At 49.7% G+C, this 254,646-nt stretch overlaps 5 protein-coding genes across 6 annotated transcripts; 3 read left to right on the top strand and 2 right to left on the bottom strand.

Moving 5' to 3' along the window:
* The first annotated feature begins 63,340 nt into the window (after positions 1–63,340).
* Positions 63,341–71,470, top strand: Gpr37l1 (G protein-coupled receptor 37 like 1). Its single transcript, XM_051147464.1, has 2 exons — positions 63,341–64,073; positions 70,063–71,470. The coding sequence occupies exons 1-2, from the start codon at positions 63,444–63,446 to the stop codon at positions 70,879–70,881; spliced, it is 1,449 nt and encodes a 482-aa protein (XP_051003421.1). The 5' UTR covers positions 63,341–63,443; the 3' UTR covers positions 70,882–71,470.
* Positions 71,471–75,626: 4,156 nt separating this feature from the next.
* On the bottom strand, positions 75,627–85,935 carry Arl8a (ADP ribosylation factor like GTPase 8A). Its single transcript, XM_051147463.1, is given in 8 exon segments — positions 75,627–76,697; positions 77,102–77,172; positions 77,424–77,491; positions 77,615–77,708; positions 79,813–79,886; positions 80,328–80,408; positions 85,737–85,799; positions 85,801–85,935. Coding segments are annotated over 8 exon segments (561 nt in total). The 5' UTR covers positions 85,861–85,935; the 3' UTR covers positions 75,627–76,647.
* A 3,246-nt stretch (positions 85,936–89,181) lies between these two features.
* Ptpn7 (protein tyrosine phosphatase non-receptor type 7) lies at positions 89,182–101,446 on the bottom strand. 2 transcript variants are annotated; one of them, XM_051147461.1, is made up of 10 exons: positions 101,235–101,446; positions 99,328–99,501; positions 98,618–98,801; positions 98,306–98,390; positions 97,096–97,172; positions 95,830–95,967; positions 95,382–95,492; positions 93,666–93,820; positions 90,545–90,658; positions 89,182–89,576 (listed from the first exon to the last, which is right to left on the bottom strand). In XM_051147461.1, exons 2-10 carry the CDS (start codon positions 99,447–99,449, stop codon positions 89,483–89,485), a joined length of 1,080 nt encoding a protein of 359 aa, XP_051003418.1. In that variant the 5' UTR covers positions 99,450–99,501; positions 101,235–101,446; the 3' UTR covers positions 89,182–89,482. The 2 variants fall into 2 exon arrangements, with proteins under 2 accessions (XP_051003418.1, XP_051003419.1); XM_051147462.1 differs by lacking the exon at positions 101,235–101,446 and adding an exon at positions 100,434–100,555.
* Positions 101,447–104,812: 3,366 nt separating this feature from the next.
* On the top strand, positions 104,813–128,036 carry LOC127190949 (receptor-type tyrosine-protein phosphatase V-like). The gene is given in 35 exon segments (XM_051148207.1): positions 104,813–104,926; positions 106,444–106,512; positions 106,902–106,950; positions 107,133–107,405; positions 107,582–107,851; positions 108,048–108,311; positions 109,213–109,467; positions 109,564–109,809; positions 109,904–110,179; positions 111,564–111,836; positions 113,539–113,802; positions 113,985–114,251; positions 114,812–115,093; positions 115,354–115,494; positions 115,737–115,947; positions 116,236–116,303; positions 117,923–118,049; positions 118,147–118,194; positions 120,124–120,217; positions 120,348–120,438; positions 120,548–120,624; positions 121,797–121,931; positions 122,505–122,627; positions 123,138–123,298; positions 123,424–123,559; positions 123,863–123,930; positions 124,085–124,172; positions 124,251–124,329; positions 124,420–124,496; positions 124,601–124,729; positions 124,840–124,956; positions 125,070–125,233; positions 125,465–125,600; positions 125,828–125,887; positions 127,896–128,036. Coding segments are annotated over 34 exon segments (5,247 nt in total). The 5' UTR covers positions 104,813–104,926; positions 106,444–106,455.
* Positions 128,037–129,114: 1,078 nt separating this feature from the next.
* On the top strand, positions 129,115–250,026 carry Lgr6 (leucine rich repeat containing G protein-coupled receptor 6). The gene is made up of 18 exons (XM_051147460.1): positions 129,115–129,406; positions 159,720–159,791; positions 161,964–162,035; positions 172,049–172,120; positions 208,760–208,975; positions 214,334–214,405; positions 231,056–231,124; positions 233,259–233,330; positions 233,559–233,630; positions 235,214–235,282; positions 236,547–236,618; positions 237,687–237,752; positions 238,788–238,859; positions 239,355–239,426; positions 241,107–241,232; positions 243,019–243,179; positions 246,243–246,323; positions 248,663–250,026. The coding sequence occupies exons 1-18, from the start codon at positions 129,195–129,197 to the stop codon at positions 249,916–249,918; spliced, it is 2,904 nt and encodes a 967-aa protein (XP_051003417.1). The 5' UTR covers positions 129,115–129,194; the 3' UTR covers positions 249,919–250,026.
* The last annotated feature ends 4,620 nt before the right edge of the window (positions 250,027–254,646 follow it).

Genomic DNA, 254,646 nt, shown 5'->3' with positions numbered 1-254,646 from the left:
TATTGGAGACCATAAATTAAACTGATAAAAAACAGACAGAAGAAAGGCATTCAACTTTAATTGATATTTAATTTTATGTGTGAGAGGTGCGACTCAGGCCTCAGATGCCAGACCCTCTGGAGGGTGAAGCAGCCTGGATTATACAGCAGGATTGAAACCAACAAGGAATACAAAGTCAGAGTCTGACAGAGGGGAAGGGGTTGGGGGGTGGGGACAGCTGCAAAGAAGCCATTAGTCTCAGAGGCTTAGACATATCATGTTAACAAAAGGCAATGTGTGGGGGTCCCAACCCAACTGAACCCCAAATTCCCAATTTAGCTGAGAGGTAGAACGACTGGTGAGCAACCATGAAGCCATGGGTTAGGTTTTCAAATCCCCAAAACTGTAGAAATACAGTGCTCAGGAGGTGGAGACAGAACAATCAGAAGTCCAAGGTCAAGCTCAGTGATGTGGGAAGTTCAAAGCAAACCTGGGCTAGAGACCGTTTCAAAAAGAAAAAAAAAAAAAAAAAAAAAGAAAGAAAAAGAAAAGAAAAGCAGTAATAAAAAGTGATTAGAGGAAAGAAAGTGCTCTGGGCTGTTGGAGGTGCTCATTAATGAGAAGGAAAATCGGAGATAGGAAGTGAGTGGAAGACAGGGTCTTTGTTGGGTAAGGCAGGGTGGATGGCTGTTTTGTGAAAGGTGGGAGTTTCACTATGAATCCAAGACTGGCCTCAGACTTCCAGCAGTCTCCCTACCTCAGCTTCCTGAGTACTAGGATTAAAGGTTAAACCACCAAACCCAGCTGATAAGATTTTTAAAAAATTATTATTAGGGCACTGGATAGAGGGCTGGGATTAAGAGTACTGACTGCTCAGCCGGGTGGTGGTGGCACATGCCTTTAATGCCAGCACTCGGGAGGCAGAGGCAGGTGGATCGCTGTGAGTTTGAGTCCAGCCCAGCCAAGGCTACACAGAGAAACCCTGACTGCTCTTCCAGAGACCCTGGTTCAATTCCCAGCACCCACACAGCCATTCACAACCATCTGTAACTCTAGTTCCAGGGAATCCAATGTCCTTCTCTGGCTGCCTCAGGCCAAGCACATAATTGGTGCAACGACATACAGGTAAGCAAAACACTCATGCTCAACATATTTTTTAAATGAAAAGGGGGGGGAGGCTGGGGCTGGAGGGATGGCTCAGCAGTTAAGAGCACTGGCTGCTCTTTCCTCCCTAGGACCCGGGCTCAATTCCCAGCACCCACATGGCAGCTCATATTTGTAACTCCATTTCCGGTGGACCCAGCTCCCTCACACAGACATACATGCAGGAAAAACACCAATGCACATAAGATAAAAATAAAATTTGAAAAAGAAGGGTTTTAATTAAAAACAGGGATGCCTTTACTACTGATTTCCATCCCTCAGATGATAAAGGTTTGTGTAACAAGATTGCTTTGAGTAGAATCACCCCCAGAAATAAGGGTGCCATGCCATTCTTCCTGCTGATACAAAATGGGGAGACTCTATAGAGGGGGTGGGTGTCAGTGTACTCATTTATTAGGTTTCTGTTTGTTTGCTTTTGTTTATTTAGTTATTTGGTTGTTGTTTCTTTCAAAACAGGGTTCCTCTGTGTAGCCCTGCCTATGCTAGAACTTGCTCTGCAGACCAGGTAGGTCGGCCTCAAACTCACAGAGATCCACCTGCCTCTGCCTCTCCAGTTCTGGGATTAAAGGGGCATGCTGCCACCACCCAGCTAATTTATTAGTTTTATTTTACAATAGGATCCAAGGGAATCCAAGTTGACTTTCACTTGGTATATAGCCGAGGCTGGCCTCACTCTCCCGATCCTCCCACCTCAGCCTCTCAAGTGTTGGGATTACAGTTGTGTACTGTCACGTCTGACTACTCTTGCCTTTTCTGGAAAAGACACCCCAGCTCATGTCCCTGTCCCGGGCACGTAGGCACCATGACACCACCTGTCTACAGCAGTGATTTCTCCATCTCTGTTTCTCTGTGGGTTTCTCTTCCTCTTTCAGAGTTAGCAGAAGGGATGGGGAGGTTGAAGAGAGGTAGGGAAATCCACCACTTCTTAGGTGTGGATCTGGGTTATGTGTGTTACCTCACCAAATTCCTGCAAAAAATCCTTTGAGGTAGGTGCTTTCACGATGCCCTTTTTTCATGTGAGGAAACCCCAACAGTCACAGGGTGAGTTCAGTCCCCCAAGGCTGGGTTGTGAGCGCTCAGGGACAGAGACTTTATCCTACCACAGGATTTTCAGAGCCACTCAGACATTTTGCCAGGAAGGATCAATTTGTTTCATTTTTAGTTGGCTTTTGTTCTTGCTCTTGTTCTTTGTATGGACAGGGTCTTACCTTAAAGCTTCAAAGGTCAGGAGTTTGTTTTGTTTTTGCTTTCGGATCTAATAGTATGGCTGAATGTGGTGCCTCATGTCTGCAACCCCAGCATTTAGTGGGGAAGAGGCAGGAGGATCGTGAATTCGAGGCAACCTGGGCAACACAGCAAAAGCCGAGTCAGCCTGGACTACAACAAGATCTTGTCTCAAAAGGTAACCAACTCACAGTGGTGTGGATGAGAACACCTCACTCCCCCATAGGTTCATATGTTTGTTTTGTTTTGGGGGTATAAAGCCAAGATTTTTTTTTTTTTTTGAGACAGGGTTTCTCTGTGTAGCCTTGGCTGTCTTGGACTCGCTTTGTAGACCAGGTTCAAACTCACAGTGATCTGCTTGCCTCTGCCTCCCGAGTGCTAGGAATAAAGGCATGTGCCACCAGGCCTGGCTAGGTTCATATGTTTGAATACTTGGTCCCCAGTTGTTGGAACAGTTTGGAAAGGATTAGGAGGTGTGGCCTTGTTGGAGGAGGGTGGGCTTTGTGGTTTCAAAAGACTTACTCTGGGACCTGGAGAGATAGCTCAGAAGTTAAGAGCACTATCTCTTCTTTCAAAGATGCTGAATTCAATTCCCAGCAACCACATGCTAACTCACAACCATAATGAGATCTGGTGCCTTCTTCTGGCATGCAGGTACACATTTGGGCAGAATACTATATAAGTAATAAATTAAAAACCAACAACAACAAAAAAACCCTTACACTATTCCTGGTGTCTCTTTCTTACACAACCTCTGACTTTTAGATCAAGATGTAAGCTCTCAGCTCTTGATGTCACCATGATTTTGCTCCACCATCACAGATGCTAATCTTCTGAAACTGTTGGCCTCAAATTAATCTATTTGTTTGTTTGCTTGCTTATTTTTGAGATAGCATTTCTCCGTGTAGCCCTGGTTGTCCTGGAACTCTCTCTGTAGACCAAGCTGGCCTCAAACTCACAAAGATCCACCTGCCTCTGCCTCCTGTGCTGGGATTAAAGGTGTGCGCCTCCAGCTTGCCCTGCATTTTATTTTGTGTAAATTGCCGTTGTCATAGTGCTTTACCTCAGTAATAGAAAAGTGGCTAAGAACGAGCCAAACAAAATGTAACCCTGTAAAACATCATAAAAATGAAAAGAGACTCAAGACATGGTGACACACGCCTATAATCCGACCTCTTGGGGAGCTGGGTGAAGGTGGGGGGATTACTGCAAATTTGAGGTGTCTGCTCTACACCATGAGTTATAGGCCAGCCAGGGGTTCATAGCTAGATTCTATTTCAGAAAGACCAAAAAGGGACTGTGGGGATGACTACATTGAAAATGTACTTGTCATGCAAATGTGAGATCAGAGTCTGACTCCCTAGAACATGCGGAAGAAAGCTGGTGTAGCAATGTGCTCCTGTAATCCTAGTGTTGAGGAGGTGGAGACAAAATTCCTGCCAAAGAGTCTAGTTGAAACAGTGAGCTCCAGGTTCAGTAAGAGACCTCAATGTAATAATAGTAGCAGTGGTGGTGGTAGTGGTAATACCAGCAGCTCACTGGAAGACACCCAAAGTTGACCCACACATGCACACACAGACACACAACACACCAAAACCAAACTAAAACAAAACAAAAGACCAAAAGAGGAGGAGAAAGAAGAGGAAGAGCAGGAGGAAAAACAAATTACAAGCCTATTGCTGTTGTTTTGTTTGTTTGTTTCTCAAGACAGAATTTCTCTGTGTAGCCTTGACCTGTAGTCTAGGCTGGCCTTGAACTCAGGGATCCTCTTGCTCCTGTCTCCCAAGTGCTGGACATAAAAGCGTGTGCCACCGCTGCAACCACCCAACTACCCATTCTTATTGTTACTGGGATCAACAAATACATCATATTTTCATTATTGCTATAAAAATTCATAACCAGGCCAGGCAGGGGTGGCACATGCCTTTAATCCCAGTACTCAGAGGGCAGAGGCAGGTGGATTGCTGTGAGTTCGAGGCCAGCCTGGTCTACAAAGCAAGTCCAGGACAGTCAAGGCTACACAGAGAAACCCTGTCTCGAAAAACCAAAACCAAACCAAACAACAACAACAACAACAAAAAACCCCTCATAACCATGAGCCATCGGTGGTCTATAGAACACCCCACATGCTGCCTGCATCTCTGGTGGTCCTTCCTCAGAGCAGCCATTCTCTGAGACCAGGTGTCAAGAAACAAGTCTTAGCTGGGTGACAGTGGTGCACACCTATAATCCCAGCGGAGGCAGGTGGATCTCTGTAAGTTCGAGGCCAGCCTGGTCTACAGAGCGAGTTTCAGGACAACCAGGGCTACACAGAAAAACCCCATCTCAAAACAAAATAAAACAAAAGAAAGAAGTCTGGGCTCTGTGACTTGTTTCTCTCATTCCAGCACTTGAGAGACTGAAATAGGAAGATCCTCAAGTTTAAGAACAGCTTGTGCTACATTGCAATACCCTTACTCTAAATAAATAGGTAGATTTATAAAATTTAAAATTACATATGATAATAGTCTATAACTCCTAAAATTATGCAAATGTGGAAAGACATCGCTGCATCTCAGTGACTCCAAGGCTGGAGAGAGGCACCCTCAAGCAAGAATTGCTCTCTGACTGATCTATCAGACTATTTAATCCAATCTTCCCCAGACCCCCATCATTTAAAGAATATAAATCCAAGAACATGTGTTGTCTGAGTAAATCCAGCAGTTCTGGGTTGGGAAATGCAGAGGCACCTAGGCCCCATCTTCTGGTCTCCCACTGTTCCTTTGTAGATGGTTTACCCTACAGAAAAATCATTAGGTGTGGTGTCACCCATAGCAATATGGAGTGACATTAAAGCCTCTGATAAGAGGTGGCTTCTCACAGGGGACTAGGTAAGTCACTTGGCACCCGTGCAGCTCCAGTGTTACTGTGGAGAACGGCTGCAGATTCAGAGCTGAGTGAAAGAAAGCCAGTAAAGGCAGAGAGCATTCAGGGTGATGTCATTTGGGTAACATTTCCCACAAGTGTAGGTGTGTTAAAATTGCCTGAGGCTAGGCTGGAAACTTAGTGGTAGAGCACTAGCCTAGCATGCGCAAGCCCCCAAGTTCAATCTGGAGCACCACAAAAGAGAGAAAGGAAAGAGAAGCTGGCGAGACAAGTCTGTGGTTAAGGCCACTTGCTGTTGTTGCAAAGTGTACAGAGTTGCTTCCTAGCATCCATACGATGCCTTACAACCATAGATAACTTGAGTTCCTGGGATGCCCTCCTATCTAACTCTATATGTACCAGGCATGTACATGGTGTGCAAACATACATGCAGACAAAACTCATACACATAAAAACAAGCTGAAGAGATGGCTCAGCGGTTGAGATCACTTGCTGTTCTGCTCTCTCTCTCTCTCTCTCTCTCTCTCCCTCAGATTTATTTATTATTTTATATTATGTGTATGAGTGTTTTGCCTTCATGCATGCCTTTGTGCACTACATGTGTGCCTGATGCCTTCAGAAGCCAGAAGAGGGCATTAGTTAGATCTCCTGAGACTGGAGTGACAAAAGATTGTGAGCAGCTATGTGGGCACGGAGAATCCAACCTGGATCCTCTGCAATAGTAGCCAGGTCACTTAATGTCTGAGCCATCCCCTAGGCCAGCACCCACTGTTCTTGCAGAGGGTCTGGGTTTGGTTCCCAGCACCTACATGGCAGCTCACAACCATCTGGATTCAGGAGATCCAAAACCCTTTTCTAGCCTCTGTGAGCACCAGGCACACATGTGGTGCACACACATACACCCAAGCTAACCAGACACATAAAATACATCTGAAAAAATGTTTTAAAAAACCGGGTGTGAGCCGGGAGTGGTGGCGCACGCCTATAATCCTAGCACTTGGGAGGCAGAGGCAGGCAGATCGCTGTGAGTTCGAGGCCAGCCTGGTCTACAAAGTGACTCCAGGACAGCCAAGGCTAACACAGAGAAATCTTGTCTCAACAAACAAACAAACAAACAAACAACAACAACAACAAAAACCGGGTGTGGTCAGGCAGTGGTGGCTCATGCTTTTAATCCCAGCACTTGGGAGGCAGAGGCGGGTAAATTATTGTGAGTTTGAGGCCAGCTTAGTCTACAAAGCGAGTCGAGGACAGCCAGGACTATAAGAGAAACCCTGTCTTGGAAAAAAAAAAAAAGCTTAAAAACCATAAAAACCAACAAATTTAAAAAGAAGAAGAGGGCTGGAGAGATGGCTCAGAGGTTAAGAGCACTGGCTGTTTTTCCGAAGGTCCTGAGTTCAAGTCCCAACAACCACATGGTGCCTTATAACCATAAGGTGCCCTCTTCTGGTGTGTAGGCACATGCAGGCAGAATATGTATAAATAATAAATAAATTTTTTTTAAAGGTGGGGGAGACTGGAGAGACAGCTCAGTAGTTAAGAGCACTGTCTGCTCTTCCAAAGGACCCAGGTTCAATTCCCAGCACCTACATCACAGTTCCAAGAGCTCTGACACCCTCACATCAATGCACATAAGGTAGAATTAAATAAATTATATATATATATTTAAAGAATTATTTATTTATAGCATATACAGTGTTCTGCTTTCATGTATGCCTGTACACTAGAGGAGGGCATCAGATTTCATTATAGATGGTCATAAGCCACCATGTGGTTGCTGGGAACTGAACTCAGGACCTCTGGAAGAGCAGGCAGTGCTCTTAACCACTGAGCCATCTATCCAGCCCCCAAACTATATTTTTTTTTAAAGGAGGAGGAGGAGAAGAAGAAGAAGAAGGGTCAAGTGTGTGTCTCCACAAACCACACAACGCCCTCAGGGTCCCCACTACCCTGGCCACACATGACCTGTCACAGAGCAGGCTTCTGGAGAAGCTCCTTCTAAGCTTAGCCTGGTTCCCATGATGTAATGGCATTTAGGCTGAGTGTGACTACCTATGGATGTACATACAAACACCGAACGTCTGGCTAAACACTCACGGACAGGTTAGCAGCTGCCATCATTCACAGTGAGATTTAAAATGCCTTCCATTCCTCTTTTCACTTGTTTGACATTCTTTGAATCATAGAGTGACATTAAAAAAAAAATAGTAGCATTGGGCTGAGAATGTAGCTTAGTTGGTACAATGCTTGCCTAGCATGCGTAAAGGTCTGGCCTACACCCTCAGCACTGAGTAAATGTGGGCTTGCTGTCACACACCTATAGTTTTAGCTTTGGGAGATAGAAGTTCAAGGTCATCTTTGGCTACACAATAAGTTCTAAGCTACAAAAGACATGTATTTATAAAAGAAAAACTAGCTTGTTAAAAATCTAATACACACTCACTTAGCATAACATTGAGAGTCCCTACCTCCCCTCACTGTTTTTCTGTGTTCTTTTGGCATGAGGCATAAGGGTGGTCATGCTCTATATAGCCCAGACCAGCCTAGCTCTTGTTATGTACATAGCCAAGAATGACTTTGAACTTCTCCAATCCTGCCTTTCTGTGCCTACCTAAAATCTGCCATTTCAAAGACTATAATTTGGGATAGAGAGATGCTCAGCCAGGCTCACAACCAAAATGTCAGTATAATTTGATGATTTTTAGTAGATTCACAGTTGTGAACTGTCACCTTGGACGTTTTCATCACTTGGAAAACCAAGCCTGTCCCTTTCTGTGATTGCTCCCAAACCTCCCTCCCCACGGCACTGACTGACACAGGAGTCTGTTTGCTGCCTCTATAGGCCAGCCTATTCTGGATATTTCAAATCAATATAATTATTCAATACATGTTTTTTTCACTTGGTATGATATGTTCATCTCTGCCCACCACCTGCTTTTTCAAGTCAAGGTCTCCTGTAGTGCAGACTGGTCTGGAACTTGGCTATGTAGCCAAGGCCTTTTGTCTAGCACTAGGGATCAAACCCAGGGCTTTGTGTAGGCTATGCAGCCAAATTCCTTATTAACTGAGCTCTGGGGTGTCATTTTTAAAGAGTGATGAAAAGACAAGAGAGATGGTTACGAGCACTGGCTGCTCTTCCAGCGGACCTGGATTCAAGTCCTAGCACCCACATAGTGGCTCTAACCGTCTGTAACTCCAGTTCTGAAGACTCCCCCAATGCCCTCTTCTTGCCTCTGTGGTCTACTAGGTCCATACACAATTCACAAACATACACAGAGACTACTATACACAAACACACATAGAGGCTAAACATGCATGCACCTGCAACCCCAGCACTCAGGGGGCAGAGGCAGATGGATCTCTGAGTTTGAGACCAGCCTGGTCTACACAGCGAGTTGCAGGACAGCCAGGGCTACACAGAGAAACCCTGTCTCAGGAGGATGGGGGGGCGGAGGGCGTGGAAGAAAAGAAAAACCAAACCAAATACTCATACACATAAAGTTAAAGTAAATTAAAAAGAAAGGGTCCATAATTTAGATCATGGAGTAAATCTGCTTTTTGTGGGGGTTTTTGTTTGTTTTGTTTTGATCTGTTTTTGTTGAGACAGGTTGTCACTATAAAAGCCCAGGCTGACCCTGTTCATCTTTTCTCAGCCCTTCAAGCGCTAGGACTACAGGCATATATTGCTATAGCTCCATGTCTGTTTTGTAATTCAGGCTTTTGAGGGTCTTGTTTTGTTTTTTGGCAGGGGGGGCGTGTGTCCTGAGAGGTGGGGTCCAGACAGGTCCTCATGCATCCTGGCTTGGATCGAAGGATGACTTTGAATTTCTGGTTCCTCTGTTTCCACCTGCTGAGTGTTGGGAGTACAGGTGCAGACCACACCCTACTGCTGTGGCCCTGTAGATCAAACGCAGGACTTCACACATGCTATGTAAGCACCTACTAATCGAGTTATAGGCCAAGCCTTGGTAAATCAGCTTTTAAAATGTGGTACATTGGACTGGGATAGTGAAAAAAAAAGAAAGGTAAAATTAGGATTATACCTGGGCAGTAAAGCCACAGGGCTTTGCTGGTAAATGGAATTATGTAATACACAGGTTTTTCACTTGGTATGACATGTCCATCTCAGCCTACTACCTACTTTTTCAAGTCAAGGTCTCTTGTTAGTGCAGGCTGGTCTGGGACTTGGTGAGGCAGAGGAAACTAAAGAACCTGCCATGGAGTGAAAAGGTTTTAAGGGAGGAAGGTGATGCTGAGATGGGCATAGGCGCTCGTAGATTCCAGAAGCTCCTTGTAAGGCTGTCTGCGACGTAGTCCTTAGGCCTGGGATCACAGTAGGGAAGGGATAAGTCTAGGGCTAAGGTTAGTCTTAGGAGCACAGGGCAGGTATGGACAAGCCTCGGGTAGCTCGGTGAGGCACTGTACCACGGGAGATGAACCCTGGGAGAAAGGGAGTGGGGCTGCCCCCTGCCTTTCGGTATCTAAGACAACCAGAGCTACCGCATGCTTTGACTCCGCCAGAGATCTAGAATGGGCCAAGCTGTGTTCCTCAGCCACCCAAGCTACCTGGGGGGTGAGGTGTGGCCTGTTACCTAGCTCCCAACCTCCTTTGTACCACGGGTTCCATGGTTGGTGTAACCTGAACTGCCTTCATTTGTGTGTGGGCGGGTGTGGTCTTGTGGGCCCAGGGCCAGTGAATGGAGCTCAACTTCAGCTCTGTCATCTGTGCTGGGTGCCAGCACTCTGCAAACAGGCTGAAGTCACGAACCCAGAAAAGTTCAGCGGGGTTGTCATTGAGGTGGCAGCACCAGCACTGAGAGCAACTGTAACTGCACAGGGTGGGGCTGCTGACCACTGTTCCCACTCTGGTCTCCTGGTGAGCTGAGCACCCCGAGAAGACCGATGGCAAAGATTAGCTGGGGAAGCCCAGGGTCCTGAGAGCCTCCAGGAAACATTCGGGTAGAGGGAGTGGAGGCCAGTGGGGACCAGGTGAAACTGCCTTTTCAGGACTCTTTCCCCACAGCCCTTCCTGTAGAGAGGAAAATCTATACTGCAGGGCTCAGTTCAACAAGGAAGGGGGCTGGGGACTAGAGAGATGGTTCAGCAGTTAAGAGCACTGACGAACCCAGGTTTAATTCCCAGTCCTACATGGCAGCTCACAACTGTCTGTAACTCCAAGATCTGATGCTCACAGACATGCAGGCAAAATACCAATTCACATAAAATAAAGGTAAATAAAAAATTTTTTTAGAGCCAGGCATGGTGGTGCATGCCTTTAATCCCAGCACTCTGGGAGGCAGAGGCAGGTGGATCTCTGTGAGTTCGAGGCCAGCCTGGTCTGCAAAGCAAGTCCAGGACAGCCAAGGCTACACAGAGAAACCCTGTCTCAAAAAACCAAAACAAAACAACCCCCCCCAAAACAAAAAACAAAAAAGGAGGGGGGAAAATGGAGCTGAGAGATGGGCCAGCAGTTAAGAGTACTTGCTATATTTGTCCGTGGCCAGAGTTTGGTTCCTAGACCTTGCTCTGTAGACAAGGCTGGCCTCCGGACTCACAGTGATCCACCTGCCTCTATCTCCCAAGTGCTGGGATTAAAGTCATGGGTTACCACACACAGCATTATTCTTTTATTTTTGACACAGGTTCTCACTGTGTATCCCTGGCTAATTGGGACTCATTACATAGACCAGGCTGATCTTGAACTCACAGACATCCACTTGCCTTGGCCTCCCAAATGCTGAGATTAAAAGTGTGTACCACTATGCCTGGCCACAGTTTTGATTTTTGATCATAGGATTTGTTTTCTCTCTGTCTGTACAAAACCCCCTTTTTCTTGGAATAATAGAAGTTAGTTAGCTGGGCAGTAGTGACTCACGCCTTTAATCCCAGCACTTGAGAGCCAGAGGCAGGTGGATCACTGTGAGTTAGAGGCCAGCCTGGTCTACAAAGTGAGTCTAGAACAGCCAAGGCTATACAGAGAAACCCTGTATCAGAAAAAAAAAAAAAGTTGTATTCTACCTAAGATGTTGAATTTCCAAATACTGATTTGGTATTCGGTATGCACTACCACCCTGAAATTTGAAGGGTATTTCAGTTCAGTTTGGGGGCATTTTCTTGATTTGGTGCAGTGATGACTCCTCTATTTCAGCCCTGTCCCTTTTCGAAAAACAACGGCAACAACATTGCTTTGTTCTGAGACAGGGTCTCACTGTGTAGTTGTAAAGGCCAGGAGCTCATATAGAGTTTCCTCCCTCTGCCTCTCAAATACTGGGAGTAAAGGCGTATCTTCACTCTACCCCCAGCTATTTTATTTTATTTGTGAAGATTTACTTTATTTGTGTGTGTGTGTGTGTGTGTGTGTGTGTGTGTGTGTGTGTGTGTGTGTGTGTGTGATCTTTGTGTGTCTCTGTGTAGGTATATGCATATGAGTACAGGTACCCACAGAGCCCAGAAGAGGGTATCAAATGCCCTGAGGCTGGTACACCTACATGCCTTCAGAAGTGATGTTGTTTTTGTTTGTTTGTTTGTTTGTTTCAAGACAGGATCTCTCTATGTCACCCTGGCTGGTGTGGAACTCATTTCATAGAGCAGGCTGGCCTCAAACTCACAGAGACCAACCTGTCTCTTGAATTCTGGGATCCAAGGCATGTACCACCACAGCTATCATGATTTTTGGCAGGAGGTCCCAGTCACTCTTCACTTCATGATGTGAGACTGTGTTGTCCTGTTGAGGGACAACAGGCTGCCCCCTCCACTCCCCCAAGAGCAAGCAATGAGAAGGAGTACAAATTGAAAACGGTGACACACACCTGTAACCTAGAACTAGGAAAGCAGACACAGGAGGCTCAAGAGTTCATATCATCCTTGCCTACGTAGAGAGTTGAAAGCCAGCTTGTCTATGTAGTGAGACGGGACATAGTCTCAAACAAAACAAAAGCCATAAATGGGTCTATATCACAATCTTCCTGCCTAAGGCTCAGGGACCATGCGTCACAGGGGAGAAATTGTAAAACCCACAGGCGGGAAAGGCCTGAACAGGAACAGTGTTTTCTGGTTCTTTTAGGACCATTGCATTCATGAGTAGCAGCTGTGGTTGCCTGGATAAGACCAGCAAAGCATGATGGGAAGGGACTCACAAGCTCCCATCTGCAGAAGAGGAGATGATGGCTTCTGGGGGAGGGAGAGCCAGTTTTCTTTAAGGGTGTGGTCCCTGGTTGGTCCTGGGTATGGTCCCACACCCATGAGTATATGGGAAATACAAACTGGAATCAGCCAGCTGTAAAAGGAAAACAGAGGTCAGGTGTTGAAGTGCATGCATCTAGAACAGTGGGTCTCAACCCTCCTAACGTTGTGACCCTTCAATATTGTCCCTCATGCTGTGGTGACCCCAACCATAAAATAATTTTTGTTGCTACTTCATAATTGTAATTTTGCTACTGTTACAAGCCATAGTGTAAATATTTTTGGAGACAGAGGTTTGCCAGAGGCGTTGCTTGACCCACAGGTTCAGAACTGATGCTTTAATCTCGGCACTTGGGAGGCAGAAGCAGGTGGGTATCTGTGAGTTCAAAGCCAGCCTGGCCTACTTAGTGAGCTATCAGCCAGACAAGGCTACATGGCAAAGGCCAATTGAAAAAAAAAAAAAAAAAGCATATGAAGTTAGGAGTGGGTGAAAGATGAGGGATAAATATATCAGGAGTTAAGGGATGGTTGGGGATTGAATATAATCAAAAGATATAAATTCTCAACATACACACACAGGTCTGGTAGGGTGATGTACATCTTTAAACCCAGCACTGAGGGGTTGGGGCATAGAGGCAGGTGGATCTCTGTGAGTTCAAGGCCAGCCTGGACTACAGTGCGAGGTCCAGGACAGGCAGGGCTGTTACACAGAGAAATCCTGTCTTGAAAAAACATAAAACAACAAAAAGAATTATGAAGGTACACCCCACTCCCCTGCCCCTTGATACCAGCTGCAGGTGGGAGAGTTGGCACTGAGGTCATGAGAGTGGGAAAACAGGTCCTCCACCTTGCCTGGGCAGCTGGTCCTGGTGGCAAAGGTGTGGGTGAGCCGGCCCCATGGGCATGAGAGCCGGAGAGCTGAACCTTGCTAGCTGCCTCATTGGCTAAGCTAGCCTGGGCAGAAGTGGAGAGCTCACCCTAGTGATACCAGCACAGGAGAGATGGTGGGCTGACCAACTTAGCTACTGCCTAGGCCCAGATCCAGGCCTTTGAATTGGCCTACCCCAACACGTACACCATCTATGATCTGCTGGAGCACATAAAAGGACCAGTCCTGCAGAACCAAAGCTGGAGGGTCTCCAATGACATGGGGCAACAACAGGCCATCTGAGAGGAGTCCCCACAAGGACGGGTATTGACAGTGTAGCAGGAGTCAGAGGCCTCAAACTAGACCAACGACTCATTGCAATGGACATTTGCAAAGGTGTGTGTGACACATTACAGCTTCCATGATTTGTTAAAATTCTATCTTATTCTATTTGGTGAGGGCCTTGCAAGGGTAGAAGACAGATACAAAGTGATAGGAAGATGGGTGAGATTAGGGTGCATGATGTGAAATTCACAAAGAATAGATTAAAAAGTTTACAAAAAAAAATTATGGAGATTCAAGCCAGTAGTCCTAGCACTTGGGAGACTAAGAGGTGAGGGGACGGGAGAATTATGATTTAGAGCCAGCCTGGGCTACAGAGGGAGATCATGTCAAGGGGAAAAAACAACAACAACAACAAAAGCTAACAAAGCGTTATTGCATAAGTCAGTAACTCCACTTTTAAGCCTATACCCAAAATAAATAAAAACATAGCCAGACAGTGGTGGCACATGCCTTTAATTCCAGCACTGGGGAGGCAAAGACAGGTGGATTTCTGTGAGTTCGAGGCCAGCCTGGTCTACAGAGATAGTTCCAGGATAGCCAGGGCTACATAGAGAAGCCCTGTCTTGAAAAACAAACAAAAAGAAAGATAGAGAAAGAGTCTGCCTAAAAAAAAAAGAAGAGGAAGAGGAGGAGGAAGAAAAGAGAAAAGAAGTAGGAAAAGCAAAAGAGAAAAAGGAAAGAACATGGAACGTGATGGTGGTCCAGCTACTGGTGCCCTACCAGAAGACAAGGGATAGCTGAGAGAGCAATGAACAGTTGAATGCAGGTGAAGAAGTTCGCTGGCGCCGGACAGGTGTGGTGGTGCGCGCTTTTAATCCCAGTGCAGGCGGTTCAATGTGAGTTCAAGGCCAGCCTGTTCTGGTCTACAGAGTAAGTCTAGGATAGCCAAGGTTACAGAGAGAAACTCTGTCTCAAACAAATCAAAAACCAAAAAACAAGTCAGCCTGCCTCTGTAGTACAGTGCAAAGGCGCTCTTCTCAGCTAAGAGTGTCAGCGCCCAGAAAACTGAGGACAAAGCCGTGGCTTAAATAGCCAGGGTATCCAGACGTCCGCGCTGCCCAGAGAGCCAGAGAGCTGGCTTGGTGGGTACAAGCGCTTACTGCTCAAATGTGAGAATCTGAGTTCAACCTCTGGATGTGTTTCCTCCCTTCCCTCCCACACATACAGAGGCCTGCACACATGGTGATAATAAAGATGACGACGATGATAATAAAATGTTTGGAAGCTGGTCAGTCATCCAAAACATGTTATACAAAAGTGAGAGCCCTGGCTTAGGACCCTTACAGAGGCTAAGACATCTACAAATGGCCATGCCTCAACTTTTGTAGGTTCCACTGTCCCAGAACCTCTGAGTATGGCATTAGCATCCTCCTTCCCAGTGATGGCTTGGAAGCAATAATACAGGGGCCTCCCATGTCTCAGCAGGGACCACCCTGCCTGTGAAGACCCTGAGACTTTAATTCAGGTTCAAGACATAAAGGGAGGTGAGAAGCTGGACCCCACTTCTTTCTCTAGCTAGAGAAAAGGGATTATATTTGCACACGAGCTGCAAGAGCTACTCATCGATGCCAGAAGGGCCAGGGGAGTTTGACTTAAACTAGATTCGGAGCATGCTTGATTTAGAAGCTAGAACATAAAACTTGAATGTATTGTCTTTATTGAGATGTCATGAGAGATAGGGCTTAGTACCCTAAGTAAAAGGACCCCGGGAAGTGATAGGAACTTCTGGCCGGCTTGCAGTAGTGGAGAATGTGACTACTCGCTATGATGAATAGATCTGCTGTGCCAGGAGTGCTATGGCAGATGGAGAAGATCTACAGACCTAGAGGCAGGAGGACCCAGACACACATTACTGCTGTGTGGGGAGCCTCACCCTGTGCTCGGTTTCTGTGAGAAATCCAAGGATATATCAGTGGTAACGTGACCGGAAAGAAGGCAGAGATGACCTGGAGGGCAGCAACACTCAGAAGTGGTGGTTTTTTTCTTTAGGTTGTGGCCCCCAAGAACAGAGCCTTGCTAATCTAAATGGGAGAAAATAGGACCCAGAAACAGCAGAGCCCAGCTGGGTGCACTAATGATAAGAAACCAGACTTGGGGGTTTGGGAGATGGCTCAGCTGTAAAGAGCACTGGCTGCTTTTTTCAGGGGACCCAGATTCAATTTCCAGGACCCACATGGCAGCTTACAACCATCTGTAACTCCAGTTCCAGGGGAAGTGTTACCTTCACAGAGACATACATGTGGGCAAACCACTGATGCACATAAAAATAAATTGAAGATGATGAAGAAGGAGGAGGAGGAGGAGGAAGAAGGAGGAGAAAGAGAAAGAGGAGGAGAAGGCGAGAACACTGGTGATAGTCGAGGGGCTGGAGAGAGCTATAGAAATGGTCAACAGAACCTGGTGTCTGTAGGAACAGACAGATGTACAGTTGGTAAACCTGTGCTGCCAGAAGAAATCTGGGATTACAGCTAGCTGATCTAGTTCTGGGGGCTTTCCAGCATTATAAGACACCTGGCAAGTACCCTGTGGATTCATACACATGGCGGCTACCTGGGTTCTTTGCTCTTCATAGATTCTACAGCCAGCAGTCTAAGCAAAAGTCACTTTCTTTTTCTTTCTTTCTTTCTTTCTTTTTTTTTTTTTTTTTTTTTCCGAGACAGGGTCTTTCTGTGTAGCCCTGGCTGTTCTGGACTAGCTTTGTGGGCCAGGCTGGTTTCCAACTCACAGTGATCCACCTGCCTCTGCCTCCCGAGTGCTGGGATTAAAGGCATGCGCGCCACCACACCTGGCTAAAAGTCACCTTCTTATATGAGTAAGTGACTTTACTCACCAGGAGACTGGCCTGCTGTTTCTCACAGGATAGAGAAATGTACATGTGGGACCTAATAACCAATGAGGGACCTTCCTTTGTCTGAGTAGATACAAAGCCCCTGCCTGAGCAATCTGGTCTGGCCAGAGGTCAGCCTCTGAGTGTCACTCCTCCAGACAAACATCAGTGGGCTCCCAGGTATCCCCGGGAGTGGATACCATAGGAACCAGAAAGAAGAACAACAGGGCTGGGGAGATGGCTCTGTTGGAAAAGTATCCACTGTACAAGCAAAAGGACCATCCCCAGTTCTCACGTAAGAGCCAAGCCCAGTAGCACATACGTGTGATCCCAGGGCTGGGGAGGGCAAGACAGGAGGCGAATCCACGGGGCTCAGTAGTTTCTGGGTGAAGTCCTAGAGAGATTCCATCTCAAAAAAACAAGATGGCTGACTTCTGAGGAAAGGCACATGAGACTGACCTGTAGCCTACACACGCAAACAGACACACAGATATACACACATACCCAGACACACACAGATACACACAGAGATACGCACACACACACACAGATATGTACACACACACACACACAGAGATACACACAGATATATACACACACACAGATATACGCACACACAGATACACACACACACACACACACACACACACACACACACACACACACACACACACACACACAGAAACTGAGAAACTGCAATAATTTTTGCTCCTGACTCTTGTCTATGACTTGCATTCAGAAGCAAGGCTTAAGCAAACATAAAACAGTGACACTCGGTGACTGAAGGTAAAGGATGAACTGTGAGGAAGGACTTGACACCTGACCATAGAGAGAGTGAACACTTCCAACTCTCAGATCCTTCAGGGCTTGTCCGGCTGTAAAGGACCACTTCACTGAGCATGGGCCTCTTCCACTGGCAGCCTACCTCTGCCTCCTGAGTACTGGGATTAAAGTTATTAGCTATCACACCAGGCGTGGTTTTGTTTTTTAAGATAGGGTCTCTCAATAGTTTAGCTTGCTTGGAACTTACTACTTAGACCAGGCTGGCCTTGAACTCACAGAAATCCACCTGCCTCTGTCTCCCAACTGCTAGGATTATAGTTGTGTGCCACCGCACCTGGTTTCATGCGGTGCTGGGGACGGAACCCAGGGCTTCCTGCATGCTCAGCAAGTACTTTACCAACAGAGCTAAATCTCCATCACCTTCTATCTGTTGTGAGGATCAAAGGAGGAAAGCACTTGGAACCATCCATCACATACGTCAAGAACCAATTAGCATTGGTGCCTGGGCATGGTGGCTCATACCTGTAATCCCAACACTCAAGAAGCTAAGGCAGTGTGGTTGCCATGTGCTTGAAGCTGGCCTGCACAAATAGCAATACCGGTTCAGAAAACCATTAGCATCACCAACAAAACCCAATGAATGCCACCCCAACTATTATTTGTCACACTTCCTTATACAAGGTGCTTATATGCAGATGTAGAGTAGCTGGCCATGGTGGCGCACACCATTAATCCCAGCACTCAGGAGGCAGAGGCAGGTGGATCTCTGTGACTTCCAGGCCAACCTGGTCTACAAAGGGAGTCCAGCACAACCAAGGCTACACAAAGAAACCCTGTCTCAAAAAACTAAAACCAAACCAAACCAAACAAACAGAACCTAGAGTAATGGTCCTGCCCAGTTTACCTGATTTTTGTCTATTGCCCCATGTTCGGAGGGGCCCCCTCTCACTCTTGGATATAGTCTAGTTTGGATAATTATTTACACTGCCTGAATCATTAGAATTCTAGAAGCGAAGGCAAGGCACGTTACTCAGTGGTGGAGCATCTGCTTAGCATGTATGAAGGCCTGGGGTCCATCCTCAGACCGAAGAGTTAGCTCTTCTGTCACTGCCCTGCCTGATTGTGACCCCACATAGCCCTTTATAAACTTTTCTTTCTCAAAGTAAAGAAAAAAAATCTGAAAAAAAAAAAATAAACTAAGGGTGTTGCTAGGCTACAGCTCCAAGGTATAGAGCACTTGCCTGCCGTACGTAAGTAAATCTATGGTTCAGATACTGATATCCCAACTGTTTCCCCACTGTACAGGTTTAAGGTGGCCATTTGGGCTCTTGATGACTGTTTTCTCCTTTAACTTGCAAGGACCCCGATACCCAGATGAAAAAGCAAGTCATGGAGACTCCCAGCAGGCTTATTGGGAAAGCCAGGAGCTCATGATGGACAGGAAAATGTGGGGGTGGGGAGGACAGGATAGCCTGGACGAGACTATGCCCAGTAGAGCCCAGCTGCCAGCCGGCTGGCTGGTGGCTAGGCTGTGACAGTTGGCCCTGCCACACCAATACACACGGGCACTCCCAGGCAGCCCCAAGTTTCCTCCCAATTGGGTCACTGCCCTGGCCAGCCTTCTTTTCCTTTTTCCCTCATTCTTCCATTTTCCAATTTTAAACAAACATCTTCACTCTTGCCACTGCTGAGGCCCAGGTAGGACACCTTACCCTCAGTGAGCAAGGTCCTCCGGGTACTATGCAGCTGGCTCTAGGATCCATGGGGAAGGAAACTGTGGATGAGGCCAAATTTACCAAGCTGTCATTTGTTTGCCCTCTCTTTTTGTGACACTGGGGACTGAAGCCAGGGCACATGTCACTGAGCTGTTGTTCATCAAGTTCTGTCTACCTATTACCCAGCTCTTTCCTTCCACTTCTCTGCTTTTGTTTTGTTTTCAAGACAGGGTTTCTCTTTGTAGCCCTGGCTGTCCTGGGACTCAATCTGTAGAAGACCAAGCTGTTCTTGAACTCAGAGATCCACCTGACTCTACCTCCTGAGTGCTGGGATTAAAGGCGGATCATGTGCCACTGCCACCCAATTGTGTTTTGTTCTTGTCCCCACATTACCGAGTGGAACCTGAGCATGAGAGAGTGCCTTGTCATCATCAGAGAGTGCAGCGGGAATTCTGACCTGGACTTGTCTAAGGGCCTGGAATAAAGAACTGGCCTAGGAGCCCAGCACTCAGGAGGCAGAGGCAGGCAGATCTCTGTGAGTTCGAGGCCAGTCTGGTCTACAAAGTGAGTCCAGGACAACCAAGGCTACACAGAGAAACCCTGTCTCAAAAAACAAAAATAAACAAACAAAAAAGAAAGAAATGGGCTAGAGTAGTGTGTGGCGGGATACAGAAGGAAAGAAAATGTCCTCTGGTCACCCATGCAGATGGGGCAGAGTTATGTGGTAAGGTGATGGTTAACACACTCTAGATCCTGGACTTACTTCTAGTTAGTGAAGATTTCAGAGGTGTGCACTCATTCAATAAGCATTGATCTGAGTTCTAGAGTGTCTTTTTGTTGTTGTTTGTTTGTTTTGGTTTTTTTGTTTCTGGAGACAGGGTTTCTCTATGTAGCTTTGACTGTCCTGGACTTGCTATGTAGACCACACTGGCCTCGGACTTACAAAGATCCACTTGTCTCTGCCTGGAGTGCTGGAATTAAAGGCGTGCATCACCACAACCAGCTTAGAGTGTCTTGACATCTTGAAAAGATGAGCTTCAAGCTAGGCGTGGGTTTATGCCTCTAATCCCAGCACTGGAAAAACTGAGGCAGGAAGATTTCTAGGAGATTGAGGTAAGCCTAGGCTACAAAGTGAGTTCTGGGCTAGCCTAAGCTACAGTGGGAAACTCAAGAACTGAAAAAAAAAAAGTTAGGTGGTGGTGGTAGCCCACACCCTTAATCCCAGCACTCTGGGAGGCAGAGGCAGGAGGAGCAATGTGAGTTCCAGGCCAGCCTGGTCTACAAAGCAAGTCCAGAACCCTCAAGGCTACACAAAGAAACCCTGACTTAAAAAAATAAAAAGAAAGAAAACACACACACACACACACACTCACTCACTCCCCACATGCCCACATACTTACATACATTCATCTTAACCCTAAGGACAACACTGTACAAATCTTCTCTTCCTCTCTCTTTCTTGGTTTTGTTTTTTGAGACAGAGTCTCTCTGTGTAGCCCTGGCTGTCCTGGAACTCACTATGTAGACCAGGCTGCCCTCGAACTCACCAAGATCTGTCTGCCTCTGCCTCCCGAGTGCTGGGATTAAAGGTGTGCGCTATCATGAGCTGCTTCGTTTTTTTTGGTTGGCAGAGTCAGCCTGCCAATTATCACTGGCTGACCTAGAACTCACATTGTAGACCAGGTTGACCTTGAGTGTTTGGGGACTCCCTGCCTCTGTCTCCCCAGTGCTGGGAGCAGGGTATGCACCACAGTACCTGGGCTGCCTCTCTCCCCTTTGCACTATACTGTGTCTTGCTACAGGCTGTGCACCGCTGACTATGGGATACCCTCCCTATTTCCAGTAGGCAGAATCTTTTGCCAATCTGCAGACTCAGGGCTGCTCACCCTGTATTTTGGCCCTTTCAGGGCTTTTCTGCCCATGCTCAGCTGTGAGATCTTTAATTCATCTCAGCAGGCCGCCCACCATCGAAAATTTGCCCATGCCTTTAGCCTGTTGGCCTGTCTCCTGTCTCTACCTTCCTACTCTCTCACATCCACCTTCTCACTGAAAAAAGGTCTCTTCGGGCCCTAGTTTCAGTTTTTCACATACTTCTCACTTTTGTTTGTTTGTTTTTCGAGAGAAGGTTTCTCTGTGTAGTCCTAGCTGTCCTGGAACTTACTCTGTAGACCAGGCTGACCTCAAACTCACAGAGATCCACCTGCCTCTGCCTCGCAAGTCCTGAAATTGAAGGCATGCACCACCACGCCCAGCTCCCCCACCTTTTTAAAATTTTTTTTATTTTATTATTATTTTTTTTTTTTAATGTTTTTTGAGACAGGATTTCTCTGTGTTATCTTGGCTGTCCTGAACTCGCTTTGTAGACCAGGCTGGCCTCGAATTCATAGTAATCTGCCTGCCTCTGTGGAGAAAGAGGAACACTCCTTCATTGCTGGTAGGAATGCAAACTTGTACAACACTTTGGAAATCTATCTGGTGCTTTCTCAGAAAACCGGGAATAGGGCTTCCTCAAGACCTAGCTATTCCACTCCTTGGAATATATCCAGAAAATGTTCCACCACACAACAAGGACATATACTCAACCATGTTCATAGTAGCCTTATTCATAATAGCCAGAACATGGAAACAGCTTAAATGTCCCTCAGTTGAAGAATGGATAAAGAAACTATGGTACATTTACACTATGGAATACTACTCAGCTATTAAAAACAAGGAAACCCCAAAATTTGTGGACAAATGGATGGGATTAGAAATGATCATGATGAGTGAGTTAACCTGGAAGCAGAAAGATTCACATGGTATATACTCACTTATAATTGGGCACTAGCCCAAAAGGCACGTCCCATGAAAGTCTTCACTTACCAGGAGATTGGGATAGATGTGAGGACATCCTACTTCAAGACTCTAGGTAAGAGAAATATAGGAGATGGGGAAATAGAAGGACCCAGAGGGTCCTAGAAACCTACAAGAAAAACATCGTGGCGGGTGGATCTGGGCCCAGGGGGTCTGCTCAAACTACTGCACTAACTAAGGACAATACAATAGTAAACATTGAACCCCTACTCTGATCTACCTAATGGGCAGGACATTCTCCACAGTTATGTGGAGAGCAGGGACTGACTTTGACATGAACTCTGGTGCCCCATATTTGACCACCTCCCCTTGGTGGGGAGGCCTGGTGGCACTCAGAGAAAGAATAAGCAGGCTACCAAGATGAGACTTGATAGCCTATGACCATATAGTGGAGGAGGAGGTCCCCCTCGGTCATAGACCTAAGCGGGGGGAGGGGGGGGAAGGAAATAGGGTGAAAGCGGAAGGGAGGGAGGAATGGGAGGATACAAGTGATGGGACAACAATTGAGTTGTAATCTTTTTTTTTTTTTTTTTTTTTTGGTTTTTCGAGACAGGGTTTCTCTGTGTAGCCTTGGCCATCCTGGACTCACTTTGTAGACCAGGCTGGCCTCGAACTCACAGCGATCCGCCTGCTTCTGCCTCCCGAGTGCTGGGATTAAAGGCATGCGCCACCACGCCCAGCTTGAGTTGTAATCTTAATAAATTAATAAAATTAAATTAAAAAGTCCCCTGAATGGGGAGGCCTGGTGGCACTCAGAGGAAGGATAGCAGGCTACCAAGAAGAGAATTGATACCCTATGAGCATATACAGGGGGAGGAGGTCCCCCTCAGTCACAGTCATAGGGGAGGGGAATAGGGTAAAAGCAGGAGGGAGGGAGGAATGCGAGGATACAAGGGAGGGGATAACAATTGAGATGTAATATGAATAAATTAATAAAATATTTTTAAAAAGAAAAAAAATCTGCCTGCCTTTGCCTCCCAAGTGCTGGGATTAAAGGTGTGTGCCACCATGCCCAGCCTCCTTTTTTTTTTTTTTTTTTAATATATATTTTATGTGTATGAGTGCTTTGCCGACATGTATGTATATGTACCGCATGCGTGCCTGGTGCTCAAAGAGATCAGAAGAAGGCATCAGATTTCCTGGAACTAGAGCAACAGAGGTTATGAACCACTATGTATTTGCTGGTAATTGAACCCATGTCCTCTGCAAGAGCAAGTACTCTTAACTACTGAGCCATGTCTCCAGCCCTTCTTTTCCTCATCTTCAAGGTACAGTCGGGGGAGGGAGAATGGCTGGTCAACTTTGTTTTGTTTTGTTTCCATGCTGGGGATCAAACCATTAAATCCAGGACTCCAGGAACTCTGCCACTGAGTTATACACTTAGCTGGGCACCAAGGTAGGACTCAGAGGACTTATTACACTCAGACAGGAGTCCTCCAGTTAAAGGGCTACCTAGACAATAGAGTAAGAACCTATCTCAATAAATACATTAGCTGGGATGGTAACACAAGCCTTTAATCCCAGCACTCAAGAGGCAGAGGCAAGAGGATATCTGTGTGTACAAGGCCAGCCTGGTCTACAGAGTGAGTTCCAGACCAGTCACACTAAGCAGCAAAACTGTCGAAAGAAAAAATAAAAATAAAATTAAAGCCAGCTGTGGTGGCGTACACCTGTAATCCCAGAACTCAGGAAGGCAAAGGCAGGAAGACGTTAGTGAGTTCTAGGCAAGCCTGGTCTACAAAGCGATTCTGGGACAGCCAAGGCTACAGAGAGAAACCCTGTCTCAAAAACCAAACATAAATAAATAAATAAACAAATAAAACCAAACCCAGACAGTAGTGGCACAAGCCTTTAATCTCAGGCAGAAGCAGGTGATCTCTGAGTTTGAGGCCAGCCTGCTCTACAGAGAGAGTTCCAGGATAGCCAGGGCTCCACAGAGAAACCTTGTCTTGAAAAACCAAAAAAATAAAATAAAATTTAAAAATAACCAATGAAGTAATTAGATAAATAACCCTGTGGAAGCTTTCCCAAACATACACATATTCCTTCAGCTAATTGGGAGAAGCAGGATGAAGTGGTGTTGAGTCCTGCGGGGCAAGTGATGACCCTTCCCGGACCTTTCTTCTGCTCCCACCCCACAGTGTAGCCTAGGCTTTCCTATCTCAAAGGGGCCTGGGCTAAGGCACTGCCTGAGGGCTGGGAGATTTCATCCTGTGGTCTCCTAGATTTTTTTTCTGTGTTTTGGGATAGAACTTGCTATGTTGTCCAGGCCCGCCTGGAACTTTAGATGCTCGCTCAAGCCTTGGCTTCTCAAGTGCTGGAATTATAGGTGTGTACCACCACACCCAGCTCTGACCTTTGAACCTGTGAGAGTCTGGGTCCTGCTGGGCATGATAAAGAAGGCTTAGTTACCGTATCTAGTCTGCCTGTCCTGCAGAGAGACCCAATCTCCCATTAGCTTCAAAGTCCTACAGGTAACCTGGCCTGAGTGGCGGGAGGTGCTTTCTTGGGACACTGAGAAACTCACACAGGTATGCTCCCTGGCCAGAACTCCACTCCCACCTGGAAGGTTCTCAGAGGAAGCCTAACACCTGAAGCATGCTTGAAATGTGTATAAAACCAAGCTCAAGCCGGGCGTTGTGGCACATGCCTGTAATCCCAACACTGCAGAGGCAGAGGCGGCGTATCTCTGTGAGTTCGAGGCCAGCTTGGTCTACGAAGTGAATCCAGGGCAGACAGCACTATCACACAGAGAAACCCTGTCTCGAAAAACAAAGTAAATAAATAAATAAAATAAAAATTAAAAAAGGCCAAGCTCAGAGCCAGGTGTGACGGTGTACACCTATAATCCCAGTATGGCTGTTGAGACTGTAATCCTAGAGCTCAGGACACTGAAGCAGGATTATGCAGTTCCAAGCAGCTGTCCTATAGAATAAGACCCTGTCAAAAATAAATAAATAAACCAAAGAAACGAAAAAAGACCGCTAATGGCTCAAGGGGCAAGAGGCCCGGCACCTGTCCCATAGCATGTTGATGCAACCAGCAGGACCCCGGGAACCCCGGGCTGTACTTTTTAGCGCTGATTCTAGCAAAGGTAGCTTCCTGGAGATTCAGCGGTCTCAGGCCCCTCCTTGTGACGGGGCGCTCAGGAGGCCTTGGCGAGTACAGAGTGAGAAGACAACCAGGCCTTTTCTATGCCCGGCCAGGAGATTTGGCATTGGCCTCCTTGCAGCCGGGGAAGCTGTTATTCTAGAACCTGATAAAGGCTGGGGCTGGGCCGGGCCACTGATAAGAGGCAGCTGTTTGAAGTCCAGGGTGATAACAGCTTCAGAAAAAGTCGATTAAGGCAGCGAGAAGCACGGGTTAAGCCCGCCAGCCTTGCCTGTGTGCCTTTCACCCATTCTCTCAACACAGCACTTAACTCCCAAATCAGATACCCCAGCTCAGGGAGGGGGCTCACAGCCACTGGTGTGTCAATGAACAGGAAATGTCTCCAATGTTGGTCGGTGTCTGGGCCTGTGAAGCTCTGCTTCTGCTGATCTGGGGGGCAGGGGGTCTACCAGCAGCCTTCCTTACCTTGGCAACCTCACCTCTTCCTAACGCTCTTTTCCCTCTGTATTCGCGCATTTAACAAATATGCAGAGTGCTCACTTTGGGCCAGGCACAGTTCTGGGCACCAGAAGGACAGTGGGGAAGTCAGCGGGTACCTGTCTGTTCTCCCAGGGCTCATGATCTGGATGGCTGGGGGAAAACAATAAACTACTAGCTATAATGGGTGGTGAAAGCAAAGGAGGAAATGCCAAAGGGATGCAGTGGAGGGCAATTAGGCCAAGAACGCTGGCTTGCTGTCTGGGAGTCAGAGTGACCTTTCCAAAGAGACTTGGTGGGTAAAAATGAGCCAACACTGAGACTTTCTGGGGAGGAGAGAGAAGTGCAAAGACCCTGGGGTAGGAACTAAGGGGCGGCCTGGAGACCAAACAAAAGCTGGGAAGTGGGCGAGGGTGGTAGAAAATGAAAGGTGGGCAGAGGTTAGGGGTAGGTGGCAGGACAGGCCTGGATTTGTCTAGACATGGCTTGGCTGGCATTGTAGTTCAGTGGTAGAGCACTTGTCTGCCATGTTGGATGCCCTAGCTTTAATCCCTAGCGGGGATTTTATAGTTGTCAGCGGACAACTATAAAAATTAGGTTCTATAGCACTCGGGAGGCAGGGGCAGGTAGATGGCTGTAAGTTCGAGGCCAGCCTGGTCTACAAAGTGAATCTAGGACAGCCAGGGCTACACAGAGGAATCCTGTCTCAAAGAACAAAAACCAAAAGATTACGTTCTCACCTTCCCCCATGTGGACTCTGGGAGTCAAACTCAGGTCCTTGCTGACAGAGGCTTTTACCTACTGAGCCATCTTGCTCTTTGTTGTTTGCTTTTAAGGCATGATCTGTCCCTGTAGTCTAGATTGGCGCCCAATTTATCCTCTGTCAACCTCCAGCTGAGATTACAAGCCTGCGATGCCACACCTGGACAGCTGTTAGTGTTTATATAGATAACAATTGCAAAAGGAGAGCTGGGGGGTATTGAGGTTTTTAAGTTGAGCAGACATGGGGGCTGAGTATGAATTCAGAGCCACCTAGGTCTTTGGCTCCATGGCAGCAGGGGCTGCTAGTACTCGATGGGCAGTGCTGTTTTCTTCTCCTTCTGTTTGTGGAGAATTCTGAATCCTGGAAAGGGCTTTAGTGGGGTCCCTATTAGAATCCCCTCCTTTCTTACCGGACCTCACTGCACCTGTAGCTTGCCTGACCACAGAGATCAACAGAATTTTACATACCCACTTGCCTCCAATTTGCTATGGGAATTTGGGGAAATTGGCGGGGATGGGGGATGAGGTAGGGGGTGGGTTTACATGGTTTATTTCATATCCCTTACCTGAGCTAGAGATGTAGCTTTTTGGTACACTTGCCCAGCATGTCTAAGGCATCGGACATTGGTCACCAGCACGGAAAATGTAAAAAAAAAAAATCCCAGCCCTCGGGAGGTAGAGCAGGCGGATGGTTGTGAGTTCAAGGCCAGCCTGGTCTACAAAGAGAGTCCACGACAACCAAGGCTACACAAAGAAACCCTGTCTCAAAAAACCAAAAGAAAAAAAAAATCATTTCTTCCTATAGTCTTTTGAAAATAGTATTAACATACCGTATGTCTTGAGTTTTAGTGTGTGCTGCTTTACATGTTGGAGATAAATCTCCCCTCTTGGTGATGCTAACATCCTACCTGCAGAGACTAATGATTCCAATCTAATTAACCAGCGCCCAGAAAGCCTGCCATGTGTTGGTACAAAACGGAAAAGGAATTGGAAGAGAGTGGAGGTGCATATGGCTTTAATACAGGTTCATTGCAGAAGGCGTCTGGGGTAAGGCCATGATGGAGTGGTCTGCTAGGGGCATTCTTGGGGATGAGGCAACCCAGCTGAGTGTGAGGAGCAGCAAGGGGACACAGGACACAGCTGGAACAGTGCAGAATGTTGGTGGGGGCGGGCGTGGCCTCTGCTGAGCCAGTAGGGAGCAGGCTTAGAAGCTCTGTGGCCTTCCCGTTGCCCCCGCGGGGAATCCTGGACAGCTGGAACTTTGACTACCCTGTGAAGAAGGTGTGCAGAAGTCTTGTATCTTGTTCTTTCCAATGGGAAAGTCCCACGCAAACACTGGGCAAGGCTGGAAAGAGATGATGTTGAGAAGAAGGGAACTGAGGGTATGGACATCAGGAAACTCAAGCTGCCCAGGTACAGTAAAATTCTTGGGGACAAGGCTGCAGATGACACACCAAGCCCAGCAAGTCTGGATGAAGGCAGTCTGATGTGCACACATGCACCAGTTTGACCCTCACATGAACCCAGCCAGCCTGACATAAGCGTGCCAGGGGGGCCCTCGCAGCCTGCCTCCTTCCCAGGCTGTTCTAGAGGGCTGTAGCAGCCCTTGGTGTTATCCGCCATTGCTTGGGTCCCTGCATTTATTCATGTCCCTTTTCTGTCAGCGCTTCTTTATTCTACCTCTGCTTGACTCACCGGAAAGGGCCGGAGCCCAAACATTCGCATTAACCCAGATCACACACAAACCCTTGTGTGTGGCCTCTGGCCAGGAGACAAGCCAGGGAAGGGAATCCAAAAGTCATGGCCCCAGGAGTCAACCTCTGGCCCCAGCTGTGCTGTTAAATGTGCTGAGTGGGTTCTCCAGTATAAACCTCAGTTTCCTCAACAGTAAAATAACGTGGAATGGGCGAGATCAATGACATGTAAATTGTTTTGAGATACCTAGTAAACTCCATCACCCCCGCCCCAGAACAAGGATTAGGTATAAAACACTTTGCATGGCATGGGGTTGGGGGCTGTTCACAGGCTTCTGTGGCTTTGTAGACCAGGCTGTCCTGGAACTCAGAGATCTGCCTGCCTCTGCCTCTGCCTCCCTGAGTGCTGGGATTAAATGAGTGCACCACTACCACCACCCGGCTGGGTAGTTTTCTTAATTATGTGCCTATGTGTACATATCTGTGTGTGGGTAAGTGTACATGAGACACCAGAGGTACTGCAGGAAGCTTGGGTTAAAGGTGGTTGTGAGCCACCCAGTATGGGTGCTGGGGACTGAACTTGGGTCCTCTGCAAGAGCAGTACCTCTTAACCATTGAGCTGTCTCTCCAGCCCCCCTCGCCCTCCCCCCAGGTCTTGCTCTCCTTAAGTTTTAAAATAGGCTTATAGAATAGGTTTGTTTGTAAAGACAAGGAAATATGTGTCTAGAACCTGCAAGCTGTCAGTCTCTACGGCCAGGAATCTTGGGGATACAGAGGTGTGCGTGTGTGATGGAGAATAGAGGCCCACATGGATGAAGGACCACCCTTGTTCCATGCAGCTGGGTGTGGTGATGCATCATCGCTGTAATCCCAGCACTCGGGAGGCAGAGGTGGGTGGATCTTTGTGAGTTCGAGGCCTGCCTGGTCTACAAAGAGAGTGCAGGACAGCCAGGGCTCTTTGTAACAAAGAAACCCTGTCTCAAAAAACAAAACAAAACAAAAAACAAAATAAGAGATGCAGAGGGTAGGTTGGGAGGACCTTAAGGTGGAGGAGAGGTGGAAAGAGGGAGGTAGGAAGAGGTTGAGGGTGCCACAGACAGAGTGTTTGGAAGCTGTGGGCAGAACAAGGAACCTGGACCCTGTGTCCAAGCAGAGAGGAAGCCATACCCAGGTAGGGGGTGGGGTGGGGAGGAATGGCAGGAAGGGCCACTGTGAATCTGAGGGCCTGTGTCCCCCAGCTCTATTCACTTTGTCTGAGGATCTGGGAGATTCAGGTGGCTCTGAGCCAAAACAGTCACCACCCTTTCTCACCAGGTAGTGCCTCTTTGCACGTTCACACCCAGTGCCCTGCTGGCAGGGGCTGTAATTTGAGCCCTGAGTGCCAGAAGGGGGAGAGAGCATGTCTCCCCCAGCTCCCTGTATACCCCAAGGCTCATACAGGCCCACCCCACATAGAAAGTGTACAAGGATTAGGGGCCAATGACAGGTTGTCAGCGGCTCCTGAGGACAGTTCCATAATCCCAGCATCCTACCCCCACCCCCACCACTCCTGAGCTGCAGTGCCCTTTGATCCAGCCTCTGAAAGCTTGATTATAAGACCCAGCCCATGTTTCCATAAAGGGGAGAACAATTGTTTCCAGCCCAGACAAAGAACTCTTTGTACAGACCTGGGACCCGAGCCCCAGGAGCCTCCTGGGGGGAGGTAGGACAACCCCACCCAGGGCAAGAAGGAGGGGTGATGAGGTGATGAGGCAGGGCAGTGCTGGGGTGAGGCAGTACCAGGGCTCCCGCCAAGCCTTGGGGGAAGATGGACAAAGGCCATTAGTGACGTTTCATGCTTACTGCCCAGGCTCAGAGGAGCGGGGCTCCTTACTGAATTGCCCCAGCCTTGAGCTCAAGATACACGAAGTCATAGAGAGTTCCAGGACAGCCAGAGCTACATAGTGAGGCCTGTCTCAAAAACAAAAACAAAAACAAAAAAACCAACCAATCAAACAACCACAAAAGAACAGGCAGTCTCTATCCTTGTAGGACTGTGTTGGGTACCTTCCCCACTCCTGTCCTCTGTGTTTGGGGAATGGCTGGCTCCTCTTTGCCTGTCTTCTACACCTGAGCAAATGGGTGTCAGAACAGGGAGAGAATTTGGAGGTTAACAGAGGATTTTTGGTGGGGAGATAGCCACAGCTGTGAGTGTACGGCTCTCGGGACCAGCTTGGTGCTCCTTGCTTGGCTGCAGCTGCGGTGCAGCTTCCCTGGGACATAACCACACAGCACCCTCAGACTTTGCCAAGCAAATCAGCCTGTTGCAGGGCAAAGAGCTTTGCTGTCCTTCCTGAGCAAGGGAGAGAGGGGCATGTGGACTGGTGGCACTTGTGCCCAAGCATGCTACACCCCGCAAGCATTTGTTAGTTAAATCAACGCCTTCTTTCTTGCCTCTGCTTCTGCAGGCATTGGCCAAGAGGTCTGGGCTTGCTTGACCTGAGCCTTCTTCCCTGACAGGGGCAGCCAGGGAGTCTTGTTTGATCCTGAGGAAGTCAGGAGAATCACAGCCAGGCTTGGGAGCTTACCAAAGCTACCCCTGCAGAAGCCAGAATGGAGTATTTAAGGGGAAGATGAATAAACACTGTTGACTGCCAGCTCCATGTCCCTTTCCTATCAACTTGGTGAGAGTACCTAGCCCAACTTAGGACTTACCTTGGAGAAAGAGGGCCACCTCTGTAGTATTGACAACTGGGAGTTTAAATTGAAGATGGTTTTTTTGGGGGGGAGGGGTGGTGGTGGTGTGTAGACACGATGACGTCTGTAATCTCAGCACCTGGAAAGCTGAGACTGGGGGATGGCAAGTCCAGGCTGGCCTACAGAGTGAAGCCTTGTTTCTAAGCAGAGAGCTTGCCTCTCATGCAGCAGAGTCCTTGGTACCAGAATGCGCTGGCTTGTAATCGAAGGTCTGGGAGGAGGAGGCAGAAATATGAGTAAGCTGGAAGCCAGTCTAGAACAGATGGACTCTAAAAAAAATAATAAATGTAGGCTGGTGAGATGGCTCCGTGGTTAAGGGCATTTGTTTTTCTTGCAGAGGACTTAGTTCTCAGCACCCATACTGGGCAGCTCACAACTGCCAGTCACGGCAATTCCAGGTGATTCTACCCCTCCTCTGGCCTCAGAGGGCACCTGCACATCCATGCAGGCACACACACACACATCATGCATATAAATAAATATTCTAATTAAAGATAATGAAGAACCAGGCATGGTGGCACACACCTTTAATCCCAGCACTTGGGAGGAACAGGCAGGCAGATCGCTGTGAGTCTGAGGCCAGCCTGGTCTCCAAAGTGAGTCTAGGACAGCCAAGGCTACACAGAGAAACCCTGTCTTGAAAAACCAAAATAAATAAATAAATAAAGTAAATAAATAATGGATGAATGGGCCTTTCACTGCGGGGAGGGAAACTTTTGAAGGAGGTAAGGTATGAATCACCAAAGAATAGTCAGAAAAGGATATGCCTTTAATCCCAGCAGGCAGAAGCAGGGAGATCTCTGTGAGTTCGATGCCAGCCTGGTCTACATAATGAGCTGCAGGACAGCCAGGGCTACATGGTCAGACCTGGCTACCTCCATTGAAGAATGGTCTTTGGAGGACTTCCTCAGATAAAGCAAAGTCTTTTAACTGAAGCAGACGATACTATGGTCATGCTAATGGAGGAGACGAAGATAAAGTCATGTAAGTGGAGGCCAGTGAGATGGCTCAGCAGTTAAGAACCCTTGCTGCTCTGGCCTAGGACTTGGTCTGTACCCAAGTGGTTATGGCTTACAAGGGACCCATAGGGACACACATAGTGCACATGCATGCGTGTGCAAAACACTCATGCACATAAAATAAGCAAATCTTTTAAAAAATTGAAAACAAATAAATAAAGTCATGCAAATAGCTCTGGACTGTGGTCTGACCTGTAGTCTACCGCTTAGGTACAAGAAGATGGAAACACTCGAGGGCAGTAGTTCTCAATCTATGGGTTGTGACCCCTTTGGGGGGGGGTGGGTGTTGAACTTTCACAAGAATTGCCTAAGACAATCAGAAAACACAGGCTATATTAGCATTCATAACAATGGCCACATTACAGTTCTGAAGTAGCAAGGAAAATAACGTTATGGTTAGTTGGGGGTCACTACAACATGAAGAACTGTCACAGCACAGTAAGGTTGAGAACCACTGCCCTGGAGGCAATGGAGCTCACACTGGGGTGTGGTCACAGGTGTCTGGGTCGGTGGGACAGTGAGAAGACCTCATGGTGCCGAATGAGAAGCTCTGAAGTCGGGGGAACTAGAGGGAGGGGACCTCCAGCTGACCCCAAGAGAGGCTGAGATGGAGGATCCTGGGCTGGAAACCAGGATTGCAGGTGCCAAACAGGTCCTGGCCCATGGAAACAGGCTTTGTTGACTTTGGCAGCCCCACCCTCAGCCTCCTCCTGCCCCAGAAGGGCCTGAAACTGACACTGGGCCCTGCTAGGGATTGGAGATGTTCCCAGCCTAATCCTGTTCTGGCCAGCTGTAGCAGGCTGCTTGCCCTCCTGGCCTGTATACAGAACGGCTTGAGAGACAAGATTGCTGCAAAAGGGGCCTTGGCCCCAGCAGGTGAAGGCCAGCCCTGAGGGACATCAAGACGGGATGATGGCCTCTTTTCTGAGACTGCAGGCCCAGCAGAAGGCAGGGAGAGGGGAAGAGAAGAATAGCAGGCAATAACTGTCATAAGGAATGCTCCAGGGCCTGCCCTTAGGGGATGAGGTCACCGCAACAAATTATTTCACAGATAAAGAAACAGGTGTGGCGGTCATCCACCACCAGATGGACTGGAAAGAAACCCAAAGGCAAGGCCAACTCTGCTGTACCACTCGCCAGCATCCTCTGGGGCTGGGTGGACATCTCATTCCTGCCAGCACCAAGGAGGAGCTCCAAACTGGGTGTGGTGGCACATGCCTGTAATCCCTGTAATCTCAGCACTCGGGAGGCAAAGGCAGGTGAATCTCTATGAGTTTGAGGCCAGCCTGATCTACAAAGGAGTCCAGGGCAGCCAAGGCTATACAGAGAAACCCTGTCTTAAAAAAAGGGGGGGGGGAGGAAAAAAAATAAGGGCCAATGAAGGCCAAGATGGAAGCCCCCCATGAAAGAAGAAAAAAGAAAGGAGAAAGGGCAGTCAATTCATAAAGAAAAGGGATAGAGAACATGTGTATGCCCATGTGTGTGCATATACACACATGTAATGTGTATGTGTGTACATATACACACCTGTAATGTGTATGTGCATGCTTATTATTGTTGTTGTTATGATGATACATGTAGGTCTGCCTACCAAGGAACTCACTGTGTAGATCAGTCTGGCTCACACACTTAGAAATCCAGATGCTTCTGCCAGAGCTAGGTGTGGTGGCGCCTGTAATCCCAGCACTCAGGAGGCAAAGGCAGGTGGATCTCTGAGTTTGAGGCCAGCCTGGTCTACAGAGGAGTCCAGAACAGCCAAGGCTACAAAAACAAAAAAAAACCAAAAATCCCCAAATGCTCCTGCCTCTGGAGTGTTGGTATTAAAGACGTACCACTTCATCTGGCCTTAATACTTTTTCTTAAAGGTTTTCATACATTGTCTCACTTATCCCAGGCTGGCCTTGAACTTGTGACCCTCCTGCCTCTACCTCCCCAGTACTGGTATAATATTGGGATGATCGGCCTGAGCCACCATGCCCAGTTTTGTGTGGTGTTGAGGATGGGAGTCAGAGCTTCTGAGCATGCCAGGCAAGCACTGTACCAACTGAGCTACACCCCCAAGTCCAGCATTGAAGAAAATGCATTTATTGTTTGCCCAGCTGGCCTTGAACTTGTGATCTTCCTGCCTCTTTCTTCCAAGTGTTTTGATTACAGATGTGTACCCCCCCACAACCCAGCCCTGGTATTCCACACTTTGAAAGTTGTTATATTCATTCCCCCCACCCCCCCCCCCCGCGCCCCGTTCCTTTTCAGAGAGAGATGAGAAAGGTGATTTAAGAGAAGAACCAAGGAGGGACAGAGAGGCAGGATTTGGGGTATCCGCCTTCCTGGCCAGACAAAAGGAGCGGCAACGGGAGGACAAGAGGAACAGCAGGAGGAGGAGGGGCTAGCCACAGGCTCTCCTTTAGGCAAGCACCCTTCAGTTTGTCACCTTGGAGATGGCCAGTGGAGGGCCTCCTGTTCGGTTTCTGCCACCCATAGGTAGTCAGTCTTACAGCCTACAGGGTGTCCCTCTACGCAGGGGCTTTAGTGGGCCGGAGCCTTAGGGCTCCCCAAGTAGCTAGATTCCAACAGTCTTTGCTTCCGGTCTTGGGGTAGGTGCCTCTATTTCCTGTGCCCTAACTTGAGGGAAATTGAGCGTTTGAGGCTGCTGTAAGTCAAGAGGAAGCTTGAAGAGGGTGAAGGAGAGCTGCAGGACTTGGGTTGTAAGCTGAGGTTTCTCAACCTAAGTCCTGGCTCCATTATCTCTTTCATCCAAACCTCTTCCCATCCCTCCAGGGATCTAGTTACAATAACAATAACAACAGTAACAGCTGCTATTTACTGAAAACATACCTTGGGCCATACCTCCAAATGAGTGCCCTTATTTTAAAATTGCACTACTAAAACTGCAAGTACCATTCTTTTGTTCTTTAGATTTTTAGTTTAGTTTGTTTGTTTGTTTTGTTCTTGTTGTTTCTCCAGACAGGGTTTCTCTGTGTAGCCCTGGCTGACCTGGACTCTCTTTGTAGACCAAGCTGGCCTTGAACTCACAGCAATCCTCCCGTCTCTGCCTCCCAGAATGCTGGGATTACAGATCTGCGCCACTGTGCCTGGCTTTAGCTTGGTTTTGATTTTTGTTTTGTTTAGTTTTTAGACAGGGTTTTTCTGTATACCCTTGGCTGTCTTGGAACTCACTTTATAGACCAGGCTGGCCTCGAACTCAGAGATCCACCAGTCATTGCCTCCCGAGTGTTGGGATTAAAGGCATGAGCCACCATCGCCCACGGGGTTTTGATTTTTTGAGACAGGGTCTCTCATAGCTCAGGCTAGCATTGGCCAGCCTGAACTGTAGCTGAGGATAACCTTGAACTTTTGATCATCCTGTTTCTGTCTCCCAAATGCTAAGGTTTACGGATAAATGTTGTTTTCCTTCCCTCCTCCTCCTCCATCCCCTCCTCCTTCTTCTTTTTGGTTTTTCCAGACAGGGTTTCTCTTGTAGTCTGGTTGTCCTTGACTCACTTTGTAGACCAGCCTGGCCTTGAACTCACAGAGATCTGCCTGCCTCTGCCTCTTCATGTGCCACCACACCCAACTTTTTTTCTGCATTTGTGAGTATGGGGGTGTGTGTGCACATTCACATGTGTATGAACATATATGTGTATGCATGTATGTGTAGAGGCCAAGGTTGATTTCAAGACACTTGGATTGCTCTTCTACCTTCTTTTAAAAAATATTTTAATTTTATTTTATGTATATAAGTGTTTTGCCTGGTGCCCACAAAAGCCAAAAGAAGGTGCTGGGCCCTCTGGAATTGAAGTTACTGGCAGTTGTAAGTCTTTGTGTGCATGCTGAGAGTTGAACCCCAGTCCAGTTGAACCCCTGGAAAAGCAGCCAGTGCTCTGAGCGGCTTAGCCATTGCACCAGGCTTTACTGCCCTGAGCATCCTCTCAGCCGGCCAATGCTAACCTAACTTCCCAAACTTTTCTGTTTTTTCCCCTTCAAAATGTCTTGAGTGGCAATGATCTTACTGTGTAAGCATGAGAACTTGGCTTCAGAGTTCAGAAGCCACACCAAGTCCGTGTGCTTGTAGTCCCTGCTCTTCTGCAGTGAGTGGAGAGGTGTGCACAGGAGAATCCTAAGCCGCCTTTGTGCCAGCTAGTCTGGCTCACACTGCAGTGAAGGAGAGATCCTGTCTCAGATAAAGCAGAAGGTGAGAACTGACTTCTGAGGTTGTCTGACCTGCACCGGAGCAAAGACACACAAAGAGGGAGCCCTGGAGAGGTGTGTGTGTGTGTGTGTGTGTGTGTGTGTGTGTGTGTGTGTGTTTGTATGTGTGTGTGTGGTGTGTGACTAGGGCTGACAAGATGGCTGAGCAGGTAGAGGCACTTGCTGCCAAGCCTGACAATCTGAGTTTGGTCCTCAGAACCCACATGGTAGAAGCAGAGAACTGACTCCTAGAAATTGTCCCGTGACCTCGATATACTTATGTGCCGCACACATATACATAAAATAAATAGCTAGGCTGGGCGTGGTGGTGCTGACTGTTAACCCAAGCAGTACAGAAGCAGAGGCAGGCAATCTCTGTGACTTCAAAGCCAGTCTAGTCTACATAGTGAGTTCTAGGTCTGTGGAGGCAAACAAACAAAAATCCCATACAAAATAAATAAATAAATAAATGTTAAGAGAGAGAGAGAGAGAGAGAGAAAGAATGAATGAAAAAAGAAAGAAAGAAAGAAAGAAGCAACTCCAAGGCTTGGTGCTACTGCACCTGTCACCCCAGCACGCTGTGGGTGGGAGTGTAAGACTTTGTGGATAAAGCATCCTGTCTTGGGGGAAACATCATCTTGATGCAAAAACTGTGGGGTACGTCAGTATTACCAGCTACTGGGGAGGAAAGGCAGAAGGATGACCCAGAAGTTAGTCTGAACCCCACTGTAAGATCTTGTTGCTAAGGGGAGAGAAGAGAGAGAAAAAGCCCTCCTCTGAGGCACATCTGATATTTTTTCTGAAGCACATTGTGGTGGCGGGAATTGGGGGTGGGGGGTGGGGGGCATGGGTGGTGGAGGAGTAGGGGGGTAGGAGGGAGTCGGGGGAGGGAGAGGACTAAAGGGCATAAACACCAAGCCTAGAGCCCTGCTTCCTGGCTAAGCACAGTTTGACCTGACTTGCCCAGACAGTTCCCTTCTACTTGCAGACCCCTGAGGATCCCACCACCTCTCAGCAAGTGAAAGAGCCTCTATCTACCCTGTCCCCTCCCACCCTGCACTCACCGCTGTAAGGTGCTAACACACTGCAACTTGATGGGGCCCATTTCCTTGCTCTAAAGATCACTCATTTTAAGTGAGTTCTGGCGCGTACCAACAACCGTGCTCAGCACGCAATCAAGTCTTGGAGCAATTCTTTCCTTTTTACATTTTCTATGTATGGGTGTTTTGTATCTCTGTGCACCAGGTATGTGTGCCTGGTGCCTGCAGAGGTCAGAGGAGGGTGTCAGATCCTTTGGTGTTACAGACAGTTGTGAACCTTCACCACGTGGGTGCTGAGACCTGAATCCAGTCTGTGCTCTTAACACCTAAGCCTTCTCTCCAGCCCCTTTCTTTCTTTATTTTCTGTTTTTGTTTTTGTTTGGGGAGGTGGGGGGGTGGGGGTGGAGGTTGTTCTTATTTTGAGATAGGATCTCACCATGCACACCTGGAACTCACTATGTGAACCAGGTTGGCCTTGAACTCACAGAGACAACCTGCCCCTGAGAAGCCCTAGATTTGATTCTCAGCACTCACGTTCCCTACCGCTAACAACCTCTGTAACTCCAAGGGTACTGCACTCACGAGGTACACATACGCAGGAGAACAAAACAAACAAACAAACACCCCAAAACAGACACAAAGCAACTCCACATGTAAAATAAAATAAATAAATATTAAAAATAAATTGTATTTGTGGATAGATAGATGGCTCAGCAATTAAAAGTGTCTGACACTCTTGCAGAGGACCCCAGTTCAGTTCCCAGCACCCAGTTTGGATGGTTTCCAACCACCTGTAACTCCAGAGCCTGGGGTTACTGATGCACACACATACAAAATTAAAAATGAAATAAACTTTGAGAAAATCATATTGTTGTTATTATTGTTGTTGTTGTTGTTGTTGTTGTTGTTATTATTATTATTATTATTATGTGCAGACGCTTTATTATTATTATTATTATTATTATTATTAATTATTATTATTATGTGCAGACGCTTTATTATTATTATTATTATTATTATTATGTGCAGACGCTTTATTATTATTATTATATATTATTATTATTATTATGTGCAGACGCTTTTTATATTATTTATTATTATTATTATTATTATTATTATGTGCAGACGCTTTATTATTATTATTATTATTATTATTATTATTATTATGTGCAGACGCTTTATTATTATTATTATTATTATTATTATTATTATTATTATTATTATGTGCAGACGCTTTATTATTATTATTATTATTATTATTATGTGCAGACGTTTTATTATTATTATTATTATTATTATTATTATTATTATGTGCAGACGCATTATTATTATTATTATTATTATTATTATTATTATTATTATGTGCAGACGCTTTATTGTTGTTATTATTATTATTATTATTATTATTATTATTATTATTATTATTATTATGTGCAGACGCTTATACCACAGCACATATATGGAGGTGAGAGGACAACTTTCTGGAGTCACTTCTCTCCCTTTACTTTAAGGTGTGCTCTGTCACCATGCTTACATGCCAAATGTCCTTTTCCTTTAAATTAATTAATTAATTTTGTGTGCATAGGTGTTATGTGTGTATGCATGTCTATATGAAGGTGTTGGAACCCCTGGAGCTGGAGTTATAGACAGTTGTGAGCTGCCATATGGATGCTGGGAATTGAACTCATGTCCCTTGGAAGAGCAGCCACTGCTCCTAAGCTCTGAGCTGTCTATCTAGCTCCACGCCAAACGTCTTTACCCTCTGAGCCATCTACCAGCCATCGAATCTGAAGCATTTCTAGCCTTCATATTTCCTAGAGCTGGTTTGGGATAAGCTTGTTTCTCCTCCCACCCCCAGATAAGGATTCTTTCTGACACTAATATTTTTCTTTGTTGTTTATCAAAACAGGGGTTGTCTGTGTAGCCTCGGCTGTCCTGGAACTCGCTCTGTAGATCAGGATGGCCTCCTCAGAGATCTGCCTGCCTCTGTCTCCTGAGTACTGTGACACCTTCTTGGCTGTAATACTATTGTTTTTTAGTTTTGTTTTGTTTTTTTTCTGGAGCCGAGGTCTGAATCCAGGGCCTGGGCTCGCTAGATAAGCATTCTACCACTGAGCTAAATCCCAACCCTGACATTGTTGTTTAACTTTTTCTCTAAGTAGTATTAGGCAGTCTGGACAGTTTTCTGTTTGCTTTGAGGAACACCTATTGTGTGTATGCTTAAATTTTGTTTTATTATTATTAATTATTAGTACTGGTAGTAATGGAAGCATACCAAGCAAGACCTCTATTATTGAACTATATCTATCATCCTCCATGGTGGTCTTTCTAAAAATTATTAATTTTTAAAAACGTGTTTTGGAGCCGGGCAATGGTGGTGCAATGCCTTTAATCCCAGCACTCAGGAGGCAGAGGCAGGCAGTTCGCTGTGAGTTTGAGGCCAGCCTGGTCTACAAAGTTAGTTCAGGACACCCAAGGCTCTCTGTCTCGGGAAAAAAAAAATGTGTATTGGTGCTTTGCCTGCATACATGTGGTGACATATGTTCCTGGTACCTGCTAGAGGCCAAAAGGGTGCTTGGATTCTATGGAACTCGAGTTGTAGACAGTTGTGAGACACCACTCCCGTGTTTTCTGGAAGAGCAGTCAGTGATCTTAACCACTGAGCCATCTCTCCAATCCCATCCATTGTGGATTTGTTTTATTTTTGGTTTTTTTTCTTTGTTGGTTTTTCTTTTCTTTTCTTTCTTTCTCTGTGTAGCCTTGGCTGTCCTGGACTTACTTTGTAGACCAGGCTGGCCTTGAACTCATAGGGATCCATCTGCCTTTGCCTCCCCGAGTGCTGGAATTAAAGGCCTGAGCCACCATGCCTGGCTGGCCCTGATTGAATTTAAAGTGGAAGAAGAAAAAGAAGAGAGAGGCTGGAGAGATGGCTCAGAGGTTAAGAGCACTGGCTGCTCTTTCAAAGGCCCTAAATTTTTGTTTGTTTGTTCGTTTGTTTGCCACAAGGCCTCTCTGTGTTAGCCTTGGCTGTCCTGGGCTTGCTTTGTAGACCAGGCTGGCTTTGAACTCATAGTGATCCATGTGCCTCTGCCTCCCGAGTGCTGAGATTAAAGGTGTGCGCCACCATGCCCAGCGGTTCATGCCCAGTGGCTCACAATCATCTATAATGAGATCTGATACCCTCTTCTGGTGTGCAGGTATACATATGGGCAGAGCACTGTATGCATAATAAATAAGTTTTTTTAAAAAAAGAAGAAGAAGAGAAGGAGGAGAAGAAATCATACTGAACTGAGTTGAAGAGATGGTTCAGTGATTAAAAGCATTACTTGCAGCTGGGCGTGATGGTGCAGGCCTTTAATCCCAGCACTCTGGAGGCAGAGGCAGAGGCAGAAGCAGGTGGAGTTCTGTGAGTTCGAGGCCAGTCTGGTCTACAAAGTGAGTCCAGGACAGCCAGAGCTGTTACACAGAGAAAACCTGTCTCAAAAAAAAAAAAAACCAAAAAACCAAACAAACAAAAAAAACAACCAAACCAACTAACCAAAAAGGCATTCTTCCCTTCCAACACACAGCTTCTTTCTCTTGGCCTGAGATGCTCTTCCACCTCCTTGCACCTGTCTGCCTCCTACTCACTTCTCCTGCTGCTCCTTCCCAGGCCAAAGGTCAGAGGCCACATCTTTGCCATTCCTGCCCTGGCTGCCTTTGAGCACTTTCTTGGCACCTGCAGTCACTGCCAGCATCAGTTGGCTGGTTGGTTGGCTTCCTCTCTGGAAAAAAGAGCTTGCGGTCTTTATTTCTGTACCCTCAGGGCCTAAGCCCAGTGTCTGGCACCCTACATGTTTGCTGAATGAGATACAGCTAGATGCTTCCTCTGGATTTCTTCCAAACTTTTTGATGAGTAGCCATTCATAAAGCAGTTGCCATGGTTTCTCTCTCCCTCATTCTCCACAGCCTGGGGACTAGAAGAGCCAGTGTACTGGTGAATCTGTGAATAGCCCTAGAAGACCTGGGGGCAAGTATCACACCTTTGCATATTGGGTAGTAAGGGTCTCCACACCTTTTGTGTTTTTGTTTACTTGTTGGAGACAGGTCTCCCAATACCTAAACTGGAATCAAAAGACTGACCCAGCCGGCCTTCACAGCTTTGAAGCCCTGGGCACTATGGGGCTGTGTCATCTAGACCTTCACCCTTGGGCTGGCCTCACTGAGGTCCCTGGGGTTTGGGAAGACAAAGAGCTGCATTCTATGGTAATTTCCTCCTCACTACACGCTGGGCTGCCGAATTCTTTGTGCCTGGAGTGCCTTTTGTTAGGTTGGCTAGTTCACTAAATAAGCCTAGGCTGCTGGACCCCAGGCTCTCAGGGTGGGCTTTGTGCTGTGCTAGTGCCCCAGCCCACACTCCAGCACAGTGGAGAGAAAGAACAAAGCCACAGTGAAAAGAAAACCTAGAAGTCAAGCCTAGAAACCTTCGGTTTGGGGAGCCCGCACGCACTTCCTGTCCGGGCCTCCCTGTTTAAAATGTACCCTTTTAAACAAGGCATGCTGGAGAGGAAAAGGAGGTGACATCAATGATTGTGACAGGACAACAGCATAAGTATGGGTCCCTGGGGGCTCTTCTGTAGGCTCCCAGTGAAGGCCTCCAGGAGTGGCCCCCCTCTTCCCGTGTAGTCCACTCCATGGTTACTCTCCCATCTCTACTGGGAGTTCTAGACAGTATACAAGACCTTCCCACCTAGGGCAGCTGCCCGTCTAAATGAAGAGATAAGTCATGGCAAGAGTATTGTGGACGGATTGTGTGTATGTGTGTGGGGGTGGGTGGGGGCTGCAGAAGCCTGTGGTGGGGTGCCTTGAGGGGAGTTGGTCAGCTCCTTGGGGAGCTGAAGAAACAGACATAAATTAGGAGGTAAAGATGTCTGTAGTGGCCAGGCAAGGTGGCCCACACCAGTTATCCCAGCACTCAGGAGGCAGAGGCAGGTGGAGCTCTGTGAGTTCGAGGCCAGCCTGGGCTACAAGTTGAGTCCAGGACAGTGAGGACTACACAGAGAAACTCTGTCTCAGAAAAAAAAAAAAAAAAAAAAAAAGGTGGCCGGGCGTGGTGGCGCACGCCTTTAATCCCAGCACTCGGGAGGCAGAGGCAGGCGGATCGCTGTGAGTTCGAGGCCAGCCTGGTCTACAAAGTGAGTCCAGGATGGCCAAGGCTACACAGAGAAACCCTGTCTCGAAAAACCAAAAAAAAAAAAAAAAAAAAGGGGGGGGGCATGGCTAGAGAGATGGCTCAAATGTTAAGAGGTCTGTCTGCTCTTTCAAAGGTCATGAGTTCAATTCCCAGCAACCACATGGTGGCTCACAACCATCTATAATGAAATCTGGTGCCCACTTCTGGCCTGCAGGTGTACATGCAGGCAGAACACCATATACATAACAAATACATAAATAAATAAATATTAAAAAAGAAAGAAAAGGGGGGGGGGATGCCTGTAGTGAATAGCAGAGAATTCTAGTCAGAAAGAAGAGAGGGTAAGCTGGTTTCTTTGTTTTCTGGTCCGATCCTCTGTAGATCCTAGTCCCCAGTAGTCCTCAATTCAGAAGAACCTTGTTCAGAGAAGTGTGTCCCTCTCTGGCTTTAGGAAACCAGGCTGAGTAAGTGAAGGCCAGAAAGAATATAGCACATTTCTTTCTGTGTATGTAAGGCTCAGGACTTTGGTTTATTATTGTTATTTCTTTGAAGATTTTTTTTAAAGTTGGAAAAATAAAAATAAATAAATAAATAACAATAAATAAATTGCCCCATCAATGGTGGCACACAACTTTAATCCCAGCATTTGGGGGGCAAAGACAGGTGGATCCCTGTGAGTTGGAGGTCAGCCTGGTCTATAGAGTGTGTTCCAGGACAGCCAAGGCTACACAAAGAATCCCTGTCTTGAAAAACCAAAACAATGACCGGGCATGGTGGTGCACACCTTTAAACCCAACACTTAGGAGGCAGAAGCAAGTGGTATCTCTGAGTTCGGAGGCTAGCCTGGTCTACAAAGTGAGTCCAGGACTAGAAAAGAAAGAAAGAAAGAAAGAAAGAAAGAAAGAAAGAAAGAAAGAAAAGAAAGAAAGAAAGAAAGAAAGAAAGAAAGAAAGAAAGAAAGAAAGAAAGAAAGACCAAAACAACAACAATAATAATAGCTAAAATTTTAACTATATGTATGCATGTGCCTGTGTGTTTCTCACAAATGTTGAGCCAAGACCTTGAGGGTGTTAACTCAGCAGTAGAAGGAACACCTAGCATGACCTGACTCCAATCCCACTAGCATCAGCATCACGTATGCACTCACAGACTAGTTGAGCCCATGCCAGGTATTGTGCCTAAGGGACAACCCAGTCCTTTCATTTAATCTACACAACAATTTATGGGTAGGTATTGTCAGTCCTGATTTACCGAAGACATTTAGTGAAGGCAGGCCCGGCCCAGATCTCACAGCTGATTGGTGAGGAACCAGGCTAGCCGATACTGTGAATTCTCAAAATTCCACCACTTAACCACAATGCTATGTGCTGTCAGCAAAAGCTCGACTTGGCTTATTCACAGCTCACCACCACAGAAGCGCTGACTCAGCTTTGAGGTGTGGGTGTGTGGAGAGGGGATGCGGGGGATGGGGGAGTATGGGGGCACTCCTGCGATCCCAAGTCTCAGGAGGGTGGGAGGAGGGTGGGAGGAGGGTGGGAGGCAGAAGGAGTATCAGTTACCTTGCAGTCAACAAACCTACCCAGCTGGCCGCCTTCTCAGGGTGGAACCCTTCCCAGCTCAAGGGATCCAGCCCTGTGATGTCATACCACTGGGCAGGGATTGGTGACGCTCAGCTGACGTCAGGGAGGCTGTGGATCCACTCTACCAGGAAGTACTGTGGCGTGGCTGCCTCTTATCAGGGAGTGTAATTGTAGGTCCGTAGGAAGCCTCTTCCCGGCAAGACAGAGAATATCTACCGGCTCTGGGATTTGAACTCATGGATGATTTGGGAGACTTGAGACTGCTCTCTGTGTATCTCTAGACAAGCCATTTGTCTTCTCTGGAACCTCTCTAGGGGTCAGCCTCCTACCTCCAACAAAACCAAGGGGTTGGAGGATAGTTTTCCAAATGCCAGTTCCGGAGTCCCAGGGGGGACAGGGGACCCCCTTGGCCCTGTTCTGGCTTAGTGGTGCCTTCTTCATCTCCACCCCCCATCTATTGCCTGATAGCTACAATGCAAGAACATGACTCACCCTGCTCTCAGCGCCCAGTTTCAGCCTCACCCCACCCCTGCCCTGGACCTTCCATTTGCTGTTTACTCAGGGAGGGAGGCATAAGTGTGGCTGGTCACCTAACCCCAGAGGGGAGAGATATGGGACTCCAGGATTGGGACCTAGGACTCTGCTGGCCCCACTGCCACAGGTGACGCAGAGTCCTGATATAGGGTAGCGTTCCTAGCAAGGTAAAGGCAGTGGGGAGAAAAAGACTCCAAGTGGGCCCCACCAAGTCACCTAGCACCTGAGTCCATAATAGTTGTAGTTTCTAATCTACCCATCACCCCCTACACACACACACACACACACACACACACACACACACACACACACACACACACACACACCTAGCCTTCCACAGTCGCTGGTGGTTTCAGTCCCCACCCACAACTACACTGCCAGCATTGTTGGTGGATCAGCCCTGCCCCACCCTCAGCCTGAGGACACCTGGCAGAGGTAAGGATACCCTGAAAGTGGCAGAGGCCAGCAAGGCTACTGCTCACCCTGAGGAGGTGTGCCTGGCTAGGCTAGGGCAGGACACTCCCTGTGTTGAGAACTGATATCGGGGAGTAAGAGGTGATAGGACCAGGCCACTTGTGTTGAGGCTCAGAACACGAGACCCCAAAGTACCATATCTTAGCAGGCTGCTCCCACTTTTAGTGCTCCTAATCCTTTGTTCTCCCAAACTCAGTGGAAAAATCTTCCCCAAGGTAGATCACAGAGCTAGGAGCCCTCTCCCTGAAAGTCACATAAAGTAAGCCTATTTCTCAGACAGGCGCAGTGGCCCACCCCTGTAATCCCAGCACTTGGAGAGGCAGAGGCAGGTGGATCTCTGAGAGTTCGAGGTCAGCCTGGTCTACAAAGTAAGTCCAGACTACATAAAGAAACCCTGGGGGTAGGGGTGGGGAGGTGATCTCTTCTCTTTTTTCCCCTGAGACCTTTGTTCCAAGAAATCCTGCTCCTAGGAAGAAGGTAGGCTATAGCCACCCCAGGAGGAATCTAAATGGATCTGAATGGACAGGTTTTGCTGGGTCTCCTCAGTCTAATTCCATCACTTCAGTGTCCAGATGCATCTAGCTCTGGTTGTCTGCTCTTCACTGAGCCTCAAACAGAGAGAGTGTGCTCTTTGGGTCTCTGTTCTAGGTTATGTGAGGCACTACCTGGACACACGTGCTACGCTTTGCTCTTGCTGACCTGCTTTGCTGGCTCTCACCCAGGGATAGGCGAAAAGCATCACGCCTTTCTCCCACTAAGGCTGCTTCAGATTGGGATGGAGAAGGGCTGGGTGGGGGTGGGGGTGACTTCTTTGGAGGACAGACAGTGGTGACAGATACTGGACTGTGAGTCTGGAAACTTGGCTCTGAGCTGTGACTTGGCTACCATTTCCCTCTGTGACTGGAAATATGCCCATTGGCACATCTTGGTGCCAGTGTATAGTCATCTCTACAGTGCAGGGGCTCAGTTAGTAAGTCAAGGCTCCTTCCAGGGCCCAACTTTATGATGTTTTCTTTACCTATTCCTTCATCTCTCCTAGGGAGGGGAAGAGAGACCTAGTTGGGTCATGGAGTAACTAGAGGGAGGATTCTTAAACAACCAGGAGCTCTACTCCAGATACCTACGGGGACCTGCCCCTCCCCAGGCCCAGGCTCCAAACCACACAGCAGATAACACAGGCAAGCAGGTGGAAAATTCCCTCTGGCTCCCTGCCCAGGTGCTCTGGATTACAACTGTGCCAGCATGGCCAAGCAAGAGCTGGGAGTCTGGGGTACCAAGAGATAGCCTAGCATCAAGGCCTCTGTAGCTTAACTGCCTCCATGGTCCAGCCACATAAACTGTACTCTGCTCAGGTGGACAGACAGAAAAGGAGAATGGGGGCGGGGCAGTGCATGGCAATTTGTTAAAGTCTGTGTGCATCTCAAGAGTCAGTCCCCCAAGCCAAGACCATTGTTATGTGCTTTTTCTTCCTGGTACCCTGGTCCAGGGGTCCCAGAGACTCTAATGGAGGACTGGAGGCTGTAGCATTTCAGAGGACATGCATAAAGAAAGCTTTGGCAAGCACTGCAGAGACCAATGTCCCTGCGTATGTTCCCTGAGTTCTGTGACCTTGGGCCGAGCTAGGCTAGTCCCCTTTAGTTCTTGACTTGCCCATCAAAACACGGGGACAACCATCTGTCCCTGTCCTCCTGAAGGGCGTGATGCCACACCCATGCAGGAAAAGTAAATAATTATTGCACATGTGACTACAGGCTGGGAGGCAAAACAAGTGCCATGCCTGCAAGCCCAAGCATCTAGGGTCTGAAGAGCCAGGGCAGGGTTCATTGCTTTCTAAACTGTTTATCCACAAATACTTTAATGCTGCCAGTCATTTCAGGCAGGGCATCCAGTACTAAGGAAGCCCCTTTCTGCTAGCCCCTCAAGTCACTCCTCCAGAGCACGCTATTTTTTTCTGTCGCTTGAGGTCCAAGGAGCCAGAGTGTGATAGGGTTGAGGTGAAAACTGCCACACAATGCTGGGAAAGCTACTCAAAGGGCACGTCCCACTGACCTGGAGTCAGCAGCCCATAAGCGTCATTGCCAATGCAGAGAACATTGTCCGTCTGGGTTGGCAGGCAGGCAGAAGGCCCTAAAGATAAGGCAGGGCATGAACCCATACTCCATGACAGCCCATTAGCTCCGCTCCAGGAACCCAACCGCCGTGACTCACCCACAGCCAATCAGGAGGCCCAACCAGGTACCGCTTTCAGCCAGACACACCTGTAACCTGCTAGCCATCTGTTGGACCACACCCTTGCCCCAGCCATTCTAGAGAGAAATAAAGATGTATACAGCTGCCTGTGTGGAGCTCCGTCACACTAAGACAGAAGGAGTTGCACGCTGGGACATAATGATTCTAGATGGATACAAACACATAGATACATACCTGCATAGCTGAAAACATGCCACTTCCAGCCCCGTTCTCTTCCCTGCCTCTGCCAAGGTTGTCATCGTCTCCATTTTCCATCTCCTAGGTCAGAAATGGGTAAGAGAGATAAAGCCTATGATGCTGCGGTTCATGTAGAGATCTCGTCCACATTCAGCAGTAGCTTTTTGTTGTTGTTGTTCGAGACAGGGTTTCTCTGTGTAGCCCTGCCTGTCCTGGACTCCCTTTGTAGACCAGGCTGGCCTCGAACTCACAAAGATCAGTCTACCTCTGCCTCCCGAGTGTTGGGATTAAAGGCACATGCCACCACTCCCAGCACATCAATAGCTTTTTGTTTGTTTGTTTGTTTGTTTGTTTGTTGAGACAAGGTTTCTCTGTGTAGCCTTGGCTGGTCTGGACTTACTTTGTAGATCAGGCTGGCCTCGAACTCACAAAGATCTGCCTGCCTCTGCCTCCTGAGCGCTCAAATTAAAGGTGTGCACCGTCATGCCTGGCTCAGCAATAGCTTTTTGTGAATTATTATGTCAGCAGTGCTCCAGCTGTTTCCCCTTAAAATTTCTTATCATTCCCTATCAACAGACACAACAAAGCAAACAACAGCACCTACGGTCATCCGTAGAGGTTGCTTTGGGAACACTGGGTTGGAAAGGTACTGACAGCTCTCCTATGCAGAGCCCGCTGTTGCAGACTGGGGCTCAGGCTCAGAGAGATGGGGTTCTCTGTGCTGAGGCAGGATCTTCTCAGTGTTATTGGCCAGGTTCTCTTGCCAAAGTTCCAGGAGGTGGTCGAACATCGGCTGTTGCTCGGCATGGCGGTGCCCAGCCTTAAGCCTCAGCACTCAGGGACGCAGAGGTGGCTGGATCTCTGTCAGTCTGAGGTCAGCCAGGGCCACATAGTGAGATCTTGTCTCAAAACAACAAAATATTGGCTCCTGCTTCTTTCTGGAGGCCCTCCGGGGTGGGTGACCCCTGCTGCTACTGATAGACCATGCATGACCAGAGGAAGGCCTGGGAAAGAGGCCACTGAACCATGTTTGTCTTGACCTCTCCTCCTTTCTGCCTCAGACCTGCACGTCCAACTGAGAGGATATGTTAGGTCAAAGGCACTGGCGGTCAGTGCTGTGTTACACAGGACAGACACTCAAGTGTCCTGAGACTGAACCCTGGGCCTTGACAGAAGCCTGAGTTACCCTTCTGCAGGGCCCTGCAGCGACCAAACTATGGGTGTCCATGATGTACACACTTGTTTTGTTTTTTTGTTTGTTTTTGGGTTTTTTTGTTTGTTTGTTTGTTTGTTTTTTGACACAGGGTTTCTCTGTGTAGCCTTGGCCATCCTGGACTCACTTTGTAGACCAGGCTGGCCTCGAACTCACAGCGATCCGCCTGCCTCTGCCTCCCGAGTGCTGGGATTAAAGGCGTGCGCCACCACGCCCGGCTCTCACTTGTTTTGTTTTGTTTTTGATTTTCAAGACAAGGTTTCACTGTGTAGCTTTGGCTGTCCTGGACTTGCTTTGTAGACCAGGCTGGCCTCGAACACACAACAATCTTCCTGCCTCTGCCTCCCGAGTGCTGGGATTAAAGGCATGCGCCGCCACGCCCGGCTATGTACACACTTTAAATAATATATATCTTTATTGTATATTGATTAACTGATAGTGTTAGGATGAGATTCAGAGGGTTGTAAAGTGTTCTATCGCTGAGCCGACATCCTCAGCCTGAACTTCATATTTTGTGTCAAACACCGCAGGCAGGAGGATGGAGTGGGGGGATGGGTGGTGGTGGTGAAGGAAGGGCATCTGCCCCAGCAGTTTGTTCTCCTGAGGGTAGGCATGGGGGCTTTAGAAAATGCTCCTTCCACTGTCTCACTCCCAGCATCACAAACCTCAATCCAAGGCCACAGGTAAGTCCTGCAGACCCACAGGATTTTGGTGCTCGTTTAGGCAGAAGGATCCAGATGACGAGCATAGGCTGGGGTGGCACAGTCCAAGGCATTAACCTGGCGTGGTTAGGGCCCAGAACCCATGGGGTAGAGCCAGGGAAGATTTCTCCTCTCTTAGGTAGCTGGACAGAAGGCAGGTGGTGGAAGAAGTTTTGTCTGTGGCTGGAGATCAGTCTGTCCTGTCTGCAGGTCAAGTTTGTCTGCAGGATCTTGGGCAGCCAATCTAACCCTGCCTATTCTAGGGAATAGAAGCTGGGCTGTGATTCAAAGGCGTGGCAGGACAGGAGAACTGGGGGTGGATTGCTGTGTCTAACTTTAGACTCTTTTGCATGCTGGGAATTTCCTCTGTGTTTCCCACAAGAAGGTGTGACCAGGGACCTTTGCACCCCCCACTTTGGAGTGCAACCTGAGTCAGAGCCACATTGCTAGCCTGGCCTACTGGGAGTTCTCTGGGCTCTTGTCTGGTCAGGTGCATGTGGGGAGCACCAAGGCACAGGGGGTTCAAGCAGTGTTCTTAGTATGACTTGGGAGATGAAACAGGTGTAATGTTGGGGGGGGGAGAGATCCTAGGGAGAGAAGAGGGGACCTGATGTTACATTGGCTGGTCATAGAGGCAGATATATCTGTAATCTCAGCATGGAGGAGGCTGACAGAAGGATCTGGAGTTCAGGGCCAGCCTGGGCAACTAATTAGACCTACGAGATCTTATCTCATAACCTGGGTGGGATGGGGAGAACCCCACTTTGTGAACTTTATGTCAAGAATGTGCCATAACACTTACGTTACATAATTTAGCTGTCCAGAGCAATGTGATGAAGGTACATATTTTTGTCCCCATTTACAGGTTAAAATCATGAGATTCAGGCCATGTATGGTGTCGTATGCTTTTAATTCTAGCACTCAGGAGACAGAAACAAGGCAAATTTCTGTGTTTGAGTCCAGCTTGCCTACATAGCAGAGGCCAGAGATCTGCCTGCCCTCTGCTTCCCAAGTGCTGGGATTTAAGGCGTGTGTCACCAGCCACTGGCATGACTCACACCTTTAATCCCAGCAAGGCAGGCAGATTACTGAGTTTGAAGCCAGCCCAGTATACAGAGTGAGTTCCAGGATAGCCAGGGCTGCACAGAGAAACCCTGCCTTGAAAAACAAAACAAAAGTTGGGCCTAGTGGCACACACCTGTAATCCCAGCACCCTAGGAGTCAGGGGGCATCTCTGTGAGCTGGAGGCTAGCCTGGTCTAGGACAGCCACACAGAGAATCCCTGTCTCAAAAAGCCAAAAAATAACAACAACAACAAAAACCAAAAAAGAAAAAAATAAATAAAAGAAAAACAAACAAAAAACAAAGAAGATAAAAAAAAGAAAAAACAAACAAAAACAGAGAGAGAGAGAGGGAGGGAGGAAGGGAGGGAGGGAGAGAAAATTTCAGGAGTGATGACTTACCTAGGCTGCACACATAGGAAACCAGGAGTTTGTATTTTTATGGCTCTGATCACATGCTGTGCTCAGAATAACCTACCAATGCAGAGCAGAGGAGGATGGACTCAGCTTAGGAGGACTCCGGAGTGGAAGTCCATCTTTGTATCAGCTCTCACCGTCCTGCGCCTGAAGGCTGCCCAGGTTGGCCAGATGCTGCCAGCAAAGGCCTAACCCCTCCTCCTTTGGCTCTGAGCTGCATTCTTTTGTGCTGAGAAGCTGGGGTTGGCAACTTGGGAAGGGACATCAGAGCAAGAAAGCAGAAAGGACACAGCCAGGGCACCACCTGGCAATGGGTAATCTGCTTATCCCACCCAGTCCTGTTGCCTGTGGCTGAGTGGTGTTGGCTGAAGAGGACAACATCACAAGGGCCTGGGAGCAAAGGGCTTAGGGGCTGGCCAGCTGACTCTGAGGTCTGGAGCTTGCTTCATTCATCTCAGTTATGTTTTAACACAGAAAGTGTGCAGCTTTCCATGCCTCCCAGCTGCTGCCACAGTCTGGGACTTGACTTTCCACTGAAGCCTTGTGTGTGTGTGTGTATGTATGTTTGTTTGTGTGTGTGTGTGTGCGCGCGCGCGTGTGCGTGCTGTTTTGTTTTGTTGAGACAAGGCCTGTAGTCTGGCTAGCTTGGAACTCACAATATAGAGTAATCTTTTCTGAACTTAGTTACTCCTATCTCTGCCTCCCAAGGATTATAGCCTGTGGCACTATTTGAAAGGATTACAAGGATCAGGAGGTATGGTCTTGTTGGAGCGGCTTCGGCCTTGTTGAAGTGGGTATGGCTTCATTGGAGGAAGTATGCCACTGCGGGTAAGCTTTGAGATTTCAAAAGCCCAAGCGAAGCCTAGTGTTTTGCTTTTCTGGCTGCCTATGGATCTGGATGGAGAATTCTCATCTGCTTCTCCAGCGCCATGTCTGCCTGCATGCTGCTACGATAAGAACGGACTAAAACTCTGCAACTATAAGCAATCCTCAGTTAAATGCCTTCTTTTATAAAAGTTGCTGTGGTCACGGTATCTCTTCACAGCAACAGAGCACTGACTAAGGATATAGGAATATGACATGACACTGGGTTTTTCTTGTTTTTATTTTTAATTTATATTTCATGTGCATTGATGTTTCGTCTGCATGTATGTCTATGTGAGGGTGTCAGATCCTTTGGAACTGGAGTTACAGACAGTTGTGAGCTGCCATTTGGGTACTGGGAATTGAACCCAGGTCCTCTGGAAGAGTAGACAGTGCTCTTAACCACTGAACCATCTCTCTAGCTCCTGTTACTGTTTTTTAAATATATATTTAAAAAAAAATATATATATATAAAATGTCTCATGTAGCCCAGGCTGGCTTGGTACTTGGCATATATCTGAGGATGACTCTGACCTTTGGTCATCTTGCATCCACCCCCTAAGTGCTGGCATTATGGATCTAGTCTCCACAGGATGCTTGGAGTGGCCTGAGTTTAAGAACCCCATACAGGGGCAGGCGGTGGAGGCACACACCTTTAATCCCAGCACCCTGGGAGGCACCCTAGGAGGCAGAGGAAGCCAGATCTCTGAGTTCAAGGCCAGCCTGGTCTACAGAGTGAGTTCCAGGACAGCCAGGGCTACACAGAAAAACTCTACTTGAAAAACCAAAATCAAGCCAGGTGTGGTGGTGCACACCTTTAATCCCAGCACTTGGGAGGCAGAGGCAGGCAGATGGCTGTGAGTTCAAGGCCAGGCTGGTCTACAAAGGGAGTCTAGGATAGCCAAGGCTACACAGAGAGACCCTGTCTTGGAAAAAACAAAACAAAACCACAATGAAAAACCAAAACAGCAACAACAACAAAACCATACAGTCCTCTGTAGAGATGCAGAGACAAGGCCCCTGCCCGTCCAGCCCTGACTAAGATGAGCTACATCCTCAACCCAGGAACAAATACTTTAAAAAAACAAAAAAGATTTATTTATGCTGGGCAGTGGTGGCACACACCTTTAGTCCCAGCACTGGGGAGACAGAGGCAGGTGGATCTCTGTGAGTTCAAGGCCAGCCTGGGCTATAGAGGGAATTCCAGGACAGCCAAGGATAGACAGAGAAACTCTGTCTCAAAAAACAAAACAAAACAAACAAACAAAGAAATTATTTATTAATTATGTATACAGCGCTAGGCATGGTGGCACATGCCTTTAATCCCAGCACTTGGGAGGCAGAGATAGGCAGATCGCTGTGAGTTCAAGGCCAGCCTGGTCTACAAAGTGAGTCCAGGACAGTGAAGACTACACAGAGAAACCTTGTCTCGAAAAACCTAAGAAACAAAAACAAAACCAAAACAAACAAAAAAATTAATTATGTATACAGTGTTGTTTCTGTCTGCATATAGACCTGCATGCCAGAAGAGGGCACCAGGTCTCATTACAGATGGTTGTGAGCCACCATGTGGTGGCTGGTTATTGAACTTATGACCTTTGGAAGAGCAGTCAGTGCTCTTAACCTCTGAGTCACCTCTTCAGCCTGCACCTTTATCTTATAAGCCACCTTGAGAGTCCTCTGAAACATTCTAAGTATCTACTGAATGCCAGGCACTGAGGACCCAGATGGAGGACATAAGCCATGCTGAGCAGATGCTCAGTGACTCCACTGTCTTAACCAGTGTACCCTCCCTCAGTGCCCTACCCAGGGCTCTGCAGAGGAGACCCTTCCATAATGAGAACACCTTAAATAGTGGATTTTGAACTCCGGTGTGCCTCAGAACATCAGAACCCCCTGGTTGGCCATTGACCCCACCCTTGCAATGTAGTACTACAGGGGCAGAGTGAGGTGTGGAAATGCACATTGAATGCAAATTGCCAGGCATTTCTGTCCCTTCATACTTTGATAAGTACTGGCTTTCATCCTAAGAAGGCTTATCATTTAAAGTTTTATTTAATTTGGCCAGGAATGGTGGGTGGCAAAGGCCTTTAATCAGAGACTTTTGGGACGCAGAGGCAGGTGGATCTCTGTGAGTTTGACGTCAGCCTGGTCTACAGAGGGAGTTTCAGAACAGCCAAGGCTCAAACCCTCCCTCAAAATACCTCTGCCCCTAAACAAATTCACTTAATTTCGTGTAGAGGGATTATAATCCAGCAACATAGCTACTCTGGTTAAAGTACAGACACACCCTTAACACATGCCTTAAATCCCTCTGGCTGGAATATAGACACACCCTTAGTACACATCTTTAATCCCTCTGGCTGGAATACAGACACCCTTAGCACACACCTTTAATCCCAAACAACGAAGGTAAAGTTAGTGTGTGGTGGCGCAGGCCTTTAATCCCAGCATTTGGGAAGCAGAGGCAGAGGCAGGTGGATTCCTGTGAGTTTGAGGCCAGCCTGGTCTACAAAGAGAGTCTATGATAGCTAAGGCTACACAGAGAAACCCTGAATCCAAAAAGAAAAAATAAGTGATGTCTAATTGAGAGGCAGCCAGACAAAGACAAATCAGAGAAAGATTTGACAGAATAGGATATGCCCAACTCTCATGAGAATAGAGAAGAAAAAAGAGCTGATTTAAAAGTGAGCAGTCGGGGCTGGAGAGATGGCTCAGAGGTTAAGAGCACTGTCTGCTCTTCCAGGTGTGCTGAGTTCAATTCCCAGCAACCACATGGTTGCTCACAACTATCTGTAATGAGATCTGGTGCCCTCTTCTGATGTGCAGGTGAATATGGAGGCAGGACACTGTATATGTAACAAATAAATAAATATTAAAAAAATAAAAATAAAAAAAAGTGAGCAGCCAGCTGAGTGGTGGTGGCATATGCCTTTAATCCCAGCACTTGGGAGGCAGAAGCAGGCGGATCTCTGTGAGTTTGAGACCATCCTAGTCTACAGAGGGTGAGTAGCCAGAGCAGTTTTACCAGGTCAGTTTTACAACCGTAGAGAGAACAAGCTAGACCCAGATGAAGATAGAACGAGCCAGAGAATGAAAAGAAGCCAGAAGATTAGAACACACTCCCAAAGTTGGTATGAGGTCAAGCAATTCAGTCAGAAGTCTCTCGAGAAGTCAGTTTGAATCAGTTAGCATGGAGAGGAGTTGAGCAAGAACAGCTGAACTGAACCAACCAGCCATAGTTCAGAAAGAGATAGAGAGAGTGTGACCTTTTTTTTTTTTTTTTTTAAGATTTATTTATTTATTACATATACAATATTTTGCCTGCTTGTACCCCTGAAGGCCAGAAGAGGGCACCAGATCACATTATAGATGGTTGTGAGCCACCATGTGGTTGCTGGGAATTAAACTCATGACCTCTGGAACAGCAGTCAGTGTTCTTAACTGCTGAGCCATCTCTCCAGCCCGAGAGTGACCTTATTTAGCAGTAAGTCTCTGAGGCTGAAAGCGTTCTAAGCCTAGATTAGACTGCATAGAGGCTAGAAGCTTCCAAGACTAGACTCAGGTTAGAAAACGGAGGCAGTAAGCCTCCAAGACAACAATTTCTCTGTGTAGACCAGATTGGCCTCGAACTCACAGAGATTGTTACTTTTACAATTTTCTTTCCTTCCTTCCTTTCCTTTCCTTTTTTTTTTTTTTTTTTTTTTTTTTTTTTTTTTTTTTTTAGACAGGGTTTCTCTGTGTAGCCTTGGCTGTCCTGGACTTGCTTTGTAGACCAGGTTGTCCTTAAATTCATGGAGATCTGCCTGCTTCTGCCTCCTGAGTGCTGAGATTACAAGCGTGTGCCACCACACTGAGCACTTTTACAGTTTTGAGCAATCTTTTTGTATTTATTTTTTTGGCAAGCTGGACATAGAGCCTAGGGCTTTGTACACTCTAGGCAAATTACTTTCTCCTTGAGCCCCACCCCAGCACGAGGGCTTGTCATTATATATAAAAGGCCACACAATGACCACATCGTACTGTGACAGCGTTTTTTAAAAAGATTTATTTATTTATTTATTTTATATATATAAGCGCTCCGTCTTCATGACTACCAGAAGAGAGCATCTGATCCCATTACAGATGGTTGTGAGCCACCATGTGGTTGTTGGGAATTGAACTCAGGACCTCTGGAAGAGCAGCTAGTGCTCTTAACTACTCAGCCATCTCTCCAGCCCCCATGTGACAGCATCTTGTGTGACTTCAGAGCCCGGATGGCAACTCTACTTCTTTCCAAAGACTGTGTGAAAGCTGGGGAAGTCCCATGAACTTTTGGTTCCCTGTCCTTTTTCTCCATGCATTTCATCACAATTTAATGTATTGTTGGGAATTAGTTTTTCGGTGGCTGTATCCTTCACAAGAAGGTGAACCCCTCTCTCCCTCCATCTCTTTCTTTTTAAATTTTTATTTATTATTTTTAATTATTTGTATGTCTATGTGTGAAATTGTGCTTGTGCATGTGAGTGCAGTGCCCTTAAAGTCCAGAAGAGGGTGCTGGATCCCCTGGAGCCAGAGTTACAGATGGTTGTAAGTCACCTGATGTAGGTGCAGGGAAGTGACCTTTGGTCCACTCAGACCCTCTGCACAGAAATAAGTGTCCTTAACCACTGAGGCACCTCTCCAACCTTCCCCTTTATTTTTCTTCTTCAGTCCCTATATGGATGTTGGGTCCCTATATGTATTTTGGGTTCCTATATGTACCTTGGGTCCCTATGTGTATCCTGGGTCCCTGTATGTACCTTGGGTCCCTATATGTACCTAGGCTGGGTGGAGATTTGCTATGCAGCCCAAGCTGCCTCAAACTTGGGGTAATTCTCCCATTTCTGGCATGTGCCATCACACCCAGCTCAAAGCTCAAAGGTGAATTTCATCAGGGCAGAGGCCACCCTATGTTCCTCACTCTTTCTCTAAGCTGCTAGAACAAAGCCTAACACACAGTAGGTACTCAACAAATACTTGTAAAATTAACAACATATTCAACTTTTTAGCTTTTTTTTTTTTTTTTTTTTTTTTTTTTTAGTTTATTCGTCTTCTTGTTGTCACAGGATCAATAGCTATCTGCTTCCTTCTGCTCTGATCTGCAACGCTATTAAACGAAGATAATAAACAAGTCTCTACGTCACAAGGCTGCTGAGGGAAGAAGTGAATTCGTTCTTGCTAGTGACTAACATTTTAAAAAATGAGTCAGACACTGTCTCCCCCCCACCTCCGCCCTCCTCGACCCCCCGACCCCCTGCCCCATTCACACTAATTTTCTCAGGAGCCTGTTGCTACCCCACGCTATGCATGGGAAGCTGAAGCACGGAGGTTAAGCGCTTGGGCAAAATCACTGCTACTTAAGCGGCCCGCAGCCTGGTACAGTTTGTTCAGTGAAATGTGGGCTTGGATTATTTTCCTCGATGAGGAGCCCTCACCTACTTTGTTGCCAAGGACAATTCCAGCCTCTTTCTCCCTCCCTCCCTTCCACCTGAGTACCATGTCTTTAGCCACCAGCCGGGGGAACTCCCAGGTGGAAGCATGGGGAATTCCTGGGATCACAGAGACACCAGGAGAAGCCGGCTCAGGAGCTGGGCACTCTTCAGTGTCTCGCTGGGGTTCTCCTCTGCCCTGGCCCAGAGGCGGGAATCTTCCAAAGCAGAAGCAGCCAGGGGCGAAGAGCACTTTGCAGGTAGTTAACTCCTCAAGAGGAGTGGGGCACAGTGAGCACACCGCACTGTCTTCTCTCTCTGGATCACATCTGTGGGCAACTCACAAAATCTTTGGGCTGAACTTGGCTGTAGTGGGACAGCTAAGGGCCAAGACAGGAGGGCAGGGACCAAGGCCCAAGCCTTAGCTTCCAACACTGAACGTTTGGTTCCACCTAGTGGCCTCTGGCATTCCAGCTGTCCTAATGGAGAACAGCAGAGATGAAGAAATGCGGTGTGCACACGCGCATGCTTGCTCTAACACTCTGCCTTATTCTTTTGAGATAAGGTCTCTCTCAGTGAACCTGGGACTAGACTGACTCCAGCAAGCCCGAAAATCCTCCTATCTCCGCCCCCAGCACTAATATGCAGCCTCGCCTGGTTTTTGGCTTTCATTTTTATTTATTTATTTTTGTTTATTTTTTCAAGACAGGGTTTCTCTGTGTAGCCCTGGCTGTCCTGGACTCACTTTGTAGCCCAGGCTGGCCTCGAACTCACAGCGATCCGCCTGCTTCTGCCTCCCAAGTGCTAGGATTAAAGGGTGTGCCACCACGGCCAGCTTGTTTTTTTATTTTAAAGATTTATTTATTGTCCAGCATGGTGGCACTTGCTTTTAATTCCAACGCTAGGGAGGAAGAGGCAGGAGGATCGCTGAGTTTGAGGTCAGCCTGGTCTACAAAGCAAGTCCAAGACAGCCAGGGCTCTGTTACACAGAGAAATCCTGTCTTGAAAAACAACAACAACAAAAAGATTTATTTATTAGACGGGTGGTGGTGATGCAGGCCTTTAATGCCAGCACTCAGGAGGCAGAGGAAGGTGGATCTATCTGAGTTCGAGGTCAGCCTGGTCTACAGAGCAAGTTCCAGGACAGCCAGGGCTGCACAGAGAAACCCTGTCTCGAAGAACCAAAGGTGGGGAAAAAGGATTTATTTACTTTGTGCTTTACTCGCATACATATATGTGTACCACAATGTGCCTGCTGAATGCCCTGGCACTGGGGCTACAGATGGTTGTGAGCCATTGTGTGGTTTCAGGGAACTGAACCCAGGTCCTTTGCAAGAGCAACAAGTGCTCTTAGCCACTGAGCCGTCTCTCTAGCCCCCAACACATGTTGTACGTGGTGCCAGGACTGGAACTCAGGACCTCATGGCTTGCATGGCAAGTGCTCTCGCCCATTGCGTAGCTCCCAGTTCCTCAGGGTTCACCGAGTGTCAGCGTGTGCAAGCACGGTATGAGGTGGGACGGGCTACAAGTGTGTGTGTGAAAGAAAAGCAGAGACCTAATGCTTGCTTAATTCAGCCCTGGGCTAAGGTCGAGACCAGTGGCTCTCAACCTCCCAAGTTCTGCGACCCTCTAATACAGTTCATCACGTTGTGTTGACCCCCCCAACCATAAAATTATTTCCGTTGCTGTTTCATAACTGCAATTTTGCTAGCAGTATGAACCATAGCATAAATATCTATGTTTGCTGATGATCTTAGGTGACCCCCTGTGAAAAGGTCATTTGACCTCAAAGGAGTCATGACCCACAGGTTGAGAACCACTGATCTAACTCGTTCTAGCCACTGCCCCTGAGGCAACTGAGGCTCCCACAGTAGAGCTGTGATTGCTGAGCCTGTTGCCTTAGGACTTGACCTCGCAGGTCTTCAGTGTCCAGTTCTGGAAAGTAAGAGCGTTGGTGTAGGTCACCCCTGAGCTCTTCACTTGTACAGTTCTGCAAACCACAAGGGAACAGGTGGGGGTTTTAGGGTGGAGTCAGATCACCCTTCCTTTGGCTCTCGGCAGTCGATCCCTAGCTGTGTGTGTCCTCCAGAGACTTCTTTATCTCTCTCCAAGCCTGTGTAATAATGTAAAGACTAATTGGTAATTATGAGTGTTTAGGACACAGCCTGGTGTAATGATTAAAAAATAAGATGCCAGGCAACAGATCTGATACGGAGAAGTTTATTATATGAGTGTGGGGAGAGAAAGGGGGGGAGGGGCACCCCAGAGAGAGACAGAGGAAGAGAGATAGACACAGGTAAGAGAGCAAGAGAGTAAGAGAAAAGAACAAGAGAGGAAAAGGGTAAGGAGTGGAGGAGGGAAAGCAAGAGGGAGAGGTATGTGGGTTTGTCCTTTTATACACTCCTGGGTAGGGGCATGCCCAGGGGCAGGTAGGTAATGACATCACAGGTTCCTAGGCAGACTGGGGCAGAATCCTAACACCTGTTACTTGGGGAAGGCTCAGTACAAATGATGCTGGCTTTATCCAACTAGCAACAATATAAGACAGAAAGAAGGCAGAGGCTTTCAATGACAGCAGCTTAATGTCTTAGGGTTCAGAAAGACTAAAAGGCCAGAGCGCTTGGGGCCAGGTCCTTGCAGCAGTTCTCCGGGAGGATTACAAGAGGCTGGCTCTGAGCACAGAGGAGGGGAAATACTCCATGCTCTCACTCAAAGGAGCATTGGCTTGACCAAGTTACTTTAGAGAGGTTCAGGAAGGGCAAGTGGGCTCCTCACAACATAAGTAGGTAAGTGTTGAGGTGGCAGGACCCATGGATTCCAGGAGAGCCAGCAGCACTGAGGGGTCAGGCGGCAGGGAGTTCAGGGTTAGGCCTTGGCACTTCTCCTAAGTTTCCTGAGGACACAGGATGTGGGGTCCCGACTTCCTCTCCCTGATGACATAAGCGGGGTTGTGTTGGTGATGAAGCTGAGCTTCTGGCTGCCCTGCCAGACTTCAGACAGGCCTCTGGCAGCTTCCCAAGAGTCCTCAGCAGAGGATTGGTGCTCCTATCTTTCTCTTTGTCTCCTCCTCTTTTTCTCCTGAGACCCCCAGTTTTACATAGCACGTGGGGACCTACTGGTTAGGGTGGCAAGGTTCCTGGTCAGGAAGTCTCTTGGGGGAAGCTGCTTCCAGATTGACAGTCTTGGTGGGAGTGCTTGGTTAATGCTGCCAGGGGACTGTGTCAATAGCTCCCAGCCAGCCCTGTCTCCTGTTTGCTTTGGCCAGTCTCCTTAGCTACAGAAACCACCTCCCTGAATCTCCATCCCAGTGATCCCTGGCACACAGATTCCCACCTGTATACAATGGAGTCTTGTGCCACTTCTCCCACCTGTGTCCTCCAGAGATGGGTGGACAGAGTCCATTCACTCGCATTGATCACTCCCACACTCCCTGCAGTATGACCCCTTCAGTGTTGCTGGCTTTCCTGGAAACCATGGGTCCTGCTACTTCTACACTTGCCTGCTTATGCTGTCAGGAGCCCACTGACCATCCTTAACCCGCCTAAAGTAACTTAGTCAAGCCAACGCTCCTTTGCATGACAATATGTAGTATTTTCCCTTGCCTCTGGGATAACACCTTTTTGTTTTATTTTTGAGACAGGGTTTCTCTCTGTGTAGCCCTGGTTGTCCTGGAACTCACTCTGTAGATCAGGCTGGCCTCGAACTTAGAAATTCACCTGCTTCTGCCTCCCAAGTGCTGGGATTAAAGCTGTGCGCCACCACTGCTTGATTTGGGATAACATTTTTTTTTTTTCCGAGACAGGGTTTCTCGAAGCACTTGGGAGGCAGAGACAGGTGGATCTCTGTGAGTTCAAGGCCAGCATAGACTACAAAGTGAGTCCAGGACAGCCAGGGCTGTTAGACAGAAAAATTCTATCTCGAAAAAACAAAAAAAAAAAAAAAAAAAAAAAAAAAAAAAGAAAAGAAAAAAAAAGAAAAAATTGGAAGAAAGATAAAAACCAAAGGGCCAGTAAATTCTATCATTCTGGAAAGGATTGCAGAGTTGGCTGTACAACTAAAGAATTTGCAGGTAGAGGTTGACCCATTTAGAAAGCAAAAAGCACCATTGGTAAAGGGAAAACACCTGGTAACTGAGAGCCACTGTTTTCCACAATTGCTGCACTGCCCTGCTCCACGCACCAGGTGTCCAGAACACCAGTGTGTGGAAGCGGGGTGGCAAAAAAAAGGGGAAGCTGGAGAGGCTGTAAAGATTCTAGAGGAACCGGAAAGCAGACAGGCCCAAAGGGCTTTGGAGCCAAGTGCTCCAATAGAGGCATCCTCCAGGGCTGCACAGACACCATCAGCTTTTCCAGTCTTTGTACAACATATTCCTGCTAATGATGGTGGTGAGGCTTATGATGAGATGGCATGGTGACCAATAGATATGCTAAATTTACAGCATTTAAAGAGGCTATTGTACGGTATGGGGTGTATTCATCTTTTGTTAAACAAATGTTAAGTAACTGGGCTATGCAGCATAGACTTATTCCCCAAGATCGGAAGGGATTAGTGTCAGCTATGTTAGAAGCTGCTCAGCAGTTACAGTGGTTATCGTGGTGGAGAAAAGAAGCCATGAAAATAGAATAACAAAATATAATAAGGGGGCTTTCTGGGTCTTGGTATTGTTTGGCTGTTCATTGCTCCACTTTGAGACGCTCCTAGAGAGAACCTCACCAGCAAAGGCTCTGGGTTCAGCTACTGTTCCAGGTTCCAGAAGTAACTTTGGTTGAATTGCTGGTCTGCTGAGATCCTGCTCCCAGGGGCTGAGCCCAAAAATGTCTACTTCTTCTACTCCCATTAACCTCTTTTCTCTCCTAGGTGGGTTGGAAAGGAGGTATAAAGATTAAAGAACTCAAATAAAGTAGGTTTGGAAAAGGTCGAAGCCTACAGCAAATACTACCACTAAGTCACACCTCCATCCCAGAGTGTGGGATTTTAATTATTAATTAATTAATTTATTTTTTGCTGCTGCCTTCCTTTGGGAGTTTGTAGGGCTAGGAGGCAAGGAATGGGCTCTTGCCTGTTAGACCAGCACTGAGTTAAAAGGCTATGGAATCAGATCCATGTTTTGAGGCAGGTTCTACCTTGCGTCAACTACATAGTCACCAAGACTACCACAAACCTCATATTTTGAATCTAGGAAATGGATCACAGTAGTACTTCCTCATCTAACATATTAAGAACCACCAAGAACCAGCTGTCAGACACCTTTAATCCAAGCACTCAGGAGGCAGAGGCAGGCAAGGCAAATATTTGAGTTTGAGGCCAGCCTGGTCTACAAAGTGAATTCTAGGACAGCCAGAGCTACACAGAGAAACCCTGCCTCAACCAACCAGCCAGCCAACCAACCAACCAACCAAACGAAACAAACAAACAACAAAATCAGCTGAGTAGCACACCTAGATAAGTATCCAGATGGTTTCAGCAATTGTTATAATTCAAGTTTTGATCTTGGCAACTTTTTTTTTCCAAGACAGGGTTTCTTTTGTAGTCCTGACTGTCCTAGAACCAGGCTGGCCTCAAACTCAGAGATCCACCTGCCTCTGCCTCCCAAGTGCTGGGATTTAAGGTATACGCCACCATGCCCAACCTTTTTTTTTTCCTAAATAAGTATTTTTTTAAAGATTTATTTATTTATTACATATACATGTATGCCTGCATACCAGAAGAGGGCCGCAGACCTCATTATAGATGGCTACGAATCACCATGTGGTTGCTGGGAATTGAACTCAGGACCTCTAGAAGAGCAGACAATGCTCTTAACCTCTGAGCCATCTCTCCAGTCCCCCCCCCCCCCTCTTTTTTTTTAAAGAATAAAACAAGCCAGGCAGTGGCGGCACACAACTTTAATCCCAGCACTTGGGAGGCAGAGGCAGGCAGATTTCTGTGAGTTTGAGGCCAGCCTGGTCTACAAAGTGAGTCCAGGACAGTCAAGGCTACACAGAGAAACCCTGTCCCAAAAAACCAGAAAACAAACAAACAAAAAGAATAAAACAAAAGCAGTATTTTGCCATGACTTCCAAAATGACCTTGAACTCTGTCCTCCTGGCTCAGTCTCCTAAGTGCTGGAATTACAGGAGATAGACACCATACCAGCCTATCATTCTGGGTTTTTGTTTGCTTTTGGTTTTGGTTTTGGTTTTGGTTTTTTGAGACAGAGTTTCTCTGTGTAGCCTTGGCTGTCCTGGACTTGTTTTGTAGACCAGGGTGGCCTCAAACTCACAGAGATCTGCCTGCCTCTGCCTCCTGAGTGCTGGGATTAGAGGGGTACGTTACCACACCTGCCTCCTATCATTCTGTTTTGAGTGAAGGATCTGCCTTAGAATTGGGAGACCTGTGCTCCAGTTAGCATCCGCCTCTGCAGCCCTCATTTCCCTGGTCCCAGGGACTGGTGACTGGCCCAAGTTCCACTGTGGGCTGTTCGGTCTGTTCTGCTGTGGCCTAAGAGCCTGAGAAGGGGTGTGGTGGAGAATGTGATTTGTGAGGGCAACACAGACTACTCAGTGTCCAGCAGAGGGCCTTAGCCAGACCATGGCCAACAGGATGGGAGGAAGGGCCAGCTATGCCAGCCGCCTGACTGGAGGCGGATCCAGCTGCCAGCTGCCTCTCTTAATTCCGAGCAGCCTTTAGTCCCTTGCCCTCACCTCTCTGAGGCAGCTGCGCCCTGCTCTCCCGGCCATGAGGTGGCTGTGGCCCCTGGCTGTCTCTCTTGCTGTAGTGTTGGCTGTGGGGCGGAGTGGGGTCTCTGGGGTGGCCACCTCGTCTTTGGGTCAGCATAGAGCCAAGGCCCAGGAGCAGCAGAGTCGGCCCCGAAGAGGCACCAAAGATGAGGAGCACAAGGAGGTACAGCACTATGTACCTGAGGAGTGGGCCGAGTACCCCAGGCCCATCCATCCGGCTGGCCTGCAACCCACCAAGCCTTTGGTGGCCACTAGCCCCAACCCAGACAAGGATGGGGCCACCCCAGGTAGTGGACAAGAGCTGAGGGCCAATCTGACGGGGACACCAAGTCAGAGGCTGCAGATTCAGAACCCTCTGTATCCGGTGACTGAGAGCTCCTACAGTGCCTATGCTGTCATGCTCTTGGCTCTGGTGGTGTTCGCTGTGGGCATCATAGGCAATCTGTCTGTCATGTGCATTGTGTGGCACAGCTACTACCTGAAGAGTGCCTGGAACTCTATCCTTGCCAGCCTGGCTCTCTGGGATTTCTTGGTCCTCTTCTTCTGCCTCCCAATTGTCATCTTCAATGAGATCACCAAGCAGAGGCTACTCGGGGATGTTTCTTGCAGGGCTGTGCCCTTCATGGAGGTGAGCATGCCTTTCTGTCTCTCTTTCTTTCTTTCTTTTTTTGTTTTTTGTTTGTTTGTTTGTTTGTTTGTTTTTCTGAGACAGGGTTTCTCTCTGTATCCTTGGTTGTCCTGGACTCAGGACCAGGCTGGCCTCAAACTCACAGTGGTCTGCCTGCATCTGCCTCCTGAGTGCTGGGATTAAAGGAGCAAATCTTTCTCTAGCCCACTTGTAGGTCTGCTGCTCAGGGAAGGGGCCTCAGCCTCTCCAGAGACTCTGAGAGCAGATCTCTGTCTCTGTCTCTGTCTCTCTGTCTCCCTGTCTCTCTCTCTCTCTCTCTCTCTCTCTCTCTCTCTCTCTCTCTCTCTCTCTCTCTCTCTCTCTCTCTCTCTCTCTCTCTCTCTCTCTCTCTCTCTCTCTCTCTCTCTCTCTCTCTCTCTTTCTGAGACAGGGTCTCTCTGTGTAGCCTTGGCTGGCCTGGTCTCGCTTTGTAGATCAGGCTGGCCTCGAACTCACAGTGATCTCCTTTCTTCTGCCTCCTGAGTGCTGGGATTCAAGGTGTGAGCCACCATGCCCGGCTTGAGATCAGATCTCTAGGTGTGTATGATCCCAGAGCTTTAGAGTTCCCACTCAACAAGTTTTCTCTGTGTCATTGGGGAATGAGACATTGCCTCCTGGTAGCTCTCAGGAAAGCAAGTCAGGCCAGATGAGCAGGCAGACTACTGGCTTGGGACCAGCCTGCTCCTCTGCTTTAGGAGTAACCCCTCACAGAGGACTTACCTTTTTCTCTAGATTCTGAGCTATCTGTCTCTGATGCTTCTACCTCCAATCCCACCCCCACTCCCCAAAGTCCCTTTCTCTTTTGGGGTCTTTCTCTGTTTTTAATTGTGCTTCCTGCCTTCCCTATACCCATGGCTCCTCTTTTATTTATTTATTTTTTATCTGTGTAGCTTTGGCTGTTCTGGAACTTGCTCTGTAGACTAGGCTGGCTTTGAACTCACAAAGATCCGCCTGTCTCTGCCTCCTGAGTGCTGGGATTAAAGACATGGGCCAGCACCTCCTGGCCGTGCCTCCTCTTTTTAACTCTTCTATACCTTGACAACCTAGCAATACCTGAGGGAGAGACCCTAGTTGGTTGTTGTTGTTTTTATTTTTATTTTATTTATTTATTTATTTGTTTATTTATGTATTTATTTTACCAACACCCGCAGGTTGAGTCAGTGTTCATTCTCTGTGGATGTAAACACCTGAACAGGCTCTTTCTCCCTTTCTGGCTGAGATTACTGTTACCTTCAAGGTCATCTCTTTTACTCTCCTCTTAGACCTCTTTGAAAGGCAAGCCCTACCTTTGGGTACTTGTACAAACACTAGGTTCAGTTCTGTTACTGTATTTTGCCTGTCACTTGACAGATCCCATCTTTCCCCCTGTGTTTCCTTAGCTAGCAAGCATGGAGGGTAGACCAAATGGCTATTCTAGCTGGCCTGCTCTACAATTCTAAAGTGTAGCAGAGCACCTCTGAATGGGGACTTACATGTTAAGATAAACACATGGAGGCCTGGCGTGGTGGCACACGCCTGTAATCCCAGCACTCAGGAGGCAGAGGTAGGTGGATCTGTGAGTTTTAGGCCAGCCTGGTCTATAAAGCAAGTCCAAGACAGGACAGTCAGGGCTACACAGAGAAACCCTGTATTGAAAAACAAAACAACAAAAACAATAACAAAGGAGAAAAACAGAACAACAACAACAAAAAAGATAAACACATAGAAGAGAATGACTGTGTGGAGATAATCAAATCACTGTGTGTAAAGGCTGTTGTGTCTGTGATAATACAAAACAGCAGCTTTTCTTTTCTTTCTTTCTTTCTTTCTTTCTTTCTTTTTTTTTTTTTTGAGACAGGGTCTCTCTGTCAGCACTGGTTGTCCTGGAACTCACTCTGTAGACCAGGCTGGCCTCAAACTCACAGAAATCCATCTGCCTCCACCTCCCAAATGCTGGGATCAAAGGCGTGTGCCACCATGCCCTGAACTTTCCTTTGTTTTTATTCTTTATTTCTGGTTTTTAAACTTTCTCTCTCTCAGCCAGGCAGGTGTGGTGGCTCACGCCTTTAATCCCAGCACTGGGGAGGCAGAGGCAGGCCAGCCTGGTCTACAAAGCAAGTCTAGGACAGCCAAGGCTACATGGAGAAACCCTGTCTCAAAAAACCAAAAAATAAAGAAAAATAAAAAATAAACTTTCTCTTTTGCTCTCTCCACTCTTTTTCTCTCTCTCTACCCCCCTCTTTCTTTCTCTGTCTCTCTCTGGGGTACCCCTCCCCCCTTTCCCCTCTTCCCCCATGTTCATTTAATAAACTCCGTATAACATAAAACAACAACAAAACCATTTCTCTCTCCTCTCTTTTCTTTTCTTTTCTTTTTTTTTTTTTTAAGACAGAGCTTCACTCTGTAGTTCAGACCACTGTGGAACTCACTGTGTAGACCAAGCTGGCCTCAAATTTACAGTAATTCTCTGCCTTGGCCTAGTTTATTCTGTCTGTCTGTCTGTCTGTCTGTCTGACCCCCCCACGTGTGTGTGTGTGTGTGTGTGTGTGTGTGTGTGTGTGTGTGTGTATTTGGTTGGTTTTAGATAGGCTCTCGCCATGTAGCCCTGGCTGGCCTGGAACCTGCCATGTAAACCAGGTTGGTCTCTAACTCGTAGAGATCTACCTGCCTCTGTCTCCTGAGTGTAGGAATAAGCGCAGCACTGTGCTGGGCAAGCACATCGTTTGGGAACTGGACAGATTATATTAGGAACTGTGCTCCTTGTCCACTGCTGGCCAAGTGATCTTGGTAAGTCATTTAACCTGCCTAAACCTCAGTGTTCTCATTTAGGATGGTTACTGAGTTGGGCTCCACACGTCACATACTAAACATGGACACTTCGAGCTCCAAAGCTTTCTGTTATTGTTGCTGTTACTTTGAGACAGGATCTTCCACTGAAACCCTGGCTGGCCTGGTAGTCCAGACTCAAGCTAAGGGCAATCTTCTATCTCCGCCTCCAGGGGGTTGACTGTAGGTGTGTGCTACCACGGCTGGGCAACTAACACTTTCTCTCTGCTCTCTGCTCTCTCTCTGCTCTCTCTCTTCTCTCTTCTCTCTCTCTTCTCTTTTCTTCTCTCTTCTCTTCTCTCTCTCTCGCTCTCTCTCTCTCTCCTCTCTCTCTCTCTATCTCCTCTCCTCCTCTCTCTCTCTCTCTCACGCTCCTCTCTCTCTCTCTCTCTCTCTCCTCTCTCTCTCTCTCTCTCTCTCCTCTCTCCTCTCTCTCTCTCTCTCTCTGATAGTACTTGGGGTTGAACCCAGGGTTTTCCACGTAGGCAAGCATTCTTCTGTTGAGTTATACCTCCAGCCCCACTGTCCCCCCCCCTTTTTTAAGGCAGTGGAGATTGAACTCAAGGCCTTGTGCGTGCTAGGTCAGTACCCCACTCCTATTCCTACTGAGCTATATCATCAGTTCTCTTTTTATTAATTTTGAGACAGGTTCTAAGTTGCTCAGGCCAGACTTGAACTCACTCTGTAGTCTAGGCAGGCCTTGAATTTTTTATTCTTTTGCCTTAGCCACGTAATTAGTTGAGGTTTTGCTGGGCATGGTGGTGCTCACCTTTAATCCCAGCACTCAGGTGGAAAAACAAACAACAGGGGATCAAAAAACCAACCAACCAAGCAACCAACAAACAAACCAAAAACTAATTAGTTGAGGTTTTGTGGGTCTGAATAGCCATGTCCAGCAGCCAGCCCCCACTTATTATTGCTATTATTTTTTAGATAGGGTCTTATGTAACACAGGCTGGCCTCAAATTTGCTTTATTGCTAAAGATGACCTTGAATTCCTAATTGTCCAGTCTCAGCTTCCCCAGTGCTGGGATGACAAGCATGAATCATCACACCCAGTAAGTTTAGCCCCAAATCTATCTACCTATCTTTCCTTTTTTTTTTTTTTAAAGGTTTTTTCAAGACAAGGTTTCTCTGTGTAGCCTTGGCTGTCCTAGACTCACTTTGTAGACCAGGCTGGCCTTGAATTTACAGAGATCCACTATCTCTGCCTCTGCCCACCCCCACCTGAGTGCCACCACAACTGGCCTTTTTCTTTCTTTTTAAATACATGATCTCCCATTGCTCCTACTGGGCCCAAATTCACTATGTAATGAAGTATGCCCTTGACCAACCGATCCTCTTCCTCCTCCTCCTCCCTCCAGAGTGCCGGCATTACAGGTGTGTGTGTCACTCACTGCACCTGGCTAGTCCCAGTTCTTGAAGGGTTAAAATGGGTACTGTCCATGAAGGGCTTAGAATTCATTTAGGCTGTGGGGGGCTTTTACTTGGGCCTGGCTGAAGAGGGAAGAAAGCATACAGGCTTCTACGTCTTACCTTCCCGCATGTGGATGTAAGCCTCTGCCACTGCCCATAATTTTCTGGTCGGGAAGACCCCCAGGATGGCCCCTTGGGAAGATTTTGAATAGTAGTTTCTGAGATGTAGAAGAGAGAGGATGCTGTTTTTCCGGAGGCTGGAGGTTGCTCCTCTGTAGGCCTGGGCTCCCCTGCCAAGAGAGGGGGTTGGGTCCTTACAAAGGACACTTGGTGGCAGTGCAAATAAGCCATGGATTGTGTGGCCCCAGCCAGAGAAGGGAAGAAGGGAAGCAGGAGGCGGGAGGGTGCACAAGCCCCGAGAGAGGACTAGCAGCCAGCAGTTCAGGAGACCGCTCCTTTCAGGCTAGTTGGCACTTCCTTCCCTGCTGCTGCGGCTTCTTCCTCTTGGCTCCATGGAGCAGTTTTCCTGTGTGCTGCTGGATGGACAGTATGCAGGGATGGTGGGTACAGCGGCTCTTTAGGGCCTGCTCCCCCGCGACGTTGGCCTGCTTAGGACAGTGTGAGCAGGGTGAAAGCATCCGGAGCAGGCCTCATCGCTGGTACTTAATGCAACGGTCTCACATGAGAAGTCAAGAAGTGGAAGCACCTGCCCCCTCCCCAGTAAAATATGTGTCCATTCACTGTCCCCCCATCCCCCCACTCCCCCAAGAGACAGGATTTTTCTGGGTAGCCTTGGTTGTTCTGGAACTCACTCTGTAGACCAGGCTGACCTCAAACCCAGAGACCCACCTGTCTTTGCTTCTTGAGCCCCGAGATTAAAGGCAAGTGATACCACTGCCTTCATTCTCTCATTGCGCAGTCATTCTTTCCTTTCTTTGCTTCTGTTTTTTTTTTTTTTTTTTAAAGATTTATTTGTTGTTATGTATAATGCTTTACCTGCACCTACACCTGCAGGCCAGCAGAGGGCATCAGATCACATTATAGATGGTTGTAAGCCACCATGTGGTTGCTGGGAATTGAACTCAGGCCCTCTGGAAGAGCAGCCAGTGCTCTTAACCTCTGAGCCATCTCTGTAGCCCCTCTTTCCTTCTGCTTTGAGACAGCCTCTCATATATCCCAGGCTGGCCTTGAACTTTTTGTATGGCCGTGGTTGGCCTTGAACCCCTGATCCTCTTGTCCCTGTCTTTCAAATTCTAGCATTACAAGCACAGAGTTCCTATGTCTTTGTCCTGGTTCTTGCTTAGAGGTGACTCCGAGTGTCTGAGAGACATCAGGGTCTGTGGGAGGGAGGTAGGCTTAGCTCACCCTAGCTTGGGAAGTGGAAAAAACAAACAAGGGGCATGTACCTACCTCAGTTTTACCACTCAGCAGTGTGTGACTGTGGGCAGGTCACTGTTTATGCCCCTGCTTCCATTTCTTCGGTGTGATGGTTGATTGGAGTGCTAGGACCACAAGTGTGTGTTGACACTACATAGGGGACACAACTGAGAGTTTGTGACATATAGGGAGTGCCTGACGGCTAGGACATGCTTTACCAATAGCAGCTACTATCACTGCCGTTACCCTCCCTTCATGTGTAATTTGTGTTTTTGTTCAGCCTGGAACCAGGATGTCTTTACCCCCATAATCTTTCAACTGGTCATTTTGTCTCCTACGTCCTTGTTCACAGGTCTCCTCCCTGGGAGTCACTACCTTTAGTCTCTGTGCCCTGGGCATAGACCGCTTCCATGTGGCCACCAGCACCCTGCCAAAGGTGAGGCCCATTGAGCGGTGCCAATCAATCCTGGCTAAACTGGCTGTCATCTGGGTGGGCTCCATGATGCTGGCTGTGCCTGAGCTCCTGCTGTGGCAGCTGGCGCAAGAGCCTGCTCCCACCATGGGAACCGTGGACTCATGCATCATGAAGCCCTCAGCCAACCTGCCGGAATCCCTCTACTCCCTGGTGATGACCTACCAGAACGCCCGCATGTGGTGGTACTTTGGTTGCTACTTCTGTCTGCCCATCCTCTTCACCGTCACCTGTCAGCTGGTGACATGGCGGGTGCGGGGCCCGCCGCCGGGCAGGAAGCCCGAGTGTAGGGCAGGCAAGAACGAGCAGTGTGAGAGCCAGCTCAACAGCACCGTGGTGGGCCTGACTGTGGTCTATGCCTTCTGTACACTCCCCGAAAACGTCTGCAATATCGTGGTGGCCTACCTCTCCACTGAGCTCTCTCGACAGACCCTGGACCTCCTGGGCCTCATCAACCAGTTCTCCACCTTCTTTAAAGGCGCCATTACCCCCGTGCTCCTCCTGTGCATCTGCAGGCCGCTGGGCCAGGCCTTTCTGGATTGCTGCTGCTGCTGCTGCTGCGAGGACTGTGGCGGGGCCTCGGACTCCTCGGCCACAGTCAGCGTGGACAGCAAGCTCAAGACCGAAGTGTCCTCCTCCATCTACTTCCACAAGCCCAGGGAGTCACCCCCACTCCTGCCCCTGGGAACCCCTTGCTGAGTCTATGGGGGCATGGGAGCATGCGCAGAGCAGATGGGGTGCCATCCGGACTCAAGACAGTCTGTTGATTCCTTCCCACAGGTCTGCCTTTGACCTGTCAACTTGCTGTTTAGAGGAGGACTTGGTTCATTTTGTCCCAGTTTGTGCCAACAGTGCCATTCTTATGCCAGCCTTGCTCTTCCCACTTACAGGTGGAGATCTGTGTGGGTCATTAGATCTGGGTCTGGCCATCCCAGAGCCGGGGCTCAGCCCTTGGCCTGCCTCTTGGAATCTGACTATAGGTTGGCTGAAACCCTTTCCAAGCACCGCTTCTCTCCTCCCACCTAGGCCCCCACCCTGGACCAGGGACTTCTCAGAGGCCAACCTAACCAGGCTCAGTAAGCCATCCTCTAAAGTGGGCGTGTCTTAGCCCTGGATGTCCCCTCCCTTTTCTCAGAGGGTTCTCACTTCTGGCTTCCATTCTCTGAGGTACCCCCAGATGCATTGCCCAACTCCTGCCTCCTTTTAGGAGCTTTCCTGTAGAAGGCCGTTCTGGAAAAACAATAAAGTAGCTACCACAACCCCGTGCCCACTGCACTTCCTTGTTCATTGAATGACAGTGCCTATGCATGTAGCTGAGCCTTTTCTGGGCCTGGCCAGTGCCCTTCTCCTGGGCTTACAGTTCTTGTCCTGCCTTGGGGGAGGGGTCCCAAGGATGTTATTATGGTTTTTAAGGGACAAGGAGGAGGAAAGGCTTTGGGAACTGGGGACTAAACCCTTATCCAGAGCTAAACCCAGATGCCCTTGGGAAGCCAGCCCACTTGTCTCTGGAGCCCCCCCCCCCCTTCACCCTCTCCACAAAGCCCCTTCCTTTCATGAGTCACAGAGCTCCTTGGCCTCCCTCACTTGAACAGAGGCTCTTGTTCAGTTTCTTAGAATGGACTGTTTGGCACTTAGATGGCCCAGCTGCCTGCCCCCGTGGCCCCCGTGGCCCCCACGGCCCCACGGCCTCACAGCCCCCACCACATCACGCTTCCCAGCAGGGTTCTGTAGTATGGTCTAGAGGAGCCAGTAGCTTCTCCCTACTGGTTCTTGCCCTTGAAGTCACTTCCCTCAGCTCTACCCCTGAGGCACTTCCAAAAGACCCCATCTCTCTGCTGGGCTGTCAGCCAGAAGCGAAGCCTTCTTCCCTTCCCAAATGCCCAACTTTCTCTGGAGCCATTTTTATCTGGAGTTCAGCTCCGGGTTCCACAAAGACTCTTGCTCATCAGACCAACCTACGCCCTCTACCGGCACAGGTCCCCAAGGGTGTGGGGTCAGGAGCGGCCCAGCTCCATTCTTTGCTCAGTCACCCATACCCTTGGGCCTTGGGCTGCTTAGTGGCCAAGTCTCCCTCCTCACCACTTGGAATCTGAACAGCCTTGTTCTCTATCCCTGGCACCCCGCCCCTTCTTGGGGGGGGGGGCGCACAGTGATGTTGGCCAAGAGAGAAGGAGTCTGTTGCTAAGTGATGGAGTTGCCATAGGCACACCCTTTGTGCTGGAGAATGACACCCACCCATTTCTCGGCAGACCTGTTGCCACAGTGACCAAAGTCTCCAGCTTTGTCTTTAGGAACTTTGTGTGGGGGTAGTTGCACAGGGAGCAAAGGTGGGGCCATGTCTCTGAACAGATCCAGCAAGGGTGAGCTTTCTCTCCACTCTGTCCCCCCTCCCCACACCCCTCCTTCCCCCTACCCCCACCCCGCATATACCAATTGCTCCTAAGGGAGGAAGTGGGCCGGGTCAACTGAGGTGAAGTCGGGGCAGGGAGAGGACTGAAGATGGAAGGCTAGGGGTGGGGTGGGGGGCATGGGTTCAGCATCCTGTTTGGTGGCCTGTTCCACAAAGGACACCTCCCTCCTGCCCCCGCTGGCTGGTCCAGAGCTGAAGGGGGAAAGATGATGGCTCCTAGACCCTACCCTGCTGCCATCTTCCAAGCCTGCCAACGGGACTGGCTTGCAAAGCTAGCCAACAGGCCAGCCAGCCTTGGGAAAGAGCCACTATCCCCTCAGCCCGAGCCAGTTAGGGAACAATGTGGCATTTGTTGCTCAGGGGGGTCCCAGTCTTTGGAGGAGGGGGGGTGGCTGGCTCAAGGGTGGGCAGTGGATCTGAGCTGTGATGCTCAGAAAGAGAGGCTAACATCCATGGTAGGGGACCAGTCTTCAGAGCCTGATGCCGGGGGTGGGGTTTTCCATGACATCCCCGTGGGCTGGGGCTGTAGCTCACACTGCTTGCCTAGCATGTCCGAGGCCCTGGGGTCCACCTCCATTGTTAAAAAGGGGGCTGGGAGGTGGTAGGTTAAACATCTGGCACAGTGCAAGGCTCCATGACTTTTGGAATTCAAACCTCTAGCAATATGGAGTAGACTTGGTCAGGTTTTTGTGTGTGTGTGAATATCTATTATTTATTTATTGAGGTTTTTTTGTTTTTGCTTTTCGAGACAGGGTTTCTCTGTGTAGCCTTGGCTGTCTTGGACTCACTTTGTAGACCAGGTTGGCCTCAAATTTTCAGAGATCTGCCTGCCTCTGCCTCCCGAGTGCTAGGATTAAAGAAAGGTATGTGCCACCATGGCCAGCTGTTTATTATTTATTTATTTTTCAGACAGGATTTCTCTGTGTAGCCTTGGCTGGGCTGGACTCACTTTGTAGACCAGGCTAGCTTCAAAATCACAGAGATCCGCCTGCCTCCTGAGTGCATGGGTTAGAGGCATGTGCCACTGTGCCTGGCTTACTATTTATTTTTATAATTCTTAATTGTGTGTATATCTGTGTGGGGTATGTGCACTTTGGTACAGTGCCTGCAGAGGTCAGAAATGTTAGACCCTTCCGGAACTACCCGACATGGGTCCTAGGAACCAAACATGTATCCTCTGCAAGAACAATAAATACTCTAAAACCCTGAGTCACCTCCTCAGGCCCGTGGCCAGGTATCAGAGGACCCAAACACGACGGTTTATCCATACATATTACACATGATTTGTTCCCTACCCAAGGAACAGGTTGTTTAGGCCCTGCTGTGTTGCCTGAATTCACTGTGTGGGACCATGTTTTTGCATGTTCTGGTAATCGGCTCTTTTCTCATCTGGAGAACACAGGACCCAAGGGGCAGCTCTATGTTGAAGCATTTTTTTTTCTTCCTGAGACAGAGTTCCTCTGTGTAGCCTTGGTCTGCCTCCTGAGTGCTGGGACTAAAGGCACGCGCCACCACGCCCAGCTTGTTGAAGCATCTCAATGGAGGTGTTTTCTCAGATACAGGCATAGAAACCCACCCACCTCTTTGGAGCAACTGGGGCAGGAGACAGAACCTGGGCCTATCATCTTTTTTTTTTTTTTTTTTTTTTAAGTTTTTCAAGAGACAGAGTTTCTTTGTGTAACCCTGGCTGTCCTGGATTTGCTTTGTAGACCAGGCTGGCCTGGAACTCAGAGATCTACTTGCCTCTGCCTCCCAAGTGCTGGGATTAAAGGTGTGCCCCACCACGCCAGGCATGGGCACATCTTGTACTTGTAAAGGGTTGGAAAGCTGAGAATCAGTTAGCTGGTAGCAAACTCCACCCAGGTTTTCCTCAAATCATTATCCCCATGCAGTCAATGGAAGGCAGTGTCTGGTCTATTGCACACTAGATCAGCGCCCTACCATTGAGCTAAATCCCAGACTCTTTCTTCAAATTCCCCCAGAAATGGAAAATCCCCTTCAAGGCTGGGTATATTTACAGCTGGATAGTGGCCTAGTCCAAGTCCTCCCACAAACCAAGGACAAATGTGGCTGCTTCTTCCTGCAGAGGTAGATTGAAAAGAGATTGGCCATTCTACAAGGGGGACTATTCCAGTTGCTGATGAAGGGGAGGTGGAACAGGGTGTGTGTGTGTGTGTGTGTGTGTGTGTGTGTGTGTGTGTGCGTGCGTGTATACACGTCTCCAAGAGATGGAGGTTAGTATAAAACCGGACATGGTTGTATTCACACTGAACCAAGGAGTGTCCACAGGCACTCAGGTTGTGGGCCTCAGCTAGACAGTCAAGGTAAGAATTCTATTCAAGCTGGGCAGTGGTGGTGCACATCTTTAATCCTAGCATTTGGGAGGAGGCAGAGGCAGGTGGATTGCTGTGAGTTCAAGGCCAGCCTGGTCTACAAAGTGAGTCTAGGACCAGCCAAGGCTACACAAAGGAACCCTGTCTTGAAGGGGGAAAAAAATTCTATTCGAGTAATGGTTGGGCCCTTTCCAAGAGGCCAGTAGCATGGACACGAAGGATAACAAAGGTAATTCTGCAGACCCAGCACATCCCTGGAGGACATTTTATTTCTTCCCGGTGGGGACTGGGAGTGAGGAGGAGGTGGAGGCAGAGCTCTGGTTTTGGCTCACCTTTGGCTAGCGGGGAACAAGCAGGCATGGCATGGCATGGCGAGGGGTCAGGAACTGCACTGAAGACACAGTGCTCAGGCTTGAACACTGTATGCATGGGCAAAGGCTGGCAGTTCCTTTAATAGGCCTGTTTAGTAGCACTTGGCAGCCTACATGAGACTGAGGAGCTTGAGCAGCAGGCAACACAAGAGCCCAGACACATGTGTGGGAGGCTGTTTTGTGACAGGCCTTTGTGTTTCCAGTGTGAGCACGTGTTCCCTGTGGGTGTGGCACCCTGTGGTCATCCCTGTGACAAGGGGTTGCTGATGTCCCCGTGGGTCTGGTCAGTGACATCTGTGGAGAACAATTGGCACCACACACGCACGCACACACACACACACAACACAAAATTGGTAATTTATTGGTGTCATTATTAGGAGGAAAAAAAATGTACAGTTACAAGAATCATTTTCCAAACAGAGGTTAAATATGAGCTGAAAAGTGTAAAAAGGAAGAGGAACATCACTTTACAAATTATTAAATTAAACAAATAAACAAACAAAACAAAAGAACCAAACCCTCCCCCATGCTGAGTTCTCTCCTTGTACAACTCTGTGAAATGAGAACAGAAAATGAGGTGGGCCTGGAGGTGGGGGCCCTGGGCAGAGGCAGGAGCTGGGGCCAGGGACAGTGAGGGTGGGGCTCGCTGGGATGGCATGGACGCTGGCTTCCTCCTGCTTAGGCCTGGTGGTCCTACCAAGGCTGGGGACAGAAAAGGAGGCTCCTGCTGGCCTGAATATTCAGGCCCTCTACTGGGAGACAGAAATGCTTTTCAGGATGCGGGAACAACCACTAGTGGCCAGGCCGTTGCCTGTCCCAAGTGCCAGCCTCCGCTTTTTTTGCATCTGAATTTGCCCCAAGTCGACCCTGACCCTGCATCTCTTCCTGTCTTTCCAGTTTGCCTCTCCCAGGTCCTAATTGGCCCCTGCAGCATCAAATGGTTGATCTTAGTCTTTGCTTAAATTAAAAAATTAAAATATATATACATATATATACTGTACACACAGGACAGTAACAGAGTGTTGAAAAGGGACATAGAGGGTGGGACAGAAAGTTGAGGACAGGGATTGCGGGGCCAGGGCTGTTGGGAGGGGAGGGAAGTGGATGAGACTAGCTGAAGGGACAAAGAGAGCAAGGGAGAGAGGTTAGGGGACCAGGTTGGGGGGGGCAATTATTTTACAATAAAAACAGGAGTCGAAACCTCAGCAGAATGGGACTCTAGGAGCCCCAGAGGGCCCTCCCCACACTGGGTAAGGAGGGATGGGCTTAGGGGGACACAACAGGGTGGGCGGGGAGCTCGGCTTCAGGTTAGGGTGACTGTGGTCCCTGGTTGGAAGAAGGAGCCACAGTCTCAGCTTCTCCGTGACTTTGAGTGTTGAATAAGCCACTGTAGGGTGATGTCTGAGTGGAGACAAGAGAGAAAAGTTGTAAGGCCTTCCTGTGTGCAGGCCATTCTGTGGTAGCAGAGAAGGCCTGGGAGGCATAAACAGTTAATGCAGGTTCTTGTATTTGCAGCCAGGATCAAGCCTAGAGCGGTGTCCACCCACCCTTCACCCCCACGAGCCCCAAGCTAGTGATGGGAAAGATACAAAGCCGCAGCAATCAAAGAAGGGGCCTGGAATACTTGATCCAACCTGTGAGCATCTCAGAGGTGAAGAGGGACTGGGTGACTCCCTCTGAGATGCTGAGCTGGGGCCTCCTGGCTGCCTGCTGCACCCAAGAGCTAAAGCGGCAGGTTAGGAACTTTCCAGAGTCCTAAGCTACCACCAACAGAAGTATGCCAGCAACTTCCCAAAGCCACGCACCTATGTTGTCCTTCTCTTTGCAGGAGATGGAATAGCAGCAGATCTCTCGGTCCTGGATAGCAGACAGATTCCTGGAGGGGAGATCAGAGCAGACTCTGCAGAGGCCAGCCTAGGCAGCCAGGGGGGTACAAGCGGGGGGGGGGGGTGTCCGCTTGGTTAAGGGGCTACAAGAGGAGGCGGGCGAGGCTCCTGGAAAGATGTGTTCTGCTGCCACCCTATGGTGAGCAGTGAGAATAGCAATGAGCCCAGCCCAAGACGTGTTTGGCAGCTGGGGAATTTGGGGGGAGCTGAAGCACACACAAAGAAAGGCCACTTAGCTCACATTTTCTCAATCAGCTCCTTCTCATCTAGTGCTCCTGCGAGGTCTCGCTTGTTACCAAGGACTAGGACCTGTAGAGGAGGGAAGCCAAGGAGGGTTAGGGCAAGGGCACCCCTGCGTGGAGCAGAGCGTTCTCTCGTCCCTAGTGACTTCCAGCCAGCTCCCTCTCCCCACCCACTCCATCACCAGCTGACCGGGATGCCTTGCAGCTGTGGCTTGTCTAGCAGGTTGTGGAGCTCATTCTTGGAGGCCTCGATCTTCTCCTGGTCCGCAGCATCCACCATATACCTGGGGAAGGCAGGCAGGGGACAGCATGTGGACACCACGGGCTGAGGCAGGCAGGAAGAGGAGCTGCTGAGGGGAAGAATACCTCCAGTCCCAGCCTGGTCTCCTCTGGAGAAAAGGACCAACCTGGTTTGACTTTCCCAGCCCACAGGCTTCTGTCCTCCATGGAAACTGGGGCCTGTAGGATTAGCTATAAATCTGGCCCAAAGTGACCCATTTATAGTTTCATGGAAAGCCCAGATAGGGCTAGAATAGAAAAAGGAAAGGGTTCTCTCCCAAGAGGGCAGGGGCCGCCTTCTTCTTCTTCTTCTTCTTTTTCTTCTTCTTCTTCTTCTTCTTCTTCTTCTTCTTCTTCTTCTTCTTCTTCTTCTTCTTCTTCTCTTCTTCTTCTTCTTCTTCTTCCTCCTCCTCCTCCTCCTCCTCCTCCTCCTCCTCCTCCTCCTCCTCTTCCTTCTTTTGTTTTTCAAGACAGGGTTTCTCTGTATAACCTTGGCTGTCCTGGACTTGCTTTGTAGACCAGGCTGGCCTCAAACTCACAGAGATCTGCCTGCCTCTGCCTCTGCCTCTGAGTGCTGGGATTATAGCAGGGGCTTGCCACCACACCTGACTTTTCCCTTTCTTTCCTTTCTTTTTTTCTCCCTTCTCCCACCCGCACCCCAGACAGTTTCTCTGTGTAGCCCTGGCTATCCTGGAACTCACTATGTAGACCAGGCTGGCCTTAAACTCAAGAGGTCAGCCACCTCTGCCTCTGGAGTGCTGGGATTAAAGGTTTGTACCACCACCCGGCTTGTTTAAAAATTAGGTTTAAGTTGGGCGGGAGACAGAGACAGGCTGATCTCAGTGAGTTTTGAGACCAGCTTAGTCTATAGAGTCCCAGGACAGACAAGGCCACAGGGAAAATCCTATTTTTAAAAACAAAAACAGAGCCAGGCGTGGTGGTGCATGCCTTTAATTCTAGCACTTGGGAGGCAGAGGCAGGCGGATCACCGTGAGTTCGAGGCCAGCCTGGTCTACAAAGCGAGTCCAGGACAGACGAGATAACATAGAAACCCTGTCTCAGAAAAACAAAAACAAACAACCCCCCCCCAAACAAAAAACAAAAACAAAGGGGCTAGGTGTGGTAGTGCATGCTTTTAATCCCAGCACTCGGGAGGCAGAGAGAAGTGGATCAATGTGAGTTCGAGGACAGCCTGGTCTACAAAGCGAGTTCAAGACAGCTAAGGCTACACAGGGAAACCCTGTCTCAAAAAAAAAAAAAAAAACCCACACACAAACAAACAAAAAAACCCAAAAACCAAACAAATAAAACCAGAAAAAAACAACACAAAAATCAGGTTTAAGCTAGGCGTGGCATGCATGCATTTAATCCCAGCATTTGAGAGCTGGGGGTTCTGTGTGTTCGAGGCCAGCCTGGTACACATAGTGAGATCTGATCTCAAAAACAAAAAGATAAAACATTGTTTATCTTATTAAGAAAACTAAACTGGGGCTGGAGAGATTGCTCAGCAGTCAAGAACACTGGCTGTTCTTCCAGGGGACAGGGGTTCAGTTCCCAGCAACCACATGGCAGCTCATACCTGTCTGTAACTCCAGTTCCAGGGTTTCTGACACCCTCGCGTAGGTATATATGCAGGTAAAACACCAATGCACATAAAATTAAAATGAAATTATACACACGCATACACACATCAAGAAAACTAAACTGGGCGTACATTTTTTCCTCCGTTTTTGTTTTTTTCTTGTATGTGTGTATATGTGGCACCGGAGTTGAATCCATAGCCTTATACATGCTAGAGCTTTCGGACCAAGTTACATCCCTTGTCTGGATAAAATTAACAGGCAAGGGAAGGAATCACTTGAACTGTCCCAAATTCAAGACATGGTGACTTAGGTTGGGGGGCAGTGCTAGGAGGCACGGCAGGCCCACCTGGCTAGCTCTCTACCGGGTTGCTACGGCCCAGACTATGTATTTACTAAAACAAACAGCATGCAAAATCAAAGCAGGCCACGTGCAGGCACCAGGTGTGGGCCAGAGACCATGCCTAAGTGATTCTGCATCAGGCCTGAAGTGGCCGCAGGTGGGGGGTGGGAGACAGACCATACTTACACGATGGCGCTCACTCCTCTGCAGTAACGCTCCCACATGCTGCGGAAACGGGGCTGTCCCCCAATGTCCCAGAGCTGAGTGAGAAGAGAGTCGGGGAGAGGAGGCAGCCTCAGGAGCAGGTAGACTGAAAGCCACTGGGTTTCTGAGCTTCCCTTGTACTGTCCCCACAACCCTATGGGTCACACCTCCTTTCCTCCCTCCTGGCTTTTCTTTTCTTTTGGTTTTTCGAGGCAGGGTCTCTCTGTGTTAGCCTTGGCTGTCCTGGACTTGCTTTGTAGACCAGGCTGGCTTCAAACTCACAGCGATCCACTTGCCTCTGCCTCCCGAGTGCTGGGACTAAAGGCATGCGCCACCACGCCCGGCTGTCTGGCTTCCTTTTCTTCCCTCTCCTCCCTTTCAGATCTTCAGCGCCTGTTCTCTGGCAGCAGGATGCCACTCTGCCCCCTCCCCTCTGGCTGGCACTTCCTAGGGGCCTTGGTTGCCCTCCCAAACCCTCTGCAGCCCACTGCCCTCACCTTGATGGTCACATTCCCTTTGGTGATTTTGCGCATGTTGAAACCCACAGTGGGGATCATGTCCTCATTGAACTGTCCTGACTAGAAAGAAGAACCAGAATTGGAAAAGATGCCAACATTGACAGGACTCAGATATGCCCTCCCTGGGGGATACAGACCAAGAGGGTGCAGGGCGACGTATCAGGTAGGCAAGACCCTCTCAGACTTTTTTTCCCCTCCTGGGAGGTGTCTCTTGAATGTTTCCTGCTTTTAGGCATGATGGGTGGTCATCAACCTGTATGCCACCTGTATCTGGAGCTAGCTCTATGGAGAAGAGGCACATAGTCCTTAGGCAATCTCAGGGTCTCTCAGTCTAGACAGGGAGGATGCTCTTCCCCTCTTCCCAAGGTCTAACTTACAGGTTTCTTTCTTTTTTGGGGGGCTTCTTCCCCAACCCCCAGACAGGGTTTCTCTGTGTAGCCTTGACTGTCTTGCACTCAATTTGTAGACCAGGCTGGCCTCAAACTCACAGTGATCCACCGCCTCTGAAAGTGATGGGTTACAGGCGTGCAACACCATGCCCAGTGAACCTACAGTTCTTGTTAAAAGAAGCCCCTTTTACTTAGTCTACAGTTGGGTTAGAAGGAGAATTAATTACTTCTCAGGAAAAGAGGTCCACACAAGAGATTCGGCAAGGGAGGCAGACATATTATCAAACTAGTGGTAAAGCCAGGTGTGGTGTGCACACCTTTTAATCCCAGCATTTGGGAGGCAGAGGCAGGTGGATCTCTGTGAGTTCAAGGCCAGCCTGGTCTACAAAGTGAGTCCAGGACAGCCAAGGATACACAGAGAAACCCTGTCTCAAAAAAACAAAAACCAAACCAAACCAAACCAAAACACAATAACAAAACAACAACAAAAAACTAATAGTAAACTATTTTTTAAGAAATTAGGAGAAGCTAGGCGTGATAGCACACACCTTTCATCCAGCACTGGTGAGGCAGAGGCAGGTGGATGTCTGTGAGTTCTAGGCCAGCCTGGTCTACATAGATATCCAACCCACAAAATGCAATGCATACTAAATAATTTCACGACAATTCACAGTATTCATCTGTTGTTCTTTATCATGGATAAGCCATAATCTCTATTATTTACCTATATATGTGTCTCCCTACTGGGTTGAAAGCTTCCTAGGGAGAGAGGAGCCAGGTCTATAGTAACAGCATTAATGTTAGCTGATTATCTGGGAGCTGACATTAATTCTAATTCTTTTCAATTTCTGGTAGTTTTCACTTTTCCCCGATTATTCTAAAGTGGACACAGGCTTCAACTAAGGCCAGACCTGACTCCCTCCACTCCCCAGGCCATCTTCACATTAATTTGCTTGAGTCCCATACAGAGGCCTGACCACTAGCCAAAGATCAGGAGATAACCAGCTCTCACTCAGTGCCTGGAAGCCTCAGTGAAGTGCCTCAGATGGACTGGATGAGTGTGTCACTCTCTGGTATCCACAGCAAGCACTCAAAGCCAATGACAAGGTATAGCAGGGACTCCTCCCTCTGGTATCCACAGCCAGCACCCAAAGCCAATGACAAGGTATAGCAGGGACTCCTCCCCCTACCCCCGTGCTGCCCCACCTCCACTCCCGTCTGAGAACCACAGCTGGAGGCATTGTGGAGGTCCTTTGAGCTGTAACGCCCCCCCCCCATGTATAATCATTCTTTGGTATTTGTACCGCTCCCCGCCCCCCATGTATAATCATCGCAGGGATTGGCCCAGGGCCTGCCTCAAAGTCCCTTATGGAAAGAGCACAGTAGCGTACTACATGGAGTATTGGCACACTCCTAAGACCCCCACACTCAGGTAGGGGCTAAGGAATGAAAGAGTTCAAGGTCAGCCTCCTAAATAGTAAGTTTGCGGTCAGCCTGGGTTATATAAGAGCCCATCTAAAAACCAAAAACTGCCTGTACACACCTTACATATACTCATTTATTTATTTACTTACTTTCTTGTTTGTGTGTGTGTGTGTGTGTGTGTGTGTGCGCGCGCACGTGTGCAGATACACGTATACCACAGCATGCCTGCAGAGGTCAGAGGATAACTCTCGGGAGTTGGTTCTCTCCTACAACCTCTATGGAGTCCTGGTATTGAACTGAGGCTACATTGCCAGGCTAGCTTAGCGATAACTAAGCCGTGGTACCCTCAAAGTGCCTGACCTTGTCCGATCTCAGAGCTAAGCAGGGCCAGGCCTGCCTAGCACTCGGGTGGGCCGTAACCCCTGTGCTCAGCAATCCTCCTTCGGGACCCCATTAGAGCTGGGACCGTAGGGTTCCTGGCATTGTGGCTAAGGCTCACAAAGTGCTTGGGGGTAGCTCTGACGTAGTCTGGAACCAGAAGATCCTCGTGTTCCCAAACAGATGAGCGTAGCCTGGAAGGACGTAACCCTGGCAGAGTCGGGTGTTAGGAGGCCATCAGCTGGCCAGGCCCTCTGACACCCAGTTTCTGCTCAGTTGGGAACTGCAGTGAAGTTGCAATCAGGCTATGATTGAATTTTCATGTTAATGACTCAAATTCTTCCTGGAAGGATGGAAGCAATTTTACGTCATGTAACCCAACCTTTTGTCTCATCCTTGAATCTACTCTGAATAATTCTTTTTTTTTCCTCTCTTCCTTTTAAAAAAAAAATTTTTTTTGGTTTTTCGAGACAGGGTTTCTCTGGGTAGCTTTGACTGTCCTGGACTCACTTTGTGGACCAGGCTGGCCTCGAACTCACAGAGATCCACCTGCCTCTGCCTCCTGAGTGCTGGGATTAAAGGCGTGTGCCACCACGCCCGGCTTCTTAGATATACTTCAGTGGCTCTCTTTACCTGCTTTCTTCCCCGTTCACATTAACCCACTAAGCACTGAGCCCACCGAACTCAATTCCCAGTTACAGTCAGACCTCACAGAGTCGGGAGAAAAACACAAGGGTTTTTCTCTGTTTGCTGAGACAGAGGCCAAGTGAACAGGTAAAGCTAATTCAGAAAGTCAGTGGTGGGGACGGGCACAGATCTCAGGGGTCCTGAATCTTTCTGTGATTGTACAGGGAGTGGCAGAATGCCCGTGGGGACTGTGGTGGGTTTAACAATGCTGGAGTTCCCCGGATGCTGGAGTTCCCCAGATGCTGGAGTTCCCTGCAGCCCCCTAGGGGTGGTCTCTCCTGTTAGGGTCTCTTTAGGGAAGGAAAAGAAGACTTGTTCTTTTAGTGGTAAATTTAGTATCAAAATGGAGAATGGGGAACTGGGAAGAGAAGGAATGTTGAAAATCAAACAAAACTATTTTTGTGCTTGCCCACGCCTTTAATCCCAGCACTTGGGAGGCAGACGCAAGTGGATCGCTGTGAGTTCGAGGCTAGCCTAATCTACAAAGCAAATCCAGGACAGCCAAAGCTACACAGAGAAACCTTGTCACGAAAACAAAACCAACAAACAAAAAAGCAAAAACCAACCAACCAAACAAACAAAAACTAGTTTTGCTTTGTTTTTCTTTCTGAAACTAAGTCTCTCTCTATGGCCCAGGCTGCTCTCAAATTTGGGATACTCCTGCCTCAGCATCTAGAGTGCTGGGTTTACAGGCATGTTGCATCATGCTTAGTTTCAGAGAAGCTCTTGAGTTTGGCAGAAGAATTTGAGAATTTGCCCCTAACCTGTCAGAGCCTTCAATTCTCTATGAAGATGCTGGTCTTGAAGGATAGATGCAACCCCCCAAGTTGGACCCGCCTACGTATCTGTGCATCCCCACACAGAAGCATGGCTTTACTGACAGTCCAGGAGCAGAGCCTGCCCCAGAACGGGAGGCGATGTCTAGGTAGAGCCCAAGCAGCTAGCTTCTCATCTTGAGAAACACCGGAAACATCTCCCACACATAAAAGTCCCAAACCAAGCCACCAAGGTCTGCAGAGACAGGTGGAAACCCAGGTGTTGATTTCCTGCTCTGACAGCCCAAGGGGCAAGTCAATACCAAGCTAACCCGTAGGGATGGAGCATGGCAGAAAGGAAGCGAGGCACATGTTAGATCAGAAAAACATTGTGTCCCAAACCTCAGCAGAGGCCTTGTGGAATGAGAAGAGTCACTGGGTAGAGGAAGGTAGAGAGGTCAAATGCGAGAGAGAGAGAGAGAGAGAGAGAGAGAGAGAGAGAGAGAGAGAGAGAGAGAGAGAGAGAGACACACACACACACACACACACACACACACACACACACGACATGAGACCATGCCCAATCATGTAACCAATAAGTCTCAAATCCGTCCAGCGTTCCATCTGCAGGGTATCCCTCTGAAGGGCTGAACCCTCTGCAGGGATGCTAAGCCCTGTGGGACCTCAAGGTTGGGCGACTCTGTAATACAGGAAAGTGTCGGTACAGAAGCTGGCTGGCCACACATCTTTGCGGATCTACACATCAGCACTTAAAAAAACAAACAAACCTATATCTGGCTAATTAACAGTTCTTGGAAAATCCTTCTTTGGGACAGGGGCTAGTTCTGGGGAAAAACTACACCCCTGTGCTAGGCCTTCCTGGGTTCCATAAGCCCAGCCTTTGCCTCCGTTGAAATACAGGCTGCAGCCATTACTGCAGCTCAGCTCACACTCCGGGAGCTCATCTTCCTCTTTTTTAAAGAGAAATTTTAACTCCTTCTCCACCGTTCCTCTGGCACAGATATACAACTGCAATCACCCACCCTCAGTCCTGACTCCCCAAAGCCCTTGGAGCTGCTCTCTTCCATGTCCCCAGGTGGATGGCGCCCCTCCAGCTCATCCTCTCGGGCCCACGCTACCTACTCCTGCAACTTCTGAGCCAAGTGGAGTCTCCCAACTCCCTTTATGGAGCCATCTTTTCTGGACCCCTACGATACCGCAGGCCCGGGACAGGTTCCGGGGAGGAGTCTGGGCTACAGCCAGGACCTCAGCTGACTTCGCTGCCTCTAGGGATATCTTTCCCCGCCCCAAAGGGCCGGGGCTTTCGGCGTCTAGCTAGGGGAGGCAGAAGCATCGGGGTGGGGCTGGGCTGGTAGGGCACCCTGGCAACACGCTCGGGCCGCGCGTCCCGTGACCCTCCACGCGTGGAGTGGGAAGGCCCGGGTACTTTCGCCCCGTCATGCCCCCTGTATGAGAGCCGCGGGGGCCTGTCAGCCTGCTAGGGTTCCCGGTGCCTGGAGACCTCCGGGTGCTGCCAGCCCCGGAACGCCAGTTCGGCCCCCCTCGTCCTCGCTACCCTGCCCCAAGCCCTGCCACCCCAACCCAGCACGCCAGCGGGTCCCCCAAGAACCGTGCTAGGCCCCAAGCGCCCGGAGCCGGCTCCTCCCTGCCCGGCGCCCGGCGGTGCCCGGCCATGCCAGGCGGCGACTCCGGCTGCACAGGGCGCGGCGCGGGCGACACATCTGCCCTCATACCGCGATCACGTTGACGAAGGTGGTCTTGCCGGAGTACTGCAGCCCCACCAGCGTGAGCTCCATTTTCCTCCTTCCAGAACAGGGCCTTGAACCAGTCCAGCAGCTTGTTGAACAAAGCGATCATGGTCGCTGCCACCGGCCGCGCCCGGTGCCGGGTCCCCGCCGCCCTCGCTGCCCTCGCGCTGCGGCCCGGAGCGGCCCCTCCCCGGTGCGGCCGGGTCCCGCGGCTCGGTGAGGGCGGAGGCTGGAGCGCGGCGGCGGCCGACTACGCGCTGCCCGCGGATCCGCTCGCCGATGGGTGTGGCCACAGCGCCTCCTCCCCCGCCGCCGCCGCCGCCCTCCAGCAGGCCTGGCCGCGTCCTGCTCGCACCCGAGCGCGCTCCAGTCTCGCGCGCGGCCTGGGCCAGCGCCCGCGGGCGGGGCGGCGGTGACCCACGGCGGCTGGGAGGAGCGTGATGGGGCACTTAAGCAGAAAGCTGTAATTTTATTTTATTTTTTCTGCTGCCCTCGTTTGCCCTGCTCTGGTTGCCGAGTTTTCTGTCTTGAAGGGTGGTCGGCCCTGGGCAGGTGGCGTCGGGATTAAGCTAGAGCATTTCCAGGATGAAGAAAGGTGGCACGAAGATCTCCTGCAAAGGGAAACGATGTACGGTTTTGTTTCCTTATCCCTCGCCTCTGAGCATCCCTGGGTACCGATTCCACACACACCCCCAACCCCCGCCCTCGAAGTTCATGGAGAGTAACAGCTGAATTTAGAGCCCTTAATACTCCATCTTGTTTTGTTAACCAGTTTGCCAGGCCACTTATTTAGGCAGCCCAAAGTGAGATTTGAACTTGATGCTGATTCCCCACCCCTAACCCCAGTGTCTGTCTGTCTGTCTGTCTGATAAAACGCGTTATGCCACCACGCCTGACTTTTGATGCTGGCTGATCTTTACCAGTATTGTCACCATATAGAAACAGCCAAAACCAGGGCAGGGAATCCCCTGTGAGAAACATCGGTGGTAAAGGAAAAATGTGTGCTATTTTGGTAGAAAGCAAAGTTTTCTGATAGTGGGTGGTGGAGGGCCTGCCAAGGTATTCCCACACTCCCTTGCAGGAGGGCCCGCTCAGTCAACTGGCTGTGCTTTCCTGGTCCCTGGGGCAGCTGAGCTCCTTCTACAATGGTCCCACCAGTTTCTCCTTGGGGTGCGGTTTTCAGGCATACTCAGTTGGTGCCTGATGTTTTAGCCAAAGGTGAACTGCTAACAACTGTATGAATCAAACCTACTCAAGAGTTAGGGGACCCCTAGCATCTTGGATCAGCCTATTCTGACTTATGAAGTAACATCCGTGTAGCCTTTGCCCTTTGTACGTTTTTCTCTTGCTCCGGAGGTACATGATATGGTCTGAATTTTAAGTTATCATACAAAGTAATAGATTTCCTTGCTATACATCTTTGTGTCCTTCTCCCAGAGTCATGTACTGAAATCCCAATTCTCAAAGTGATGGCCTTATAAGGTGACTAGGTTATGAGGGCGGAGCCGTCCTAAATATAAGGAGAGGGCAAGAGCACCTTGATCAATGGCTTTCCCATCTTTCAAGCAGCGAGCAACGTATTTCTGTTGTTTATAAGTTATCAGTGTATGGCACTTTGTTAGGGCACCCTGAACAGGCAAGGTGGTAGGTACCCTGTGTCTCACTTCCTACACTGACTGCAGTTTCATTTTGTCACATGTCTTTAGAAACACTGGAAAAGAGTGTATTTCAGGGAGGTGGGGCACGGTGAGGATGGAGCAGCCTGTTCCTGCTCTGGAGAGACTTAACTCTATTGCTAGAGAGAGCTCTAGAGGCCCAAAAGAGACAGAAAGAAGTCTAAAAAGACCCAAGAAGCCTTTATTTGTTTAATTTTCTACTTTGCTTTTCCAAAGCCTGTGCCCTCATAAACAGGGTGGGGGGGGGGGGTCACAGTGCAGGGAGGGTGCCCATAGGGCTGTGCATCTGCTCCCTTCCAGACAGGCTCTGAGCTCACGGAAACACCAAGTACCTTAGAGCCTACCTTGGGCAGCACAGACCTTTTAGGGGGCTTAGGAAAGTGGAAGCGCAAGCCATCACCCCAAGACTAAAGGAGTGGAGCACCTCAGTAAGGTTAGGTAGAACATTAAGAATTTTAATCTCAGCTGCAACGCCACACTGGTTTTGTTTGTTTTCATTTCTTTCTTTTCTTTTTTTTTTTTTTTTTTTTCCTTAAATTTGTTTTTGAGAGAGGGTGTCATATAGCCAAGGCTGGACTGGAGCTCCTGATTCTCCTGCCTCGGCTTTCTGTGTGTGGATCCCAGGTGCATGGGGAGGAGAGGGCATGTTCTTCGGAGAGAAGCCATGAGGCAAGAGGCCAGCCACTCACCAGGACCAGCTCCTGGGGGTTTTCGCAGAGCACTCTCTCACCCAGCACATCCAAGACCAGAGAACCTTCATCCCCACAGGCAGTCCAGGAAGGCTTAGGATTGGTCTGGCTTGCTGGGGGTATACAGTTCAACCCTGAGATAGATCGTGGGCTCCCTGGAAATTGTGCTGAAGAGACACGGATGAGGGCCGAAGCTTGGTCTCAGCCCTGGGCCTGGACTGGTGCCAGCCGACCATGCTTCTGGCACCGGTTAAGCTATCCAGGTGTGCACTGCCAAGAAATACAAGCCAGGGAAGGTATGGCGGGTAGGCTTTCCAGAAGCAGACACAGCCCTTTGTCTCTTCTTCTCTCCCCTTCCTTTGGGGAGCGTGCTCTGAAGGCACAGAAGCAAAGCAGAGAGAGCTCAGCTTCCCTAGAGAGTGGTTGGGAGCAGATGACAGGAAGCCATAGAGGCAGAGGCAGCCCCCCTGATCTCTCCAGAGAGCTCAAGATTGCCTTTTTTTTTTTTTAAAGAGAGAAGATCTTGCTATGTAGTCCCGACTGGCTCAGAACTCAAAAATGTAGATCTAGCTGGCCTCAAACTTGCAGCAATCCTCCTGCTTCTGCCCCTGAGTGCTGGGATGACTGACGGGGTAAGCATCATCATCCCAGAGGGGCTCTTCCAGTGATCGCAATGGCTAGACCTGGTTACCTCCGCATCCGCATGCATCTCGTTTTATGACGTGTGGAGGCAGGCCAGTCAGGGCTCCCGCTGTCTTCTGCAGGGGCTAGCAACACTCCCAGGTGCATGGGGAGGAGAGGTCCATGGAGGATGTAGAGGGTTTGACCAGACACTCCCCTGCTCTTGCAGCTGGCCTGTGTGTGGCCAAGGCCTTAATAGAAGAGGATCTTGCAGTCATGGTCTCTGCAGCTCCAGCAGCAGGGCTATATCTGGAATGGCTTTCAGGAACATTCTGTTTGCATCTATAATGGCAGCAAAGGACTGGCTCTTTGTGTCACCAACAAGGAAAGAAGCCCACAGAGGGAACATAGAGAAGCCAGTACCCACTCTTGATTTGTTTTTGTTTTTGTTTTTGTTTTTATCAATCCATTTCAAGTGCCAGCTCTTATCTGTAAGTTCAGAGCCACAGGAAGCTCCACTATAGTCCACTGGGGGCCACAGGAAAAGGCAGAGGAGTGGTCTGAGGTGAAGACCCGTGGCCTGGCCCCTGTTACTTGCTGGGAGCAATTTCCTGGGATTATAAGCACCCTCGTTCCCAAAGGCTCTCTTGCCTGTGGTTCTGCAGGAGCTATCCCAGAGCACACAGCCTACTTCTATCTCAGGCCTGAGGGGAGGTTGGGCCCTGGGCTGGTGGAGGGGTGGGGGTCAGGGGCTGGGCTCCGTGGGCAGCTGGGCTGCATACAGGGCCAAAGTGTGGTGCAGGAACTGGTACTGCTCAGCAGTCTGGATCATGCCTCCTCTGCAAGCAGAAGTTAGGGTAAGGAAGAGTCATGCTCCCTTCCGTCTCACTGCACTGCGGGGAAAGCTCTGACTCCCCCCTCCCCAAAGAGCCACCCTTTTCACCCCCTAGTCCTCTTTACTGCCTCTCCCAGGGCAGCCCCAAGGAAGGGAGTGCCCCATCTCTTGGTCCTCTGTCCCTTATCCACCTAACTCTTGGGGCAAAATCAGCCCTGACCTCTCAGCACTAGGGAGGCAAAGGCAAGCAGAGCGCTGTGAGTTTGAGGCCAGCCTGGTCTACAAAGTTAGTCCTGGACAGCCAGGCCTACAAGAGAAACCTTGTATTGAAAAACAAAACAAACCAAAAAAAAAAAAAAAGAGGGGAGAGATGGGGGGGGGGGATTGCTACACAATCATGGTAACAGCTAGTAGCCTATACCCCAGAGTCTGAATCCGCTCCTCTGCTTCCAAGCTCAGTGAATAGCTCACATAACCCATAGCTACTTTGTATCCAGAACAAGTTGTATCTTTAAAAATAAAAATCAAGACCGAGGCTCTCTATGTAGCTCTCCTCCGCCTTGAGCTAACTAAGTAGCTGGGCACTGGCTTTGAACTCACATTCACCTGCCTCAGCTTTCTGAGTATTGGGGCGACAGACATGCAGGTTGTACCTATCCTCCATGGGAACATATTCCCCAGCTTTTCCCTGAGTAGAGAATTTGGGAGCCTGGGAGGGTAGGGGTGGGGGGCGGGGAGGGAGGAGAGGAGGAAGGTTGAGGGAAAATTCAGAGTGACATATCTAGCTCCAGGCCCCTCAAGCTAACATTTCAAATGCGGGCTCAGTTATTAGCAAAATAGAAAGTTCTTTCAACAATATGCTGTTCCTTGCTTTCCTCTAGGTGGGCCTAAGGGTGTCGTGCCTGCCCAGTGCCTCAGGAACACCAGTGTCCTTGTCAAGCAATGTGGCTGCACCTGCTTCCCATGACCCACCTGTCTAGGCGCAGTTGGCACACAATGCCCAGAATGTCCACTTCTCCTCGGGCCTTCAGCTGCTGGCAGCCGATGTGGGTGGCGATGAAGCACCCTGTCCGGCCGATCCCTGCACTGGGGAGGTCACAGGTGACCAGGGAACAGGGGAGACAGGTGAGCACGGAAGGCTCGGGGCAGACTTCAAATGATGAAAGAAGCAATGGGACTGAGGTGCTCTATTCGTGGTAGGACTCTGACACCTCCAGTCCCAGCATCCCCGGCATCGCTGATGGAGGCAGACACATTAGCTTATCCTGGAGAAATTTGTAAACTTTACTTATTAGTCACACTCTAGACCTAGCCAGCTCACCTTTGGCCTTCTGGTTCCTATAGACTTTAACTAATTAAAGTCTAAAGTATTTTGGTTTTTTGAGACATAGTTTCTCTGTGTAGCCTTGGCTCTCCTGGACTTTCTTTGTAGACTAGACTGGCCTTGAACTCAGAGATCTGCCTACTTCTGCCTCCCAAGTGCTGGGATTAAAGGTATGCACTACTATGGCTGGCCCTATGGACTTAAAAAACAATAGCATTTATTAAAAATTCACAATCATTACAACTAATAATGGCTATTATTACTATTACTACTACTACTACTACTACTACTACTATTATTATTATTATTATTATTATTATTATTATTATTATTATTATTATTATTATTATTATTATATAGAGATACTCATGGGCCCAGCTAGCCTGGAACTTGCTATGTAGTTCAGGCTGGCCTCGAACTCACAAGATCCACCTGCCTCTGCCTCCTGAGTGCTGGGACTAAAGGTGTGTGCCACCACACCAGGCGTGTTTTTTTTTTTTTAAGATTTATTTATTTTATTTATTGTATATGAGTGCTTTATCTGTTGAGGAGGGCGCCAGATCTCATTTTAGATGGTTGGGAGCCACCATGTGGTTGCTGGGAATTGAACTCAGGACCTCTGGAAGAGCAGGCAGTGCTCTTAACCACTGAGCCATCTCTCCAGCCCTTAAAATTTTTTTTTTTTTTTTTTTTTTTTTTTTTTTAAGATGAGAGTTTCATGCTGTAGCCCACTGAGGCCTGGAACTTACTATATAGCCCCAATTCACTGTAACCCTTCTTCAGCCTCCTGAGTCCTGGGGTTACAGAAAGGCGCCCCCATACCCAGTATTTTTTTTTTTTATGTTTTTTGTTTCTTTGTTTTTGTTGTTGTTGTCTGTTAGTTTGAGACAGTCTCTCTATGTAGGCCTTGCTAGTCTGAGACTTGCTGTGTAGACCAGGCTGGCCTCAAACTCACAGAGCTCTGCTTGCCTCCGCATCCCAAGTGCTGGGATAAAAGCCCAGGTCTGTCCTTTTCCCAGGTTTGTTTTTTGTTTTTGTTTTGTTTGTTTGCTTTATATTTTTATTTATTTTAACTTGTGGGTGGCATGTGTGTGCATGTGTGCACATGTGCCATCGTACCTGTGTGAAGGTTAGAAGGCAACTGCTGTGAGTCAGTTCTCTCCTTAGACCACGTAGATCCCAGAGACTAAACTCAGGTTGTCGGGCTAGGCTTTGGGCGCCTTTACCCACGGAGGCAACTTGTTGGCCCCTAGCTTTTCTTTTCATTTCTTTTTGACAATGGCGTCTAGCCATGTAGCCCAGACTGACCTTACACTATCACTCCTACTGCTCTGGCCTTGAGGGTGCTCAGCACCAGGGAGCACCACCACGCCCTATTCCAGTGCAGCTTTTGATGGTGGCATCTGTTTACAGTCCAAAAGGGGCTAATCCACAGCGCCTGCCTGTGTGCTGGCCGTCCCCTGAGCATTCCTTATCTGACCACAACCTCCTCCCAGCTTCAGATCAGCTTCCACTGATGTCCTCGGGCTTGCATTTTCTCCTGTTGTCCTCTTCTCAGCTCTGTCACCTTGAGACTTCTTTCTCTCCGTCCTCACACCCTCTCTTGCCCTTTCTTGAATTATCCTCTCCCCTTAGGTCTTACCTCTAATAGAAGCCACAAGTGAATCCCAGCACTTAGTCAGTGTGCCACCTCTGCATGGTCCAAGCATTCTGTTTGCACTTTTTGTCTCCTCCTCCTCCTCTTCCCTTCTCTACATAGCATCATATAGCCCAGCCTGGCCTTGCACTCTGTGCGTTTGTTTAGACCGGCTTTGAGCTCCTGATCCTCCTGAGTCTACCTCCCAAGCGTTGAGAGTATAGAAGCCCACCACCACAACGCCCAGGCCCAAGCCTTATTTTTAAGTGATAAATCTGGGGTGTTGGATTCAATTCCCAACATCAACAAAAAGTAAAGCAAAATGGCAAATCTCAGTGTTTTAGTCAATCTTACAAGTCCCCTTCATGAAGCCCTTAGCTGCCTTCCAGATTGGTTCCTATCAGTGTTCTAATATATGTTCTCTTCCTCTCTGACCCTGCTCCTCACAGTGTATTTACTATTACTATTATTATTATTAATTTATTTCCTTAGCAAATACTAGTCTCCCTCCTTGAGTGTTTTCCTTTCCCTCACAGGTGTTAGGTGACCTGACCCTGTGGCCTCTATCCTACTCCATCCAGCTTTCATTGCATTGTAGACCATTTAATTGTTTAATCTGCTATGAGCATGCCAGGAAGAAACTAAACTGTTTTATTCTTAGCTATCTTCTTATATTTAACATGGTGCCTGACAACAGCAACAATAGGTTTCCAACAAACCCATTCTACTTTATTCCTGTGATCCCAAAAGGAAACTGAGAGGCTGGGGCAGGAGGATTGCCATGAGTTTGATAATTAGCCTTAGCTACAAAGAGGGTTCCTGTCCCCAAAACAAAGCAAAACAAGACAAACAAACAACACAACACAACACATCTAACAAAAACCAAAAATAAACCCAAACACTAAAAGACCCCAAGCAGACAAAAGAGTTGTCCAATGAATAAGTAGACCACCTAACAGCAGACGCCATGTTTATCGCATCTCTGCCTGACTAGACACTTCCTATAAGCCAGGGCTCTGTCCAGGTAAGAACCGGGCCGTCCTGTGTGGTATCAGCTGGATGCCTCTCTACCAGAGACCTAGTGGGTAGGGAAGGCAAGCACTGGGTCTAGGCTGGGGCTGGGGAGGGCCTACCTGCAGTGAACCACAATAGGCCCAGAGTTGGCAGCTGCCTCTGGGCTCTCCACCTCAGCCACCAGGCGCAGCAGGGGCCCAGCGGACTCTGGAGTCTGGTGGTCTGGCCAGGCTGAGAAAAGGACGTGCTTCACTGGCCGGCATTCCTCTTGGTACTGGGGCCATGAGAAAACAGGAGAATAAGGCATGGCAACCAGGATGTGGCATGAGTGCTGCCTGCTCCTGGTGCCCGCAAGGAAGTGCTGGCAATCAACTCAGAGCAGGCCTCCTGCTCTGCCACCCTCCTGCCTGTTTCACTACCTCATCTTCCACCATGACCCACTCCAAAACTGAAGGAGGGAGCAATGTTTTGTGAGAGGGAAAGAGAGCCAGTCTCAAGTCTTGGCTGTGCCTCTATCTATCGCAGGACTAATGGGAAGGTGTGTTATTCTCATTTTTTTCCCTAGTAAGTGGGCACAGGGATATCTTTTTGTTTGCTTCCCAGGGTGCTTGGGGAACAATGAACTGATACAGAAATCATTTGGAAGTGTAAGACTGTGTCCAGTAATAGAAAGCTCCCTCTCCCGACTCCCCGCGGTCCCTCCCCCTCACTCCCCGCAGTCCCTCCCTCCCCCACTCCCCGCGGTCCCTCCCCCCCAACTCCCCGCAGTCCCTCCCTCCCCCACTCCCCGTGGTCCCTCCCCCACAACTCCCCGCAGTCCCTCCCCCCCACTCCCCGCGGTCCCTCCCCCCCAACTCCCCGCAGTCCCTCCCCCCCCACTCCCCGCGGTCCCTCCCCCCCCACTCCCCTTGGTCCCTCCTTCCTTCCTCCTGGTCTCCCTCCCTTCTCTCTAGGTAGGGAATCTTGCTTGGTTGTTCCAGTCAGTTCTCCTCTCCCATCATGTGCGTTTCAGGATTGAACTCATGTCATCAGGCTTGGCAGAAGCGCCTTTACCCACTGAGCCCTCTCTCTGTCCCCTAGAAAGAATTCCTAAGTACATCCATGTGCACTTTAACATTGTTGGCATACTTCTTTGACTTCTCCTCACTCTCCTGGATCTCTCTTCTCTCCTGGCTCTCCTGGTATATAGCATTGGGGGCGGGGGGGGGGGGGCTGATTCCTGATGGTGCCTATTGGTTTGTTGGCACATCCCTACTTAATTACAGGTACCAAGCCGGGCGTGGTGGCGCACGCCTTTAATCCCAGCACTCGGGAGGCAGAGGCAGGCGGATCGCTGTGAGTCCGAGGCCAGCCTGGTCTACAAAGTGAGCCCAGGATGGCCAAGGCTACACAGAGAAACCCTGTCTCGAAAAAACAAAACAAAACAAAAATTACAGGTACCCTGATGGTTGTACCCATTTCTCTTTCTCTTTCTTTTCTTTTTTCTCTCTTTTTTTCTTTTTCTTTTTCTTTTTTCTTTCTTTTTTGTTTTTGTCTTTTTGAGATAGGGTTTCTCTGTGTAGCCATGGCTGTCTTGGACTCACTTTGTAGACCAGGCTGGCCTCGAACACACAGCAATCTGCTTGCCTCTGCCTCCCGAGTGCTGGGATTAAAGGTGTGCACCACCATGCCTGGCCCCATTTCTCTTTCTTTTGTGGCACCTCTTTTAAATGTGAAGACCAAGGTTTAAATTGGTAGACTTGGTGAATTTACTAAACTTAGAGAAGGTGGAGCCTGAGTTCCAGAGATGCTAGGGTGGCCCAGACCTCCCATTGGCCAGCTCCAGGGGATGGTACCTGGATGGTAAGCCGCCTCACAGTATATTCTGGGTGTTCTTTCACGTCCTGGATGCAGACCTGGAAGGGCCCATAGGTTTCCTCTTCTGTGGGCCAGTAGTGTACACATTTCTAGAAGGGAGGGAGCTGGGAGTCAGAGTGGGAGGGTCCATCAGTGGAGCAAGGCTGGGTCAGCAGACAGAGGCCTAGTGTCCCCTTCTCATATTTTACCCCATGACCTAGGCCAGGGATTGGAGCTCTCCCAAGCTTAAACTACAGAGTCACTCCACCCACATTTTGGCTGTGAACAGCTTCCCTGGGTTGTCATATGTATCTCAGGAACCCTCCTGAGAGACAATGCCCTGGGGCCTGTCAGTGCTGTCAGCTCCCATTGAGGCCTCTACTCCACTCTGCATGGGTGGTGTGGGAGGGGAGGGTGCCACCCTTTCTGGATGATCCTGCCTCCTACCTCCTTGCCTTCTCTGAGCTGGGTGAGCATGACAATGAGGGACACTTCTTCTTGCCACACCATCTCCCAGAAGTCCGCTACAGTGTTGGGCATGGGGCCCTGGGTGGCAATGTAGACCTTCTCCTTCCCATCATAGCCCTGGGGAGAGTAAGCACAGGAGACACTGTGAGTTCAGACTGCGTGGGTGCTGGCATCAGACTAAAAGCCAGTTAGCTGTACTCACGCACGCACACACACACACACACACACACACACACACACACACACACACACACCAGAAGAAGCCGCATGCTGGAGGAGGAACACCCGAGTTTAAGTCCCTGTCCTCCAGTTTCCTAGCTAAGTGGTCACAGGCACGTTGGTGTGAGACTTGGTTTCCCAACCTATAGGCGGTAGCTAGTGATTATAGCGCAGTATGAATTAAACTCAGTAAAACGTATTGGCAGCCTCCCACTGAGCAGGCACCATGTACCTGCTTGTCCATGGCCTCTACTGCTTTCTTCCAGTGCAAGATATAACAGCCCTCAATATTTGTAAACGAAACGTTTCACACTTCACGAATTACTTTTATGTATTTGACACCAAACAAAATCCAGCATATACTTCCTAGTCTGCTCTCCTCTCTCCCATCATCCTTAGTTTCCATCATCCACGCATCCTACTGTTTGTTCGCCTGATGCTCGCAGGCAGACAGAGGACCATACCATCTAGCCTGCTTTCTGGCTGACTGCTTTGCTCCTCAGCACCCAGACTACTGTCCTACCATATTTGACCACAAGGGGGCACTAGTTTTACATCCACCTACCAAAGGAGGTGAAGTTGGGATAGATGGTCCATCTTGCCTTTAGGGTGCTACTAGCTGGACGTGAATCAGTCTCTACAAAGGAGGCACTACTTGGTACGAGGTCAGGGGTGGGGGTGGGGGGTGGGGAAAGACTAAGTGTGGAAGCCACTAGCCTTTAAGAAACCAGTGACTATGCTCAGCCGTGCCAACTTACTGCCGAGTTTAGAATGTTGTAATGTATAAGGTAACAGGGTAGGTTAAGGTGATTTGGAAAAGTTTGACATCTTTTCTAGGTTGGTATCTCTGGGGTCATTCAGGATGTGTCCTTCCTCCTCCTCCCCTAGTCTAGCAGAGAGGTCTACGGTAGGAGGGAGTTGGAGTGAGGAGGGCCCTGGAGGCCAAGTCACAGCTGCGTGGTATCATGTGGCATTCTCATTTTTAAAGGCAGGCCTGCCCCCACTGCTGCAGCGGCCACCACTCACTCGGATGTAGTTGGCGTTGATGTAGTCGCTGTCCTCCTGGCTCTGTGCCCGGCCAAGACAGACACGGCTCTGGGGATCTAGGAAGCGAAGATTAATGGAGGTGAAAGGTCAGAAGGTGACCAACAAATGTGGATCCTAACAGAGTCAGAGGGAAGAGTGACCTCACACTGTTTGCAGTACTTTGTGGACAACAGGTATTCCATTGACTTATTTTACAGACAGACAACATAATACCTATGTATTATAAAATGTTTCCAGCCGGGCGTAGTGCTCACGCCTGTAATCCCAGCACTCGAGAGGCAGAGGCAGGCGGGATCACTGTGAGTTCAAGTCCAGCCTGGTCTACAAAGTGAGTCTAGGACAGTCAAGGCTACACAGAGAAACCCTGTCTCAAAAATACCAACCAACCAAACAAAAAACAAAAAGGGAGGTAACTGATAGGAATAGAGATTCTGCAGAGGAAAACCGTTTTGTTTTGGTTTTTTTTTTTTTCCTGATTAGGAGAACAAGCTTTAGATGAATACATTATCTAACCACGAGGGATATGGGCCTCGCTCTCCAAAGGTGTGGATCTTTCTTTCCCCAGTCAAACCGGATGAGGGATGAAAGCACTGGCTTCCCCTCTTTGGTAGTTGTAGAGCTTGCTAGAATTACGCCAAGGCCAAAGGCTAACGAACTCACATTGACAAGTGTTCACAGAACCCCTGGTCTACTCTAGCAGGCAGTGAGCCGCTGTAGTAGGCTCCAGCTTGCCTCTGTAAAGTGGGAGGTGCTAAGCCTGGGTCTGTCTGTGTGCGTTCGCCTCTCACACAGGCCCGCAGTAAGCTTCTGCAGATGCTATCGCACAGCTGTACAAGTGCTGTCCACCTCCTAGCCGACAGGGTGTGGTATTACTGTTTCTCTGTTGAAAGACAGTGTCCCAAGCACTATTGTTCCTCCTTGGCCGCACTAAGGTTTTTTTGTTGTTGTTTTTTTAATTGTTGATGTCTTTTGTTTTTATTTTTGTCAAGGCCTCGTTTAAACCAAGCTAGCCTAGAACTTGCTGAATAGCTGAGACTGGCCTTGAATTCCCGATCCTCTACCCCAGCCTCCAAGTGCCAGGATTATTATAGGCTGCACCACGATGCCTGGCTTCAGGTGTATATCCAGTCTTCTCAGGCCCTTCGCCCCCAGGGATGCTGTCCCCTCTCATCCCCACCGCGCTCCTTACTTGGCAAGATGGTCTTGTATCGGTCTTTGGAAGCATGGCCAGGGATATCCAGGTCTTCAGGGTTGACAAAGTTGGAGGGGATCTTCTGATGGTGGGGGATAAGTGAGTTAACATCTGGTCCCTTTCCCAGCTTCCTTCTCTCCCTTTTCATCCTCTGCTCCCAGAGCGGAAGAGCAAGGATAGGGACAGCCTTCTCTTCCGAGCCCCAGGCTCATCCCTAAGGACCCCCCCAGGGAGAAGGGAGGCCCAAGGAATCCACGACGATCTGAGATGGAAGAAGAAAGTGACGTGGAGGGGACCCCAAATTCTTACCAAGAATTCCTCCTCTAGCTGCTTGGGGCTGGGTGGCTGGTGCTGTAGACCACAGCGTGTAAGGGGGTGGCCAGCCGTGCGCAGAAAGTGTAGGGTGACTTCCCGGGGTGTGTTCACCGAGCAGATGGGTTCGACGGTGCCCAAAGACCGCACATCCAGCATCAGGGCCACGCTAGAGCCTCTTCTGCAAGCACAGCCCGCCAGCGCCCAGTGAACACCCCGGAGCACCCACATTGCTTTCAGTGGCTCCTCGTTACAAAGCTTGTCTGAGGAGGGCTGCACTTGGTCTTTCTCTTGACCTAGAGGCCCAGGGCGCTCAAGGGTCAGGCCTTTACTACGTTCCCCTTTCTCTTTATCAGATAAGAACAGAGTGGCCTGCAACGCCTTTGCTCCGCCTTTGCTCCTTCCTGCTGCCTACCTCTCCCACTCCCATGCCGGAGCTGAGGCTCCTGCCCACACCCAAATGCCATGAAGGGCCCTAGACCTGTCCCAGAGGTTGCTCATCACAACTTGAAACTTCGGGAGCAGGCAGGCCCACGGCTGACGTGAAACTTCGGTGTCTCAGACACACGAAGGATGGGCAAGCAACCTGCAAGTTTCGAATCGTTGGGTTTTGTTTGCTTTCCTGGCCTTGTGGACTCTGTTGTGAGAACTGGAAAGGACGGAAGGCTACCCAGGGCTAAGAAGCTTCTCTCTGTGAGAGCTCTCACCTCTCCTGCAGCCGCACGTGTTTCTTAGCCGGAGCTTTGGTGGGTGGAGGCTGGGTCATGGCTGTCCCCAAAGACAAGGTTGGCAGCTGTGCTCTGGAGCGCCCCTCGCAGGCCTGGACCATGCTGTGGTAGGTTGCTGGGCCCAAGGGAGGCTCACTCAGCCATGAGGCCTGCCTGAAAGACAAGGTCCTGAGGGCCTCGCTAGCTAGAAGGAAGCTTCTAAGCCCAGCCTGGCCATCCTCTCAAGGAAGTGGCTCTTTGTTGGGGCGCAGGACAGAGGGAGATGGAGAGTGTAGGTATGGGTGAAACTAGGAAAGAATCTGGAAGACCGAAGAGACGCGGTACCCAGCTCCACAGGGCTCTAAGCTGGGGTGCAAATGGGAACACAGACTGCCGGCCACACAGAAGGGAGGGAGATAGCTCACAGCTCTTTAAGTCTAGCCAGCAGGCTTCTCCAGAATGAGAAACTGAGGCCTCTAGTAGCATTGGAGCCAGTTGGGGACCCGGGCATGCTACGTCTCTGCTAGGGTCTTCTAATTGTTGGCAGCTCCACTCCAAGATCAGTTGTGGCTTCTGGGGGTCTCTGTCCAGGGCGGTAGGCCGGGGGTGTTTCCTTCCTCCTCCTACCCATCCCCCAGTCTCCCGCCTCTGTAACTGTCACAGGAAATGGCCTCACTAAGCCCTAGAGCGCCAGCGCATGGTGAGGCTACAGCTGGGGGTATCGAAGGGGCACAGAGGTGATGAGGGCATTGCCTTTTGGGGGCAGTCCCTATCTCTCAGAGCTAAGTCATAGGTCCCCATGGTGGTGGGGTTAGGGCTGCTGACCCACACGGCCAGAGGCCTGGGAACAGTGTGGGCCACGCAGGTGTGGCTGGGACAGCACTTTCCCACAACAGGAAGGGGCCTCTAGCCTCTCCTCTCTTGGTGTTCTGTGTGGCTTCTTTGCCCTCCAGCCACAGGGACACCAGATATGCCACTATTCATGCCCCATCCAAGCATGGTAGCCCCAAACTCAGGCAGCCTCACCCCATCCGTAGAGCCCTCCCATTTCCAGGGTGCCCCCATCGTGGGCCATAGGATCCCTGCACCCCACTTCAAGTACTTACTGGAGCAGCTGTGTCCCCCCAGGCTGCCTCCTGCCAGCTGTCTGTCAGTCCGTCTATCTTTGAGGACTGAGAGGCTTCAGGAAGCCAGCTTCCTCCCTCCGCCCCTCCTGGCTTCCACCCACACACACCCAGCTGCAGGCTGCCCTCCTGCGCCTGTTGCAGCTACCGCCAGGGGTCGGGCATCCTCCCTGTGCCCCCCTAAGAGGAAGTGGGGTGCTGCCTTGCCATCCTTGCTGAGTGCCAAGGCTCTGGGAATGGGTAAGGGATGAGGCCTTCCCTGACCACCCCAGGTCTCCTCCTCCAGGTCCTTGTCACCCCCCTACACACACACACCCACCCTTCCTGCCTCTACCACTTGCTGAGAAGACAGCCATAGGGATCCCTCAGCTGTTTTGGCTGTGACCTTGGCTAAAGACTTAATGCCACTTCTCAGCTTCTGCCCCTGTAAGCCCTTGTTGCTTCAAAGCCTGGGAATTCGTGGCTAAACCCAGGCCATATCTGCCCCCAAGCAGAGCAGATATGTCACATAGCTGCAGGCTGGGCAAAGAGGAGGCAGGACGCCTCCTTCTGTACAGGAAGGAGGGGCCAGGGCTAGGCAGGAAGGGTAGCATCCAGGCCCCAGAGTCCCTCAGCCTGCAAGGCATAGGCTAGTCACCAGAGATCAGATAGCATGGGTAAACTGGAGAAGAATCTGGGGTTGCTTCTGTAGGAGCCTTCCTCCCCACCCGCCGCCCCCCGCCCCCCCCCTTGACTACCCTTCAGGGACTGTCTTAAAACCCTGCGTCTCCTCAGAAGACTTACAGATAGTCGAAGGCTGTGGCCCTCAGATCAGGGACTTCCCACGTCCTCTTCACCACTGGGCCACTTGGATGCTTGTGGTGTGGGGAGGAAGTGGTCCCCAAGTCCAAGACTCCGCAGCCCCCGACCCCGCCTGGCTTTGGCAGGCCCCTTGCCGGGCCTCAGCCCAACTGGTTCGTGGTTCATGCTTGCTTGCAAGACTCCTTTACTCTGTGATGGTTCCCCAACCCCTTCCTGGCCCCCAGCGCCTGAATTCCACATCCTCTCTCTTCCTCCCACTTCTCTGATTCAACTGTCAAATGGTGACACCAAAAAAGAAATGCTGTGCAGTAGGTACAGGGGTGGCACCTGAGAGGAGGTGGGAGGAAGGGCTGGTCTTCTTCATGGCCCCTAGGGGAGGAGGTGAGGACCCAGGATGACCCTTGGAAGTCAGGAAGCTTGGGACAGCTGTCCTTGTCCTTGGCTGTTAAGTCAGAGGGTGACTCCCTGGGGCCTCTCATGGCTGGTTGACTCTGGCTCCCTCTTTGTTGTAGCCTGTTCTCCTCTGAAGTACAGGTAGGCTCTCCCGAAGGAGAAGCGGTTGGCTCTGGTGCCGAGATAAGGTGACAGAAGCAGGAGCCTAGGGATTCCTGAAGCAGGAGCCTGGGGATTCCTGCACACTCGTGTATGGTGGCTGGAGGCTGGGCCCTGCCTTGACCTCCTGACAGGAGTGTTTGCACTGGCACATAGAGTAGAGGGGTGGGAGCAGTGTGGAAAGAGGGCCACGGGCCCTGGGCCAGCTGTTGATTGTGATCAAGAAAAGGAAGTGAGGATACCACAGGGGTGGGGAGAAGGAAGTAGGCGAAGCCCCTCCCCCACAGGTCAGCCCAGTGTCCCCAGCTCGCAGTTCTAGCTTGCTGGCTGTGAGTGCACCTCTCAACCCTCACAGATGGGGACCCAGTGAGGTTCAAGAAATTGGAAGCTGAGCTCTTGGGTAGAGAGCAAAGAAGCTGGGAGATGGGGAATGGAGTTGGTGGGGATGAGGGTCAAGGGGGGGTGAGGAAAGACACCCCCCCATCCTCCCCACCCCATCCCTGCCAGGCTCTCTCTCTAGGTCTCTGGCTGGCTTCTACCTTCCTGCCCACTCTTTCTCCCTATTCTGCTTGCGAATGCCTGAGCATCCACAAAAGCCTGCAGCCAGAATCTCCACCCTAAGCCTTGGATGGGACAAGACACGCCTTTAATCCCAGCACTCAGGAGCCAGAGGCAGGCCGATCTCTGTGAGTTCAAGGCCAGCCTGGTCTACAAAGTGAGTCTAGGATAGCCAAGGCTACCCAGAGAAACCCTGTCTCAAAAAAACAAACAAAACAAATAAACAAACAAGGACACATGTCCTTGTCCTGCCCCTGCCCTTCCCCACTATCTCTGGAGTAACCTCTGCCTTGTCCATGCTGCCAGGAAGCTCCTGAGGGTGACACCCCCTCCTCCGTAGACCCTTCCCAGACCTGGGGGCTGGGACCCATACCATTAAGAAGCGTCAGTCTCTCACGTTGCTGACTTGTCTTTCTGGTTGGGAACTAGGTTTTCCAGTACCTTCAACTTAAGAGAACATAAAGTCATCCCTGGAAGCCAGAGGGACCTGCCTAATGAGCAAGCTGATGCTTAGTGGCCCTGTGACCTTGGCCAAGTTACTGGGCTTCCCTGAGTCTCAGATTTCCCAACATCTTTCTTCCTTCCAGGGGAAGATAGTAAGGACAATGGCCTCTTGTCAGGAAGATGTGTGCTTTGCCCACAGCCCCGGTGCTTGGAATCACAGACACCACGAGAAGCTAGAGACATTGACTAGGGTTTGGGAGCTGGGGGGCCCCACCTGGTGGTGAGAGTGGAAGTGGGGTTGAGTCTTTCCTCCATCCAGGTTTTCCCTTCTTCCCCTTCCTTTTTCCAGCCAGCCTGCATCTTTTAGGGGGGAAGCTCCACTCTAGCCCTGGACAAGTCCTGGAAGGAGTTACTCCCAGCAGCCCAGAATGGTCAGATCCCCTCACAGCAGAGTGGGTGGTGGTGTCTAGACCCCAGCTGGAGTTGGGGAGGGGGGTCACAGCAGGGCCAAGGTCTTACCCCCTTGAGTCTCACCTGTGTGGCCCTGTGGTCAGCCTGCAATTTCTCCCTCCCCCTCTCTCCCTGATGGAGGCCTTCCACTCATCAGTCCTATTCCAGGGGCCACAACTCCTGTCCCCAGTGCAACTGCAAATCCCAGAAGTCCTTGTCCTTTGCAGCTCTTGGGGAGCCAGATGGCTGTCAGTCCCCAGAGACAAAGGCTGTCACCCTGTAACGTTGCAGGGTGCTCTGGATGGATGCGGGGATGATGGCGAACCCCTAGGATGCTAGGTGGCTGCTCCTGATTGCCTCCATCCTCCTCAAATACCGAGGCAGCTATTCTTTCTCATATCCCTACAAGCCTGGGCTTGTCCTTGGTGGTGTAGGGGAGACTGAGCTCACCAAGCAGGAGTCGGGAAGAGACCCAAGGAGACAGGGTGAGTGAGGCAGAGAAGTGCTGTTAAGCTAGTGCATGGAGGTGGGGGCACCCCAGCATATCTCAGGCTGCGCCTGCCTCTGTGACAGCTGTCTCAGGTGCCCCTCCCTGCCCCAGTATTCCTCCTGCTACCTTTTCAATGCCTACAGATGTTAGGACTTTCCCACACCACTCATCGCTGGCGGAGAGGACCAACACAGCACAGGGGAACTATGGCTAGCTTTCCCAGCGTGTCAGGAAACTAACTGCCCTCCTCTATGCCTGGTGCCAAACTCACTGTCCTGGCAGAGTGACTTCCAGCTGAAGGAGATTCTCTCCCTTTCTGCCAAGGCCAGGGCAAGAGGGATGGACACCTGTCACACAATGGCCCCTTTATGTCCTTGATACAGGCTTACGCATACTGTTAGTGCCCCCAACACACAGCACGTTGCTGCCTGCCCCCTCCAGCTTCCGTGCTGACTTCTCTCAGCCTGCTTAGTAGAAGCTGGACCTTCCCCCTTTCCTGGTGACCTTCCCCAGTTTGTGGGAGGGAGAGGGGGCCGACTTGTTCTCTTCTGCCTGGTAATTATCTTGCTTTGGTGTGGGGGATGCCCAAGGCCTGGCTTCTGGCTGTGGGAGAGCAGAGGAGGAGCCGGAAGAGCAGCCTACAGCAGCTGCCGGGAGGGAGCAGGCTAGTTCGCACTTGGAAGTTGGGATGCCAGGCCCAGCCCTCTGTCTTCCTCTCTCTCCTGACCAGGCTCACTCCACACTGAGAAGGTAGGCTTCAAGACCACGGGGTTTTCTAGGCAGGGGATGTGGGTTTGTCTGTGGGGGTGGCTGCTGGGGAAAGAAAAATTACATTTTTGCTAAATAGAGAATCTTGGCCTGGGGGGGGGGGGTGAGGGGTGGGGCAGGGGTTTCTTCCTTACTCTCTTCTGAGCCTATCTCCCACCCCTAAGGCTGCTTTAACAGGATGAGGCTGGTAGCAGGGCCTCTTCAAGGCTGGGTCTATAGGACTGGTTATGAAGCGTGCTCGGTCCCTACAGGCCTCTCTTTTGTAGGACCCCAACCCTTTACCCACAGGCGTGCACTCTATGTCTCCTCTGCTCAGAATCTGAGGTAAAAGATGCTTTCCTCTCTCTCGACCCATCCTGGCTGCTCACAGAGACTCTGCTAGAAGAAACAGAGTGAAGTGTCCCCAGGTGAGGTAGGGTTGGTGAAGGACCAGGTTAGGGTATTTCCTCTACATCTTGGCCAGACTGAGACTGCACCCCCCCCTTCCTCATGCTTTCTCTGTTGCTGGCCCGCCTCCCTGTGTCTTTCAGAAGTGCCATGTATGCACATGTACACACACACATACTCACACACGCACATAGCCTGGAAAAACTGATGAGTCTGCAGTACTAAGTTTCCAGGACCCCATCCAGGCTGGTGGGGTGGGCGGCTCTGAGGTTTGGGGCTGGACAGAGCTGTGGAGGGGGTGGGGTAGGCAGCAGCCCCTGGTGCCAGGCAGAGGGAGGAGGCAGGCCAGGCGGGTTTCTGATGCAGGCCTGAGCTCCTTGCTGAAGCAGACTAGGAGGAGTCTGCCTGGGTGTTCAGAGTCTATGTATGTATGTATGTCTGTCTGTCTGTCTGTCTGTCTGTCTGTCTGTACAGCCTCCCACTCTCTTCCTGAGCTAGCTGAGTTCTGGGCTTCCTTCCCAGGCCTCAGAGGCCCTGACTCTGCTCCCTCCCTTCCCACGGCTGAGTCTGGCGCAAGAGCACCTGGGCGAGCTGCACCAGGTGGGCCCCTGGCGAGCCTGAACTCTTAGGTTGTTGGCCAGACCCCAGCTGGGTCACTGGAAGGGCTGGGAGAGGGCAGGCTGGCCCCTGCTGACCGAAGGAGAAGAAATAAGGAGAGAGGAGAAACCCCCCAGGAATGTCAATCACTCCCAGCTGCTTCCCAGCACAGAGGACTTGAACTGGGGATGGGAACACCTTTTGCCTTCTCTGTTCATTGGAGTCAGAATTTACGGGTTCAAGTCCAGCTCCTTTCCTCACATGCATGGGACTTGAGGCTGGACTTTGTGGATGTCAGCTTCTTCATCTGGGCAGTGAGGGATGTGAGAGATGGGTTCCAGGAGCCAGGCAAGCTCTAGACCCACATGATGGGCTTCTGTGCCTCTGACTGCTGGAGCAGGTTAGGCAAGAGGGGCGACACACAGCTGGCTCACCCACCTCACGTATTCAGGACACACACCTCCCCTCGTGCCTGCCTTGAAACCTCACCCCTGGAAACACTATCTATCAGGAAGGCACAGGGGAGGGGACCAATGGACACCAAGCCCTCTTCCAGGGACAGCGTGTGGGGGAGTCAGGCGCTTCAGTTCTGTGTGTTCGTTTGCAAGGCCACCCCTCCTCTCAGTCTTCCACAAGAGCACAGGGCGGTTCTCCTTCCCAGAGAGCTGACTGCTGGCAGCGAGCGGAGGTGAGAGAAGTAGAGGAAAGAGGTGGGCTCGTGGACCACCCGAGAGCTGCCGTTCCCTTAGGGCCAGATGCTGTCTGTCTTTCCTCCACTTCGTAGCCTTGGCCAGACCAGGCCAGAGTTGGGGGTCAGGATCTGCTGCCTGTCACCTATCTGATACTCCCCCCTTTCCAGCCTTGCCTGCCTGCCAGCCAGCCATCAGGGCAGGGGAGGGTGAGGGGGTCTAGCCCCGCCTCTGCCTCCCAATTTTGACTCTGCAGACTCCATCCTCGATGAGGCTCTTGACTCTGTCCGCTGCCCTCCTCTGGCTCCAGGGCCTTTTGGCAGAGGTGAGGTGGGCATGGGGGGTGGGGTGGGGTGGGGTGGGTGGACCTGTTCTCTGGGGCATGTCTAGGCTTCCTACCTCACTGTGGGGCTCCACAGCTGGTCCGCATTATGGTAGAGGGAAACTGCTTCCTTTCCAACCCAGGCCAGCACAGAAGCGGGACGACAGATTGCTTCAGCCTTGTCAGCTGCTGGCTACTGCCCGCTGGCTGTATGGTGGTGCACTTTCGGGAAAGGCCTCTTCAGTTGTGTGTGGCAGGGGTGGGGGTGTGGGGGGCAGACACAGAGAGAATTTTTCTTTCTGGTCTGGATCCTCACTCCATGAGCTTTCCCAGAGGCCTGGGCTGCAGAGGCTTCTGCACATCTGCTTCCCCTATTGCTGTCCTTCCTACAGGAAGATGTGTGTCCATCTCTGGAAGGGAGCCCAGACAGGGAGGGTGGAGGTAGGTGTCTTTAGAGAGAGAGGGGGTGGGGAGGACTCTGGATGTGGGCGGTGGGCGGGTCATCGGGCTAATTTATCCACCGGACTCTGCCTCCCCCTTGCCCTCCGTCCTGGGTCTTGCTTTCCTTTTTCAGGGCAGAAGGGGTACAAGGTGACTGAATGCATGCACCCCTGTCCCCCAAGGCTCACTCCTGAGTGTGAACATCAGCAGCCAAGGAGGACCTACCAGCCTGTTTCTGAGCTGGCTAGCTGCAGAGCCAGGTGGATTCGACTATGCCCTCTGCCTCAGGAGCTTGAACACCTCAGGCACTCCACAAGGGCAAGAGTTCCGGGCTCACACAAATGAGTCCAGCTTTGAGTTCCGCGGCCTGGTGCCAGGGAGTCGCTACCAGCTGGAACTGACTGTTCTAAGACCCTGTTGGCAGAATGTCACGGTTAACCTCACTGCCCAGACTGGTATGAAGCCAGAAGGCTGAGGGGGTGGTGGTGGTGGTCTTACTTGGGGTTGGGGCAGGAGATGACAGCTGCTCTAGAGGACTGGTAGTAGGGTTCAGAGAAACCAAGAGGGGGTGCCTCCCAGGATGGTGAGCCCTTTGCACAGACCCTGGTGCTTCTCTTGACGTTTGGCACAGCCCCGTCAGCGGTCCGTGGACTGCAACTGCATAGCTCTGGGAGCCCAGCCAGCCTGGAAGCCTCATGGAGTGACGCCCATGGGGAACAAGACAGCTACCAACTTCTCCTCTACCACCTGGAATCCCAAGCTCTGGCATGTAACGTCTCTGTGTCCCCCGGCATCCTGTCTTACAATTTTGGCAACCTCTTGCCAGGTAGTCAGTATGTCTTGCAGGTTATCACCTGGGCTGGCAGTCTCCAAGCGAAGACCAGCATCCACCAATGGACAGGTAAGGCGGGTGGCTGGCCAGGGACCCAGGTAGCAGCTAGAACGGGAACGTGAGAACGATGTTGAGTCTTCAATGTGTAGGCAATGTGTTCCAGCGTAGCTAGGTTTCTGGGATCCCTCATGCTACAACTGGTGCCAGCATCTTGCTCCCGAGTCCTTCCTCAAGGCTGCCTCTGCTCTGTTCATGTTTCCTGCAGAGCCTGTGACTCCAGATCGCCTAGTACTACGTGCCTTGGATACCAGCAGCCTGCAAGCCTCCTGGAACAGCTCTGAAGGGGCTGCCTGGTTTCACCTGATGCTCATAGACCTTCTAGAGGGCACCAACCTGACTGTAGTTCTCAGACGAGGGGCCTCAAACCACACCTTCCTCCGCCTGTCTCCAGGCACACCTTATAAACTGAAGCTCTGTGCTGCTGCTGGGCCCCATCAGGTTGTGGGGCCCAATGCCACCGAGTGGACCTGTGAGTGCTTAGGGGACACAACAGAGGCTCCTCCATTTTCCTCTGGCTGAGTAGTGTGAAGAACAGGGCTCCCCCCTCCCAACCCCCCCAAGGCCTGGAAGGGTGTGCCCCTCTGGATGACTTGTGATTGGCAACTGCCCGAGGAAACGGCAGTGCTAATAATGGTTAAGATCCATTGAACCCTCTCCAGATAGGCTCTGAGCCAGCCACTTTCTGGGTATGGCTTTCCTGGATCCCCAAAGAGCCTGATAAAGGTCTTACTCTCCTGTGTTGCTACAAGCACAGAGGTACAGAGAGAGCCCAAATCATACTGTGTATACATGTGGCTGACTCTGAACTTAGGCTGGGTACCTGTCTCTGCCACCATGATACCATGTTTTCACTCTGAGAAACAGCTGTGTGGTGGTTAACAGTTTTTGCTACCTGTTGGCAGTGTGTCTCTGGGCAAGCTGCTTACCTTTTCTGTGTTTTAGTTAGGCTTAGTGTTGTGGGAGGTGCTGTGTGTGGAATCCCCCAGGCCAGGCTGGCAGGCACAGCTGTGAGCACTTGATGAGCTCTTGTGTCTGTTACTGTTGAGTTGCCCAGGGTCAGTTGGTAGCTTCCGGGGCTTGGCAGTCATTGGGAGTATGAAAAATGAAGCTGTTAGGCAGGTGTGGTGGTGCACGCCTGTAATCCCAGCACTCCGGAGGCAGAGGCAGGCTGATCTCTGTGAGTTCGAGGCCAGCCTGTTCTACGAGTGACCAGGGCAGTCAAGGCTATTTCACAGAGACACCCTGTCTCGAAAAACAAAAACAAAAGGAAAAGGAAGCTGCTAATACCCAAACATGAGGCTGGCAGGTATGTGTAGTGGTTAGTGCACAGAATGAGTTTTCTTACCTTCTGTATTTACCTGTTTCCTCAGATCCCTCCTCCCCATCTGGCCTGGTGCTGACTCCTTTGCGTAACGAGCTCTGGGCAAGCTGGAAGGCAGGGCTGGGAGCCCGGGACAGCTACGTACTGAAGTTAAGTGGGCCAGTGGAGGATACTACCATCCTGGGCCCTGAAGAATGCAATGCTGTATTCCCAGGGCCCCTGCCTCCTGGCCAGTACACTTTGGAGCTGAAGGTTATAGCTGGACCTTATGATGCCTGGGTGCAGGCCAGTTCCTGGCTGGGTGGTGAGTCTGGCTGGAGTGGGGATCAGGCTGGGAGCCTGTGTAGGGGAATACCAGTGTCCTCACTTTCTGGCCCCCTCTCCTCAGCTTCTCCTTCAGAATCTGCTGCTCTTCCCAGGGACGGTCCTGGTGCTAGACTATGGCTAGACGGACTGGAAGCTACTAAGCAGCCTGGGAGGCGGGCACTGCTCTATACTGATGGTGCCCTAGGCCTCCTCGGAAACATTTCTGTGCCCTCTGGTGCTACTCATGTCACTTTCTGTGGCTTGGTACCCGGAGCCTACTACCGGGTGGACATTGCCTCATCCATGGGAGACATCACTCAGAGCCTCACAGGCTACACAAGTGAGTGCCAGCATTTGAAGTCCTTCGGGCCTGGGCCTAGCGGAGGTGGGTAGAAGGGATCACAGGGCTCCTTGCCCAATTGCCCCCTCTTCAGGTCCCCTGCCACCGCAGACACTGGAGGTCATCCACAGGAGCAGCCCATCTGACCTGACTATTGTTTGGACTCAGGCACCAGGGCAACTTGAAGGTTATAAGGTCACCTGGCATCAGGATGGCAGCCAGGGGTCACCTGGAGGCCTTGTTGACTTGGGCCCTGACATATCCAGGCTGACTCTGAAGTCTCTGGTACCTGGCTCCTGCTACACTTTGTCAGCATGGGCCTGGGCTGGGACGCACAGCTCTACCGCCCGGAAGATCCACAGCTGCACACGTGAGTTCCTGCCCTGCCCCCTGGAGGCTGCCGAGGGCAGTGCAAGTGGCCTTGTATCCTTTACCTTGCTCTTCTCCAAGGCGAAAAATGGAGGCCATTCCCGAATCAAGCCCCAGGCTACTTCCTGTCTCATGGTTGGCTAGCCATACCTACCCATCAATGTGCTCCGTCATCCATCCACCCATCCATATATTCCTCTATCCTTTTATTCATCCTTCTTATGAATATATATTTAATGCCTCTCAATTTTTTAGGAATGAGGTTAAGTGCTAAGGCTAAAGATTATGAACAAGGCCAGAAAGGAAGACTGACAAACATGGTTCATATGCCAATGATGTAATGGTTTCATACATCATATTATAATAAATACAAAAGTATTAGTAGGAATATGCATGATGTATTAATTTGAATCACACAAAAACTGTTTTCTTAGCTGGGCAATGTAGTGCACGCCTTTAATCCCTGTGCTTGGGAGGCAGAGGCAGGTGGATCCCTGTGAGTTCTAGGCCAGCCTGTTCTGCAAAGGGAGTCCAGGACAGCCAGGGCTACACAGAGAAACCCTGTCTTGAAAAAAACAAATCAGGGCTGGAGAGATGGCTCAGCAGTTAAGAACACTGGCTGCTCTTCCAGAGGTCTTGAGTTCAACTCCCAGCAAGCACATGGTGGCTCACAAGCATCTATAATAAGGTCTGGTGCCCTCTTCTGGTGTACAGGCACACATACAGGCAGGGCACTGTATACATAATAATAAATAAATCTTAAAAAAAAAAAAGAAAGAAAGAAAGAATCAAATCAAACCAAACCAAAACCAACCAAACAAAAAACACAAAACAAAACTAAACAAACAAACAAAAAACCCCCTAAATACCAAAAAAACCTGTTTTCTTATAGGTTAAAATGGCTGAATGTCAGGACTAGGCTGTGACTTGACTAGATCTTTTCGGATTTATAGAAGGGACACCTGCTTAGGGAGTCAGAACAGGGTTCCTAGAGGAGCAACAGGGGGATGAACTGAAAAAGAAACCTGTGTGGCTGGGCAGGGTGGATGGCGTGCCTAAGCTGGCCAACGCCCCCAGTCGAGAGGCGTGTTGACAGACAGCATATTAAACCCACCAGTGAATGATTGCAGCGTGGGGCCCTGAGGAGTGAGAGGCAGGCCCCTGAGCTGGCTATAGTGTAAGTGAAGCAGACATGTGCTTAGGGAGCCGGGCAAGAGCCAGGCATGGGTGCAAGGGGTAGGCTTTGGGCCCCATCACTGCAAGAGGTTTTCCCGGGAAATCAAGACAACAAACTCAGAGCCTCCTGGAAGTTGGGACACTGGGAGCCTTGGATCTTGTTTGATGAGGGTGAATTCGTGTTGTCCTATCTCTTCCTGTCCTCCAAGGCCCCGCTCCTCCCACCAACCTGACTCTGGGCTTTGCCAGGCAGCCTGCAGCACTGAGGGCTTCCTGGAGCCACCCACCAGGTGGCAGGGATGGCTTTCAGTTCCGGCTATACAGGCTGAGGCCCCTGGCACTGGAGAGAGAGGAGGTCCTACCCCGGGAGGCCCAGAACTTCTCCTGGGCCCAGCTGGCTGCAGGCTCTGAGTTCCAGGTACAGCTGTCTACCCTGTGGGGGTCGGAAGAAAGCAGCAGTGCCAATGCCACAGGCTGGACACGTGAGTGCCCCACCCTCACTCTCCTTCCCCGGCCCTGTGGGATCCCAGGGACTCTGAGCCTGTGAGTAGGAAGCTAGGCCGTTCGTGGGGTCTGTCTCCAGGCCTGAGGCACCAGGAAGCTCCTCACGGGCCCCTCTAGGGATGTCTATGTTTGTGCTCTTGCACAGTGCCACACTGATTTTTTTTTTTTTTTTTTTTTTTTTTTTTGGTTTTTCGAGACAGGGTTTCTCTGTGTAGCCTTGGCTATCCTGGACTCACTTTGTAGACCAGGCTGGCCTCGAACTCACAGCGATCCTCCTGCCTCTGCCTCCCGGAGTGCTGGGATTAAATGTGGGCGCTACCACTGCCTGGCTAAAATGTTTCTTTCTTTCTTTTTTTTATTTATTAAGTATACAGTATTTTACCTGCATGTGCCCCTGCCCTCCAGAAGAGGGCACCAGATCTCAGTATAGATGGTTGTGAGCCACCGTGTGGTTGCTGGGAATTGAACTCAGGACCTTTTGGAAGAGCAGGCAACGTTCTTAACCTCTGAGCCGTCTCTCCAGGCCACCACACCGATTCTTGAGCTGCCCAGCTCTGTAGCCTGGCCTGGGCTGTGACTCCTTAATAACAATAATCACAGTACTCATGAGGCTCCTTGCATATGGTCCTACCCATGTTCTCTCATGTACTCGCTGTGACAACATTAGGAGCTTGACACTGGGGTCACCACGATTCAGAGGTGCGGGAACTGGGGCACAAGGCGAGAAGGGAACTTTTTCTTAGCCTTACAAGCAAAGTTGGGATTTTTGTCCAGGCAGTGTGAACAGAATAGAGGCTCCCTGCCACAGCCAACCCCCAACTCCGCATAGCGGGGGTGGGGGGAGGGAACGACGACGCAGAAATACAGAGGTACAGAGTATATGGCAAACACCCCATAAAGAGTCCCAGGGCCTGCAGATTTGGGTTTGGAAACCCCCTTTCACACCCATCTCATTTCTTGGGCTTGTTTAGCCTGCAGAGCTGTTGGGGGCCAGATGAGTGGGTGGGACCTTCCCAGCACAACTTTCTCCATCATGGGGACTCTCCACACCTACCTGTGCCTTCCCTTTGGGCTTTCATCTTTCCTCTGGGGTACTAGACTTCCCCCAAGGATTGTGAGACCTCAGACATCTGGGGAAACTAGGAAGAAGTCTGGCCTAAAAGCCAGGGAACCCGGCTTCTAGCTGAGGCTTGGCTCTGAGAACAAGTCTTTGCTCTCCCCTAGCCTTAGTTTCCCTATCTGTAAAGAGAGGTGTTACTAGTGACTGTGTGCTAGACCAAGATTGTAAGACTCCAGATCCCAGGCTTTGAAGGTGGATGAGGCAGTGCCTAGGCCCCAGATAACCATCTGCTGACATGGGTTTTCAACCTCTTTGGCTGTGGGGCCTGGGGAGAACCACCCATCCCTCCTAGGATGCTAAGCTTAGCTTTGACTTCCAGAGGGAGGCAACAGGGCCAGAATGAGCAATAAACTTTGAGATTGTTCCCCGTTGCCTAGGATACATAGTAGGTCTGTTTTCAGAGTCTAGTCGGAGGCTTTACCTACTGCCCGGAACTACACTGGACTCAGGCTCTGGGGCCGAGGATGGAAGGAGCAGGGATAATTCTTTTTTTGGAGGGGGGGGATTTAATTTAGATGATTTCATCTTTATCTGTGCCCTTCCACTTGTTTTCTCTGCAGCCCCCTCAGCTCCCACATTAATAAACGTGACTAATGAAGCTCCTACCCAGCTCCGAGTATCGTGGGTCCATGCTCCTGGGGGCCGGGACCGTTACCAAGTGTCCCTATACCTGGAGGGTACCCGGGAAGCCACCAGCATCATGGGACCCGAGGCAGACAATGCAAGCTTTTCAGGCTTGACTCCTGGCACTAAGTACGAGGTGGAAGTCATCTCCTGGGCTGGGCCTCTTTACGCCACAGCGGCCAGGGTTTCTGCCTGGACACGTGAGTAGGGTGTGAAAAGGCATCGAGGGAGGAGACCCCTGGACACATTAGCTCTACTTTGAGTCCCACTTCTCAACTCCCCACCAAAGGCCTTGAACGAGGTCAGCCAGCCCCAACACTGTGTGAGGCATTCTCAGGCCTAGGGCCAGGGGCCTGGCTGACCTGCTACCTTCTCTCCACAGACCCACTCATACCCAATGAGTTGCTCGTGTCAATGCAGGCAGGCAGTGCTGTGGTTAACCTGGCCTGGCCCAGCGGTCCCTTGGGGAAGGGGACATGCCATGCCCAACTCTCAGATGCTGGACACCTCTCAAGGGAGCAACCCCTGTCAGTAGGCCAAGCTCACCTCGTGTTAAAAGATCTGACACCAGGGCATACCATCTTGATGACTGTGAAGTGTCGGGCGGGGCCGCTCCAGGCCTCCACTCATCCCGTGGTGCTGCCTGTGGGTAGGTTTCCTATCTATCTTAGGTTCCCTTAAGACCTGTGGGTGATTGTTGGGAGTGGTGGTGCACGCTTTTAATCCCAGCACTTGGGAGGCAGAGACAGGTGGATCGCTGCGAGTTCAAGGCCAGCCTGGTCTACAAAGTGAGTCCAGGACAGCAAGGCTACACAGAGAAACCCTGTCTTGAAAAAACAAAATCTAAACCAAACCACCCCTCCAAAACCAAACCAAACCAAACCAAACCAAAACAAAACAACACCAAGAAACCTGTGGGTATCTTAAGAGAAGCTGGTATGCCTCAGAGGCTTTGCCCTTCCACTCTGAGTTGCCCTCTCCTCCCAGGCAGATGTCTTGCCCACCCCTGGCCTGGTTTATGCCTCTGATGCCTCTCCCGATAGGCAATGATGCCCCAAAAGACAAGCTGTCTCTCCGTGAGGCTGGTGTCCCATCCATGGGCATAAATGTCAGCCCCTCTGTGCCCCCTGGTTTTAAGAGTCCCTGGACCAATGGGACCCTCTTAGAGAATATTGACGCCTACACAATGTAAGCTTTTTGCTCCCTCAGAGCCTGGCCCTGTGGAAGATGTGCTGTGCCAGCCTGAGGCCACCCACCTGACCCTGAACTGGACGATGCCTGCTGGAGATGTGGGTGCATGTCTGGTGGTGGTAGAGCAGCTGGTGGTAGGAGGGAGTGCTCGGTTTGTCTTCCAGGTCAACACCTCGGAGGATGCTCTCCTGCTGCCCGGCTTGATGCCCGCCACTTCTTACCGCCTCAGCCTCACTGTGCTGGGAAGGAATAGGCTGTGGAGCCGGGCAGTCACCCTGGTGTGCACTACTTCCGCCGAGGGTAGGCAGTTCCCACCGTTTCCTGTCTGTCTCTCAAGGCTGTTCCTCTGCTGAGCCTGGCTGCCTGGCGCTCTCCTTGCCCACAGCCCCAGCCCCAGCCCCATCCTCAGACCCCTGGCTTGTATTTGGGAGCACCCTAACCCAAGAGCCCTCCCAGGCCTTACTTAATTGGTCACTAGCCATTTGTATAGGAAGGCATGGCCCGGAAGGCTGATTGTTAGTGCTGGGTCAAGGTCTTCGTTTCTCCTTCTCTGTCTCTAGTTTGGCACCCCCCAGAGCTAGCTGAGGCCCCCAAGCTGGAGCTGGGGACAGGGATGGGTGTGACGGTCACACGTGGCATGTTTGGGAAAGATGACGGGCAGATCCAGTGGTATGGCGTAGTCGCCACCATCAACATGTCATGTGAGTTCTGGGCTTGGAAGGGTCGGGGAGAGCATGGCTGGGCAGGCATGGGCAGGCGAGGGCCGTCTAGGGGGGAGACTGGATGAAAAGCTAGGGCCGGTCTATAACAGGAAGGGGCTTGACGGTTATTGAGGATAAGGCTGGTGTTGGATTGTGAGTGGGGGTACATACTAGAGAAATCGGGGAGCCTTCAGACTGACCTACTGCTCACCTTGCTCTGTCTCTTATCCATTCTTCCTCAGTGGCCCGGCCTTCCCAGGAAGCCATTAACCACACATGGTATGACCATTACTACAGAGGACATGACTCGTACCTGGCTGTCCTGTTCCCAAACCCCTTCTACCCAGGGCCTTGGACTGTGCCAAGATCCTGGACGGTGCCCATGGGTACAGAGGACTGTGGCCACACCCAGGAGATATGCAATGGGCATCTCAAGCCAGGTTTCCAGTATAGGTAAGGGCTAAGGGCCGCAGGGAGGGCAGGGAGTTTATTCTAAACTCCACTTTGTTAAAAAGAAGTGGGGTATGGGTTCTTTTGGGACCCTCAGGAGATTCAAGGCTCTCCAGGTTCCTATATGCTCCCAGATCAAGCCAGAGAAAAGGGAAAGAAGTCAGAGGTGGTCCCTCTTAGGGTGCTAGGGGGCAGACTGTCCAACCTGGAAATAGGACAAGAAGGAAAGTAGCGTTGCTGTGCTCGGCAAGGGTTTCCTTCCCAGGATAAAGTGCTGTTTCTGTGTCCCAGGTTCAGTATCGCAGCCTTTGGTAGGCTCAGCCTTCCGGAAACCATCGTCTCCTTCTCGGCCTTCTCAGGTAGGCCAGGTGCCTCTTCCTCCTGACAGACACTGGAGAGGGAGAAGTGCTGACATCTCTCTTGGGAGGCGCCACTGCATTCAGAGGTGGGAGGGACTGAACTTGTGCTTGGCAGTGTGTTGGGTACCACGATCTCAATGACATCTCTAGACTTCAGACCTGTGATGGGGGGCTCTGAGCAAGCATGAGAGAGGCAGAGAGATCCTGAGGGGGTTGCTACTGTGCACAGCCCCTGGCACTTTCCTGCACCACTCTCTGTGGCTGGCTACTCCCAGCCCCACTGTGTTCAAGAACAGCTTTGCTCTGAATGAGTGTTAGGGGAGACTCCAATGCAGCCGGACAGTATATATAACTTAGAGTTTCCTAGTAGGTACATTGGAAACTAAAATGAAAGAGGTGCCTGGGTGTAGTGACATATGCCTTTAATCCCAGGTCTCCCATCCCCTCAGGAGGCAGAAGCAGGCAAATCTCTAAGCTCACCTTGGTCTGCCTAGTTCCAGGCCAGCCAGGGCTTTATAGTGAGATCCTGTCCCAGCAAACAAACAAACAAACAAACAAACAACAATCAGAGCAAACACAATAGAAAGAAGGAACACAGCTGGGCGTGGTGACACACCAATAATCCCAGCACTCAGGAGGCAGAGGCAGGAGGATCTCTGTGAGTTCGAGGCCAGCCTGGTCTACAAAGTGAGTCCAGGACAGCCAAGGCTACATAGAGAAACCCTGTCTCGAAAAGCCAAACCAAAACAAAATCAGAATTAAAAAGTGATTGAGAGTCTAGGGGTAGGATGCTTGCCTACCTTGGATCCCTAGCACTCAATAGATGGGGGCCCGTGGGCCACATAGTAATCCCAGCACTTGCAGGGTGGAAGCTGGAGAATCAGAAGTTCAAGGCCGTCTTCAAATATTTGGTTGGAAGTCATCCTGGAATACTTGAGACTGTCAGGAAAAGCAAAGCAAAAACCAAACAAATGAAAACTACTGAGATTTTTCTTTTCTTTTCTTTTTTTCCTGAGCCTTCGGCCTCTCATGTATTCTCAGTGTCACACAGATCTTAAATTAGCCTAGCTACGCTGTGGGTGCTCAAGCACCCCATGTGGCTGCCGGTCATTCCAGCAGCTGGCACAGTTCTAGAAGGGAGAGAGGGCCACGCCTTCAACCCCGTTCCTCTTGAAGGTGTTGGGGAGGAAAGCAGGGCCTGTGGGGGTGTGACCAGCACTAGGAGGAAAGCTGTCTGTCTGTCTGTCTGCCCTCACCAAGCCCCAACCCCAAACAAATATTTCTGGGCTCTGTTTGGTATCTGGGACATTTGGGAGCTTGGAGAGATACCACTGTATTCTCAGAACCTTCCTGCTGCTGTAGTGGTTCCTCTAATACAGTTCCCCAGTGTTGAAGTGACACCCCTCAACTGTACAATTATTTTCATTGCTACTTCATAACTGTAAGTTTGATACTGTCATAAATCATAACGTAAATATATGATGTGTAGAATATCTGATGTGCAAAGCCAAAGGGGGTTGTGCCCACAGACCTAGAAGGCCCAGGCGCAGGAGAGACTGGCATGGCCTGCGGGCTCAGCTGTAGATTTCCTGTGTCCCATCTTGTCTTGTCTTCCCCAGAGCCCCAGGCCAGCGCCTCACTGGTGGCAGTGCCCCTGACAGTTATGGTGGGGACTGCGGCCGGCTGCCTCCTCATTGTGTGTGCGGTGCTCTGCTTGCTGTGCTGGTGGCGCCTGAAGGGACCAAGGTGAGGAGGAGGAAGGATGGGACTGGGAAGCCCTGTGGGACTGGTTGGTCGGTTTGTGACCCTAGCTTGCCTCCCATTCGCCTCTCCGCTGTCACAGGCCAGAGAAGGACGGCTTTTCCCATGAGATGATGCCTTACAACCTGAGGTGAGTGCGGTGAAACGTGCTTCCCGAGGATGGGGCTGTGGCAGCGCGGCCCTACAGCACAGTGTGCGAGAGGCTCTCTGGCATTGCAATAGACTCCGCTAGCTATCCCCCCAGCTCTCCTCAGGCTTTTCAACCACTGCCTCTCTTCTTTCAGCTCTTCTCCTTTCTCCTCCTGTTCAAGCCCACTGTAGAAGTCAAGGCCTTCAGAGTGGGCATCTGATGAGGTAGCAGGCCAGAGATCCAGTGAAGGGTCTGAGGGATGTGCTGGCAGAATTCCTCTTAGTGGGGACAGGTCAGTCTTGGTTGTATTAAGGCTTTTAATGGATTGGACATGTGATGCTCACCTTAGGGAGCATCCTCTATGTGATCCGTACTGCTATTACTTTCGAAGGGCCAAAGAGGGCTGGAGAGATGGGTAAAGCATTTGCTACGCAAGATCGAGGGCTGGAGATTTGGTGGTTATGGCGGCCCACCTGTAGCAGTGCCCCCTGTTAGTACAGGTAATAGGGTCTGAGGAGCAAGTTTGCTTGCTAGAATAGCCAAAGTGAATCATTCTAGATTTATTGGAGACTGAATAAGGTGGAGAGCGACTAAGAGTGACACCTGATCTCAGCTTCATGTGGCCACACATTCATACATGGAAAAAAAAAAAAAAGCTGGGAGGTGGTGGTGACTATAATCCCAGCTCTCAGAGGCAGAGGCAGTCAGATATCCGAGTTTGAGGCCAACCAGGTCTACAGACCAAGTTCCAGGACATCAGGGCTACACAGAGAGTCCCTGTCTTGGGGGCAGGGAGTTGGGGGAGGCAAAAGGTTAATTTGATTTAAAGAAAAATAAAAAAGTCTGTTAGATAAGTTAAGTGTTAATCTCACCCACAAACTGTTAGTTCACAAGCCAAGCTGCTAGCCTGCTAGCCGATCTGATCGGCCTCCAGGTTGCTTAGCAACCTCTGACATCATCATCCGCAGCCCGCCACCAGGTGTGTACCTGAGGCACCCGATATATAAAAGCGCAAACTGCCACCTTATTTCTCTCACCTGTCTCTCTCGCACTCTCTCTAAGAGGCGTCCCCTTTCCCTTTCTCTCTCTCCCACTGTCTCTCTGTCTCTGTCCCTCTCCCCTCATGACCCACTCAGGCCCTAACTCCTGTCCCCTTCCCTTCCCCAGATAAATATCCCTTCATATCAGATCGGTTTTGTGGCATCTCATTCTTAATGATAACAACATCTTCATAGCAACATCCAGAATAATGTTTAGCTACAATTCAGGAGCCATATCTGAGCCAAGGTGGGACATATATTAAAGTGCCCCACTCCCCTTTTCCAGTTCTTGCCCACTAGCTTTCTGATAAGCCATGTGGACTTAAAAAAAAAAAAAAAAAAAAAAGACGCAGTTTGTTGAAAATATGTTAGAAAAGGCAAAGTGGTAGGAATTTAAAATACACTGTAAAAGATGAAGTGAAAGCTGGAGAAACTGCATGGATTGAATCAGGCCAGATCTCTTTTCCTTATAGTGACTTCCTGTTGAATTGACCCCACATAGGCTGGGCTATAATTCAGCGATAAAGTATTTGCCTACCATGTGCAGGCCCTTGGTTTGACCCCAATATGGAAGAAACCCCCAAACAAACAAACCATCCACTGTATCCAAAAGCCCGGGCAATACATATACATCCACTTCCTGCCTCTGGCCTGTGTCCCTCACCGGTCCCCTCTTTCATTTGATCAACCGTGGCTTTGTGGGCCTGCCGGGTCCTAGAGAAACTTTCTGTTCTACACAGGGAGGGCGGGGCATCCCAGGGTCTGCATGTCCAGTGCCTGCCTTCCCTGTGGCCACATTGTGCAGCTAGCTTTGCACCTGTCTCCCTGCAGGGCAGAGCAAGGCTCTGCACACCCAAATCTGGGGTCTATTCCCTTCCTCTTCTGCCAGGCGGACCCATCGGCCCATCCCTGTCCATAGCTTCCGGCAGAGCTATGAGGCCAAGAGTGCACATGCACACCAGGCTTTCTTTCAGGAATTTGAGGTAAGTCCTGTGCCTTCCTGGGCTCCGAGGAGGGAGGACCAGGACACATCTGGGCTGCACTGGCCCTGCCTCTTTGCCTCATCCTCACGCCTGCTATGGGTGAGATGGGTCTGCCTCTGTAACTTCATAGGAGCTGAAGGAGGTGGGCAGAGAGCAGCCCAGACTAGAGGCTGAGCATCCTGCCAACACCACCAAGAACCGGTACCCACACGTGCTGCCCTGTGAGTAAATGCCAGGAGTTGGAGGGAAGAACGGGCAACGGGTTAGAGCTTGGCCCTAAGGAAGGGCCATGTGTCCTGCTTCCGAATATGTATCATCTACTTTCTGCAGATGACCACTCCAGGGTCAGGCTGACCCAGCTGGCAGGGGAACCTCATTCTGACTACATCAATGCCAACTTCATCCCGGTAACGGCTACCTCTGGGCCTGGGGGGCGTTCCTGTTGGGGTTCTGCAGGACATGGTCCTGTGCTAGCTGACGTCATTGTCCAGGAGTATCACCTGTTTCTTTAGGGTCATCTGGCAAGTGTTTTGGGAGGCCCACTGTGTGCCAGGCTCTATACCGGGCCCCCAGGAGGCAAGGCTGGCTTAACCATATATATATATATATCTGCAGAGCCCATGGTGTATGTGGGTGTGTGTGTATGGGGGGGAGAGGAGATAGAAAGGGGCAGGGAGGGAAAGGGAGACAGAGCAGGGAGAGAGAGGGAGAGAGAGGGAGAGAGAGAGAGAGAGAGAGAGAGAGAGAGAGAGAGAGAGAGAGACAGAGAGAAACAGAGAGAGAGAGAGAGAGAATTTTCCTAGTGTGACAGGTGCTAGGACAGAGGAACAAGCCTAGTACTCAGGTGCATGAAGGAAAATTTGGTACACTTGAGTAATCAAAAAAGACTTTAGAGGAGGATGGATTTGATCTCTTGAAGGATAGGTGGGATTTTGGTAAGAGATCAAAGGAGAGAAGGGCATCCTGGGTAGAAGCATGGAGAAAACAGCCAGGCCAGGATGTAGTGTGTGTGTGTGTGTGTGTGTGTGTGTGTGTGTGTGTGTGTGTGTGTGTGTGTGTCCAGTGGAATGTAGAATGGAGTGTCAAATGGTGAGAGGTGGGTTTGGATTGGATGAAGGATAACTTTGATGGAACAAGCCTGAAGGCTCTGATTCCGTCTGCCCGGCAGTGGCAGCCATGGACAACTTCAGCATGCGTGTACACACACACACACACACACACACACACACACACACACACACACACACACACACACACATTCACACACACGCAGAGCTTGGCTTTAGGAAGGTTGCTCTAGAGCTAGGCATAATGGCAGACACCTGTAATTCCAGCACATGGGAAAGCTAGGCAATCTCTCTGGAGTCAGTGAGGAGGGTGGCTGGGTAGACTGTTCTTAGCATGTTGGGATCTTGTATTTTTAGGCATTTTTTTACACTTTCCAAGTGGGACATGGGTCACCCTCCATGATCACTCTTCCTGTGGGTCATACGTGTGATTATACCCATTGCTGAGTGTTTGATGGGCCCAGGTGGCCAAGACACTGCCAGATAACATACCTCTGAACCTCACACTTTAGGGCTACAGCCACCCACAGGAGTTCATTGCTACCCAGGGGCCTCTCAAAAAGACGCTAGAAGACTTCTGGAGGCTGGTGTGGGAGCAGCAAGTCCACGTCATCATCATGCTGACTGTGGGCATGGAGAACGGGCGGGTGAGTGCCCTGCAGTTTCACAGAACGACCACCAGGTGGCATATGTCCACCATGCAGGAATACCCCTTCTCTCCGTCTTGGGTGGGGGCAAGAACAGGACCTGGGAGTTGGTAGGGAGTTCTCAGGATCACCTAGGATGATGAAGCAGGGGGAAAGATAGGGCTTGTGAATTTCTGGCTTGATTCACTTCCTCGTGGTCACTTACTCTAGCAGTGCAGGGGCATAGAAACCTCATTCTCTGTAAGCCCACGGCCACCTCTTCTGTGCTGTGCATGTGCAAGGCTGGTCTAGAGCAAACAGAGGTGGCTGAGTGTGTCTTCCCGTTGAAGCAATGAGGAAAAGGCAGATTCTTCCTAAATGGAGGCCATCTAGTTTTCTAAAATAGCCCCCCCCCCCAGGGGATTCTGGAAGAGATGGCCCCAGAGCTGGATGGAGGCAAAGAGCAGAATTTTATTAGAGTGGCAGGAACCAAAAAAGATGGGTGGGGCTGCTTGTGCCTGGATACAGTATGGGACAGCACCGACAAGGCTTGATGTGACACTGTGCTGTTTCTCCCTACCTCCCTGACCCTAGGTGCTATGTGAGCACTACTGGCCAGCCAGCTTCACACCTGTCACCCATGGCCACATCACCATCCACCTCCTGGCTGAGGAGTCCGAGGACGAGTGGACCAAGAGGGATTTCCAGCTGCAGCATGTGGGTGCCCAGGGAACAGGGCTGGTGGCAAGGACGCTAAGGCTGAGACGCTCCTCTCCTGCCCCACATGGCCTGTTTCCTGATGAGGGCCATGCGCTCTCAGCCATGGGGCAGGATAGCATGTGGGGAAGGGCTCAAAAGACACAGCGAAGGCCAAAGACCGAGCCAAGGTCACACTGACGCATAGAAAGAGCAAGTTCTGCTGCCCTGTGCTCAGCTCAGAGATCCCCGGCCACGCCCTTATGGTTACCCCAGGCTGTGAAGGTTTAGAGCAGGAAAGCCAGAGATTAGAATGGCCTCTCTGCCTGGCTGTCTTTCGGAGGTAGAGATAAGCCAGGAGACTAGAGGAGGGTCAAAGGTCCACGCCGTGGCAAGGACATGGGTCCCATATCAGTGACCATCAGTTTGAAGACCTCTGCCCTTGAAGAGTTGGTGAGGGATGTTCCCGGGTAACCCCAGAGAGGCCCCAGGGTTAAGAAAATGAGCACAGCCCTTCTGCACCATCCTCAGGGTGCCCAGCAAAGACAGCGGCGGGTGAAGCAGCTTCAGTTTACCACGTGGCCAGATCACAGCGTCCCCGAGGCTCCTAGCTCCCTGCTTGCTTTTGTGAAACTGGTACGGGAGCAGGTGCAGGCCACTCAGGGCAAGGGACCCATCTTGGTGCATTGCAGGTAAGGATGGGTGGGGGTAGGGGTAGGGGTGGGCACCCCACCTGACCTTGAGTCCGGGAAGGGCTCTGGCTTTCTAGGAGCCCTGTCCCTCCTGTACTTAGCTGTTTGGGGGCTGTCCCCTACAGTGCGGGCGTGGGCCGGACTGGCACTTTCGTGGCCCTCTTGAGGCTACTGCAACAACTAGAGGAAGAGCAGGCGGTTGACGTGTTTAACACTGTGTACATGCTTCGGCTGCACCGGCCCCTCATGATCCAGACCCCGGTGAGGGCCCCACGCACCGGGCTGGGCAGCTTAGACCCAAAGGAGTGGAGGAGGGTAGATGGACCCCCAGGGGAGCATGGAAACAAGTTCCCGAGGGCATGCAGAAGATTCTCTCTCTAAAAGGAGAGAAGGGACTGTCCCACCCCCCCCCCCGACACCCTGGATATTGTGGACAACTCAGGGAAAGTTCCCTAAAGGCTCTGCAGTCTCACTTGCCATATTCCTGCCTGGTGGGTTGGGGGCCAGGACCATCTGCCCTCCCCAACCAAAGCCACTTAGCAGACTAGTACCCTCTCCCTGCAGAGTCAGTACATCTTCCTGCACAGCTGCCTGCTGAACAAGATTCTGGAAGGCCCCTCTGACGCCTCAGAGTAAGTCAGCTACCCCTCAGGTCCAGGCAGGTGGACACTGGTGTCGCGGTGCCTTCCCACTAGGCTCCGGGATCCGGTGCCCAGATCCCGCTGACAGGACTGGACCACCAGAGGGCTGGACCACCAAGTCATTCCTCTTTTCTCTCTCCTACAGCTCCGGCCCCATCTCTGTGATGAATTTTGCACAAGCTTGTGCCAAAAGGGCAGCCAATGCCAATGCTGGTTTCTTGAAGGAGTACAAGGTACACTTGGGGCCAAGGAGCGAGTGACCATGGAGCACAGTTTTCCCTGTCCAATCTCACCAAGTCTCTCTTTCCCAGCTCCTGAAGCAAGCCATCAAGCATGAGACTGGCTCTCTGCTGCCCCCTCCTGGCTACAATCAGAACAGCATTGTCTCGTGTGAGTCTCACTGGATACAATGTTGGGTAGGGTGGAGGACATGGGTACTGGAGTCGCCTGGCAGCCTCACCCACATCTTCGTCCCCCCAGGTGATCACCCTCAGGTGCAGCTAACCCTGGTGGAGGAGAGCCCTGCTGATAACATGCTGGAAGCCTGGCTTTTCCCTGTGAGTGGCTGGGGCCGTGGGCCCCGGGGGGAGGGGCTAACTAGTACAGTTGGATGGTCAGGTGACACCATCATCCCTGGAAGCCAACAAGCTGTGCTCTGCAGGGTGGGCCGTCTGGTCGCGACCATGTGGTGCTGACTGGCTCTGCCGGACCAAAGGAGCTCTGGGAACTGGTGTGGGAGCATGGCGCCCGTGTGCTGGTTTCCCTGGGCCTGCCTGATACCAAGGAGAAGGTGAGGGGAGTGAAGGGACAGGATGTGTGGTCTCCAGGGGCGGGACAGGGAAGGGAGGAATATGTGGCTGAGACTTTGGAAGCTGACCGAGAGTCCTGATTTGGTCCTAGCCGCAAGACATCTGGCCAATGGAGACGCAACCTGTTGTCACAGATAGGGTGACGGTGCACAGAGTAGCCGAGAGCAACACAGCTGGCTGGCCTTGTACCCTCTTCAGAGTCATACATGTAGGTGTTGAGACCACAGGATATTGCGTGGAGGGCTGTGATAACGAGATCCCCATGGTGGCGTCCCTCTGTCACCATCCCTGCCACCGGTGTTGATCTTGCTCTTGTTCCAGGGGGAGAGCGGAACTGAAAGGCAGGTTCAGCGCCTGCAGTTTCCATGCTGGGAGTCTGGGTGTGAGCTCCCAGCAACCACCTTACTGCCTTTCCTGGATGCTGTGGGCCAGTGCTGCTCCCAGGGCGAGAGCAAGAAGCCAGGGACCCTGCTCAGCCATTCCAGGTGCTGTCGACAGATGCCATATGTTAACTTGGGTTATGGGTCAAAGGGGAGTCTCCCAAGGCTGCCATCTTCGCTGCTCCATCTCCAGGGATTTGGTAGGGCTCTAGCCTGACCGATTAATCAAGTACCTCGCGTTCTTTCCCAGTCCTTAGAACTAAATTTGGTTTCCCCACATCCCTGGACACGGCCCCATCCCCAGAGGCCCCATGTCTAACTCTGGGTCAATTACAGCAAGGGCACACACCAGCTGGGCACATTCTTGGCCATGGAACAGCTGTTGCAACAAGCAGGGACTGAGTGCACCGTGGACGTCTTCAGTGTGGCCCTGAAGCAGTCGCAGGCCTGTGGCCTCATGACCCCAACGCTGGTGAGAGGCAAACAGGAATGGGCTTGCTGTGAGAGGGATAAAGTCAGGCAGGTTCTGGTCCAGCTACAGATGATTGTTAGGTTACGCCATTTAGGCCACCACGAGGTGGCGCTGTGAACCACCATACTCTGCCCAGATGGAGTAGGGGTTGGAGACTCCTGAGAGCCTTTGTCAGGTTTGGGCAAGCAGGTGAGGTATCTTGTCTGTGTCTCCCCCTCCCCCCCCAGGAGCAGTATATCTACCTCTACAACTGTCTGAACAGTGCACTGCTAGATGGGCTGCCCTGAGTTGTCCAGTGGCCTCTGCCCTGCTAGGTATCCTGTTCCGGCAAATCCACCAAGGCCTGGCTTCCCCGGGAGAGCAGATCCAGCAGGACTCCTGCTGTGACAAGGCAGAGCCAGAGAATAAAGATCCATGGTCACACTCACGGTTGTGTTTTGTTTCTCTAGTCTTCAGCTGGAGGCAGGGATGGCAGCTGGGGCCTGGGTCTAGCTGACCTGTATCTGGCATGCTCTTGCCTTTTCCCCGGTGTTCCCTGTCCTCAGACCTTCTGCTTTCCCAGTGTATTCGCAGTTCAGCCTTTCTACCCCTAGCATCCTGAGGTGCTGAACCCCAGATCTGCGTCCCATTTACTCACTGTTTGCAACCCCAAATGTGTAGGAATTACCTAGTTTTCTGCTCTTCGTCTTCTGCCACCCCACCCCCTTGGCTATCTACCAGACTTCAGGGGCAGGCTCCTTGCTAGCATGGAGATGTTAGAGCCACACTGTGACCTTTAAGTAAGAAACTAGGACTCTGGCTGGACCTGCCAGGTTTCCCTGATCTCTTCGCGTTCTTCCTCTATTATATATAGGACACGCCCATAGGGGCGTGGCCAGGGTTCTCATTGGTCAACTTGATTCTTAGCCCTGTGCAAAGGGTTGGTCAGGTTGTTCTGAGAGGGTCCTTCTCTGACCTGGGTGGAGAAGGGGCACAAAAGCTTTGTGGGCCTTGGAAGGTAGTCAGTTTGTAGAATTCCTGTCCAGTATGCACGGTATCCTGGCTTTGAGCCCCCGTGCCACACAAACCGTGCATGGTCGCCTAGGACGGTAGCCCCAGCACTCAGGATGTGAAAACAAAAGGACTGGAATTCAAGGTCATCCTCAGCTACATAACAAAGTTTGAGGCCAGCCTGGGCTACCGGAGACCCTGACTTAAGGAACAAAAGCATAAAAACTAAATTACAAAAACGTGGGCAAGAGTGCTTGGTGCCAAACATGATAACCTGGTCTCAGAGCCCGTGTGTGGAAGAGGAGAACCGACTCCCACAAATTGGCCTCTGCCTCCAGACTTGTGTCATATGCCATAGCAAATGTGCCCACATTACCCATACACAAGGTGTGTGTGTGTGTTTTTTTTTTTTTTTTTTTTTTTTTTTAAGGCAGAGTTCCTCTGTGTAGCCTTGGCTGTCTCCTGGACTCACTTTGTAGACCAGGGTGGCCTTCAACTCAGAGATCCACCTGCCTCTGCTTCCCCAAGTGCTGGGGTTATAGGTGTGTACCACCGTGCCCAGTGTGATTTGTTTTTTTAAGATTTATTTATTTAGTATGTATACAATGTTCTGCCTGCATCTATGCCTACCTGCCACAAGAGGGCACCAGATCTCATTACAGATGGTTGTGAGTTACCACGTGGTTGCTGGAATTGAGCTCAGGACCTCTGGAAGAACAGCTGGTGCTCTTAACCTCCAGCCCATGATTTTTTTTTTTTTTTAAGTGGACCTTTCTGCTAGCTGGAAGCCTTCCCAACGTGAGATTGGGGTTTGGTGCTCCCCTGTAAGGACTGAATATCAACGTTGTCTTCAGCACTGCATTTCTCAGGAATCTAAGGAGTTAGCCCTTGAATGAACCTCCCATGGGTAGGACAGAAACTCAGCTCTGAGCCACCCAAGCCCACTTCAGAAGGCTGCTCCAGAGATGGAACGGGGGCTAAGTGTAGTTTTCCAACCTTGGTTGGAGTCCTGAAACAAGCAGCGGGAGGGGAGGGGGGGGGGAGAGAGAGAGAGAGAGAGAGAGAGAGAGAGAGAGAGAGAGAGAGAGAGAGAGAGAGAGAGTTAGCAGAGCCAAGGTGAAGGCAAAGGACAGGTGAGGCGGAAGGCAGAGGGGACTTCTTTTTGCAGGTCTGTATGGCTGTGGAGGCCCATGCTGTGATCTTCCCGCAGCCTCATCTTCTGTCATGGGCTCAACTGGCGCCCTGGAAGCAGAGTTCTTCTGGCTCCTTGGTCTGATTGTGAAGCTCTCTCCATTCCATCCCCAGAGTGTCCACAAAGAGCGGAGAGGGATTGGTGAGAGCGTTTGGGGTATAGAAGTAAGGGTGGAGGGTGTGTTGACTGCCTCTTATGTCCGCATGTCTCTGGTGCAGATCACTGGGAGTCCAAAGGCTCCCAGCCTCGTCTAGTTCTACTCTAGGGCTTAGCTAAGAGAAAGATCTGGAGACCGGATGAAGGACCCACTGCTAGCTCTCTGTGGCCCTAGAGAGAGCAGGGACTTGACTCCAGTTTTAGCCATTGCCCATGCTCTCCAAGGTCCTGGGATGGATTATGACTGAGCTGCATCTGCAGCACTGAGCCTCCAGGTGGGCGCCAGGGCACCGACTTGCTGGCAAGCTCTGTGCAACCAGTTGCACAGAGGGCAGCCCCTCAACTGTCCTGGGTCCTGAGATCCGGGATGGGGTAATCTGTAGACCTCAAATCTGACGGACTATATGAGTTCATTTCCATGGCCTGGGCATCTGGTGGAATCCACGACAGTTTCTTTGGTGTCAGGACGTGGCTCCTTAATGAGGGGTCCCTCGTCGTTCTTACTGCTAACCTGCCAGAAACCCCTCCTAGCCCAAGACCGCCTTCCTTCCCCGGTCAGCATGGGTGCCGAGGACCCATCTGAGCGCTAGCTCTGAGGCTATTCCCGTCAGCCATGTGACCTTGAATATCTCTTTCTCTCGGGTCTCTCTACATTTCAGCCTAAAATCTGGTAGTGGGGCTGGTGTCTGTGGAACTCTGGAATCTTTTCCTAATGGCCTTCTCTGGTCCCCTGAGAGTCCCGTGGCTGTTCCCAAAGTCCAGAGGAATTCCACCCCAAGCTCTGGGGACACCCTTTCCGTACAAGTGCAGGACTCTGATGTGATGATCATTCTTAGCTTTGGATTTCTTTGCTTTCTTCATCGTCCCCCCCCCCCCCCCCACTCCCATCCCCACCCTACCCCCCGCCTTGAAAATCTTGCCAGCTGGGAAGGAAGGAGGGAAGGGGAGCAAGCCACGGCGTAGAAAGTTTCCTTGACTCCTCCTCCCACCCCCCACCCCCGTGTCTCCCTCCCTCGGCAAAGCCCAGCCTGTGAAACTCAATAGCGAAGATCACTCAACAATGCCTGCCCCTCTCTGACTGCACCGTCCCGCCGCAGTTGCCGCCGCGCCCAAGCGAAGTAGAGCGGGGGGCGGTCCCCACCGACGGCGCAGCCCTCGGGCCCGCCCCGGACCCGGAGGTGAGCAGCTCGCTCACAACTCCGTGCGCTCCGTGCGTCCGAGCGCCCGCCAGGTGCCCCCCGCAGCCCGCCGCCGAGATGCACAGCCCGCCGGGGCTCCTGGCACTATGGCTTTGCGCCGCACTGTGCACCTCGGCACGCGCAGGCAGTGACCCCCAGCCTGGCCCGGGGCGTCCCACTTGCCCGGCTCCCTGCCACTGCCAGGAGGATGGCATCATGCTGTCAGCTGACTGCTCCGAGCTCGGGCTCTCAGTGGTGCCAGGGGACCTGGACCCCCTGACGGCTTACCTGTGAGTACTCACCTGCTCGCCCCTGCTATTCTTGATGGCTGCCTGCCCCACGAACACCCGTTTGATGCTCTGCGACGTGAGCATCACAGGAAGGCTCTTTCTCTTCCAAGCCTAAGACTGAACGAAGGGCTAGGGAGCAGAGGAGAGTTTTTAGGAAACTAAGGACAATACAAGGAGCAAGCCCGGGCCCCCCAGCTTCCTTTCCCAGGTGCTGTTCCCCACCCTAGGGGCTCAATGTGGGAGTCTAGGCTTGGCAAAGTGGGGTGTGAACCCTGAACAAGAAAATGGGGAACGCGGGGACCGGGGCAGTACCATTTTTCGCAGTCGTCCTCAGCAGAACAGCACCCAGGAGGCTTGATGAAGGCAAAAGTTACCTCCCTGGTGTGAAGCGAGGGTAATGTGTCTCAGTAGGGTGGGAGCCAGTTCTTCTACTATAGCAAGAAGGAGAACTGTTCCACGGAGGCAGGCGCCGTGGTGAGGGATCTCTGCCATCTCCTCTCTTTAGAAAGGCGCTCCGCCAGTACTATCTCCTTGTGTAGAGGTCTCCTGCCCCCTCCCCAGGCCTCCCTGAAGTCATGTCCCAGGAGGCCCTGTTAGAGACACTAATTTGTGGGCAGGCTCTGAGACTGAAAACCAGAGAACCATTTTTAGAATCTGAGTTGGGGGTGAGGCAGTGCATGAAGGGGACCCTATTGGGGGTAGCTGTCTCCGAATCAGAGAGCCAGAGGCTGTATGTGCCCCATACCTGGGCAGGAGGGGGGATGGGAGCCCATCTCAGACCATCTGGCCCTCCCCCACACCCCCCACTCTGGGGGAGAGGCAATCTCTGGCCTTCCCTGCTTTTCCTCAGAGGAAGAGAGCAGGTAGAGAAGTGTGGGTGTGATCCCAGAGCTCCCTAGGGCCTGAGAGAGGCTCTCTCAGCTTTGGGGTCCTAGAACTGATAAGTGGTGAGGAAGAGAAGGTTGTGCTTGCCCCAAAGGCTCAGCAATGAGGGTCAGGGTGCACTGAGAGGGCATGGACCTGGTGAGTGTGAGTAATCCTGATTTAGAGCCCCTGTGTGTATGTGTGTGTGTGTGTGGGCGCCCCTCCCTGTCTCTATGCCCGCTTTGGACATCCGCCTTCACTCCAAAAGACACAGGTGTGGGCTCGAGGGAGTCAGGACAGAGAAGCATCCATATTCCAGAAGGGCAAGCGAGTCCTGCACAGCCCAGGGGGTGATGGGAGAGGTGAACATGGGTATCTGGGAGGGTACCTAACACCAGGCAGAGTGCAGTGATTCTGGGCCCACCCCATTGCACCCCCAGAAGCCCTGTTTCTAGCAGTTTTACATATTAGGGGTCTATGACATTGTTTCATTGGAAGACCAGGAGGATGGCTAAAAAAGAGTTTAGAAATGACTTCTGTTGAGCTTTCTTTAAGGACAGCAGGAGAGAGGCCTCTTGCCTGTGTTAAAGGGGGCAGAGCACACAGGACCTTCCAGAGGGTGGCAGGTCAGGCCACCTTTCTCAGCACCTGAAACTTTCAAGACTAATCTGTGGACTTCCCTCCACCCCCCCCCCCTGCTGGCAGAACTTGGGGACAAGGGCAAAGTGTTTCACTTTGGGGATCCAAGTGTCCTACTGTCCGTGCTGACAAACAGCTCCCTGATACTTTGACCCAGTGTCCTCCGATACATGATGCATCTTTGGGTTAGAAGAGGTCAGGGTTTCTGAATGCTTCCTGAGCCTTTCTGGGTGCCAAGGAACCCCTTTTCTTCCAAGGATAGGAGAAAGGAGCGGCGGGTATGGGTCATGGGATGATGTAGAGAATTTTACAGCAATATCTGCAGTGTTGGAGGGAGGTGGAGAAGCCTTGTCTGGTCAGGGGTCACAGGTGGGTGATAGGAGAGGGGCATCTGCTAGCTGGTGGAGGTGAAGCTTTCCATTTTTGCTTTCTCAGAAGGACCAAAATAGTATTTTACTCATGACTGACTTTCTCTCTCTCTCTCTCTCTCTCTCTCTCTCTCTCTCTCTCTCTCTCTCTCTCTCTGTGTGTGTGTGTGTGTGTGTGTGTATCTGTGCTCGTGTACACGTGTATACAGGTAAAGCGTGCAGTGTGTGTGGAGGCCAGGGACCAACCTCAGGCATTGCTTCCTGGGAGCTGTCCACTTGTTTTCTGAAGACAGTGTCCCTTGCTAACCTGGAGCTCACAGAGTGATCTAGGCTGCCTGGCCGGGAGTCCACGGATCTGCCTGTCTTTCCCACCCTACGCGGGAATTACAAGCGCACACCACCCTGCCTGACTCTTCTGCGTAGCTTCTGGGGTGGGGGTGGGGCAGGGGTGGGGCAGGGGTGGGGCAGGGGTGGGGGCTAGAAATCAGATCTTCATGCTTGTGCATCAAACACATCACTATCTGAACTTTGCCCCCAGCTCTGCGAAGGCGTGTGAAGGTAGCGAGGGATGGACCATGAGGAGCCGGGCCAGGCATAGCTTGGTGTTCCTTCTCTTGTCTTCACACCTGTCTGTGGGCTGCAGAAGACACCCCAGGGTCCTCTTAGGGCTTTCTTGACAGAGTCTCAGTACAAATTACTTGACATCTGCTTCCCACCCCAGGGTGGTAAGATTTCTTTGTAGCCTGTACAGGTCATGAATTGGCTGCCTCCACCTCCCTCCATCCCAGTTCCAAGGGGGAGACTGAAGGAAAGTCTCTATGTCTATTTATTTGCTACACAAGTCCAAAACCCATGAGCACCCTGGGGCCCAATGCTAGCCAGTCCCGCTTGATCAAAGTTAGGAGTTATTCATTTATACACAGTACCTCAAGTGTCTCTAAAAGGGCTCCTCCCACACCGTCATCAGAGAGAGGCTCGGTGAAATCTGCTGGGTTTTGTGTGTCTCCCTGGGCGAGGCCTCTGATGGGAAAGGACTGAGTGGGCTATGGCGCCACTGGCTCCAGGAGCACTGCAGTTTGTGGTGATGTGAATGGGAGGTGTCCTGTCATATCCCAGCACATACGAATACAGGAATACGCATGTAACAAATGCTAGGCGAATAGGGCCTGGGTGGGAGGATCTGGGGATGTACATGGAGACCCTTGTTTGCCCTGAGCACTGAGAAGTGTTGGAGAGAGTGTGTCTGTAGCTCTGGCTGCAAACACTCAGAGGCTCAGCATGCCTTGTTACCCGCTAAGCACCCATTTCTTTACTCGCTGCTGCCAGGGCTTTCATTCTATGCCAGGCTGCTTGCTGCCTTCTGGGGGAATTCACTTCCTTTAAGACTGCTGTAATAAAATGGGTTTGTGTAGTCAGGTGTGTAAGTGTGTGTGTGTGTGTGTGTGTGTGTGTGTATGTGTGTGTGTGTGTGTGTGTGTGTGTACACTCACCCGTGTGTAGATTCAGAGTAATCCTGTACCACTGCCTGGGGATGTCTATAACTAAACAGAAGGAGGCAGAATGTTTTAGGGAGAGAGCAGAAGGGTTAAGGATGGGCACTGGTGTAAAAGGCAGTGCTAGGTGAGCCAGGGCCAGCTTATTGGTTTATGACTTGACTTGGTTTCTCCATCTATAAATGAAGCTAATATCTGACTCACTCAAATGGTTGCTGTGTAGGTTCACTGAGGTAGTGTCTGCAGAGGGTTCCATATGGGGTCTGGTAGGTGGAAAATGGAAAGAACAGTGTTAGTAGTACTGTTTTTAGAAAGCCAGAGTCAGGAGGCAGTTGTCTTGGAAGGCTTCCTGGAGCTGGTAGCCCTCTATGAAAGTTGTAGGGCAATTCTCTGTGTATATTGAGGGCTGTGGCAGGAGAGCACAGTGCCCAGGAGACAGCTGTGGTGGCTACGCTGGTGACACAGAACGGCTTTATCGCTGTCCCCACCAGCTGGTACAGTCTCAAGACTTTATGGATTGGGAGGGGGAGTGACCAAGGGGAGATCCCAGCCTGCTCTTGACCCAGATGGGTTCCCAGAGGGCTGTGAGATGAGACTCATGTGGCCATAGCCAGGGAGCATTGGCCCTAGGGAGGGTGTGGGTGTGGATGTCACTCTCAGCTCTCTTCCTCATCTCGGAGGACCCTTTTCTGGTCCAGCCTCTGCTCCCTTTAGAGCAGATCTGGAGCCTATGCACTTCACTGTAAAGTGGGGTATGCTGGTTCTAATCCCCCGTCACTCGTGGGTGGGAGACCCTGGGTAAGTCTCTGGGACTCCATGCTTCACGTTTGGCTGCAAAGTAGAGAAGGAGAAACAGAGATACCCTGGGCTTTTCGCTACTGGTGTGGAATGGGGAGAGCTTTGGGGAGAAGGCTTGGCAGTGGGTGCAGAATCAGAGAGGGAGGGGAAGAGTCCACGCGGTACCCAGACCAAAGCAGAGAGGAGAGAGCAAAAAAGGGGTGGGGTAATTCCAGGAAGTGGGGTCCCCCTGGGCCCTCCCTTGTTGAAGGAGCCTGGGGAGTTTGCTGGAGGAGACCGAGTGTGTGGGGGAGCTGACACCCCAGTTCAAAGGAAAGGCAGGAGACAGCCTTAGGCAAAAAGAAAAAGGAAACCTCTGGGCTCTGGCAGCAGTGGGCACGGGTGCGGCTGGGTGGGGCACCAGCGGGAGAAGAAAGCCTGGCTCAGAGGGAGTTGGCCCCCAGCCCGCTCAGCACCACCACCTTCCCCCTCCCAAGGGCTCTCCCTCTGGATGGTCCCTTGTGCCACAGCCTGCTTCCTGCCCAGACCTAGGCCCACAGGTGACAGAAGAACAGAGCACAAGAGGAGGTGTTCATGTGAGTGCCGCGGGGTATTGGTAGGATACCAGGCTCCGGAGAGCAACACAGGCAACCCTGACATGGGGAGAGGTTTTAAGCCCAGGCCCAAAGTTTTCATTTCTTAACCTAAAATGGAAATACTACTTGTGTCTACCTAGAAGTGTTGCCAGGAAGACCAAAGGGGACATGGAAGCACATGTGACAACTCTCATATGCACTTTAAACACTGGCGCTTAAAAAGCGGCGACAGTGGTATTCTCTGTCTGTCTGTTTCTCTCTGTCTGTCTGTCTGTCTGTCTGTCTGTCTGTCTGTGTCTCTCTGTCTCCCCAGAAGGGGAGATGGCTGTGATACAAGAGCTTCATCTTTTAGAGCCTTCAGAGGGCTCCTTCTTCCTACTGACTTCTTTCTACACTGATCCCCTCCGCTGACCTTCAGAGAATTGGCTTACAAGGAGCCATTTCTCCTGGGTTCTGGAGGAAGTGATCCTGTGAGCAGCCTCAAAGAGGAGGAGGAGGAGGAGGAGGAGGAGGAGGAGGAGCAGCCAAGACTGCCTGAGGGAGACTGCCTGGAGAGTCTGGCTACTCCCCAGAAATGAAATACATTTTCTTGGGTATGGCCTGAAGAAAGTAGTGGGGTGCTGGGGCCTAGGCTTTGTTTCGGCACCGAGAAAGCCTGGAAGGGCCCAGAGTAGTCTCCCCATTGCTCATCCCTGTTGGGCTGTGTGACCTTAGGCTAGTAACTGGGTCTACTGGGAGCAGGGCCAAGGCCAAGGAGTCCTGGTGGGGCTTTGGTCACCTTGGGAAGATGCAAGAGTAGGAGATGGGGGCGGGGGGGGAACAGGCGTCCCCTCCCTCTACTGGAAATAACTTCCGTTAGCCAAACTGAATGGACTTATTGACTTAGGGGCTCTCAGAATTGTGGGAGCCCCTTTGTGCTATGGAAAAGGTGAGCACCCATGTCTAACAATAGTTCAGGTCTCTCCTGCTGCCCTTCAGACATGGGAGAACAGGTCCCAGGAGGAGAAAAACAGCCGAGAAGCCAAACTTGGGCAGTGAGCAAAGAGTTATTTTGGAAGCAGTGAAAGTACATGGTGTGTGTGTGGGGTGGGGGGGGGGAAGCTCAGGGCTTGGCACCGAGTCCCCCGGAGCCATGCCAGAGCAGGCCACAGCGGGCTGGTGGCGGGCAGGTGGGGGCTGGGCTGGCAGCTCAAAGGCAAGGTACCTCTAGAGGAGAGGTTTCCTTTGTGTCCCGTCCCAGCCCTCTCTTAGCTGCCAGGCTTTCTCCTCCAGGGACCTCCGAGGGACTTGTGCCCTCTGACTAATGGAAATGTGGCCATGGCAGCACTGTGTGCCTGGCTTTCTGCCGCTCCTGTCTGCTCCTAGGTGCCATGGGGGATGTCTTACTGGTTACAGTTTTTCATTCCTTCGATTGTGACCTTATCCCAGAAGCACACTAGTTAGTTCATCAAGAGGGTCCATGTTTGGGGCCCAGACAGGATGGCACCCGATAGTTCCAGAGAAACTCACTTAGGAACCTGCCATTGGGCCTTAATTAATCACAGCAGTTGCTGGCACTTCCTGGTTGGTTGCTAGGGGGTAAGAGCTGACTTCAGGCACTCTACCTGAAGCACCTCCTGTAAACCCTGTGAGAGAGGGGCTGGGGTGAGGCCCATCTTACAGTTGAGGAAGATGAGGGTTAGAGTTTAAGATCTCTTGTCTTCCTCAACTGTAAGATGGGCCTCGGCTCAGTGGTTAAGAGCACTGCCTGCTCTTTGGAAGGACCAGGGTTCAATTCCCAGCAACCACATGGCAGCTTACAACTGTCTGCAACTCCACGATCTGACACCCTCACACCAATGCACATAAATTAAAATTAAATAAAATATTTAGAGTCTGAGATCTCTAGCTGGTCACCCCTGGTGCTGGGGTTTCATCAGAATACAGTCTCCCTAACTGTTTTGGATAGTGCTGCTCGGAGGTTTGATCTGGAGGCTTCTGAGCTGCAGAGGGATAGGCTGGGTTCTGAGTGTGTCAAAACCCCAGGCTGAACCTCCTCTCAAACCCTGTGCCCAGTCTCCTCTATCTCTGAAGAGCAATCAGTGCCCAGACCCGTTTCCCTCTCACACACCAGCACTGACCCATCTGTGGCAGCTGCTTCAAGGGGAAGTATGTGGGGGTCAGCACAGTTAAGGAACTGGGGAGGTGAGACGACTGTCATCTGCAGTGTTATCTTCGAGGCAGTCTGGTAGGTGGGGGATGTGATTGAGGGAAATGGGCCAAGTGTTCATGAAAAATGAGCTCACTGAGGCAGACCCTCCTGGGAGCATCCCCAGGGGAGTGACTGTGAGGTTGACAGGTGCTCAGAGCAAGAAGTGTGGTGTGTTCAGGGAAACCCCGGAGAAGGGGAAGAGGCTGAGACTCAGGGACCTGAAACACTTTACCCATAGGCAGAGGGCCCTATAGAGAAAGCCTGGAGCCCTAGGAGAGTGCCCTAGGGGTTTTTTTTTGTTTTGTTTCGGGACAAAGTTTCGCCATATAGTCCAGGCTGACCTCAGGTTCACAGTCCTCCTCCCTCAGCCTCCTGAAAGCTGGGGTCACATGCATCCTTCACTATACTTGGCACACATTGGTGCCTTGTGACACATTCTCTTCTGCACTGTTCTCTGAGGCAAGAGGTTCCAGAGCAGGGCTCTTTGCCTTTCCTCCTCAGGGCACACGTTTAAAACAAACAAAACAGTCCGAGGTGCTCATCAGCTAGGGCTTACCAATCGTGTTTCTCAGGCCAGAGACATCACCAGCCCTGGACAACATCTGGAACTACTGCTGTAGAGGAAAGAGCTCCCTCTGCACGTGTGTGTGTGTGTGTGTGTGTGTGTGTGTACATTCATGAGTGATTGGGCCCAGGGTTTTGCACTTAAGGCATGTACGACTGAGCTGCATTTTTGGCTTTTACATTTAATTTATTTTTGGGTGTCTGTGTGCTTTGTTTGTATATATACCTGTGCACGATGTGTTGTCTGGTGCCCATGAAGGCCAGAAGAAGGCACTGTGTTCCCCTAGAACTGGAGTTATAGGCAGTTATAAGCTGCCAGGTGGATTCTGGGAATGGAACCTGGTCCTCTGGAAGAGCAGCCAGTGCACTTAACCATGGACTCATTTCCCTGTCCCTAAGGTTTTGTTTTTATTTTTGTTTTTGTTTTTGCTTTTAAGCAGGCTCTTGCTATGTAGCCCAGGCTGGCCTAAAGCTCTCCACCCTCCAGCTTGGCCTCCTCCGTGCAGGGCCCCCGTGCTTCATATACCAGTGCGTCTCATTACCTCTGTCAGCTTGTTTCTGTAGCTTCAAAAATGGAAATAATCCACCGAACTCTGAGACAGACACTTGTAATTTGGCACACTGCCATGGCTGGTACAAGGCAGTTCTGTTAGTAAGGATTCTGGCGTTCCCTTGGGAGAAACATTTGGAGAGAGAAACTGAGTCTGGTGTGAAGAGGTCTTTTGGCTCACCTCCCTCCCTCTGCCTGTCTAGGACTTTGCTGAGGGCTGGTTCCAGAACACAGTTCCTCTACCCTCTGTCCCTGCTGCTAGTCCCACCCCTTTTGCCCTTACAGATGTTGGAGAATAAGGAAGTGTCCCTGAGTGTCCAGACTGAGGTGCATGGTGGGAAGTTGCTATTGCACCAGTGTCAGGGATTTGGATATGGTACCCAGGCCCAAGGCCACGGCTAATGCAGGGGAGAAAGGGAGGGGAATGGGGTACTGGGGAGGGGGGGGCAGAGTCATCACTACTGCCCCTCACCCCAATCCTGTAGATTGCTGGGTTCTCTGCCAAGAGGGAAGAGTGCTTCCATTTATTCAGGAATAAACAGGAGACCCAATATATCAAGGTTGATTCCAACTCCACTGTGACTTGGGTTTGGATTGCACCCCACTTATTACTACTGGCTCCTGGGAAACAGCCCCCAAATGGCTGCTGCTGAAAGGTCTATCACATGTCCTAGAGGGGGACGCATCATCAGGTCGTCTGGTTCTGAAGCTTCTTTTTTTTGCTAAGTCTCCAAGGCTCTCCAGCTTGCTCTGTGTTCCCATACATGGCGTGGCTCAGGAGGGTAGACTGAAACCCGGTAGCATGTGAATTCTGGTGACACCTGTCACCTTAGCTCATGCGGTACTCCTCATCCCCCCTGGCTAATGGCCAGTATGAGGCGTCTTGAACTTACAGGCTGTCACGGGGAGCAAACACGCACTCACTCATTCACTAGGCAGACATGGATGGAATGCTTGCTCCTTGAGATGCCTGGAGAAGCCCTGCACAGGGTTCTTTGCATGAATGTCCCATTCGAAGACAAGACAACTGCTACCTCCTCTTTCAGACACCCTCCGGAGACACTCAAGGCAAGGGGAAAATGCCAAAGTGAGGTGAGCTTGGACTTCATAGTCCATGCATGTGTCTCCTCTGCCCTGGAGGCTCAAAGTGGGGCTGATAAGACCAGAACAAATAGCACACAAGTGGCAACCTTGTGCGGAGTGAGAAGTACAGGAGGAAGGGCCAGATAACCACAGGCAGCGGGCAGGCGGGGCAGAGGGCAGCGCTGCTGAACTAACGGATATGCCTTATGTGGCAATTCCTGGAGAAGCAGTTGTGGTGCGAGAGGAAAACCACACGCCCTAGGGTAGACGATCTGTGCTAACACTCCTTTGCCAGGTAGTGTAAGTCTCTCCCTGATGAGTTACAGGAAGCGAGATCCTGCCCAGGGGAAGTGCTTTTCACACGAGGGAGTGAGATTTTATTTCTCTTGAAAAAAAAAAAAGTTTTTTCCTCATCAGATTCAGAACTTCATTGCATTAAAAACAAGGGGTTGTTAGGCCCTGGCCACCCTATGCTCCCTGTTAGATTTCATCCTGTGCCCACACTTGCAGACGCATAATATGGGTCTCTACCTGCAGGGGGCGCTCTGGATAGGCCGTAGCCAGTCCACCTATATGCACTTAGTCTTTGCTTCCTTCCTGTCAGCTCCAAATCTGGGGCAGTGTGGGCATTTGAGGATGGGAAGGCGGGATCAAGTGTCCAGGGATTGCAAGAGTTGAGGCAGGAAGGAGCCGTAAACAAATCCCCTGCCTTTGTGGTGGACAGATGGGGTAGGAGGCGAGGAGGAGACACGAAAGGAAGGCAACTGTTGTCTAGGATAAAAAGCAAAGAGAGAATTGGGACAGGACCGGGGCTCCCACCCTAAGAGACAGGCTTCCCTGAGGACGGACAGTAGCTCAGGACCCCAGAGGGTTGGAGGTGGGAGTCGGCTACCTCTGATTCCACCCTGGACCTCAACCCTCCAACAGGGTTGCCTGGATACAGCCCCCTGTAAGCTGGGTGACTTGGCCCCAGTCCCTTAGCCTTGACCCTTTCACACACTTACCACCTGAACAGGACCCTGTGCTTTGAGGGGCCCTAACTTGGGTTGGTGCTCTGTTATTACCACAGGAGAGTGAGAGTTCCGAAGTGAAGGGACTTAACAATTTTAGTTCACACTGGATCCTGCCTGGTGTGCAGCTCCCTCGGCTCCTAGGCCGGCAGAGCCTCACCTCTGGATTGTAGAGTGGGGGGTGATTTTCACCTGGATCCAGCTCCCATTCCAAGTAGTCATATGTTCTGTCTGTTTCTGAATGTTCTTCTTCAAGTGGACTAGGAACTGCCCGGATAGACGACCCAGGGACCATTTGTTATGCGTGGTAGCCCCTCCTTACCCAAGTGGGGTGTGTTCCTAGACTCCCCTGTAGACACCTTGGTGCTCAGATCCTACATCCTCTGCACCTCTACACACCCATGATACGTCTTAATTTATTGATTGAGCATGGAAAGATGTCACCGATAGTAACGATAAAATAAAATAGAACAATTAGAACGGCATAACAGATGCCCTGTGACATGTAACACAATATGCATATCGCTTTCCCACAGCTAAGATGGCGCCCCTTTTGGGTCCAATGGTTAGGAGATGGGAATAGGTGACATCCTTCTGTGGGGTGCCACATAGTGGAAAGGTGAGCTTCTGCCCAGATGTGCCGGGCGGGGCGGGGGGGTTGCAGGGCTAAAGAAAGACTGGGCATACCCAGGTTGCAGGTGATCTTTGGTTTAAGAATGGCATCTGCCGGGCATGGTGGTGTACGCCTTTAACCTTAGCACTCAGGAAGCAGAGGCAGGTTGATCTCTGTGGGTTCAAGACCAGCCTGGTCTATGAAGAGAGTCCAGGACAGCCAGGGCGACACAGAGAAACCCTGTTTTGAAAAATCAAAAGACCAAAATGGCATCTGCAGGGGGTCAGGGTTATGGAGTATGCTGTGCTGAGATGGGCACAGGGGCACACTTAGTCCAAATGACGCAGATCTAGGGAGCTGATAGAAAGGCATTGAATAGCGGGAGTGTGCATGTGTGGGAGTGTGTGCTTGTGTGTGCGTGTGCGTGTGTGTGCACGCGTGTGCACATCCTGCATGGCAAACTCCATCCTAGTGTCTACAGTGCAACAGTGGTTAAGGGCACCAACCCTACTGTCACTCAGAAAAATACTCTTGTTTTACCTTTTAGCTTCCAGATATAATAAAATGGAACTAATAATGATACACACCACATGGGGATTATGAGGACCATTTGAATTAGTACACGGAAAGTGATATGACCCATAGTATCAGTTAGTGGACATTAGCAACTATTATATTTATTTCAACCGACAAATACTCACTGGCTGTGTTCTTAGTAGCAGGCATGGCTGAGCTAGACAATGGCATTAGTTCCCAGTATAATGGTCCTTTCTTCTTAAAGGTTCTACTTTCTGCAGTTTCAGTTATCTGTGGCCAAACAAGGCCTGGGAATGCTACATGGAAACTTCCAGAAGTAAATAGTTCAGAGTTTAAAACCGTGTGACACCTGTGCTGCCTCCATCTCAGCAGAGCTCTGGATCGTGCCTGTGCCCAGGGTTTCTGTGTTGTAGATGCCACCTTCTTGCTCAGTAGCCCTCTGGTGCCCAGCTCAACTGTGAGGACATGGCAGCACAGGCCTTCAGTGTAAGCAACCCTTGCTTTATTTAAAGATGTCTAAAGTGCAAGAGCATGGAAATTGTCAATTCGTTTAAATTACAAAAATAATGAAAGTGGAGCTGGAGAGATGGTTCAGTGGTTAAGAGCATCGCCTGCTCTTCCAAAGGACCCAGGTTCAATTCTCAGCACCCACATGGCAGCTCACAACTGTCTGTAACTCTAAGATCTGACACCAGCACACATAAATTAAATAAAACATTTAAAAAAATAATGAAAGTATAATAAACTGTTTTAAGAGAATGTACACACATTCACTTAAATTGTGTTATAGTATATAGATATAATTATTGTTTTATTTTATTGTTAGTTACTGTTGATAGTATCTTACTATGCTTATTTTATGGAATATATATATATATAAACATGTATGTAGTATATCAGCCTTGATATTATATGAGATCTTAGAGACCTGTTGGGGGCATCTTGAAATATATCCCTTTTGGAAAAAAGGGACCACTGTGTGATAGACAGTCCCCTAGGCCATCTGGGGAGGAAGACAGTCTTGAACTCTCAGTCATGAGAAGCCCTCCTCTCTGGCTGCCTAGCCTTGCTAGCTCGCCCTGCTCTCCACTGGGCCCTCTCCTGCAGCAGGCCATTCTTTGCAGTATGAGGGATGAGGGGTCAGTAGGCTCCTTCCTCTTATGTCTGCAGCTCCCCTCACTCTACCTGCCTGTAGCATTAGGCTTGCTCTTTCTTCTGTGGAACTGGAATCAGTGGCCCTAGGCAGAAATCTGCCATTGTCACCTGTTTGCCTTGGCCAAGACCCAGTCTCCTTGGGCCCATTTCCTGCAGGGGAGAGGTCCTGACCCCCAAATTTTATAGAGACAAATAAAGATGCCCTTCTGGCTTTCATGGTCTTTAGGCGAGAGTCGCATGGAAGAATGGGGAAATAGTAGGACCCACAGGGTCCTGGAAACCTACAAGAAGAACTTTATGACAGGCAGATCTGGGTCCTGGGGTTCTCCTCAAACTAAGGCACCAGCCAAGGAGAATATAGGCAGTAAACTTCGAACCCTTTCCAAGACCTAGCCGACGAACATGATATTCTCCACCGTTGAGTGGAGAGTGAGATCTGACTCTCACACGAACTCTGGTGCCCCTTTTCTGACCATGTCCCCTGGATGGGGAGGCCTAGCGGCACTCAGAGGAAGGATAGCAAGTTACCAAGAAGAGACTCAATATTCTAAGAGCATATATAGGGGAGGGGAGAAGGGGGATGTGGGAGGGAGGGAAGAATGGGAGGAAACAGGGGAAGGGCTAACAATTGAGATGTAATATGAATAAATTAATAAAAATGTAAAAAAAATAAAGATGCGAAGGAGGTAGAGAGAGGCAGTGTAAGAGAGCCAGTGAGAGGGGGGTTGGTAGGAGAAGGAGCCAGCTCCCTTCCCTCACTCCCTGAGACTTGAGTTCCCAGGGGCTAGGACAGGGCCTGACTATTATTAGTTTGTGTGTGCGTGCGTGTGTGTGTGTGTGTGTGTGTGTGTGTGTGTGTGTGTGTGTGTGTGTGCTAACACCATACCTAAGTATTTTGAATGCAGAAACCAGGGTGCAGATTCCTCCCCTCTTGGCTCCACTTTCCAGATAACTTTATAGATGGTTGTGAGCCACCATGTGGTTGCTGGGAATTGGACTCAGGACCTCTGGAAGAGCAGGCGGTGCCCTTAACCACTGAGCCATCTCTCCAGCCCTTGGCTCCACTTTCCAAACTTGACATATTAGCATGGGAGTGCAAGGGCGCCATTTTTCAGGGTCCAGGAACATGCTAGTGGTAGAATTAGCATGGTGCTTTCCAATCTGGTCAACCCTCAAATGTCTGATGTTGTTGGACAGGCGGCCCTGGAGCCTCAGATGGTGGGGACGAGGTAGAGAGTGTAGTTACAGAGGAGCATTTAGGATTTCTGGAGCCGGGCCTGGGGAAGCCTCCTGTTGGTTTGCTCAGGTCTCTTGCCCCAGCCCTAGATGGAATCTACAGATGGGCAGAACAGACCATTCAACACCCTGTTGCCACATTCACCACCGCCACAGATGATCGCTTTGGTATTTGACCTTGAGACTATATGCTGGCAAGCTCTTCCTAGCACCCCCCACCCCCACCCCCGGGCTGTGATGACCCTCTCCCCTAGTGTATCCTCTTTCTCCAGCTTCTTTCCTAGGAGAGACACAACAGCTAACCTTGCTTTGTTAGCTCCAAAGGCATTAGTGAGGTGGACTGGGTTTTGCTTCATTTTGTCTAAGAAGAAGGTAGCCTGGCATATAGAAGTTTTCAGAGATGCCACCTATGTGGCTCCCAGAGTCTGCCTGCTGCTGAGGAGCCCCGAGGACCTCTTTGTTTGGACACAAGATTCTGCTCACTTCCCTGCAGCACACCTTCCATCATGCCGCAGCTGGCCAAGGCCACACCCTTCCACAAGTGGCCTCATCACATGTAAAGGGACAGAGTTGGTGAGTGGAAGTGAGGCAGGGTGTTAGCCTCTGCCTGGTCCTTTGGCCAGGAGCTTTATTTAGGCCAGGCCACAAGATGTTAACACAGTTAGTACTGTGCCAACCTGCTCAACTCTTAGGATGAAAAAAGTGGTTTAAAAGTATTTTTAAAAACAACAACAAACAAACAACTGCTCCTGGAAAAGCAAGTTTAAAGCTAAAGGAAACAAAGAAACGATACAACCAAGGTTACAGTGACTTCAGAACAGGTGCTGGAGAGAGAGAGAGATGGAGAACACCAGGCTCTTACCATCTAGTGTAGAATCAGGTTGGAAAACTCTAGAAGGTAGGATAGTCTCTCCTTTTAAAAACAGGGTCCCAGGCTGGACTTAGCAGTCCCTCTGCTTCAGTCTTCTGAGTGCTGGGACTGTAGGTGGGTATCACTATGTGTGTGTGTGTGTGTGTGTGTGTGTGTGTGTGTGTGTACCTAAGCCAGAGGTGAGCCTCAGGAGCTGGAGAGATGGTGCAGATGGTAAAGGGCTGGCTGTATAAACACTGTGACCTGAGTTTGGTCTTCAACACCCACACACTTTCTGAAAAGCCAGGTGTGGTGACACTCACTTATAATCTCAGTTCTGGGGAGGCAGGGACAAGTGGATTCCTAGATTTCTTGGACAGACAGCCTAGTCTAATTGTCAAGCCCCTGGTCCCAGTGAGACTCTCTCCTTCCTAGCTACCTGTGCTTAGTGCGGCATCATTAGTTCATGACCAAGGTCGGAAGGAAGAGCCCTGTGGGCATCACTTTTGAGATACTGCAAGACCATGGTTAAGAAACGGGTTCAGACAAGAAGCCTGCAGATCTGGGAGATGTTGGGGTTGATCAGTAAACATCAGATTAGTCCAGATATGTAGGGCTGCCTAAGATGTAGTTACTTTCAGAAAAACCCTTCCCAGTCTACAACTCTAGAGAAGGTTCCCTTCTGCATCCTGCGCTACCCTGGATCCTCACCTGGACTCTTTGAAATATACTTCTCTGTTTCTCAGAGTTGGGTGAGAGCCCCAGGAAAACAGAGCCTTGGCTGCCAGTGCACGGAAAGTGCAGGCACCGGCCCCACTGTGTGTGGGGTTCAGAAGTATTGGCGGAGCGAATGAAGAGATAAATAAGTGAATGAATGGACGAATGAGTACATGAAGGACCAGCTGCCAGGAGCTACAGAGCTGAAAACCAGCTCAGGCTGGAGCAGATGGGCTGTCTGCAGAGACAGGGTGGGGATGGAGAGAGCCCTCTCCAGACAGGTGGTGGCACTAACCTGGCTCCACTGTGGGCAGGAGCCTGAGGTGTGGCATCCGACCCAGACAGCTGCGGTGAGGACAGAGCCGCAGTGGGGAGCCTCTTAAGCTGCCAGGCAGCCAGCTCACGGCCAGGCTTGGGTTTCATTAGAGTGAGACATCCTTGAGGCTTTGGCCTTTCCTATTCATTCCCTTTATTTTTCTGTTTAAAGGAAGACTTCTTTTGAAATTTTCCACCCTGTTCTCAACAGGCTAAGATGAACAAAGCTATATGCCCGCCCCTAGGCTGGGTGGGGCTGAGGGTTTCAGGGGACTTAAGGAGGTGGGCACTTGAATCCCAAAGGTGTGCTTGGCATTGGCATAGTCACTGAAGACCCAGGATGAGTAAGAGCTGCATTCTGTGTTTAGAGAGACCCCAGGCTGGGAGGTCATAACATTCCACCCTAAGCATTTAAACACCAGGCAGGAGATGTGCACAGGCTGGTCATGGGGGCACCCAGGAGATGCCTATGGTGGGGGCAACAGAAGGGAGGACTGTGTCTCATGTGGAATGCTGTGAGGGTCCAGGGAGCTCAGGAAGCTGGGTCTGATGCCAGGGAACTCTGGGAGGGAACTCAGGGGAGACTAAAGCCCTTAGTCATGCCAATGAATCTCGAGTGTTTATTAAGGGACTGTTAAGTGCCAGAGTTTGTGCAAGGGGCAAGGCATGCACAGAAAAGGAAGAGGAAAACGAGGCACCAAAACAAATGTTGCATTTGTTGCATCTCAGTGAGGTGACATCTAAGAAGCATCCACAAATTACCATGGATGTACAGGGGACCCTTTGCCAGGCTGAAGTTCACTGAAAACTTTTACTTATTTCTATTTTTTAAAGAGCTCTATTTTTATTCCTGCATATGTGTTTATGCCACCGATGTGTGGGTACCTGGGGAGTCCATAAGAAGGTGTCTTATTCCCTGGAGCTGGAGTTACAGGTGTTATTGCACAACCTGACATGGGTGTTGGAAACTAAACTCAGGCCCTTTATCTTCTGGAAGAATAGCAAATGGTTCTTATCCACTCAGCCATCTTTCTAGCCTCTCCTGAAGACCTCTAGAAAGTCTGGGTTTTAAATTTTAGTGGTTTTAAATTTTAGTTTGTGTGTGTGTGTGCACATGTGTGCATGCATATCTATCTATCTATCTATCTGTCTGTCTGTCTGTCTGTCTATCTATCTATCTATCTATCTATCTATCTATCAATCTATCATCTGTCTACTATCTATCTATCCATGCACTTGTGTACTTGTGTATATAATGGCCAGAGGTCAATGTAGGGCATCTTCCTCAATTGCTCATCACCTTATTTAAAATTGTTTATTTTAGTTTGTATGTAGGAGTGTTTTGTCTACACGTACATATGCATGCCACATGTGTACATACATGTCTAGTACCCAAAGAGTCCAAAAGAAGGCATCAGTGCTTCTGAAACTGGAATTGAGGATGGTTGTGAGCCACCGTGTGGGTGTTGATATCTGAACCCAGGTCTTTTGAAATAGCAGCACCAAGCGCTTTGGACTGCTGAGCCATCTCTCCAGCCCCACCTTGTCTGTTTGTTTGCTTGTTCATTCATTTGTGATAGAATCACTCACTGAACCTGGAGTTTACTGATTTGGATGTGCTGGCTGCCATTGGACCCAAGGAGCCTCCAGTCATTGTTTCTTCAGTGTTGGGATCACTGGTGCACCTGGGTTTTTATGTCAGTGCTGAGGATCCAAACTCAGGTCCTCATGGTTGTATGGCAAGCATTTTATCATCTGAGCCATCTCTGCAGCCCATCTTGTGATTTTTAGAGATGGTCTCCATAGACCAGGTTGACCTCAAGTTCATTATTTAGGCAAAGATACGTGCCACCATGTGTGGCTCAGAGGAAACATTTAAAACTAGCTCTTAGATGGTTCACCGGTAGGTGTCCGCCTAGCATGTGGGCTGCATTCTTAGCACTACAAAAGGAAAAGCAGTCTTTTTTCTTTTCTTTCTTTCTTTTTTTTTTTTTTTTTTTTTTTTTTTTTTTTTTTGGTGTTTGAGACAAGGTTTCTCTGTGTAGCCTTGGCTGTCCTGGACTCACTTTTTAGACCAGGCTGGCCTTGAACTCACAGTGATCCATCTGCCTCTGCCTCCTGAGTGCTGGGATTAAAGGCATGTGCCACCACATCTGGCTCCTGCTAGCTTTTTAAAGTACAATTCACATTGCAGAAAAGAGTATGTAGCATAGGTTCAGAGCTCCATATATTTTTGCCGGTGAATACATTGTGTAAGCAGCAGTCAAAGGAACAGAACATCATATCTTTGTGGAAGCTCTCTACTCCCATGCCCTGGTCACCAGCCACTCATAGGGGCAGCTAAGATGGTGAGTTCGGTGTTGGCTTTAAGCTTTATGCAAAGGGGAGTTATGTTGCATTTGGCTGCTTTTCCTCAATGTGTTTGTGATTTTTCCTATGGCTGCTTGTCCTGGTCTGTTCATCCTCATGGCTGTGTGGTACCCACATGGGTGAACACAGCACAGTTTGTCCATTCTGCTGTGGCTGGTGCTGGGCACTTCCCTGTTTGGGGCTGTTATGAATACCACTGCTACGAGTTGTTCTGTACAAATGTTTAATGAGTACATAGATGCATTTCTGTTGGTTAAATGCCCAGGATGGGAGTTGCTGGGTCAGAGTAGACCTCAAAAGGCAGAGTGACCATTGTAGGTGGAAAGTATGAGATTGGTTGCTGGCTTGGCCTGAGGTACCAAGAGAGGAAGTGATGGCGGTTAGCAGAGGGGGAGGGCAGGAGAATCCCAGGGTGAAGGGTGGCGCACACCGAGTCCCACCTGGCATGCCCATAGGCACTTGCGTTAGTTTCCAGTGGCAACTATGACAAAGAGTCACAGGTCTCGTGGCTTAAGGCACAAGTTATTCTCTGCCAGCTCTTGATCCAGAGCCCTGAATGATGAAGCCGTTATTATGGCAGCTCTATTGAAGAATCCATCACACACGTCAATGGACCTCATCTCTTTCTGTGTGTGTAATAAGGGCAAACATCAACAGATTCTGAGCCTTCCTGGAGGGTCCAGGGTGGGTTTCTCATCTCAAATCTATTACTTACTATATCCACAAAGACCCATTTCCCCAGTAATGTCATATTCTAGGCAGCGGTACAGTTGTGTGTGTGTGTGTGTGTGTGTGTGTGTGAGAGAGAGAGAGAGAGAGAGAGAGAGAGAGAGAGAGAGAGAGAGAGAGAGAGAGACAGACAGAGACAGAGAGACAGAGAGAGAGAGAGAGACAGAGACAGAGACAGAGACAGAGACAGGGACAGAGACAGAGACTATCCACTTCACTATCCCCCATGGCTCTCCTACATACTCGCTTTAATTTCTCCCTCAGCTCTAGGGCTGGGCATTTACTGGTGGGGGGAATTATGCTCCTAGCACCAGCTTCCTCCAGGAAGTCCTCTCTCATGGTACTTTGGCCCACAGGTTCTTGAGAGTCCCCTAGCATCAGGGTTCTGAGTTCTGTCCAAAGTGGACCTGCAGTCTCCTCAGACCCAGGGTTTCTGAGTAGCTGGAACCGTTCTTTCTCCTTGTTATACAAGGCACACACATTTCCTGTCTACTCAACAAGGGATTTACATGCCAGGACACTGAGAATAGAGACCTTGACCCTGGGTACCTTTCCATATCGGTCTGGTCCAGCTAAGGTGTTGAGCCTGGTGTAGCGGGCCGGAACCAGGGCCGCCTTTCTAATTTCCCGTTCTTCTCCAAACCACTCTCAACCCCCCTGCCAAATAAGGTGGACCTGGTTGTTACTTCATCCAAGGACCTGTGTGACTCCACACAGCACAGAGGAGGGGAAAGGGAAGGGATGGGGCATGGAGTGAGCCCAGCCCTTTGCCTTTCCTTGGAGGAGGCTGGAAGGCAGGAATGCCTTTGGCTCAGAGACCCTGGCCAAAGATCAGAAGATCAAAGGAAGAGAAGATCAGGGGCGAGGCAGGTGGCACCACAGAGAGAAGCAGCAGCTGGTGCCTCCTAAGGGCAGGGCTGACCCAGAACGCCCTCCCTGCCACCTCGCCATCTCTGCGCTTTGCTGTGTGGCTTCTCTCTGATGGAGGTGTTGGGGGTGGGGGTGGGGTGAATGCTCCTGAAGGAGCAGTATTGACACCCTCACGCACCTGGATTCCCTACCACTTAAACCTCACAGCAATTCACTCAGGAGGGACTGCTATACAACCCTTACACCCAGAAACTGAGGCACACAGAGGGTAAGTAACCTTAAGACCATCAAACCACTGCTCACTGTTAGTGCCAGGCCACAAAGTGTCTCTCTGACAACAGAGCACTCCATAATGGATGGCTGCCAGTACAACTGCAGAATGAGCAAGTGGGGCACGGTGCCAAGATGGACTTCTTGTTGGGCCGGAGTTTTGAACCTGGACCTTCTGTATAGTCAGTCTTTCTGAAAACGTGATGAACCAACTAGGCAACGGGTTGTAGGAGAGAGGTAGGCGAGTGGGGCTCCATTTATAGGGAAGGACACGCCTGTGGGCAGAGGCAACAGAACAAGAGTGAGTGCCTGGGTAGAGCACAGAAGGCCTCAGGGGCTGGATAAAGCTCAGAGCACAGGAGCCGCCCGGTGGCAGGCGGGGCTGCAGGGGCGGGGCCAGAGGCGTGGTACGCGCAGGTGGGTTGGGGTGACGGGGGGGGGGGGGGGGGGGGGGCGGGGGCTTGGACGCCGAGCTCCAGTAAGTGCCACAAGGTCCGGGGAAAGGAACCCCGAGATCTACGATATGGGTGGCCTCCTGGCTGTCCTTGTCTCCAGGTGTGCTTGGGCACAACAGAACTAAGCCGCGTGGGTTCTCGCTGCCGCGGCTGTGTGACTTGGGGGCCGGGTGGCGTTTCCCAATATCCGTCTCCTCCCTTAACATGCGGACTATGCTCATTCTCTTGTGGGTGAAAAAAAGCGGGCCAAATTAAATGAGACCTAGAAGGTGCCAGCGCTGTGGGTGGGAAGAGGGGAGGCTGCGGCGGGGGGGGGGGGGTGACGGGGGGCGGGGGCCAGCAGCAGAGGCAGCTGTCACATGGCGCTCCCGCCGGATTCAGACCCAGTTTGAACACGCTAGGTTGGCCCGCCTGGGAGGGTATGAGACACCAGCAGCAGGGTGCAGCCAGGCGAAGGTTCCCTCTAACCTTCCCACTACATTCGGGATCGCCACTACCCTGAATCAGCTCCTCATCTCAACACTGAAAGCCTGGGCACCATTCTGGTCCCGGATCGGGGAGGCTCCATCTATTTGAGCACAGATAGGTCGGGACCATGCATTGGTGGCCTTATGCCAGCCCTCCACCCAGACACTCAGGGGTTGTGTCTCTCAGGAATAAAGAACTCAGTTAAAACAGTCTAGAGCTGTGCGGGAACTTCACCTGCTTGCTGCTCTAGCTCCTTTTTGACCCTTCTCAGCTCTAGTAGCTGAATCTGGTAGTAGGGCTTGAGGCACAAGGATTGCCAGGCAGTTCTTCCTTCCAGGAGGGCTGTGGGGCCACCTTGGTGTTGATCTCTCTCTAAGCCTTAGAGTCTAAGAGGTTCCAGCATGCAGGGGCAGTTAGATTTTACACCATGTAAAGCACCTTGGCACAGGGATGGCCTTGCAGCTGGAGCTAGAGACCAAAAACAGACGCTGGCAAGTGGTGAGAGACCCAGGTTTGCAGAACTCAGTGGGTCATTCCTCACACAACATGGCTGTTGTGGGCCTAGAAAAAGCCTCAGCGGTTAAGAGTGCTTGCTACTCCTCCAGAGGACCTGAGTTCAGTTCCCCGGACCCCATACTGTGTTTCTCATAAAGTGCCTGTAACACTGCCTTCTCTGACCTCTGAGGGCACCCCAACAAATTCTCTCTCTCTTTCTCTCTTTCGCTTCCCCCCCCCCATACACATAGACACACAGACATACACACACACACACACATACACACACACAGGAATAAAAATAAAACAAATAAAAAAGAAAATGGATCTTGAAGCTGGTGTGTGTGTGTGTGTGTGTGTGTGTGTGTGTGTGTGTGTGTGTCAAGGACAGAGAGTTGGGATCTGTGGTGGAACTCCCAGACTGTTTGAGGAGAGCAGCCACAGGAATGTGCCATCAGAGGGTAGGAGATGACAGCTCCGAATCAAGGACAGGATCCTGTGGCCTGACCATGTGACTGAAGCTTCAGGAACCAGAGTCAAAAAGCCACAGGGATTAGTCTGAGAAGGCCCCAGGCCTCTAAAGTCCCGGCCTTAGGTTTTGTCAGTTGAGCTTTAATTGTCCACTCTGTTGTCTTCCATCGAGTTGGCTCTTTAAGGACAGGGGACACACATTGCTGACCGCTGCGGTTTCCTCACGGAGCCCAGTGACTGAGTGTTGCAGCCACTTATAAATACTTCTTGTGGAGACAGAGCTGCCTGTTGGCTAGGGCTCTGGAGTGGGGGAGGCGGGCAGTGATGCTCACAGGTGGTGCTCATTGGTTTACCCTGCGCCAGGACTCACCCAAGCTCCTTACCATTGAGGGAAGTAAGGCAGAGACAGCTGAATTAACTTACACAAGGTTATAGGGCCAGGCAGAGGTCAGTGTGACTGCAGGACAGCGCCACTGCCAACCCATGGAATGACACGCGACGATGGGCTGTTCTAGATCTCCCAAGGAGGACCCAAGCACTGAGAATCCTTAGCCTGTGCTTTTCTTCAAGGAATGGACTCTGAGTACCACTAGGAGCAGCTCCCTCTGTCTCTCCAAGAGTCACAGCGAAGGACCAAGGGGGTGGAAGTCATACTTTGCAGTTGACTTTCTGCGGGGCTCAGGGTCAGCCACATTCTCCTCCTCTTCGTTCTCCTCAGGTGTCCAGGCCCCCAGCTTGCTGACGCTGTGACATGATAGCTCTTTCTTAAGAGAACAGCCATGTAGCCCAGGCTGTCCTGGAACTTACTCTGTAGTTCAGGCTAGCCTCAAACAACCAATCCTCTTTCTTCTTCTGACTCCCAAAATCCTGGCACTATAGGAGTGCACTAGTATGTCTGGCAGGAAACAAAACACCAAAAAACAAAAGAAAAACTTTCCATAAGGAAAAAGGGGAGCTTGGGTATGGTGGTGCACCAAACCAGTTTCCCATATTTAACAATTTTGAGAGGGATCTGTCTTTTTGGGTCTTTTCTCTCCTTGGCTTCCTATCTGTGCCACCAGACTGAGGAGATCCACAGTGGTGCTGGTGACGTGACATTCTCCAAGTTCCATGGTTTTTAAATCACAAATATAGACAAAATCGTGTGTTTGTGTGTGTGTGTGTGTGTGTGTGTGTGAGTGTGTGTGTGCATCTGACTTTTACTGGTTTCTCTCTCTGTCCTAGCCTACCTCAGTTAACTGGGACACCTGTTGATGCTTTGCATTTTCAGCTTCTCCCTGGTACAGTCTGACTTGTACAAAGACCCCCTTTTTCTGGCAGCCTCTCAGGGGTCCCCTTCTTCACAAACACCCCAAGCCCCTATTAGTCCTTCAGCTTCTCCCCCTCTGCTCCCTGTCCCCTCTGCTTGCCCCCATCAAGAGCCCTCCTGCCACTTTTAGGCAGCCTGGGAGACATTCTGTTACCAAAGAGGGAGCCAAGAAATGACAAAACAAAGCAAACAGGCCCGTTTTCAAAAGCGCAGCATTGTTCTCACATAGGATTTTGTGCAGAGCCCAAGGGAATGGTCCATGCTGTTGTGCGGGTAGAGATACGGTTTTCCCAGATGGAAGCAACTCCCTTGTTTGGAAATTTATGAAAACTGCAAAAATCCAAGAGAGCTTGGTGTCACCTCGCCTGTTTGGGATTTCAAAGAAGATAGTGTACAACTTCTCTCCCATAGGATGTCGTCTCAGTGTCGCGGGGAATAGACTGTGCAGAGGATGCCTGAGGTCTTTCTGGGCTCTAGACATCTCTGGGGCACTGCAGTAACTTGCAGCATGGTGACCACAGGTAGCTGTGCTCCTCTCCAGATCTGTGTTTGCTGTGGAAATGGAGAGAGTGTCGGCAAGATGCCTGTCATGGCAGGGGGGTTGTGGCGGGGGGCAGACACTCCGCAGATGCCATTTTATAGCCTGTTTGTTTTTTTGAGACAGGGCTTCTCTATGTAGCCTTGGCTGTCCTGAACTAGCTTTGTAGACCAAGCTGTCCTTGAACTCACAGAGATTTGCCTGCCTGCCTCCTGAGTGCTGAGATTACAGGCATATGCCACCTTGCCCATATTCACTACTTATTTACTGTGGTGCTGAAGATGGATCCCAGGTCCTTTAGCACCTTAGGCAGGTGTTCTGTCTAGCTTTGTGGTGGAAGCCCTACTCCCCCCCCCACCTTCACACCTCCCCTACTCCCCCACCACTCAGCCCCCATGCTGGGCTTCCAAACATGCCATACCCCACCCCTGTCAATTCCCTCACTGTGTCCCAGCATGGCCAGAGGTCTGAACAGTTCAGACCGGCCCTCAGGGCAGCCTGCAGTGAGAAGGCTCAGGAGAAATGCCCTGTCCCACTGTGGGTGCCAGAGGGTGCCAAAGCGCCAAAATATTGCCGGAAAGTATGGCTAGCATATGTTGCTGACATGGGGCTAAGCACGGGTAGCCTCTTTGTGTAGCTGTGAGAGGTGACCAAGAGGGACATTGGGAAGACTTCCTCACAGAGAAGGCTGCCAGCCACGGGACCTGCGCTAAGGAAGAGTGTTGTCTCTCATTAGTTGTAATGCAGTTATTTAGCTACCCCTCTGTTTAATAGGGTTTTTTGTTGTTGTGTTATTGGTGTGTGTGTGTGTGTGTGTGTGTGTGTGTGTGTGTGTGTATGGCACTGGAGATAAAACCAAAGGCCTGAGAAATTCACTGCAAGTGCTCTCTCTCCCTCTCTCTCCACACACACATATATATATATAATAGCTATTAAGCTATAGTCCCAGCTCTCCTTTCCAACAATGCCCTTAATTATCACTAGTTTTAGTTAGTATACAATAGTGAGGGTTGTTGTTGTTGTTGTTGTTGTTGTTTTTTTGAGACAGGGTTTCTCTTGTAGACCAGGCTGTCCTCGAACTCACAGAGATCCACCTGCCTCTGCCTCCCAAGTGCTGGGATTAAAGGCATGTGCCACTACACCCGGCACAATAGTGAGTCTTATTGTGGCATTTTAACACATGCGTGCACACATGTGCGTGTACATACACACACACACATAATTATGCTTTGTTCATGGTTAATGACCCTCTCTCTTCATTAGCACTGCATCCCCACCTCCTTGCCAGTCCCTTTTCTCTTCTGATAGGCTCCTTTCTCTGTTCAACGACACATTTACTTGAAACCTTATTGAACACCTTTACCTGCCAGATGCCTTAATAAGCCTGAATAATGCACAGATTAAATCCTTGCCTTGAAGAAGTTCGTAGTAAAGCTAGGTATGTTGGTGCCATCTGTAATCTAAGCACACAAGAATCTGAGGCAGGAATATTTCCAGTTCAAGACCAGTGTGATCACACAGCAAAAACCCTGTCTCAAAAACAGTATGTAATGAGATATGTCATTATGTACTAATAATTATGATTCAGTTAAATAACTATGATACTATTAAGGGCATATTTATTAAGCACTGCTTTACTCATTGTTAACTCAGATAACTTCATACAAAAACTTGCCAGTTGAGTATCAATACCATTACTAACCCATTTTACAGGTGAGAGAATAGAAACTTAGAGGCAGGAAGTGACAGGACCAGGCTCACACAGTCAATGAGGCAATGCTAAAGGCAGCTATGGGGCTCAGTATGTATCTCACTGAGAGACCATGTATGAAATACCACAGAGACTTCCATGGCCCAACTCTGCCTCTAAAGAGGTAACTGTGGGACACAAGCATGGCAGGGGATGGGCTCTCACCCTCTAACAACCCTTTTCCCAAGGACAGAGCCCCCCCTCTCATACACACACACACACACACACACACACACACACACACACACACACACACCATGGCTGTGGAGGAGAGCCTATGCTAGTAAGTTTGACTGTGGTCCTTATTTCACAGTGCAAATGTGTATCAAATCACATTTATAATTAATGTGTTATGTGTACATTAATATATTAATGTGTACAATACATATATTTACAATATACACAATACAATATATTGTGTATATGTTAAATATATACAATAAAAGTAACCCAACAAAACTAACTGTAGAGACAGACAACCAGAGTCCTTAGCCCAGGAAGTACTCCACCATGGGGTGCCCTTTCACCTCCACCCCAGCAGACTCCATAGGGAAAACTCAAACAGACCAGTCTCCATGGGTCCCTGGGTCTCAGCCAGATCCTGGAGAAGCGTCTCCGGCTGCTCACCCCCTCCAGCTTGGTTCTGCTGCTCTGGGCCTCTCAGTTTGCTAGCATCGTTCCTCTTATCAAACCTGTTCCCTGTCTCCATGGTGACACCGCCTCACCCAGCTTCCTTGGGTGGTCTGGTTGCCTCACAGGCTAAAGCTCTGAGAACATTTTCCTAATGTGCAGCCAGAAACTTCCACTTCCTGTGCCCAGGGCTACCCCTCTCATATTGCCACACCCTTCACTTCAGCAGCCTCTTCCATCAACATCCTCCCCATCCCTCCCACCACAGCATGCTGTGTCCAGCTGAGAGGACACATGGCCCCTCTGGGTATCCCAAAGCCTACTGGGAAGAAAGTCTCTGAGTGAGATTGTCAGCCTCTCTCCACAACCTCTTGGCTATATCCGTGACCTCTTGGTGCAAACTGAAAATTTGATATCCAAAAATGATTAAGACTTTCAGAATGGCAACAGCAGGGAATTAATTAGGCCTGGGCTCTGCAGGCCCCATGTCCTGAACTTAGCCCTGGAGGGCGGTGTGTATGCGTGTGTATGTGTGTTGTGGAGTGTGTGTGACATGGTGTATGTGTGTGCTGTATACGTGACATAGTGTGAGTATGGTATGTATCGTGCATATGGTCCATGTATGTGTGTGTATGGCATAGTGTGTGTATTATGTGTGTGCCTGTGGTGTGTGTGGTATGTGTTTAGTATGTGTAGTGTAGTGTGTATGGTAATTGGTGTGTGTAGTTTGTGTAGGGTGGGTAGTGGGTAGCGGGTATGTGGTATGCATGGGGTATATAAGGGTGGTGGTGCACATGTGATGTATGGTGTATATACTGTGTAATTAGTGTGCTCATAGGAGGATGTGTTTAGGTGCTGTTCATAGGATGACAGTGGTAGAGCAGCATTTTGTTTAGGCTTAGGTATCCAGCTCAGCCACAGATTAGCTAGATCTTAAAACAGCATCACTGGACACTAGATTCTACCTGGACTAGGAGACAGACTGGAGGATGAGCAGAGGCCAGGAGAAGGAGTCAGGCTTGTCCAAAGTCACACAGCCAAAGAAAGTCTTCCTGACCTTAAGGGAAAGACCTGAGGAAGCTACATTCCTCTCCCAAAGGGCCTCTGCCTTCCTTACATAGGTCGATGCCCCAGGATACTTTGTAATCTAATAGCCAGAGCTCTAACAAGCAAGTGCTGAAGGGAAGAAGTATCCACCTGTAGAAGACACCAATGCTCAACCGCTGAAAGACAACATAAGAAGGTCCATCCAGACATCCCAGAAGCACACGGACAAGCCAACGCAGACACAAACAAACCTCAGGCACCCAAGGGTCCAGGTGCCTCCAATTTCCCACAAGTCCGGGTATGCCGGAAACATTGGAGCTGTGTCCTCTGGGTTGCACAGCTGGTCTCCTCCGACAGTCCTAGGTCAGAGCTTTGGACTTGATAGGACAGCTTCTGTGTTAGGAGTGTCTGCCTGGCATTCTCTTGGTTCCCTGAAGCGTTCCAGAGCCACCACTCTGCCCAATGGCGTCAGTGCGGAGGGCCTGGGCTTTGGATTCTCTGCTCTTGCCTCCCTCTTCTCCTGGCATCAGCCTTACCCCTTTTCACTTTTGTGAGAGCCAGGCTGAAAGGGACTCCCCCCACTAGACACTAGTTGATAATCCACCCTTGGCCCCACCTGGTCCTTCTACAGCTGGACTGGGTGCTTGTCTGGGGCAGGATGTGTGTGTGTTGGGGGGCGAGAGTGGGTGGGGGTGTGTGTGCAGCCCCCTCCTCCCCAGGGGAAAACAATGAAGCCACTGGCCTTGGTGGAAAAGTGGAGGGAGTGGGCGGGGGGGGGGGGGAGCGCATGGAACTTCTTCAGAGCCTCTGAGAGCGGCCCCTGGGGGGACAGCTGAGTGATGAGACCTGAGTCACATGCCCTGTATGCTCCTTGAACTCCCGCTCCCCTGCCTGTCGGGACACATCCAGAAATGCACAGGGTAAATATTTAGAGGTAATTTTTTTTTTTTTTTTTTTTTTTTTTTTTTTTTTTTTTGTGGCACCTTGCACCTCCTCCTTATTGAGGATGAGCCAGGGCCTGGGATTCGAGGGAGAGGAATCCAGGTAGACTCAAGACTGGAGCCTGGGCCTCTGTGAACATTGCTTCAGAGTTGGGGCACCATGAAGATTGAACCCTCTTAGATCCACTGTCCCCTGCCTTCACTGTGACCGGTGTGCCATCTGCAGCCTCCACTGAGCCTATTCTAGCTCCCACAGGCCTGCAGATGACCCCTCCATTGGCACAGGATAGTGGGGAGGGAATCCGGACAGGAGCAGACCATGTTGTACGTGGCAGTTTTCTTGGCTTTACCCTGTATGGAATGTCTTCCTTCCTTGGAAGACATGGTGTCCAAGCCCAAGCTTTATCAAAGATAAAACAGTTGAGACTAAACAGTCTTTTTATAGACGGGAGCCGGGCTCTCTCGGCACACGTTCCTCACCATCCCAGCCTGTCTCTGAGCATGCACAGAAAGCAAATGCCTTCCTGGGCACGTGGAAGCCAGAAGGTTTATGGGTGACTTGTCCTCCGGGGGAGGGGGAGTGGAGGGGGAGGCTGCAGGCAGGCCTATGTAGGGATAGGGTCCATCTCTGCAGCCCTAGGGAGTGGCACATAGAGACAAGAATCAGCTGGAAGGAGTTTGAGACAGGATGGAGCCCAAATGTGTCAGGCATGTGTCTGCATCGCTGCTCACTCAGGCACGACCAGAAGGAAGTGTTAACATTGGGCAGTGCCCACAAGTCAAGCCATCAGCCCTCCACCCACTTCCAGGTCTGTAGAGATGAGACTCTTGTACATAAGACACCAAGAGAAAGGTGGAAGGAAGAAGGCAAATAGTTACTAACTGTGTGCTATTTACCAGGCACTCCATAAACATTAGCTGACTTAGCCACAAAGGCCTTACCTAGTGACACCCTACCTCTCCCCCCTTTTAATGGATGAGGAAATGGAGGGTCATAGTGGTCAAGATGAGTAACTGGAGAAGTTTGATTTGGGGCCTTTCTGACTCTACTCAATCCTCTTTTGTTTGTGTTTTGTTTTTTCACTTTAGTTTTCAAACTTTTTATGTGCACTGGGGGAGGGGAGTGTCTGGAAATCACAGAGCTAAGTTTAGGAGCTGGTTCTCTCCTTCCACCCTGTCGCTTCCTGGTCATCAGCCTTGGCAGCAGGTCCTTTTATCCATGGAGAGATGCTGCTGGCCCCTTTTTGTTTTCCTAGATGTAAAACAGCAGCTTTCCTGGGATTACAGTAAGGATCAAATGGGATTATTTGGATAAAGGCTAGTCAGTGCCTAGTAGTAAGGTGGGTCTTCAGCAATGTTGATGTAATTACAGCGGTGAATTTGTGTGCAGGGCATCTTAGGGACTAGGACCACAAACCCCCAAAAGTACTTTTGGATAATTTAGACAATTTAGAATGATTTAGATGGAGAATGTACACAGAGACCAGCTCTGCACATCCAAATAGCTACTCAGGTGCCTGAGCATCTTCTGTGAGGCGCCAAGAGGTCAAGAAAGTGAGGGGAAGCAAAGTCAAGAAGAAGGAGGCTGGCAGAGGCCTTGGCAGGCACTGAACCCCACACTACTGAGCAGGAGTGGCTGGGGATGAACTAGGTTCAAGAATATCAGAGCCTGCTGAATGGGTAGTGATCCTGGGTCTCAGAGGGAAGACTGTTTTCATTAGAGAGCCTGCCTTCCTGCTCTGAATTCTATGCTTGTTCCCCCCAACCCCGTGTCTCCTCTCTTAGCAGAGAGGTAGGTTTCCTGACTAACCATAGCTAGCCCTGGGAGACCCTGCCAAAGGCAGCATGAAAAGCAGAGGGGACAGTGAGAGGAGATCAGAAAGTAACCCTACTTTTTGATCCTGGAGTTCATGTGGCTGTTGTTGCCAGACTGCCTGTGGGGTCAGGATAGCATGGTGGGAAAGTGAAGGAACAATGGGAAGCCCTGGAGACCCCCAAATAGGGCTAGAGATGGGCATCACAGATGGTACAGGTGGATGGTGCAGGTGGATGGTGCAGGTGGATGGTGCAGGTGGATGGTACAGGTGGATGGTACAGGTGGATGGTGCAGGGTAGATGGTACATGTGGATGGTGCAGGTGGATGGTGCAGGTGGATGGTACAGGTGGATGGTACAGGTGGATGGTGCAGGTGGATGATGCAGGTGGATGGTACAGGTGTATGGTGCAGGTGGATGATGCAGGTGTATGGTGCAGGTGGATGATGCAGGTGGATGGTGCAGGTGGATGGTGCAGGTGGATGGTGCAGGTGGATAGTGCAGATGGATGATGCAGGTGGATGGTGCAGGTGGATGATGCAGGTGGATGGTGCAGGTGGGTATTGACAGCCTCCTTTCCTCTTTCTCTCCTCTCAGAGACCTCAGTATGAACAACCTCACAGAGCTTCAGCCGGGTCTCTTCCACCACCTGCGCTTCCTGGAGGAGCTGTGAGTTGCTGTTGGGGCAGGAGTGGGGGTGTGGGTGGAGTGGAAGATGGCTGGGTGGAACTCTGGTCAACAGCTATAGGGACCAGGGCTCTCCAGAGGAGAGTGGCACTCACATGAGAAAGGAAAAAGCAGGGCTTGGGAAACAGGAGTTTAGTTGAGACCTGCTGTATGGTCCCAGAGGGCCAGTGTCAAACCATGTGGCACCAGAGGTCTGAGCCAAAGCTCTATGCAGCTTTTTCCCTGACACAGTTTTTTTTTTTTTTAAAGATTTATTTTATTTATTACACATGAGTGCTTTATCTGCAGAAGAGGGCACCAGATCTCATCATAAATGGTTGCAAGTCACCATGTGGTTGCTGGGAATTGAACTCAGGACCTCTGGAAGAGCAGGCAGCACTCTTAAACACTGAGCCATCTCTCCAGCCCACGTAGTTGTTTTTTTTTAAAGACACAGATTCACTATATAGCTCAGGGTGGCCTGCCCTTGAACTTGCTATTATCCTGCCTCAGCCTCCTGAAGGCCAGGATTTCAGGCATGAGACATCACACTCAGCATGACTTTCCTTCTTTAAAACATTTTATGTGTATGGGTTCATGCATGTCTGTGCACAACATGCATGTCTGCTGCCCTAGGAGACCGAAAAGGGCATCTGATCCCTTGAAACTGAGGTTACTCAGTAGTGAGAGCTACCATGTGGATGCTGGAAATTGAACCCAAGTCCTCTGGGAGAATAGGCAGTGTTTTTAATCACTGTATCATTTCTCCAGGCCCTAGCTTCCACTCATGAGCCCACCTTTTCCTGGAAAACACCTTTGAACTGCTGTCATCTCTAATACGAAGGCTCTCTCAGCCCGCTGGAAGGGAAGGCTCCATGTGGATGGGGCTAGTGGCAGGCAGGCAAGCCAGCTTTTAAAGGCAGCAGTAGAGGTCATCCCAGGGTAGCTGTGGCACAGCCTGGATGAGAGAGCAAAGGAGAGCTGAGGCCAGGGCATTAAGTAAGCCCAACTTTTCATCCCCCGCTCTCTGAGACGGAGCTGGACCTGTTTTAAAGACCGCACCTAAAGGAGCGATCTACAGCCCAGGCTCACTTATAGAACCCAAGTGCGGCGGTCCCAGGCTTCATTTTGTAAAGCAACAAATGTCAAATAAAGAGACTAGAAACAGTGTCCCCCTCAATGGTGGAGACTAACAAGGGCCTGGAACACACTGGCTCTATCCTTATGTGAAAACAGTTTCAAACACTCACTTCTAAGTTCACTGTGCTAGTGTTCTTTATCTGAAATACTGGGCATAATATAGGTTGAGAGTTTTCAATCCAAAAATCTGAAAAAAAATTTAGAGACAGGATATCAGTATGTAGCCCAAGCTGCGCTAGAATCCTCTATGTAGCCAAGGCTGGCTTTGAGTTCATAATTTTCCACATGCATCTAACTTTAAAACCTGAAACTTTTTGTGTACTGGTAAGTCACCACAGTGGGCAGTTCTGCACCTGACTTTATGTGACAAGTTTGAATCAAAACCCAGGAGCACTGAAATTATTGTAGGAGTCAAGGACTGTAGGTCAGTGTTGGGGGAGTAACTTAAAGTGCTGGAGGACTGGTCTCCATCCCCACCCCCACACCCCAAACAAGACATTATTGCATAAAACTACCTCAGGCTCCATGCTTACAAAGCAGGCAGATTCTGGTCTAGACGATGAGATGCTCAGGGGAAAAAGACACTCCCCACCAAGCCAGACAACCAAAGTTGGACAGAGAGAACCTTAGGTTGTCATTTGACTTGCACATGAGGGTCATGGCACGTACCCACCCACCCACGCACCCACACCAAATAAATAAACGGGAAATCAAATAAAATCAAGTGAATTTATGTTTAAACTTGGACCCATTCCCCAAGACAGCTCATTATCTAGATGCAAATATTTGGAGATCTGAAGAATCCGAAGGCCAAAACACCCATGGCTCTGAGTGGGTCAGATTCGGGGTACTGCCCCTCCCTGGATTAGCTGTGAAAGCGGAGTCGATGTCTGTGAGGTGGTGTCCAGGGAACCGCTGAGCTCAGGAAATGCCATGCGTGGCCACCGCCCTCCCTCCTGCACTCCAAGAAAGGACCTCACTCCCTTCGTGGGTTACCTGGCAACCCCACTGACCTCTGTCTTCTTTGATTCGCAGGAGGCTCTCCGGGAACCATCTCTCACACATCCCAAGACAGGCATTCTCTGGCCTTCACAGCCTCAAAATTCTGTAAGTAGAGGCTAGCCCTTTCCCACAGTGATGTGGCCCTGAGAATGGCCCTCGGCTTTAGGGTTTCGTCACTCCTGAGAGTCTGGCTCTGATCCTTGTTTCCTTATCTTCTCTTTTCATTTCACTAATTATTTCCATTTCTTCGCTTTCCCTCATCTGATTTGTAAACAAAGATTAAGAGGGACCCAACGTGCCTGGCAGCCCTTCAGGGAGGAAGCAACTTTGTTTATGAGCGATGATCATTGCAGGGCTCAGTTGAGGTTTATTTTACTTTTTACATTTATTATTTATTTGTGTGCGTGTGTTGCTTGAATGTGGAGGCCGGAGGACAACTTTCAGGAGTCGGTTTTCTCCTTCTATCATGTGGGTCCTGAGGAGAGAACTCAGGTCATCCGTCAGGCCGGACAGCGGGTGCTTTCGCTCACTGAGCCACCCCCTGGCCCTTGGTCTTAATTTTTGAGGGCAAGGGGTGTAGTTCAGCTGCTAAACATGTTTGCTCAATGTAGATGAGGCTCTGGGTTAGGTCTCCAGCACTGTAGAAACCAGGCGTGATGATGCATGCCTGTAGTCCCAGAACTCAACACGAGTAAGAAGTCCAGAGGACCAGATTACTTCCATAAAGTGCTTGCCATGTGAGCATGAGGATCTGAGGGGATCCCAGAACCCATTTAAAATGCCAAGAAAGAGAAAGAAAGAAACGTCATCGTCATCATCATCATCATCAACAACAACAAGGTACCACCTTTAATCCCAGCACTCAGGAGGCAGAGGTGGGCAGATCTCTGTGAGTTCGAGGCCAGCTTGGTCTACAGAGTGAGTTCCAGGACAGGCAGGGCTACACAGAGAAACCCTGTCTCGAAAAACCAAAACAAAACCAAACCAAACCAAACCAAAAAAAAAAAAAAACCAAAACCAAAAACAACAACAAAACAAAACAAAAAACAACCCCTCCAAGAAACCAAAACCAAAAGAAATCCCACAAACAAACAACCAGGATGATTGCTCCCAAATGATGACACTAAGGCTGACTTTTAGTCTCTATGTGCACATGAAATCACACATGAGCATCTGCACAACCATATGTACATACACAAAAGAAGTTCAAAGTCAAGGTCATTCCCAGCTATATAGTTTGAAAACACTTTAAAACTTGGTATTTAGCTGGGTGGTGGTGGCGCATGCCTTTAATCCCAGCACTCGGGAGACAGAGGCAAGTGGATCCCTGTGAGTTTGAGGCCAGCCTGGTCTACAAAGCAAGTCCAGGACAGCCAGGGCTACACAGAGAAACCCTGTCTTAAAAAACCAAAACAAACAAACAAAAACTTGGTATTTAAAAAAATTTTTTTTAGTAACAGACAAGATAATGGGTTTTATTTATTTTTTACTTTTCTCTGTGTTAAGATCATTTTAATGTCCTACTAAGGAGATATCCCAAGACACCAGCAGGTTGCAAAGCAGAGTTCACTATGACATTTTCATCCGTACATATCACGATGCTTTGCTCGTACTCATTTCCCCCACCACCTTCCTGCTCTTCAGTTCTTTGGCCGTTTTGTTTTTTGGTCTTTGTCTTTTTGTTTGTTTTGTTTTTCGAGACAGGGTTTCTCTGTGTAGCCCTGGCTGTCCTGGACTCACTTTGTAGACCAGGCTGGCCTCGAACTCACAGAGATTCGCCTGCCTCTGCCTCCCAGGAGTGCTGGGATTAAAGGCGTGCACTACCACGCCCATCATGGTCTTTGTCTTTTTAAGACAGTATTTTTCCATGTAGATCTGGCCGATCTGAATCTCAGCAATTCAATATGTAGACCAGGATACCCTCACATCTGTAGTGATTCCCCTTTGCCTCTGTCTCCTGAGTGTTAGGCTTGTAAGCATGAGCTACCCCATCCAGCTGTTTGTCTATTTTCTTTTTTTTGAGACAAGGTTTACCTAGTTCCTGTCTCAGAATCTGAAGTGCTGGGATTAGAGGTTTATACTCAGCTCCACATGTGCCTTTTCTTCGTCCATGTTTCTCCCTAGAAACATGGATGCCTCCTTCATACCTGCACAAGGCTGGGAGAGGACCTGGTGTTCCCTCACTTAGCTCTCCTTGCTACCCAGCTGCTGGCACTGTCTCCTCATGCCTCAATCCACGATGCACCTCGTCCTCCTTGCTAACTTAGTTATTCCAAGAAGGGTAAAGGTGGGAGGAGATCCCAGAGAGGGCACAGCATCCCAGGGGCCAGTGTGGGGCCATGAGTAATGAGGAGCTGATCTTAAAGCGACAGAGTGAGCACTGGGGCTCCCCTAAAGTGGCGAGCTGCTTCCCTGTTCTTGTTTGGCTCCCGACTCTACCTGCAGCGCCTCTTTGTACAGCTGTACAGGTTGTTGGCTGCACAAAAGCATTTGGCTGAGGAGAGGAGGCCTGAACCCCAGTTCCGTGCCTCGGTTTGGGATGGTATCCACCCAAAGGCAGATCTCTTTACTGTTTTCTTAAAGAGGCTCCTGGGCTGACAGGGCCTTCCTCTGAGCTTCCTGCTTCCAAGATGACTGTTAGTGTGCTTCCAAGCATGTTTCTTCTCTAGAGTTCCTGGGTCCCATCCCCCCTCTCCATTTGCCTCTAAATTTCTGATTTCTAGGGCTCCAGGCCTCTGCGTGCTTATTCTCTTCCTTACTGTGGCTCCCGCTGGTAGTCTTGCTTTCCTCTTCTCTGTCCTCTGTCCCTCTGTTCTTCCTGCCCCTCTGTCTCACTCCCTATAGCTGTCCAGGGTGCAGGAGGCAGTGGGGGAGGAGGCACCTCGAACTCACAGCACAGTGCAGGCGGCCTGCTTGTTGGTGGCGTATCTGTGCCCAGAGGCAGGTTTAGACCTGCAGCCGGATTAGAAAGCAAGGCTCTGTTTGCTGGGCCCTCAGAAGATGTGAGGCTCACGTCCCGTTCCTAAGGCTCCAGCTTAGTGATGAGCCTCCTCTTTCTTCTCTGCCTGCATTAGGCAATAAATCAAAGCCGGGAAGAAACCGCAGCCAGCCCTCCCTAACCCCCCACCCCCGCCTTTCAGCCAGCGGCGCCTGGGCCCAGTGAGCAGGTTGGCCAAAAGCTGTATGTGTGAGCCAGGACAGCCAGGCTGCTCACCCCCACTCTGCCAGTGACCCCCCATTTAGTCCCATCTTCAAAGACCGCCTGCCAGTCACTAAAGAGGTGTGTCCTCTGTCTGTTCTGTCTGCAAAGCTCCCTGTTCAGGGAGAGTAGGTAGGCTGGGAACCCCACCTCAGAGTAAGAGAGTCCATATGTGTCCTGGGTACAATGTCCTTCCCAAAATCCGATGTCACTTTTGCTGGTTGCAGATCCTCGTCTCTCAGAAAACTCTAGCAGTAGGACTCACCCCCAGCCCTCTTAGCTTTCTTTGTTCAGACTCTTCCCAATGTTGTGGCTTCTCTTCTCTGAGGGCTGGCTAGGCCAAGAGGAAGCAGGGGACAGTGGATAGGTTAACACACATGAAAACTCTGCCTCCTTGCCGTCCCGGAAGCTGACAAGGAAATGTAAGCAGTCCCTCTCTGCTCCCTTACCAAGGGACTGCAGCAGAGTCCCCCCAGGTGGTCTCCCCACACTGGCTGTGGCCCTCTTCTCTGAGGGTTCTCCAAGTCCTCAAGCCCACAAGCGTAGAGCAGGTCTGATCAAGAGAGTCAGCCTGAGCAGGAAGGGTCTAGCCTTGCACCAGTTCTGTCCCACGAGGCTGTAAGGGCTCAGATGCTAAATTCACAGAGCTGCCCTAAGGGAGACCACCATCCCGGGGCCCTGGACATGTGGGTGCAGTGCCTGGACCTCTGTTCTGCCTGCTGCGCCGTAGCAGGGCACAGAGCCTCTGTGGGCAGAATTTTTGGATCCTGACGCGAGCCCAAGGAGTATGTGTATGTGTTGGAGTCGTCCCACTCTACCTTACCTCATAGATGTCATCTTAGAAAACGAGAAAAGTCTAGCCTTGGCCCTTCCCAGACTCTCTGCAGACCATCCACGGCCTACAGCCCACCGCCCCCCCCCCCCGTTTAAGTCAATGTGGCCCCATCTAGAACAACCCTGCTGAGCTTCAGCTGCCTTACACCAAGTTCAGATTTGAGTTATAGGGGTGGGGCTCAAGGGCTTGCCTCCCCTCTTTGCCTTTAGAAACCTGGGTAGGAGGTTTCCCCAGGAGCTGTGCTCCTAGATAGAGCCCAGAGTCCAGAGTTTGTGACTCAGGATCCTAGCCAGGGTCCTCTTATGATAGAAAGTTCTAGAAGCTGTTCACTGCTTCTGATCTTGGCCCATCCAGTTTGGAGGCAGAAAGGGAGAGTTAGATCTCGGGGCCAGGCCAGGGGAACCTAGTGCCACATGAGTTGTAGCCCTCTGCACACTATATGGACCTATCTTAGTTGGCATTGACCCATTCCTCTCCCTTTGGACTTAACGAATTGAATGGAATTGACCTAGAAGGGACTCACACTGCTTGGGAGCCCTGAGCTCTCCTGCCTGGCCCGTGAGAAGGCTGCAAGGAGCTCAGGGAGATAAATTTTCTAAACTGTTCCTCAGCAAGAGGCCAAGCTCCATCCTCCCAAGAGACTGGGTGGCAGGAAGTGGGTTCTTTGGCTGCAGAGTGATTTAAAGCCAGACTCAAGGCCTCACCAAAAAAGCAGGGGGGTGGGGGGGTGGGGGGAGGGCAGGGAAAATGTCTATATTTCCCCTTTCCAAGACTTAATTTTCCTTTTAAAATGAAGGTGTTGATATGGATTCCTCAATATTTTTAGCTGCAGAATTAAACCCCAGACCCCAAACATTGGCCAGTGGTAATGGTCCATGCTGTATTCCCAGCACTGGGGAGGCTGAGGTGAAGGATCACTGAGTTCAAAGCTAGACTGGAAAAAAAAAAAAAAAAAAAAAAAAAATATATATATATATATATATATATATAAAGACTTTCAAAAAACCAACACCAGACTCTCAAAAAACCAACACCAGGGCCTGGAGAGATAGAGGTTAAGAGCATGTGTTACTCTTGCAGAGGATCAGGGCTCAGTATTCAGTACTCACGTGGTGGTTCACAACCATCTTTAACTCCAGTTTCAGCAGCTCCAACACCCTCTCCTGGTCTCCTCGGGTACCAGGCATGTATACGGTGCACATTCTATACATGTAGACAGAACACTCACATACATTTTTAAAAATTCAGTATCAGAGTACGTGTCTAGCATGCCAAGGCCCTAGGTTCTATCCCCAGCAGGACAAAAGCAAAACGAAAACTCACCGCATACAGAATCCTGGATAATAAAACTGATGAGGGAGGACCTTCTACAGGGTGCAGAGGGTGGGTGAGTTTCAGACTCCACCCTACCCATCTACCCAAGTAACCCCAAGGCACCAGGAAAACACTGGGGTGGGTGGTTGACTCTCTGCTACTTGCCCCCTGGGTCTCTGAAATTCATGGTTTCTGGCCCCAGATTCCTCTCTAGCAAGAGACATATTCCAAGTACATTCTTTGTACAAAAGTCGGTATGTCGTGTATGTGTGTGTGTCGGGGGGTGTGTGGGGTGTTGCTGAGGACCTGACTTCCAATGGACACCTGTCTGCACGTTGGACTCAATCTGGAGCTTGAAAAATTAATAAAACATCATCTTTTGCACCAGAGACAGCCCCAGTGGCATAAGTGGGCTGCCCTATAGCCTGAACATTTCCCAGGTGATTCTAATGCGCAGCTAGGGCTGAGGGCAAAGGGTTAAATCTGCTCTGTGAAGCACAGCTGTGGCTAGAAAGAGGGCGCAAAGCATTGGCCTGGAGTGGGCCTTGGACCCTAGGCCTAATGTTGCCATTAACGTGGTTTGTAACTCTGAGAAAATCAGCTCCCGAGTCTCTCAGCCTCCACCTCACCTCACCCTGGAGGACAAAGGGTTGCTCCCCTCTGTCAGTCTTTGCACTCTTCCCCCCTTAACTGTGTGCCCACGCAGTAGTGCTGGCCAAAGAGGCCGTGAACAGGAAGGGGAAGCAGACCCAACACCAGGACCACGCTACACTCCAGCTTGCTGGGTATTGGTTCATAGAGAGAAAGCGAGGACTGGCCCAGCTTGAGCTGCTGGAGAGAAGCTGAGCTCTCTGACACTGGGCGGAAGGAGAGTTAAGTGCCGTGCAGAGGTGCTACTTACAGATTCTGGGCCTTGGAGGTCCAACATGGAGACTTTAAAGATCTTTCTAGGGCCAGTGAGATGGCTCAGTGAAGTGAAGGCATCTGCCACCTCCAGGATCCACATGGTGAAGGGTGAGTCAGTTCTTACCAAGTCCTGGAACTTTCCCTTTGACCTCCATGTGCACACACACACACACACACATACACACACACACACACAGACACACACACACACACACACACACACACACACACACAATCTGGGTGGGACTCAGCAGAAAGAAACATATAAGTAGGAGGTGATGTCAGTGCAGGTAGATGCATTAGGGGTGCTCCTTGGAGGTGCAGTAGCAGCTCACCTGTGCAGTGACCAGATGTGGCTTTGGGGACCTTGGAGGGGCTATAAGCAGTGCCCACCACTTACCCAACCATGGTTTCTCATGTATCCTTGATCCAAGCGTGCCGTGGTCTGTGTGTGGGAGTCATGAGAAGAAAGGTATTGGCAGAGATCAGGGTAAAGAGGCGCTCACAGCTTAGAAGTCAGAGGTGGGAGGGAAACCTGCTAGCCCCTTCACCTCGTGCCCAGAGCAGAGGTTGTTCAGGTCCTCAAGGAGACCCAGAGCTCTGCTGTGGGGTCACTTCAGGCTTGATGACTGGGCCCCAGTTCCAGGACAGCCGCTGAGCCAAATGATTGTTTCCCTGGCTGTCATGTTATTTCCCTCTGTGTGGTTGCGTGAGATTGCATTACTGACACGTGCTGGGCAGGAGCTTACTACCTGAGCTACATCTCATCTGTCATCTCTGTTGTCATTGTCTCCATCATCAGCGCCACCAGCAGCACCATTGCCATTCGGATCCCTGGGGATGGAGCCCCAGGGCCTTGGGCATGCTAGGCAAGTCCTCTGCCAATGAGCCATATCCCCAGCCCTGCTGAGCAAAGTCTTATGTGCTTCCAGTAAGTCTCTTCTCTTGAACGAGGAGGGAATTGAGGCTCAGAGATGGGAAGTGGACTTCCTAAAGTCAACCAGCAAGGCGTAGAACAGATCAATAATTGATCGGCTAGGGAGCTACGATTTCTGTCTGTGTGTAAGACATTGCTGTAAAATAAGTGCCCTGCGACCAGGGGGGGAGAGGGGGACTATTTTATTTGATCCATGCAACCAATAAACAGAGACGTCATCACAAGATCATGAGTGAGGACCTGAAGTTTAAGCACTTACAAAGCCACACAGCTGAAGAAGGGCAGAGCTTAGGATGGGAGTCCAGGCAATGTAACTTCAGACACAGGACACTACATTTTTTAAGTAAGTTGGGGAGACCCAAGTTTAAATTCCACCCATGAAACAAAGCACTGTCATTAGAAAGGTCTCCTAGATACTATATAAGTCCAGGTGGGAGGGACAGGAGGCTAAGAGAACTCTGGTAATTGAATGTGCACAAAGGGACAGGGCCCTTCAGCTCCTCAGAGCCTGCACCTACACCCAGCTCCTCTCAATATGTCTTCCTGTAATGGTGGACGGACCCTGATCTCAGGGGTCCCAAAGCCTGTCTTTGACCTCTCTTTGGCTCTGCTCCTGTGAGATGCTCCTGTCTCTCACCACCTCATACCTGCTCTAGCCTCTGGTGCCTGCTTTGTGCTTTGTCTTCCAGCTACGGCTTTCCTGCATCCCCTAAAGGAGGCCAGCAGTGAGTGCGGGCATCTGTGGCCAGGGTAGGGCCATACAGGAGGCACCTGTAGCTAGCAGGTTCATGCTACGACCCTTCAGCATTTTCTGGTCCTACTGTCTCCTGTTTTATGAGAAAAGCTGTGTGGTATAACCTGTCCAGACAGTGTTCTAACCCGCTGGGGCCCAAACCCAGTCCCATCACTTACCTGCCTTGTGGCCTTTGGCATAGATAACTAACCTCATAAGGCAGCCACCCGTGGAGCCCTCAGAGCCACCTCTGGCCTGTTAACTATTGCTGTTAGGTCAGACGGTACGCTGCTCTTCCTGAAGTCTGGCATCACCTCGCACTCTTGGGAAGGGAGCTTAGCCTCTCGGCCTCAGTCTCCTGCTCTGAGCAATGGGTTGGTTAGTGAAAAGCTGTAAAGGGGAAGTCTGAAGCCCTCAGTGTGGATGGCATACCAAGCACACAGCAGATGCTCACTCTCCCTTGTGTCTTGGGAGTCTGGCCAGCTGTTGAGGCAGACCTATAAGAAGAGCTCATGTCTCTTCCTGGTGACAAAGAGTGTAGGGCAGCCTGGGAGGGAGGGGGCTCAGTTCCTCTGTGGTCCTAGTCAGCTGTATCCTGCCTTTCTGCTTCCTGCCCTATTTCCCGAATTTGTCCTGTGCCCTCCGTCAGTCACATCTGGATCTAGAGCCTGGAGATTAAGAATGCCCACAGGGGAGGAAAGATTTGGTTAAATTCCTAAAGAAAAAAAAGCCTATGCTGTAGCATACCCTTGAGCTTGTAACCCATCCCTGGGGAGGAGAAATACGTGAATCCCTGGGGCTTTGTAGCTAGCTATCTTAGTCTACTGGAGAGCTCTAGGCCTGTGGGAGACCCTGTCTCAGGAAACAATGTGAGCAGCTCCTGAGGTTGTCTGCTAGCCTCCACTACATAAGCACACATGAGCACACACACACACACACACAGACACACACACACACAGATACACACAGTGTTCTGTCCAAGGGCCTCCTTGGTATTTCTTTTTCTTAGTGTATTTATTTAATTTTGTGGGCATGGGTGTTTTGTCCACATGTATAAACATACATTTTCTGAATCATATGTGTGCAGTACTCATGGAGTCCAGGAGAAAGTGTCAGATACCCTGGAACTGGAATTACAGACAGCTGTTAGCTGCCATGTGGGTGCTGGGAATTGAACCCAGGTTCCCTGGAAAAGCATCCAGTGGATCCATCTCTCCAGACTGTTTTTTTTTTTCATGTTTATTTAATTTTTCTCCTTCCCATTTCTGTACTCAGCGTTTTCCTTAGAAGTAAACATGTATAACTATTGCTCAGGGGGCTCCCTGCACTTTGAGGTACCCCGCCCAGCTTACCTAAGGCCCTGTTATGCCTGGATTCCCCTAGGGTCAGAGGCATGCCCATTTTCTATTGTTCCCTGTCTCATGCTCTCTGACCATCTTCCCTGCATATTGGATTCCTAAGCCCCCAGGAACTCCATAGTTTTGGTCTGTGGTGCCCTCCTAGGTTTTGTGGCTGGCCCTAGTTCTAGGCTGGCAGCCTTGGAAACAGCAATTTAGTGTGTGCTTATGTGAGATTAAGCTGCCACGGCAGGCTGATGATTTCGGGGCGGGGTGGGGGGGCACTTCTAATTGCTTCTGTAGACAAGGACTCCAGAAAGCATATTTTCATGATGCCCTGATGCTTGAGGGATAGCCTAGAGTTTTCTTACCTTCATCCATATCCTTTCTCACCAAGAAACCCTTAGTATCTCAGCTGAATAGATGGGGACACTGAGGCCAAAATTTAGCAGAACCCTATCTTTCTCTTTCTTGTTTTTTTTTTCCCTTTTGAGCTCCTTTCCCACTGTAGCTCAGGCTACCCTGGAACTCAATATCTATCCCAGGCTGTAATTGAGCTTCTCTCTGCCTCTGAAGTACCAGATTAAATGTCTGTGTCTACATGTCTTGTTCTATCTCTTCGTCCCCTCTTTCCTCCTGCCATGTCTTACAAACCCTCCTCAGGTACCTCTCTCCTACACTGGGCCTTCCAATCCCTGTTTACCTCAACTACCCGCCCCCGCCATTCCCCACCAGCAGGTCAGGAGGCTATACCTCAGACTCTGGGCTCTGAAGCAGAAGAGGGAGTTATAGGGGGAGCCCCTACCCAACTGCACTCAGTGCCCAGCGACTCTTACAGACCTCTCTTTCCCCTTCAGGATGCTGCAGAGCAACCAGCTCCGAGGGATCCCAGCTGAGGCACTGTGGGAGCTGCCCAGCCTGCAGTCACTGTGAGTCATTGAGGGCCCACCTTCCTGGATCTGGGGCACAACCCAGGCCCTGCCTTACTTTCCCTTCTTCTGGAGCCCACTCGCTAGTGCAGAATGTGCTCCTGGCTCTGGTTCCTTGAGGGTTTTGTTGTCATAAATGTATGTCCATGACACTTGAGTATCTGCAGGACTTTGGGAATGGAACCTCCTTAGGTAGGGCCACCAGGGCAGAATTCCTGAGGCCACTGGCATTCTGCCATGGGAGCTGGGATGTGGGGGTGGAGACTACTGTCCCAAAGAAACACCAGGAAGGGGCTGTCTCCTCCCCTTAGCTGGCTTTTGCCCTGGAGCTCAGTAGGAGGAGGGGAGCCAGGTTCAAACACCTACTTCCCTACTTAGCAGTGAAAGGAGACTGTGGCCTGGGCCACCCAAGAGAGAGCCCACCCTCCAAGGTCCCTGTAGTTCCCCTTTGGACCAACAGGGGAATCATGGCAGCAGGACTAAGCCTCAAAGTGGATAAGGGTTTGAGGGTGAGGGAAGCGGGCCCTGCCTACCTGTTGGGTTCATGCATGTTATGCCCAACACAAGGCTGGGAACAGGGTAGGTACCTCACACCTGCTTATAGAAGCCTATTGAATTTTCAGCTGCATCTATATCCAACCAATGGGGGAATGCATAGTTTGGGAAAAATCAAAGTTGGGGGTAGAATTCAGGTAGGCGTGACATTTAGCCTGTAAGGGATGTGTGGTGAGTATTTAGGACTAGGCTTGCACTATCCTTGGCTGTAGGTTCTGCTGTGGCCCCAGCCAGTCAGACAGTCTTAACCTGTTTTAACTGTCCTTTGAGCAGAAAGAGGGAGATAGGAAAAGTGGCCTTTCTCTGGATTCTACCTTTAAATAGAGGGTCCCTGGCCAGCTAGTCACAGCCACCACCATTTTGGCTTTCCTCTCTCTGGCTGCCTGGGTATACACTGCTTTTGTTGCCTGAGTAGCCTGAGTAGTAGAACCTTCCTTCTCTTATCCTGTCATCTGTCTGCCCTCCATCCCAATGTGTCTAGGTATCTGGCCCCAGGAGCCTCCTCCCTCCATCCTGCAGGATAGGTAGGTAGTACACCCTGGGAGGCCAAGGTCAGTAGATGAAAGCCGGGAAAGGCTGTGCGTGCTGTCTTGCCGGCAGACTAAACATTTGCTTAGGGCACCAGCAAAAGGCTGGGAGAGCCAAAAATAAGAAGTGGAGGATTGGGAGGGGAGAAGGGAGGGTTGACATTTCAATCAAAGCATCCATCAAACAGGCTCATAGGAAAAACTTGGACTTATTTTGAAGTTAAATCATTAATTGAAAAAAAAAAAAAGGTGACTCATACCTTTTGATGAAGAGGTCTCTGAAGGCTCTGTTTTTGGAGCAGGCCTGGAACTTTTAGCTAGATGGATAGTTTCCTAGGCTTTCTGAGAGTGGGCTACTCCCAGGTTTGCAGAGCTAGAAGATTCACCCCAGCCCCATTGCACTCCTCTGTTTAAGCAGATGAGGGCAGAAACCAAGGTGGTTGGGTGGGTCTTTCTTCTGCTCCTGAGAATGCCAGCCTGCCAGGCAGAGCTTGGCTTCAGACCATGCCTCCGATCCTTACTACGTGCCTCAGTTTCTTCATCTTCAAAGTGGGGATCGTGATCTCACCATGCCCAGCGCCAGGGGCTTTCCTGAAAAGAACACGTGGAATCCATGTGAGAGGGATGGAGGAATGGGAGGCTCTGCACAGCTGTGACAGTGTTCGTGTAGCCAGTCATCGGTGCATTCACTTCAAAATACTTCTAAGGCCGTACTAAGTCGTGAACTTTGTACTAGGAGCCAGGCGTGGTGGAGCACACCTGTAATCCCAGCACTCCGGGAGGCAGAGGCAGGCAGATCTCAAGGCTAGCCTGGTATACAGGACAGCCAAGGCTACACAGAGAAACCCTGTCTTGAAAAACAAAACAAAACAAAACAAAAAATCGTATTCGTCGTTGAAGGATCAGGAAATGTCAATCATGTGAAGAAGCAGGAAAAGACGTGATGGGCAGAGGGACTTGAGCTAGAGAGGTAAAAGGGGAAGAAACTCTGTGTGTGTGTGCGCGCACTCGCGTGTGTGTCTGGTAGGAAGGGCAGTGGTGGAGAAAGACCTGGAATTAGCACATGATGTTGCCTGACAAGTAAGTGGCAGTGAAAGATTTGGATGGCATGATGAGGGGAGAAGGGAGCCGTAGAAGGACTGAGCAGCAGCACGGCAGTGGGAAAGTTTGTGGGTTTTGAAGTTTCCTTTTGGCAGCAGTGATGGGGATGGAGGAGGTGGGGGGAAAGCCAGACTGCTGAGAGTGACAGTGGCCAGAGGGCAGGCAGGGGCAGCAGTGAAGGGAGAAGCTGATGGGCTCTAGAGACTTCAGGACGCCTTTCCACTCACACCTCAGCTCCTCTGTGGGCTCCCAGAGGTTACTCAACCTTCATCCTGTTTTTTCTTATCCACACAACCATGGCAGTGTTGGCATCCACTCACCTCAAGGGCCTGGCATGAGATGAGTTTAAGGTACACTAGAGACTTGGAACAGTGCCTTTTGTTGTCACTGACAGGCATTAGCTGACCGTGGGAGTAGGGGGAGGGGAGAAGTCACACTGACACCCAGCTCTCTGCCTTTGACATCACAGAAGAAGGAGATCTGGTCACCAAGAGCTTAGCACGTGGTGGGACTCATGTCGAACATGCAGGTTAAAGGTTAAATGCAATGTGAGCCTTGGCGTAACCAAGGTGGCCAGCATCTCAGACAAACCAGAGGTTGTTCATTCTGTATACAGGGTGCAGATGTGTGTGTGTGTGTGTGTGTATGTGTGTCTGTGTGTGTAATCATGCATGTGCACACTAACATGCATGCATGTGTGTGCATGTATATGTGCAGGTGGGGGGAGCAGAGGCAGGAGAAGTCAGGGAAGAAGTACCCCATGTGAGGGCTCAAAATGGTCGGTGTTATATCCTGAGCTTTTGGGAAGTGAAGCAGTGAAGGAAAGGATACTCCTACCTCACAAACATGGAAGGGAGGTGCTCCCCACCAAATTCAGTCCCCACCATGTCAGATAGCCACAGTAAGACCAGGCTCATGTTACGAAGCTGAGAGGACAAATGTAGCCGAGGCCAGTGTCCATAGACCTGTGTGTCAGCTCTACGTGTTATATCAACCATGTGGTGTCTTCCTCATACCCTCAGCTAACCCATGAGGGGATGGCAGGAAAGCTTGGGGGCTACCCAAGGTAGGGTCATTGACAGGTATACTTCATCTCTGGAATCCCAAAGGCCATGACAGAGACCTTCCTTTGATGGCCATCACTCGAGGTCCAGAGCAGGAGCAAACGACAACATCTTGCTCAGTGTTGGAAGCTGGCGCATCAGGGATGCACCCCCATAGTATGGGCTGATATCCTTAGAGCAGGCAAAGTGCGTGGGGGGAGGGGGAAGTGGCACTATGTCGCTCGACATCTCCATATGGGCATATCCTTGTCGTCCTGGAGCCATGCATGGCTCAGCCCCATGGATGACCTTAACCTCTACCAGCTAAAACCAGACGCAAGGAACAGGAACTAGGCATGAAGAGTCTAGTGTGGGACTGGGGCATGGGGCTAGGGCAGCCAGTCTGCATTCCAGGGTCCATGTATTGAGTTGGATGTGGTACATAAGGTACATAAGATATTTGGTTTGGCACCTGGGCTGGTGGCACCCTACTCCCCAGTACCCCCCACCCCCCTTTGCACACACTTACTTCCTCCCTGACCAACGTGGGAGGAGTGCAACCACACCAGACATGTCATACCAGGCTTGAATCCAGGCCAAGAGAAACCACTAGAAGCCAACAGAGCCTGGGGCTAAATAGAAACTGGGTGGGGGTGAGGCGAGGCCCTGGGGGGGGGGCACAGGGAGCCCATGGAAAAGCATAAGCAAGGCTCTCAGAGTCAGCACCAGTTGGGCTGGGCTGGACATCTTGGGAAGCACAGTGCCAAGAGAAAAAACAAACAAACAAAAAACCAAAACAAAACAAACAAACAAACAAACAAACAAAAAACAGAGAGGACAGAAAAGAGCCAATCTTGGAAGCTCTGAGAAGAGTTTATCATCAAGGACAGCCACATTGGGTGACACTGGAGAGGGACTAAAGAGCAACACTGGGCCCCTGACTGAGAACCTGGGAGAACCACCATCCACCTACCCATCCATATTTCCATCCACCCATCCATCCATCCACCCACCCACCCATCCATCCGAAACACAGAAGCCACTTGCTATTGGGAGGAGGAGTGGGGAGTCTGGGGCATAGGTCTGCATCCTTATACCTCCCTGATGTGCATAGGGTTGTGCTCTTGAGGACATTGGGGGAGGGGCAACTAGGCTATGGGGGAACACCAGACAGGGGAGTGCACTTGGCAGTGGCCATTATGCTAATCTCAGAATCCCTGCCAGGTAGCTTCTAGTTATGGCCATTTTATAGATGAGGCAACCAAAGCCCAGAGAAGTTAAGTAGCTCACTTGAGGTCAAACAGCTAGGATAGAACAGAGATGGGGTTTTGGTTTGGTTCAGACTCCATAGTACCAAGGTCTTCACTCTGCACGTTAATACCTTTTCAAAGCAGCAATGCCTTAGAATCCAGAGATTTGGATTTAAGTCTTGGCTTCACCACTAGCTGTCAATCATCTCCCCTCTCTGAGCCTAGGGTTCTCCATTTCTAAGGTGGGAAGGTCAAGGTATTATCCTGCTTGAAGGTCATAGCTATAGAGTACCTGGTTCTGTTCTGGCTGAGGATTCTTGAGACTTGTTCACGCTGGGCTTCAGTTTTCCAGTCTGTGCTATGACCAAGTTCCCTATGAACTTTGCACATTGCATCTTGGGAATGCAGCAGAGTAGGACAGGGAGAAGAACACAGGCACATATTCAGGAGAAAATTACCAAGCTTTTGAGCATTCCATCCCATGCCAGGTGTCCCCCAGGACAGGAAGAAGAGGGGTTCCTGGGAAAGATAAACCAGGTGCCCCTTCTTCCATACCATGACCTACTTTGAAGGGGCAGCTGCATACTGCCCCAGGCCAAAGCTAATAAGAGCAGCGTGCAGATGGCACTTGGTGGGTGACAGTCACTTGCACCTGTCACCTCAGTCTTCATAGCACTCCTGTGGGACCAGTATTACTGTTGACTTCACCCTCCCCACTCCACAGATGAGTGTCCCGAGGCTCAGAGAGGTGACGTTACTGCAGCAGAGCCACCATCAGAACTCAGGTGGCCCCAAGAGGAAGTCACTCTCACATCTACTGCATGTAGCTGCCTTCAAGACTGAGTCTGGGTGGCAGAGGGAGAAGAAGTAGAGCCTAGATGGAGGGGACAGGACAATGTTGGTAGCCTGAAGAACTAAGGTCTGCCAGTATTATATTAGTTTTGCCTCAGAACTCTCAGCCTTGGTGGGACCCTGAAGACTGTGAGAGAGTGACGATGCCTAGTGACCATGTTTTGGGGGCATGCACGGACACTCCAGGAGCTATCTACAGTCCCACTTACAGCCTGGCTCATAGCACGGGACAGGGGAGGGTCTACAGGAGTCTTCTGGGGACACAGTAGGACCTTCCTCTCCATTCATAGGTAAATTGTCAGAAGGCCCCAGAGGCCCCAGGGGCAGCTCCAGTGGTGTCAGAATAGCCAGTTATGCCTGGGGTAGGGATGGGGCACTCTCTCCAGGGGACATTGTCCTGGGTCTCCTGAGAACTGAGAGAAGCATGAGGAGGGCACCATGGCGCGCCAAGGGAGGTGTCTTTGAGGAAGGCACTGCGGGCAGAGAATGGGCAAACTCAGTCACTGGTCAAGCTCACAGAACAATGGTTCTCTGGCTCTTGTCCAGAAGAGCTGATTGTATCACCTGGGAACCTGGTAGCTACTGCGTTCTCAGCCCCGTGCAGCACTGTGATACCAGCATTCCACAGGTAGAGGCAGGAAGGTTCCTGCTTCCTACATAAGAAGACGGGTCTCAAAGCAAGGCATGGACATTCCTAGGCCCTAGACTTTCGCCGCTGGACTATGTCTGTGGGTGGGCTTGACTGTCTGTGCTCCAGGAAGCCCCTCCCCCCAGTGATTCTGGCCCGCTGAAGATGAAATTAGAGATGTGGGGGGGGGGCGCTTCTTTTTCTGGGCCACCGTAACACACCACAATGGTGTCGCTTAAACAGAACTTTACATAGACATAGACCTCCAGGCCCCAGCAGGCTGTACTTGGCTGGAGGTCCTGGGAGACACTTTCCCTGCCTCTTGTAGCTTCTGGTGACTACTGGCATGCCTTGTGGCTTCATTGCTCCTGTGTCTGCCTTCCATCTTCTCGTGGCCTCTCCTCCTCTGTCACTTCTCACAGGAATACTTGTCATTGGATTTTAATGACCTCATCTCCAGAGCGCTTCTTAGATTATAGCCACAGAAATCCCCAAGCAAGATCTCATGTACTGATTCTGGACATTTCGATGTGAACATATCATTTGGGGTCACGTTGTAGCTTCCTGCAAGGGAAGTTGTGAACGAGGAGGAGGAGGAGAAAAGATGGGCCCAGAGCATCCTTGAGGGTCAAGAGTTGAAGGTGGGGGAAAAGGAGGCGGTATATTTCTATAACCCCAGCACTTGGGAGGTAGAAGCAGAGAGATCAAGAATTGTGGGCCAGCCTGGGCTATACAGTAAACTGGGGGCTAGCCTGAGCTACAATAGGAAGCAGCATGCTTACAAAAACTGGGAACAACAAAATAGCTGAGGTTGAGTCAAAAGGAAATAAACAGAGGCTGTAGGCGTGGGGGTGGGGTGGGGTGGGGGGGGGGTGGGGTGGGGGAAGGGCTCGCAAATGGCAGCCTGCACCTGCAGAAGTGTAACAACAGGAGATCCAGAGCTGACAGGAGTGGGAAGCAACAAGTCCCCGCTCCCCACGCCACCATAGGCCTAAGAATGATGATCCAAGATGGCAGCCTGAAATTGCTCAGTCTGCCACGAGGAAGGGAAGTCCCCATCTCCAAAGCTGGCCTCGAGCCCTGCTGGTAACTTGGTGAGTTCTGTCTGTACACCAACTTAGCTGCTAGTTAGGGAGGACCCTGGGGACCAGCTGTGTCAGGGGGCCTAACAAGGGGTCTCTAGGGACATGTGGAGTAACGGTGGCCTCCCTGACATGGCTATTTCGGGCAGCATGATTATATGCTACCTTGTTTGGATCTTCCAGGGTTCCGGGAGTTGATTACTACATGCGCCTGGGCAGAGGCTGCTCTGAGGTGAGGGGGTGGAGGGACGGTGGGCAGACTAATGGCACTTGTAGCCCGTGAGGGTCCCACCATGAGTCATTTGGTTCCTAAGAGACACATGAGAGAGTGTCCATGGTGGGATGGGCTCTGAGACCTGTTGGTGATTCTTTCAGCCACAAATGCTAGTCTGGAATAGACTTGGCTTCCACTGGGCCACCCAGGAGTAACACTGGACTCCTATGTCATGGGAGGCATTGCCACGCAGAGTCCCAGCTCCGTGTCTCTCCTGCAGGTGTCTCGGGGCTATGTGTGATGCTTCGGGACTACTTGGGTCAGACAGTCTCTGGCTGAATCTCTTGACTCCCTGATTCCCTTAGAGATCTGGGCCGAGGCGGCCCAAGCACCCAGGGGTGAGCCCAGGAGCTCAGATTAGGTTTGAACTCAAGGAAGCCCTAAAGCAGAGCCCAAGGGTGGGGCTGCCTCTTCTGCCCAGGTCTCTCCTCCACCTGGGCAGAAGGCCATGCCTAAGCATCCAAGGCCATGATGGAGCCTTAGCCTGGACTCTGAGAACATCTGCCCATGTAAGATTCCAGCATGGATGTTTTCCCTCCCTCTACCACCCTGCTTCCCTCCCTCCATCCCTCCTTCCCTTCTCCACTGTGCTTGGCTTCCCCTCTGTCTTTCTGTCTCCCTGCCCCTCCCTCACTTCCTCCTGCCTCTCTCCATTTATCTATTCATTTCTGCTTGGGAGAATGCCTGCCATTTATGGCATAGGAGACACTGAGTTAATAAATGAGGGTCCTGCTACTTAGCAGCTCACAACTTAGGTGGGGATGTGAGACAGCCAGGTCCTCCTCCCCTTCCACTCTCGCCACACTGTTGGAGTCAAGCTCCTGAGGCAGGGAAGCCACTGCAAGAGAAGGGAGCTGACTGCAAGGCAGAAACCCTGGGAAGGAAGACAGAGCATGCGTGACATGAATCATGCCGGGAGGTAATATTTGCCAGGTGCTTAGTGTGCGGCAAGGCGTGGTGTGCAGCAGGCACGGGCTCATTTATTCCTTACCACATGGCTCTAAGGAAGAACCTATGACCTCCATTTTACGGATGAGCAAAGGGAGCTTTAGGGGGCAGCTCGCAGATTTGAATTCTGAGTCCATGCACTCTTTTCATTTTTTAATATAGAGTCTCGTTCTACAGCAAGACTGACCTCAAATTCATGGTTTACTTGCCTCTGCCTACTGAATGCTGGGATTATAGGCCTGTGCCACCATGTTTGACCCATGAACACTCTTAGCACGACTCTGGATTCACAGAAGCTTAGCTGTGAGGGAGCCTACAAGACTGTATACCTCCAAAACACCAAGGAAACTTATCAAGTGCAGATCCAAGGTCCCTTCTCAGACCTACTGAACTGAGATCTCCAGGACTAGGGCCAAGGAATCTGGGTCTTAGGGAACTACTCCTTGGTGACTGGTGCAATGCCCATTTGGGGACACTGCCCACATCCTCGATGCTTGTATTTCTCGTGAGCCTGCAGCATCAACAGCTGAGGACGTGAGATACACAGAGCCTCAGGCCCCACCCCAGAGCTCTTGGTTCAGAATCTGCGTTCTTTTCAGTTTTTTTGGGGGGGGTTTGGTTTTTTGAAGACTAGGCTGGCCTCAAACTCACAGCAATCCACCTGCCTCTGCCTCCCGAGTGCTGGGATTAAAAGCGTGTGCACCACCACGCCAGGCACAGAGTCTGCGTTTTAAACAAGTGTCCGTACCTCTCCCTGTAGGCGATCACTCAGTTTGACTTTAGACTCACTTGTCTCCCCCCCCCACGCAGGATCTTGGGGAGGGGGTGTGTGCTCTCTGAGCTTGGTGGAGCTGCTTTATCTTTCCTCCCCATCTCCATTAAGATGGACAGCAGTCAACACCAACTGTCAATTCCCCACTGTTCTTAGCTGCCAAGGACTTTCCATAAAAAGTCCCCAACACTTAGGACTCCCCATTCACTCCCCTGCAGTGACCTGTACTCATGGGCTAGACATATAAGAATTCAACTGGCTTAGTTATAGAAGTACTAGATAGCCCCTTGCTGGAGGATGCAGTTGGAAAGAAAAGGTTAGACTTTGTGAAGAACTTCTAGTGGTCAGTGATGCCAAAAGTGGTTGGGGAAGCTAGTTTCCTTGCAAAAATAATTCAGGGTCACAGTCTCCTTATTTGGCCTGGGGACAGGGGGGGATCTGTCTCTGTTTTCTGACATCTCCTCAGAGCTCACATTTTCTAGGATTCTCCCCCACCCCCACCCCCAAGGTCTCTGAGCAGCCCAAAGGGGAGGTGAGAAGGCACAAGTAGTACTAGGAAATGTCCTGGCCACCTTTGTACCTGAGGCTAGCAGCTGCCTTTAGGCTCCACCCCACAGTCACTCTGGTAAGAGAAGATGGGTTGGGAGTCAGGGAGATGTGGTCTTTACAGAGAGTCTCTGGGTAATTTTCCATCTATTTATGAGCCTGAAGAGTACGGGTGGCTATTGGCCACTTGCTGTAGTGTGGGAGTCCACATGTCAACTGCAAGGAAAGGCAGAGAACGACCCTGGTTCTTGCTGTGGTCTGGCCAGAGATGCATGGACAGAAACTGCCCACCTGGGGCCACAGGGCCTTAGAATAGCAAAGCCTGGAAGGTCAACAGTACAAAGGGCTCCTTTTCACGTGAGGAAGTTGAGTCACACAGAGGGCGGAGCATTCCCAGTGTCACCCAGGAATCAGGGAAGTAGCCCAGTCCAGACCATTTTTTCCCTCTTTTAGAAACGGAATGAATTATTTATGAGCCTGTGTGACCACTTGGGCCAGATGGCTTGTAAGATCAGTTGCTCTGGAATGTGACCCTATCGGGGGACTCTTGCCAAGGTGGCTTCCTTCCCCTCATCACTCCTGACACCTGTTTGGGGCCAGCTCCTTCCCCCAACTCTCCCTTAAGCAGCTCCAGTGGGTGGGGCAGGGCAGAGTGAGGTGGGATGGCTGTAGCAAAGAACTCTGGACTGTTGGACAGGGTCTGGGCTCGGGCAGGTAAGGAGTGAAAACTTGTAGTGTTTGCAAGTTGAGCTACTGTGGATGGCTATAGCAACAGGATGCTGGGCTAGGATGGGGCTGGCAGGCCAAGGTAAGGGGTGTCTGCTGTTCTCGGGTTTGGCAGTCTCATGATTGAGGGGGGATGGGCACTGTGGCCCTGAGCTTTTGCCACCTTCTTCTTCTCTCCTAAAAGAAAGTCACTGTCTCCAGATGTGTTTTCAGGCTCCCTCTGGTCCCCAGAAAACCTTTAGTAATGGTGACCTCAGCCCCATTCTTGATCAATGCCAAACCACTAACATGGGAGTAAGAGCAGGGAGGGGAGAGAGGGAGGGGAGATGGAGGTACTGTGGGCATCTCCAGTGTTCCATATACCTCACCCAGCCTTCATACAGCAGCAGGTCTCCTGGTCCACCTATCAGGGCCCTACTGTGCAGCCTCCAGCGGCATCAGCTCTTCTCCCCTTCATATGCTCCTGGGGGTTGCCTGCGGTGTGGCCTGCAGCTCTCCTGGCCCATCAGAACGGGCAGAGACTTTGTGCTGTGCTCTCCACGCCTGGTTTCTAGCTCTTGCCCGCTCTCTCCCTTTGGCTGCCACTGAAACTCATTCTCCCATTCTCCCTGCCCGCTGACCACACCTCTACCTTCTTTGCAGACCCCCCCCCCCACTAGTCCGTTCCCTAAGGAGCATCATTCTTTGGAGTCCCGCCCTCGTAGTCTCCTGAGACAGTTCCATGTCTGCCTGTGTGGGCTCTGTGACAACTTGCATACTGATGGTTCTCAATGGGGACGGCGGGGGGGGGGGGGGGGGAGGGGAGGGCTCCTATTACTGAACTGACCAGTGGAGTCTCTGCATGGTGAGCCCCAAAGGTCTCACACATTTCCCAAACTAAGCCCACATGCTGCCTTTCTAAACTCTCTATTCCAGGGAGTTACACCATTCATTTACTCCTGTGGTTTGGGAACTAGGTGTCAGCTTTGACTCTAGCACCACTGGCGCGTCCAACACATTGCGTTCCAGTATCGCCTGTCCCAGCTGTTCTGGAACAGGGCCTTCTTCTCCTCACTTCCCTTGCCTGCAGCTGCCTTCTAGCCTGCTACTTGCTTCTATTCTGAATTTGCCCTCTGCCCTTAACTGCAGCCAGATGGGGGCTTAAAACACAAATCTGAGCAAGTCACTCTGCTTAAGGGTGTTCAGCGTGATCCTGACGACAAAGCCCAAATCCCCACGACCTCTACCCACTCCCCACCCCACACATGGCTCAGGACTTCTGGAGCATGGTAGAGAGCTTTGCATCTGCTCCTGCTGTTTGTGGCTGCTCTCTGGGGACATTGGCTCCTGCTTTTCCTTCTCTCTCTCTCTCTCTATCACCTCTCTATTTCTCCTGCTGCAGGAGGCTTTTGCTAATCCTTAGGTTCATCCCGCTGTCCTGAGATGCAGTTACCTGAGACTCACCATTGACTTCCAGTCCCAGTGCGCTTCCTTCAATGCAGTCTCCTGAGTTCCATGCACCCCCTCTGCCCTTTCTCATTCTTTTAATTTAGAAGCTGTGCATGGCACATAACAGGCACCAAGTGACTGCCAGAGGTGCCCTGTTCCCCAATCCCCAGTTAACAAAGGCAGGCAGGACATCTTGAAAACACTTCTGAAGACAGTGCATTTCTGGGGGGCTGACAGGTGACAGGACCAGAGATGGTAATCACTGCCCAGTGACAACAGCTTGGAAGACCTGGGGCTTAAATTTCAACTCAGGTGTGACTGGGTCCTGAGACCAAACGCGTTCTACCACAACTTATTTGCTCCTTCACACTTTCTAGATTTTTCCTTAGCCTGCGTGGTAGGTGGGTGGTTTTGAGGAAGGAGGAGGGAGCCTCTGGGTTCACAGATTTTTTTTCCTGCCCTCCTTCACTTTCTGGGGCAGAGGGATAGCAGGCAGGGCTGAGACTGCAATCAGAGCAGGGAAGCAAGTGTTTGACATGAGCAGGATGCAGGTCCCAGCCGACACAAGCAAAGCAGCTTGGTGAGGGAGAGTTGGCTGGGTTCTGTGCCAGGAGGTGGTGGTGGGGGCAAGGTGAGCCTAGGGATGGTAGGCCCCCACTATGTGATAGCGTTTTGTGAAGGGCTGCACATTGGAACATAAATCACCCTAAATCAAACAGTAAACTTGTTAATTTTGAGAAAGTCATGCTATGGTCCTCAGAGCCAAGAATATTGTTATTTAGTTACCTGCTATTTGAAAATAATCTAAATCCTGCAGTCACTTAGCATCTGCCGGGACCAGATATCTTCCTACAGTGATGAGGCAGGGTCCTGTGGAAAACAGTGAAAGCTGACTACTTGGGGTGTTCATACTTTCCAGAGTTCTGGGTTGGTGTGGGGGATGGGGAGGAAAGAAGAGAAGCCTCCAGATCCACGAGGCCAGGGAGCCAGGAGGCACCATTCCCTGAAGATGCTCCCCCTCCCAGCTCAGTCCCCTTTCCTTCCTGCTCTGTCAGCTGCAGTTGACAAGAATGAAGCTGCTCAGCCTCCTCAGGGACCAAGCAGGCCTTCTGGGCCAAGGCAGCTGTCTCGGCCCCCAGCCTCAGCTCCAGCCTGGTCTCCTGGCTCCCATTAACCTGCCTCTCAGCCGCACATCTGCTAACCTGGGGGCTTGAATGGCCTTAGGAGTAAAAACTCCTTCAGAACATCTGGAGTGTGGGGATACGTGGGGGCCCCACCTGGAAAGGAGAGGAGGTGAGAAGGGGGAGAAGGGAAGGAAGATGGAAGAGGAGAGGGAACAAGAACCAGAGAGGGAGGCAGCGTGCTGTGTGCGTGGCAGCTGCTGGTGGGAAAACAGAACTATGCTGGTCTTGGGGTCCTGGTGTCTGTCCTTTGTCAGGTGGGAAAGGGCTGGGAGGGACACACTGAAGTGTGCATCCAAGGCTCCTGTGGCACCCGCTAGGTAACCTGTGCCTATCATTAGAGACCAGCGTTCCAATTTTCTACTGTCTGTCCCAACAAAGGCAGCCGCGCCCACCCCACCCCCACCCCTGCCCTTCCACAGACTCAGCCTCCTCTGCCTTCAAGACTTTGCCCGAATTGTTTCTCAAGCTAAGATGTTTTTATTTTCCATGCTGCCATGCCTTGCTTCTCCCCTTCCTGCTATGTTAGCACTTCACCTCCTCCAGGGAGTCCCCCAGGATGGCTCCATCAGTCTCTGGCCTTGCCCAACACTCACTCAATAGTACCAGAGCCAGGAGATCTGCTCTTCGGAACCTTTTCTCTCCTCTTAGTCTTGGCGTTTGCGTTCGCAGCTGAGTTGGGGTCCAGACTTTGTGTGATGGCACCAAGCAAGCGCTCCTGGGGAATAACGGGTGAATGGGAGAGTGAACATTGTGTTCCAGTCAGTACCGGCTGTGCCAAATGTCCTGCCATAGCTGCCTGTATAGGAGTTCAGAGTGAGCCGGGTGGGGGTGTGGGCATTACCTAGAGGTCCGAATTCAGCCCTAGGGACTTTCAACAGTAAGTGGCAACATTTTGGTGAACCTTGAAAGCTCTGAGGAAGGAAGGGCTTTTATGTCCAGCCTAGGACAAATGGCATCCATCTTGGCTTGTCCCTCTTTCTATTAAGAGGTCATAAATACTCTGAATCTGCCTGTACCCAAGCTGCTCTATGTCTTGGAAGGAGAAACAGGAAGGAAGCCGTCTTGAGAGTGCTGGCCGGTGTGAGCACTATGCCAGCCTTGTGCCCACGTTGTCTTTCCCTCTGCCCACTTAATGCAGTTCTTCACCAGCCAGGAGACCCTGTCTAGGCCCCTTGAGTTCCAAAGCCTGGGCAAATGTCCCCTTTTGGTGGGCAGAATGCTGTGCGATTTTATAGGGTCTTTCTGTGAGAAAGCTTTTCTTTAGAGGCCAGCTCTGCCTTTTTTCTAGAGAAGAGTCACAGATTAGCTCAACATTCTGATCCTCAGCTTTGAAATCTGTCAACTGGGAATAATAAAGGGTTCATTTTCAAGACTAATGAGACAGTGAGTAGAGGGGCTGGGGACACCCTAAGTACACAGGAAGGGTGCTCCTGTGTTAGTTACTGCCACCCGTGTCCCTAGCACTGTCTCACTCAGCGCCGTCATTTCCTGTGGGTAACAGGGTCTATGGCATGATGGTTTGGACAACTCAAGAGAACCTCTGGTTGTGGCGCTAGATTCAGATAAAGTGGCCTTTTAAGAAGACTTGACCATAAAACTAGATCATCCCAAGAGAGACAGGTCCCCAACCCCTGAACTCATAACTGGCCATCGCTCTTGGGGTCAGTTTGCACGTTTGGATCACTTTTTCCATGACTCTTTTGGTAGGCACATGAGCTGAAGCTGCTTCACTGTGACACACTTGCTTCCAGTGAGTTTGTCATTAAATAAGAGGCTCATGACATGTTCACAGGATAGAGCAATGCCTTCGAGGAACTGGAACACAGTGGAACAGGAGGAGGACCACCATTCGTAGGCCACCAGCTCTGTGGCAGGTGCTGCGCTGGCTTTTGAAGGGTTGAACTGGTGGAGAGGAAAGGACAGCTTTTACTAGGAGAGGAGGAAGAGCTTGGTGAAATGGGAAGGCAGCAAGCGAGGTGCATGGAGGAGTAGCGTTCATTCAGAGAATGGCGACTTGATTTGGAGCAGACCCAGATGGTCTCTACACTTATAGCCCTTACTGAAAAAAAAAAAAAAAAAAAAAAAGGCTGTGTATAGATCATCTTGTCTCTACATAGATAGGTCTCAATGCATACAGGCAACTGCAGGGTTTTCACAGAGGCAGATGGGCATGTCCACAGCATGGGGGACATGAGTAAGCTTCCTTCAGAGGCTACTGTGGGGTAGGTCCTAGATCACAATAGTGGCCATGCGGTCAGGTCACGGGCATGTGGCCTTGAAATTCCAATGAGACACGATGGGCAAGAGATGCAGGAGGAGGTTTGGTAGAGAGATGGCAAGATGAAGCAGGCACACAGGTCCCCACTGCAGCACGCCCTCCCAAGCCTGTTTCCTAGGTCTCCGTCGGTCTCCAGGCTGCAGGCCCTATGGCGCTCTCGCTTGCCAGCCCCCTCTCCTCAGCACTCCAACAGTCTGGAACTTAATTATACACTGACGCACTTTGTTTTTTAAAAACATGTTTATTTTTGTTCTGACTCATTGTAGAAAATTTAGAAAATACAAAAAAAAAAAAAAAAAAAAAAAGAAGACGAAGAAGAAGAAAAATAAAAAATCACCCACAATTCTACCACCCAGACACAATGCTTGCTTGCTGGCCTTTTGGGGGCATTTCTCTGTGAACACACAAACACAAATGCTCACTTCATGCAATGTTCTAAGATCTTCTTTTGGGTCTGGTCTGGTGTCGTCTTAAAATCACACTAGCATTAACGTTAGTGTTAATAATAATAATAAAAAAAACCCCACACACTAGTGTAACTTTAAAATCACACTCGTGTAACTAAGATATTCTTAACTGTGATATAATTGTGAAAAATCACATAGCATAATTTTCAGCCCTATGTAACTTGTAAACATTTCGTCACTTTTTAAAGAAAACTTTGTTCCTCGGCCATTCCCCACCCCCCAACCCCCTCCAGCCCGACAATTAATCCTGTTTCTGGATTGTCCTGTTCTGAACAATTCATGGAATTATGCAACATAGCTCATCCTTTGGCCTGTCATAATGTTTTTAAAATTCATTCATACTTTGTAACTGTGGATTCATATTTCATCCCCCCCCCCCTTTTTTATTGGTCTGGTTTTTTTTTTTTTTTTTTTTTTTTTTTTTTTTTTCTTAATATGAGGCAGGGTTTCACTCTGTAGCCCAGGCTGGCCTCAAATTCAAGGTCCTTCTGCATCTGCCTCCCAATTCTCATTCCCTCTTATAGGTGAATGATAGTCTTTATATTGATAAGCTGTATTTTACTTTACCTATGTATCTATTGATGAGTTTTCCCCTCCTCTGTATTTTCTTTAGTTTTTGTTTTGTCTTATTTTTTACAGGTTTCAGAGTATAGATTTTGTACTTTCTTGGGCTGTTGGGGATTCAGTTTAGAGGTTTGCACACTTTGCACACACTAGGCAAGTACTTTACCACTAAGATACGCCTCTAGCTTCTAGGTTTTTCTAGGTTTCTCACTCTTTTCATCAATTTATTCCTAGATATTTTATTCTCATTAGTGCTATTGCATATGGAATTGTTTTCTCCTTCTGGGGAAGGCTCACTGCAAGTACATAGAAACCAGCCAATCTGTTCGCATCATCTGTAGCCTTCTTTTCACAGTGCTTGGCTCTGAGGCTGCGCGCGCGTGTGTGTGTGTGTGTGTGTGTGTGTGTGTGTGTGTATTTTAATTATGCTTTTCTTTCTTGGTTGATATTTTAAGGTTTGATAAGTAAAGTCCTGTCTAATTTTCTTTTGTTTCGCTCACCTTTTCATTTTATGACAGCAACTTTAATTTTATTTCTTCAGCGACCCAAGTCCTTGCCAAAAAACGCTCAGTGGGGACGTTGGCTTTACATTGTCTATACATTTAATTGTCATTGTTTCAAATACCTAGGGAATTTAGTCTGTGCCCACAGGATTTATTATTTTTCTTAATCCAAAACATCTTTATCACAATATACGTTTTCCCCCAGTTTTGCTTGTTCTCATTAAGGACCTATGTATTTCTTGCTAGAGTGACGTCACAGTGTTTATAGGGTTTTGTTGTGTGTAAAGCTGTTTTGGTGGCTACTGTTAATGTAAAAGAGATGTTTGACAACCGTCCCTTCCAGGTGCTGTACTAGCTTGTTTTCCATAGCCGTAATGAAATATTTGTACCCTGGTAGCTTGTAAGGAAAAGTGTGGGAGTTTAAGAGAGCAACTAGGAATTGAACCTCAAGCCTCTGCAGGCTAGGTAGATGTTCTAATCACCAAAATACACCCCAGCCCAAACCCCGGTGCTCTTCACTCACAGTTCCGGAGGAACAGCACGGTACTGGCATCTTCTCAGCCCCACTAGAATCTTTTTGATACATCACAGCGTGGCAGCTGGTACCATGGCAGGAGAACACACAAAAGAGGGAGAGAACACATGGCGAGGTAGGAAGCAGAGATAGAGAGTTGGGGTCGCTCCCTCTTTAAAAACAACAAACCACTTGTAAGTACCCACAACAAGCACATCAGTTCTTCCCAAGTGTGGTGCTAGCAATGACCTATGACCTAGGACCTCCGGCCCTGCCATTTAAAGTTTCTGTCACTATTCAATATGACCAGACTTGGGGACCAAGCTTCCATCCCATGGCCCTTTGGGAGACACACTCAAACCATCTCCATATTGGTACATGGATACACACTTGCCTTGCACATGGGCACTTCAGTTAATGTGCACATCAGTCTTCAGCTGTCACTATTGGTTTTCTTGGATTCACAATCACAGGATTTACAGGTACCCAATATTATTCGTAAATGATATCTCATACTTCACTTTTCTGGTTTTGGTCTTATATGTTAGGACTTTTATGACAATGAACAGATTTATCTTGTTCTGGATTTTGAAAGGAAAATATGTACTATAACATAGATTACCTCTAATATGAATAGTCTGTGGTTTGGAGAAACTAGTCTTTTATTTTCTTTTGGGGGGGTTGCTTTTTCTTTTTTCTATTTCTTTCTTCACACACACACTGGTTTTTGTTTTTGTTTTTTTTTGAACAGGGCTTCTCTATATAGCTCTGGCTGTCCAGGAACTCACTCTGTAGACCAGGCAGGCCTTGAACTCACAGAGATATGCCGGCCTCTGCCTCCCAAGTACTGGGATTAAAGGTGTGCATCGCCATGACCAGTCCTTGGGTTACTTCTGTGATAGGATCGTACTCTGTAGACCTGGCTAGCCTGGAACTTAGTATTTAGCCAAGGGTTACCTCAAACTTATGGCAATGGGACGCCAGGCATATGCCACCCCATTTAGTTTATGCACTGCTGGCATCAATCTTGGGCTTCATGGGTGACAGGTAGGCAAGCGTCTTGCCAGATAAGCAGTAGGTTGTTTTTGTAAGATTGTTTCAATAATGGCATATTACATGCTAATAAAATAGTCATAGATGACCATGGGCTAATAGCTTACATTCTTGTTAGTGACTTTCATAATCAGGCTATGTATCACTCCAACCCCGCCCCCCTTTTTCTTTTTAATCCCTGTGCCACTTTATAAAGTGAGAGGCTTTTCTAAATTTAAGAGTCTGGAAGGGGTTAATGATAAATTACACGGTCCTAGATCCTTCACTTGGAAACTGCATTCTTTGATGTTTCTAATTTCTTCTCTTGGCTTTCTGTTTCTCACCGACTTAGCTTTATACTTTCCTCGGTTCACAAAGCTCTTTTCACTCCGTGCTAATTAATACATCAACGGACTGGAGGGCGCACTGTGTGTAATGACTTCGTCTCTCTTCCAGCCATGGTCCATACTTTAAAAAAGTGCTTCCTTGATGTTCCCACAGTCCCCACCTGCCTTCCCGCCCCGGCTCCTCTTCTCTTCTTCTTGGTACACTGTCCGTTCAACCTGACCCCTTTTGACAGTCCCAGAGTCGGAATGCTGTCTCCTCAAGTGGCACTAACATGATTTCTCTTTTGAGTCTCTGCTTTGTGTAGAGGCCTAGAAGGTCTCTCCAGGCAGAGCTACGGCAGAAGCTTCATAACTCTGGGTTCCTTCCCCTCAGAACCACCGTCCTGTGCTGCCTGTGGCCTGTGGTTTCCCAGTTAGGGCAGAAGGGTGGGCCCCATTCCTTTTAACTTCATCCTGCCTGCAAATAGAAGTCACGAAGTCCCAATTCTCGAGGCTGGCGGTGTAGTTCTATGTTTGAGCACTGTTCTAACCAGCTTGAGGCCCTTGCTTTAATCCTCTGCACTGAGTGGTGCCAGGAAAAGACTTTATTCCTGGGTTTTTAAATTTTAATTTCTCTCTTGATTGCTTGTTCTTTATTTTTCAGTAAGTTTTTACTTAAGCCAAGAGCAGTGCTAGATATTATATTTTCTAATTCCTTATAATGCAAGGCTTTCGTGGTTAGGAATATATTTGCTGGGGAGATGGCTCAACTGGTGTTTGCTGTGCAAGTATAGGGATCTGAGTTTCACCCCCAGATCCCATGGAAAAAAAAAAAAAAAAAGCCAGCTGTGGTGGTGTTGCTTGTAATCCCAGCACTGGGGAGATGTGTGGTTCTAGCTAGCTGACCAGACAAGCAACTTGGTGAGCTTCAAGACAGACACCATGTCTCAGACATTTGGATGGTGCCTGAGAAATGACACCCAAAGTTGCCTTTGGTTCTCCACACACATATACATGTGTGCACCCCCCCCCCCAACATGCATACTCACAGAAACATGCAGACAGATACGTACAGAAACAGAACACATTTTTGTGAACTTCATGAATGACTACCCAAGTAACTACGTATAAAAAAAACCCTTGCATCAGAATTCTCTATGATTTGCTTCTGCTTCCCTCTGACACGTAGCATGCCAGAAAATATAAGAGGTTGTCCTTGTCATTTCCCCGAGGACAGCATGCTTCCTTATGAGTGCTTATGTTATTTTATTTCAGTTTTTCCTTTAAAGTTGTTTTTACATTCATTCATTCATATGTGTGTGTGTGTGTGTGTGTGTGTGTGTGTGTGTGTGTGTATACATGAATGAAGTACATGTGGTAGTCAGAGGACAACTTTTGGGAGTCAATCTCTCCTTTCACCACGCGGGTCCCAGGGATTGAACTCAGGTCTTCAGGCTTGGCAGCAAGCCCCTTTACCTGCTGAGCCGTCTTGTCAACCTCATTTTTTTCTTATTCTCACAAATGAGAGATTTACCGGATTATATCCAGGTACGAATGAATCCTTGGAACACAAAGAACATTTTAATCCTCTGATATGTTTCAGTCTCGTTATTTTTGTTCTTTTATGGTAACCATGTACTTCTGCCCCATTTTCTCTGCTTGCATCCTTTGAAATGTCGACAGTCCCCAATACCACAGATCCATTATCTTTCCTATTTATCTCATCTTAATTTCCATCACTTTCATGTCATTGTCCCTTTATTCTGAATTCAAGGAAATGTATTATGCGTGCCTTCCCTGTGTTCATTCTGGTTCTTTTTTTTTTTTTTTTTTTTTTTTTTTTTTTTTTGAGGAGCCAGGTTTGTTCTTGTCACTTACAATGTGAATTTGAATGTTGCTTTCAACTTCTTTCCTTGCAGCTTTCCCCATCCCACATAGCTCTGTTTGTTTCCATTTGCCTTTGAAATGTCCCTTTTAATTTTCTTTTTCTACCTCAGCCTCTTTTCTTTCTATTGATTTTTGTTCCTGTTCCATAGAGGTTATGATTACTCATACCTTACTGAGGATGCCGCAAAACTTCTACTCCCTTGATGCTTATTGTGGGAGCAAATTACTTTCTGAAATGTGATCTTTTGGGTTTTCAAAATGCTACCCCCTTTTCCTTTGTGTTTAAATTTTTTTCATAATTAAAAATAATGTTGCCTTTTAGTTTATCCCACCTTATATTTTAAATAGTTTTTTAATTTTTAAAATTATGGTAATACACACATGTATAACAGAAAATTGCAACTATTTTTTTTTTTAATTATGTGTATATGTATGCCTGTATGTGAGTGTCGGTGCTAAGCGAGGTCAAGGGTTGGATCCTGTTAGACTGGAGCTGCAGGTGGCTGTGAGCTGCCTGACATGGGTGCTAGGAACCAAACTGGGGCTCTTTGCAAGAGCAGCTCCTTACCACGAGAGCTCTCCAGCCTGCTTAACTATTTTTAAGTGTGCAAGTTCAGTGTATAATGAGACAGCTCAGCAACTAAAGACACTTGTCACCTAGCCTGGCCACCCATGTCCTGTCCTCAGGATCTGCATGGTAGAAGGAGAGAACTGACTCTGGAAGGTTGCCCTCTGACCTCTGACCTCCACACATGTGTCATGGTACACTCACACAATAAATTTATCTTTAAGGCTTAATAAAGTCCACTGTGCATGTAGAACTAACTTGCCTGTTCATTTGCTTACTGATGGATTTTGAGATGTTGGCTACATGCATAGCAAGGCTATGAATATGTACACAGCCCCCGCTTTGCTTCTTATCTTTGAATAGGAAAAACACCCCTATCTAGTTGTAGCATTTGTCACTATGTAAGTGATGGGACTTTTCCATGGTCTTATTCATTCTCCTTTCTGGGGAAACTCAGCCTGCTCTTCGGACACACAGCTGGAAAGAAGGCTGCTGTGCACAGTTCTCAGGGAAGTTTCTAGCATCTGAGCAGCTACACACCTGACATAGCTTTGATGTCCTGTGATGGAGTCCTTCGCCCAATGGCTGCTTCTCCACTAAGGTCTATGTGCTCGTCCACACCCTGGCTTGACTCACCAGAAGAAACTGTAGACATTGCTGAGCTTAGCTCCCTCCCCACCCCAACCCCACTGCCGGTGGACTTGGAGCTTGTAGGAAGGGAGAGACAACCTTAAGATACAAGGCCTGTCCTGCCACAGGACAAGCTGTGTGCATTGGCTGCTTCAGAAAGCTTATGCAGAGGCACGGCGTCCCGGGCTTCTGGATTTTGACTCAGACATCTAGGGCAGGAAAAGATATATTTCCATCTTCTAGCCACCCTGGCTGAGCCACTCTGCTTCAGAAGGCAAAGCAGAGGGAGCCCCACACCATCAGCTCTCGGCCAGGTTCTGCCGACCCAAGGCTAGCAGAGATGCCAGACTGTGCTGTGTCTGCTCCAGGTTTTAGCCATACACACATGTGAGTGTGTGTGCCCGCGTGTGTGTATGCATGTGCGCATGTGTGCATGTGTGTGTATGTTTCATTTTTCTGTATCTCAATAGGTGTTTCGGTGACTTTTGGTACTTAGCTTAGGCTACATTTCCCTCAGTTCTACGGATACAGCTGGAGCCCGATGTGCTTCATTTGTTTGCTTCGTTTCCTGTTTGGGTGAGAGGAGAGGAACTGTGGCCAGCCTCTCTGTTTGTTGATGCAGCCGAAGGTCCTTGGGGTCAGTCAGTCAGGGCTGTGGGGAGGCTGAGTATAGAAAGGGATGATACCTGGCAGTCTCTAGAAGATATTGTAAGCAAAGAGTTGAAGAAGAGGGAGAAACACAGTTGTGAAAGCACAAGCATGAGTGACCACGGAGTCTGGGACGGGGCCGTACACCGAGAGGCACATTTGCAGCTAAGGTGGAGAACGGGAAGATGAGAAGCCAAGCTGACGAGTCAATTTGGGGCCAACCCAAAGGGGCTGTAGGTGACCAGAAGCCATGGAGGATGCTGAGTAAGAGAAAAACAAGATGGACATGGCAACAATTCTCTAGTCTATGGGAGTGGGGAGATGAGTGATGGATGGATGGATGCATGGATGGACAGAGACAGGGAAGCCAAGAAAGATGGGATTAACATCAGGCAGGCGTAACTCTCCAGCTCTCATATGGTTCACAGGGAGGAGAAAATAGATGGTGGAAGGGCCTGGAACCCTGGCTTAGGCAAGCTAGAACCGGTATGGGTTTTTATCTTTTCTTCTTCTCTTGCTTCTCCCTTTAGAAGTGTTAAGATGTAGTTTGATTTGTACTTATTACTAAGGAACCTGATAATAGGATCTTTAAAACACTGGGATGTCACCCGTTGTCCCTAAACTCTGACATCACTGCCCCCTGTCTGGAGAGGCAAGTTTGGGAAAACCCCCATTTGCTTTCTCCTCCACCAACCACAGCTGCCTTTGCTAAGGGCAGGCACCAGGCCCAAGCAACCGCAGAACTCAGGCCCCAAACACATCTCAGACAGCCAGGCAGGTCCCCAGAAACCAGCCTGTAGTTTGGAATCCAATGGTTGGAGGATGGGGGCAGAGACAGGATAGCTTTTCGTAGTTCCCACCCCCGGATTCCCGGATTGTCACCCACAAAGCTGGCCTTCTGCCCAGATCTGTAGGTCCATGTCTTCAGGGGAAGCTCATGAAGGCTACACAGTCTCCTGCTGCCTCCCTCCTGTAGGGCATGTAATTATTTTTATATATTGCTGCCGAATAGAACACAAGGAATGGCTTGCAGAAACACTCAGGTATCGGCCTTTGATGTACACAAAGGAAGTGGCTGTTCTGCCTCCTGGGGCTCTTGCACACCCATCAATTCTCCTGACAGATGGAGGCAAGGGTGGCTTGGGCATTAGCATGGCTTGGAGAACGAGTTGGAATTGCCTTCATGCTAATATCCCACTTTTGATCTATTGGAAGGCTGACAGTGAGAGGGAAGGCATCTCCCTAGTGACATAAATCAGAACTGATGAAATCCTTCCACTCCAGTAAATTCAGCCCTTCCTTGTGTGGGGCAAGGGAGAGAAAGGGATCTCTACCCCTAAAAGCCTTCCGGCTCCTTCATCTGGGAGGCTCCTTCCACCTTCACCCACCCCACTCCCTGCATATTCTCAGCTCAAGCTCCTGGGAGCTCAGGTGGCCTCCTCCCTGCTCTTCCATCCCTGTCTCCCTGGGACCCATCCTCTAGGAGTGATCCAGCTCTCCAGAGTCTAGTCTGAGGATGCTTCTGTAGGGGTGTGCTCTCTGTGAGGTCCGAAGGTTAGGTTCCAGATGTGGAGGGCATGGCTGGGAGCCATACCTTAGGACCCAATGTTGTTGGGTGTCTCTGAGGAATGGCTCCTGGAAGCCAGTCTTTCCCCCAGTATCATGCCAGCAACAGGAGCTGGGAGAAAGGAGTGTTAGCGTCACAACAGTAGACTCATACATAGCCCCACCATCTTCTAGGTTCAGCCATCTCTTCATTCTGTGACTTTGGCCAAATGGCTTGGCCCCTCAGAGATCCCTGGTTGAACGGGGTCCCATTCAGCTCTCATTTCCATGACTCTGGTCCCTTCTTGACAAGCGGTTCTCCGGAAGTGCTCCTGGCTTCCCTTTCTTCCGTTGTTAGAGATAGAGCTCAGGGAACTGTATGTAAGGCAAGTGTTGAACCTGGGTCACCTTTAGCCAGAGCTTGACTTGACCAACCAAGAGCACAGACCTAGGGGCATAGGGCTGCGGTAGTAGGAGCACTTAGCTAGCCTGCTTGAGCCCTTGGGACCAATCCCTAGTATACCCCCATCCCAACCCACTGCAGAGAGGTTCAGGGAACGACGTAATATAGTCTCCTTTCCTAGGGCTTTTTTTGGTATAATGGAGGGGGGGGGGGACAATCAAGGTAGGCTCCGAAGTAAAGACACTGGAGATCCAAAGACAGTCTTTGTCTTCCTTTTCCTTGCTTGACATCCTTCCCAGCACCCCATCTCTCTGGCACCCCCTTATTCCACGTCTGTGTCTCATTCTTCAGCAACTTTCCTCAAAAAGCTGTTCACTCCTAAAAGGTTAGCAAATAATACTTGCCAGGTTTTAAAAAACAATAGCGGGCAGATTCTACACTGTGAAAAGACAATGCTATCCAAATGGTAGGACTTCAGTCATCTTGAGTTGCTTAGAGGGTGTAGGGTGGGGCTGGCCGCCTGAGCCTTGGCATCACACCATATGCTTGTAAACCGGCATGCTCAGCAAGCTCCTGTCTTGGGACACGGGGACGAAATAAGGAAGATTTTGTCCAAAGATGACTTGGACTCCTTGTAGGATTAAGCCCCAGGAATTCTTCTGGGGTTCACCCTGCTGGGTGAGGAAATTGAACATAAGGAGAAGAAAGGAATGTGCTGGAAGTCACATAGCTCTGTGTCTCAGAGGAACAATATCCCAGCAGCCACCTGGTTTTTATCTACTACAGCCACCACCTGAGCTGTGTTCCTCCCCTCAGCCTTCCCAGTCCCTGGGGCTGGAACACGGAGCCCCTAAGATCAGCACACTCTCCTCCCAGCTGTCTCTTCATCTTTCCTTTCCACCTCACACGGCAGCCTCTGCTCCTGGTCACACAACAGGTCGTTTCTCCTCTCCTGTGGTGGCCTTTGTAAATCTCCCCACTGCTAGACATTTGACTTGAAGGGATTTCAATTGTCCTTAAGGCTCACTATGAATATCACTCACTCACTTCTTTTGGGAAGCCTGGCCTACATTCCCTGTCCTGATGATCGCGCAACTCACTTTGTCCCCTCTTCAGACACTTCCCCTCTTCTCCAGCCTCATGATTGGTTGCTTACATGTTTACTTATGTACTATAAGCTCCCAAAAGGCAAAAACCAAATCTCACCAGTCACCATAATCATGATGTCTCACACCTAATTTCTCAGTGCTGTCCATCCCAGCAGCCACCAGCTTCATTTGTCAATGAACATGAAATAAAACAAAAAACATTGATTCCTCAGTAATGTGACTCAGATTTAAAGTAGTCAACAGTCCCAGCTGCCTCATGGCTATTGTGCTATGCAGCACCATCCCTCTCATCATAGACTGTTTTCTCCATAAACACCAGGGACACTCAGACTCCAGGACTCAGACGGGAGGGTCTAGAAAATCTTCCATGCCTACACCACATGTGCATTGCTACCTGGTACAGACAATATGTTTGAGGGGAACTTTCTGGAGCTGGGTGTGGAGTCTAGGCTTGTTACTATTTCTAGAACCCACATTCTGCCCGGTCTTTATTTGGCATCTCCTGGGGGCATGTGCTAGGGCTGCCCTCCTTAGCTGAGACACCAGGTAGGGCCTTTCAGGACAAGCTCTGATGCTCACACCTGCACAAGGGAAGACTTGCCAGTAGCCTTGATGGCATGGCCATCCCTAGAAGATGAAGGGCGTTGCTTCAAGGCTTAGCTAGCTCTTCCCTGGGACAGAGACAAGAGACACTTGTTGAGGACAGGGAAGGCTTCCCTACGACCTGCCCCCAGCCCAGGGTTAACACCACTGGGTGATCTTCCTCCGCTCCACTTCAGCTTGTGATCTGTTGCCACCTCTCCTTCCCCACTTCCTCTCTCCAGCCTCTGCTCACACTTGCAGACTCTGACTCTTTCCTAAGCACCTTCTCCGCTCCGGCCATTTGCTGTTGCTGTTCTCACTGTCTACCTTATGTACTCTTTCTGTAACACTGCATGGAAAATCGCTAGCCCAACCTCGGGAGGTAGTTTAAATGTCACCTCCTCTGTGAGGCCTGAATTTCTCACAGGCAGTAAAGGTTGGGCCCTGGCTCTGCATCCAAGAGTGTTTTCTACACTCTAGATCAAAGAATGTATAGCTGTGGGTTTAAAGCCAGAGGCTTTGGAGTCAGACCAATGGCTTCCCCTCCCTGAGCCTCTCTCTCTCTGTTATGCAAAGGGATGGGGTGCAGATTAAGTAGGATAGTATGCATAATGCTCGCTACACCTGCCAGACACCTAGTCCTCATTACCCATTAGCCAAGGCCTATATAGTCTTCTTAAATAGTAAATAGGCTGAGAACTTCTGTGGTGGGGACACTATGTGTTGCTCAAAGTTGATTCCCAGAATTGAGCACAAAACTGGCATAAAAGGTTTGTTGAGTTTAATCCATTGGTTGGATGCTGTCTGTATTGAGGGACATTTGGGACAACCCGATAGATAGCAGGGGATACCCACCGGGGGGTGGGGTATAGGGGAGGCAACAGAGCTTTGTGGAGGTCCTCATGACCCAGAGCGCCTTGGAGTGGTGTCAGTATGTATGGAGGCAAAGACACTCAAGAACCCATACCTAAGGTGCCCAAGTATGGTGCAGTCTGCTTAGTCTCCGGATAGATAGTCTTTATGCCAAGCAGAACCAGGGCATGCCGTGCACAGGGAGCCCACACCCATACCATGGGAGCCCCATGGCCTCTGTGTAGAAGCTGGCAACTGGTACAGAGGCTAGTGCTGGGGCGGGAGCCAGGGGCCCTTGCTGCCTGTGGGCTCCTCCTTGCTGCTCTGCAGGTGCCAGCCTGCTCCTTCTGGAACCCTTGCCTTCTCTGGCAGGCTCTTGGTCAGGCCTGTTGGTCCCTCCAGGCAATCAACGGCTACTATGTAGAATATTTTCCCCACAGAATAACCATTTCCATAGTGGCTGTCTTTCTTTTCCCCATCCTCTCCCCTTTTCTACCCTCATCAGAGCCTTAGAAGCCTCCACTCTGTTTTCCGGCGTCCCTCCTGTCTCCAGTGCTCAACCGGAAGTCAATCTGTGCCTCTCTTGAGCCAGAGATGGGGCTGAGAGATGAAAGCCGAGGCCTGGGTTTGGTCCAGAGCAGCCAACCACTGCTTGAACCTTCCTTGTCCTCACGGTCTCTCTCCTTCTACGTCTTCCTTCTCATCACAGTTCCAGTTAAGAAATGGAATAAAAAATGGTCCATGATTCTTGGGGAAGTTTTGAGTAAGGTTTAGTGTTGTTTCTACCATCTTGGGTTTTTTTTTTTTTTTTTTTTTTTTTTTTTCTTTCAAGTCTCAGCTCTCATATCCCAGGCTGGCCTGGAACTCATTATGTAGCCCAGGCTGATCCAATGCTTTCAGTCTTACCTCGACCTCCCAAGCGCTAATACACACGGGACTCACTGTTCTGAGAGTTACCTTGAAATTCTTAATGAATGTTGAACAAGGTTGTTGTGTGTTATTTTGCTTTGGGTCTTGAAAATTATGTAGCTGGCCTGGAGGGACAGAGTGGTGGATGACTCCAAAGAGAGAAGAGGCAGCCAGGCTGGAACAAGAGTTGGGCTGAACATGTCTGCTAAGCTCAGTGGCCAGAGTTTGGTTACTGGGTGATTGACTGCTAGCTAGGAGTCCCATCTCTGAAATTCAGTGTCTGAGATGGAACCTCTATCCCCTTACTTCTCCAAAAATACCAGTGGACCAGTGATAACAAGGGACATTGAGTCCTCAGACTGGCAGAAGGGCCTTCTTCCAATGAAGGGTTATAGTAGGGACCCGAAGGCCCATCTCTCTCTCACTGGATGAGAAGCAGAGTTCTCTCTCCACAAGGAGCCTTCTTTATTCCATGGTCCCTCTTGAATTCTGTTTTTTAGCCTCTTTGTGCTCTTGGAGACCCTGCCCTGTGTTTGCCGCATCCTCTCACATGACATGGCTTAGCTGGAGAGGAGACCCAAGTCATAATTAACCTGAGCAGGACAGAAGAGATGGACACTCACTCCGGCTTCTCAGCTGTCTTCCTGATTTCCCCAGAGCCAATTGGCCCTTTGGCCCCACTCAGTCTGGACACAGAAAGCAGGCACTATTGCCAGACTCCAAGCCTGGAGCTTCTAAAGCATACCCTTCTAAAAGAATTCCTGGCAGGGGCTGGAGGGTGGCTTAGAGGTTAAGAGCCCTGGCTGCTCTTGCAGGAGACATGGGTTCAGTTCCCAGCACCCCAATAACTCCAGCTCCAGGGGATCCTATACCCTCTTCTGACCTCCATCAACACCACATGCCCGTGATAAGCATCCATGCACGCAGGCAAAACACATGAGAAAGTTCCAGAAAGGTTTCCTTATATCAGTCTGCTCCCCATGTCTGTAAGAGCCTCTGGTTTCCTACAACTGAGAGACACATTTGTCCTCTTGTCACACTTGGTCTGTCTGTCTGTGTATCTCCATCCATCCATCCATCCATCCATCCATCCATCCATCCATCCATCCACCAACCTACTTACATACCTACTTCTATCAAATTTGTTTATTTGGTACAAAGTCTCCTGGAGCCCAGGCTGGCCTCAAACTATCTAGCTGGGAATTAACTTGAACTTACCTTCCTGCCTCCACTCCCTAAGCACGGGGAATACAGGTGTGTGCTGCCACCAGTTTAATGTGGTGTTGGGGACTGAACCCAGGGCCTTGTCCATGCTAGGCGAATGCTCTACAAACAGCTACACCCCAAGGCCCTCTCATCACTTTGAGGGAGTCAGAGCAGTAGAACAGAAAAGGCCCTGAACTCAAGTTCCAGACCTGATGCTCCGTTTGGCATTCGCCTTGCTATCTCAGAGTACTGAGATTCTGGTGTGATGTGAGCAAGGCCAGCATCCTTCAGGTCCCCGTACAGTGTGGTTCTGACTTTACACAGTTGGTCTGCTGAGTCACCCTTTGAGGACTGTTTCCTGCTGTCTAATTGGAAATGCTTCCGCTACAGCCTACCACCTTGTAAGTCCTCTACTTACTTTGGTCTTGGGACAGCCATGCCTCCTTCTCCATGAGAAGTCTTGGAGCTAGACTCCCCCACCCTACCTGTTGCCTCTACCTCAGCACTAGGCTGGGGAGTTAAGCTGTTTCCCCAAAGCCCAGGCAAGCCCCAACTGGCCTGCCAGGGCCCTGCTAATCTGCCCTATCACCGCAGGGAAGAAAGCTTCGAAAAGCACTGGAGGGGCCAGGCCCACGTGGGGGAGAGAAGCGCTGTTGATTTTATTCCAGCGCTTAATTGATATAATTGCTCTCTTCCGCCTGCCAAACCAGAGTCGGGGGTTGGCTCTCCCACCTGTGGGCGGGAGAGGCTCTGAAAATTCTTAGTCCCCAAAGGCAGGTTCTGCTGGCTGTACAGAGCCCCCCCATCAGCCCCTTCCACTCCCAGGTGGCAGGGGAGCCTACTTACCCCAGAGGACTAGGCATCTCAGTGGAGCCCAAACTCTGCCTCAGGGTGGGTGGAAGAGTTTCTGCAGAAAGTGCCCATCCTATGAAGGAGCCAGGTGGGGAAAGAGTGGGAGAGACTTCTCTGCAGCAGGGTGCCGACCCTTGCTGGTTTCTAAGAGTCACAGGATCCTGGCCTGGGGAGAGAGGAGAAAGAGAGAGAGAGAGAGAGAGAGAGAGAGAGAGAGAGAGAGAGAGAGAGAGAGAGAGAGAGAGAGAGAGAGAGAGAGAGAAGAGTCAGACAGAGACAGAGAGAGGAGAGAGACAGAGAGAGACATACACACACACACAGAGGGGGGAGAGGGAGGAGAGAGAGAGAGAAGAGGAGACACGAGACAGAGACACAGAGACACAGAGACAGACATTAGAGCCAGATTAGAGCTTTTCCCTGGGGCCTGTCTCCTCCACAACTCCTCAGAAGGCTTGAGTCATTTGAACTCAACACTGCATCTCATCCTCACAGCCAAAATCTCTAAGACCTACCCTGGCCAGGTGCCTTGTTCCTCTCTGGGGTCCCCAGAGCACCTCTAGATAGGCTGTCTGTTAAAAGGATAGAAGAAAGGGGGGGGGGGGGGACAACCGAGGACACCACTGCCACATGCAGGCTAAAAGGAGTGGATGTGCGGCTGCATCAAACAGCTATACCCTACTCTCCAGTCAGGACGAGAGCTGCCAGCTAAAACGCAAATATTTTTCCAGATTTCTTCTAGTGGGCCTCTGTGGTTAAAAGCACATATTACTCTTGAAGAGGACCCAGGTTTAGAGCCTATCATCCACATGGTTCACAAACTATTCCTAACTCCAATTTCAGGGGATCTGCTACCCTCCTCTGGCTTCCATGGGCACCAGGTGTGTATGTAATGCACATATGTACATGTAGTCACAACACTCATACACATAACATAAATCATCTAAAATTAACGTAAGATGTATTTTATTTTGAAATGACATGTATGTGCGTGTGACTTGTGTGGGTGCGTGCATGTGCATGTAGGTGCCTAGAGAGGCCAGAGTCATCAGGTCCCTCTAGAGCTGGCTTTACAGACGGTTGTGAGCTGTGTGTTGGGAACCAGACTCAGATCCTCCTTAAGAAGAGGATGTATTTTTAACCACTACAACACCTCTCCACCCCCTAAAATAAAAAATCTTGCTGGGGACACATTTATACCAAAAAGTTATTCCTTCTTTAGCTGATATTTAAATTTTACTGGGCATGGTTTTAAATATTGCATGGGACATTTACATGAAATTCAAATTTTAATTAGAGAGCATGTATGCTATTATCATTGCTTTTGAGGCAGGGTCTTACTTTGAAGCCCAAGCTGACCTTGAACTCATTATGCAACCCAGGCTGTTCTTGACTTCTTCTTCTTTTTTTTTTTTTTAAAGATTTATTTATTATGTATACAGTATGCATCAGATCACATTATAGATGGTTGGGAGCCACCGTGTGGTTGCTGGGAATTGAACTCAGGACCTCTGGAAGAGCACAGTCAGTGCTCTTAACCGCTGAGCCATCTCTCCAGCCCCCTGTTCTTGAATTCTTGATCATCCTGCCTCTGTCTTCAGGTGTTTGAATTTCAGGTGTGTACCACCATACCCAGCTGGCAGTGTGGGTTCGAATTCACTATACCCAGCATCACTATCCTGGGTTTGCTCCATCAGGGAGCCCAGCTGACGTGAGTGGAAGATGTGGTTCCTGTGATCACCCCAAACATGAATACAGACTAGAACGGCCACTTCCATATTCTTGTCTTTTTTTTTTTTTTTTTTTTTTCCTGCTTGCCAATTGCTTGATTTTCCACTTTGGGATGTCCTTGTCCCCAAGTTATCAGGAACAGGGATACACACACCTGTGCTCCCAGGGCCTATAGATCAGCTCTAGGAGAGGTGTGATCTGTGGAGGCACCCTGGCTCTCTGCTCAAGGAGAAAGAGGCCTGGAGGCTCCAGTAATCTGTCCTTCCATGAGAGGCGGTGAGAAGGAGCCCTGTCTGAATGAGGTTGAAACATACCAGACCCAGGAAGTCTTTGGATGCTAAATGACTAGCCTGGTTGCAGAGACCCTGCCCAAGCTCACTTGCCTGTGGGTGGCATACAATGCAGGAGATGAACGGATCGGGACAGTAGCATGTACACAGAAGCACGAGCTTCATGTATGTAGGCATCCTTGTATATTCAGACATACCTATTCACACAGAAGCGACTCCCTGGGCTTGGCAGGATAGCTCAGTGGGTAAGGTCACTTGCTGCCAAGCCTGATGACCTGAGTTCTGTCTCCTGGGTTGGGTCCCTTGAAGACCAGCAAGGTGGGAGGAGCGAACTGACTCCTGAAAGTTGTCCTCTGACCTCCACATGTGTGCCTCCACAAACATACAAAAAAAAAAAAAAAAAAAAAAAGCAATAAATAAATAAGTGCAAAATATTTTTGTTTTGTTTTGTTTTAAACAGGTGACATCCATTCATCCTAGGCTCACAGGATTAAAAATACCCCTCTCTCCTGTCCCATTTCCTATCTCCCTTAAGTAGGTGAGCATGTTCTCACCTTCCTTGATGTGTCTGGAGTGCCAGCATCGCACAACGGGAAGGCACATGGCCTTGAGTGTCAGCAAACTACAGTTCAAGTTTCATGTCTGGCTCAATGCTGGCTGAGTGACTTAGCCCAGTCCCTGTAAAGTGGGGCTGGTCAGAACCATCTTGTGGTAGTGTGGAGAGGACACTGGTTACCTACCTGTACCTGGCTCTGTATCTGGCATATGACAAATGGCTACTGACAGTGTCATGGTCATCACTGCAGAGTTGCCTTCACTTCAGGGAAGTTGACATCAGCCACAGGGGGAAGTCAGGATTCATGGCTCTTTGAATTTACCCATTTAGGCAGGCACTTGTAGAGATCAGAGTTCAGACCTGTCAGACTAGCCAGGTCCCAGATCCCTGTCCTCTTGTTCTGCCCCTAATATTACCTTTCCCTAGTATCCCCCCTCACTCCCGGGGGGAACCTCCCCCCACTTTGTTTTGTTTTGTTATTTGGGCTTTTGTAGGAGAAGATGTTTTGGAGATTGCATCTCCTGTAGCCCAGGTTGGTCTCCTGCAGCCAAGGACAACCTTGAGCTCCTGGTCCCAACTGCTTGGATTACAGGTGCCACCACACTCAGCCTTTTCTTTCTTTTAAAAATTTATATATATATTTGGTTTTTCGAGACAGCGTTTCTCTGTGTAGCCTTGGCTATCCTAGACTCGCTTTGTAGACCAGCCTGGCTTCGAAATCACAGAGATCCACTTGCCTCTGCCTCCCAAGTGCTGGGATTAAAGGCATGCACCTCTATGCCTGGCTTAAAAATCAATATATATTAATTGTATAAAATAAACAGTCTTACCTTGATTCTAAGACAAAAATAGCAATGTTCTTCCTTGGCTTAAAAACCTTTCAATGGCTCCCATTTTCCTATAACATGGCATTATTTTAAGAACTCTGGTTTTTTTTTTTGTTTGTTTGTTCGTTTTTTGGTTTGTTTTTTTTTTTTTTTTTCCGAGACAGGGTCTCTCTGTGTAGCCTTGGCTGTCCTGGACTTGCTTTGTAGACCAGGCTGGCCTCAAACTCACATTTTGAGAACTCTTAAACCTCACCAGACACCTTTCCCCCTCTTTTCTACATTTTTTTTTCCGGGAGCCCTACATTGCTTCAGGTCTGTTATTCCACACCCCCCACATGCCATTCTCTCTGCTTGGAATGCCGTCACTTCCTCTCTAGACTGAGGCTACTAGGCTGCCAGTGTCACATTCTCCTGGTGACCTTCCCTGATGCCCTGGACTGGGTGCCACAGTGCCGCACTGTGGCTAGTTACCTGACTTTCCTAACGGCTATGAGTTCTGTGAGGAAAGACAGATATCCTCTCTTCATGGCAGTCGCTGTTTCTCCAACACTGTACTTGACACGGAGCTCCGCGAAGGCTTTAGACCTGAGTGGCGTCCACCTACCTCAAGGCGCCAGATAGCTTCTCCTGGTGTGGTGGTACCCATATCTGTCTATGTCTAGAAATCTCTATGACATCTTCACAGACGAGTCGCAGCCCCATCCCTGTCCTTCTGAGTTCTTCCATGAAGGGTGAGCCTATGTTTTCACAAGGATCCCTACAGTCAAAGCCATCACAGCTACGGTGACTGCCATGGAAGTGTCATGTCTGTGGTGACAGGCCTTATGAACAGAGGACACTCACTGAAGAGATTTTTTTTCTTCACCAGGATATTTTAAAAATTAATCAATTAGTTATAATTAGTGTACAAAATAATGAGCTGTGTTATGACATTTTCATGCAGGCTCATATTTTCCCATCATTCACTACTCTCCTTTGAAACTCCTGTCCACTTCTGCTATAGACTATATTTATGTGTACAAGTGTTCTTCATGTGTGTGTGTGTGTGTGTGTGTGTGTGTGTGTACGTGCGCGCGCACGCACACGTGCGCACACCATGTACATGCAGTGCTCATGGAGGTCAGAAGAGGGCATCAGATCCCCTGGAACTGGAATTACAGATGGCTGTGCACTACCATGTGGGTGCTGGGCACTGAACCCAGGTCCTCTGTAAGAACAAGTGCTCTTAACCGCTGAGCCATCTCTCCAGCCCCACCTTCTACTTTAGTGCCATATAAACATATAATGTGCAGTTATAACTTCATTTTGCATGAGAAACACAGGCACTATTTATCCTTTTCCCTCTGCCCCAATACCCTCTCTTATTTTTGTCCTTCTTCCTGGCCCCTTAGGCCTCTTCCTCCAAGCACGTATAATATTCCTTCTACGTTCATATCATAGTGTGTATATATTTACATCTATTTACATATTTACATAGATATATGCATGTAGACACAGACACACATTGTTTACTTTTTTGCAGTCTTGAGCATACTGTGGAACTATTCTGCCATGGAGCTATAGCCTTAGCCTATACATACTGTATATTTGATCAAGATTTCATATAGAATAGAAAACTTTATATGGTATTTGCCTTTCTGAGTCACATAACATAATCCTCATATATATTTCACTGACATGGCATAACATTATTTTTCTTTATATGTAAATAAGACTCCATTGTATGTATATAGCACGATTTCTTTATTCATTCACCTGTTGATGGCCATCCAGTTACTTATCTTGCCTATTGTAAATAGCAGCAATAAACACAGATGTTCAAGTACCTCCCACCAGGTTCTGCTTGATGTGGTGGGAGGTCTTTCCTAATTGCACTCTTCAGAGTGTATCTTAGTCATTTGTCCTTATAACCGAAGGCTTGCATGTCAGCCTGTCCACCAGAGTCCCCTTGATGCCTAGCTGGGGAATTTCTCCTGGGTGTCCATGAGACTGTCGGGGATGGTACTGCTAACTTAGGCAAGAGACAGAAGCATTGCTAACATTTTCCAAACTTGTACTGTTGGGAAAAGGAAAATCACTTCTTCCCATTCTTCTGGTCAAATGGTTCTTTTTTGGATTCAGGGTTGTGCACTTCAAGCTTTGTGAACAAGGCCTGAGGTTTCTATAATTTGGGTACCAGAAGTTCATATGGGAGCTAAGACCTCTTCAGGACAGCAAAGTCTAAGCATAAATCCAAGAGCTTGCCGCAAACCAGCTTGTCTTTGCTCCATGTTCAGGATAACAGAGTTTCGGTCTAAGCCTCAGGCTAAGAGGCAGAAATGGTAGCATCTCATGGCTTGGGAAGACCTGTGGAAAGATAAGCTGGGTGTTCTGTTTATTTTGTTGACCTACTGAGTCTTCTAGGGAGCATGTCAAATGTTTCGTGCCCTGGCATCTCTGTTCACATAGTCACCTATCCTTTGTTTACTTGCTCTGAGAAGCAGCAAATGAAGGGTGTCTTAGTCACTGTTCTGTTGCTGTGAAGAAACTCCATGGCCAATACAACTATTACAGGAGAAAACATTTACCTGGAAACTTGTTTATAATTTCAAAGGTTTAGTCCATGGTTGTTGTAATGGTAAGGAGCATGGCAGTGCACAGTTGGGTGCTAGAGCAGCAGCTGCATCCTGGGTCTGTAGGCAGAGAGAGAGAGAGAGAGAGAGAGAGAGAGAGAGAGAGAGAGAGAGAGAGAGAGAGAGAGAGAGAGAGAGAAAGAGAGCCTGAGCTTGGCATGGGCTTTTGAAAGCTCCAACAAGGCTAGACCACCCAATCCTTCTAATCCTTTCAAATAGTACCACTCACTGGTGACTAAGCATTCAAATGGGGCCCATTCTTACGCAGTCCACCACAGAAGGGTTTTTCCTGTTGCATGCTTGGACCTTCCATAGACCATCAACTTATCCAGGAGTCCCAGGGCTTTGGTAGAAGCTGTACAAAGCTAGAAGGTCTTTGAGGGGTTAAGGAACAGGGATGGGTGACAGAGAATGGCTTACATCTTTGGAGGGCCATTTTTCTTTGGTTATATCTATAAGGGGAAGGTTTTCCTCGGCCAGTACGGGGGCCAAATCTGCTATATGTTCTTGGGGTGGACAGGGTTGGGGAGAATGTCATACTCAGGACAGGGAAGCTAAGGATGCAGGGGAAATGCTGGTTATCACGAATGGGCTATGGCTTCTATGTTGGGTCAGAGAGGAGCAGTTGGGGTCGTACATAGAAATGCCATAAAGGATCAAGGATTGTTGATTAGAATATGGGAACTTGAAAAGGTGGGATACATTGTAAGTGGCATTTTAGAGTGCCTGCTGGGGGTCTGGCTTTCCAAGCCCAGCTCAGCCCTAAAGCCCTAAAACCCTAAAGCTCTGTGCTTCTGTTTACTGAGCCCTCTCCCTCCTTTTCTTCTTCTACCAGGCGCCTGGATGCCAACCTCATCTCCCTGGTCCCTGAGAGAAGCTTTGAAGGGCTGTCCTCCCTCCGCCACCTCTGGTTGGATGACAATGCACTCACCGAGATTCCCGTCAGAGCCCTCAACAACCTTCCTGCCCTACAGGCCATGACCCTGGCTCTCAACAGCATCCGGCGCATCCCCGACTATGCCTTCCAGAACCTCACCAGCCTTGTGGTGCTGTGAGTGCTGTCTTAGTCCCCAGCACACGCCGGAATGGGAAGCTGCATGCTTTCTCCAGTTGGGTCAGGAGCTTTGCTCTTCTTTGCATGTCGTCGAACCCTCTTGTTTCAGTTTCTGCTCTGATGATGAAGGTGACCATCCTTTGTTGTCTCTGTAGGATGATATTGAAGATGATATTAAGTCCATAGGAGTACCCTAAGAGTCACTTAAGGGACTAAGCATTATAATCAGAAAGCAGAAATATTTTTTTTTACTTCCTCACTATACACGTATAGTAACCATTTCATGCCAATTGAAATATAAATCAAGAATTTCTTAAGTGATTCCCACCACATTTGGCAATCAAAAGATGCAATCGTATGCTTTGGCATAGGGTTAGAGTAAATCCATCCAATTTTGCTGGCCTAAAGAAGCAGGAAAGGGCCAGATGTGATGGTACACGCCTGTGATCCCAGCATTCAGGGAGGCAGAGGCAGGTGGGATCTCTGTGAGTTTGAGGCCAACCTGGTCCAGGACAGCCAGAACCACACAGAGAAGCCCTGTCTCAAAAAACAAAACAAAACAAAACAAAAAGAAGCAGGAAAGTCCATCACATGTAATTAGATGTCAAAGCCCCAGCAGGGTAATTACCTGGGAGATAGCATCCCTGGCAGGGATAGGGGCTGGGGTTAACTCTGCCTTCCTAGTGGGAACTTTACAGTGCAAATTAGCTTCTAGCTAATTGCCATGAATGATTGGTAAGTTCACAGTCTAATTACCAAGGGCTTGGAGGTCATGTGTAATTGCTCTGGGTTACATACTAATTGCTGCAGGAACATGTGTGTTAGCGACTCTGTTAAATGGCAGCATTGCTTCCTTTGTTCTTGGAGATCTGGTGTGGTTTTCTAGGCCACTGTGAATGGATGATGCTCAGATCCTTGTGAGAGATGGAGAGGTAGGTAGTAATTTATTTGTCTAATGCTCTGTCTCAGAAACTTAGAGAGCCAACATGAATGTTCTCAATAGAGTACTTTCTTCCATCAGAAGGGCCATAGCCTCCATCATTCTTGGAATCAGGATGATTGGCTTTAGCTTTGGTGATGTCCCTGTGGCCTCACATGGGAATGGGGTTAAGTCCCTGGGACAGATAAGACCGCTGGGAAAATGAGAACTTTATGATGGGCCCTGCTACATGGGCCCATACAGAGCCTCTCTCTCTCTCTCTCTCTCTCTCTCTCTCTCTCTCTGTGTGTGTGTGTGTGTGTGTGTGTGTGTGTGTGTAAGGTCCCAGAAGGATGCTACAGCACTGCTGGCCTCTGTAGGGAAAGACATCCAAGCCAGGTTTTGCTGCTGTAGCTAGGTGGTGAAGATGGATTCAGCACACAGGATCACAGCAGGAGTCCATTCAGCTTTGGGTGGGCAAGAAGAAAGCTTCACAGGGGAGGGCTGGATGTGGAGTGAATGGGGTTGGACAAGAAAAGGGGCTAGAAGGGACTAGAGCATTAAAGACATGGGAGAGGAGGAGTCAGAGCTTTCGGCTGTTGGTGAATGGGGCCTTCCAGCTGTAGCAGAGGGTCCTTGTGCAGAATGTGGGAGAAAAGGGCTGAGGGGCACAGACAATGTCAGAGCAAAGACTGCAGCTTTTATTTGCCAGTGTGGAGCGAAACTTGCAGGTTTTCAAGGAAACGTTAAAGGGAGATATTTCAGGGTGGTTAAAGTGAAGGATGGATGGCAACATAGGGAGCCAGAGACAGGAAAACTAGCTCTGAGGCTCCCATGTATCAATGCTCGGTTTGGGGAGGCAGCAGAAAGGATGAGTGGGAGGGCGAGACTGTAAGGGGCATTTTGAAGGGAGAATTGAGCTATCGCAGAGGTTTTCCTAGGGCAGAGGACCAAGCAGAAAAGGAGTCACGGATGACTTCAAGGCTTGGTTGGAAGCAAGAAGCTGGCATGAAATTCAGGCCCAATATCGATCTAGAAGGTGCAGGGGTCCCACTGGGTGTAAGAAGGACATGGGATTAATTAAGGGAGAAAAGCTAGTGTAGAGGAACAAAGCTGAAACAGACTATGTACCTTGGCATGGGGCGAGGCTCAAAGCATCGCATCTCTGTCTTTTATGAGTGAGTGAAAGAAAAAGTTTCAAGCAGGAGGTGATGATGGAAGGTGAAGAAGGCTGGCGGATGCTGCCCCAGGACTTTGTGATGAGCTGTGGGGGGAGCCCAGGAGGCAGAACAACCACAAGAGGAAACAAGAACCAAAGGGCAGGCTGTGTGGTGTGTGCATGCGCCTGTAATTCTACAATCCGGAAGGCTGAGGCAGGAGGATGGCAAGGCAGAGACCGGTGTGGGTTATATAACGAGACCGTGCCTCAAAACAAACAGATCAGAAAAAACGTAAGGTGTGGATGTGGGCCTGTCAGGAGCTATGGCAGACAAGTGTGATGGAAAGAGGGTCCTTCCCACAGAGCCTGCGTGCTGGTGCTGCGCTGACATGTACAGAACCCTTTCCCCACACTGGCAGCAATAGCAAAAAACACTAAGCAGCTGGTCTTTAGTAACGTACATCATCTTGTAAGCGCTAACCTAGGTCCCTGGCAGGGCTACTACAGGTGCCAGGGCTCCAGAGATGAATGGATAGTTCAAAGGAGAGAGAGAGCTAGAGGTCTAGAAAGGTGAGATGATCTGGACCAGAGCTGAAAAGAGGGGAGAGGGTCTGAGAAACTGGGGCAGGGAGAATACATTTGGTGGCAGCTGGGATGAAGGGATGAAAGAAACAGGAAAAATTAAGCAGCCTTGCTAAGGGGGGAGACTTATTCTCAGAGGGCAAGGGTTGTTTTCCTACAGGACCGGAGATCCTTGGATTGGGGAGAGGGTCTGTCTTCCATCCTGGGACCTGGTGGAACAGGCAGGGATGGGAGGACAGAGCTTCACAAGACTCGTGGCCCTCCCCCATCTAGCTGGATGGCTTTGGTCTAGTCTAGGGTTCAGCAATATCTCTGCCAGACAGCCTGCTTCTTACCCATCCTAAGTGAGTTCCCTTTTCTGCCCAAAGATGTTTGTAAATTCTTGAACTTTTACAGCGTAGCTCAAATATGCCACAGTGTCGAGAGTTCTGCATCTAATTTTCCCAGAACAATGGACGCCTTTGAGGGGAGACTCTGTTCTTCCTTCTGGAGAATTCTTTTTGTATTATTGTATCTGCAGGCTCATGTTGGGGATCCTTTCCTCGAGAAACCTCAGTTGCTAGCATACCCCACGTGAATCGGTTTTTAACTGTTGTAACCTTTGTCTCACTCTGCCACGCCCACCCTGATTGTGTCCAGTTTTCTTTATCCTTCTTTATCTTTCTTGTGTCATTTATACGTGTGTGTGCCTGAAGGTATGTATGTGCCCTTCACACATGCAGTGCTCACAGAGGACAGAAGAGGGTGTCAGATCCCCTGAAACTGGAGTTACCGGTGGGTTTGAGGCACCCGATTTGGGTGCTGGGAACTGAATCCCAGTCATCTGTAAGAGCCAGCACGTCTTCTTCTCTATTGAGTCATCTCCAGCCCTGTGTCCAGTTTTCTCTCTGATACAAGTCAACTTTCACAACTGCCTATTGATTAGTTCCTTTTTTTAAAAATGCAGTTTGGAAAAAAATAAAATAAATAAAAATAAAAAATGCAGTTTGGAGTCCCAGTTTTAACCTACAATGTAATTTTTCCTCTCACTTAAATTTTTGTTTTCTTTGAAATGTCATTTAGGTTGTTTTATAGCAGAAGGTAATTGTGATCAGTTTTCGTCTATTCTTCATTAATTGTAATCTTTTTTTTTTTTTCCTTTCCTTTTATTTAGACAGGGTCTTCTGTAGCCCAGGCTAGCCTCCAACTCACTACATAGCCAAGAATAACATTGAACTCCTGATCTGCCAGCCTCTGCTTCCAAAATACTGGAATTTCAGATTTTCACTACCACACCCAGCATTCACTGTATTTTCTTCAAGGCTTGAAACTTCACTGTCCCTTACAATCCCCTTCTCCCTTTGTCACCCCATGATTTCTTCTCTCTGGCACACTCAGGAAGCGAAGCTCTGGTCCAACACATCATCTCTAGGCCCTATTGGTTGTCCCTTCCAAGCTGTAGTGTCAGTTAAGTGCATAGAAGTAGATTCTGTGCCATTTTCTGTACCTTGGTGGGGCGGGCAAAAGAGACAGCATGTTCAGAGGTAATGGCCAGTCTTTTGGGAGACTACCTGTGCTGCTGCCCCCGCCACAGTGTCTTAAGTGTGAGATTCACTCCCTCTGGCCACGAGTGCCCCTGGGCTTCAAGCACCTCTGGCTCCCCAGTCTGTGAGTAGCCTGAAACTTTTGTTTCACTTTCTCTTTCACCTGCTCCCTCCCTTTGGATGACCAAATACAGAACAAAACAAGAATATTTACTTAGTTACTTCTCACAGGTTAGAAATGTTGTTTTTAAGACAGAAATCTCAGACTTTGTTTTCTCACCAGTTTATTCTCTGGGGAAAGGGATGACAAAGACCTCAGAACTGTGTGTTTGGCCACAGTGTTACCTACACAAGGCTGTGTGCCTTTCCTGACTTTTTGCTCCTTGTGCGTCTTCAGGTGGAGTGGAGTTTGGTTTGGTTATTTTTGATCAATTGTGAGAGGGCAGAAGAGAGTTTTGTCTTACTTTTCAGTGAACTATTTACCTTGGGAACCTCTCCCAAAATTCCCTCTTTTCTGCTCACAACCGTTCTTGCCAAAACCCAGGCCCCACTGCACAGCCCATGCACCTTCCTGCCGCCCATCTGTTCCTGGGATTCCTTTCCTCTGCTCAAGTGCATTGCCTGGCAAAGCCCTGCTGAGGATTGCCACCTCCGCTCTACAAGGCCTCGCTTGCTCCCTCAGCCTCAGCAACCTCCCGGTGACCACAGCTCTCTCCAGTTGTAACAAAGCTTAGCCCGTAATTATATGTTGTCTGCAGCGGTTGGCTGTTGGCTCCCCTAAGAACGTCTGGCCACTGAGTCAGGCTGGCTGGGTCCTACAGAGCAGGGCCAGAGAAGAAGCCTCAGATGTGAGCCCCTATGACGTCAGGTCTGCATCCCAGTGCTTAGTCAGGGATTGCTGTAGCCTTGGCCCAGGGTTTTCCTCTTCCTGGTTTCTTCACTAGGAAGGCAAAAAGGTAGCTAGCCTGTGGTTAATGCTGCCTTGGCAGCTGTGGCTTCAGAAATGGGTCTTGGCTGGTTTGCTCGTCCCTGGAGAAAAGGGGTTAGAGCGCTGGGGTCATTCTGTTTGTGCTTCTGCCTCCACTTTGCGACTCCTGCTTGCTGTGTACACTCATCTGCCCTGGCCCTGAGGCTGTGCCACACACTCTGACGTGTCTCTCCTTCCCACACAGGCATCTGCATAACAACCGCATCCAGTATGTGGGGACCCACAGCTTCGAGGGGCTGCACAACCTGGAGACACTGTGAGTGGGGGATCCTGTTTAATAAGCCGTAGCCTGCTGGGTGGTGGTGATGGCACCTGTGACTAGAGTCGGGATGTGGGCTTAGGAAGGGCCAGCAGGATATGATCCGAGCCCTTGTCACCCAGGTGCCCATCCTGGGACTTTTCTCTGAGATGTCACTCAGGGAGAATTCCTTCCCCCCTCTTCGGGTGGGTACAAGATGCTCTGGGTAGGCCAGGAAGTGGGACTGCAGGGCCCCCGCCAGCAGAGACATCCCTTAATGCATAGAGATGAAAACAGCTAACAGAAGTCAGTGAATGAGGACACAACGATTGGAGACCATAAAGCTTGGGGGTGGGGCTAGGGCTGACTTGATGGCAGTTTTGATGTCTGTTTAAGAGTGGCCAAGGACAATACAGGAGGTAAACTTTAAACCCCTTCCCAGATCTAGCCAATGGTCAGAATATTCTCCACAGTTGAGTGGAGAGTGTGATATGACTTTCTCACGTACTATGGTGCCTCACATTTGACCATGTCCCCTGGAGGGGGAGACCTGGTGGCACTCAGAGGAAGGACAGCAGGTAGCCAAGAAGAGACTTGATACCCTATGAGAATATATAGGGGGAGGTAATCCCCCTCAGGAACAGTCATAGGGGAGGGGAATAATGGGAAAATGGGGGGGGGGGAATGGGAGGATACAAGGGATGGGATAAACATTGAGATGTAACAAGAATAAATTAAGAAAAAAAAAAAAAAAGAGTGGCTGCCAACAGAAGGGAGAGGAATACCACAGAATAATGTCAGGACTGTTCGCCAGCTGATCTAACTAGCTAAATGATTAATGGGGAAATGGCCCATTCAGTGCTACAGCCTGCCTATAAAAAGCACCCAAGCTGTTGACTCTCAAAAAGCCATATTATTCACACATCATCATCCAGGAATTCAGTTAAAGACAGAATGCACCCAAGCCCTCCCATCACTTCCTCTGGAGGCCCGCCAGCCCCTGCAGAGTGGGCTGAGTGGGCCCCACTGAGCAATCGGCCAGGCTCTGAAAGAGTGACTGGTCATGCCAGCTGGAGTCTTTAGCTCCCCTGAGAGAACTGGCTGCCACAGCCACCTGGTGCAGGGCATGGAGCTGGTGGCTGTAGGAGAGGATGGCCCCAGGTTACCACAAGCGTGAGGCACCGAGGATGGGGAAAGGCCCATGATATCAGGAGTTGATCACAGTTCTTCTTGAATCTCTTCCCCAGGCATAAATGAGCCCCCACTTTCTACCCCCTCCTTCCTCGTTTCTTTTGAGGTGAGGGAGTCTTTCCAAAGCAGCAGAGGATGAGATTCTGGAAGATGGGCTGTGACAGGCAAGCAACATGTTGGGAAAAACCACTATGTAAAGTCTACCCCAAGAGGCCTTGGCTACGGGATCTGTGGTAGTGTGGGGAAACAGATGAGCGACTCATGCCTAGGTCACATGTTACTTCCTGTGGATCTGATTCCTAGGAACATGGCTGCTTTCTTGTGCTTGCTATATAGCAGGAGAAATGGTAGAGCTGGGCTCAGCTCTCCTGGCATCTAGGTTTTTTGGCCAACTGTATACCAAGGAAGCAGCCTGGGACTCAGGAACGTCCCCAACTGTTTCTAGTGCTGTTCAAGGCTTCGACCGTGTGTTCCTCCTCCATAGCTGTCATTGATGGCTGGACAGTGAGAACAGGCCAGTCTAGTCCTTGAAGTCTTCATAAGAGAAAGTTCCTTCCCAGGAAGGCTTCGTAGTTCCTCTCAAGGTGATCTTCCCAAGTGTGAACAGGGCACATTAGAGTGTTGAGACAACAGAGGCCTTAGGAGAGTGCCTGGTTTTCTTATCACCTGGTCAAATGTGAGTTGAGTGAACCTACTGTGTGCAGGATTTCTAGAGACTTCCTAGAGAAGCCCAGCTCCCAAGTGTTGCTGGGAGTCACGGTGCAACAGCAGGGCATAGCTGTCTACCCTGGAGTGTGGGGCTATTTAGCTCTGCAGGGAAGTCAGGTGAGGATTGGGCCACAGATACTGAGTGTGGGTTGGCACCTCAAAAAAGCCAGCAAGCAGCTGTTTCTTCACTTTTGGGGCACACTGCCTAACTCTTTCTCAATTCGCCACTGTCTTGCCATGCGGGGCGTTTGGCTCAGCCGCTGCTGGCTGAGTTATAGAGCAGTCCTGCCGCTAAGTACCCACTGTCTCTTTCATCTATCTTGGCCTCAACACAGCAGGCCCCCGGGCTATGCCCACCTTGCAGATGGGAAAGCCAAGACCGAGAGACAAGGACAAGTCCTCCAGTCTTTACAGTGTGGAGGCAGAAAGGCCCAGTGATTAATCCCTTGGCACCAAGCAGCCTGAAGCCCTTACTGCCAGTCCTCCCAGCTGTGTGAGCTCAGCCATTTGCCTAGAACTCTTCATTTTCTAATCTATATCGTAATGCCACCGGGTTGTATAAAGTTGTCACAGAGACTGGCAGATATACAGGACCCTGCCCTTGCTCTCCTGTTTTCTTCCCCCAACCCTTCCTCAGTCTGAGGCTTCATTTCTATGACATCCCATTTCCTCCCCACCCTTGAAGAGCAAGTCTTTCCAACTTTTGATCTCCAATTAAACAAGGGGGGGGGGAGTATGTTATTTCTCTTCTGTTCCCCCAGAGCATTTTCTTGGGGAGCCTGCAGGGGAAGGCAGATGTGGAGGAGGAGGAGTGGCTGGGAGAATGAAAGGGGAAAGAAACGATAGTCAAGTCTTTTAATTGTTGCATAATTGGCTCAGTCGGCAGCCTTGCTTATTATTCGGGAGCTTTCATGTGTACTTCTTGCTGGAAGGGCACTTTTCCCTCGGGCCCTGTAAATCTCTGCCACTTAGACCTCTCTCATCTCTGGCAGTGGAGAGAAGATCAAACCCCCGCAGCCCAGGCTGTGGTTTGGCTCAAGCTGTGTTTGGCTCCTCTGCAGCCTTCTCCTCTGCAGAGGGAGAGCAGCCCCCCAGCTTTACCACCTGGGAGGAGGAGCCAGGTGCGAGCACGTACATGCGTGGCCACACAGGCTCCCGAACTAGGCACATGCAGTACACACAACCCAGCTCACGTCCTCTGCCACCATCCTCTCTCCATAGAGACCACCCTTCTCATATCAGCACAGCAGAGATGTGACCCACAAGACGCACCTGTGTAACCCAATTTCTCTCAGGCTCTCAGCAATGAAGACCAGGATGCCAGTTCTGCTGCCATAGGCTGGACTGGCAAAAGCACATGCTCTCACTCCTGCCGTTTCCCTGCTCCTCCCCCCGCCCCGTGCCCCCCTGCTTTCTTCACTTGCACAAGAGGCTACTACAGCTGAACGTGGTAGCACATGCTTATAATCCCACTACTCAGAAGGTAGAGGCAAGAAGCTCAGGAGTTCAAGGCTAGCCTGTGCTACATGAGACTCAATCTCAAACAAAACAAAACAGGAAAGGGACATGTAAGTCACATACCATACACTCTTTATTCTAAAGAAGCTTTGGGTGGAGTCTTGGATGGGGCTCTGTCCTGCCCTCTGTTGCTGGGCGGAATTACACAGCTCTTAAGATCAAAGCTTGCACCAGGCACGGTGGCACCTGCCTCTAATCCCAGCACTTGGGGAGGCAGAGGCAGGCAGATCTTTGTGAGTTCAAGGCCAGCCTGGTCTACAGAGCAAGTCCAGGATAGCCAAAGCTAAACAAAAACAAAAAACAGCAAACAAACAAAAGAACAAACCTTATAGCACTCTGAGGAGTCTGGCGGCAGACGGGATGCTTCCCCCAGTGTGGTCGTCACCATCCCAACCCTTGCTAAGAAGCCTTAGCCTCAGGCAGACCAGACTTGCTTGGTCTTTCATCCACAGGCTTTTGGTCTCCCATGGTGAGGATGACCACCACTTTGGGGAAATTCTAAAATAAAGATGGCCTAAACCATCCATTTCTACAGTGCCCTCTTTACACGTTAGACCCTCAAGTCAGTTCCAGGACTCCGTAGGTATATAGGTTGAGATGATGATGATGATGACGATCCAGATTAGGAACAATAAAAAAGGTACAGAAGATTCTCCATGAAACCAAGTGCAAAGGCACCTTGGTCAATCATAGGAACTTGCGGGACACAGGGAGCTATGCCAGACTGAAGACCAACAGTATTCCCAGTCCTGAGTAGTTAATAAACATGGAGATAGGACTGGGAACCCCAATTCCATCCCCCCACCTTTACTCCCCATGTCTGGGAACTTGATGCCTGCACCTTAGCAGAGCCCAGAGTGAGTGTGGGTGTAGGCTAGGACTCTCTAAAAAATGGCATCCTCTTCTTCAAGCCTAGGCAGTGATCTCTGGGCCTTGTTATGACCTTGTTAAACAAATCCGGCCCAAGTGGAGCCTGAGCTGGCTGGACATTTCCCTCTGGAAGAGATTCGGAGCCTGAGTGAGAACAGAAGCCTCCTGGCTCAGCTCCCTCCCTAATCAGGACCAGCATTCAACATGGGGCTGGGAAATGAGCCGGACAGGGAGGGAGTTTATAGAATTCCACCTTAAAGCCCAGAACCATGCATTTCCCATCAATCTGTGCATCTCCTCTACTGACGTCCCGGTGACATTTCCAAAGGGCATTCTTGCTTCAACAGTAACTGTGGCTAGAAAATGCACTCCTGTCTCTTTGTCTTTGAAACCACAAATAAAAACAGTTTTCACTCTCAACTCGCTTGGAATTGGCCCTGCAAATGTCTGGCCGCTCCTCGGTGCGGGGCTGACCATCAGCCGTCTGTCTGCGACAGAACCTCAGGAAGATCTCCACCAGGATTCTTCCAGGGCTTAGAAGATCAAGGATTACACTTGAAGCAGCAGACTTGGATTCAAATCCCGACACCGACACGCATGGCATGTTCAAGTAGCCTGACCTCTCCAAAGCTTTAGCTGTCACAAGTAGAGGACGAAGCCAACATTTTACAACTTGAGGGACATTGCAAAGTCTACATTAAATGAGGCGACTCAGCCGTGCTCGGGAGTGCCATAAGTGCCGAGTTTATGTTGGCTTTCTCTTTCCTACTTGCCACTTATGTTGGCTGGAGTGCGTCTGAAGGAGGCAGGGAAGGTGCTCCCCGGAGGTGTCATTTCCCGGTGCTCCTTCCTATGACTCATCGCTCTGATGAATCAGAGTTCTCAGGCACTCAGGACAAGACTACTGTATTAGTTTCCTGTGGCTGCCGCGACAAACTACCACAAACTCGGTGGCTTAACAAGACAGCAATGTATTCTTCCACAGCTCTAAAGGTCAGAAGTTCAAAGTCAAGGGGTTGGCAGGACTGGTCACCTCTGTAGGGTCTCAGGCCGTCTATAGTCTCTGCCTTGCTCCTCTCATCTGATGGCTGTTGGCAATCCTTGGCCACGCCCTGCTTTAGAGACCCATCTTCCATCCTCACAAAGCTTTATTCATGCTTTCTTTTATAAAAATTCTTATCACTAGATCCAGGACCTGGCCTGATAATCCCAGTTGACATCTGGATCTTTCACTAGATTCTTCTTTCTGCAAAGGTGCTGTATCCACCGTCTCCTTTGTAGGCGCCAACCGTTAGGACTGAGTTGGGCATGTCTTTTGGGAAATACAGTTCAGAGCTATGGCTCCCTGCTGGCAAAGCTCCATGACAGAGGATGAGCAGAGGTCTAAATGAATTTTGCTGACCTTTTTCTTTCTTGCTTCTTTCTCTTCCTGCCTTTCTTTCAACAGGATCTTGCTATGTAACCCAGGCTGGCCTTGAACTTACAATTACCTACACCAGCCTCCCAAGTGCTAGGATTACAGGTATGTGTCACCATATCCACTTGTCCTGATTCCTTCCTTTCCTTCCTTCCTTCTTTGCTTTTTTCTTAATTTTATTACTTTTTTTTTTTTTTTTAGAGTGTGTGTGTCTGTACAAATGTGCATTTTCAGGTCAGAAGACAACTCGCAGGGCTTATAGGTTCCCTCCTTCTACCATGTGGTTCCTGGGTCACAAGCTCCACTCAGTTAGCTTGGTGGCAGTCACCTTTACCTGCTAAGCTGCGCAGCGTGTGCATTTCAGGTTTTGTATCCCAAGGCAAGTCAGGTCACTTCACTAGTTTCTGTTCTTTTTATCCCAAGATGGGTGTAGGTTCCTTTCTCTGGGAGGCTGGGCTGAGAATCTGGTCATAGTTTTCTTCAGCCTTCTGGAGGCTAGCTGAAGAAGGCTCTGTCCTGAGAAGCGGCCACGAAGAAGGCCTTCTACGCAGGGCAGCCATGTTCAGCTGGGGTTGAGACAGTGAGAATCCTTGTCCCTTCCAGAAGGGGAAGAGAGCCTCTGGCTTGTGAAAGGCTAGATAACCAACCGTGCTTGATTAAAATAAAGGCAGTCAAGAGTCAAAGAACTAGATTTTAATTCACTAAGCTTAGTAGTAAAAGAAAGGCAAGGACAGAGAGCTACAGAGGGAAAAATGGGGAGTGCGTGGAAACCTCCAACCTCTGGGTTGTTTTGTTGTTGTTATTGTTTGTTTGTTTGTTTTTTAGACAGCGTTTCTCTGTGTAGCCTTGGCTGTCCTGGACTCACTTTGTAGACCAGGCTGGCCTTGAATTCACAGCGATTTGCCTGCCTCTGCCTCCTGAGTGCTGCGATTAAAGGCGTGCACTACCACATCCCAGCAACCTCTGGGTTTTTAAACCAAGGGTACCTGAATAGCAGGAGACACTCACAGGACACTTCCAGGGGCTTGTCTCCAGGGCACCTTTGATGTGTTTCCTTCCAAGAACCAGCTTTTGACACCTTTTGTGTGGGTAGGGTCTGCAAGGAACTAATCTTTTAACACATTCTGGTCCTGTGGGTTGTTATCAGCAGGGGGTCCACTGACTCTAAACTTACCAGGAGGGAGTGGCTCCTCCGTCTGCAGACAAGGGCCCACAATGGGGTCTGTCTATATAGTCTAGGCTGACTTGAGACTCATGGCAGTCCTCTTGCCTCAGTCTCCCAGAATGCTGGGATTGCAGCTGTGAGCCCCCATGCCTAGCTTATCCCTGTTCTACCATTAATTTCTTATATTTAGGAGAATTAGAATTTCTTCTCAATAGCTAGTTCTCCTCACATCTCATTTCTTGCCCCACCGCCACGAGTTGTTGAGGAAAACAGGCAGGAACTGTGCAACCTCTGGTTACAAATGGACAAATTGAGGCAGAAGGTAGATGACTTAGCTAAGGCTGCAGCTAGTTAAGAGGCAGGACCAGAAAGCAGGCTTCTTGGCCCTTGGCCCCATGTCAGCTCCTCAGACCACAGGGCCTCTTGAGGCAGGGTATCAAGGAACTCCTTCCCCTCACGTTCTTAATCATCTTACTTTTGTGGGTTTATTAGCTGCAAATTTGTGGGCTTCTGTGGCTTATAGAGGAATTTATTGTTCCATATAAAACTTTTTTTTTCTGGCTTCCCCCACAGAACCACTAATGACTTTTAACAGGCAGAAAATTGAGCTGCCCAATGAGTTTGTCTTGCGTTCTGTGACCATGACGAGTTATTAATAGTTCTTCCCAGGACAGCATTCCCTTTCCCATTGCCCTGGCGTCAGGGGTAGCCAAGGTCGCCTGCTGTCTCTGCTGCCCCTTCCTCCCTGCTGGCAAGAAAGCAAAAACTTTGGCACTGAACTTCCACTCCACCCCTCACTCCCCCTGGGAACCCCAGCCAGCTCGTCTGGAATGGAGAAGGATGGGAGGTCACGGGGAGGAGAGCTCCACCAGGGATCCTTAACAGATGCCACAGAGAGGAACCGGAGATGTTGAAGACTGGCATATCTGTAGGAAGGAAGAGCTGGAAAGAATCAATTATCCCCACTCCTTTTGCTTTTGTTGCCGTGTACTCAGTCATCCTACGAATACCGAGCTTCTTCCATGTGCCAGAACCATTGCAGGCTCCATAGAAACAGGTTAGCATCTCTGACACTAAAGGATTCGGACCCAGAAGTCTTGAGCGCCTTTAAATGGACCACTGATGTACTGTACTGCTCACACAGTGTGCGTCAGGATTCCAAGGCCTTAAGGATGTCACACCCAGGGGCTCATTCTATGTAGATGCTGCACAGAGTTCCCAGCTGGTCTCCTAGCCTTTAATACTGTGCGTTTGTTGATAACTCCAGCCCAGATGTCATCCCTGAGTTTCAGAATTAGGTGTCCCCTAGTCAGTCCTCATAGCCCAGTAGCTACCACAGATGTCCCATGCTCTAACCTACTGCCATGCCCTGGATGTGGGCCTTGCTCTCTGCAATGAATGGCCCCTCATCCTCTACATTCTGTTGAGGTCGGGCATACTTGGAGCCTCCGGGTGTTCTACATTGGCAGGGCCCTGCGATCCAGCGTTGTCTCAGGGATCTGATCAAAACCAGATCTGTTCTGGGTATCTTATCTTTGGAGTGACAAGGACCTTCCTAGGTGAGGGAGGTGATTGAGGAATCACAAAATGTGACTCAAAGAACCAGGGATACACCTTGGGTGTGATGCTCCCCTTTGTTAGAGCTGCATGGGATGTGTGGACTTCCAGCCAGCAGTAAGAGCTAAGGGAGGTGGGGAGGGAGTGTGTAGGCTAGCCCCACAGTGGCTGCACTGGACAGCCAGCAAACTCAGTGAGTGCCCTACCACTGGGGACAGTCCAAGCAAAAACTGGATCCCCCACCTGACCAGAATCTTGGAGTTGATTTCCTGCTGGGCGGGGGAGGGGAGGCTGCTGATTAGAATGCTGCCTTTCATCTCCTTTCCAAGCCTAGGCTTCTGCCATCCCAGGTGTTTCATTAGCTCAGGGAAACAAGCACTCTCAGCGCTGGAGACCAGCTTCTGTTGTTAAAACACCAGCCTGCTATTGCTTCAGGTATATTCTGAATGTGTGCTGGCGAGGAAGAGCGTGTAGGTGGGAGGAAGGCGTGTCTGTGTCTTTCAATAGAAACTGATGACAATTTTACTAATTGCCGCAGTTATTAATGGGTGGCCTTTTATGTAGGCTGTTTAGAAGGTAAAACAATGCTATTAGTCATAAAGTGTTGGTTCCTGGCTCTGCAGTCATCTGCACCATGCACGTGTAGCAAGATTAAAGACAGGTGTTCCATCCGCAGTATAGGAAGAGCAGTTAAGACATGCATTCACTGTGCTCGCTCGCCTTCATTCCAGGCCTTGGGAGATAAAGCAGCTGGGAGTTTACAGTCTATCTCAAATGCCTGTGCATTGTGTCTCATACTGTGGAGTCAGGCTCGCTTACATCTCCCCATGTGCCCTTATCTGAGATCTGGTAATAAACATAAATATTAGTCTTGATAATAAAATGTAAGTGGAAACCCAATTAATGTAATTCATCTCTCTTAATTGCTATGAAGAAGTAGACAGAGCAACTGGTCTACCAACAGTTGTAGTGTGTGATGAAGAAAGTGTTTGCCCCGTGTGCGGTCAGTGTCTAGGAAAGGAGGACTCAAAAGGCACTGGCGTTCTTTGATCAGCTACCCTGTGCCAGGCGAACAGAGCCATGTTCTGCAACGGCCGTTCTCCACCTCAGGAAGAGAAGCAGAGTGGGGAAGTCAGGTGACTTGGTCAAGGTGATCTTGTTGGTTAATGAAAGCGCAACCATTTCCTACTCACTCGGACAACTCACAAACACACAGCCTCTACCTAATACTCACTTGGCTGCAGCATGTTTATGAATACCTAAAGGAAATCTAGAACCTTCCCCAGCCACTCTTCATCTTTCCCATTCTCTCCGAGCCCTGTTGTTCATCGTCTTTGCAGGATCCAACTCTGGGTACTTGAGAAAGTGTTGTAAGCCAGTGGCCAAAGGGCCTGAGTTCAAGATCTGCCTCTGAGAATCCCTGCAACCTACCTTTTCTCTCCAAGCCCCTGTTTCCTCATCGATAAAAAGAAGACGTGTGAAATCCTACGAGCTGTGCCCACTGACCCACAGCGAGGCTCCCCAGGGACCTAAGGAGCTGGACACTCTACAATTGGAAAGGAGAGGACTGAGTCAGCTTTGGGTTTGGGCAAGCCTTCTGAGATGCTCTGACCAAGCACGTGGGCTTGCCATCAGTTTGACTGGATTTGGCTGAAAACTACTCAGCAGATGAAGGGGAAGATTAGGCATGGGGCAGCTGCAGCTGCAGCTTCCAGAACAAGCTCCAGATGGAGATGGGGATGACTTCCCTTTAACCTTAATGCTTCCCCATCTGCTTCTAGCTCCTTCAAGAGGCAAACAGAACAGTGAACTCTTCTTGGGCTTCTGGCTGATTCTAGGGACTATTAAAGATAACAGACTAAAAAGCCATAGACCTGTGGAGGAGTTTTCTTTAAGAAGCATAGGGCACTGGGCGTGGTGGCAACAAGCCCTTAATCCCAGCACTCAGGAGGCCAAGACAGGTGGATCTCTATGAGTTTGAGGCCATTCTGGTCTACAAAAAAAGTCCAGGCCAACCAAGGCTACATACACAGAGAAAGAAAAAGAAGAAAAGAAGAAGGAGGAGGAGGAGAAGAAGAAGGAGACGAAGCAGCAGCATAAGGCGTCATAAGGATTAGACTAAGCTATGGCTTCTTGTATGCTGCCCTAAAACACAAAGGCTAAAGGAGTCTCCATCATGTGGTCTTTGTGCAATGGGCTCAAATGATAATCATTGATAATAGATATTCATATATGTAGCCCTATACCGGGGCTGCAGGGGATCCAAGCAAAATAGCACCCAGGAGCTCCCTGACCTTATCAAGCTTCCAGCCTCATGGAGGTACGGGAGAGGGGTCAGGGACACACACACACACACACACACACACACACACACACACACACACACACACCTCACTGTGATTTTTGACCTGCCTGGGCTTCAATCCCAGCTATTCCACCACAAGCTGCAGAGCTGTTGCCAAGTGATTGCCAACTCTGTGTTCAGTCTCCTATCTGTGGCAACAATAGTGCCTACCTCAAAGGAAATGGTGGGAATCGAATGGATCAATACATACAAACCTTATGCAGTAATTACTATTATTACCAAGGCACCATCATCACCAATGAATGTCTTGCATGCTGAGGAAGAAAGCACCAGAAAACTGCTGAGAGAGAGTAAGTGATTCATTCTAACTGTAGGGATGAGGTTGAGTCCGTGGAGGAAGGTATATTTGAACCCAATTTCAAAGGATGACTAATACTTCAATAGCTGAGAGTGTAGAGGAAGAGCATTCCAGGCAGAAGTGGTCCAGGCAAGACCAAAGAAATATGAAAATACATGTAGGGTTGAAATGCACACGAAGCAAAAGATTGGCCAAGGGCCTTGGAGCCCGTTAAGGATTTTGGACTTTATTTTGTCTTTCTTTCTTTCTTTTTTTTTTTTTTTCCTGAAAGCCTTTTTAGACTTTTAAATAAAGGAGATCCACAGAGTCAGCTCTGCATTTTAAAAAGTTCTTTCTGGCAGATGTGTAGTAGTTAGGAGTGTAGACTCCAGACTCCAACCACCAGGGTTCAAATCCTGGCTGTGAAACTGAATGTGTTAAGACAGGCTAAGTAGCTATAACAAATAGACCAAGATAGCCTGGTGGTGGTGGCACACGCCTTTAATCCCAGCACTGGGGAGGCAGAGGCAGGCGGATCGCTGTGAGTTCGAGGCCAGCTTGGTCTACAAAGGGAGTCCAGGACAGTCAAGGCTACACAGAGAAACCCTGTCTCGAAAACACCAAAACCAAAAACAAATAGACCAAGATGTGTCTAATGGCTCATAGTAGAGAGGCTGGTGTTTGTTTGTTTGTTTGTTTGTTTGTTTTTCTGGATTATGTAGCAGCCCTAGCGGAATATTTCTTTTTGGCATGTGGCATTTCCTCCATATGGTGACTCAGGAACCGGGGCTCTTGCCATCCCTGTAGCATTTAGCTGGTGAAAAGGTAAACAGACTGTGGAGGAAAAAAGCCAGCTATTTTTATAAAAGTCAGGGATATAAATGGCAGATAAAATTTCTACCTACCTTCTTGGGGAAGAATATGGTCATGTAGTCACGCCTACTGCAAGAGAGGCTGGGAAATATACTCTAGCTATGTTTTTAGCTATTCCTTCTGCTAGACCATTCAATAGAATTTCTTGCAATGAAAGGAATGTTCTACATCTGCATTTTTACTACAATAGCTACCCACCGTACATTGCTAGAATGTTTGAGATGTGGCTACTGAACTGAGATTGAAATTTTGTTTACTTATAACTGAATAGCCACATGTGGCTAGGTGGCTCTGGTACTGGACAGTATGGTTATTGAGGAAAGGGACAAGGGATTTGGGCTACTAGGCAGTGATTTCTGCCAGCCAGTTGTTAAATACTGATGATTGAGCGACAGGTGTGTTTTCTCACTTACCCCACCCCTAAGTGAAAAATGGGCGTAGGAAGAGAATCCACCTCTCCAGACTGTTGCAGGATGGAGCTCTTTCAGCTGGAGTGCCACGGTGAGCGCTCATTAGGTGTTGGTCCATCCATCCATGGCCCGAAGGCAGGGATAGTGTGTGGGAATTCATGAGCAAGAGTGTCCCTCCCCTCTCAATATTTCCATTTCTTCAGTTGAGCTAAGCCGCTTACTTCTCTCCAAAATATGCATCTCCTCTGAACTGTGTTCTTCAAACCTAGTTCACGTGTCCCCTTCCCATAAAGTCCTCCAGATGTGGTCTCTCCGCCGCACATCTGCGACAGTCCTGATGCTCTGTGTGCTCTCCAGGACCTGTGGCAGCATACTGAGGGGGCGCATCTTGTCTTGTGCTTTGCTCCATCTCACTGTTTCCCGCTCTGCCCAGCAGAATCCTTCATGTAATTTAGGGACATATAGAGACACATGTCTAGTGCATTGAGTTGAATACATCGAGTGCAGAGAGAGTTGCGAGGGCACAGTTTCTGAACAAGCAGAGCCAGGCTCCATCTACATGGCACCGAAACAAAGACAGAGTTAGGCAGCTTCCCAGGTCACTATAGCTATATCAACACTCAAACACAGCTACCTCGCTGGTATGGAGTCTACAGAGTTCTTTCAGGCATTTGTACAATCTTTCTTCTCCCACATTTCTCTATAAAAATAGCCGTCTAGTCCACATGCCTTTTCCCACATGCCTTTTCCTCACTGTCTGTCTACTCCTGGCAAAGTTCCTGACCAGAAACTGCCAAGGAGAACTGGAACCACTCAATCTGGCAGCCTGGACTTGGGTCCAATGAGCTATATAAGAGCTCTATGAGAGCAAAGCCACCCAGGACACATCCCATGGTCTCTGTGCTCCGGGTAACACTAACATGGTTACTCCAGCGTATCTTGTGTTATTTTGACATCCACACATACACAAAAAGTCAAGAATATGCCTCTAAATACCCTGAATTCTCATGAATTCATTGATTTTTTTTTTATTAATAAGCTTGTTTAGAGCTTTTCAATTACTCATTCAACACATACTTGTTGAGGTCCTGCTCTATGATATTATTCCAGTGTTTAAAATTTGAAACAGACAGAGCTCTTGCATTCAGGGAGCTTTTGTTCCAGTTGGGTGGGAAGAAAATAAATGTCATGTGCCAATAAGTTCCACGAAGGCAAAGAAAGCAGGAGGTCTCTTGTGTCATAAAAATCACTCCACGTAGTGACCTAAAATAACACCTTATTATTTCTCATGAGTTCATGGCTTGGCTGGGCTCCCTGGGCTTGTTCAGGAGACTCAGAGAGGGCTGGAGGGTCTACCACAGCCTCACCACTTAGTGGAAGCCTCACCGCTGACTGGCAGCTCGTCCTCTTCCTAGAGTTCACCACTCATGAGTCCAGGCTAGCTCCCTTACAAGGTGCTGTGAGGATTCCTAGGTTGCGAAGGCAGAGGCTGCAAGGCTCTTATGACTTCGGATCCGGTCACATGGTATTGTGTCTATCTTGTATCGGTCACTACCATTGACAAGGCCAGGCAAGTCTTTGGAGTGGCACATCTTTGCTCCTTATGAAAAATGTAATTCTCTGTGGGCAAGGGTTGAGAATTCCTAAAGAAAGGGAGCCAAGTTAAAAGGAGACACTTGATTTTGAAACCCTGAGATGTGACAAGGAACCAGTTATGTGATGCCTCGTTATGATAGGAGAAACTTAGAAGTGTTAGAGGTGGGTTGTAGGGGCAAAGGCAAAGCGACAGTTTGTGTTGTTTGAAATACACTGGTCAGAGAAGGCGTCTCTGAAGAGAATAATTCAGGGAGGAACCTGGGTGAAGTAAGTAGAGCATACTAACATCTGGGGGCAGGCAGGGGCAGGAAGGTTATTCTAGGTAGAGGGAGTCGATGGCTGCCACAGGTTCTCAGGCCAGACCACTGTAATCCTTTTTGTTAGCGCTAATGGAATATTAAGTCTTTTGAGTGAAGAAACATCTTTGTTACTTATGGAAAATATAATTCTTCAGGGACTATAATGGAAAAGTCCTAAAGGAATTGAACCAAGTTAAAAGGGAGCCACTGGGTTGTGAAACACTGAGATGCGAAGATGAGACATTTATGGAGTTGAAGACCAAAAAGAGTGTCTCTGTCTTTCCCCTGATGCCTGTTCCCTCAGCACCCCTCACCTGCTGCACCAGGTGGCTTGTGCAGCCCTTGGTAGGACTCTAAGAACCCCAGAGTTAGAAAAGGACCCCTTGTTTCCAGTCTCAGTACCTCTGCTTTCAGTCATCTTGCCCTGTCCCATTGGCCCACAGCCTTGCCCTCACACTCACACAGCCTGTGGGAGCATCTCTGTGAGCAAATCAAACTGTGATACACGGGAAACCAAAGTGTCTGGCTTCCTAAAGGATGGAACAATGCAGAAGAGGTTTTCTGATATAATCGCCCAAGATCAACAGGGCAGTCTGAGGGTAATGGGTAATTAATATGTGTGTGAAGGGGGACAATTATCTAGCTCACTGACTGCCAGACTCTTGTCACTGCTCCTCTGGCCTTCCAGACTGTGTTTCTGGCTCTACTTGTGGCCTATTAAGTGTAATGACCCTCCTGTGCAGAAGAGCCTGTCATTATCTCTGTGTTAACATGGTACTTATCTACAAAACTTTGCCAAACTACTTTGCAATTAAAAGACCTCCACATAGTCCCCCTGATGTGGCCTTGAACAGACATTAAAGTTGTCGGGGCAGGGATAGCTTTAAAATGCTGAAAAGATGCACTTAGGGTCTTTCCTGAAAGGGTCAGGAGACATTCATGGGACTGACACCTGGAGTGTCAGTCCAAAGCTGGGGACCATGTACCCCAGAAAGAGAATTTTGGAGGCATCAAGACCTCCCAACCACCAAATCAGGCACATTATGCATACGTGAATTCATTGGCTACTGAGTACAAAAACTGAAGCTAATTTTTTGAAAGTTGCTGTCTCTTCTGAAGGCTGTTGCACTTCTGAGTGGGGGTGGGGGATCCTGTCACACACAACCAGGCAAACCTTTCTGAAACTCCTGTGAACCTCTTCCCAGGAAGCAATGACGGGAGCTGTAAAAAGGGGAGCCACACCACTGGCAAGGAGATAGGAAGCAAACATTGTTCTTCATTCTCCCTCTCAAGCACCCCCTCTTTCTGCAGGCATCACCTGGGTTTGTCTACTTGTCAAGGGCAGTTCTGCGTCTTTTCTGATAGAAATAAAATTAGCCCCCAGCCTGCTCCACCTCTCCCCACTTTCCCCTATCATTGCTGCCCAAGGGCACAAACCAAAAAGTCCTTTGAAGGAGTGAAAAAGATGAAGCTGTGATTGCTTATGGGTCACATTGCCTAAGAGAATGAATGCTATTATGAGTATTGCTGTACAAATATCTCATACACAGGTATGGGATTTTCTGTAGGATAATGGACATAAGAGAGCCTGAGTATATAAATTTCAATTTGAAAAAATAATAAACTGTTAAAAGTTTTACACATTTAGTATATTAGAAAGCTTGCTTGCTTTCCCTCCTTCTGGCCAACTTGGCATGCTGCCCCTTTTAAAAAAAAGAAAGAAAGAAAGAAAGAAACTTTTCTTTCATTGTTTTCTGATTGTGCATGCGATAAGGGTTCCTTGTATAAAAGAAAAATGGAAAATGCATCAAAATGCAAGCGAAAGTAAAGATTAACTCCCATGCCACCATCCAAAGGGGGGGGGATGGTGGAATCAGTGAAGTGTGTTGATACACAACCACAACCACAACTCCAACACTTTGGAGCCTAAGGCTAAAGGATGAAAAGTGCAAGGACACCTGAGATACACAGTGAGACTCTGTCTCAAAAACAAAACAACAGAGGTCATAGCTAAAGTAGCTATCATCTGAAGAGCTTTCTGGAAGTGCTGGAGCTAGTAACATGTTAAAGATCACTTCCTTATCTCTCTTCTCCCATCCCATGAATCCAAAGACCTAAAATAGACTTTCCTGAGCTTTGTAGAGACTGTTCTGGAGTAGGCAGATCCAGATATGTACACCCCTAAAATAAACCCCCACTCAAAACAGTTCTGCTGCCAGGAAGGCTCCAAGCCTGAGGATTTGTGGAATAGGAATGGAGTCCAAACATTCAGAAAATGTGTTTTCAGACCTTGGCAGCTGGATCCAACAGATTGGAAAACCCATCTCCCGGGCCAACCCTACAGCCAAGTTTCCATGTCTCAGGGACCCTGACATGCCCCGTTAAGCCTCTGAGCTAATGACCACTCCGCTTTTCATTCCAGAGACCTGAACTATAATGAGCTGCAGGAGTTCCCCATGGCCATCCGGACCCTGGGCAGGCTGCAGGAACTGTAAGATCTTCTACTGGTGTCTTCGGGTGCTTCCCCCAGGGGCACAGGCCAGCTCATTCACCAAATCGCCTCCCATAGTCCTTGTGGCTGGTTCTTGTAAAAAGCTGTGGCTGGAAATCCTCCATAGCGCCCAGAGCAGCCATAGTTAGAGTTCTTGATAGCTTGGCTTTGAACATTTCTTGGGGTTGCGTGGGGGGGGGGGGGCGGGCATCACCAGTATAAATGGCTTCCCGTCAAGCCTGGGAGCATACATGGAAGAAACCACCTCTGGCAGCCTGGGCCTGCCATTGCACTGTCTATGGCTAAAGAAGAATTAGAAAAACGAGGGGCTGCTTTATACGGTCACTCTTTAGTACCATGCCTAAAAAGATTGAGACATTGACTATCGAACCCCAAGGCCATTTATTATATGATCGTTTCACTTGTAGGTATGTGCATATGCATGCATGTATGTGCATACTATGTATAGGGAATGTACCTACCCAGTGCACATGCGTGGAGGTCAGAAGACAACTTTATGGATCTGGCCTCTCCTATATTTATGTGATTCCAAGTATTGAACTCCAGTTGCCTGGCTTGCACAGCAAGCACCTTTACCTGCTGAGCCACCTCACTTTCCCAGCCATTTATTATCCTATTTGAATATTCACTACACTGGGTGCTGCATTAGTGTTAATACAAATTAAAGGTAAGATAGTCACGGCATCCTCTAGAAAAAAAGCATCCTCTGCCTCATCCATGACATAAAGGAGCATTCATGAAACAGAAACAAGACAAGGCATCATGTAACTCCAGCCTTAAGTGGTGGTGTAGTACATCGGCTACAAAGAGCCATGGGAGTTCAGAGAGACAGCTTACCATGGACTGAGCTCTCCTGAGCCTGCTCTCAAAGGATGAGTGAGATTCGTGTGGCAGTGATGGTGTAAGAGGGCAGGTTAGTCAGTGGAACAGTACAAGCACAGTCCAGACAGGAAGTGGTTAAGGCAGAGGATGACCACAGGAAGGACACCAACCTTGATGAGGGGTATGGTCGGTGACCTCAGAGAGCTAATATACAGCTAGACTAGAATCCAACTAAGGAGACGAGGAGGTTCATGAACTTTTCTGGAGAAAAAAATAGGTACACATTTAGGTATCATTCCTTCCTTCCATCCATCCATCCATCTATCCATCCATCCATCCATCCATCATCTGAGAGAAAGCTGCTTGAGACAGGGCCTCTGTTCCAATCGCTCACTCTCTCAGAACTTGACGTAGCCCAAGACACAAAAGAGCCAATGCAAACATGGTGGCTAGAAGGAATGAAGGAAGTAGCAAGCAAGCCTTGGTAGGTAGCATTGGCCAGAGATCTCTGAGCACGAGCCTTGAGCGGGAGTGAAAGGAGTGATGGGACAACCGGAAATGAAGAGAAATAAGAAGACACTAGGGCACAGGAAGCCAGAGACTTGCAGTTGGAGGGGGGATGTGGAAAAGCCTGCTCAGACTGGGCTGTGTGATTTTTCAGCCCAATAGGTTGGTTCTTGCGAAAGCGTCCCAGCGACATAGACTCGCTGTTCCTGGTTTCTAGGCCCCAGACACTCAGTGGGGCACTTCATTGCTCACTACCCACAGATGCCATCTAGGGTCATGGAACACCCAACCCTGCCCTTTATCCCTGCTGCTGTTCTGCCCCTTCTGTGTTTCCTCACTTCTGGAGGAGCCTCCCTAATCCAGGATCCCCCAGGATCTATTTTCTTTCTGTACCCCCCTTTTCCTTCCACACACCTTGGCTTCCTCTATGGGGGCCTACCATAGCTCCTGCCACACATGACCAAGGAGCTGATTCCTTCCTTAGGACTTGAACCCAGCCACTCACTCACAGGCTTTCTTGAAGCTTGAAACCTGGGAACCACCCCCGCTTCCCTCCCAACACACACACACACACACACACACACACACACACACACACACACACACACAATATTGTTGAACAGAGACAAGTGCACATACACGATTGGAGGCTGAGGTTTCCAGGCTGAGGTCCCTGTGATCTCAGGGCCCGTCTAGTCAGCTGTCAGGAAGCCTATGAAGCTCCATGCTCTTCCTGTCTACGCCTCGCTTCAACTCCTCACTGCTCCTGGGTGCTGTCTTCCAGAGGTTTCCACAACAACAACATCAAGGCTATCCCAGAGAAGGCCTTCATGGGCAACCCTCTCCTGCAGACAATGTGAGTATAGCCCCTGCTCCTGATGCTTCTGGAGGATGTGTTTCTGGAGGATGAAGGTTGTGGGGGTGGACACAAGGAATGGCCCCTAGAAAGAGCCAAGATAGCACGAATGTGGGAGAACTGTTGGGCTCTGCCTCGAGTCTCCACCCAGAAGCATAGGGACCTGGGGGGGGGGGGCGGGGAAGCGAGCATCTGACCTAGGGTTTTTGTCTTTTTTTTCCCCCCCAGACATTTTTATGACAACCCAATCCAGTTTGTGGGAAGGTCGGCATTCCAGTACCTGTCTAAACTGCATACACTGTAAGTGGGCACCAGAGGCTGCTGTTTGGTGCTGTTGTCCAGACTTCTCCTTGTTCCCCCGCCCCCCTCCAGCCCCCCATTCCCACCATCCCCTTCTACCCCCCACCTCCCCGCTTGCGTGGCCAGGCACCACGCTACTGGAAGGAGAGGTCTTCGGGTCTCCAGACTTACACTTTCTCAGACCTTTCCCCAGCTCTGCCAAAGCTTAATGGTACTCCCTCCACCTTCAGGATCTGGTTGCTTCTTCCCAGACCTCACATGGAGATGAGGAGAGTCTGTCTTCATACCTGGGGGCACTTCCCTGACCTCTTTGGTTTTATTTGGCTTGTGGTATTTGCTCCATACACACCCGCAGGAAGAACAGTGGGCAGGGCTAAGGTCCTGGTTTCTGTGTGTCCTCCAGGCTACTTCTCCAGGACCCTGTGCACAGCTTCCTGGGGCCCTCATTATGCCATCTTTCTCACGCTTAGCCTGAGGCAGCCCTTTGTTTCCTTCCCCGACTCTTCTAATTCCAAGACCAAGGTCACGCTTAAAAAAACTAAAAAAAAAAACGAAAACCAAAAAACAAAAAAACCAAACGCTTCCATGGACTGTTTACAGTGTGCGGTGGCCTTGCTTTACACAGTCACCTCCCCAGTCACATGTTTCCCTCCCCGGTTCCCGATTGCATTTCCTCCTCATCACAACCTGTGAGGTAGGTATTTCAATCCATTTTACAGAGGAAACGTGAGGTGCATGAACACAGGCCCTTAATTTCTGTTACCGGGCTCATTGGTGGGTGCCACTCTGCTTCCTCAGAGTCTCTCACACACTGTTGTTTGTTTGTGACAGGGTTCCATGTGGCCAAGGCTGGCCTTCAACTCCTGGTCTCCAGCTTCTACTTTTCAAGGGCTAAGATTAAAGGCATGTCACACCGCTCCCAACACTTGTCTTTTAAGATAGACATTTCTGTCAGGAGTGGTAGTGCATACCTATAATCTTAGTGTTCTGGAGGTGAAGGCAAGAGGGTTAGGGGTTCAAGGCTAACTTCTACTATATAATGAGTTCAAAGCCAGTCTGGGCTACAAGAGACCGCATCTCAAAACAGAACAGTAACAACATGGAACATTCCACACATCCCTTGTCTGGGTTTGCTTTTGTCTTTTTACAAGCCAAAGGCCTCAGTGCTAGATTTGCAGGGCTTAATCTCAGCCCTGATGGGTTGGGCAGGGCTGATGCAGTTTAAGAAAGTAACTGGGAGATGTGTATAGCGATGCAAGACTTTGATTCCAACACTCAGGAGGCAGAGACAGGTAGAACTCTGGTCTATGTAGTGAGTTCCAGAACAGACATAAAAGAGAGACCCTGTCAAAAACAAACAAATAAACAAACTAGCTAACTAACAAACAACATATTGGACTCTGCTAAACAAGAGTGCTAAACATGTTCAACTTCCAGCGGGGTCAGAATGGCTAATTTGAGGGAGGCTTGAGGAAAATGACATTTGCCCAAAAGGTAGAGTTCCTGAACAGAAGGCTGAGGCTGAGGAGACAGATGTCAACATGCCTGACCCACCCTCCAGAGCTCGTTTTCTTTCTTTGCAGATCCCTGAATGGGGCCACTGATATCCAGGAGTTCCCAGACCTCAAAGGCACCACGAGCCTGGAGATCCTGTGAGTGGATTCCTCCTCCCTCCGCCTCCCTTCATCTGGAAGGTTGTCCAGGCCACATGCTTCTCCTGCTACCCCTCCTCTCTAGCCTGCCTCTGCTACTGGCTCAGCCCCAGGGCCTTGGGCATCTCCAGATGTGGTGCTGCCTCCAGACAAGGCAGGGGCATCAGCAAGTGGGGAGGAGGCTGGCATTCCTCTTTTGTGCTTAACTTTGTCAGCTCTGGCTTTGGAGCTCATAATCCTGAGAGATGGTGCACTGAGGACATAGGATAGGAGCAGGGTGGTGAAACGCACTTCCTTTGACTTTGAGAGGCCTGAGTCCACCAAGCTTTTTTTTTTTTTTTCTTCCTTAGTGTCTCCATGCTATACTCTGCCTCATGGTGATAAGTATATAATAGGCCCTAGAAATACTCTGCACCCAGGGATGAGTACATAGTAGGCCCTCAAAACATATTAAATCAATCAAAACAAAACAAAACAAAACAAAAAAGCGCAGGCACTAATGTGACTGTTAGGAAGTCGACTCCCTGCCCACACCACACAACTCATTCATGGCTTTGCCGGGACTGGCACTCTTCTCTGTGCCTCTATTGTCCTCTTCCCAGCTCAGTGGCATGTGGGAAATTTTCCATGAAAGTAATAATAGTTTCCCAAGGATGACCTTGGCCTTGGAGTCTTTCTAGGGCTACCCTGTGCCTAATCCAAGCCCATTCTTCAATCTGCCCTCACAACCCTCTGCACCCTAACCTTGGGCCCTTCTTTTTTTTCTCATCTTGTCTCCATCCCTGAGGCACAGGGAGCAAAGTGTGGCCTGTGTTCCCATGGTCCCAGTGGCGTTGTTTCCTAGCTACTCATTGCCATGGCTGCCCCTCCCCTCTAAGCCACCAAGAGCATGGAAGACTTAGTCCTTAAATCCCTAAGCATTTCTGGGACCATTGTGAGAGGTGGGATGTGGGTGGGCTGAAAGTATATAGGTAAATTTGGATCCATAGGGATCACTGGACAATCAAAGCCCATGGATTGGGCCCCTGTTTCTCTCTCCGTCCCATCTCAGCTCTGCCAGACCAAGGGAGCTTTAGAGCTCAGATGAGAGAGCTTGCTACTTTCTGTTCCCCTGGCCACACCTTCTGCCCTGTTTATCCCACCACTTCTCTCTTTTGTCAGCTCTGTCCTCCCACGACAGTATCAGATCCAGTGTTAGAGATTGGTGGCTGGGAATGGCAGGGCTCTGGGCCTGGTGCCAGCTCTGTCTCTGTTCTCCCTGCAGGACCCTGACCCGCGCAGGCATCCGGCTGCTCCCACCGGGAATGTGCCAACAGCTGCCCAGGCTCCGAATCCTGTGAGTGGCTTGTGAGCATTCTACAGCCCTGGCGTTGTCCCCCTGTCCCTGTGTCCCTGTGATAGCCTCTGTCGCTTCTGTTGTACTTGGTCATGTCTCTTTCTGGAGAGTGGTCAGCATAGACTTCTGCTGAGGGTCCGTTTGGGAGGGGCTGTCCTCTTTTGTTCAAGATAAAGGACTGTGATCTCTGGAGTCTGATCTGAGGGGTTTGAAACCAACTCTGCTTCAATGTCTCTGAATTTAAATCTCCTGTTTAAAATGAGAGTCAATTTGTAAGACTTGAAAACAGTCTGTGTTTTATGCACATACTACATAGCAGGGGCTCAGCATCATTTAGGCCGGGGAGTTAAACTGCTTCTGGTATTCTGAAGTTGCCCCAGTTTTTCTTCCCACCTGTATTCTAACTTCAGTCTGTGACTGCTCCCTAGGGACCTTACAAGCAGCTTAAGATGGGCACATGGACAACTGGAGATGTGAGCTCCAGACCCAGTGTCTACTAAGTGGTAGTGTGTCTTTGGGCAGGTTCTATGCTGAGGTCTCAGGCCTCAGGTTCCCTGCCTAAGGGGAGGGTTGGACCAGATGTTCCCTGAGGGTTCCCAGTACTCCATAAATATAAGCATAAATATAAGCACCATTTCCATGGGGGACACTGACCATCTTGCTTATATTTCCTACTGACCCTTTCAGCACCCTGCCTCCTAGTTTGAGCCTCTGTCCCATCTCTCTGCCACCTTACTTTGTGCTGTCCTTCCCCTCCCCTGCCCCCATGCTCCCAGGGCCCTGCAGGATTATCTGTTGATAAGGTGGCCCTGCTGAAAATCAAAAAGCCAAGTTGGTTCTATCTAGGCTCAGTAAGAAGTGAGGCTTAGCAGGGAGGAGGGAAGAGACTGGTACTCTACCGTGAGATGGCCATACTTTGTTCTCACAGGGTCCTCATGACCTTCAAATGCTTGACAGGAGAAAGCATAGCCCTGGCCACAGATGCTTTTCCCTGCCCCTGCCCCTGCCCTCCACCTTCACATAGCCACTCCGGTACCCTGAGCTGGGCTCTGTTTCTTCCTTCCCCAGGGAGCTGTCTCATAATCAGATTGAGGAGCTGCCCAGCTTGCACAGGTGTCAGAAGCTGGAGGAAATGTGAGTCTGAGGTCTGCTCAAGTCTGAGGAGGGGGCGCAGGGGCTAACACATGCTCCCAACCCTTCTTTCTTCTCAGTTTGTGGGACCCAGATGTAGGGCTGGGAGCTCAGCAAGACCTGGGTACATCCCCTGGGACTCACAGTAGATGATTTTGGTAGGAACAGGTGCCCAAAGGAGTTTCGGGGTGGCTCCTTCTGCGTCAACAGCAATAGGAAAATGCAGTTGTGATTGGTGCCAGTTGGAGACACAGGGCCACCATGGTGCTCTATGTGAGACACAGGAGGGACCAGAAGCACCCTAGGTTTGGGAGCGTGTGCTATCATGTTCCACAACCCGTCAACATTGACTCATACATGTGTGCTCACAAACACAAAGATAAGCATGGCTGTGCATGAGCCTCCATCTTCACAAGGAAAAGCTCACCTTAAAGTTTCTCTAAGCCCCATTTGCCTAACCTCCAATTTCCTTAAACTACTATGGTCTCCTGAGTCCCTTGTAGCTGCCCCTGATTCTAGACAGGGCAATGCTTTATGGAGCCATGGCAGGGAAAATATATCTGGGTTTGTCTGGTTTGTCTGAATGACAATGTCTTTGACATGGTTGGAGTCCAGGATCTATCTCCTATTCAGACAGTAAGTCCACTACACTCGGCTTCTCAACTCAATGCAGCCACTTGGTTACCCAAGGGCTAGGCAGTGTCTGTGGCCAGGCTAGGGTCTACAGGACCCATGGCTGTGGGGGGAAGTGGGGAACGCTTCAGCTGGGCTGGGAGCCAGGCCCGGTAGGAACCCTGGAAGCTGACTCCCTTTTGGGCCACAGGGATGGTTTTGTGGCTTTGTCTCCTGACCCACTTACCCAAGGCAACCGGATCCCCGTGCACTCCCTTTAATTCTAGTGACTTCCTCAGGCTAGGCCTTTTTTCCTGTGCCAGGAGAAGTGGGGGGCTCTCCTTTCTTCCTCCCAGCACTTGAGGGGCATGGAGCAGAGCCAGAGACTGGGCCCGCGGGCTCATCTAGTCTCTCTTGCTGCCCTAGTGGCCTCCAACACAACCGGATCTTGGAAATTGGTGCGGATACCTTCAGCCAGCTGGGCTCCTTGCAAGCTCTGTGAGTACCTGCAGCGCCCAGGGGTGGGATCTGGAGGACCCCTGTGCCCCCTCCAAGTTCATTCCCATAGCGCATGAATCCAGTTTAAGCACTTGTGATAGGTATGCTGGTCCTTCTCCACTGCCTCTTTACACACACACACACACACACACACACACACACACACACACACACACACACACACAAGCGTGAGCATGCACGAGCTCCCATGAGGCAATTCTCCATCCAGATATAGTCATGCAGACCTCTTCTCTAGCTATTACCCAGGAAGTTCTGAGGCTCTGGAGCCAAGACATAATGGCTCCATTCCAGGGGCTGCAAGCAGGTTAGGAACTAGGCAGCAGTAGAAACCTTGTGCAAAAGGCTTAAGGCCATGGCTGCTTGGGAAGGTTAGATGGAAAGTATGTGTGAGCAAGTCCAAGATAGGCCCAGGATAGGAACAATGCCTTCTCCACATGTTCCGGCCCTCTCCTACCTCCTGCTTTCTGCTCACAGAGACCTGAGTTGGAACGCCATCCGGGCTATCCACCCCGAGGCCTTCTCAACCCTGCGTTCCTTGGTAAAGCTGTAAGTACCCCTTGAGCTCTCGTCCAGGATGCTGGGGACTAGTCAGGACTGTGACATGGTTGGTGGTTACAGGGGGGCCACCCCTGAGCAGGGACTTGTACAAATGTTTCACCACATGTCACAGGGATGTCTGAGCAGCCTAATCCATCATTCTGACCGTGTGTTTGACACACTGCGAGGCCTGGTAAACAGTCTGCTTCCTGCAAACCCTGAGATATCATCTGCTAACATTCTGCAATGCTTTAGCATTCTCGGTCCCCATCATGCTCCTCTGCCTCACCTCTACCCTGGCCTCTCTAGTCTCCCTCCGTGTGCACCAATAAAGGGACATATGTGTCTGGATGTCTCAATTCAAGAGGATGGTGATTGATGGACAACTGAGGTTTTCAGAGAGCTGCAAGGCAGCAGGAAACCATATGATCTTTAAGTCTCATAGGATGCAAACAGTAAGTGGGCAGGGAATCATGGGATCTTTAAGTCGCATAGGATGCAAACAGTAAGCGGGCAGGGCTGGTGTGTGGCTGTTATGTCAGGCTGAAAAGGGCCTCTGACCTGGTTGCCATACACTGTGGTGCAGGTTGTTTGATGTACAGGGGTCCCTGCCTAAGAAGGAGCTGGCATCCTCCCTGTCTGCTTGCCAAGCTGCATGTCCCAAAGGTGTTCCCACATACTTGGAGCCCTTCTGAGTAACGCAAAGACTCCTCAAGGCTCCTGGCCTTGGAGATTATCCAGCCACAGAGCCTTACTGCACTGGTGACATCTCCGGGGTCTGGAAGGAGAAGCCCGCTTAAGGAGTTGTTATGACTCTCATGTGGCATGCAGTCCCTGCTCCCTACCACCACCATTACCACCACCACTGGTCTGTGGCTCTCTGGGCTCTGGGCCTTGGTCTTGTAAAACTCTCACCTCCATCTTCCCTCTGCTATTTGCCATACTCCTGCCAGATAGGTAGGACAGATATTTTTATCCTTTGAAAGACGAGGCCATTGGAACTTGGGCAGATGTGTGACTCTCTTTGGTTACACAGTGAGTTGGTGACAGTGCCAGGTTTCCTGCCTGCCAGTCCAGGACTATTTCCACGACTCACAGTCTGTGGTCCTAGTGTTTGCATTGGACTCCTGGCTCAGGTTAATAATGTCTCCAGGAAAAGTTGTGTGTGTCCTCACCTCTGGCTACCAGGCAGGTTCTGCAAAGCAGAATAGGTGGTCCAATGCCAGCTTACTGCTGGATGGCCAGCTCTGTCCTACCCTGTCTGACTCTAGTCGATTAGATCACCAAAGAAGCAAAGGGAATGTGTGGGATACAAACAGACAGCAGAAAGGTCTCCCAGGCGGGTCAGCAAGGGTTCCTGGATGGTACCCAGATGCAGCAGCTAGAGCTGTGGGGCTCCGGCACCTCTAGACTGGGATGATATGACATTAAGTTAGAAGAGTCCCTGAAACATAGCTAACGCCCAACGCCTATCGATTGAATGCATGGCTGAATTAATAGACGATATCTCTACAAACCCTTAAGAACCCTTGCCCCAGAGTCTACACTGTCTCCCCTGTGTTTAGCTTCTGTTCTTTGCTCTTTTCCTCTTGCTTTCATGCCAGGCACACTGGCCACACCCTCAACAGAGCCCCGCCCCCCTCAGCAGTCCCACTGAATGCCAATAGCCCTGATTGTCCACTGTCCTAGGGACCTGACTGACAACCAGCTGACCACACTGCCCTTGGCTGGGCTGGGAGGCCTGATGCACCTGAAACTCAAAGGGAACTTGGCCCTGTCTCAAGCCTTCTCCAAGGACAGTTTCCCAAAACTGAGGTGAGAGCTTGGCTTGCCCTGTGCATGAAGAGGTGTGTGTCCCAGACACCTTGAGGACAGAGAAAACTGAAAAAGCCTGCTAGCTTAGAGTTTGGCTCCACTGACCTCCTGTCAGCTAACTAGAGGCAAGGCTTTCTCTCTTTTCTCCTCATCTCCTCCTCCGATCCCAACCGCCAACCTAAGGATGCCAGGAACTGTAAGGAAAAGACCTTGGACCTTCTTATTTCTTGTCTGGCTCTCCATAGCCTGGCTATCCCATCCTCATCTGAGGCACAGAATCGGGGCAGAGCCCAGGGCCCTGGTGAATGGAAAACAAGCTGCACAGCCAGTCCTTGGTGCTAATGACATCCAGGCTTCCTTCATGTAGTGGCGGCAGCCGTGCAGCCTGTGTGGCCCAAGCTTTGTCTGCTGCAAGCTAATGAGATGCCCAAGGCATCTGTCCTCACTCTCAGAGGGTACAAAATCCAGTTCTGTTCTGCCAGGCGCTGGGAAGGGGACGGGGTGTTGGTTTCACAGAAGACAAGGCAAGGGTGAAGAGTCACTGGGGAAATTGTTGCTTGAAAAAAAAAAAAAAAAAAAAAAAAGGAAGAGATGCTGGAGAGATGGCCCAGTGGTGAAGAGCTCTTGCTGTGCAGCTATGAGGATGGGAGTTCAGCTCCTAGCACCTATATGATAATCTGGGATCCCACACATATGCCTGTCATCCCACCTCCAAGGAGGGCAGAGACAAGAGGATGACTGGAGTTTGCTGGCTTCTAGCCTAGCCAAGAAAACTGGCCGGGTTCAGGGAGAAACCTTGTCTCAGTGAGACAGAGAGTAATAGAAAAGGAGAGCACTTGACACCCTCTTCTGGTCTCTGCTTGTGTGCATAGGACCATGTGTATACTCACTCAAACATAAAGAAAGGAAGGTAGATGCATGGACCTACTTACTTGGGTGGCAGAAGAGAGAAGATGGGTGGTTTAAGGTCACCCTTGGCTATAGGTGAAGTCTGAGGCCAGCCTGGCTCATGTGAGACCCTGTCTTGAAAGAAAAAGAAAAGAAAAGGAAAAGGTGGAGGGAGGAAAAAGAAAGGAAGAGAGGGAAGGAAGGAAAGACAGAAAATAAGGAAAGGGAGAAGGAAAAATAAAATGAATCTATGCCCCCTTTCCCCAGAACTTAAGATCAAACCCAAGAGCCACGAGCATGCCAGGCAAGTGCTCCATCGCTGAGTCACATCCCAGCCCCTCCCCCTCTTATTGCCTTCTTAAATATAAGACAACAGTTACTGCTGAGGAAGAGCATGGAGTGCCTGAGTGCTATGTGGTCTTGGGGAAATTGCCCCCAACTCTGAGTCTGCTGTGGGGACTTCTAAATCAATAGGCAGAAGGCTTCTCCTTTCCTCTAAGTTCAGATGAATGAAGAGAAGATTACAATCTCTCCACAGCCTTTTGGGATTGAGAATCAAGACTCAAGATTCCTCTAAAGAAAGGCCTAGATTAGTGGTTCTCAACCTGTGGTTCTTGACTCCTTTGGGGCAGGGTGTGAAATGACACTTTCACAGGGGTCACCTAAAACCACCGGAAACACAGACACCTACATTATGATTCATAACAGTAACTATGAGGTAGCAATAAAAATTGTTTTATGACTGGGGGGGGTCACCACACCATGAGGAGCTGTATTAAAGGGCCCCAGCATTAAGAAGGTCAAGAACTGCTGCTCTGGAGGGAGAAAGACACTTTGGGGGTGAAGGGAGGGGCTGAGGGTATCCCAAGCACACTAAGGTAGACTCTCCCTACCCTAGAATTCTGGAGGTGCCCTATGCCTATCAGTGCTGTGCGTATGGCATGTGTGCCAGCTTCTTCAAGACCTCTGGGCAGTGGCAGGCTGAGGACTTGCGCCTGGAGGAAGAAGAGGCACCAAAGAGGCCCCTGGGTCTCCTTGCTGGACAAGCTGAGAACCACTGTGAGTGGCTGGGGACCCTGGGCTGAGGGTGTCGGGGACCAAGGGTGTCAGGGGCTGAGGAGAGGAATCTTGAGGGGAGGGTTAGGGAAGTATTAGTGGGAATACTTGCCATCTGGAGGGTACCGTTCCACTGTTTGCACACTCAAGTGCCCTTGTTGAAAACAAAAGAACATAAGGATGAGAGCATGAATGTCAACACCTTCCTGGCCTTTGCATCCCCTGTATGTCCCACCTCTCTTAATCTCCCTGCCCCATGGGTCACCTGCTTCATCTCAGTGGCCACCTCCTTGCAGCCCATGGCCTTCACCCTTTGGGTATCCTCAGAGAAGACAAGTTAAACAGGTCATCAACTGAGTCAAGTAGGATAGAATTCAATGAACTGAGTTAAACCTGTTTTCAGTGGGGGAAGCACCTTACTTCGTGTCCTAGGAGTAAATGGAACACTGTAAGGGAGCATCACTCCCAAAGCTACATGCCCTCTGCCTCCGTTCTTCCCATGAGCTCAAATGTGAAATTGAAATGGGGTTGTCTTGGGCCAGATGTATATCTTTCTGGAAGAGTTGGGGTGAAGAGAAAGTTGGAGGTAGCTAGACAAGGAATTCTAAAGGGGTGTCTACAAAGTATCTGATGGATACAAGGAAGAGAAGGGTGCTTTCCTCTCCCTAGGCGCTGTGCTCCCAACCACAAGTACAGTTAGGATAGAAAAGGGAGTCCTGCCTGTTGGATTTTATTTTCCATCTTTGACTTTTCCCAATATCTCAGAGAAGCTTAACAGAAAACAAAACAAAACAAGATAAATCTAAAGCTGAGTATGGTGCTGCCACACACCAGGAACCCAGCAGACACAAGGTACAGGCAGGAGGGCCAGGTGCTCCAGGCCATTATCACCTACATAGTCAGTTTAAGGCTCCACGCAACTCATTTATGGCAGCTCATGCTGGTGTTATGGTGTAGACAGAACTCAGTCCAAACCCGTCTACACCACGTACCACTGGGCTGCCTTCAATGTGTTTTAACCTGAATTTAATTTCCTAAGCTTTCTATTAAGAAAAGATAAAATATCTCTCAATGGTTGTGAGGGAGGAATAGAGGGTTCCATACAAGGCAAAGTGTGTTTGTCAATACTGCTTTGAGAGTCAGGGGCACATATGTGGGGACAGTGTCATTGTATAACCTAGAACGCAGATTATCAAAGTCAAACACTGTACTGTTTGGAGAGCTCTGAGAATTTCCCTCCTAGTGGATAGAAATAGGACCAAAGCATCTCCCAAAGAAGGTGCAAGCTCCAGGAAAAGGAGGAGGAGGAGTAGGAGGAGGAAGAGGAGGAACCCAGCAACTAGTGGGACTAGCAGAGGCTATTCCCCAGGGACAGTCCCGGATGTCTGCTGCATACTCCTTGGGGGAGTGAAAGGGGGGGGGCTGGAAAGAGGAATGGAAATTTTTCTTCCACAAGGTGAAACTTTCCGCTGGGCTTAGATCTTGGAGAACCCGGGGGCCTGTTGAGTTAGTGGGCTGCCTGTGCCTGTAACAGGAGCTCGGGCAGGGCCCCCCCCCACACACTTCCTGTGAAAGCAAAGGAACAGAAAGAAAGCCAGGAGTGGCTGTTCCAGCCAGATTCGATTTCCTTCTCATTTGAAGAATGGTTACTTAACACCTTGGCTGTGACTTTCCCAGCCTCAGACAGAGTCCGTAGGCTTCACCCCTGTATTTCGTTCATGCATTTTGATTTCAAAGAGTCTCGGAAATCCTTTCTGGAGTGCATGGGCAGGTGAGGGGTGAAAGGGGGAGGAAGGAAACGCCAGGACTCTGGGTACACCTTGGCCTTCCACCTGCCCTGAAGCTGACCGGGAAACTCTTCACAGATGTAGTGGGGAGAAAGATCTACACAGGAAGCAGACCAAGTGAGCCAAAGATGGGGAGAAACACAGCAGAGTCTTCCACTTATTCCCCTGTGATGGAGAACACTGAACCTCGCACATCAGCCCCAGTCCAGAAACCACTCTGGGGTTTTGTGTGTGTGTGTGTGTATGTGTGTGTGTGTGTGTGTGTGTGTGTGTGTGTGTGTGTGTGTGTGTGTGTGTCTATTTGATACACAAGGCTATGATGGCCACAGGTTGATACCACATGTCTTTCTTTATTACTCCCTACCTTATTTTCTAAGACAGGGTCTCCCACTGAGACCAGACTGATTGACCAGGGAGATACAGGGATCCTCCTGTCCCCCAGCCCCCCACATCCTCATCCTTCCCATCTGTGTGCCCCACCTGGGCTAAGGCTGCATATGCCACCACCACGCCTGGCTTTTCTGTGGCTGCTGGGGCTCTGAACTCAAGTCTTCATGCTTGCTGTTGAGAATGAGGTTTTGTGTAGCCCAGGCTTGCTTCACACTTGCTTTGTAGCTGAGGATGACCTTGAACTCCTGATCCTCCTGCCTCTACCTACCAAATTCTGGGATCACAGACATACCCCACCATGCTCAGTACTAACATTCTCCTCTCCTCCACCACCCCTCCTCCTCCTCCTCTTCTTTTTTTGGTTTGTGTAGCTTTGCCAGTCCTGGAACTAACTATGCAGACTAGGCTGGACTCAAACTCACAGAGATCCACCTGCCTCTGCCTCCCGAGTGCTGAGATCACAGGCATGCGCCACCATGCCAGGCTTCCAATGGTTTTCTAATGTGTAGTGTTCATAGCAGGACATGGGATTGCAAAGCTAGGCTGGCTTGAGGAAGAACTATGGAATCACTAGCTCTCTTCATTAGAGTAGACACCAGCTACACTCATGGACTAACGATGGTTGGGCACAGGAAAATGCAGACTAGCAGAGAGTGAAATGTTCATTGCAGAGAACTAGAAATATACAACATCCACAAGCAGAGAGCATGGAGCGACCCAAATACTGAGGCCCAAGAGTAAAAGTAGCAGGGCTGTTGAATGGGCCACGATTGAACCGTTAGGTAGAGAGACATCAGCGTAAGTAAGTGTGAGTTAAGACAAAGGTGGGTCTTTAGTGACAGACACCAAGAGCCTGGACTCCAGCCATTTTCTCTCTTTCCCTTCTCAGATGACCTAGACCTGGATGAACTCCAGATGGAGATGGAGGACTCCAAGCCACATCCCAGTGTCCAGTGCAGCCCTGTTCCAGGTGAGATGGGTGGCTGGATGCCTGGGTGCCTGGGGAGCTTGGGAGGGGATACCCAACTATCCAAATGAGAAGCCAGTGTAGCTTGTCTGTAGCATGTTGCAGATACTTTCTTTGCCCAATGCTCAACATGCTGGGTGGGGGTGGGGTGGGGGAGCCTCTTATAATCCTTGTGGAGAGGAGCTGGAGTTCTCTTCCAGGGTCAAGCACCCTTTATAAGGCAGCCAAATCAGAGGTTATGCATCTAGGAAAAAGTTGCTTTCACGGAAGAGAACAGCGAGAAAGGACGCCTTGATGTCACTGCTGGGTTTGCTGTCGCTGCTTTCTGAGCATGCCCTCAAACACACACACCACAGACACATAGAGCCAGGCAGCACTCTGAAAGATCACCTTCTCCATCCCATAAATAGTGACATCTCTCTTTATTAAAATCTTCCAGGGTGGAAAAACTCTGGTGTCTCTGGATAATTCCTAAAGTACTTTCTTAGAGGCAGAGACGTCTCCACTGGAGTCTAACCTGGAGCCATGAGAAACTTGTGCTGGAAATGGGAGACGTTCTCTTCCCCTGATGCCACACAACCTAAATTTATTTTGTTTGTTTGTTTTTAAGTGTGAAGAGTCCCTTCCCTGTGTATAACATGCTAACAGAGCCAGGCATGGCAATGTGTGCCTTTAATCCCAGCACTCAGGATGCAGAGGCAGATGGAGCTCTGTAAGTTTGAGGCTAGCCTGGTCTACATATTGAATTCCAGGGCTATATAGTGAGAACCTGTTTCAAAAACCAAACCAAAACAATAAAATAAAATGCCAACAGGTCATGCCAGAAAACAGCACCTTGCTGCTTGGGCCAAGAACTGTTGAGAATAAACACAAAATGGCAAACAGTTAGCTGTTTCTAGTTCATCCCACCTCTGTTTTCCAGGTTTCCATATTTCTTTGATTTAAGCCTGTTGTCCAGAAAGTTTTCAGCCTTGGCCTTGCTCAATACCTGCTCTTAACTTTTAGTGGCAAAAGTATGCCCCCTAGTGTCGGATGAGGGAAGGAAGCACGTGGCATATTTTGCCAGGAAACACGTGCTTCAATTGCTCTCTCTGCCTCAGAAATTTCAAGTCTGAAAATCAGTAATCAACAAGGAGGAGGTAAAAGAGAAAGTTCTGAAAAACAAGGCTCAACTTGAACTTGCTTCTTTAAATACCTCACACAAGTGGTCAATACATTGCTGTACATCATATGATATGGGGTATTTAGTGTACAGCCATTGAAAAGACGTTTTCTGAGGTTTGAGGAATTATGCAAAGCCTAATTTAAAAAGAATAAAACCTCAACTTATTTTAAGTATGTACATTAAAACCTGGAAGAAAATATGCCAAAACAATGAGGTCTTTTTGAGTGGTGAGATCATAAAACAGTTAAAAATTGTCCATGTTGTATTTTTAAATTTCCAACAATTACCATCTATTATTTCATAATCAGAAAAAATGTTTTTAAAATAGCTCCCACAGAAATCTCTTAAATTCCCAAGCTACCTAGCAATACATTGAAAAACAAGTGTGAAGCCAAAGAAAATTAAGAAATAATATGCCCCAAAGTTACAAGGCGACTTAATCGTAGGCACAGGGAGAGAGGTGGAAAAACGCCAGGATCTTACCCATCGACTGTAGAGTCAAGTTGGAAAGCTCCAGCAGTTCAAAGCATTTTTTTTTCCTTTGTTTTTAGTTGGGGTTTCACTACAATCTCAGGCTGGCTTCAAACTCATCATCCTCCTGCCTCCCTGAGTACTAGGATCACAGGTGTGAACTACTATACTTAGCAATGTTTTCTATGTTTTGATTATGAACTTTGTCTTCCAAACACTGATTGCGTGATGAGCACGCGGTGAACTCTAAGCGAAGGAGACCAGCCAACGTCTAGTCAGGACGCTGGTGGAGACTTCAGTGATTGCATGGGCAGCGTCACCACCACAAAGCTGTTGACTTTGGACAGCTCCCCATTCTGCCTTTGTCCCAGCCCTAACTTCTCTTCACTCCTGTAAGCCAGTTTGTTCCTTCTATCTCTCCAAATCTTACTCCTTCGGAAAGACCCCCGCCCCATTTTCCCAAGTCTGGGTTTGCATTGTATCACACATATACTTCTGTGTGTTTTCTTTGCAGCTTCCTCACAGTTTCTCCCCTTAATTCCAGGAGTTTTCTGAGGGAAGCCAAATCTGCATTTCCGAGACAGAAATTGTCTCCTGTTGGTCTATGCTCAGGAGTTGTCTGAGCATACAGCCTGGTTTGGCCAGTGAGCTGGGTTCAGGCAGCCGCAGCTCTGGGTTTAATAACATCTGCGCTTCTCTCTCACAGGCCCCTTCAAGCCCTGCGAGCATCTCTTTGAGAGCTGGGGCATCCGCCTTGCTGTGTGGGCCATCGTGCTGCTCTCCGTACTCTGTAACGGGCTGGTGCTGCTGACAGTCTTTGCGGGCGGGCCCAGCCCCCTGTCCCAGGTCAAGCTCGTGGTGGGTGCAATCGCAGGCGCCAACACCTTGACCGGCATTTCCTGCGGCCTCCTGGCCTCGGTGGACGCCTTGACCTTCGGCCAGTTCGCTGAGTACGGAGCTCGCTGGGAGACCGGGCTAGGCTGCCAGGCTACGGGCTTCCTGGCCGTCCTGGGGTCGGAGGCATCGGTGCTACTGCTCACACTGGCCGCCGTGCAGTGCAGCGTCTCGGTGACCTGTGTCCGGGCCTACGGGAAGGCGCCGTCGCCCGGCAGCGTCCGCGCAGGCGCACTGGGGTGCCTGGCGCTGGCTGGGCTGACAGCCGCGCTGCCCCTGGCCTCGGTGGGGGAGTACGGCGCCTCCCCGCTCTGCCTGCCCTACGCCCCGCCCGAGGGCCGGCCCGCCGCCCTGGGCTTCGCCGTGGCCCTGGTGATGATGAACTCGCTCTGTTTCCTGGTGGTGGCCGGCGCCTACATCAAGCTCTACTGTGACCTGCCGCGGGGTGACTTTGAGGCCGTGTGGGACTGCGCCATGGTGCGGCACGTGGCCTGGCTCATCTTTGCAGATGGTCTCCTCTACTGCCCGGTGGCCTTTCTCAGCTTTGCCTCCATGCTGGGCCTCTTCCCTGTCACCCCTGAGGCTGTCAAGTCGGTCCTCCTGGTGGTGCTGCCTCTGCCTGCCTGCCTCAACCCACTGCTCTACCTGCTCTTCAACCCTCACTTCCGGGAGGACCTTCGGAGGCTGTGGCCAAGCCCTCAGTCCGCGGGGTCCCTAGCCTATGCTGCAGCCGGTGAGCTAGAGAAGAGCTCTTGCGATTCCACCCAAGCTCTGGTGGCTTTCTCTGATGTAGATCTTATTCTGGAAGCTTCTGAGGCTGGACAGCCTCCTGGGCTGCAGACCTATGGCTTCCCTTCAGTGACCCTCATCTCCCGTCATCAGCCAGGGGCCACCAGGCTGGAGGGAAACCGTTTTGTAGAGCCAGATGGAACTCCGTTTGGGAATTTACAACCTCCCACCAATGGAGAACTGTTGCGGAGGGCAGAGGGAGCCACGTTGGCAGGCCATGGCTCTTCAGCAGGTGGAGCCTTCTGGCCCTCTGGCTCTCTCTTTGCCTCTCACTTGTAAATAATCCCTCCCGTTTGTCCTCTTCTCTCCCAATGATGGCTGCTTATAAAAGAAACACAACTACAGCTCCACAGCAGGATGGCCAACGCCCCTGGCTCCATTCTCTCTCTCTCTCTTTCTATGGCCATAACCAGTGTTTCCTGGATTTCTTCAGCTTCACTTTCATCCTGGGTTCTCCCTGGCAAGTCCAAATACGTAGACCAGAGACCTAGAAATTTGCTTAAGAAAAAGGAGCAAAGTAAAGACAGTGAGCAGACAGGGCCATAGCCAGTGAGTGCACAGCGGGCAGGCAGGCAGACCTCACTGAGAAAGGCAACAGAAGAGACCTACCAAAGACATCGGGGCATCTCCCCTGTGACTTGTGGATAGGCTGTAAAAATGTGTTCTGTGTCTCACTAATCTTGACCTATGCCCATGCACAAGTGCTTCCTGTTAAAATACGTTTTGGAAGCCATTGCATATTATGTCCCGCTCTTAAGAGTCATGAGGTCATGTTAGTGTCTGAAAGGTCCTGACAATTAGGACCTTTTAACTTAATTACTGCAGCAGTTAAACTTCATTACTTGATGATAGGTTTCTGTTTGCTTTTCATTTCGTGGGATACTTATAAATATACCACAGAACTTACATGGTTTTCTCCCAGGGGGCTCATCTTCATACCATGGAGCGCTACTGTACCACATCCCAAGATGCCACCCTCCTTGGAAGCCTCCTAAGAAGCCAACTTGGGGTGAAGTGCCAGAGATAACTGGTGATTTCAACATCTAGGACAGACTCTTCACGTTGTGCTGTCTCCCCTCCCTTGTCCATCCCTCCCTGCCCCACCCCCACCCCACCCCCATCCCTCCCCCATCCTACCAGGGCAGAGACCCGGAGGAGCCTGCCTCACCCCCAGAAAGAGACCCTTGTGTGTGCTCCCACCCAGTACCAGCCACAAGCACCATTGAAATGTTGCCCTCAGCAAGACAAGACTCTTAGGTCCTGGCAAGGTACATGCTGGGGAGTCTGTGGCTCTATAGGCTTTCCCTAACTTTGTATTATTTTTGTATGGTTTTACATTGTATGCTTCCTGCCACAGCCTGGGCCTCTCTTCTCGTCCCAATCCTGTTTCTAGGAGTGGCAGACAATCTGAGAGAAGGGATATTTATATTGTGGTTATTGCATTTTAGGGGGTATTGTAGCCATCTGGGTCTCCTGGGTGCCCCCAACAGGCTGTTCATCCTTCTTCTCCTTTCTGGACCATCCTTCCCTTATGCTTCCCCCCCCCCCCACTGTGGGGGGCTACACAGTGCCTTCCATCCCACTCCAAACACAAGGGTTTCCCACCTCAGGAAGAGGAAGTAAGAAGTGGGGAGAATCCAAGACTCCTTAGGAGGTGATGATTGCTCCTGGGACCTTCCAGCATCATTTATATCAAGAGGACCAAGTCTGGATTCTGAAGCCCAGTGGAGCACCATTCTCTGCCTGGATCCTGTTGTGATCCCTTGCTGAGCCCACTCTCTAAGAACTCCATCTCTAAAACCAGCTGAGAAGGTTCTCTGAGTTTAATAGTTAACTTTCCATGGCTTAGCTTCTCTCCTGCCCCCCAAGTGTCCAGTGAAAATTCTGGCATAGGTGAAACAAGTGGGGTGGAAGGATGAGTCGGAGGCCACACACAGAGCTTGAAACATTTCTAAACCTCATGTGACTCACTGAGTAGTCAGCCCCTGGACTCCTTTAAGACTTGGAAGGAGAAAAGGCTGACTTTCTAATTTCTTGAGGTCCTCTCCTGGGGCCAATTTCAGAGAAGGCATTAATGATGGCAAATCTATTTATCAGTTCTTCCAAGGTGTCTGATCTCTTTATTTCCCCAGGGCTGATCAAGAACCTTTGGTAGAAAATTTTTCTTTCCTCCTGAGAATCTGTGGTTCTCTGAGATCCCCCAGGGATGGCAAAATTGGCATTATTTGGAGGAATTACCTAGATTCTCTCCTGCTCTCTCTGCTACCACCACCACTGTAGGATCATTGGTCCCTTTGGAGTTAAGGAACCAGCCTTGAGGTAGCGTGGAGTGGCCATGTGTTGGTGGTCTAAGAATATAGGAATTGTTCCTTAAAGATAATTTCTATGAAAGTGAGTCAGCCTTTTTGGGCTGCAAGCTTTAGCATGACCCTGTTGTTACCTCACTGTCTGCTTCTAGAGGTCTGGGCAGGTGAGAAGAGCATTGAAGTGCCTTCCATAAACTATTACTCAAAACTCCTAGCCAGGAGTGGTGGTGTGTACCTGTAATCCCAGCATGTGGCATGTGGAGACAAGAAGACCTGGAGTTAGGGTCATCCTCGGCTACATGGTAAATTTGAGGCTAGCCTAGGCTACATGAGACACTGTCTCAATAAACAAAAACAACTCCCCCCAAATACTAACTTGTGTACATTTGCCCCAAATAAGATTAAGTAGTAAAGTTTCTTTGTGTTGTGTTTTGGCCTAAATTTCTAGCAAGTCAGTATTTTTTTCTCCTTTGTAATCAGTTGAAGACTACTTGTCTTATTCTAAGCAAATTTCCAGGTCTCTGTTGTACGTATTTGGATCTGACAAGCAACACCATGTGCCTCTCACTGGACACAGGGTGAAAATTTGAACTGTTCAGAGCACACAAGTCCTCTATTGTTGTCATTTACAAGATCTTCCCAAATAGTGACCATGGGGAAGAATCCACTCCAGGGGCTAAAATGGCGGTAGTGGAAATGTCAGGACTTGGTATGTACTGCACTGGGCTCTGTGTGCTGTGCCATTAGTTAGTGCCAACTACAATCTTCTCTTAGACCAAAGAGAACCCATGGTGGACCACCATGTTTGCTAAGTATCTTATCAACATGAAAAACCCAGAACAAATGTACAGCTAACGTTGGAAGACTGAGTCAGCAGAGCTTCTTTCTGGCCTTTACCCTTCTTCCTCTTTACTTCCTCTTTCGCTCCTTTGGGCTCCCCTTTCCAGGAGGAGTAAAGGCTTAAAGAGTAAGAAAGAGGGCTGGAGAGATAGCTCAGAGGTTAAGAGCACTGACTGCTCTTCCAGAGGTCCAGAGTTCAATTCCCATCAACCACATGGTGACTTACAACCATCTGTAATGTGATCTGATGCCCTCTTCTGGCCTGCAGCTATATACACAGGCAGAGCACTGTAAACATAAAAGATAATAAATAAATCTTTTTTAAAAAATAAATAAAACCAAAATACAAAGACATACGCATTAAAAAAAAAAAAAAAGAATAAGGAAGGAGAAGAAGGAAGAGCTGGCAGCAGGCTGAAGGCCTGCGGGGCAAGGATGCAGGGAGGTAGTAGGAACCCCAATCTTCCTGGCACCAGTCCTTCAGACTACCTCTGCTCCCTCTGCTCCGGGTTTACCAAGCTCTCCCACCTATAGCCCACCACCTCTACATCCCTTCTCGGTTCCAGTCCCATGCCCTCCCCAGCCATGTGAAATATAAAAATTGTCAAGATGTAAATATCCGGGTTCTTCTGTATAATAAAGCACCGATGAAGTACCACGTGTGTCCTTGTGCTCCTTTCTGCTGCCCCTGGGGGAGCCATGGGTGTGACAGAGGTTGCGATGGCTTTGAGGGAGGTGTGGTCAGAGGCTCAAGCTCATCGCACTGCCCCACCCCTCTTCTGAATTCTAGGGCATTCAGACCACAGCCAAGGAGGCTCCAGGGAGATCACTTGGTCAGTCGTGCTGCAGTGTCCTTTGTATGCACTGGGTCAGGCAGAACAGAGTCTAAAGGGAGCTGTGAACAGCTTAGGGTTTTTTTGTGTCTCAGACCTTGTGAAGCCTTGCCAGACCCAAGCCTACTGCTGAGGTTCCACCAAAGAGTCAGCTTGTTTTCTTTTCACTGGACAAATGTGACCACCTACTTCTTTCCTCTTCCTTGCTTCAGAGTGGGATGACATTCCCAAGAAGAGCAGAGGCCCTTCCTGGGGAAGGGAAAGAGATAAAAATTGACAAAATCCTGCAGTCATGGGAACAAGACGCTAGCTCTAGTGTGGTATCAGGGTCTTACTGGCTGTCTTGGTTAGTTTTCTTTGCCAGCTTATGCTGGAAGAGGAACCTCAATTGAGAAAATGCCTACACCAGATTGCCTATAATCAAGCCTGTAGGGCATTTTCTTGATTAACAATTGATGTGGGAAGACCCGGCTTACCAAGGGTGGTGCCACCCCCTGGGCAGGTGGTCCTGAGTTTCTTTTAAGAAAGGCTGAATGAGCCACGGGAAGTAAGCTACTAAGCGGTGTTCTTCCATGGTCTGTGCTTCAGTTCCTGCCTCCAAGTTCCTGCTCTGAGTTCCTTCCATGATGGATTGTAAGCTGTCACAAACCCTTCCCTCCCTGAGTTGGTTTTGGTCAGTGTTTTATCCAAGCAACAAAAAGCAAACTAAGACCTGGTGTCAGAAGCCCTTCTCCTCCCCGCCCCCATTTCCCTCTTCTTTCCAACCTATTGTTTTAGCTGATGCATAACCCTGATTCCCTTCTGAGAAGAATGATGTCTTCATAAACACCTGACATCTGCTCCTTAAAAAAAAAAAAAAAAGATTTATTTATTTACTATGTATATAGTATTCTGACTACATATATGCCTTCACACCAGAAGAGGGCACCAGATCTCATTACAAATGGCCATTAGCCACCATGTGGTTGCTGGGAATTGAACTCATGACCTCTGGAAGAGCAGCCAATGCTCTTAATCTCTGAGCCATC

Source organism: Acomys russatus, chromosome 6 (assembly GCF_903995435.1).
Source record: "Acomys russatus chromosome 6, mAcoRus1.1, whole genome shotgun sequence".
Taxonomy (NCBI): Eukaryota; Metazoa; Chordata; class Mammalia; order Rodentia; family Muridae; genus Acomys; species Acomys russatus.
This window is presented reverse-complemented; position numbering and strand designations above follow the sequence as displayed.

Coding starts and splice junctions, on each gene's coding strand:
- Lgr6 (XM_051147460.1), top strand. CDS start 129,195: ATGCACAGCCCGCCGGGGCTCCTGGCACTATGGCTTTGCGCCGCACTG. Junction 233,631..235,213: donor CTGTCTAAACTGCATACACT/GTAAGTGGGCAC, acceptor CTTTCTTTGCAG/ATCCCTGAATGGGGCCACTG. Junction 239,427..241,106: donor CTGCGTTCCTTGGTAAAGCT/GTAAGTACCCCT, acceptor CCACTGTCCTAG/GGACCTGACTGACAACCAGC.
- Ptpn7 (XM_051147461.1), bottom strand. CDS start 99,449: ATGGTCCAGGCCTGCGAGGGGCGCTCCAGAGCACAGCTGCCAACCTTG. Junction 97,173..98,305: donor ATACAAGACCATCTTGCCAA/GTAAGGAGCGCG, acceptor TTCGCTTCCTAG/ATCCCCAGAGCCGTGTCTGT. Junction 90,659..93,665: donor CCTATTGTGGTTCACTGCAG/GTAGGCCCTCCC, acceptor TGACCTCCCCAG/TGCAGGGATCGGCCGGACAG.
- Gpr37l1 (XM_051147464.1), top strand. CDS start 63,444: ATGAGGTGGCTGTGGCCCCTGGCTGTCTCTCTTGCTGTAGTGTTGGCT. Junction 64,074..70,062: donor GGGCTGTGCCCTTCATGGAG/GTGAGCATGCCT, acceptor CCTTGTTCACAG/GTCTCCTCCCTGGGAGTCAC.